This window comes from Staurois parvus, unplaced genomic scaffold (assembly GCF_062004578.1).
Source record: "Staurois parvus isolate SC_StPar_1 unplaced genomic scaffold, SC_StPar_1.0 ptg000698l, whole genome shotgun sequence".
Taxonomy (NCBI): Eukaryota; Metazoa; Chordata; class Amphibia; order Anura; family Ranidae; genus Staurois; species Staurois parvus.
Genome location: NW_028318494.1, coordinates 6,332,223 through 6,620,580, shown reverse-complemented (window position 1 = coordinate 6,620,580; position 288,358 = coordinate 6,332,223).

The window sequence follows — 288,358 nt, the reverse complement described above, 5'->3', positions numbered from 1 at the left end:
TCACCACAGAACACATTTCACATAAAAAAAACTCAGCTTTGCTAGCAAACGCTACACAATTCAATATGGCTGAATTTTCGGCAATGGTTTTTATATTAAACAAAGAAAACTGCGTTAAATACGTGACAAATGTGAATCATAAAACAAAATAAATAAATAAACAAAGAAATTGCTGCTGCCACTTCCAAAAATATTAAATATAAAACACGTAAATGAACAAAGTGATTCAGTAGCGCAAGATCATAAGTGAGTAGTGTGAACATAAAAAGCAACGTAAGTGAAAAATAAAGTCCAAAGAAAGTCCAAAACTAATTCTTATCCACCAGATGATTCTTCAATTTCTTCAAAATAAATCACCACGTGTAAAAAGAAACCAGTGTTCCCCCTTTTGTGTATACACTCACCAAATGGTGTTGCCCCCCACTCTCATGGTTGGCAAAGAACGTTCAATGGATATCTCTTGGTGGGATAAAGAATCAATTAGTATCGATCTGCTTCCTCTTCTCCAATCTCCAAAATCGCCTTTCCCCAAAATAACTGGCAATAATTTCATGTAATGATGGATTCCTAATATGGAGGCACTTAGGGTAGCATAGAGGAATACCTCCTTCTCCTGAATACTCCACACTCAGGTATAGTGATCATTAGAGATGAGCGAATCGAAGTAGGCGAAGTGGAATTCGAGTCGAATATTGGAAAATTTTCGAATCCGAATCCGAAAAATAGCCTACTTCGGACGCGCGAATCGAAATTTTTCCTAAAATGGCGGCGGACATGTGCGGCGACGGAGCGGGGATGTCTGGGAAGGCGCGCAGACAAGGCGCGCTGACCCATAATGCATTCCTTAATCACATGTGATCGCATTAGCCAATCAGCAGCCAGCCAGCCAGCACTGTGTAATGGTCGAGCTATAAATAGCGGCCATTTTAGAATTCTTCATTTGCCTCCAGTCATTCAAGAGAGGCAGACCGCTCTGTATTAGGGACAGAGTTAGGGCCACAGAAACGTTACTTGGGGACAGAGAAACGTTACTTAGGGACAGAGAAGCATTACTCAGGGACACAGAATTGTTAATGAGGGCCACAGAATCGTTACTTAGGGCCAAAGAAACGCTAGTTAGGGCCACTGAATTGTTACTCAGGGACAGACAGAATTGTTACTGAGTGCCAGAGAATTGTTACTTAGGGCCACAGAAACGTTAGTTAGGGCCACAGAATTGTTACTCAGGGACAGACACAGAATTGTTACTGAGGGCCACAGAACTGTTACTTAGGGCCACAGAAACGTTATTAGGGCCACAGAATTGTTACTCAGGGACAGACAGAATTGTTACTGAGTGCCAGAGAATTGTTACTTAGGGCCACAGAAACGTTAGTTAGGGCCACAGAATTGTTACTCAGGGACAGACACAGAATTGTTACTGAGGGCCACAGAACTGTTACTTAGGGCCACAGAAACGTTAGTTAGGGCCACAGAATTGTTACTCAGGGACAGACACAGAATTGTTACTGAGGGCCACAGAACTGTTACTTAGGGCCACAGAAACGTTAGTTAGGGCCACAGAATTGTTACTCAGGGACAGACACAGAATTGTTACTGAGGGCCACAGAACTGTTACTTAGGGCCACAGAAACATTAGTTAGGGCCACAGAATTGTTACTCAGGGACAGACAGAATTGTTACTGAGTGCCAGAGAATTGTTACTTAGGGCCACAGAAACGTTAGTTAGGGCCACAGAATTGTTACTCAGGGACAGACACAGAATTGTTACTGAGGGCCACAGAACTGTTACTTAGGGCTACAGAAACGTTAGTTAGGGCCACAGAATTGTTACTTAGGGCCACAGAAACATTACTTAGGGCCACAGAAACGTTACTCAGGGACACAGAATTGTTACTGAGGGCCACATAACCGTTACTTAGGGCCACATAATTGTTACTCAGGGACAGACACAGAATTGTTACTGAGGGACACAGAATTGTTACTGAGGGCCACAACCGTTACTTAGGGCCACAGAATTGTTACTCAGGGACACAGAATTGTTACTGAGGGCCACAGAACCGTTACTTAGGGCCACAGAATTGTTACTCAGGGACACAGAATTGTTACTGAGGGCCACATAACCGTTACTTAGGGCCACATAATTGTTACTCAGGGACAGACACAGAATTGTTACTGAGGGACACAGAATTGTTACTGAGGGCCACAACCGTTACTTAGGGCCACAGAATTGTTACTCAGGGACACAGAATTGTTACTGAGGGACACAGAATTGTTACTTAGGGCCACATAAAAGTTAATCAGGGACACAGAATTGTTACTGAGGGCCACAGAACCGTTACTTAGCGCCACAGAATTGTTACTCAGGGACAGACACAGAATTGTTTCTTGAGGGACACAGAATTGTTACTGAGGGCCACAACCGTTACTCAGGGCCACAGAATTGTTACTCAGGGACACAGAATTGTTACTGAGGGCCACAGAACTGTTACTTAGGGCCACAGAATTGTTACTCGGACAGACACAGAATTGTTACTCAGGGACACAGAATTGTTACTGAGGGCCACAGAACCGTTATTTATGGCCACAGAAACGTTACTCAGGGACACAGAATTGTTACTGAGGGCCACATAACCGTTACTTAGGGCCACATAATTGTTACTCAGGGACAGACACAGAATTGTTACTGAGGGACACAGAATTGTTACTGAGGGCCACAACCGTTACTTAGGGCCACAGAATTGTTACTCAGGGACACAGAATTGTTACTGAGGGCCACAGAACCGTTACTTAGGGCCACAGAATTGTTACTCAGGGACACAGAATTGTTACTGAGGGCCACAGAACCGTTACTTAGGGCCACAGAATTGTTACTCAGGGACAGACACAGAATTGTTACTGAGGGACACAGAATTGTTACTGAGGGCCACAGAACCGTTACTTAGGGCCACAGAAACGTTAATCAGGGACACAGAATTGTTACTGAGGGCCACAGAACCGTTACTTAGGGCCACATAAAAGTTAATCAGGGACACAGAATTGTTACTGAGGGCCACAGAACCGTTACTTAGGGCCACAGAATTGTTACTCAGGGACAGACACAGAATTGTTTCTTGAGGGACACAGAATTGTTACTGAGGGCCACAGAACCGTTACTTAGGGCCACAGAATTGTTACTCAGGGACACAGAATTGTTACTGAGGGCCACAGAACTATTACTTAGGGCCACAGAATTGTTACTCAGGGACACAGAATTGTTACTGAGGGCCACAGAACTGTTACTTAGGGCCACAGAATTGTTACTCGGACAGACACAGAATTGTTACTCAGGGACACAGAATTGTTACTGAGGGCCACAGAACCGTTACTTAGGGCCACATAAACGTTAATCAGGGCCACAGAATTGTTACTCACGGGCCACAGAACCGTTACTTAGGGCCACAGAATTGTTACTCACGGTCAGACACAGAATTGTTTCTTGAGGGACACAGAATTGTTACTGAGGGACACAGAACCGTTACTTAGGGCCACAGAAACGTTAATCAGGGACACAGAATTGTTACTGAGGGCCACAGAACCGTTACTTAGGGCCACGTAAACGTTAATCAGGGACAGACACAGAATTGTTACTGAGGGACACAGAATTGTTACTGAGGGACACAGAATTGTTACTGAGGGCCACAGAACCGTTACTTAGGGCCACAGAATTGTTACTCAGGGACAGACACAGAATTGTTACTGAGGGACACAGAATTGTTACTGAGGGCCACAGAACCGTTACTTAGGGCCACAGAGTTGTTACTCAGGGACACAGAATTGTTACTGAGGGCCACAGAACTGTTACTGAGGGCCACAGAATTGTTACTCGGACAGACACATAATTGTTACTCAGGGACACAGAATTGTTACTGAGGGCCACAGAACCGTTACTTAGGGCCACAGAATTGTTACTCAGGGACACAGAATTGTTACTGAGGGCCACAGAACTGTTACTTAGGGCCACAGAATTGTTACTCAGGGACACAGAATTGTTACTGAGGGCCACAGAACTGTTACTTTGGGCCACAGAATTGTTACTCGGACAGACACAGAATTGTTACTCAGGGACACAGAATTGTTACTGAGGGCCACAGAACCGTTACTTAGGGCCACATAAACGTTAATCAGGGACACAGAATTGTTACTGAGGGCCACAGAACCGTTACTTAGGGCCACAGAATTGTTACTCAGGGACAGACACAGAATTGTTACTGAGGGACACAGAATTGTTACTGAGGGCCACAGAACCGTTACTTAGGGCCACAGAATTGTTACTCAGGGACAGACACAGAATTGTTACTCAGGGACACAGAATCGTTGAATTAAAGAGTATGTCAGACAACATGCAGAGGAGTGGCAGAGGAGGCAATGTTTTAGGAGCGAGCAGACGTGGCAGCAGAGGAAGGGGTCGAGGCAGCAGTATTCGCAGCCAGAGGCCAGTGCTCCCGGTGTCATCCAGCGGTCGTGTCTCCACCGACAACCCTGCCGTCATCGATTGGTTGGCTCGGTCGTCTTCCTCTTCCCAGGTCACCTCTGACACCTACAGCCAACGGTCGGTGGGTACGTCAGACACAACCGTTAGTTGGCATGGCCCGGGACCAAGCCCACTGAAATCACGTGTCCTCTACCTGCCCCTGTCCTTTGGTGTTCCCTCACCAAGCGAAGTATCGCATGCTGTGGGCTCAGCCCCACTGTACAGTGAGGAAGAGCTAACAGAGGGCGGTCAGGAACGGGGGGAGACATCCGCCTTTTCAGCAGCCAGGCGAAGAAGTAGTGGCGAGGAGAGTGGCTCGGTAGCCGGTCTAGAGACAGGTCTGTCTCCTGACCCAGACGCAGCCGAGGGGGCTAGTAGTGAGGCGGAGACCCTACTTGATGATGAGGAGGTTGATCGCACTTGGCAGCCTCGTCGTCATCAGGCAATTTCTTCCGCATCATCAGGAGAAGAGGGTGGCAGCTTGGCAGCGAGCGAAACAGTCGGTGGGTTGCCCAGGAGACAGCAGGGTCGCAGCAGTGTCAGTGGAGCCAAACGGCCACGGAGTAGAGCACCAGCTCCACTGCAGCCTACCACCACGGCCAGTAGTGGTGCCGGTGTGCTCGGAGGAAGCAGCAGTCAGCCAGTGAGGAGTATCAGGGGCAAAGTTTCCTACTCGGCGGTGTGGCAATTTTTCGTCAAGCCGCCCGAGGAAGTAAACGTAGCCGTATAACGACTATGTGGCCAGAAAGTCAAGCGTGGCCAGGGGGCCCATGTTGGGACTACAGCGTTGCGGCAGCATATGCAGCGTCGCCATTTGGTGGCCTGGGAAAACCGTGATAAAGATACGGCGGTTCTGCCCGCCCCAGCCCCCGCTCCATCACCCGCTCCGTTACTTGCTCCGTCACCCGACGTCAATCGCCCTCCATCAGCCAGTCAAGGCTCCAACACCTCTGCTGAGGGGAGTTGTCGCTCGTTGGCATCTTCCGCTCGTTCAGATGCTCCTTCTCCTGCTACTCCTCTTCACGGATTCCGTCAGCAGTCTTTCTTGGAATCCGTTTCCAAGAGACAACAGTTTGCGAGCACGCACCCGACGGTGCAAAAGCTGAACGTCCTCCTGTCCAAGTTGCTGGTGCTGCAGTCCCTCCCTTTCCAAGTGGTGGACTCAGCACCTTTCCGAGAAATGATGGCTTGTGCCGCGCCGCGGTGGAGAGTGCCAAGCCGTCATTTCTTCGCCAAAAAGGCAGTGCCAGCCCTGCATTCACATGTAGAAGAGATGGTGGGCCAGTCTTTGAGCATGTCGGTCTCTGCCAAAGTGCACGGCAGCGCCGACATGTGGAGCTGTAACTACGGTCAGGGACAGTACATGTCATTTACGGCCCACTGGGTGAACGTGGTGCCGTCACAGCCGCACCAGCAACTTGGACAGGTCACGCCGCTTTTGCCTCCACGTTTGCACGTCCTTGGTCCGGCAAAGATGTCCGCCTCTACCACCTCTTCTTCCGCCGTGTCCTCAGCCGCCACCCCCGTGCCAAGTCCCATTACCCGACCGGCATATCACATGTGCAGGGCGCAACGGTGTCACGCTGTGCTGCACCTGGTATGCCTTGGCGAACGTAGTCACACAGGGGAGGAACTTCTCAGTGTAATGAACAGAGAAATCGACAGATGGCTGTCTCCGCGCAAACTCAAAATTGGAACCATGTTGACCGACAACGGAAAGAACATGGTGTCTGCTCTGCGTCAAGGAAGGTTGTGCCATGCACCATGCATGGCTCACGTGTTCAATCTGGTTGTCAAGCGGTTCCTAAAATCCACCATTCCACTGCAAGACATCCTTAAAATGTCACGTAAACTTTGCATGCATTTCAGCCATTCCTACAGCGCAAAGCACACCCTCCTTGAGCTGCAGCGGCAGAACGGAATTGCACAGCATCGCCTGATCTGCGACGTTGCAACAAGGTGGAATTCAACCCTACACATGTTAGACCGCCTTTACGAACAGCGAAAGGCCATCACCGATTTCCTGATGTTACAAGCGGATAAAGGTACTCCCCTGTGTAACTTTGATGTCAGCCATTGGCAGCTCATGCGTGACACCTGCCGCTTGCTCAGGCCCTTTGAGGAGGCCACGCTATTCGTGAGTCGGCAGGACTATGGGATGAACGACGTCATTCCTCTGTTGCACGTCCTGGAACAAATGCTGTTAACAATGGCTGGTCAGGGTGCAGTAGACGTGGCGCACAGATCTTAACGCCACATGACCCCTGTGGGGGCAGGACAGGAAGAAGAGGAGGAGGTAGAGGAGGACATTTGTGCTCAGGAATTATTGAGTGAAATGGGTGGTTTTTCCACTCAGCGGACAGGAGTGGAGGAGCAGGAGCATCTGGTAGAGGAGGAGGAGGAGGAGACAGAGGACCCAGACGCACCGTGGCAGTATGCTGTGGAGATGGAGGCAGGGAGTCCCTCGCATTCCTTGGCACAAATGGCCCATAGCATGCTCGGTTGCTTGCGTAGCGACAGCCGAATAATAACCATCAGACAGAGGGATGACTTTTGGCTGTCCACCTTGTTGGACCCTCGCTACCGTTCCAAAATGGTGGCCTTTTTCACACCTGCTGAGAGGGAGGCCAAAATAACGTACTATAAAAACCACCTATGTAGTCAGCTGGTCTCTGCCTGTCTGCGCCAACGTCCATCCTCAGACACTGTGGGCCCTGTGCGCTCGCATTCCGCTGCCATGGCAGCAGGGGAGGGGTGGGGTGGTAGGAGCAGTGGCAGCTCCACCAGCAGCGGCTGCCTCAGTCTGCAGTCGATGATGAGTAGCTTTCTTCACCAGCGCAGTGAGGAAACTACTAACCAGCCGCAGCAGCAGCAGCAGCAGCATCAGGTGGACCTGGAGCAGGACCTCAAACAACAGGCTTGGGCCTACTTGGACAGCACCCTGCCAACGGCCCTTGAAAGGCAGTCAAATTTGCCCTTGAAAGGCAGTCATGCCCGGCCAGTAGCCTGGCATCGGGGTGCGTGTTTAGTGCGGCAGGAGGTATTGTAACTCCGCGGAGGACACGACTGTCCACCCAAAGTGTGGAGAGACTCACGTTTGTGAAAATGAATCAGGCGTGGATTAGTCTGGATTTCAAACCACCAGTTCCTGACACAACTGACTAAATCCGCCATGAATCATGCCTCAAACATGTGCCACTTTCAGGTCTCCTCACACACTGCTGGTGTGTTCCATTTTTTGTCATAGGGTGCTGGCAGATTACGGGCCTCCCATAGCTGCTGCCAGGCCCCTAATCTGCCATGGGCCCCTATACCGCCTCCTCATGCTGCTGCCAGGTCCACAGTCTCTTATGCCATGTGCCAGTTTCAGGTCTCCTCACACTGCTGGTGTGTTCAATTTTTTGACATAGGGTGCTGGCAGATTACGGGCCTCCCATAGCTGCTGCCAGGCCCCTAATCTGCCATGGGCCCCTATATACCGCCTCCTCATGCTGCTGCCAGGTCCAGAGTCTCTCATGGGTCCCTGTACGGCCTCCCACTGCTGCTGTCTCCATCGCCACACTCTGCCATGTGCCACTTTCAGGTCTCCTCACACACTGCTGGTGTGTTGAATTTTTTTACATAGGGTGCTGGCAGATTACGGGCCTCCTATAGCTGCTGCCAGGCCCCTAATCTGCCATGGGCCCCTATACCGCCTCCTCATGCTGCTGCCAGGTCCAGAGTCTCTCATGGGTCCCTGTACGGCCTCCCATTGCTGCTGTCTCCATCGCCACACTCTGCCATGTGCCACTTTCAGGTCTCCTCACACACTGCTGGTGTGTTGAATTTTTTGACATAGGGTGCTGGCAGATTACGGGCCTCCTATAGCTGCTGCCAGGCCCCTAATCTGCCATGGGCCCCTATACCGCCTCCTCATGCTGCTGCCAGGTCCAGAGTCTCTCATGGGTCCCTGTACGGCCTCCCATTGCTGCTGTCTCCATCGCCACACTCTGCCATGTGCCACTTTCAGGTCTCCTCACACACTGCTGGTGTGTTGAATTTTTTGACATAGGGTGCTGGCAGATTACGGGCCTCCTATAGCTGCTGCCAGGCCCCTAATCTGCCATAGGCCCCTATATACCGCCTCCTCATGCTGCTGCCAGGTCCAGAGTCTCTCATGGGTCCCTGTACGGCCTCCCATTGCTGCTGTCTCCATCGCCACACTCTGCCATGTGCCACTTTCAGGTCTCCTCACACACTGCTGGTGTGTTGAATTTTTTGACATAGGGTGCTGGCAGATTACGGGCCTCCTATAGCTGCTGCCAGGCCCCTAATCTGCCATAGGCCCCTATATACCGCCTCCTCATGCTGCTGCCAGGTCCAGAGTCTCTCATGGGTCCCTGTACGGCCTCCCATTGCTGCTGTCTCCATCGCCACACTCTGCCATGTGCCACTTTCAGGTCTCCTCACACACTGCTGGTGTGTTGAATTTTTTGACATAGGGTGCTGGCAGATTACGGGCCTCCTATAGCTGCTGCCAGGCCCCTAATCTGCCATAGGCCCCTATATACCGCCTCCTCATGCTGCTGCCAGGTCCAGAGTCTCTCATGGGTCCCTGTACGGCCTCCCATTGCTGCTGTCTCCATCGCCACACTCTGCCATGTGCCACATTCAGGTCTCTTCACCCTGCTGGTGTGTTGAATTTTTTGACATAGGGTGCTGGCAGATTACGGGCCTCCCATAGCTGCTGCCAGGCCCCTAATCTGCCATGGGCCCCTGTACCGCCTCCTCATGCTGCTGCCAGGTCCACAGTGTCTCATGCCATGTGCCACTTTCAGGTCTCCTCACACTGCTGGTGTGTTGAATTTTTTGACATAGGGTGATGGCAGATTACGGGCCTCCTATAGCTGCTGCCAGGCCCCTAATCTGCCATAGGCCCCTATATACCGCCTCCTCATGCTGCTGCCAGGTCCAGAGTCTCTCATGGGTCCCTGTACGGCCTCCCATTGCTGCTGTCTCCATCGCCACACTCTGCCATGTGCCACTTTCAGGTCTCCTCACACACTGCTGGTGTGTTGAATTTTTTGACATAGGGTGCTGGCAGATTACGGCCTCCTATAGCTGCTGCCAGGCCCCTAATCTGCCATAGGCCCCTATATACCGCCTCCTCATGCTGCTGCCAGGTCCAGAGTCTCTCATGGGTCCCTGTACGGCCTCCCATTGCTGCTGTCTCCATCGCCACACTCTGCCATGTGCCACTTTCAGGTCTCCTCACACACTGCTGGTGTGTTGAATTTTTTGACATAGGGTGCTGGCAGATTACGGGCCTCCTATAGCTGCTGCCAGGCCCCTAATCTGCCATGGGCCCCTATACCGCCTCCTCATGCTGCTGCCAGGTCCAGAGTCTCTCATGGGTCCCTGTACGGCCTCCCATTGCTGCTGTCTCCATCGCCACACTCTGCCATGTGCCACTTTCAGGTCTCCTCACACACTGCTGGTGTGTTGAATTTTTTGACATAGGGTGCTGGCAGATTACGGGCCTCCTATAGCTGCTGCCAGGCCCCTAATCTGCCATAGGCCCCTATATACCGCCTCCTCATGCTGCTGCCAGGTCCAGAGTCTCTCATGGGTCCCTGTATGGCCTCCCATTGCTGCTGTCTCCATCGCCACACTCTGCCATGTGCCACTTTCAGGTCTCCTCACACACTGCTGGTGTGTTGAATTTTTTGACATAGGGTGCTGGCAGATTACGGGCCTCCTATAGCTGCTGCCAGGCCCCTAATCTGCCATAGGCCCCTATATACCGCCTCCTCATGCTGCTGCCAGGTCCAGAGTCTCTCATGGGTCCCTGTACGGCCTCCCATTGCTGCTGTCTCCATCGCCACACTCTGCCATGTGCCACTTTCAGGTCTCCTCACACACTGCTGGTGTGTTCAATTTTTTGACATAGGGTGCTGGCAGATTACGGGCCTCCTATAGCTGCTGCCAGGCCCCTAATCTGCCATAGGCCCCTATATACCGCCTCCTCATGCTGCTGCCAGGTCCAGAGTCTCTCATGGGTCCCTGTACGGCCTCCCATTGCTGCTGTCTCCATCGCCACACTCTGCCATGTGCCACTTTCAGGTCTCCTCACACACTGCTGGTGTGTTGAATTTTTTGACATAGGGTGCTGGCAGATTACGGGCCTTTCATTGCTGCTGCCAGGCCCGAAATCTGCCATGGGCCCCCGTACCGACTCCTCATGCTGTGACGTTGCAACAAGGTGGAATTCAACCCTACATATGTTAGACCGCCTTTACGAACAGCAAAAGGCCATCACAGATTTCCTGATGTTAAAAGCGGATAAAGGTACTCCCTGTGTAACTTAGATGTCAGCCATTGGCAGCTCATGCGTGACACCTGCGCTTGCTCAGGCCCTTTGAGGAGGCCACGCTATTCGTGAGTCGGCAGGACTATGGGATGAACGACGTCATTCCTCTGTTGCACGTCCTGGAACAAATGCTGTTAACAATGGCTTGTCAGGGTGCGGTAGACGTGGCGCACAGATCTCAACGCCACATGACCCCTGTGGGGGCAGGACAGGAAGAAGAGGAGGAGGTAGAGGAGGACATTGGTGCTCAGGAATTATTGAGTGAAATGGGTTTTTTTTCCACTCAGCGGACAGGAGTGGAGGAGCAGGAGCATCTGGTAGAGGAGGAGGAAGAGGAGACAGAGGACCCAGACGCACCGTGGCAGTATGCTGTGGAGATGGAGGCAGGGAGTCCCTCGCATTCCTTGGCACAAATGGCCCATAGCATGCTCGCTTGCTTGCGTACCGACAGCCGAATAATAACCATCAGACAGAGGGATGACTTTTGGCTGTCCACCTTGTTGGACCCTCGCTACCGTTCCAAAATGGTGGCCTTTTTCACACCTGCTGAGAGGGAGGCCAAAATAACGTACTATAAAAACCACCTATGTAGTCAGCTGGTCTCTGCCTGTCTGCGCCAACGTCCATCCTCAGACACTGTGGGCCCTGTGCGCTCGCATTCCGCTGCCATGGCAGCAGGGGAGGGGTGGGGTGGTAGGAGCAGTGGCAGCTCCACCAGCAGCGGCTGCCTCAGTCTGCAGTCGATGATGAGTAGCTTTCTTCACCAGCGCAGTGAGGAAACTACTAACCAGCCGCAGCAGCAGCAGCAGCAGCAGCATCAGGTGGACCTGGAGCAGGACCTCAAACAACAGGCTTAGGCCTACTTGGACAGCACCCTGCCAACCGAGGTAGACAATCCCCTTGACTACTGGGCAACGAAACTTGACCTTTGGCCCCAACTAGCTGAATTTGCCCTTGAAAGGCTGTCATGGCCGGCCAGTAGCGTGGCATCGGAGCGCGTGTTTAGTGCGGCAGGAGGTATTGCAACTCCGCGGAGGACACGACTGTCCACCCAAAGTGTGGAGAGACTCACGTTTGTGAAAATGAATCAGGCGTGGATTAGTCTGGATTTCAAACCACCAGTTCCTGACACAACTGACTAAATCCGCCATGAATCATGCCCCAAACATGTGCCACTTTCAGGTCTCCTCACACTGCTGGTGTGTTCAATTTTTTGTCATAGGGTGCTGGCAGATTACGGGCCTCCCATAGCTGCTGCCAGGCCCCTAATCTGCCATGGGCCCCTATACCGCCTCCTCATGCTGCTGCCAAGTCCAGAGTCTGTCATGGGTCCCTGTACGGCCTCCCATTGCTGCTGTCTCCATCGCCACACTCTGCCATGTGCCACTTTCAGGTCTCCTCACACTGCTGGTGTGTTCAATTTTTTGACATAGGGTGCTGGCAGATTACGGGCCTCCCATAGCTGCTGCCAGGCCCCTAATCTGCCATGGGCCCCTATACCGCCTCCTCATGCTGCTGCCAAGTCCAGAGTCTGTCATGGGTCCCTGTACGGCCTCCCATTGCTCCCACTCTGCCATGTGCCACTTTGAGGTCTCCTCACACTCCTGCTGTTTTCCATTTTGTCATAGGTTGCTGGCAGATTACAGGCCTCCCATAGGTGCTGCCAGGCCCCAAATCTGCCATGGGCCCCCGTACCGCCTCGTCACGCTGCTGCTGGGTCCACAGTGTGACATGGGTCCCTGTACCACCTCCCATTGCTCCCACTCTGCCATGTGCCACTTTGAGGTCTCCTCACACTCCTGCTGGTTTCCATTTTGTCATAGGTTGCTGTATGGCCTCCCATTGCTGCTGCCTCCACCGCCACACTGTGGCTCCAAACACTGGTTTTGGCCCCGTGACTGGCCAAATGAGTGAAGTGTGCGGTGATTCTAAGATCGACAGGACTCATCTGCATGTCATACTGACTGACAGTATTATTTCTCTTCCCCAGCAGACTCCAAGGGCATTTAAATTAAAGGTACAGTGTTCTGCACTAATATTAAGTCTCTCTGAAGCCTAGAAACACCCTTTTTTAAGTTAAATTCACAGCGAATATATTCGACTCGAATCGAATATTGTCCACGAATTCGCCGAATCAGTTGAATCGAATTTTTGAATACTTCGCTCATCTCTAGTGATCATGTAAGACAAAGCAAGAAAAACCCCAATGGTGCAGTACAAAAAACAGCTCCTTTATTGCTAAAATAGACAGCCACTTACAGATTAAACATAAGTAAAAAGCCCAAAGATGTACTTAATATGCACACTGATGAGAACCGAGACATTGCTCTGACCATCACTCCTGTATCACTTCTGGTTCTGGTTGCATCACTTCTGGTCGCTGCACAGCCTCGCCCTGACGCGTTTTGTCCTATCCGACTTACTCATAGCACGGTCGTGTGTGAGAGTGTCAGATACAGAATGCAGCTGGAATTTTATCTCAGAGCAAAGAAGAGAACAATGTCAGTAGTATCAGTTTTGCTGGCTTGTACAAAACCAAGAAAGCTTGGCAGTGTCCTAAGTTTGCCAATGCTCCTCCTAAGTTGACCCAAACTGGCAGTGTCAATCGTGAAATAGCCGGCAATGCCTGGTAGTCTGCTTTTGTTTGCAAACTGGTAAGTGACGGGAGAGTCAAAAAGTAAAAATAAAGTCTGTCAAATCCGCAAAAGGCCATGGGACCATTTGGCACTGTGAAAAAAGGCAACAGTTTAAAAACTCTTAGCCTGCACAAGTTGGCAGAATGTCTGGGTACCTGGTAGCATGGTATGGTATGTGGAAGAAAACATGACAGGTCATTTATTGGCACAATAAAGGAAAGCAAATAAACAAATTATACTGATAGAGTGATGATGTCAGAAAAAATGTATTAAAATTATATAAGTGAAGCGCTGTGATATATACATATATACAGTTGCAAGAAAAAGTATGTGAACCCCTTGGGATTACGTGGAGTTTTGCATGAATTGGGCATAAAATGTGCTCTGAACGTCATCTAAGTCACAACAATAGAAGAACACAGTCTGCTGAACATAATACTATACAAACATTAGATGTTGTCATGGTTTAATTGCACATAACATGTAAACATTCACAGTGCAGGGAGGAAAAAGTATGTGAGGACCTAGCTTAATGACTTTTCCCAGAGCTAATTGGAGCCAGGAGTGAGCCAACCTTGACTCCAATCAGTGTGATGATATTGGATGTGTTGCTGACAGCTGTCCTGCCCTTAAAAAACACACACCTGTTTTGGGTTTACTGGTTTCAAGAAGCACTGTCTGATGTGAACCTTGCCTCGCAGAAAAGAGCTCTCAGAAGACCTACGATCAAGAACTGTTGACTTGCATGAAGCTAGAAAGAGTTACAAAAGTATCTCCAAAAGCCTTGATGTTCATGTGTCCACAATAAGACAGACTGTCTACAAATGGAGAAAGTTTAGCACTGTTGCTACTCTCCCTAGGCGTGGTCGTCCTGTAAAAATGACTGCAAGAGCACAGCGCAGAATGCTGCATGAGGTAAAGAAGAATCCCAGAGTGTCAGCTAAAGACCTACAGAAATCTCCGGCACATGCTAACATTTTTGTTGACACATCTACAATAAGGAAAACATTAAACAAGAATGGAGTACATGGGAGGACACCACGGAGGAAGCCATGGCTGTCCAAAAAGAATATTGCAGCACGTTTGAAGTTTGCAAAAGAGCACCTGAATGTTTCACAGCACTACTGGCAAAATATACTGTGGACAGATGAAACCAAGATTGAGTTGTTTGGGAAGAACACACAACACTATGTGTGGAGAAAAAAAGGCACCGCACACCAACATCCAAACCCCATCCCCACTGTGAAACATGGCGGAGGGAGCATCATGGTTTGGGGCTGCTTTGCTGCCTCAGGGCCTGGACGGATTGTTGTCATTGATGGGAAAATGAATTCCAGAGTTTATCAAGACATTTTGCAGGAAAACGTACGACCATCTGTCTGCCAACTGAAGCTCCGCAGAGGACGGGTGATGCAACAGGACAATGACCCAAAAGCATACAAGTAATTCAACAAAACAATGGCTGCAACAGCACAGAATACGCCTTCTGGAGTAGCCCAGTCAGAGTCCTGACCTCAACCCGATTGAAATGCTGTGGCATGACCTTAAGAGAGCGATTCACACCAGACATCCCAAGAATATTGCTACACTGAAACAGTTTTGTGAAGAGGAGTGGTCCAAAATGAACCCAGATCGTTGTGCAGGTCTGATCTGCAACTACAGGAAACGTTTGGTTGAGGTTATTGATGCCAAAGGAGGGTCAACCAGTTATTAAGTCCAAAGGTTCACATACTTTTTCTTGCAACTGTATATGTAGTAATCCATTTATTTCATCAATTACTCAGTGTATCACATATATCCAGATATTGTGTAGGTAAGCGTTAGGTATTATGAAGCATATAATACCATGGTGACACTGTATTGCTAGGGTGACAGTATGTAGAAAAAAAACCCATAAATAATAATAATATAAAAAAATAAAATAAAAATTAAAAAACATTTAAAAATATATATAATTTTTGGTTATAAACTAATTTGGGTTATTTATTTTTTTTACTAAAAAGATAACAATACTTTTTGGCAAGATTTATGATGAAATAATATTTATTTGCAAAATATTATAAGAAAAACACTTTTCTTCAAAATTTTTGGACATTTTCATTTATATAGCAAAAAAAATAAAAATCCCAGTGGTGAATAAATACCACCAAAATAAAGCTTTATCTGTCTCAAAAAATGCTAAAAAATTCATATGGGTACAGTGTTGCATGACCGAGCAATTGTCAATCAAAGTGTGATAGCGCTGAAAGCTGAAAATTGGCCTGGACAGGAAGGGGGTAAAAGTGTCTGGACTTGAAGTGGTTAAGGATTGTAAGTAATGTATTCATTTTTTGTTTTTGGATTTAACACCACGTTAAAACATGCACCCATCTGTATTATTTGCTGACCTTTATCCTAAATCAATGAATCAATGTTCTCTTCAGTTATCCATTTTTCTCTGTTGCCCTTTAACCCATTCACTGTACTGTATGCTGGTTTTGGCCCTTGCAAATTCGAGAGATCACTGACCTTTCATCGTTCTGCCGGTCTAGAACGTTAACTCATTTTAATGGTCAGCATATTGATCTATTGGAGGAGTGACAACAGATATCAATTGATTCATAGGCAGACACTTCTTTACTGTCTCGGCGTAAGAGCCATACTAATGCAAGAATGTGGCAAAATGTTAGAATTGTAAAATGACACTACTGTTACTGCTTTTCATCAGTTTCTACTTATTTTTTCATTATTCCTTATGAGTGTTATGCAAGTCATACATGGGTTGAATCCTGAGCGATTATTTGTCCGAAAATCGAAAACGTTGTTCGCTCGGTAATCGGATGGCTCCATCAATAATTTCGAAAATTGGCCGACCAAGTCATAAAGTTCACCCCATATAACAGGCGAAACTTCTGTTCCTTCCAGGTCATGGCTCATGCGCATATTCTTTTCGGAAAAATGATTGTACGATTTGACCATCATTGAGTCGAAAATCGGTCGTTTTTCATGAATTTTCAAACATGCCCGATCACTGAAAAGGGGAGGAATCACAAAAATCGGCTGATGCCATTGACCCACTAACAGAGTGAAAACCAGCTGATTATTCTTAGGTCCGATTTTCGGACGAAAAATCGGTCGACTTTCGACCCATGTATGGCCGGCATTAGTCCTTGAAGTACCATTTTAGGTTTAGGCCACTTTTAGGGCTCATTCACATCAGCGGTTAACCACTTCAATACCGGGCACTTTTACTCCCTTCCTGCCCAGGACAATTTTCAGCTTTCAGCACTCTCGCACCTTGACAATTGCATGGTCATGCAACTCTATACCCAAACTCAATTTTTATAATTTGTTTTCACACAAATAGAGCTTTCTTTTGGTGGTTTTTAATCACTACCAGGGGCGGACTGACCATTTGGAAACTCGGGCATTGCCCGAGGGCCCGGGGTCAGTAGGGGGCCCCATGAGATGCCCCTGGTACCTTTTTCATAGGCTTTTTTGAGTTTGGGCAAGGACACAGGGGCCCCATGATCTCCTATTGCCCAGGGACCCCATGAGTTGTCAGCCCCTAACCTTAACCCTAGCCCCTAACCCTAGCCCCTAACCTTAACCCTAGCCCCTAACCTTAACCCTAGCCCCTAACCTTAACCCTAGCCCCTAACCCTAGCCCCAAACCTTAACCCTAGCCCCTAAACTTAACCCTAGCCCCTAACACTAGCCCTAGCCCCTAACCTTAACCCTAGCCCCTTACCCTAACCGTAGCCCCTATCCTTAACCCTAGCCCCTTACCCTAACCGTAGCCCCTAACCCTAACCCTAGCCCCTAACCTTAACCCTAGCCCCTTACCATAACCCTAGCCCCTAACCTTAACCCTAGCCCCTACCCCTAGCCCGTACCCCTAGCCCCTAACCTTAACCCTAGCCCCTACCCCTAGCCCCTAACCCTAGCCCCTAAACTTAATCCTAGCCCCTACCCCTAGCCCCTAACCTTAACCCTAGCCCCTAACCTCAGCCCCTAACTCTAGCCCCTAACCCTAGCCCCTAACTCTAGCCCCTAACCCTAGCATGCAACTCTGGTCACATAAAGGTTCCTGCACTACTGTGATGCAACTTTGATCCTTCTTTAATGCTACTTCAGTGCCAGAGAGTGTAAAGTTGCATCAAAGTCGCACTACATGAACAGAACTGTCATACTTTTCTATTAGCAAAAAAAAAACAAAAAAAAGCACAAAAACGTAGCAAAAATGCAACACTGCAAATGCAAAAATGCAAGTCTATTACATGCAAAACGCAATCTGCTGCAGGAAAAAAAGTCTCTGACCCTTTAAAAAAAATGAATCAGGTCAAAATACACAGGTGTGAACAAGATCCATAGGAAAACATGTTATCATTATCATTATAATTATTATTATACAGGATTTATATAGCGCCAACAGTTTGCTCAGCACTTTACAATATAACGGGAGACAGTGCAATTACAATACATTTCAGTACAAAAGGAATAGGAGGGCTCTGCTCATGGAGGGAGGGGTTCACACCTATGCAGGTTGCGTTTGAAGCGTTTCTGCCTTGTGTTTTGCTGCGCTTTGCATTTTTGCACCTGCAACACGGATTATACACCCCCCTTTGCTTTACCCTAGGTTAACACCTATGACAATTGCATTTGAGGCATTTCTGCATTGCGTTTTTGCCTCATTTTTGATGCGTTTTGGGGTTTTTTTACTTTTTCCATTTTTCTTGTTGCTAGACAGATTTTAAATGCAAAAACGCAGCAAATATACACATTAACCAAGTTATAAAGAACATTGCTGAAAATTCATCCATATTGAATTGTGTATCGTTTGTTAGCAAAGCTGAATGTTTTTTATGTGAAATGTGTTTTTTTCATTTTTAAAATTTTTCTTGTTGCTAGGCAGATTTTAAACGCAAAGCGCAGCAAAAACACAATACATGCTTTTCTGCAGCATTCCCATTGAAGTCTATAGAACCAAAAATGCAACGTTTTGCATTAAAAAAAGTAGTTGAGCCCGGGTTCACATATATGCGATGCGGTATATTGCATGTGATTAGCACAGGAACTGCTCCACATTCCTGTGCAAATCACATGCAATTTGTGTGCGGTAGGAGTCATACATTTTGTATGGTTCAAATCGCACCGCACCCGCACTAAAAAGGTGCAGGACCTTTTTTTTTGGGTCCGCACTAGAATCTGATCACATGGGCATTCACACCCAGGGGCGGACTGACCATTTGGAAACTTGGGCACTGCCCGAGGGCCCGGGGTCAGTAGGGGGCCCCATGAGATGCCCCTGGTACCTTTTTCATAGGCTTTTTTGAGTTTGGGCAAGGACACAGGGGCCCCATGATCCCCTATTGCCCGGGGGCCCCATGAGTTGTCAGTCCGCCCCTGTTCACATCTATGCTATCTGATTCTGCACATCGCACCGCGTTTTGCAGACCGATTTTGGGGTGTTGTTAAAATACACACCTGCAGCGGTTTGCATTAACGGGGTGCGATTCTGATGCGGTGTGGAATTCACACAGAAAACGCTGCAAATTCCGCACCGCATCAGTGTGAACTCAGCCTCACCCTTTCCAAAAAATGCAAAGTGTGAACATGTCCCCTAGGAAATCATGTTAAATGGACCATACTGCGTTTCTGCAAAACGCTGCAGAAAACGCTTAGGTGTGAACCTAGGGTGACGGATTAAAGCAGGCCATGACAAGGTTCTAAAATGCCTTCTGCTCTGCTCTGAAGAGCGATCTGAACATGGATTGATCTTTAGAGACCAAAACAAGTGTGAACGATCCCTTATGCTGTCTCTCCGGTGAAGGTCAGCTCAACAAGATGCTACCTAAGGTGAACATACGCTGCAGGACCCAAATGAAATAGGTAGCGTTTGCTATTGTTAGTACATAGTCCTCCTACAAAATGGCAACTAGAACTCTCCATTACAAGACAGAGGACACCAGTCTTTCAAAGATGACCTTGTGCACACATCCTTTTGATTGATTTATTTCATCTCAGTCATTTTTACAGCAGTGCTAGATAATTGTCCTTGTTTTTTAAACTTTCAAAGCATTTAATGTCTGCGTTGCGATCCGTGCATTGGTCCCTTACAGATGTACTTGGAGGTTTGTGTGGCGATCCATGCAGGTCAGTGCAGCCAGCTGCCTGTCATTGATTTGAACAGGCTGATGCATGGAACACCTGAGCCATGGTGCCCTAACCCTAACCTAGGGTTAGGTAAAGGTTTGGGCTAGGGTTAGAGTTAGGATTAAGGGCTAAGGTTTGGGCCAGGGTTAGAGGGCAGGTGAAAACGACCCTTTGCACAGGTGTATGGATCAGGCCACCTGTGTGAATGAGGCCTAAGGAAAATACGCATAAATCCTTTCAATGCATGTAATTTACCTAGATGAGGAGTGGTTTTCTTTAACCACCTGGGGACCACCTACTGCAGATTTACTGTGCACATGTACATGAGCCGGCATTTCCGGGTAGGGAGCTCCCACACATCTGCCGCCCTGGCTGTGCTGTAATTTGTTACACCACAAGCCGGTCAGCGGGTCCCAGCCAATAATTTATGGTATGGACCTTGAGGGCGTGTGTGTGCACGAAACGCATTGGGTGGAGCCTATGTGGTGACGTCACGCCTCTGCATCCGTGACTTGAAGTAGCAGCCATCTTGGTATGTGATACATTGATTGTTCCATGTGAAATGTTTTATATGGGACACTTTAATTAAAACTACTACACTATATATATCCCCTGGGCTCCGTGTGGTGAGCATTTCTCCTTAGGACCTAACCGGACTGGTAAAGTTGCTGGAAAGTGGATGACATAGACCTCATGATATATATGCTGCTGACCAAGTAGCTCTCTGGTGAGTGCATAGTGGTGGAGGACCTTGCACTGGATGCAGAACACTTTGTGGGATTGAACACGACTGGTCATGATTGACATCACAGCTTTATATATTTATATAAACATATTGTAAAGCGCTGAGCAAACTGTTGGTGCTATATAAATCCTGTATAATAATAATAAAAAAAAACATATAGCATTAGTATATATAGCAATATGCAAAAGACAGTGTGGCCATGGCCACTGGCCAAAGAGGATCACAAGGTATGAAGTCACTGTACAGGGCAAAAGCCTCAAAGTCCATGCAATACGTAGTATAAATAACCTCTTATGTGACCAGAGCCAGATGGATGGAGGCAGTAATGAAGGTAAGGCAATGGAAGATATTGCATGCAAAGGCTGTGAGAAAATGGATGACACTAGTGCAGCCTGCTGAAATCAACAGCTTTATACGTCAATGTTAGCATTTTGAATTTTATCTGTTGGGCAATTGGAAGCCAGTGGGGGGGTATGGCAGAGGGGGGTGGCGGATACGGAGCGGTTTGTAAGGTGGATGAGTCTGGCGGCAGCATTCAAGATAGACTGAAGCAGGAATAGCCTGCGGTGAGGTAACCCAATGAGGAGGGAGTTACAGTAGTCAAGGCGTGAAATAATAAGTTAGTGAATGAGTTGCTTAGTGGTTTCTGGGGTTAGGAACGTCCGTATTTTGGCGATGTTGCAGAGGTGAAGTCTACATGAGTTTGTCAGTGATTGGACCTGGGGCTGGAAGGACATATTGGAGTCAAGGATGACACCTAGTACTCTGGCTTGAGGGGTGGGACTGATGGTGGTGTTGTTGGTCTTGATGGAGAAGTCAGGGGGGGGGGGGGGGCGCGGAGTGTAGCCAATTAAATTTACCTACCTGCCTACACTACACTAGGAGGGTGCTACACATGTACTGTAGAGATAACTCCACCTCACAGTAAGTCTTCCTTTCAGTGCCGGGTACTAGAACAGAGAGGGTGTTTCAGTGTCTGGCACCTCTCTGCTGCTCTACTCCTTAACTTATTTCAAATAGCATGTGGGACGCATACGGCCCCGTTTGGGCACCAGGACACTAAAGACTGCAATTTATAAAATTGATGTTTTTGAATGTAGATGTACATTATATATACAGTGTTACTTTCAGGTAGTGCTAAAACCCCTGAGTGATTTTCAGGAATGGACTTGCCAATAGTGGTGGGACTCACTTGCCTTGTGGGCTGCAGTACCAGGGCTGGCCAGCGGGTGCTCTCAACAACCAGAGGTTCACTTCGGCAATTAGCCATCACCTGGGGCTGATTGCAGGTGGTGTATTTAAGGGATGGCCAGACCTGCAGTCTGTGCCTTGGTGTGTGTTTTTCTATGGGCCCCTGAATCTTGTAACCTGCATTCCTGTTCCTGTTCCTGTTTCTGCCTGACTTGTTGCCGACCCTGCCTGATCCTGACCTCTGCTTGATCCCTGGCTTGTGACCCTGACCATTCTCTGCCTGCTCCTCCTGTACCTACCTGCCCGATAGTTATCGACCCGGCCTGCCTGACTACATTGTGCTCTATATGTGTATGTACCTGTGTATCTATATCAGTTTAGGTTTGGGTTTGTTTCACCTTGTTGTATGTATTTATGTTAGCTTGGGGTTTGGTGCACTGCGTTTATGTTTGTATTGTTAGTCTTAATAAATTGTCTTATTTATACCATATCTGAAGCCTGCGTTTCCCTGTGTCAGTCCACACACTTCTGGTCACACCCGCATCCCTGACAGTGATCCTTCAGAATTCCAAGAAGTGCAGATGGCACACACCATGATAGAAGACCTGTCTGCCACATAGAAACACTCGAAATATGAGTAATGGAGAAATGTTACACTCATCTCATGTATAATTCATATATTACTCTGAGAAATCTATTGCAGTATCAGATAGCTATAAAGCAGGAAAAGCTTAGCCATGACTCCAAATATAATTAGCAATCCTAGGAATTAAAATTCTGACACAGTATCTTTGTAAACTACAACGCCAATATCAGCACTTCAACAAATGAAGACACATCGGGCTACAGATGACTCAGGAAAAATCACAGAGACACATATTTTACTCCAAACAAGATGAATGTTTGGTGTTAGCAAGACAAGCCATTACATTCGTCTCCTTGAGACATCCAGCGCCAGGGGAACCGAACACCTGCAGTGGAAATAGGGCCAAGCACAGACAGCACAAACATGGAGATTATGAAGCGTAAATGTTGACTTTCCCAAAAAATGCTTTGATAATTGGATGTCAACTAGATAGCCCTTATTAAATAGAAAGTCTTGAGATACTATCCAAATGACAGTTTCATTTCCTTTTTTTTGCAAAAGATACCTCTGCTGACCTTAGATGAATTATTTATCACTGCAATAAGATATCGCTAATTACAAAACCCAAGACAATATACAGATGACAGGGAGCCGTTATTGATGATACAGATAAATAATGGCAGTATAATAATCTAGAAAGAAACAATAAAAGTAAATATTATATCTTTACTTATCTTAGAGATAAAGCAAGTCCCATAGCTCTCATGGTAATTTCCACACTCCGTATATATGTTAATGTGTAACAATCGCATCAAAACTAAACAGCACAATCCTGGATCCCATCTTTTAAATCCGATTATTTGCGAAAGCAGCTTAACTAATATAGACACAAATATTGGATGTGTCTGCATGGAATTTAAATAATGCTCTAATATAAAGTCGTTTTTCTTTTAGGTTCACTGGTGAAATCGTCAGTAATAGAGATAAGCCAACCAATATAAGAAATGCTGTAAATAAGGGGGATTGGGGAAATGTAATATTTACTAATCATAGTCTGATGATGATTCAACTGGTTATGTAAATTATTACTGTTTCATCGGATTTGTAGAGAATCATGCTGCTTATTCATATTGATTGCTGGAATTTATGAACTGTGTGTTTTACAGAGGATCAGTTGAAATGATGACAGTTGGAAATTGAGGAATATTGGTCAACTGAAATTTTCTTCAATGAGAGCTTGGGCTCTCTCCCTTGAGAGCCGGATCACATATATGCAAATTGGATGCATTTTGAACCGCATCCAGTTTTCATGACATGTGAAATACCATTGCTTTCTTTTGTGCCTATTCACATACAGGGGCGGACTGACAACTCATGGGGCCCCCGGGCAATCGGGGATAATGGGGCCCCTGTGTCCTTGCCCAAACTCAAAAAAGCCTATGAAAAAGGTACCAGGGGCATCTCATGGGGCCCCCTACTGACCCCGGGCCCTCGGGCAGTGCCCGAGTTTCCAAATGGTCAGTCCGCCCCTGTTCACATACAGTCACTGGCCACTTTATTATGTACACCAGTTCAATTGCTTGGTAACACAAATTGCTAATCACCCAATCACATGGCAGCAACTCAATGCATTTAGGCATCTAGACGTGCTGAAGACGAAGTTCAAACCGAGCATCAGAATGGGGAAGAAAGGGGATTTTAGTGACTTTGAACGTGGCATGGTTGTTGGTGCCAGATGGGCTGGTCTGAGTATTTCAAAAACTGCTGATCTACTGGGATTTTCACGCATAACCATCTTTAGGGTTTACAGAGAATGGTCCGAAAAACAGAAAATATCCAGTGAGCGGCAGTTGCGTGGATAAAAATGCCTTGTTGATGTCAGAGATCAGAGGAGAATTGGCAGAATGGTTCAAGATGATAGAAAGCTAAAAGTAACTCATGTCAATATGGAACAACACCTTGTTGAATCTATGCCATGAAGAATTAAGGCAGTTCTGAAGGCAAAAGGGGATCCAACCCGGTACTATCAAGATGTACCTAATAAAGTGGCCGGTGAGTACATATATATATCCAGTGAGCAGTAGCTTTGTGGATGAAAATGCCTTGTTGATGTCAGAGATCAGAGGAGAATGGGTAGACTAGTTTGAGATGATAGAAAGGCAACAGTAACTCAAATAACCACTCGTTACAATCAAGATATGCAGAATATCATCTCTGAATGCACAACACAACGTGCCACTCCTGTCAGCTAAGAACATGAAATGAAGGCTACAATTCAAACAGGCTAACCAAAATTGGACAAAAGAAGATTGGAAAAACATTGCCATGTCTGATGAGTCTCGATTTCTCAATGGTAGGGTCAGAATTGGCATAAACAACATAAAGGCATGGATCTATCCTGCCTTGTATCAACGGTTCAGGATGGTGGTGTAATGGTGTGGGGGATATTTTCTTGGCACACTTTGGGCCCCTTAGTACCAACTGAGCATCTTTTAAATGCCATGGCCTACCTGAGTATAGTTGCTGACCATGTCCATCCTTCTATGACTACACTGTATGCATTGTCTGATGGCTCCTTCCAGCAGGATAATGCACCATGTCACAAAGCTCAAATCATCTCAAACTGGTTTCTTGAACATGGCAATGAGTTCACTGTACTCCAATGGCCTCCACAGTCACCAGATCCAATAGAGCACCTGTAGGATGTGGTGGAACGGGAGTTTCGCATCAAGGATGTGCAGCCAACAACTCTGCAGCAACTGCATGATGCCATCATGTCAATATGGACCAAAATCTCTGAGGAATGTTTAAAACACCTTGTTGAATCTATACCATGAAGTTAGGTTAAAAAGATTGGGCGACCATCGGGTGGCTCATGGTCACACCAGATGGGTATAATAGTGACACGTCCCAATTGAAGGATCAAAGTATATGTAGAGTAATTATGGACTTTTTAGGCACATAAACACAGTACCAAAATATAAAAGCAATTGTTGCTTTTATCACATAACACATCTAAAATAGTGTTTGGTGGTTTAAAATCATAACTTTGCATTGAACATACAATACAGTGTTATCCCCCCACAAAGCATGTAAATACAATTTCCTGATGTGGATATTGAACAATGGTAAACTCAGTCCACTTTCTTCAAAGTAAGAGGGGTTCCACTGTTAAATTGAGCCTGACATGTTTCGCGACTAGGGTTGCTTCCTCAGGGGCTTGCAATGCATCTATAGAGTAAATAGACTTACATGTAATCATCACAATGAATAACAATAGACATCTACACAGTTGGGATGCCACCTCTTGGGCACTTACATGAAAATTTAGATAGTATGTGTGTTAAACTGTGATGGACTTTCAGAACAGCAGATCAAGCATTTCAGGGCTAATCGGCACAGCAATTCCAGGAAGGGCGTGGAGTCGCACAAAACAGACGGCTAGGCGGACAAGGCCAGCGTATGGAAATCACCAATAATATACGGGTACAGTTCAAATATCCCACCATTCCAGGTGGTGCTTAGTGAAGAGTGCAGAGAAACATTATACTTTGCCATCATTATTTCCAAAGCTGTACAAGTACGGTAGTGCAAAACGCAGCGGATCTGGAAGGAACCAAGATATAAGAGATAGTAATTAATGCCTTTAGAGGGCAATGTGTCCCTCTGTGAGGCTGCATGACCCCTGACCCTCTGTCTGGACAGCATTGATTTGCCCTGTACTGATCACATGCACTCTCCCAAGAAAACTCTGTAGCAATACAAAACAAACTAAGCATGTGCAGCTTGCCCCCAAGGCTCTGTTCTATCAGAAGACCTGGAGTTTCAATTGTCCTCCCTAAGCCTGCGTGGGTTTCCTCCGGGTACTCCTGTTTCCTCCCACACTCCAAAGACATGCTGGAAGGGTTAATTGACTCCTGTCTAAAAAATTGGTCCTAGTATGTGTATGTATGAATGTGAGTTAGGGACCTTAGATTGTATGCCCCTTGAGGGTTAGGGACTGATGTACAATATATATGTAAAGCACTGCATAAATTGACGGTGCTATATACAGTAAGTACCTGTAGTACAGTAAATAAATAAAGATGGATTGATGAAGATGGGACAGTAGAAGAAGGGGAGTATCAGAGAAGAGAGGATCTAAGACCCCATGTGCAAAGGACACTTCTGAACGATGGAAACTGACTGCTGGAAAACGTAGGTTAAAAACCGTCTGTTTAGCCGCGTTTGCATACCGCATTTATGTGCGTTTATGTGCATTTGCGTTTAGAAGCATTTTTAAAAATACGCACAGGAGAACTTCCCAAATGCCCAGAATGCACTGAAAAGTGGTAATTTATTAACTATTTCAGACTGTTTCAGAAAAATACAGAGAGTAGAAGCAGAGACAGCAGTATGTGTTGAGATTAGCTTAGGTATGAGTTGCTCATTAACATTTCTTTTGTTTCCAAGGGTGGGAAGGTGTCTGGTGGAGGGAGTCATTAAGGCCACCTGGCAGGGGGTCTTCATGAGGAATTTGAGGTGTGAATGGTCATTAACATAACTTTTGTTTCCAAGGGTGGGAAAGGTGTCTGCTGGAGTGTCAATAAGGTCACCTGGCAGGGGGTCTGCATGAGGAATTTGAGGTGTGAATTGGTCATTACCATGTGTGACAAGCTTGGTAGGAACATTCTGTGTTCAGTGTTTTGTCCATTTGAGTACCTTGAAAATGCTTCGCATGCATTTTACATGATGAAAAAAAGGCTCTGGACAGCATCGGGAACTGGAATAGTTAAAAAAAAAATTGAAATGCTATAAATGTGCGTTTGCGCATTTAGCCTCGTTTACAAGCATTTTGCGTTTGAAACGCTGATAAAATCGAATGCTGAACACAAGTTTTCTGCAAAACTGCAAAAAAACAACTGTAAACTCAAATGCCTGTAAACGACTGTAAACGACGATGTGTACATGGACACATAGGAAAACATTAGGGTGAGTTCAGGGGCTGCTGAAAAAAACGCTGAACAACTCCTAAATGTGACTTTATCAGCTGCAGTGTACATGAGCCCTATACAATTTTACACAATGCAGAGGATTAACCCCTTAGGTTCCACAGTGAGTATAACAAGCATGCTTTACTGCATATACACACTGATTTTACTGTTGTGGGTTTAGTAACACTTTAAAACCCAGGGGTGGACTGACAACTCATGGGGCCCCCGGGCAATAGGGAATCATGGGGCCCCTGTGTCCTTGCCCAAACTCAAAAAAGCCTATGAAATAGGTACCAGGGGCATCTCATGGAGCCCCCAACTGACCCCGGGCCCTCGGGCAGTGCCCGAGTTTCCAAATGGTCAGTCCGCCCCTGTTAAGACCTGTTCTATGTATGGAAACTTGAGATACCTAATCAACATCAGATCAACATATCTCTAATTTAGAGTAAGTATGGCCTTCTGTTAATTTTTTGGTAATACATTTCCCTTGCAGATGACCAGAACAACGGTTGTAATGAAGGTGAGAAGATCGGATATCCTTTATCAAATTCAACAAATGTCCATCCTTTGAACAGCTAGTATTAGGTAGATTGGTAGGCACTACCCAATCTAGGACAAATCATCCAAAAACAGAATATTTTGTGTATAAGCACATAGTCATTACTGTGAATTTACTCCATATGTAGGATTTTGTGGTTACAGCACATCCTAAGCAGCAATAAAATAAAATAGTTCTCACATGGCTCAAAATTACAACCCAACAGAGTACTGCAAATCTTCCCTGTCCTGCCAGGTTGGTCTTTGGCACCGACGATGTTCTGTTGTGTTCTGCTTACTAATAGTTGTGATGTCATGGGATTTCAAGGGTGGGTTATTGTTTTCACTGAAGTTTATATTAAATATACTGTGCAGCAATGGGAGCTGTCATGTTCTCCTGCCAATGAAACAGATCCAGCAGAAGTGAAGAGAATGAATGATTAATCCTAATTCCACTGCTCAACAGCCAAACTAGAGAAGGAGTGTGCTTTATTACATTTCTTGAAATTGCTGTAAGGTGTCAAATGAAGCCATGAAATTCAGTATAAAGTAACAAAGTAACTAAACCAAAAAAGAAAGATGACGACAGATTAAAAACACTGCACCAAATTGCATGTTACTGCTTTACCATGTTATTTGGTGCCAGAAAATGCACTGCGTTTAGGATCTGTGTTTGGGGTGCCATTAACAATACATTGGCATCTGCATGCAGATTGCAAGGGCAGTGCATTTGAATGTGGTGCAGGAAATGCTCACAGAATACATGGAGCACTGGGCTCTTTTTATATGGTTTCCTAGCTAATCTGGCCTGGTAAACATATGGCCTACTTTACTTCTAAATCTGGGGTCTCCAAACTTTTCAGTACAAGGGCCACGTTGTATACAGTATTTTACAATTATTCGAGGACAGCAAAAAGATACATTTTATAAATTAATTATTAAAATTTAAACAAATGAATAGGTTTTATTTGGAGCTTTTTTGGTAATCAGCATGATATGAACCAGAACAACACAGAAAAAACTTCAGTAAAACAAAGCAAAAATATTCCAAATAAAATTGAGTTATTAATAAAGGATGAACAAAAATACATTCAGTCTGCACCTTTTTCATCACAGGCCCCTTTAAATCAAGATCACCGTCAGAGTCTCACTTTACATCAGAGTCCTCCTTATGCATCCTTGAGTCTTTGTCAGTCTCCCACCATACATCAAGGTATCCTACACATTGGGATCCCCATCAGAGGAGAGACTGTGCGTGTAAGCTGTGGGCAGGGGCGGACTGACCATTTGGAAACTCAGGCACTGCCCGAGGGCCTGGGGTCAGTAGTGGGCCCCATGAGATGCCCCTGGTACCTTTTTCATAGGCTTTTTTGAGTTTGAGCAAGGACACAGGGGCCCCATGACCCCCTATTGCCCGGGGGCCCCATGAGTTGTTAGTCCGCCCCTTGCTGTGGGCCAGTTAAAATCTTGTAATAGCCACATGTGGCCCATGGGCTGTAGTTTGGAGATACCTGTTTGTCAGCAGGGTGCAGTGTGGTGTATCAGCGGCAGAGAACAAACAGAGGTGGAGTGTAGGCAACATTATATTGTGAACGTTCCAACAAGTGTTGGAGGACTTTGGGATGTTTTTGTGCTGGACTCTGAAGGAAGATCCTGGAACCGTGAGAAGACTCCATTACCAGAATAAACTAGGTTAAGTAACTTTTAGCATATGCCTATCACATAGATAGTCATCTTGTGCATGTTTTAGGCATATTTTGTTATGATGTGTGTTCTGCAGTTGTATGTGCAGATGTTCGGTCTAGTAAAGTGCATTATTACACCACAGAGTTTTAATTGATTTCTTCACTTTTAAAAATGTTAATAGACGCCAAAGCAAAACAATTGGGGGCTCGTCCGGGATGTGCTCTAAAGCTCAACTGAAGCTGAGCTGTTTTCTGTGGTGTGTTTTGTTGATTTTGATAGGAAAATGCCGTGCACACTGTCACGACCCGCGGTCGCCGCCACCAACAGGCGACAATCGCACAGCCGCGACTAACAGTAATACGTCACGCCCACGGCGTCAGACCCCAGACCTTCTCACCAAACTCGTGACCGAAGGGCCGGCCGATCCAAAACCGCGGTGTGACGCGCGTAACAAGGCCCCATCCAGCTGCACCCTACACAGCGATTGCCCAGCTAATGGACTACAATCGGTGCCTGCAGCCTGGATGCGCTTGTTACTGGGTCAGGTTAGTTACGCAACTAACCCTATACTGCCACCACCACTTTTGTCGGAGACTGGGAAACTCCCGTTACTAAATATACACTATAATGATTGAAATATTGGTCTATATAGCACGGCCCGCGGACCTGCTATACAGAGATATACAAACAGTAGCGTCTCTTCAAAGGCAGGGATTCGTGAATTGCAAGTAAGCGCTTAGAAACAGTTTAACACTTTCAGAAAGAAAGATTTATTACTAAAAGCGTTGGATGCAAAATAAATATGTACAAAGAGATATCACAAAAATATATATATGTATACAAAGACACAGCAAACATAGAATAGCGGGAAAATACAGGATAAGTTACTTGCCTTGCCTGGTTTTAGCAAATTCAAGTTGTGATCAGAAAGCTTCTTTGATCTCCCCTTGTTACGATGTTGCTGGGAGATCCCTGTGTGTGTGTGTCACAAACTCACTTAAAAGTCTTAAAAGCCAAAAGGGGAGGGGGGGCTCTGACTTGGGAGTGGTCATTGGGGAACTCTACACTAAATTACTAGCTTCATATCCCGTGATATGAACCATACAGTTGACCTGAGGACTGGGCACTTATTCTGGTCCGTTTGATAATGAGTGGGCTTACATAGTTTTGGGTGATAAAAATGACACCTCTGCCGACTGGCTGGCTCCACTTCTCATGTCTTCCTGGTTGTTTCACACCATTTGCCAGGAGATAAAGTCTGCCTCACAGGAATGCAGGGGGGATGTGAGGATTCCAGGAAGACCTCAAATACACAGACAGAACACGAAAACGAGGGTTGAGGGGGAACTCCGCTCCAATTCTGATGAGCAAGTTTGCCACACCTCCCCCTTAAGTGGTTGCCAAGGAGTGAGCTACAAGTTCCCTCCTGACGCAACCGACTTCTGCTGGCTCGACCTGCCGTGATAACCCATCCGCGTTGCCATGGGTGCTGCCCTTCTTATGCTGTATGGTGAAATCGTATTGCTGGAGAGTTAGGCTCCACCGGAGTAGTTTGCCATTCTCCCCAGCCACACGATTTAGCCAGCTCAGGGGATTGTGATCAGTGATCACGGTGAAGTGCAGCCCATACAGGTACATTTGTAGTTTCTGGAGAGCCCACACGATCGCCAGGCACTCTTTCTCGATCGTGGCGTTTGCTACCTCCCTCGGGAGCAGCTTCCGGCTCAGGTAGAGGATGGGATGTTCCTCTCCTGAACCATCAACCTGGCTCAGGACGGCACCCAATCCATATGCAGAGGCATCCGTCTGCACTAGGAAACGACGGGTGAAGTCTGGAGCCTGTAGCACAGGGGCGCTGGCCAGCGCCTCCTTCAAGGCCTGGAAGGCCTTCTCACACTCGGGTGTCCACGACACCTCCTTGGGCAGTTTCTTCTTGGTCAGGTCAGTCAAGGGTTTCGCCAGGCTACTATAGTTACCTACAAACTTCCGATAGTAGCCAGCTGTCCCCAGGAATGACATGACCTGCTTCTTGGTTTGTGGGGTAGGCCAGGCCAGGATGGCCTCCACCTTCCCTGTTTCAGGCCTCAGGGTGCCTCCTCCTACCTGGTGTCCCAAATACTGGACATCTGTCATGCCTATCTGACACTTGCTGGGTTTGACTGTCAGATTGGCGGCTGTCAGTCTGTCCAGAACTTGTGACAGATGCCCCAGATGTTCTTCCCAGGTGGGACTGAACACGGCGATGTCGTCCAGGTAGGCTACTGCGCACTGTTCCAGCCCCTCCAATAGGTCGTTCATGACCCTCTGGAAGGTGGCTGGGGCATTCTTCATCCCAAAAGGCATGACCGTGAATTCGAACAAGCCGAATGGGGTGATGAAGGCCGACTTTTCCCGGGCCTCGGGCGCTAGAGGAATTTGCCAGTACCCCCTGCTCAGATCCATGATCGTGAGATAGCGGGCCGCCGCCAGCCTATCCAACAATTCATCGATCCGGGGCATGGGGTAGGCATCTGCAGCGGTGATGGCGTTCAGCTTCCGATAGTCCACACAGAACCTGGTCGTCCGGTCCTTTTTGGGGACCAGGACTACAGGGGACGCCCAGGCGCTGTGAGACTTCTGAATCACCCCCAACTGCAGCATTTCCTCCACCTCCCTCTTAATATCTGCCAGCACCTCTAACGAGACGCGATAGGCGGATTGTCTAATAGGAGGATGGGCCCCTGTGTCTACTTTGTGGGTAGCAAGATGGGTTCTCCCAGGCTTCCCAGTAAACCTACCCCCATGTACTGCCAGCACTCTCTCCAGCCCAGGTACCTGAGTGGGGGTAAGGAGCGGGTTGATCGGGAGGGCTGACTCCCCTTCCCTAGTGTCTGCGAGTAGGTCCAGGAGGGGGTCAGACTCCTCGGTCTCCTGTTGGCTGCAGACTGGCATGACGTAGGCCGTACGTTCGTGGTGAGCCTTGATCATATTAACATGGAAGGCCTTCTGCCGTCTGCTTCCTTCGCCTAACCTAACCAGATAGGTCACATTGTTCAGGCGCTGGGTGATAGGGTACGGGCCTTCCCAGGCAGCCTGCAGTTTGTTCTGCCGCAAGGATAGCAGAACATACACCTGCTGCCCAACGTTGTATGTCCGCTCCCTGGCATTACGGTCATACCAACGTTTCTGCCTGGTCTGGGCCTGGGCCATGTTTTCTCGTACCAACCCCACCAGCATCTCCATTTTATCCCGGAACCTGAGCACGTAATCCACCACGGAGACCTCTGGGTCCGCAATCTTGCCCTCCCAGGTCTCCCGGATTAGGTCCAGAGGCCCTCTCACCCTCCGCCCGTACAGAAGTTCAAAGGGCGAAAACCCGGTGGACTCCTGAGGCACCTCTCTGTAAGCGAATAACAGATGAGGCAAATATCGTTCCCAGTCCTTGCCCTGGGACTCCACAAAGGTGCGCAACATTTGTTTCAATGTGCCATTGAAACGTTCGCACAAGCCATTCGTTTGTGGATGGTAAGGACTGGCCATGATATGCGTCATCTGTATCTTCTGACAGAGAGCTTGCATCAGGTCGGACACAAACTGGGGCCCCTGATCACTAATAAGCTCGGCCGGAAACCCCACTCTGGTGAAGATTCCCAGCAGAGCATCCGCAACCTTGTCCGACCGGAGGGAGGAGAGAGCCACAGCTTCCGGATACCGGGTGGCATAGTCGACCACTGTCAAGATATAACGTTTGCCTGAGCTGCTAGGAATGGCTAGAGGCCCCACGATGTCTACTGCCACCCTCTTAAAAGGTTCGTCAATCACAGGCAAAGGTTGTAATGGGGCCCTGTGCACCTTTCCTGCCTTGCCAACTCGCTGACAGGTACCACAGGACCGACAGTAATCCGCTATGTCCGCGAACATAGTGGGCCAAAAGAATTTATGGATCAATCGGGCTCGCGTCCTCGTGATGCCCAGGTGCCCGGCCAGAGGAATCTCATGAGCCACCTTCAGCAGCTGTCCCCGACAAGGATGAGGCACGACAAGCTGTCGTCTACCAATGTCAGTCCCCCTTCCCTCAGTGGGCAGCCCCTCCCTATATAGTCTGCCTTGCTCCCAGTAGACCTTTTGTTTAGCATTCTCCGCAGGGGGGCCATTAGCCAGATTCCTGAGCTGCTCCAGGGTCTGGTCTGTCAGTAAGGCAGCCTCAAATGTGGAACTACAGGTCCCAGCCAGCGGTCCTGTAGCAAACAATGACAGCTGCTGAGACTCCCTGGAGGCAGAGTCCACTGGGTCAGAACAAGGGGAGGGGTCAGGGACATCCTCCTGCTGTTCTGAGACCAGAGTCTGTGCCTCAGCTACCCGAGCTGCACTGCGGGTGACCACTAAGGTGAGGGATGCCTCATTAGTATCATCAGAACCATCAACATTACTGACCTTATTAATGACATTACTAATGATATTACCGACATTAACATCAACATTACAGGCATTTGCAACATCATTGTCCTCATCATTATCAACAGTTACTTGTCTACTGTCCATGTCACCTGAGTTCGTTACCTTCCCCAACAAGGGGATTTCTTCTCCCTCTCCAGCTAATGGAGAATCTTGCCACCCCGCTCCCTTCCCAGCCCCCTCCCTCTGTCCATCCACAGGCTGCCCAGACATTAGTTCAATATCTGCACACTGTACCTTGGTAGGTCCCGAGAGTTCCAGGGGGGCATCCGGAGAGTCCTTAGCAGGGGCATAATAGGCAATAAGGGTGCCCAGATCGGCCCCCAATAGGACAGCTGTGGGAATATCATCAGAGACTCCTACCTGCCTCATCCCCCTCCCTGCACCCCAGTCGATGAACACATATGCCTGGGGTATGCGGGAACGGGTTGCCCCCACTCAGGTGAGGGTCAGGAACTTCTCGGGGATGATGTCTGTGTCCTCTATCACCTCGGGTCGGACTAAGGTGACTTCAGCTCCAGTGTCACGTAAGCCTGTTACGGTCCGGTTGCCGACGATGACCGGCTGTAGGTTGATGCTGGGTCCCCGAGGTTTTCTACTGACCAGCAGCACGGAGGAAGAGTTGCGGGCTGGCTGGCCCGATGATGTCATCTTCTTCTGCTCAGGACACTGGGTCCTGAGATGTCCGGCTTTCCCACAGGCGAAACATCTGCGGGTGTCAGTCAGGAATGGCTTGGCTCCAAGCGCTGCAGGGTTGGGCGGAGGTGAAGCTTGACTCACCGAAGTGGGAGAGGTTGCTAGGGACGATTTCCCCCCTTTCCAGCTGTTTGGAGGAGCCTTGCGAGGTTCAGGCACTCGCGTGTGGACGAAGGTATCGGCCAGATCTGCTGCAGCTGTAGTAGATGCTGGCCCCCTCTCCAAGACGAACTGTCTGACGTCTGCTGGGCAAATGTGCAGGAGTTGATCTCGGATCATGAGATCCTCCAAAGATTCATAAGAATCAACTTTCAGTCCCTTAGTCCACTGTCGGAATGTGGTGCGTAAGCGACTTGCCACATCCGTGTAAGAGTCCCCAGGTCCTTTCTGCATGGACCTGAACCGCTTGCGGTACACTTCCGGGGTCATCTGGTACTTCCGGATAATGGCATTTTTTAAACGTTCATAGTCATCATCTTGCCCCTCTGGCAATTCAACAAATGCTTCCAGGGCCTTGCCTTGTAGCCCTGGTGTCAGGTACCGAACCCATTGAGCTTGGGGCACATGGTACTGACGGCACGTTTTTTCAAAGGACAGTAAGTACGTGTCAATGTCACTGTCCTTTTCCATTGCGGGAAACTTGGCTGCGCCCACGGAAAGAGTGCCGTCCCTGTGATCTAGGGACCCGAGGTTCTGACCCGGTCGCTGCTGGAGCCTTGCCATCTCCATCTCGTGCCGACGATCAGCTTCCCTCTGCACCGCCTCTCTCTCAGCTTGGCGTTCCGCAGTTTCTCTGTCAGCCCGGCGTTCCGCAGCTTCTCTGTCAGCCGCTGCTTGGCGCTCTGCAGTTTCTCTGTCAGCCGCTGCTTGGCGTTCCATGAACCGCAGGTATGCCTCCAAATCTGTCTCCAGGAGGCGTTTTAGGGCCTCCTGCATCTGAGAAGAGTCTCTGCTGGTTACCGGCACCACGTTGCTAGCGCACTCAGGCGGTGGTGTGACGTTAACCTTTGGTGATCCTCCAGTGTCAGTCTCTGTATGCCCATCCTGTGAGGCTGTCTCTGAACCACTGGCAATGTGGGTAATGGGAACCTCTCCATGTTCAAGTTCCCCCGAGTTCTGATTTGCTCGGATATCATACTCCACTAGATCACTAATCAAATCTTCACGAGTTTTGCGACCGACGTCCAATCCTCGTGAGGCACATTCAACTTTCAAATCAGCTTTGCTCATTTTCTCGTAATCTGCTTCACCAGGCATAATTGCAAGCAAAGATAGAAGAAAAACGTAGGAAAAGAAGGAGCTGTTGCTATGTGTCTCTCTATACACACATATATATATAAAATAAAATATGCACCGCTTGTTTTCTAAGGACTGTTTCCACAAAGGTTACAATCCTTCAGTGCAGAGCCAACTTTTAACACTGCACTGAAGCTCTTACTGCAATTATCCCACGTACGCTGCCAACAATATGTCACGACCCGCGGTCGCCGCCACCAACAGGCGACAATCGCACAGCCGCGACTAACAGTAATACGTCACGCCCACGGCGTCAGACCCCAGACCTTCTCACCAAACTCGTGACCGAAGGGCCGGCCGATCCAAAACCGCGGTGTGACGCGCGTAACAAGGCCCCATCCAGCTGCACCCTACACAGCGATTGCCCAGCTAATGGACTACAATCGGTGCCTGCAGCCTGGATGCGCTTGTTACTGGGTCAGGTTAGTTACGCAACTAACCCTATACTGCCACCACCACTTTTGTCGGAGACTGGGAAACTCCCGTTACTAAATATACACTATAATGATTGAAATATTGGTCTATATAGCACGGCCCGCGGACCTGCTATACAGAGATATACAAACAGTAGCGTCTCTTCAAAGGCAGGGATTCGTGAATTGCAAGTAAGCGCTTAGAAACAGTTTAACACTTTCAGAAAGAAAGATTTATTACTAAAAGCGTTGGATGCAAAATAAATATGTACAAAGAGATATCACAAAAATATATATATGTATACAAAGACACAGCAAACATAGAATAGCGGGAAAATACAGGATAAGTTACTTGCCTTGCCTGGTTTTAGCAAATTCAAGTTGTGATCAGAAAGCTTCTTTGATCTCCCCTTGTTACGATGTTGCTGGGAGATCCCTGTGTGTGTGTGTCACAAACTCACTTAAAAGTCTTAAAAGCCAAAAGGGGAGGGGGGGCTCTGACTTGGGAGTGGTCATTGGGGAACTCTACACTAAATTACTAGCTTCATATCCCGTGATATGAACCATACAGTTGACCTGAGGACTGGGCACTTATTCTGGTCCGTTTGATAATGAGTGGGCTTACATAGTTTTGGGTGATAAAAATGACACCTCTGCCGACTGGCTGGCTCCACTTCTCATGTCTTCCTGGTTGTTTCACACCATTTGCCAGGAGATAAAGTCTGCCTCACAGGAATGCAGGGGGGATGTGAGGATTCCAGGAAGACCTCAAATACACAGACAGAACACGAAAACGAGGGTTGAGGGGGAACTCCGCTCCAATTCTGATAAGCAAGTTTGCCACACACACTGTTTAGGAAGAGTAAGGCTGCAGAAGTTTCTGCTGTCCAAGAGGAAAAGGCATTCACTCTGCCTACCTGGGCCAGAGACAGTCAGTGGACATCTATTCACAGGAGCTTGCTAGCTATACTTCTTCTTTGAACAGAGCTGGGGTTGGTGGAGTCTGATTTTTCCTCAGAATTTAGTCTTATAAGTTTTGGGTTCAGTAAGGGAGAGATGTGGGCAGTAGCTGTGTTTGGTTTGAACTTCCTGCATGCTCTACATATTGAATTTGAAAAGAGGAAAAAGGCAGAGGTAGAAAGAGACTTGTTGAAAGAGCAGCTTGCAGTGGTGACCAAGTGTTTGAAAGACACTGCAAGCCAGGCAAGGGATTTAGAAAGTAGGGAACTCAAAGTTAAACCCATAGTGGCTTCGAAGTGTGTTCAAACCACTGTAGGCAGAGCTAAAAATTTGAATGAGCGGTGTGCAACCCTCATGAACATATCTAATGATGCTCTCACAAAGGACAAAGGCCCTAAACCTGTTCAGCTCAAATAGGATGAACAACATGGATCAGATAAAAGGAAGGCAATGCTTATGATCTCTAGGAGACACATGTGGACTGATTTACTTAAGGTGGCAGTCCCTAAAGGGGAAATAGATGAGATTCCTATGCCAGCTTTGCTTTACAGGTGGAAGCTAGGAACCTTAAATTCAGTCGCATTAGGTGTTTTTGTTGTAGACTGGGACACATTGCTAGAGAGTGCCATGCTGTGAAGATTAGACAACAGCAGGCCATTGTTCTCAGGACAGCATGGAGAGAGATGCAGGTTTATTCTTTCCGCTGGAAATCTGTGCCTTTCCATGAAAGTGTTACAAGGCAACAGTAGTCACCCTATAATAGTTTTGCAGTTTAAAATGGGCTGTTCGAGAAATGTGAGCAGTGAGCTGTTTTTTGGCACAGTTGGAAGGAACATATAATCTGCTTTGTCTCTTACTCTTTCAAGGTTATGAACATCAAAGAGGTGGAGCAGTAGATGACCAGGCCAGATGGGATAAAGCAGACCAGAAGAAGAGATGGGAGCATGAGGAAGATGCAAATGATTTTTCTGATGGTGGCTAAATTGGAGTGGACTTTCATGTGAGCATTTCCTTATGACCAGAAGGACAATGGACTTTCATCATTTCCATCTACGTTATACAGACTGCCAAGGACATTGCTAACCCTGCTCAAAAGAATGTTGCAGTTTTCAAGGGAAAAAAAGTCTGATCACCCAGAACACACAGCGGTTGAAAAGGAATGTTTGTCCTCCCATTTACAATACGGGCGCTTTTTTTCACCCTTTTCACGAGAAAGGTTACAAAGCTGTTGAGAAATGCTGAGTTTAAAATTTTTCACGTATCATGCTATAAAAAAACCAAAAGGTGGAATGTGTTGCTATGGATTAGTTGGTGATTTTTTTAAAGACTTAGATATGTGATTTTTAAGTTGCATGTGTGGTGTTTGAAGCTAGGCTCCCCTTATTGATATGCAAAGGAACCGGTTCCACTGCTTATGAACAGCACAGGAAGCTCCTTACAGGAAGTGAGGAAGTAGGGGGAGGGAAGGACGACTTTGTGAACAAGCCATGTGCTGAGACAGACAGAGTAGCTCTGAAAGACAAAGAATAAACAGCTGTTCTGGAGACTTGGAAGAACTTTCTTCTGAAGGAAGATCCCGGACCATGAGAAGACTCCATTACCAAAAAGAACTAAGTTAAAGCGGAGTTTCAGCTGAAAAAAAGAAAAAAGTCAGCAGCTACAAAAACTGTATCTGCTGACATTTAAAATACAGCCACTCACCTGTACCTCAGTCCAGCGGTGTCCTCACCATGGCTGGTTTCATCAGCCATCTTCTCTCCCTGGCTCCGGCATCTTTAGTGTGGGCACCCAGCTGTGACAGCTTGTGGCTTCACAGCCGGGTGCCCACTGCCCATGCGCGTGAAGCGCTGCACTTTGTGAATGGCCTCTTAGTCTTCTGGGACCTGTCACGTGTCCCAAAAGACTATGGGATGGAAGGGAGGGAGGACAACTTCCGCTTCCGATCGCCTAGACGTACAGGGTACCTGTAAAATTTGGGTACCCGCTCCCCGCCCTGCTCCCCAATCCTTAATGGGGAGTGGGGGACAAACGATTAAAGCGGAACTTTCCCTTTTGGGTGGAACTCCGCTTTAAGTAACTTTTAGTGTATGCCTATTACACAGATATTAAGCTTGTGCAAGTTTTAGGCATATGTTGTTATGACTTGTGTTTTCTGCAGTCATATGTGCAGGTTTCCTGTCTAGTACAGCACATTATTACAATACAGAGTTTTAATTGCTTTTATTGTAAGAACCTTTAATGGACACCAAAGCCAAACAAACGAAAAAGCACTTATGATAGACCCATCAGAACCAATGTTTACTTCTATTGGTCCATCATTATCACACACATCAGACTATAGTTACAGATGGAAACAGAAGATATTTTTCAAAGCCTGTATTGGTAGTGGCGTCCCTAGGGGAGTACGGGGGGTTCGGGCTGCACCGGGTGACACAATCACAAGGGGTGCAGGAGCAGGATGCCAGCAGAGCTTCTGGGCTCTGTGAAGGTCCTGACCAGTTATTGGGGTGATCCCGGATTCCCGGCACAGTGACAGCTGCCCCCAGTGTACTGGCAAAATGAGTATCCCGTGAAGATATGTATCCCCTGAAGCAACTGTGCATGTGCCGGTTTCAGGCTGAAGAAGCCAATCTCCGAATTAGAGCTGCCACAGTTATCCCCTTACAGGCTGCAAACCGCTGAAGCTGATCCTGCGGATCACTATGGGTTGCAAGATCAGTTAACCCCGTATAGGTTCAACCTGATCATGCAACTTATAGTGATCCATGAGATCAGCTTCAGCGGTTTGCAGCCTGTAAGGGGTTAACTGTGGCAGCTCTGTGCTAAAGTCAGAGATCGGCTTCTTCGCCCTGAAACCGACACATGCGCAGTTGCTTCAGGGAATACGTATCTTCATGGGATACTCATTTTACCACTACACCGGCACCGCTCCTTCCTCTCTAGAGGGGTGACACCACGTGTTACCGCAGCGGGTGACACCAACCCTAGGAATGCCTCTGTGTATTGGCACAACAGAAGAAACTAACTATAATTATATGAGAAAATCAAAATGTAACAATTTTCATTAGATGAAAGGCATACAGAGCAAGGCAAGTAATTACTATTATTATCAAAGTTTATAACATTAATAACGATAATAATAATAAAACTAATAATAATAGTTTAGTTCCAGTTCTGCTAATCAGGATCTCCAATTTAGAAGGCTCTAGGGTAGGGTGCTAGATCACAAGATGCCGTTAAAGCTTTAGTATGCATCAAGACCATAGTGTGATGTGTTGATTTTTCCTAAAATAAAATGAAATTATAGATCTCTGTGTGAAATGTTCCACATATCAAACAGGTGTCTATTATATGACTGAATGGCAAATGGAATGGACTGCTGTACAGAAATGAAAATCTTGAAAGAAAAGATCTTGAGAAAATGTTTGAAAGCCGGAAGGCTTGCTGGGGGATTGTGTGATTAAAAGATTTGTATATGAGAGTGCGGATTTTACATCTTAATTAGGAGTCCGCAGGAATCCAAGAAGTGATTTGCATTATGAATAAGTGGTTAAACCAACTTCAGTATAATACAAAAGAAGCCATGGTAAGTGGTGATCATGGTGGTGTGATGGATGAAGTAGAAGGACAACTCACACACTCTCTTTCTCTCTCTCTCTCATAGATATACAGCATATATTTTTTAAACACAAGTACAAGCTGATACTTTGGATATTCTGAAGTTATCTGGAAAACTTTTGCTTTATGGTGCAACAATCTTAAATTCTGCTTTCTTATGGTCATAATCAAATGATGTGCAGGCATATTACATGATGGATTATACAAGATGTGAATCTATTTAGTTCTTGCCTAGGATAGCACTATTTTTACAGTGCCTTGAAAAAGTATTCATACCCCTTCATTCCACATTTTGTCATGTTACAACCAAAAACCCAAATGTATTTTATTGGAATTTTATGTGATAGACCAACATAAAGTGGCACATAATTGTGAAGTGGAAGGAAAATGATAAATGGTTTTCAATATTGTTTACAAATAAATATTTAAAAAGCGTGGTGTGCATTTGTATTCAGCCCCCTTTACTCTGATACCTCTAACTAAAATCTAGTGGAACCAATTGCCTTCAGACATCACCTAATTAGTAAATAGAGTCCACTTGTGTGTAATTTAATCTCAGTATAAATACAGCTGTTCTGTGAAGCCCTCAGAGGGTTTTTTTTAGAGAACATTAGTGAACAAACAGCATCATGAAGGCCAAGGAACACACAAGACAGGTCAGGGATAAAGTTGTGGAGAAGTTTAAAGCAGGGTTAGATTATAAAAAAATATCCCCAAACTTTGAACATCTCATGGAGCACTGTTCAATCCATCATCTGAAAATGGAAAGAGTATGGCACAACTGCAAACCTACCAAGACATGGCCGTCCACCTAAACTGACAGGCTGGGCAAGGAGAGCATTCATCAGAGAAGCAGCCAAGAGGCCCTTGGTAACTCTGGAGGAGCTGTAGAGATCCACAGCTCAGGTGGGAGAATCTGTCCACAGGACAACTATTAGTTGTGCACTCCACAAATCTGGCCTTTATGAGAGAGTGACAAGAAGAAAGACATTGTTGAAAGAAAGCCATAAGAAGTCCAGTTTGCTGTTTACAAAAAGCCATGTGGAGGACACAACAAACATGTGAAATAAGGTGTTCTGGTCAGATGAGACCAAAATTGAACTTTTTGGCCTAAAAGCAAAACGCTATGTGAAAAATATATTTTAGAAAACTAACACTGCACATCACCTTGAACACACCATCCACATTGTGAAACATGGTGATGGCAGCATCATGTTGTGGGGATGCTTTTCTTCAGCAGGGACTGGGAAGCTGGTCAGAGTTGATGGAAAGATGGATGGAGCCAAATACAGGGCAATCTTAGAAGAAAACCTGTTAGAGTCTACAAAAGACTTGAGACTGGGGCAGAGATTCACCTTCCAGCAGGACAACGACCCTAAACATACAGCCAGACCTACAATGGAATGGTTTAGATAGAAGCATATTCATGTGTTACAATGGACCAGTCACAGTCAAGACCTAAATCCAATTGAGAATCTGTGGCAAGACTTGAAAATTGCTGTTTACAGACGCTCTTCATACAATCAGACAGAGCTTGAGCTATTTTGCAAAGAAGAATGGGCAAAAATGTCCCTCTCTAGATGTGCAAAGCTGGTAGAGACATCCCCAAAAAGACTTGCAGCTGGAATTGTAGCAAAAAGTGGTTCTATAAAGTATTGACTCCGGTGGGGCTGAATACAAATGCTGCCACACTTTCAGATATTTATTTGTAAAAAATTTTGAAAACCATTTATCATTTTTCTTCGACTTCACAATTATGTTCCACTTTTGTTGGTCTATCTCATAAAATCCCAATAAAATACATTTACATTTTTGGTTGTAATGTGGAAAATTTCAAGGGGTATGAAGTCTTTTTCAAGGCACTGTAATACTGAAAAAGGTTATTCAAGTGACCTGCAGGACCCCCATTTCTTACCTAGGATAGCAGCATATCTAATGCTAAGGTTCTTAACCACATCCAGGCCGGACACTTTCACCCCCTTCCTGTCCAGGCCAATTTTCAGCTTTCAGCGCTACCACACTTTGAATGACAATTGCGCGGTCATACAACACTGTACCCGTATGAATTTTTAAAATTTTTTTTAGACAGATAAAACTTTATTTTGGTGGTATTTATTTCACCACTCGGATTTCTATTTTTTTTGCTATGTAAATGAAACAGTCCAAAAATGTTGAAAAAAAGTGTTTTTCTTATAAACTTTTGCAAATAAACAATCTTTCTGCATAAATCTTGGCCAAAGTTAATTTAATTATATTTTTAGTGAAAAAAAAAACCCAGTTTGTTGATAACCAAAAATTATAATTTTTCAAAACTTTTTTTTACATTTTTATTTTATTTTTTTATATTATTATTTATATTATTATTTATGGTTTTTGATTTTTTTTTTTTTTTACATACTGTCACCCTAGCAGTACAGTGTCACTGGGGGGTGATGAAGATTTTTTTTTTTTTTTTTTTTTTTTTTTTTACACTGATTGCTTTTACACCCATAAAGGCTGTAAAAGCAATCATTTCTCCTTCTCTCTGGCTGCATTCTTGAAGCCATTGAGAACTACTGTGTGAGCTGTGATTGGTCACAGCTTGTCACATGGTACAAGGCTGTTATGAATAGCCTTATACCATGTGACCTCTGTGATCATTCACAGAATTTACATGTAGTTAGCAATGATGTCAGAATTGACATCTTGCTTACTACTCTGCATGTGATCACTGATTGGCCAATCAGTGATCACATGATCGGGACCTCAGACAGAGGTCCCATACAACGATCAGTGTTCCGCTGTGTCCAGCAGACACAGCAGGCATCGGATTACAGTGCTGCTTGCTCCCAAGGAGCGCAAACAAGCAGGGAGCGGGGAGGACGTTTATAAACGGCCACCCACCCCTGCACTGCTCCCGCCCGGCTATTTATATACATGGGCGGGATGGGAAGTGGTTAACTCCTTGCCGCTGGCCACACACATATGCCTTAACGCCACATATATGCACACCCAAAAACAAACCACAACTGTTCTGAGAGCGCACACTGTGCGCGCTCCCGCCAAAGTTACCAGCGGCTAACGGGAAGCTCCTGATCGCTACTTGTGATCTGGAGCTTTCCAATCATGTGACCGCTGTGAAAGCCAATCAGGGAGGTCACATTATCACAAACCCTGCTCCACTTTCCAGCATGTAAAATCCCTTAAAGGACCGGGAGTCAATGATACAAAGAGGTGAAAGTACCCCTGTCACTATATTAAAAAAAAAAGAAATCCAAAAATTTAAAAAGAAATAAAAAAATTGTCCAGTGGTATGTATGGGTCATTCACATGCGTGATATTTGGCATACAACATACATTGCGGGCATATTTCCTCACCTGGGACACAGTTGCTGCATACAGCCAACTATAGTAAACAGTTACTATATGCGGCTGTAGGCAGGTGCAGTCTGCTTTCTCCACTGTAGATGGCGCTCAGCTGGAGTGGTACCACAGCCTGGAGAGGAAGTCTGGAGAAACCTAGTTTCTCTATGGTTTCCTGGTCCCTTGGGGCAGTGTTTCAATTGGCTACCCTACATTAGGTGACCCTTGGTGGCCATTTTGGGTTTGCAGAGTTTCTATAAGTCCCTGCCCCCGGGCTTTGGGCGCATTTGCAAAGTGGCTAACATAGTGAAAGAGCACCTGTCTGTCAGGGAAAGTAATAGCAGCTGGGCAAGGTTCCAGAAGAGTAGGGACAGGCTGGGGACATTGCAATCCTGCTACGGAAAGCCTCCCCATTGGGACTGGACTGGCCAGGCTGCATTCCGCCCTCTGAAGACAGATGCTGTCGGTGTATCTTACCTGTTGCATCTCTGCATTGAACAGAACTATGAGTGTTACCCGGAGTGGCGCTCTCCCGCTGGAGTTTGTTTGTAGTTGGCATCCTCTGCAATACAAGATCCTCTGCTGTCTTTCCGGAATTCGCGCACGCTCTTTGCAGACAGGAAGTGATGCAATAGTCTGAGTACTGGGCACTAGAGGGTAATTGCCTGGCCAATGATCCTGCTTATCAGTGTCCACCGTCTCCATTATAAGATAGCTAGCACCCGTGGCGTCCCGATGCAGGTGCTGGGGGTGCGGTCCACACCGGGTGACACCGACCGCACAGGGTGACACTGGACACGCTCCACAAAAAGGTAAGTTGTAAAGCAAGTCGATGCGGATCCATCCTGCGGGGATCGTCAGCTTTCTTTACAACTTACCTTTTCTTGGAGCGGGTCCGGTGTCGCCCCGTTTAGGTTGCACCATGGTATTTCATTGAAGCTTCCTGTCACAATATCTGCTTGACCGTACATCCCGTAAGGCAGGAGACTTGCATGGCATCAGCGATCTGCTAATCGCTGGTGCAATGCTTTCTAGGCTCCTTTGGACAAAAATAATAAATGCACATTTTTTTACTTGCACAAAAAATGTGCATTTATTATTTTTGTCCAAAAGGTGAATTTCTCCTTTGAAAAAAAAATTACATTAAAATTATTTAGCACCAAAAAAATTATACTTGATTCTGTATTCTTTATAAGAGGCCTTACTGGGAGGTGGATAGAATCAAGGGACGGTGCTCGGAGGTGGGTAGGGTGTGGAGATAAGGGGTGACTCATAAAGGAAAGTTCCTGCACCTATTCTCTGAGAAAAATAACCCTGCCTAAGTCTAACACCCCAGTCACATTGGGTGCGACTTGGCATGTGATTTGCATGCCATGCAGCTTGCAAATCATATGCCAAGTCGCACCCTATTGTCCGCAATTAGAGTGGTCAAATCGATGCGGTTCAAACTTGCTCATGTACTACTTTTGGTGCTGGAATAGCAACTTTCGAAATACCAGGTAAACCTCTGGACACGAACTTGAGGAAAACAAGCTATTTATTCACCAGCTGGGACTTAGCAAGGACTAGTGTCTGCAATCTAAGTGCCTTGAAAAGCATCTCACAGGGTATACATATCAGCAACCATGTCACAATGCATATATTTCCTCTTTCACTTTCTGTACATTCAAAAGACTTTCTAAACAGTGCAGAATATGACTTTGTGGTTTCACAGATAGATAAGCTCTCTTCAGCTAAAAATAAGGGTACCAGGTGCAGACTGGAACACGTTACACAGGAAATAAGGGAGGGGGGAAGTGAGCTGATAACTTTGCTTTTCAAACAGATACTGTTGGAAATGTTAAAAATTAAGGGGAACTCTACAATATTTGGGTGCTGCCACAGTGCGATTTGCATAGACATCTCTGTCAGCTGTCTTGCAAATTTCACCTGAAATCGGCATCTCACCTGACTTTGAAATCATGCGACTTCACTGGGGGGGGGGGGGAGTGAACACTGGCAATCATTCTACTGTATCATCACTGAACAGGGGTTCATATGTGTGTAGGAAAATATCGCTAATCACTGCCATGTTAGTTATATTTGAAATATCTTCACTTATATTTATAAGCTGTTTAAATACTCACCATTCCAGAACTTAATGGCAGCACGATCATGGTACATGTTACAGTCTTCCACAAGAAAAGGATTGATGGCTGCACATATTTGTTTTATTCCTCTAATGCTATACAGTTCTTGTTCTTGAAGCCTCCAATGTTATGTTAGCACAGGGCAGGGGTTATTCACATCTCGCCGGCCGAGGCCTGATCATTAAAGCGTGTCACATTTCCAGAGCAATGGGGCTTTCAAATATTTTTATTTGCCTTCTGCTCTGTGGGCGAGTCACACCGCAGATTTTTTTTCTTTCTTTCCCCGCCGAAAAAAAAAAAAAAAAACCCTGACATTAATTCGGCTTTTAACTAGTGTACTGACAAGAACCAATTTGGCAGCATTCGCATTCCATTCCAATATTTACTGTAGAGAATTAGCAATAAACTGTGAAAGAACGTGACCCTAATACAGCGGATCTACTGCAGAGAAACGTGCATTTCTAACCTGAATGGACATTATGATAAATGATGCAATTAGAACTATTTTGTAGTGTGCACCTGGGATATTGTGCAGCTGTAGCTGGGATTTTATTCATGGCACTCCAAGCGATGTCTAATTGTGTTCTGAACATGGAAAACCTTTACCCTACCGGAGAGCGTTCTTCTAGATGTCGTGCTGCAGAAAGACTGCCAAGAAGCTGAGCAGAGAAGCCACATTGGCCATGTTTGAAATAGGAAAGAACCGGCTAATACGATCAGGGAGTGTCGGAGCTTCAACAAGTTCGTTGGAAATAAAATCCGGGACTAAGTGATGCACATGTTCCTCTTTATATTTTTTTGTATGATTAAATCAAAATATTATAAATGTATTATTTTCGGGAACACATCTGTCAAATCAAATGTTCACAGCATTATGAAATTTCATTAAAAGATATTACATTTTAACAGATACAGGAGCTCATTGCTAAATATATCTGAAGGAAGAACTTGTGGGTCTCAGCCAATTATTATTATTATTATACAGGATTTATATGGCACCAACAGTTTGCTCAGCGCTTTATAATATAATATCAAACGTTTTTTTCAAAATTTCTGTAGGGCACGTGTCAAACACAAGGTCTGAGGGCCCTCACACCTCTCCTGCAGCTGTGGCACTCTTCTCCATCCCCACCCTTGTCTCTCCTCCCACCTTGTCTCGGCAGTCGGCTGCAGAGAAGAGGACAGAACTCCTCCTACAGATCCTGCACCTCTCTGTGCAGAAAAAATACCCCCTCGTCTCCGCCTCCCCTGGTCTCAGCTGGACAGGTGCAAATGTAATTTTTTTTAGATTGCATTCATTAGGTAGAAATTTCATTTATTCGTATTCATTGTGTCATTTTCAGTTTGTTTTTTGGATTTGTTCATATATTTGTTATACCAGGTGGAATCGAAACGTTTTGATAAGTCTTTATTCTATTTTTGGATGGATCTGAATTAATTGTGAATATTAGCTGATTGGTAAGGAGCGGGCAGCCACCACGTCCTTAACCACTTGCCCTCCTGAGGATTTACCCCCCTTCCTGACCAGGCCATTTGCTGCGTTACTTTAACTGACGATTGCACAGTTATGCAACGCTGCACCCAAATGAAATTTACATCCTTTTTTCCCACGAATTGAGCTTTCTTTCAGTGGTAAAAAAAAAAAGACTGACAATTTTGAGAAAAAACTATATTTTTGATTTTTGCTATTAAACATGTCCAATAAAAAAAATTAAAGAATCAAATTTCATCATACGTTTAGGCCAAAATGTATTCCGCTACATGTCCTTGCTAAAAAAAAAATCCCAATACGTGTAAATTAATTTTTACTAGTAATGGTGGTGATTAGCAAGTTATAGTGGGACTGCGGGACTGCGGCAGACATTATGACACTGAGGGGAACTGACTTGGTGTCACTGACATCCCCAGTGACACCAGTACAGTGATCAGTGCTAAATAAAGCACTGACACAGTACTAATGGCACTGGGCAGGAAGGGTTAACATGTGGGGTGATCAAAAGGTTAACTGTGTGCAGGGAGTGTTTTACTAGGGGGCCGTGTCAGTGTGTTTCATTGTAAGCACACTGCTTTGGATGGCTGTGCTGTGCACAGCCATCCAAAGCAGTGTGCCGGAGTTGACAGGGAGGAGAACTGTTAGTAAACAAAACAGTCCTCCTCCCCGTCGGAGATGCTCGGTTATCACTGGGCGTCGGTAGGTAATCACCGGCCGTTACCTGGTGATTGACAGCGAATGGGCTCACGTGCCCCCTACCCGGTGATGCAAAATCACGTATATACAGTGCATCCAGAAAGTATTCACAGCGCTTAACTTTTGCCACATTTTGTTATGTTACAGCCTTATTCCAAAATGGATTCAATTCCTTTTTTTTCCTCAACATTCTACAAACAATACCCCATAATGACAAAGTGAAATAAGTTTGTTTTGAAATCTTTGCAATTTATTAAAAATAAAAAAATAAAAAAAAACCCCATGTACATAAGTATTCCCAGCCATTGCTCAATACTTTGTTGAAGCCCCTCTAGCACCAATTACAGCCTCAAGTCATTTTGAGTATGATGCTATAAGCGTGGCACACTAATTTTTGGGCAATTTCTCCAATTCTTCTTTGCAGTATCTCTCAAGCTCCATCAGGTTGGATGGGGAGCGTTGGTGCACAGCCATTTTCAGATCTCTCCAGAGATGTTCAATCAGGTTCAAGTCTGGACTCTGGCTGGGCCACTCCAGGGCAATTAAACTCCTGGGATATTGATCTGGTCAGGTAAGTCGCAGAGGGAGTTGTTAACCAGTTTCAGCTGCTTTGGAGTTAATGAAATTAACAACAGGTGCACTAGATGGGCAACAATGAGACGACCTACAAAATAGGAATGGTTTTACAGGTGAAGGCCACTGACATTTTTTCCCTACTCATCTTTTCTGACTGTTTTTCACTAGTTTTGCATATGGCTAGGGTCAGTGTCACTACTGGTAGCAGGTGGCGATACCTGGACCCTACAGAGGTTGCACAGGCAGTCCAACTCCTCCAGGATGGCACATCAATACGTGCCATTGCCAGAAAGTTTGCTGTGACTCCCAGCACAGTCTCAAGAGCATGGAGGAGATTCCAGGAGATTCCAGAGTTACTCTAGGAGAGCTGGACAGGGCTGCAGAAAGATTTTAACCCATCAGGAGGACTGGTATTTGCTCCTTTGCGCAAGGGGGAACAGGATAAGCACTGCCAGAGCCCTACAAAATGACCTCCAGGAGGCCACTGGTGTGAATGTTTCTGACCAAACAATCAGAAACAGACTTCATGAGGGTGGCCTGAGGGCCCAACATCCTCTAGTGGACCCTGTGCTCACTGCCCGGCACCATAGAGCTCGATTGGCATTTGCCATTGAACACCAGAATTGGCAGGTTACTTTGAGCACATGTGACAGACATGACAGAGTCTGGAGAAGCCGTGGAGAACATTATGCTGCCTGTAATATCGTTCAGCATGCCCATTTTAGTGGTGGGTCAGTGATGGTCTGGGGAGGCATATCCACTGAAGGACACACAGTACTCTACAGGCTCGACAATGGCACCCTGACTGCCATTAGGTATGAGGGTAAAATCCTTGAACCCATTATCAGACCCTACGCTGGTGCAGTGGGTTCTGGGTTCCTCCTGGTGCATGACAATGTCCAGCCTCATGTGGCAAGAATATGCAGGCAGTTCCTGAAGGATGAAGGAATTGATACCATTGAATGGTCCATACGCTCGCCTGACCTAAATCCAATAGAACACCTCTGGGGATATCATGTTTTGGTCTATCCAAAGCCTCCCGGTTGCTCCTCAGACTGTCCAGGAGCTCATTGATGCCCTGACCCAGATCTTGGAGGAAATCCCCCAGGACACCATCCGTCGTCTCATTAGGAGCATGCCCGTATGTTGTCAGGCATGCATACAAGCACGTGGGGGCCATACATACTACTGAGTACCATTTTGAGCTGCTGCAATGAAATTTCAGCAAAATGGACTCGCCTGCTGCATCATTTTTTCAATTTGATTTTCAAGCTGTCTTTGAATTCAGTCATCTGTAGGTTGATAATTTTCATTTCCATCAAACGATGGGGCATCCTTACATTCCTAACACATTACCCCGTCCATGTCAGTATAAATAACCAGCATGCGATTTTTCCCCTTTGAGATCTGATGTGTTTTCAAAGTGTTCCGTTAATTTTTTTTGAGCAGTGTACAGTATGTGAAAAATGGCAGCTCTAAACTTTATGAAATATACTCATTGTCAGATAGAGCTGAACTTTCAGAAGGCCTTTGGTTAAAGCTGAAGCCACTTGCCATTCATTCTGTACTGCGCAATATCCCTCTCTTGGAATTCTATTACACATTTATATGTCCTGAAGGTAAGTACATTGGGAATTCTAATCCTAAATGCCCTTGCCTGAGTAATGGAAACCTTTAACAAGCCTGGTAGGTGATGAATCATCACCACAACATTGAATATATCAATTTAAGAAGGAGTACTCTTCATTAGTAATAGCTGGGGTTATTTATATTAATTTCAATACACATGTGATATGTTACCCAAATTCCAGAAAAATCTCTTACATAAAAGTCTTAGGCAAAATGATTCTACATAAAAGGCCCAATATACAATAGACTATTTCTCCTCATAAATATTCCTGCTCAGCTGCAGCATTGTATACAGTACCATCAGCTGCACAGGGAGTAAAGAGCAATTTAATATATGTTGACCGCACAGATAAGAAAACGCAGCGAAATTCACCTGCCTCTATATATTTGCTTGACAGCTGTAAAAGTGACACCGTGATACAGAAAATGTCAGATCTCAGCTTTAGAAGGGTTGTGAAAATCCAAAACCTGGTCCCAGAGCCACAGTTGTGTAAATGACACCAATCAGTCCAGCGGCGGCGGCGGCCTCAGCTGCACGCTCTTTTATTCCACCTGACCCTTTGTCCTTGTGTAGAAGTAACACCGAGAAAGGAAACAGAAGCAGAGAATGAATTTATTCACACTGGAGGATCAACACGCCTTGGGATCCTTTCTTGTGGAAATAAAAACAGCGATGGGTTCTATAAAATATGAATTACTTTCTTGGGATCTCACATGCCACAATATGAATAACACTTTGCAAGACAGCTCTTCTCCAAATTGTAAAATCCTACACACCTGATAAGCAGGGACAAGAGCGTACACACCTACACAATATACACACAGCAATTCGATTACTTATTTATAGTAGACTGAACAGAATACAGAGCCATTGTTAGAGAAATAGTAAAGGGATTCTATGTAAGAGCTGATTTATAATGAATTATAAAAAGCGGAACAAGGAGAAATTGCAGCAAATGTGAAGCTGAGGCTCAGAGCAATCAGACACCTTTCTTTGTTTCATTTGCTACAGGGAACCCTTTACAATTCCAGTCTGTCTGTTTTTAACAAACCAGAACTTACTGCTGTACTAAACTCAAAAATAAAAAATAATATATTGCAACTTATCAGTTTTTAAAGGATACGTTCACCATTTGACAAAATATAATAAATGCATATTTAGTTTGCCGGTAAAAAAAAATATGCGATTTTTATTTTTGGTTGCAGGAGCTTGGAAAGCATTGCAGATCACTGGTGCCATGCAGGTCTCCTGCAGACCTGTCAGTATATCTGCTTGCCTGTACGGGATGTAGCAGGGGCGGACTGACCATCTGAGTTCTCGGGCACTGCCCGAGGGCCCGGAGTTAGTAGGGGGGGCCCATGAGATACCCCTGGTACCTTTCATATGCTTTTTTGGGTATGATTTGAGTGTATCGAGGACACAGGGGCCCCATGATACCCTATTGCCCTGGGGCCCCATGAGTTGTCAGTTCGCCCCTGGGATGTACAGGCAAGCAGATACTGTATACTGGCAGGAAGAATCAATGAACTACCACAGAGCTCCATAGTGCCGTGGTAGGTCATTGAGAACTACAGGCCGACAGCCACAAAGGCTGTCTGGACTTGTAGTTCATTCATTCACAGAACTCTGTGAATATGCATTTATTATTTTTGGTTGCAGGAGCCTGGAAAGCATTGCAGATCACTGGTACCATGCAGGTCTCCTGCAGACCTGTCAGTATATCTGCCAGCCTGTACGGGATGTACCAGGGGCGGACTGACCATTTGAGTTCTCGGACACTGCCCGAGGGCCCGGAGTTAGTAGGGGGGCCCATGAGATACCCCTGGTACCTTTCATATGCTTTTTTGGGTATGATTTGAGTGTATCGAGGACACAGGGGCCCCATGATTCCCTAGTGCCCGGGGGCCCCATGAGTTGTCAGTTCGCCCCTGGGATGTACAGGCAAGCAGATACTGTATACTGGCAGGAAGACTCAATGAACTACCACAGAGCTCCATAGTGCCGTGGTAGGTCATTGAGAACTACAGGCCGACAGCCACAAAGGCTGTCTGGACTTGTAGTTCATTCATTCACAGAACTCTGTGAATATGCATTTATTATTTTTGGTTGCAGGAGCCTGGAAAGCATTGCAGATCACTGGTGCCATGCAGGTCTCCTGCAGACCTGTCAGTATATTTGCTTGCCTGTACGGGATGTACCAGGGGCGGACTGACCATTTGAGTACTCGGACACTGCCCGAGGGCCCAGAGTCAGTAGGGGGGCCCATGAGATGCCCCTGGTACCTTTCATATGCTTTTTTGGGTATGATTTGAGTTTGGGCAAGGACAAAGGGGCCCCATGATTCCCTATTGCCCGGGGGCCCCATGAGTTGTCAGTCTGCCCCTGGGATGTACAGGCAAGCAGATACTGTATACTGGCAGGAAGAATCAATGAACTACCACAGAGCTCCATAGTGCCGTCACTGAGAACTACAGGCCGACAGCCACAAAGGCTGTCTGGACTTGTAGTTCATTCATTCACAGAACTCTGTGAATGAATGACACGGCCATGTTGGCGGAGCTCTGCACGGCTTTGCTGTTTTTAAAAATTGACAGCTTGTACGGGGAACTTCTCCCCATGGTGCTGTCATAGGGAGAAGGGGGATCAGGCTGTGGCTGCAGCACTGGGAATATGTTAGATGTTTCACCCTAAAAACGGCTGGAACATGTAACATGTTCCCAAAGGTGAACTCATCCTTTAATTGTGATGGCTGCATTTGTTTTCATTTTTTCCCTTTACTTTCACCTGATTATTTTGCCAGTAACACATTTCCAGTCTTAGAATGTCTTAACTCTGGATCCAGGAGCAATGGTGACACCTTTTGGACAGCAGCATTGTCAATCTGGGGGGGGGGGGGTGTAGTGTTAGACGTACTAGCAGATAGACAAATAAGGCCCCATTCACATTAGGCAAATTGCCTATTCCAATTTGTGGGTTCCATTGTGTTTACAGTGATTGTAGAGATTCAAATTTTTTTTTTTTTTTTTAATAACAGTCATGTCATACTATACCTGCTCTGTGTAATGGTTTTGCACAGAGCAGCTCCCCTTCTCGGGTCCTCTGCAGGCAATTAAGACCCCTCAACCCCGCTGAGTACCCCCGGAGCAAACTGCTTTCTCTGTGGGACACTCATGGCTGCTAGCTCCTGAGCCGCCCCTTTGAGTCCACCCCCCTGTTCCCTCCTAACTGGCTGTGATTGACAACAGCACGAGCCAATGGCCCCTGCTGCTATGTCTCAGCCAATGAGGAGGCAAGGCTTTTGCTCTCATGCACATCACTGGACAAGGTGTATACGGGGGGAGCTGCACAAAGACGTTTTTTACCTTCATGCATGGAATGCATGAAGGTAAAAAACTTCACCCTTTAGAACCACTTTAGTGGCACCCAAAATGCAGTGCAATTCAACGTTGTTTGTTGCATGACTGAATTGCATGGCAATCGCAGCAAAATGTGCATTTAAAAATCACACTAACCCTCCACATACTGTATATGCACATCTTATTGAGTCTTTTTTGCTATATCTGCAATATGATTGGCAGAACTTTGCAATGTGCCTTTCAGTATATTGTTCTCTCATCCGCACCTGGATTGCACCATGCTGCTCTGGAAGCATTGAGTAACATTTGATTGTAAACTTGTTGGATACAGTAGCATTTTTCTTGTAAAATTTGAAAAATGTAATAAAAATGTACTGAAATTTTTTTTTTCTCTCTCTAAGGCTGCACATTATAAATTCAAGTGCCCCATTTTTTGACTGACCTCGGCCTTCACTTGATTACTTCTATTTTCGTTTATTTATTTCAGGTACTTTTATAGCGCCGTCAATTTACGCAGCGTTTTACATATATATTGTACAGTCACATCAGTCCCTAACCCTCAAGGGGCGTACAATCTAAGGTCCCTAACCCTCAAGGGGCATACAATCTAAGGTCCCTAACCCTCAAGGGGCGTACAATCTAAGGTCCCTAACCCTCAAGGGGCGTACAATCTAAGGTCCCTAACCCTCAAGGGGCGTACAATCTAAGGTCCCTAACCCTCAAGGGGCGTACAATCTAAGGTCCCTAACCCTCAAGGGGCGTACAATCTAAGGTCCCTAACCTACATTCATATACTAGGGCCAATTTAGACAGGAGCCAATTAACCTACCAGCATGTCTTTGGAGTGTTTTTTTTTTACATGTTCTTAATGTTGCCCCTTTTCTCTATTGTATGCCTGCTACTAATTGACTGATACCTCCTGTGTACCAGGATTGCTCCATGTACATGCTATATCAAGTCACTTATTACCATGTTTTAGTCCTCATGCACACTTGACGTTTTTACAGCGGCTGTTTTTGGCTTTTGACGTTTTGTTTCTACAGCTCGTAAACCCCCCAGCATGTTATCCTATGTGTTAATGCACACATAGACTGGAATCAATGTTTTTTGGCTGGAGAAAAAACCCAGGACTAGTGGATTTCTAGAGGGGTTTTTAGCTGTAAAAATGCTCCAATGCTGAAAAATGTGGCAAAATGCGGTAAAATGCCGCAAACCAGCGTTTTTGGATTTTTTTTTGACAAAAAAAAAATGGTTAAAAAAATGTTAAAAACCGCAAAAAAATCCAAATGCGGAAAAAACACCGTAAACCAGCATTTTTGGAAAGTTTTTTGACCCCCCAAATTTCTTTGGGTCAAAAAAATGCTAAAAAGCGCTAAAAAATGCAAACGCTGAAAAACATGTTAAAACGTGGTCAAATGCTGCAAACCGGTGTTTTTGGACTTTTTTTTACCAAAACGTCGGATGCAGTGGTGTAAAGCACGCCGCCGCTGGACTCTAGAGCATTGGAGACATGTTCTTTGGAGTGACGAATCACGCTCTGTCTGGCAATCTGATGGACGTGTCTGGGTTTGGCGGTTGCCAGGAGAACGGTACTTGCCTGACTGCATTGTGCCAAGTGTAAAGTTTGGTGGAGGGGGGATTATGGTGTGGGGTTGTTTTTCAGGGGTTGGGCTTGGACCCCTAGTTCCAGTGAAGAGAACTCTTAAGGCATCAGCATACCAAGACATTTTGGACAATTTCATGCTCCCAACTTTTGGAAAGAGTTTGGGGATGGCCCCTTCCTATTCCAACATGTCTGCACACCAGTGCACAAAGCAAGGTCCATAAAGACATGGATGAGAGAGTTTGGGGTGGAGAAACTTGACTGGCCTGCACAGAGTCCTGACCTCAACCTGACAAAACATCTTTGGAATGAAGTAGACTGCGGGCCTGGCCTCCTCATCCGACATCAGTGCCTGACCTCACAAATGTGCTTCTGGAAGAATGGTCAAACATTCCCATAGACACACTACCTAAACCTTGTGGACAGCCTTCCCAGAAGAGTTGAAGCTGTTATAGCTGCAAAGGGCGGGCCAACCCAATATTGACTGGCCCAGAAGGTGTGTGGAGAAGAGAAATATTTGGGAGAATCTAATCAGAGCTCTATTCACCTGGGGCTTCCCCCTGGGAGGGAGCCTGTGTGTGTGTTCCAGAGAGACAACTGCTACCAGGCCTCAGCAGGTGCCATGTACTAGGGGCCTGAAAGAAACTACCTGTAGGAGCTGGCTGGAGAAAGAAACCTTCACTGATGAGTTTTGCAGGGAAGCTGGACAGGAGCTAACACCTGAACATGGTGAATAGGACCTTTCACCCATGGCCCCAGGTACTGAAGTGTTCTTTGAGGGTGATATGCCAGAAGTTGCTGCTCAAGAACTGTGGTTGCTCCTACAGGATCTTAGATTTACTGTCTGACCGCTCTTTGTCCAGCATTATTTTCGAGGCTGCTACTCTAGTGCCTAATCTGCTGGAGCAAGATTTGTTTTTTTCAGGAAGCTGTTTTCCAGGATTTTTCGGTGTGTGCCAAGAATGTTCTGCACTCTAAACCCTCCTCCCTGCATTTTGTTCAAAACCCGCATTAAATCTTTAAAAAGTTACCTAGACTGGATTCGGAGTTTGTCAGTGTGCTACTGGAACTGGAAATAGGGCAGGCAGTCTATGAATTTAATTGTCCTTAATTTCTTCAAATTAGACTGTGGGCTTCTTCCAGGCTTTGGCTATTATATGTTTAGTAGCCAGGAAGACGTATGTAGCCAATTTCTGCTGGTATAAAAAAAAAGGCTTGGATTTCTATGATGGAGGGCCATCCACGCATCCTTTTGAACTGTTGTATGAAACAGGATTTGAAGGACCAAAACATGGTCACATTCCGGGCAAGACCACCAAATACGTCCCTGTGTTGACCACATCCCCTGAAGCCCCAGTCACTGTATTTCAGCTTTTCGAGCTGGATTCGAAGTTATGTTTTTTTTACTGACTTACAGTTGTGTTCAAAATAATAGCAGTCAGACATTACTAACCTGATCAATCACTGTTTTTGGTAGAAATGATATTTCTACATGGCAAATAATTTACTAGCAGGTGTAGTAGAGTAATAGAAATCCAACAGACCCAACAGTCATGACATGCATGCTGCTGATTCTGTGTCATTGAATCACTCATTGAAAGGGGGATGTTCAAAGTAATAGCACTGTGGAGTTCTATTAGTGAGGTCATTCATTCTTTGAAAAACAGGTGGCAATTATTGCCCTTATTTAAGGAAGGAAGGCAGCAAATGTTGTACATGCTGGTTACAGTGCATTTCTCTCTGAAATCTGAGGAAAATGGGTCGTTCCAGACATTGTTCAGAAGAACAGAGTACCTTGATTAAAAAGTTGATTGGAGAGGGGAAAACATATAAAGAAGTGCAGAAAATGATAGGCTGCTCAGCTAAAATGATCGCAAATGCTTTAAAGTGGCAACCAAAACCTGAAAGACGTGGAAGAAAGCGAAAAACTACCATTCGAATGGATAGAAGAATAGCCAAAATGGCAAGGACTCAGCCAACAATCAGCTCCAGGAAGATGAAAGAAGGTGTAAAGTTCCCTGTGAGGACTGTTACAATTAGAAGACGCCTATGTGAAGCCAAGCTATCTGCAAGAAGCCCCCGCAAAGTCCCACTGTTGGAAAAAAGACGTGCTGAAGAGGTTACAATTTGCCAAAGAGCACATTGACTGGCCTAAAGAGAAATGGCGCAACATTTTGTGGACTGATGAAAGTAAGATTGTTCTTTTTGGGTCTAGTGACCGGAGACAGTTTGTCAGACGACCCCCAAACACTGAATTCAAGCCACAGTACACTGTGAAGACAGTGAAGCATGGTGGTGCAAGCATCATGATATGGGGATATTTCTCATACTATGGTGTTGGGCCTATTTATCGCATACCAGGGATCATGGATCAGTTTGAATACATCAGAATACTTGAAGAGGTCATGCTGCCTTATTCTGAAGATGAAATGCCCTTGAAATGGGTGTTCCAACCAGACAATGACCCCAAACACACCAGTAAACGTGCAACATCTTGGTTCCAGACCAACAAGATTGACGTTATGGAATGGCCAGCCCAATCCCCGGATCTTAATCCAATAGAAAACTTGTGGGGTGACATCAAAAATGCAGTTTCTGAGGCAAAACCAAGAAATAGAGAAGAACTGTGGAATGTCGTCCAATCATCCTGGGCTGGAATACCTGATCACAGGTGCCAGAAGTTGGGTGACTCCATGCAACACAGATGTACAGCAGTTCTCAGAAACAGTGCGACTACAACCAAATATTCATTAAGTGATTCAAAGAAAAGCAAAATCTTCAAACATTTTTCAGTTTATATAGTGAATGTTTGAGTTTGTAAAGAAGAATACAAACACTGCTATTTTTTTGAACAGTCTAATATTCACTTTTCTTCATTTTTTTTTAGAGGAACAACACAAATTTGATCTATTTTTCTTCATGTTTTGATTTGGAATAGAATGTGTCGTGTTCCCAATGCATTTGTGTGTATGGAAATAAAAGCTATTAGAAGGAATTTGAGCTTTATTCCCTTTTTTCAACACACAGCTATTATTTTGAACACAACTGTGTATGCATTATCATATTTTGTAAATTGTTATTTCTCTTTGTATTAAATTAAGGCACTTTTTCACATTCCATTATTCCACCCTAATGTAACACAAGGACCCTTATTTTTATTAATACAAAGAGTGAAACCTGGTAACACCTGATGTACTATTAACTTTGTTCTGACTGCTCTCGAATGATGAAAGGAGATATCTGATTAGTTCCTATGGGATGCTGTGCAGGTTTGCCCGTTCCGTTGCCTTATTGAATACGTTCACAAATATGGGGAGCACATTTGCTTTCCTGCTCAGGCACCTTAAGCAGTGCCACAGCTGCGTCTCCCAGGCATGAAATAGCTGAATGATAGATCCTGGCAAGTGATCATAGATAACGAAGACTGGCGAGAAAACAAACTATTAATCTCAGTTTTCCTGGCTTATTTTACAGCAAGGTTCCCACCACATTCTCGAACATCTCCCAAGATCTCACTGTGCAGCTGTATATATTAAATGTAATTTTAGAATCGTACCCTTTCCTCTAGACTCTGTGGCAAATTCAGGGGGTTTAGTGCAATTTCACAGTGACTTGGTGAAAGAACGGCCTGTTAGGTAATATGGGGAGGGAGTAACATTCGTTCTCAAGCTTTCCTATAACAGATTTGACCGAACTTCTGTTCATTCATCTTCACACTGTCTTAGTTTCATTATACGTTGCAAATAGGCAGTCATTTTTCATTGGTGTGATCTTTAACTAGTCCGAAATGAAACTGGTAGGGGAGGTTCATCTCAGTGCTTTGAACATTCATTACTCTTCCAAGCAGCTCCCGCTCACCGCTGGCCTTGGTTCTATTCGTTTATTAACCCCTGGCTACTGGAAAATATAGCCTGCGTGCCACGCATCAGCTTCACTTTCATCCTCTCAATAGATAAATGAAACCTTAATTTTGTGGCTTCAAAGGGTTGGATAAATAATAACAAAGATGTAGGATTCAAAATGACTTCAAAGGAGGGCTTCAAATGGCTCGGGTTGACCCCTTAGATGCCAAAAGTGCAATAATTCACCAAAAATCCCTTGTGTATTTTATCCCTGTACATTGGGATTATGAATTCGTTTGGAAAAGGCTTTCTTTCAATCATCTACACGGTAGGTGAATGTTACATTGCACAGAGGATCAGATTTTCTTATATGGGTTTAAATGACAGACAAAAATGTACATTATGCATTTCAGGTACATTTTGTTTCCTGGTGAGGTCAGTGTATTGTCAGTTACTGTTTTATGCAGGCCATAGTTTGGGCAAGGACACAGGGACACAGGGGCCCCATGATCCCCTATTGCCTGGGGGCCCCATGAATTGTCAGTCCACCCCTGCCTGTAGGTAAAGGTTTTAAAAAAAAAAGACTTTACTTGCACTTTAATGCAGGCAATAGACGGTTCATTTATCGGCCGATTTTTCGTCCCGGAAGAATCATCGGCCGATTTTCGCACTGTTAGTGGGGCAATGGCATTGGACGATTTTCGCGGTTCCTCCTCATTTCTTTTATTGGTCATGCTTGAAAATTTGTGAAAAATAGCCGATTTTCATAATCATTGGTGGCAACAGAACGACTGATGTTTCGTTTTTTGGACGAAAAATCGGCCAATAAATGAGCCGTCTATTGCCTGCATTAAAGTGCAAGTAAAGTCTTTTTTTTTTAAATCTTTACCTACAGGCAGGGGTGGACTGACAATTCATGGGGTCCCTGGGCAATAGGGGATCATGGGGCCCCTGTGTCCTTGCCCAAACTCAAAAAAGCCTATGAAAAAGGTACCAGGGGCATCTCATGGGGCCCCCTACTGACCCTGGGCCCTCGGGCAGTGCCCAAGTTTCCAAATGGTCAGTCCGCCGCTGCATACAGGTAAGAATATAGTAAGGCTGTAGGTGCAGTGAATATCTCATAAACTTGCACAGTTTAGGAGATATTCGTATGACTTTACCTTCGCATGTGCTTTGAAGGGATGGCATACCTGTGCTGTTCCTTTCATAGCTCTATGCTGAGGCCGAAACTTCCATGCGCCAGTCAGACGGCCGGAGCATGCAAACCCAGGAGGAGGATCAGGTGAAGATGGAAGCCCTGTCAGCGGTGACATCTTGCCTCTGGAGGGCTTCATTCTAAGGTAAGTACCAGGGGCGGACTGACAACTCATGGGGCCCCGGGCAATAGGGGATCATGGGGCCCCTGTGTCCTTGTCCAAACTCAAAAAAGCCTATGAAAAAGGTACCAGGGGCATCTCATGGGGCCCCCTTCTGACCCCGGGCCCACGGGCAGTGCCCGAGTTTCCAAATGGTCAGTTTGCCCCTGGTAAGTACTTCATAATGTGCTAGTATGCAATGCATAGTAGCACATTATGCCATTGTCTTGCAGGTTTTTTGTTTCTTTTGGTTTTTAAAGGTCACATATTACTACCGCTTTAAGTAAGAGTGATAGGTTCCTTAAAGTAAAACTAAAATCTAAAAATAAAAAATGGAAGCAGGCAGCTTTTTCTTGCAGAATAGAAATTCAATGTCTCTTCTGCAATAAAAGAAACCTACCTGCCTGCTCACAGTATTCTATAGAATGTACATTGAACTTTGATAGTTGGTCAAGGAGTGAATCATCATGGCACATAGGCTGTAACTTCCTGCACATGTATGGGAAAGATGCCATCCCACATTGGCCAATCAAGATGGCCAAAGACTGACCTGTCAACAAGATAAGAGACTGTGGTTGTACTGAACTGTGTATGGGTGATGGATTTTTACACTAGTTGGTCACAGATTGGGAAGCAGCAGCAATGCGTCTGAGATTTGTGATTTGCATGTACACAGCTGAAATAATAACAGCTACTGCGGGCAAACCTTCAGCTCCTGAGATGGAAAAGAATTCACTTCTTTCAGGCCTCAGTGTCCAAGCCTGAATCCCATTTCCACCATAAGAAGTTGAGTCCACAGTGTTGTTCCAGTGGCTACAAACTAGAGTCTCTGCCTCCACCCCATATCATGCTGTAAAATTTTTCATTTGACAGCATGAAAAAGCAGGTGGATCTTTATGCGGCTTTCCAGCAGCTCCTCCTGCTCCTGTCCTAATATACTTAGATTTTGCAAGTGTTTGACACAGCTCCCCACACACGGCTATTGTCTACAGGCTTGGGAAAATCAGTTTGTAAATGGATAGAAGGCTGGCTAAAAGACCGTATTCAGAGAGTAATGGGCATCGATTCATACTCGGAATGAGTTGTCAGTGATGTACCCCAAGGTTCGGTTTTGGGACCCTTACTTTTTGTTATATCTATAAATGATATAAGGTCCGGGATTAAAAGTACCATTTCAGTCTTTGCAGATGACAAGCTATGTGTTGGAATGCCATCCTTACAGGATGTCTCCAATTTACAAGCCAACCTCAATGTATTTTTCTACTTACCTGTACAATCTTTTTTTTTAAATAACATGATCATAGATCTCTCCTTTTCCTTATGATTCACTCCTTATTGTTTGCTAGAAAACTAAAGTTTGTTAAGAGTGGGAGAGATTATATTACCACTGTACTTACAACTTTTTTTGCAGGTGTCCATCACCTCAAGGCAGCAGCATAACCCAAGGTCTAAGATTCTGATCTCGTGTACTGTAATGTACTCCTAGAAAAAGATTTTTCAGGTAAGACAAAAATCCCTTTTTACAGAGCTTCGAGACTTCAGCAAGGTCTCACTGAATTCCAGCCAGGAATAAAGAATACATATTGTGAATATTATGAAGCTCAAAGAAAAAGATTTTGAGACTTTTTTTGTGAATTGTGGAAGTGTACAATATGGTTCATTGATGTAGCACCTTCTAGTTTAGGTAGGATTTTTGCTGGAAGCCTGGGTATGAGTCAGTGAGGTCACTTCAGGTTAGGCTGGGAGGCTCAACAGGTCAGGGCTTCTAGAGCCCTCCCACCCTTCTAGAAAGATCTGGCACTTTCTAGAAGGGGGGTAGGAGGAGACAAAGCCTTACATGTTTGAGGGAACCTGTCCAATCCTCAGGCAGGAGGCTTGGCATAGTGGCTAGTACAACCCTTAAATATAAGAGAACCTGATCAGCAGGAGTTGTTAGAGTTGGGTGGAAGGAGGAGTGAAGGAAGGTGCTGTTGGTCTGGAGCCTGAGAGGGGGCCACAGAGGAGGGGGCCCTGCCTACAGGCTGAAGCTGGACAGAAGGATCTCAAATGTGCCACAGTCTACATAGGAAAGACAGCCTTTCAGCAAGGAAGGAGCCAGACCATCAAGAGGCTAGCACAACCCTTAAATATAAGAGAACCTGATGAGCAGGAGTTGTTAGAGTCGGGTGGAAGGAGGAGTGAAAGAAGGTGCTGCTGGTCTGGAGCCTGGGAGGGGGCCACAGAGGAGGGGGGCCTGCCTACAGGCTGAAGCTGGACAGAAGGATCTCAAATGTGCCACAATCAACATAGGAAAGACAGCCTTTCAGCAGGGAAGGAACCAGCCCAGCAAAAGGCCCAAAAGCAGTTGCAACCCATTAAGCTACAGCAGTAGGACAATGTGAGTACTTCTACGTCCCCTGAGCCAAAGAAGGGAGAGCGCGGTTAGGTGCAATATCCAACGTGTTCTCTCTGTGACTACTTAATTTGTACGTCTCAGAATCCCTTGCTCAGGGACACTCTCAAGACAGCCCGGTGGATGAGGAGATTTTCATCTGAGGTCTGAGGAGGTTCACTAAGGGGACCAAGTGCTCCTTGCAAAGACTGTGTGCTTATTTTTGTCCTTTTTGCCAAGAAGTTTGTCCTCCAAAGTTGTACAATTCCATTAGGAATCCCATATACCCCTAGACCATATCCAAGTCAAATCCCCTAAAAAAACAACAAAAACCAAATTCAAGGACTGTTTTACTGACTGTGGATGCAAGTGTGGAAAATGCGTGTTGCCTGGCTGTGCAGAGCTTAGGGGAGACCCATAAAGCTCAGCCCGCGAGGAGATGGCGCTACATTAACTATAAACAGAACAGTATTCAAACTGCTCCTGTAAGAAATGCGGACAATGAAAAAAAAGAAACATTGTTTGTTGAAGATTGTTTGGAAGCCATTACTAAAAGCAACCTTCTGACAGTGTACACTGCAGCCAATATACTTTCAAAAATGTTTTTAATTTTTCAGGGAGGTAAGGATGGAAAAGAAGAATTTGTTTTAAAAATACAGTTTGCATCATGTACTTTTAGTTGTTCTGGAAAAAGACTCCTGGCAATGTACTCTGAGGCCTACAAACTTTGAGAAAAAAGTTCCAGGAGGGGAAGACAATGTTCTGGAAATGTAACTCTTGGCGATGTACACTGTGGTCTGTGGAATATCGATAAAAAGGATACAAATGAGATTAAGCACCTTTTACCGGTTTCTGGTGACAACCCTAATGTGACAGAGTCAGTTCTTCCAACTTATCACCTAAGCATGACACTGCTGCAATAAAATTGCAAGAAACAAATGTATGGCCTTGTTTAAAATGCTTTTAATGATCATAGATCCTGTGTGACTGGCTGTCTGATTTAAATTTTTAAAGAAAAGTTAAAATATGTCTAAAGCCAAAACTTTTTCTTATGTTTTGGACAGAGTGCAGCGGGATTAGATCAACATGGGCAGCACAGTGGATAAATGGTTAGCACTTCCTCCTGGCAGTACTGGGGTCGTTGGTTCAAATCCCAACCACAGCACCACCTGCCTGGAGCTTTCATGTTCTCCCTGTGCCTGCGTGGGTTTTTTCCAGGTACTCCAGTTTCCTCCCACACTCCAAAGACATGCTGGTAGGTTAACCTTGTTAATCTTGTCTAAATTTGTCCCTAGTATAGGTACAAAAAGGTGCAGCGCTACGACAGCTCTAAGACACAAAGTAAATGTATCAAGTGCAACATATAAATATATATAAAACTTGCAAATATATAAAAAACAGGAAAATGAAGTCCGCGAGTAGATATGATACTAAGTGCAAGAAAATTAACCAATAATAATATTCACAATTGCACTTATTTGATATGTGCAATACTGTAATCAAACGTCCATCAAACAACTGCGTTCAGATATTGTCCTTATATTAATAAAGTGCAATATTGCAAAGTGCAGGATGTGAACGTGAGATCAATCACACACGGGAATCCACCACCTCGGACGGATGTACACTCACCAGGTATATGATAACAGGCATAAGGTATATCACATCTGGAGGTGAAGAGGCAGCCAGGGGGTTAATCATACTGCTCCATCAAAGGCATAGGTGGAATGAGGAACCCTTGTCCTAGGGAAGATAGCTCAACCACAAGAGCCAGAAATTTGTATATAGTGTAGTCATCTATTAAGTTCACAAAGCAGAGTATAAAATCCACGTGGAGTGATAAAGGTAAAAGTGACAGGTGCCAAAATGGCTGCCGCTTCGTCCTTCTGCAGTGGCGGCGTGATGTCAGCAATGTGGCTCTTGTGATCTCTCGTTCACATCCTGCACTTTGCAATATTGCACTTTTTTAATATAAGGACAATATCTGAACGCAGTTGTTTGATGGACTTTTGATTACAGTATTACACATATCAAATAAGTGCAACTATGAATATCATTATTGATTAATTTTATTGCACTTTAGTACACTTAGTATCACATCTACTCACGGACTTCATTTTCCTATTGATTTCCTGTTTTTTTTTATATATTTGCAAGTTTTATATATATTTATATGTTGCACTTGATTGTTGCACTTGATACATTTACTTCGTGTCTTTAGCACTGCACCTTTTTATACATATACTTGTGGCGATTGTTACCTATACCTTGCGTGCTAGCTGCTTTATTATTGTCACTAGCGCTCGCCTGTATACTATATGTCCCTAGTACATGTATGTATGAATGTGAGTTAGGGAATTTAGACCATGGGCGGACTGACCATTTGGAAACACGGACACTGCCCGAGGGCCCGGGGTCAGTAGGGGGCCCCATGAGATGCCCCTGGTACCTTTTTCATAGGCTTTTTTGAGTTTGGCCAAGGACACAGGGGCCCCATGATCCCCTATTGCCCGGGTGCCCCATGAGTTGTCAGTCCGCCCCTGCTTTAGACTGTATACTCCTTGAGGGTTAGGGATTGATGTGAATATATATGTAAAGCGCTGTGTAAACTGATGGTGTTATATAAGTACCTGAAATACATAAACTGTCAGGTTTTTATTGCTGTTTTAATGCATGAAGGTAAAAAAATCTTCAGCCTTTACAACCACTTTAATATGCAGGGATTTCCTGTCACTTCCTGTTTTGGTTATGAGACAGGAAGTGAAGGTAAATCTTCCCAATGGGGCACAGATGGCAAAAAAATTAACCAACAGGGGTTAGAACCCTCCCTTACTTTATCCAAAGTGAAAAAAAAATGTTTTGCCAATAGTTCTACTTTAAGCAAAACCACTACCAAATAATTTTATGATAATAGACTACTGTGCGTAAGTGACTGAAGGAGCATTCAATGAAAAAGAACTGATTTTAGTGGAAGATATTTGGAATAAACACACATCTTTTGATTTAAAGCTGAACTGTGAGAGATTTTTAAATGATCCCTTACAGTTGGGCTGTGCTTGCACTGCAAGAGTACCTGCTCATTTGGGCCTGGTTCACACTAGCCCGCATTTTGTGAGTTGTTTGGGGCTGTGGGAATCAATGTGATTCCAGCACCCGCCACCACCCACAGCTGCATTGCACTTCTCTTGCGAGACACAAGGGGGTGCCATTCATTCTGAATGGCACCCCCCGCATTTCATGCGTGATTGTGGTACGATTGCGGTTGCGGGAACCGCACGGAAATCGCATGGTCAAAAAGACCATGTGGTTTCCATGCAGATGTGTTTCAGAATAGGTGCATGCACCCTTTCCTTGTGTGCACTGCGGGCACAGCAGCCCATTCAATGAATAGGCTGCTGTGTCTGCGTAAACCAGGCCTTAGTCTAGAAGAGAGTAAAATCACTTTTCCTTATTTGCTCTTACGCTGGACTGTCCCTCAGTGTCATCATATCCTATGCAAGCAGGTAGAGGTCCCCGTGAGGGTTGCTCCCCCTACTGGAGGAATGTCTTGTGGTTGTCCCAATATAATGTGGATGGAGCTTGGTCTGAGGATCTTGCTTCTCACCAGGAATTAGAGAAAGAAGTCCTGTTCAAGGTTTTATGCTCTCCCCTTCGGGGGAGGGCTGACGTCAGTTCCCCTTCTTCACAAGAGGGAGAATAGATACAAGGACTTAACAAAAGGGTTGGAACAAGGGCCTAGACAGTGAGATTAGACTAATGTGTCCCTTGGTTCTTTCCTCCGAAATAATTGTATGGCCTATGGGAGAAACTACAATCGGGGATGGAGAGGGTAGACACTCAATTTGACCCAAGAGCCATAAACTAACTCATGTTCCTATTCAGGGGCCGACTGACAACTCATGGGGCCCCTGGGCACTAGGGGATCATGGGACCCCTGTGTCCTTGCCCAAACTCAAAAAAGCCTATGAAAAAGGTACTAGGGGCATCTCATGGGGCCCCCTACTGACCCCAGGCCCTCGGGCAGTGCCCGAGTTTCCAAATGGTCAGTCCGCCCCTGTTCCTATTAATTTTTCGCAAGCCAATATTTGGACTGTGCAGCTGAGGAATTATTCAAGCAAAGAAATATGTTTCAGTAAGAAGCCATTGTGTGATAATCTAATGGGAGAAGTGTTCAACACAGCCAACAACTGGGATGATAAGTGAGAGGTGTGCTTACTGGTGCGGATCTGGCTGTCTGGGTTCTGTAAGCTAGCGTGTGGACCCGGTGTGAGTACTCCCAGGGAAGTGGGGGTTAACTATGTTAGGGCCGGGGGATGGAACGTTTAGGCCTCAGGCCACATCTGTGCACAGGACAGTATTGGCTTGGGCTGATACATTTGTAGAGGCTGATTGTGATGTGATGAAACTGTTGACTAACTTAACATCTTATAAGGCGAGCATTCAAATTAATTTAAAGTGTTACTAAACCCTGGACCCTGCATTGACTATATCTGGTCTCCCCGGGCCCAGCATTTACTATATCTAGTCCCTCCGGACCCTGCATTGAATATATCTGGTCTCCCTGGACCCCGCATTCAGTATATCTGGTCTCCCCGGACCCTGCATTCACTATATCTGGTCTCCCAGGACCCTGCATTCACTATATCCGGTCTCCCCGGACCCTGCATTCACTATATCTGGTCTCCCTGGACCCTGCATTCACTATATCTGGTCTCCTAGGACCCTGCATTCACTATATCTGGTCTCCCCAGACCCTGCATTCACTATATCTGGTCTCCCAGGACCCTGCATTCACTATATCTGGTCTCCCAGGACCCTGCATTCACTATATCTGGTCTCCCCGGACCCTGCATTCACTATATCTGGTCTCCCCGAACCCTGCATTCACTATATCCGGTCTCCCAGGACCCTGCATTCACTATATCTGGTCTCCCCGGACCCTGCATTCACTATATCCGGTCTCCCTGGACCCTGCATTCACTATATCTGGTCTCCCCACACCCTGCATTCACTATATCTGGTCTCCCCGGACCCTGCATTCACTATACGTGGTCTCCTCAGATCCTGCATTCACTATACCCAGTCTCCCACAGTACACAGAACATGGAAATGAAATTATTTTAGTAAATATAAACTGCTAAATACCTTTTCTCATCAGCAGTTAGAGCAGTCTTACGACATCTATCAGTGTCCAGCTGAGCACTGGTTAAAGCTTGTAGGAGGAGTTTTCTTTCTGCTCTAGGAGAATGTGAAAGTCCTGACCTCTGTCTGGACAGTGCTGATTACATGCACTCTCCCAAGAAAAAAATAGCCTCTCTAGAAATACACACCAAACTGAGCATGTGCATGTGACCACGGGTTCATTCTGTATCAGGTGGTCAATTCAACAAGAGGAGAGGCAGAGAAGACAGGATCAAACAGCCTTTTTACACAATGCAGAGGATTAACCCCTTTGGTTCCACAGCTAGTATAACAAGCATGCTTTACTGCATGTACAGACTGATTGTACTGTTGTGGGTTTAATAACACTTTAAGTATCAGGGCCAATGAGAAAAAACATGTTTGTTCAATCTCTTACATAAGCCAGAGACTTAAGCTCTGAACATTTGTTGTCTTGAAATCTACATACATTTGTTTTCTTTGACTGTTATTCTTTTGCTATTTTTAAAAGCCCCCGAGTGGAATCCTCCATAAGATTTTTTTTTTTAATATTTGGAGTCGAGAAACATGTAAAATGATACTCATGTGTATTGCTGAAGGGTTTTCCAAAAGGAATGTGTTCAGTATTGTATTATGACCTGTACGTTCTGTGCATCGAAGCACTTTCTCTTTGTCAGTAGGGCCTCTGAGACTAATTTCAATGGCTTAATTTCTGAATATTTATGAAGTTGCAAAACATGAACACATACCACTAGAAGAAGTAATAACATGCACTGCCCTTCTTTTCTGGAAACACACAGTATGAGCTAACAATATGTTACTGTATTTAAATGTTTTTGGATCTTGCCAGCCCAGGTGAAGTTCATTCGTCTATGACATTTACAGATGCTTTTGATGAGTTTTTGGATCAATTCCTACTGAATAATTCCCTTTGATATTTAAGTTTTATGGTGCCAAGCAATGATGTCCCTTATCCTGTGTCCTATTATCAGATTATATGATGAAGGACTGTGTGATATTACTAGATTACATGTGCAGCTAGTTCCGCGCCGAATCGAAATTCAGACGCAAGTTTTGTTATTCAGAGATTCGGATATATCCCAATTTCCGAATTACAAAAGTAACTAATTTAAATGAATCCAAAATGACAAAACAAAATGTCATCTGAAATAACTAATTATCCAAATTCGAAAATAAATCAGAAATGTAAACATATTGCTGTCGATGATTTCCTTCATGTGTATTGGTGTTAGAATATAGCTATCTTCTGAAATTTTGAAAATAATAGAATAGAATGAAATAGAATAGAGTTGAACAGAAAAGAATATAAATTAAAGGAATAAGATAGAAAAGAATAGAAGACAATAGAAGAGAAGAGAACAGATCTCCTAGATTGTAAGCTCCGAGGAGCAGGGTCCTCCTTTCCCTCTTGTATTGAACTGTATTGTTGCTGTATTGTCTCCCGTTATATTGTAAAGCGCTGAGCAAACTGTTGGCGCTATATAAATCCTGTATAATAATAATAATGAAATAATAGAAAAAATAGGATAGAATAAAATATAAATAACATACATCTTCCAAAATTCAAATTTCAAAATCTGAATTTCCAATAGAATAGAATAAAGTAGAAAGAATATCACCATCTTTCAAAATTAAAATTTCGACATTCGAATAGAATAGAATAAAAAAAGAATATAACTGTCTTCCAAAACTTGAGTTTCAAAAAGAATAGAATAGAATAAAACAGGATAGAATAGAAAAGAATACAGTAAAACAGAAAAGAAAAGAATACAAAAGAACAGAAAATATAAAATAAAAGGATAGAAGAAAATGGAAAGGAATTGAATAGAATAGAACAAAGTGAATTGAATAAAAAAGAAAGACTATAGCCATCTTCCAAAATTCGAATTTCAAATAGAATAGAATAAAATAGAAAGAATATAGCCATCTTCCAAAATTCGAATTTCAAATAGAATAGAATAAAATAGAAAGAATATAGCCATCTTCCGAAATTTGAATTCAGACTGATTTAGCATTTCTGATTAAAATTAGATTCAAATACTTTGAATCCATTGGAAAAATTTGAATATGGATGAAAATGAACAAACAACACTAAACAAAACAAATTTTGTTATGAATGCAATAAAATGAAAGTAGTAACTTCACAAATCAATCCAAAACAAAACAATTTTTTACATTTTTCTTTTCACAGAAATACACTCACCGGCCACTTTATTAGGTGCACCTTGCTAGTACCGGGTTGGACCCCCTTTTGCCTTCAGGACTGCCTTATTTCTTCATGGCATAGATTCAACAAGGTGTTCAAAAGATTCCTCAGAGATTTTGGTCCATATTGACATGAATTACTGTTGCCTTTCTATCATCTTGAACCAGTCTGCCCATTCTCCTCTGACCTCTGACATCAACAAGGCACTTTCGTCCACACAACTGCCACTCACTGGATATTTTCTCTTTTTCGGACCATTCTCTGTAAACAATAGAGATGGTTGTGCGTGAAAATCCCAGTAGATCAGGAGTTTTTTAAATACTCAGACCAACCCATCTGGCACCAAAAACCATGCCACATTCAAAGTCAGTTAAATCCCCTTTCTTCCCCATTCTGATACTCGGTTTGAATTCAGCAAGTCGTCTTCACCAGGTCTAGATGCCTAAATGCATTGAATTGCTGCCATGTTATTGGCTAATTAGCAATATGTGTTACCAAGAAATTGAACAGGTGTACCTAATAAAGCAGCCGGTGAGTGTATATTGACTGAGAAGGTTCTATATGGAAAGAACTGAGCCAAAAAATATGGATGAATGAAAGGTATGCCTCTTCCACTCATAGAGTGCTTTTCATTGATGGAGGCTATGACACAGCTTCTATGAATGGAGCAGGGGTTGGAAAAGGGAGGCATGGTCCTTACTCTTGACAAGTTCTTATGATGGGTCCAATGGCAGTATTTAGCCCTGCAGCTGCAGAGGATTGCCATTTTTGGGGTATGGGGGGGGCAGAGTGTGGAAGATTTCAACTAAGACAGCAGTCACTAATGCAACAGACACTTTCAATGAATTTAGGTACTGTCCCTTGTGCTGATTTTTTAAAACTTAGACTTGTGCATGTGCATTGACCCCATGCCTATGATTTTTACGATCACGCTCTGAAGGGTCATTTCGCTACATCGGAAAACCGCATTTTCTTCTTGAGATATAAAGTGTTCTAGCCAAAGTGTTCTGTAAACAGTTGCAGTATACAACTTTTCAATTAATGTGTTATGTCCTTTAGTGAAAGCCGAGTAAACAAGGCCGCAGTGCTCTTTGACTTAGACATCTGTAAGTAATAGCCACTGAAGAACAATACACTGAAGTCTTGCAAAGTGGTTTTAGCTTCCTTCACACGATGTATCATTTTATTCCCAGTGCTGCTACAAAAGCCAATTGCAGTTCACTTCTTCGGAGCAGCTATGATATCCACCAAGAAACATATTACATTATGATAGGAAAAAGCACTTTACAGCAGCCAGAAAAGATCAGGGCTTCAGGAAATGGCTTTTCTTCTTCTCATTATCACGAAAATGTTATGTTATGTAACCGGGGAGAGATAGATAGATAGATAGATAGATAGATAGATAGATAGATAGATATGTAGATAGATAGATAGATAGATAGATAGATAGATAGATAGATAGATAGATAGATACAGAGAGAAAGACTGAGAGATATATAGATAGATAGATAGATAGATAGATAGATAGATAGATAGATAGATAGATACAGAGAGAAAGATTGAGAGATAGATAGATAGATAGATAGATAGATAGATAGATAGATAGATAGATAGATATGTAGATAGATAGATAGATATATAGATAGATAGATAGATAGATAGATAGATAGATAGATAGATAGATAGATAGATAGATACAGAGAGAAAGACTGAGAGATATATAGATAGATAGATGGATAGATAGATAGATAGATAGATAGATAGATAGATAGATAGATAGATAGATAGAGTGATAGATAGATATGTAGGTAGATAGATAGATAGATAGATAGATAGATAGATAGATAGATATGTAGATAGATAGATAGATAGATAGATAGATAGATAGATAGATAGATAGATAGATAGATAGATAGATATGTAGATAGATAGATAGATAGATAGATAGATAGATAGATAGATAGATAGATAGATAGATAGATAGATAGATATGTAGATAGATAGATAGATAGATAGATAGATAGATAGATAGATAGATAGAATTTATATGTTCTAATTTTTCATAAATGTCTTTGAAAATATAACACCATTTTTTCGTCACAATAATTAAAAAAACAAACAATATAAATAATATTCTATTCTTTCTTGGTGTACATTAGCAAGATAATTGATAGAAAACATTTATAACAAGTATATTTTATATCAAATGTGTGCAGCTAACAGGAGGTATTTTAACATTATTATTATTATAAAAAAAAAAAGGTTTCAATAAAGAATAAAGGATACGTTCACCTTTTTACAAAAAATAATAAATGTACATTTTTTTTGCAGGTAAAAAATGTGCATTTATTATTTTTTGTTTCTGGAGCCTCTAAAGCAGGGGTCTCCAAACTTTCTAAACACAGGGCCAGTTTACTGTCCTTCAAACTTTAGAAGGGCAGGACTGTGGCTGCGGGAGTAGAAAATGTCTTGGTGTCAGTGGGAGTAAACAGTGTCCTCTTTTCAGTATTAGGGGAGGAATATTATTATTATTATTATTATAATACAGGATTTATATAGCGCCAACAGTTTGCTCAGCGCTTTACAATATAACGGGAGACAATACAGCAACAATACAGTTCAATACAAGAGGGTTAGGAGGGCCCTGCTCCTTGGAGGAATAATGCTCCATTGTTGGTGTCAGTGAGAGGAATAATGCCCTATTGTTGGTGTCAAGGGCAGGAACTATATTACATTGTTGCTGACAGTGGGGCGAAAAGTGGCCCAAGGGTTGGAAAAAAGCAAGCAAAGGACCGCATCTGGCTCATAGGCCTCAGTTTGGAGACCACTGCTCTAAAGCATTGCACCAACAATCAGCAGATCGCTGGTGCCATGCAGGTCTCCTGCAGACCCTTCAGTATATCTGCTTGCTCATATGGGATGTACGGGCAAGCAGATACACTGACAGGAATAATCAAAGAATTAGCATTGTGCACCACAGCTCTGTGGTAGTCCATTGGGAACTACAAGCCGACAGTAGTTCATTCATTCACAGAACACCATGAATGAATGATTCAGCCAGGTGGGCGGAGCCCCGCAGGCCATTTTTTTTTAAAATTGTGATAGCTAGCGAGGAGAAGAAGAGCCCCCGCTAGCTGTCACAAGCTTCTCATTCCAACCAGCACTGATACACAAAGGGAAGGTCCTCCAAGGACACCTTCTCACTAATTGCTTCACCGCCACCACACAGAGACTCAATTCAGCTTACTGAACCGATATGACTCTAAAGTTATAAAGAGTCATATCTCCCATGTGTTTATTCCTCCTTCCATCCAGAAACCAGATCTTCATAGGATCTATTCATCTACTTCAACAAGAAAGCCACAGTGAACTGCTTTCCAACCAGTATCAACAGGTGAGTACCCAAAAAGAGGAATTACAAGCTCCACATTAGGGAGTCAGTGCCATCGCTAACAAACTCATGCAGACTCCACCTCCGCAACATCTCCAAACTCCGCACGGTCCTAACTCCAGAAACTACTAAGCAGCTCATCCACTCCCTCATCATATCACGACTCGATTACTGCAACTCCCTCCTCACTGGCCTGCCTCGCCACAGGCTATCCCCGCTTCATTCGATCCTGAATACGACGGCCAGACTCATCCACCTTACCAACCGCTCCATTTCCGCCACCCCCTTCTGCCAATCCCTCCACTGGCTTCCGATTGCCCAATGGATCAAATTCAAAATCCTAACGCTGATGTACAAAGCTGTCCACCATACTGCCCCGAACTACATCACTGACCTAATATCCAAGTACCATCCAACACGCACTCTCCGCTCCTCACAAGACCTCCTTCTCTCTAGTTCCCTGGTCTCCTCCTCCCATTCCCGCCTCCAGGACTTCTCCAGGGCTTCCCCCATCCTCTGGAACTCCCTACCCCAATCCATCAGACTATCACCTACCCTACTCTCCTATAGGCGCAACCTGAAAACCCATCTCTTTAGGGAAGCCTACCCCGCCCCCTGCTAATTGTCGATCTCCTCCACTCTTCCTACCACTCCATCCCCCACAGCTTTTCCTCCCGTACCACTATCCACTCCCTCCTAGATTGTAATCTCCAAGGAGCAGGGCCCTCGAACCCCTCGTGTATCGCATTGTATTGTTATTGTACTGTCTCATGTATTGTCTCCATTTGTAATGTACAGCACTGAGCGAACTGTTGGCGCTATATAAATACTGTACAAGAATAATAATAATAATCTATCAGTGCCAGCCAGTGCCGCTTATTAGTGTTTGTCAGTGCCACCTATCAGTGCCCATCAGTGCAGTCTAACGGTTCCAATCAGTGCTGCCTATCAGTGCCAGTCAGTGTCGCCTATCAGTGCCGCCTATCAATGCCCACCAGTGATGCCTGTCAATGCCCATCAGTGCCGCCTATCAATGCCCACCAGTGATGCCTGTCAATGCCCATCAGTGCCTTATTATCAGTGCCGTCTATCAGTGCCCATCAGTGCCACCTATCAGTGCCCATCACTGCAGCCTCATTAGTACACATCACTGAAAGGGAAAAATTACTTATTTACAAAATTTTATAACAGAAACTAAGAAAAAACACTATTTTTTCAACATTTTTAGTCTTTTTTAGTTTGTTTAGCAAAAAATAAAAAACCAGAGGTGATTAAATACCACCAAAAGAAGTCTCTATCTGTCTCAAAAAATTATAAAAATTTTGTTTGGGTACAGTGTTGCATTACCGCGCAGTCGTCATTCAAAGTGCGACAGCGCTGAAAGCTGAAAATTGGCCTGGGCAGGAAGGGGGTAAAGTGCCCGGTAGGAAAGTGGTTAAAGGAATTTTTTTTTTTTACTTTAAGCAATGAAAAATGACTGTCCATTTAAAAATGGTACTTTTTGAAAAGTTCGAGTCCCATAGACTTCGCAGTCAAGTTCGAAGTTCTCAGTCAACCACTCATTAGGTTCAAATATTCAACCGTGAACCGAATGCGGGGGTGTTCAGCCCATCACTATTAAAAAAAGGCTAAAATGCACTCACAAGGAAAATTTTAAAAATCAGCACTGTATAAAACCATCAAACTGCAGAAGGAATCGTGAAATCACCTCACTTCCAGTAAAACGTAATGACCTCACAGGCTCTTCCCTACGCGTTTCATCATAACTGATGTCATCTGGGGCACTTTTTTCATATTTACTTATTCTGCTTGTCATACACTATTCAATAATTTTCTGTCACATACTATATTGGATTGTGGCGTCGAACATTGTCTATTATTTACTTATTGCTGTGAAAAATATCTCATGGCGTGCTCGCAGTTCTTGTAATCAATGCTTATGATTTGTTATTTTTTCCCCACTAGCACGCTGTAGTGGCATGTACATAAAGGGACGGAAAAGGGATACACACAGGGGCGAACTGACCATTTGGAAACTCAGGCACTGCCCCAGGGCCCGGGGTCAGTAGGGGGCCCCATGAGATGCCCAGGTACCGTTTTCATAGGCTTTTTTGAGTTTGGGCAATGACACAGGGGCCCCATGATCCCCTATTGCCCGGGGGACCCATGAGTTGTCAGTCCGCCCCTGGATACACAAGAGAAGATTTTTCAGCGTTCCTTATTCAGCAGCTCAGAAGGGCCACATCTGAGGCCCCAATTACACCTGAGCATAGCATCAACATGCGGAGAAATATGCATTTCTTCATGCGTTTCTGAAAGGCAGTAAAAAAATGCAACAAAATGCATGGCGTACATTTGGATGTCTTCCATTCTTAATTGCACCTCAAATGTTTGGGCATTTTGTCACATCACAAAATGCACAAAAACATGCAAAATGCACCAAAGCCAGCTCCAAAAAAGATACAGGGTTACTTTGGTGTGTCTCTGAGCATGTGGCAGGCCATTCAAGTGAATAGACTGTCCTACACGTCATACCAAAATCATGAAACTACGTGATGCTCCCACATCACTCATGAGTAAATGCAATCTTACAAAGCAGAGGTAGATTTGTGTGTGATCTGAAGCCAGGCTCTATCATCAGAATCGGCATGCGGAGAGCCAAGCAGGAGCCCAGTAGCGCGCAGTTTCTCCAGAAGACCCAACTACTGCAGGGAGCCTCTCCACCAGGGGCGGACTGACCATTTAGGCTCTCGTGCACTGCCTGAGGGCCTGGGGTCAGTATGGGGCCCCATGAGATGTCCCTGGTACCTTTCATAGGCTTTTTTGGGTGTAGTTTGAGTGTGGGCGAGTGAATAGACTGCCCTACACGTCGTACCCAAATCATGAAACTACGTGATGCTCCCACGTCACTCATGAGTAAATGCAATCTTACAAGGCAGAGGTAGAGTTGTGTGTGATCTGCAGCCAGGCTCTACTATCAGAATCGGCATGCGGAGAGCCAGGCAGGAGCCTAGTAGTGCACAGCTTCTCCTGAAGACCCAACTACTGCAGGGAGCCTCTCCACCAGGGCGGACTAACCATTTAGGCTCTTGTGCACTGCCTGAGGGCCTGGGGTCAGTAGGGGGCCCCATGAGATGCCCCAGGTACCTTTCAGGCTTTTTTGGGTGTAGTTTGAGTGTGGGCGAGGACACAGGGGCCCCATGATTTCCTATTGCCCTGGGGTCCCATGAGTTGTCAGTCCGCTCCTGCTCTCCACATTGCTACCAGACTACTCCAGGATACAGGCACAGGGCTATTTCCAGGGTCATGTTGCGTCAAGGAGATGTGGATGGGGAGAGGGATGAAGGTACAGTCAGTGATGTATTTAGGTTTTGTGCTGCCCTAGGCAACACAAAAATCGGCACCCCCCACAGAAAGAGCCTGACATTAACCAACAACACCCCTGTCTCCCACCCGAGAGAGCCTTCCACTACAACTGCCCCCATACTCCAGCCACCATCCCCCATGGCAAGAGAGAGAGACACTCACCTTAACAGCTCAAGACATCCCTGGGATCAATGTCGGGCTGTGCATACACTGTCATGAAACTCGCAGCCTCTCTCAGAACCCACCTGGTCCCCATGCCACGTGTATCCCTTCTTCCGAGGGGCAGTGCTGCCCCCCCCCTGAAAAATGCTGCCCTAGGCAAATGCCTTGTTTGCCTTGTGGTAAATACACCCCTGGATACCGTGAAGGGGATACATTTTGCTGGTGGACATCTGAGAAGCAAATTCCCAGCTCCAGTGTGCTGTTGAGCCATAAACAGGTGCACTGGGACATTAGCAGACACAATGGAAACTGAATTTCTAGTAGACATAAAAATGGTGTGAAAAATGCACTTTTTTTCAGCAATTCCTTGCAAACTCATCTGAATAATTCTGAATTTGCATAAATAATTAAAGATGTGTAGTACTAGTGTTATCTAGTTGAATTTTTATATATTTCTTATGCCGGCCATACATGGGTCAAAATTCAAATGATTTTTAGTCCGAAAATCGGACCAAATAATCGGCCGATTTTTGCTCTGTTAGTGGGTCAATGGCACTGGCCAATTTTCATGGTTCCTCCCCTTTTTGGTGATTGGGCATGGAAAATTTGTGAAAAATGACCGATTTTTGGCTCAATGATGGTCGTTTTTCCAAAAAGAATATGCGCATGAGCCGTGAACTGCTAGGAACAGAAGTTTCGCCTGTTATATGGGGTGAGCTGGTCGGCCAATGTTCATTGATGGCACCGTCGGATTTCGGAATTCAACCTTGTATGGCCTGCATTACTTCCCCACCATCACATTTTCTTTTCTTCATGCCTCTCCCCTTCTGTACCACCACTTTACATTCTATGTCATAATCTTTATACCAAAGAGACAATTCAAAGTAAGGCACACTGAAAGGCAATGCTGGTGTGTTATACCTTAGGCAGAAATTGATCATTATTTATATTACTAAAATCTGAACTGGAACAGCAGTCTTTAAGGTGTTACTAAACCCACAACAGTACAATCAGTCTGTAGATGCAGTAAAGCGTGCTTGTTATACTCACTGTGGAACCTAAGGGGTTAATACTCTGCATTGTGTAAAAAGGCTGTTTGATCCTGTCTTCTCTGATCCTCCCCTTCTTCTACTGTCCCCAATCCATCTGCTGATAGAACACAGTCTTGGGGGCACTCTGCACATGCTCAGTTTGGTGTGTATTGCGAGAGAGTTTTTTTTTTCTTAGAAGAGTGCATGTGATCAGAACAGGGCCAATCAGCACTGTCCAGACAGAGGGTCGGGAGTTATGTAGCCTCAAAGGACAGTCAGAGCAGAATGAAAACTCTTCTTACAAGCTTTTACCAGTGCTCTGCTGGACACTGATATAAATCACAAGATCCCCCTTTTTCCACTGTTCTCAATCCATCTGCTCATAGTACAGAGTTCTAGCAGTCACTCTGCACATGTTCAGTTTGGTGTGTATTGCTAGAGAGGTATTTTTTTTGGGAGAGTGCATGTGATCAGCACAGGGCCAATCAGCACTGTCCAGACAAAGGATCAGGAGTTATGTAGCCTCATAAGACAGTCAGAGCAGAATGAAAACTCTTCTTACAAGCTTTAACAAGTGCTTTGCTGCACACTGATAGAAGTCACAAGACTTCTATATACTGCTGATGAGAAACGGTATTTAGCAGTTTATATTTACTAAAATAATTGCATTTCCATGTTCTGTGTACTGCAGGGGACCAGCTATAGTGAATGCAGGGTCCTGGGAGACCTGATATAGTGAATGCAGGGTCCTGGGAGACCAGATATAGTGAATGCAGGGTCCGGGGAGACCAGATATAGTGAATGCAGGGCCTGGGGAGACCAGATATAGTGAATGCAGGGCCTGGGGAGACCAGATATAGTGAATGCAGGGTCCTGGGAGACCAGATGTAGTGAATGCAGGGTCCGAGGAGACCAGATATAGTGAGTGCAGGGTCCGGGGAGACAGACCAGATATAGTGAATGCATGGCTCGGGGAGACCAGATATAGTGAATGCAGGGTCCGGGGAGACCAGATATAGTGAATGCATGGCTCGGGGAGACCAGATATAGTGAATGCAGGGTCCGGGGAGACCAGATATAGTGAATGCAGGGTCCTGGGAGACCGGATGTAGTGAATGCAGGGTCCTGGGGAGACCAGATATAGTGAATGCAGGGTCCGGGGAGACCAGATATAGTGAATGCAGGGTCCGGGGAGACCAGATAGAGAGAATGCAGAGTCCTGGGTTTAGTATCACTTTAATCCCTTATAAAACATATATGTTTCTTTATTTGAATTACTTGCTATCTTGACTTCAGGATTTTTTGTAAAATGTTATTTAAATTAATATTGAAATACTGTTTTTTTAAAAAAAAACAATAAGATGAGTATGTGAATAGATTATATGTTGTCAACATCTAAAATAGGTGATATAACAAATAGTATATCTCCTCACTTTACTGGTCACTGAAAGGACCAACATTTCTACTGTAGATCTTTTAGTATCCTTATATAAATACCCTATAAACATGGGAAATTACAAAATGGTATGATCCCAGCAAAATTAAATGAAATTAAAAGGAAATTAATTACATAGTAGCTAATTTTCAATACTGGGTTACAAAGATGCTGCTTGCTTTTCCCAAATAAAGGATTCTCTTTTGTGGAGATATATTTTATTTCACTGTAGTATTTAATTCTTTGGGGACTTTGGCAGTGCAAGCATGCTCCTCAGCTCAGGCAAAGCTGCTTTTTGTTTGTGGCTTGTGAATGCACACATTTGTGATAAAGTTGTATTCACCAAAGTACCACATATTTAAAGGATGGTTTAAAAGGTTATTCAACAGTGTATACAGATATACATTTTTTCTCTGCTCTGTTGAATAAAACATAAGCAATTGCATTAATGCAATATTTGTACTTCCTTGAAAAAAAATCACAGACAGCAGCAAATGGAGGGAGGAAATGTTTTAATAGTTAGTTTGAAGCACTCTGAAGTTATAAAGAGTCATATCTCACTTGTGTTAATTACTTCTTCCATCCAGAAACCAGACCTTCATAGTCTGTATGCACTCCAGCAAGAAAGCCACAATGTACATTTGCTTTCCATTCAGAATCAACAGGTGAGCACCCAAAAAGAAGAATTGCAAGCTCCATATAGTGTGAAATTAAATCATTTTAGTAAAGGCTAAAATGTACTCATAAGGAAAATAAAACAATCAGTGCTGTAGGAATCGTGAAGTCACCTCACTTCCTGTAAAATGTAATGACTTCACAAGCTTCTCCCTACGCGTTTCGTCATAACTGACGTCATCTGGGGCACTTTTTTCCATATTGACTTTTTCTGCTTGTCATACACTATTCAATGATTTTCTGTCACATACTATATTGGACTGGATTGAATAAAACATTAACAGGGGCATTAACGCAATTTGTGCACTTCTTTAACAAAAAAAAAACCTAGACAGCAGAAAATGGAGGGTGGGGGGGGGGGGGAATTATATGCCCAGGAGGAAGAGGGAAGGGCAGGTAGCAGCAGCAAAACGTTAAGCATTGAATTCTAAGGATATAGGCTGTTCTCCATTCTCCAAATATCCTTTTTTTGGGTCACACATAACGAAGACCCAATGTGGAGAGGATTTGGGGCAGCTGGGTTTTTTTATACTATCAGTGGTGAATAGTGCAGGAGGTGGTGACGTTTCTCCCTTTAATTCTCCCAAGTGCAGATCAGCCATTTGCATGAAAGTGGTGCTAATATACCACCCTTTACCTTCTCCTCAAGGATGCATATCAGCCATTTTCTTTACGTTTAATGCTTCCTTTTCCTTCCTCTCGTCCTCCTCTAGGCTACATGTCACCTATTTCTATGGTGGTTAATAATCACTTCAAGTCCGGACACTTTCACCCCCTTCCAATTCAGGCCAATTTTCTGCTTTCAGCGCTGTCACGCTTTGAATGACAATTGCGCGGTCATGCAACACCATACCCATATGACATGTTTATCATTTTTTCACACAAACAGAGCTTTCTTTTGGTAGTATTTGATCACCACTGGATTTTTTATTTTTTGCTATATAAATTAAAGGTGATCAGGGCGCTGGTATGGTGTATGGCGGTGATCATGGCGCTGGTATGGTGTATGAAAGTGATCAGGGCGCTGGTATGGCGGTGATCATGGCGCTGGTATGGGGTATGGTGGTGATCGGGACATTGTTATGGTGTATGGCAGTGTTTTTGTGAGCACCGGGATCAGGTGACAGGTGCTGTCTGCATTATTTATTGTGATTACACTGGGGCAGTGATCAGGGACACTGGGGTGCCTGGCACTGCAATCTGTGAGTGTACATGCAGCCTGACAGGCAGTGTACACTCACAGGCTGCATCATTGCTTCTCTCTTCTTCTCTGACCACCCGGACAGAGCGGTAATGTGATCCACTGTGTCCAGGTGACACATGGATCCCCGGGCTCCCAGGTGCTCAGTCTGTGAGCCATGCAGGAGCCTCCAACACAAGCTGATGTACAGGTATGTTAGCCTGCACCGGCGCTGCTTCCTGTCCGCTGTCTTTAGGCTATGGGTGGATGGGAAGCAGTTAATATTCCCAATATTGAACTGAAAAGTTCTTTAAAGGCTTCAACAAAGATGCTTGAGTCTTGCACAAAGCTTCACAAAAACTTTCCAAAACTTGGCTGAAAGTTTGGCAAAACCTTTCTGTATGCACTGCTCTGATACAAATTAAAGCCCATGTGAACAAGACATTTACACGGTTAAATGTTTTAATTGTGATGCATTCTACTGTATATACTGTACACACTGCTGTCTAGTGTTTATTAATAACATTACTTTAAAAATATCCACTTTAAAATTTGCTGAAATTGAATTCAAGGCAGGCCGGTTCTACACGGAAGATATACATGGGCATACATTTGCACTAGTCAGGAGAGATTCTGCGAGTAATATCATGGTAATGTATCAGGATGAGTGCCAGAATCAAACCTAACCTGTAGTATACGGGCCTTTCATTATAGACTAATGTGCATTTATTTATATGAGATGCTATAACTCTTCCTCTGTATCCTCACTCCCTTGCCCATTACTTTTTACATATATGTTTGCTCTATATTACATAATGGTTAATACATGCCTCTCTATCTTCTCCTCTTTGTATACAATGAGAGACTTTTACTGTGTGAATATTGTATTTTCTGTATGTTAGGAAAACTTCAGCAAAAACTTTGTGGGAAAAAAAATAGCAGTTAAAAAACTACAATGCAGTTAATGACTGTTGCATGTCATGCTTCCTGTAGTCTTGCATTCTAAAAGAGAATCACCACCATGATTATTACTATTTGATATTGTGGCTATGAATTGTGACTGTCACCTTTCTCTCTAATAGGGCCAGCAAGAAAGAGAAGACCCAAGACTGTAAGACAAAGGTCACCCTTAGGCAAAAAATGGGTGAATTATAATATATAATAATATTAACCCCTTGGTGCTGCTTTTTTCAGTATCAAGGTAATAGTATAAAGATAGATACAGATATATATCATTATACAAAATATAAAAAAATGCAGCGCTAATTACAAAAACAAAAATTCCAATGAAACATAAAAAGTTCCAATTTCTAAAAGTCCCAAAAATATTCCCACGATCCACCATCACCAGGACACCCGAATGGTTCAGCCTCTTACCAGAAATTCTGACGGAATTACACCGCTCAATATAGGTAACTCCAATGGGAGATGAACATATGAATCATGGAATCAGCAGTCCTCATCCAGGTTGATATCAATCTTCCCCTTTAAGGATCTGAAATTGGTCCTAAAAGAATACTCTCGTCCAATATTTAAGCAAAGGATAAAAGAAAAAAGCCACTCATAGTGTAGTATTTGAGTAATAAATTCACCCTGTCTAATTTCACATTACTCGTACATTGTTATGGATGGTTACCAGCGTTTGTATTAAGTTTCCAACCAAGAAAATGGCCGCTGTCCCTCCAAGAAATGTGATGACGTCACGCGCCGAAGCTTCACCCGGTGCTTTTCATCATCCAATTGATGTCGCCAAGATTGATATCAACCTGGATGAGGACTGCTAATTCCATGATTCATATGTTCATCTCCCATTGAAGTTGCCTATATTGAGTGGTGTAACTCGATCAGAATTTCTGGTAAGAGGCTGAACCGTTCGGGTGTCCTGGTGACAGTGGATCATGGGAATATATCTGGGACTTTTATAAATTGGAACTTTTTATGTTTTATTGGAATTTCTGTTTTTTGTGATTAGCGCTGCAATTTTATATTTTGTATTATGTTTATTGCCTATTGTGCGAGCTGCTTTTCTATGTTATTATTATTATTATATAGTATTTATATAGCGCCAAAGGGTTTGCTCAGTGCTGTACAGTAGCAAGGGGGACAGAATATGAGACAAGACAGAAACAATACAATACACGAAGGGTTCGAGGGCCCTGCTCTTTCGAGCTTACAATCTATTATTTGTTTAGTTTAGTTACCTAAGCGCAGGTTTTTTGTTTTTAGATCTATATCACTATACTATTACTGTGATGCTGTTTCTTTTCAGTTTATTGTAAATGGATCAATCTTTTGTAAATTAAAGTATTTTATGTATGGCCTAGTCCTGAAGAAATAGTGGCACTGTGAAAAGCATTGACAAAGACGGGCATTACTCTACATGAGTAGTCAATGATTGGAATTTATGTACGTTTCTCACAAATAGGGTGCAAAAAATTATGTATATGTTACCTCTGTTGTAAAAGAGATTTTAATGATTTATATATAAAATTAAAATTCAGGATTTTTATGTATTTGGGTAATGTTTATGCTATGGAAATCTCTAAATAGCCTGCTGGAAACCCTATTTTGTTTAAACAGAAACAAAATATAGCAAACAATGATCCTTCCCTTAGTGGTTGGAGTCAGTCCATTCCCCTCACAGAAAGAGATGGTAATGAGACAAATGACCAGCTCAGATGCAGTCTGGGAAGAAGTCGTGATGACGAAACTAGTCAGAAGTGATATCAGACACTGGAAATGATGCAATCGCGTACTCTGGAAGTGCCACGTTGGCTACTTTGGAAGTGATTACATTTTTTACATTTAACCACTTCCTGTCCGGACACTTTCACCCCCTTCCTGTCCAGGGCAATTTTCAGCTTTCAGCGCTATCACACTTTGAATGACAATTGTGCGGTCATGCAATACTGTACCCATATGAATTTTTTACCATTTTTTTGAGACAGATAAAGCTTTATTTTGGTGGTATTTATTCACCGCTGGGATTTTTTTTTTTTTTTTATGTAAATGAAAATGTCCAAAAAGTTTGAAAAAAAGTGTTTTTTTTATAAAATTTTGCAAATATATAATATTTAATCATAACTCTTGGCCAAAATATATTCCGTTATTTTTTTAGTAAAAAAAAAAAATCCAAAGTAGTTTATAACCAAAAATTATAATTTTTAAACATTTTTTTTTTAATTTTTATTTAATTTTTTTATATTATTATTTTTTATTTACTTTTTTTTTTTTTTACATACTGTCACCCTAGCAGTACAGTGTCACCATGGTGACACTGTACTACTTGTGGGGGGTGATGAAGATTTTTTTTTTTCTTTTTTACACTGATTGCTTTTACACCCATATAGGATGTAAAATCAATCATTTCTCTTTCTCTCTGTTTGCATTCTTGCAGTCATTGAGAAGTACTGAGTGAGCTGTGATTGGTCACAGCTTGTCACACGGTACAAGGCTGTTGTAAATAGCCTTGTACCATGTGACCTCTGTGATCATTCACAGATTTCACACATAGTAAGCAATGATGTCAGAAGTGACATCTTGCTTACTACTTTGCATGTGATCACTGATTGGCCAATCAGTGATCACATGATCGTGACCTCGTACAGAGGTCCCGTCCGACGATCGGTGTTTCACTGTGTCTGGAGGATACAGCGGGCACCGGATCGCGGTGCTGCGCGCTCCCAGGGAGCGTGCACAGCTAGAAAAGGCGGGTGTCATTTATGAACGGCAACCCGCCCCTGGACTGCCACCTCCCTGCCGTTTATAAACAGCAGGTGGACGGCAAGTGGTTAATATCTGTAAGTGCATAGCTTTTGATAAATATATGGTTTTATAAGGATGTATAAGTATTTACTGCATTATGGCCTCTGTGTGATATCTCCTGCATGGGAACCCTAGAGAGAAGCTGGAGTTAAGAAAGGGACTGTTGAAAGTGGAGGAGTTTGATGGAGAGTGATTTGAAAGGCACCGATCTGGTAAGGTGCATGGAGTGACACTATTAAAAACATTCATGCTGCGGATCTGGATCATTTAAAGGGATATGCACTATTTTGGTGGTATGGAAATGGGAGTGGTTTAAGTTTAATTCTCAAGTGTTGCTTATAAGCGATATCACATTATATTAGTCTTTATCTTTTGGGGACCATTTACACAAGTCACGCTGGTAAAGAGCAGAAAGGAGGTGGAATGGTTTATTAAAAGAACAGTTTATTGGAAGCTTCCCATATGGAAGAAAAATATATTTGAAATATATTTTTAAAATATTCTTCCCAAATATATTGCCATATATTTGAAATGCTGAAATTTTGGCCATATTCAATATATTAAAAAAATAAACAAATATAGATATATAGATATATATATATATATATATATATATATATATATATACTGCTGTTGAAATGTTGAAATGCGTTTCTATTACAAAATATATGAAAAATATTTTTAAAAATAAATTTCAAATATACTGTATGTCTTTAAAAATACAAATCTACATTTATGGAATGCATTTACAAATATTTGTAAAAATATATGTTAAAATGACTTTTTTATATGTGAAAAAAAATCTGAAGAATATATTCAAATATATATATATTTTTAAAAATATATTTTTTTAAATGTATTCTGATTATTTTTAACATATAAAAAAGTAATTTTAACACATATTTTTACATATATTTGTAAATGCATTCCAAAAATGTAGATTTGTATTTTTAAAGACATACAGGATATTTGAAATGTATTTTTATTTTAATGTAAATTTATTTTTCTCATATACTTTGTAATAGAAACACATTTCAACATGCAGTATATATATATATATATATATATATATATATATATATATATATATATATTGAAATATATTTTGAAATATATTGAATATGGCCAAAATTGTAGCATTTCAAATATATGGCAATATATTTGGGAAGAATATATTTAAAATATAATTCAAATATATTTTTCTTTCATGTGGGTTAGTTAGGAGCATTGGCAAGGTGATACACTAGGTGGATCCTTCTATGGGTATTAATGGGAAATGCCGAGTTATTATATTATAAAGTGAGCGGCTTTTTATGTGACTGATATTTTAGAAATATTTATTGCACTATGTTGGCATTTTGTATTTTGGGTAAAACTGTGTGGATCTTCATGTGAGATGAACATTGAAGTGCCAGACACAAGGAGACACAGAGTTGAATCTGAGAATAATTGATTGAATATACACCAAGTATATGAAGGGTAAGGGTAGATAAAGAAGAACACTGGTGAACAAACACACATATGGTTATTTATGATAAATGTGAGCACATTGGACAGGATTTGAGGCAAGTTGATGGATGTATGATGTCTGATCTTCGGTTATATAGAGACAATATTGAATTTATCATTTTGAGAGTGATGGTCACTTCTATCATTACAATGTTTATGTTAGTCCTTTTGGTTTTTCTTCTAGCACAATGAAAGTCCCACATTGGTATGTAGGTCTTCTTTCTATTTTCTGTATTCTGGGATGGTGATTCCAGGAAAAGACACATATAGGTTTTCACTTTCTATGTGGTATGGATTCCACTCATGGGTGTACTTGCCGCAAGGCAAACAAGGCACTTGCCTAGGGCAGCACTTTTCAGGGGAGTGGCACCGCGCCTCGGAAGAAGGTACATCAGTGATGTCACTACAGTGAGGAGTGGGAGTATCAGGCCTCCCCTGGACACTGCTGTCCTCCGGGATCATCTCTCAGCCCTGGCTCCCCACCACCATCCACTGCAGAGAGCTCCGGCACTCAGAGCAGCCTACAGCCTGGCCGAGCACACTGCATGCTGGGACTTCCCCCGCCTCCAACCTGCTGCCTCCACAGGAGCGAATTACAATCCAGGCAGGCTGCGCGGGGGAAGGACTACAACTCCCAGCATGCAGAGCGCCCAGCCAGGCTGTAGGCTGCTCTGAGGGTTGGAGCTCTCCACAGTGGATGGTGGTGGGGAGCCAGGGCTGAGAGATGATCCCGGAGGATGGCAGAGTCCACTGGAGGCAGGGATCTCTGTCACAGAGGTGGAAGGGAAGTGCAGCTGTGAAGAGGATACATACCGGCAGTACATGGCTCCCGCCCTCTGTCTCCACCGCTCCATCAGGCCTGGTGAGTGATCTCCATCCTACTGCTGTCTATACCGTGTATACTATTGTGAGGGGGTTGGGGGGCGGAGAGCTGACAGAGACTGACCAGAGACTGACAGGTGAATGACTTGTACCACTAACTGACACCTGCATACTGCTCATATGACTAACTGACACCTTCATGCCGCTCATACCACTGACACCTTCACACCACTCATACCACTAACTGACACCTTCTCGCCGCTTATACCACTAACTGACACCTTCTCGCTGCTTATACCACTAACTGACACCTTCTCGCCGCTCATACAACTAACTGACACCTTCACGCCACTCTTACCACTAACAACATCTTATCGCTGCTCATACCACTAACGACACCTTCTAGCCGCTCATACCACTAACTGACAACTTTTTGACGCTCATACCACTAACTGACAACTTTTTGACGCTCATACCACTAACTGACAACTTTTTGACGCTCATACCACTAACTGACAACTTTTTGACGCTCATATCACTGACTGACACCTTCTCGCCACTCATACCACTGACACCTTCACAGAAAGATGTGGCCGACCACCAAGTTCCGCCCAGCAAACGTTGGGGCACTAAGAGACAGTGGGGGTGCACGGGGGGCAGCGATTTTTGTGTTGCCTAGGGAAGTACAAAACATAAATACACCACTGATTCCACTATCATGTGTTCTGTTTGGCAGCATGACATTACATCCCCTCCCACCTTCCCCAGCATCATAACACACTCTATTCAATATAATTTAATACACCTATACTGCAGCATAATATTGCAAGGAGTATATTGTCATAGCAGAGTAACATGCCATCACACCAACAACTGTACGTAATACTTTGCTCTGCTGCTTTGCTTCAATCTCCTGACATACAGAAGAGAGGTTCTGGAGGCACTGAAATAGCAGCCATAGCACCCTCTAAGTGTAGTGCAACCAGTGGGTAAATTTAGTTGGATCCTCTGCAGTTAGAGAAGCAGGGTTGATTATTCAGAACTGCTATGTGTCTCACAGGCTGCTGCTCTGATTGCTCCCCCCCCCACATCCTCTAGAACAATAATGGGAGGGGGAGCAGAGTGGGCGGCCTGGATATTTATGGGACTCCAACCAATCCCTGGAGAGGTGGGCCCAGTAAGTGGTGAGAGAGCTCATAAATAGTCTGATGCCTGGGCAGCAGAGTGCAGACTTTCTGGGTCCAGTCTTGCTGGAGAAGACCCCTTAGCAGTGGGCTCTGCCCCTGGGGCAGTATTATTATTATTATTATTCAGTATTTATATAGCGCTAAAAGGTTTGCTCAGCGCTGTACATTATAGTGGGGGACAGTACATGAGACAATACAGTAACAAAACAGAACACGAGGAATTCAAGGGCCCTGCTCTTTCAGGCTTACAATCTAGGAGGGAGGGGATAGTGGTACAGCAAGAAGTGGCTGTGGGGGATGGAGTGGTGGGAGGAGAGGAGGAGATTGGCTGTTAGGTGAGGGCGGGGTAGGCTTCCCTGAAGAGTTGGGTTTTCAGGGTGTGCCTAAAGGTGAGGAGGGTAGGTGACAGTCTGATGGATTGGGGTAGTGAGTTCCAGAGGATGGGGGAAGTCCTGGAGAAGTCCTGCAGTCAGGCGTGGGAGGTGGAGACCAGGGAGCTAGAAAGTAGGAGGTCTTGTGAGCAGCCAAGATTACGGGTTGGGTGGTATTTGGGTATCAGGTCGGTGAGGTAGTTTGGGGCAACGTTATGAATGGCTTTGTATGTCAGTGTTAATAGTTTGAATTTAATGCTTTGGGCAATCGGGAGCCAGTGGAGGGAATGACAGAGGGGGGTGGCAGAAGCGGAGTGGTTGGTGAGGTGGATGAGTCTGGCCGCTGAGTTCAGGATAGACTGAAGCGGGGATAGTCTGCAATGAGGTAGGCCGGTGGGAAGGGAGTTGCAGTAGTCCAGACATGAGATAATAAGGGAGTGAACGAGTAGTTTAGTAGTGTCTGGGGAGTACACCAGAGGGAGCCATCAGGAAGACACAGAGGGCCCAGGTGGGCTTAGGTGAGAGGCCTGTTAGCAAGAATCCTGGATTCAAGTTGGGTCTGGAGAAGGTCACAGGAGGGAGCCAGGAGGAAGTTGATATGAACCAGTCCAACTGTCCTATGGTCATGTGAGTTCTTATCTTCCTCATTGAGAAGAGCCTGGTGGATATTGGCAGGAGGCAACCGAGGATCCTGTGTCCATATGAGAAAATGACCCCAGTGCTGAAGAGTTATGCAGGCCATAGATAGGTTGAAAACCGGCCATTTAAAAAAAAACAAAAAAAAAAAAATTGGTCGTTCAATAGGCCGTTACCACCAACGGTAAAAAAAATCGGCCGATTTTCGTCCCGTCTACGGCCGGCATTTAATTACTTCTGTCCCTGCAGAGAGCTCCGCTATTATATTTTACATGAAAGTATTGTGGTTGCAACAATGTATCTATTTGTATCCATTTCGGATACAGATGTTTTTATTCGGATACAAATAGATACATTGTTGCAACCGCAATACTTTCATGTAAAATATAATAGCGGACTGGAATTCTTCTTCTTCTCCTCCTCCTATTTTTTTCCAACTTTACCGATTAACCATTTGCCGCCCGGCCAATGGCCGTTTGGCGGTGGCAAAAGTGCTTCTGCATTCCGGGTGCACGCCATTTGGCGTGCTCCCACACATGCTCAGTTCGCGCAACTGCAGAGCGGCGGAGCAGCGCGATCTGTCACCGGCCGTGTACCTCGGACACGGCCGATGACAGATCTGAGTACTGGCTCCCGTTGCTGGTACCATGTGACCTGCTGTGACCAATCACAGCAGGTCACATGACAGTTGTATACAATGGATGGCTTCATTCATGCCATCCATTGTATACTAGTGCCTAGCTGTGAATGGTCACAGCAGGTCACATGCACATGTCATGTGATTAGCTGTGGCCAAATCACAGCTAAGCACAAAAGAAAAAAAAAAAAACAAAAAACAAAAATAAAACTGAATGAATCAATTTCATTCTGGTAAATGCTTGCTTATAGCAAAGTAATTCTTTGCTATAAGCAAATTGTGTAAAAAAAAACAAAATAAAAAAAATACTGATCACTTCCCCAAAGTAGTACAATGTTACTATGGTAACATTGTACTACTTTGGTCATAGTAAAATATGAAAAAAAAAAAATAAAAAAAATGTAATAAAAAATTAAAAATAATAAAAAAAATAAAATAAAAAAAATATATATATATATATTTTTTTCATACTGTCACCAGTCAGTGTCCCTGTTCACCGCCATGCCAGTTATATGATGACGCTGTACTGCACTGGTGACAGTATGTAAAAAAAAAATTATGAAACAATTTTTTTAATTTTCCGAAAAATTATGACAAAAAAAATACAACTTCAAAAAACTCGCCATTCCTCTTATGAAGTACGTCGGACTGTCTACTCTGCAAAAAGGGGTCATTTGGGGATATCTGTACTATTCTGACATTCTTGGACCTCAAGAAATTTGATTGGCTGTCAGTACTTCAGGATTGATCAATATTCAGATCTATACCATAGTTTGTGAACTCTATAACTTTCCTACAAACTAAAAAATACATCCTAATTTGGGTTATTTTCACCAAAGACATGTAGCAGAATACATCTCGGCCTAAATTTATGAAGAACAATTATTTATTTGTAAACTTTTATAACAGAAACAAAGAAAAACATGTTTTTTTTTTTAATTTTTGGTCTTTTTTTGTTAATTTAGCAAAAAATAAAAACCCCAGCGGTGATTAAATACCACCAAAAGAAAGCTCTAGTTGTGTGAAGAAAATGATAAAATTTTAGTTTGGGTACAATGTTGTATGACCGCGCAATTGTCATTTAAAGTGTGAGAGCGCTGATACGTGAAACCTGGCCTGGGCAGGAAGGTGTAAAATTGCACGGTATTGAAATGGTTAAAAAAAGTGCCAAAATCCAGAAAAATGGCCGACCAATTAACCCATTAACGGTGTGAGAATCGGCCGATTTTCAACCCATCTATGGCCTGCATTAGTGACTGTGTGTAGCTTTAACCTCTGGAAGGAGTACAGGCAAGGGTGGACTGACAACTCATGGGGCCCCCGGGCAATAAGGGATCATGGGGCCCCTGTGTCCTTGCCCACACTCAAAGCACACCCAAAAAAGCCTATAAAAGGTACCAGGGGCATTTCCTGGGGCCCCCTAATGACCCCGGGCCCTCGGGCAGTGCCCGAGTGCTCGAATGGTCAGTCCGCCCCTGAGTACAGGTCACCCTCAGCATAGAGATTCTGTGGGACATTCCTCTCTTACAGTGGAGTCAAGTTGTCCAGTTATTCAGTTTTGGGGTATCCTATGCTGTGTGCCTGGCTGTGTGTGCTCTAACTGGGGGAATAGGACCAAGTTCGCCAGTGGCTCCTACAGGGTGCGTTACACAGCAGTGACACCAAATACACACATGTTGTCTGTGGTATAATGCTACATTTTAGAAAATATGTCACTGGAATGATGAGCTAAAGCCTAAAGTGTAGTGGACTGTATAAAGATTTGCACAGGTTTACAGTTCTCAATTGCTGTCTTCAATGAACACACACTGAATGTCACGTAATGTCAGTAGGACATGATTGCCTTCCTTCATTTATGTTCTGTAAGTGTCACTTTAATTAAATGATCCATTAGTGGTAGATGACTCGGTCCTAGACATGAGATGGAAGTCATCTATCTTGTTGTTTTCTGGAAAAGGTGACACATTCAAGGCTAGGAGGACAGAAGACACCCCCATCCAACCAACCTGTTATTGCTGCTGAAAAAATTCTGGAGCTGGACAACCTGAGCATGTACTAAACTCTGCTCACGTACCTCTCTGGGTAGTTATACAATGCCTGAAAGTTCAACCATCATCTTCAGTCTAGGGCTGCCTTTAGTTATAAGATTTATATCTCAAAGAATTCATCCCTTTTTATCTCAAAGTCAAGAGTTTTTATTAACTAACACCCTGTAGAGAAAATGACAAATGCAAATTGCTTTAATCTTTTGTGCATTCATTAGAAATTCTTTTACTATCTAATAAGTGGTGTATAATGTATGAGCGCTACAATTCAGGAATTTCTATTTTTATTTCTATTCTCAAGAGTCTCCATTGCTAAACCACTCAGATGCTCCCCCCCCCCCTAAAAATTGCTAAATGCCATTAGTTTGGGCCCAAACAGACAAGAATACTCATTAAAATAGAAACTTCTTCATCTGACTAATTCTAAGAGGGAATGAAATGTGTATCTTTTACTCCCTAACTATTCCTGCATCTGTGTGCTGTTGAGCTCAATAGGAAAAAGAATCTAGACAGACATCACGTCTCCCGTATACCCCTGCAGAGGTGCAGCTGCAGGTGTAAAGTGCAGAGTGAAAAATAAATAAATTTATATATATATATAATATATATATACTGTATGTACAGGGGTTATACAAAAAATGGAAACACTACATGATTTGCAGGTGTGAAAGTGATTACATGTTTTGCGTTGAAAGCAAAAGTGAGGCTTTTTGACAGATGTATTGTATATAGTATGGGGCTGGCTATCTGCAGTAGTGTCAGTAGTGTCAGAGTCCAGATCTAAACATGTGTGACCCTTTGTGGTGCCTGACTATAGCTCTTTTTGCTGAGCCTCCTGAGATGTTGGATAGTGCCCCGTCTGATCTCTTTTTGACAGTCTTGCCTTGTCTGATGTTTCTGGTGAACCTTGAATTCTTTGCTCCACCCATGAACTTCACAATTTAAGCCATGTCTCTGCACTTCCGATTTGCTAAATGATTGTGCTCTCTCCATACCTGCAGCTGTCCTTATCTTCACTGACACTCATTACTCACCTTTGGCTTGTTCCTCGATTGTGCTTCCGCTTGATCCCAACCTACAACCACTTGTAGCTGACCTTTGGCTTGGTCCTTGACTACGCTTCTGCTTGATTCCTACCTGCAACCACTTGTCACTGACCTTTGGCTTGGTCCTTGACTACGCTTCTGCTTGTTCCCTACCTTCCGCCACTTGTTCCTGACCTTTGGCTTAGTCCTCAACTATTCTTCTGATACCTACCTGCAACCACTTGTCACTGACCTTTGGCTTGGTCCTTGACTACGCTTCTGCTTGTTCCCTACCTGCCACCCCTTGTTCCTGACCTTTGGCTTAGTCCTCAACTATTCTTCTGATTGATACCTACCTGCAACCACTTGTTACTGACCTTTGGCTTGGTCCTTGACTAAGCTTCTGCTTGATCCCTACCTGCCGCCATTTGTTCCTGACCTTTGGCTTATTCCCGAATATGCTTCTGCTTGACACCTACCTGCAACCACTTGTTACTGACCTTTGGATAGGTCCTTGACTACGCTTCTGCTTGATCCCTACCTGCCACCATTTGTTCCTGACCTTTGGCTTATTTCCCGAATATGCTTCTGCTTGACACCTACCTGCAACCACTTGTTACTGACTTTTGGCTTGGTCCTCCACTACACTTCTGCTTGATCCCTACCTGAAACCACTTGTCACCAACCTTTGGCTTGGTCCTCAACTACGCTTCTGCTTGATCCCTATCTGCGTCCACTTGTTACCAACCTTTAACTTGTTTACTGACTATGCTTCTGCTTCATCCCAACCTGCTATATCTGCTACTGACCCCCGACTTGCTCAGCTCCTGATGGGGTGATCCTGAGGACTGTGACCTAGTACTAACATGCAGAAAAATCCATCTCCACCATCAGAAGCTCTGGTGAATACTGATTAGTGCTTAGACCTCGCACCTTGGGGGAGCCCACAACATCCTCCAGGGTGACCTGCTTGTCCTGTCCTTCTGGTACTGACATAGTAACTGGTCTCCGAGCCTGACCACTGACCATGAAAGATAATCTCTCCAAGAAAGGAATTAACATTTGTTTATTAGGATATTTGCATAGTTTAAAAACATAGGAAATATGTCACTTTTTATTATCTCAAAGATCTGTAAGTATAGGTTTTTGTGCATTAAATTAGTTTTATCTCTTAAATGCTTTATATTATTTTTGGGCCTTATGATGATTTTGCAACTACTCCATATTTCATGTGCAGACCCTCAAAGATATGAAATCTTCCAATATGATCCTTTTACAGTCCATGATCAACAATCTGTAGTGTACACCGGCTCTCTTTTCATATTCCAGACACTGTAACTGAGACAGAAACAGGATTTGAGATAATTGCAGACACTTCCAGTAAGTTGTTTACTCCCTAGTGTGAAGTAAAGCGGTCGAATGATTAGAAAGTGGGAAATGTAGGGAAAAAATTACATTTTCTACAACCTGTATTGCGTCGTAAACATATATCTGTACTTGAGTATTACATATGTATTCATTCTGGATGTAGTCTTAACTAATAACCACCTTCACATGACATGACTGCTTTAAAGTAACCTAAATTATTTTAATCCACAGAGGATGGAAGTGTCTTGGGCTTGCAGACATTTGAAGGTCAAGCCAATCCTTAAAAATTGCGCAAGTAATTAAAGTATATGGAAACCCCCACCTTGTAAAACAACCCATTCATTTTATAAATAGAAATGAAAAGTAAAACATTTGTGTATAGATATATAAACATTATAAATATCTTTTTTCCCCTTTTTTAGGCCCCATTTACTCCTAAGCGTGGCAGTTTTGTGCATTTTTTATGAGGTTTGACGTGTACTTGCGTATTTGCAAATGTTTTTGCGTCATTTGTCCAAGCATTTTCTGGCTTTTTGAGTTGTTGTATTAGCTAATAGAGAAACATTTCATCTGTGACATCAATTGTTGCCATGTTTTGCCATGCTAGAAAAAACGCTCCTGGTTGTGCAACAATTCGCGCTAAAGCGCATGAAAATGCGTAATTTCTGCATTTCCATGTATTTCTCTAGGAATGAAAATGCGCCAAAAATGAATCAATCTACCCGAATGGAGCTCCAAAAGTAGCTCCAAAACTCTTTTGGGCTTCAGGCAACTTGGATTGGAGATGTGATCCATCTCCATGGGGTATTACTGATTTTTTTTTTCCTTGAGTGTTTTGGAGCTTCGAGTTTCTCACTACAAATGCTTAGGTGTGAATGGGGCCTTAGTGATCACATTCCCTCTGTTTCAGCTGCATAAGAGCAGAGAGGAGAAACAGCAGCACACTGATCTTCCCAGTGAATGGCTGTGTTGGGGGTTGGGTCAGGACAAGTCTGATCATTGGAGGAGAGCACATGGAGTTTTAGGCACAGTCAAGCAACTGACCATGCTGTGCTCTCATGCCCAATGTGGTCAGTTTTTAACCACTTTACCTCTGCCCTATAGCGATTTTACTGCTACAGGGCAGAATTCCTGTGCAACATCATCTCACAGCACAAATCAATCTACAAGTCCCGGTGAGCCGTTGCTCGCCAGCACCTGCAGATCGTCGGTCAGGGAAGAAAAACATTTACATAGGCACAGCCCTATTGTGAAAGGAGGGAGACATGGATCGTGTGTCTCTGCAGAGCCGAGAACTCGCTCTATCACTTCCCCTAGAAAAAGCACCATTTAGTGTACACTAAGCACATAGCTAGGCACACACTTAACCCTTTGATCACTCTAGATGGTAACCCCTTCCCAACCAGTGTCATTAGGACAGTGATTAGTGTATATTTTTACCACTGATCACTGTATTAGTGTCACTGGTTCCCACAAAGTGTCAGTTAGTGGTAAAATGTCCTCCGCAATATCAAAGCCCTGCTATCAGTCGCTGATCGACACCATTAGGAGCATAAAAAAAATCCTGTATATGTACCATAGTTTGTAGATGCTATAAACTAATCAATATACACTTATTGGGATTTATTTCCAAAAATATGTAGCAGAATATACATTTATGAAGAAGTTCGATTTTTGAAATTTTTTATTGGATACGTTTTATAGCAGAAAATAAAAAATATTGTTTTTTTTCAAAACTGTACATTTTTATGTTTATAGCTTAAAAAGAAAAAAAAAAGGCAGAGGTGATCAAATACCACAAGAAAGCTCTATTTGTGGGGAAAAAAAGACACAAATTTAATCGGGTGCAGCGTTGCATGACCGCGCAATTACCAGTTAAAGTAATGCTGCGTTGTATCGCAAAAAAATGGCCTGGTCAGAAAATCTTCCGGAAGGCAAGTAGCTAACAGGAAAGCAGAGGGAATGGCAGGAACACCAGGGATTTCACACAAAGGAAGCAACACAAAGAGAACTGGATACGTTTTCATACATGGTACAGAAGGCACATATCAGAAACAAAAAATGCTGAGTTTACATATTCTTTAAATTTGAGGACTAAGTACTTCTATCTTCTCATTTCTTCTTATACAGCAAAGATGAATTGTAGGACAGCGCAGTGGCTGAGTGGTTAGCACTTCCATCTGGCAGTACTAGAGTCATTGGTTTGATTCCCAACCACGGCACCACCTCAGGAGTTTGCTTTTTCTCCCTGTGCCTGTGTGGGTTTCCTCCCACACTCCAAAGACATGCTGGTAGGTTAATTGGCTCCTGTCTAAATTGTCCCTAGTATGTGTATGTATGAATGTAAGTTAGGGACCTTAGATTGTACACGCCTTGAGGGTTAGGGACTGATGTGAATGTACAATATATATGTAAAGCGCTGTGTAAATTGATGGCGCTATATAAGTACCGGTAATAAATAAACAGTTTATAAATTATTTTACTTTGACTATGTTTGCTCAGTACCCTTATACACTTGTCTGGTTTTTTTTTCTGCTCCTAGAAGCTAAATAGTGTTCTCCCCTATAATAAAATATATAGTCAGTGAGCGCTTAATGGTTTAGCATCTAACGCACATAAAGGTAACCAAGTAAAAACCTCATAAAACTAATAACTCATAAAAGTGCAGCGCTTAAAAAGTTATTTCAAATGGATAAATTATAGCAATATAAAATTATAAAATAGTGACAGTTCGTGGTAAGGTGCTTGATACAGGAGTTGATGGTAACTGAAGTGGCGTGCCAATAGATAATAGTAAAAATACGCACTCACCAGATACGTATCTTTAACCCCTTCACGCCGGATCATCCCGGCATGAAGAGGAGTCCCTGCGCTGGGAGGTGGGCGGGACGGGGCGTGGCTTAGTGTCATGTGGCCGCCGTGACGTCACGTCACGGCCGGTCACATGATCGGGAAACGTCCCGATCGAAAGAGCGGACTGGGACCTTTCTGTGAGTACCTCTCAGCACACATGTTTTTTGGTACATGAACGCAAATGTGCGGCCGCTCGGCGTCTAGGCCCAGATGCCGGGAGGCCGCACATTTGCGTGCGGCTGGCGTGAAGGGGTTAAATACGCATGTAAATGATATGACCAGAGGTCCCCTTCTCAGGATGGGATGGAGGACTTGTGCCGTTTTAACGGACTCGCCTCCCTCTGGGAGGTATGCAGCTACAGAGACGTCTCCCTTCGTGGGTGCAGATAGAATCCAGCCAGAGGCCTCCTTAACCTCCCTAGCGGTCTGATTATTTCAGATTTTTTGTGCTGAAAGCGGTACCATTATTTTGCATGGAAATATGTAGTTTTTTTTATTGTAGGCTGTAATTTTTAGGAATAACTCACTGAAATCTGTCCGAACAAGAGTCTAGTAAACATCCCGGGTAGGATAAAATTTGAAACACGAAATCATAAATTATAATTTAATAAATAATCATAAAAAATAATAATATATTAATCATACATTTAATTCAATAATATAATCAAACCAAAAACACTGAAATTTGAAATATAGCGCCAAGTTCGTACATCGCTGAGCAAAGTCGCAAAATCGTTTTCAGTGTTTGATGACAAATTTCCCCCACGAATCATTATCACTCAATTCTGCAAGTGGTTCTAATTTACTATCGCTGTTCTCTAGCCGGTCTAAAACCGCTTTTGACCTAAAGGGACACTTTTTGGACGCCATGGACGTTTCTCAGTTTCCAGGCAGAAAGAACAGACAAAATATAGGCAGGGTGCAGGACAAAGCACTCGGGACAATATGTATGTGAAATGGTTTGAAACAGCAATGTTTTGCTATGTAAAATTTGTTTGGCAAAAAATGACATTTTTTTAAATTTTCAAATTTCCCGCCGCCGTCGGCGGCGCCCGCACATCCCGATGTCACAGGGACCGGAACACAGAAGCCGAATGCCGGGATCGGCCGGAGGAGATGGCCGGGGACGCTGCAGGGGACACATCGCGGGAGCGAAGGACAAGGTAAGCTCTGCAGGGACTCCCTATGCAGCGCCGCATGGTAAGCCCGAGTGTAGCTCGGGGTTACCACTTTTGGCACTGACATTTTACCCCGAGCTACACTCGGGAATACCGCTAGGGAGGTTAATGGATGGGTGGATGCGTGTCAGCCAGTGATGGAACAGCTCCCTCCTCTGGAATGGTGCCACATAAGACTCTGCTCCTTTATCATCTGGGGTGAGCTCTGTATAGAAGAGGATGAATTGAGCCCTGCTTCCTTCTAGATGTTCACAGTTGCTTAGAGCGTTCTCCTCTGTGTCCATGCACACTATTTTAGGCTAGTAGTGTTTTTCAGGCTTCAGCATTTAGGAGCAGAAAAAAAATAGTTTTTGTAGAGTTTTTGGGAGTGTTTTACCAGCAGAAAAAATGCTAAATGCCTCTAAACCAGGGGCGGAATGACAACTCATGGGGCCCACGGGCAATAGGGGATCATGGGGTCCCTCTGTCCTTGCCCATGCTCAAAAAAGCCTATGAAAAAAGTACCAGGGGCATCTCATGGGGCCCCCTACTGACCCCAAGCCCTCGGGCAGTGCCGAGTGCTCAAATGGTCAGTCCGCCCCTGCTCTAAACACTACTAAAACGCTCCTAACAGCTTTTCCTAGATTGTTTCCTACATATACTATAAAAACGCTAATAAAACACTAAGGCTCCTAAATGCTTCTAATCGCTACTAAGAAACGCTATTACCGGTGTTCTCTATCCAGCATTTTTTCCAGTGTTTTTTGAGGTTTCAAAAAAAACTCTAGTGTATATGAGCCTAAAATACTCATCTTTCTTTGTTTCACCTCATTTTATATTATTTTAGAATTGTAAATGTACATTGTAATGGTTTCACAGCGCCTTATAAAAATACAGTTTTTGTCCTCCTTCTGCTCACATACACCCCCCCCCCCTTGCTTTCCCTCATAACACCCAGTTTTCTTATCAGTAAATTCGATGATAATATATTCCTATAACACCATTTGGCTCCAACGCCAATCATATTGTACAAAGGACGGGAATGGAAAAGCAATGTAGAAATACATATTCATTAGCCACTCTAGGAGGCAATGCCTGGAATATCAGAGAGATGCTTATCAAGAACATGCTAGATAGGAATGAATTGGCCACTCTTAAATTTTACATTAGAATTTTGTACATTTCCATTGGAGGGGGGAAAGTGGAGATTTTTTAAAAAATATTTTGATCACTGGTGGAGATGAATACACCTGTACACAACTTACGGTGTTTTGCTTCATAGTTTTATACAAACAGTGGGATTTTTAAAGTGTTATTAAACCGAAAAACAAACAATGATTATGTTACAGCTTACCAATTCTTACGTGTAACTAGGTTTCTTTTTTAGGCCTTTTTTTCTTTATTTTCACCTGACGATCTGGTCAGAAAGGGGTCAATTCACTAAAGGTTACAAAATGTTCAATTCACAAAAAAAAAAAAAAAAAAAAAAAAAAAGATTCTGCAGTATTTAATGCAAAATTAACCACTAGCCCTCCTGAGGATTTACCCCCCTTCCTGACCAGACCATTTTTTGCGTTACGGCTCTGCGTTACTTTAACTGGTCATACAATGCTGCACAAAAATGAAATTTACGTCCTTTTTGTCCCACAAATAGAGCTTTCTTTCGGTGATATTTAATTGCCTGTGCATTTTTTAATTTTTGCGCTATAAAAAAAAAAGAACAACAATATTTTTTATTTTTTGCTATTAAACGTGTCCAGTAAAAAAAGTAAAAAAATCAAATTTCATCATAAATTTATGAAAAAATGTATTCTGCTACATAAAAAAACCCAACACGTGTATATTAATTGGTTTACGTGAAAGTTATAGCACTTACAAATGGTGGTATAGATACTGGACTTTTTTTTTTTTTTTTAATTTTTACTAGTAATAGTGGTGATTAGTGACTTATAGTGGGACTGCGGGACTGCAGTAGGCATTCTGGCAGTGGGGGGAACTGACTTGGTGTCACTGACATCCCCAGTGACAACAATACAGTGATCAGTACTAATAAAAAGCACTGACACTGTACTAATGGCACTGGGCAGGAAGGGGTTAACATGTGGGGTGATCAAAGGGTTAACTGTGTGCTGTGTGTGTTTTACTATGTGCTGTGTTTGTGCTTCACTGTAAGCACACTGCTATGCATGGCTCTGCTATGCAAAGCCATGCAAAGCAGTGTGCAGGTGCTAACAGGGGAGAGAACTGTTTTGTTTACAAACAGTTCTCCCCACCGTCGGGCATTCTCAGCAATCACCGGGCGCCGGTGAGTAATCACCGGTCGGGAACCGGTAAATGACAGCCGAGGCACGGGTAGGGAGAGGACACGGCTCGCGAGAGCCCATGACCGGGAAATGCAAAATCATGGGTATATACGTGATTTTGCGCACTTGTGCCACCCTGTAGCAGTACTTCTGCAAGATTGCCATAATCTACCGGCCTCCTGGACCCGTATCCCGCTTCCTTGATGACTTTTCCTCCTGGTTACCCTTCTTTCTCTCCTCCGAGCTACCCACCATCATCCTCGGGGATTTCAACATCTCTGTCAACATTGACAACCCGGCCTCATCCCAACTCCTCCACTTAACCTCCTCCTTTGCACTTGCACAGTGCATACAATCCACCACCCACTCCTACGGAAATATCCTGGACCTTGTCTTCTCCCACTTCTGCGCTCCCCACAACCTCACAAACACCACCTTCCCTCTCTCTGACCACAACCTTATTACCTTCTCTATCTCCTCGTCCTCCAACTCCTACCCCTCCAAATGTCACACTACTACCAGCCGTAACCTCCGCAACCTGAACCCTGCGCCCCTCCACTCTGCAGCTGATCAACTCCATGACAGCATCCTCCCCCTGTCCTGCCCCGACCTGGCTATGACTGCCTATAACAACGCGCTGTCAACAGCCCTTGACTCACTAGCAAACATCAGACCCCGACCGCTCCAGCCCTGGCAGACTGTTCACACCAAAACTCTCAAATGACACGGTCGTGCCCTGGAGCGACTATGGTGCAAAACCAGATCCCAACAAGCCTTCACCCGCTATAAATCTGCCTTCCGCACCTACACCTCTTCCCTCCACGCTGCCAAGCAAGCCTACTTCCAGACCCTCATCAAGACCCTCTCCTCCAATCCTCGCCGACTCTTCTCCACCTTTAACTCTCTACTCTCGTCACCCCCACCTCCACCCAGCACCTCACTCACTGCCCTTGAGATTGCCAATCACTTCAAAAACAAGATTGACACAATTCGCAAGGACATCGCCACAGCTCACACTCCCCCCAAACCCGTCCCCTCTCACACAGCAACCCCCTCATCACCTCTCTCCCTTGATACACTCCGCAGAGACTTCGTCGCTGCTCAAACTCCCTCCAACCCCGTCCCCTCTCACACAGCTACCCCCTCATCACCCCTCTTCCACGGCCCCACCACTGCTCTGACCTCCACCCCACCCAACAATCCTCACACTGAAGCCCCCTCAACACTCCACACCTTTGACCTTACTACCATCGAGGAGGTCTCCAAGGTCTTCTCTGATGCCCGCCTCACCACCTGCTCCCTCAACCCTATCCCCTTACAACTCCTACGATCTCCCTCCCCCTCCATCCTACGCTCCCTCACCCATATCTTTAATCTCTCCCTCTCTTCCTGCGCATTCCCCTCCCCTCTGAAGCATGCACACATCACCTCCATACTTAAAAAGCCCTCCCTGGACCCCAATGACCCGAACAACCTCAGACCCATCTCCCTGCTCTCATTCAGTCTACACTCGCCTAAGCTTTCACCTCAATGACAACAACCTCCTCGATCCCCTAAAGTCCGGCTTCCGTCCCCTACACTCCACCGAAACTGCCTTACTCAAACTCTCCAACGACCTTCTAACCACCAAAGCTAATGGCCACTATTCAGTGCTCCTACTCCTTGACCTCTCCGCGGCCTTCGACACAGTCGACCACCCCCTCCTCCTCAAAAAACTACACTCCCTCGGCCTCAGAGATTCCGCTCTCTCCTGGCTCTCATCCTACCTATCACAACGCTCTTTCAGCGTTACCTATAACGCTACCAACTCCACCTCACTCCCCCTCTCTGTTGGGGTCCCTCAAGGCTCCGTCCTCGGGCCCCTTCTCTTCTCCATCTACACCTCCTCCCTTAGCCAACTCATACACTCTCACGGAGGCCAGAGTACTTGGTGTCATTCTGGACTCCAACCTATCCTTCCAGCCCCAAGTCCAATCACTAACAAACTCATGCAGACTCCACCTCCGAAACATCGCCAAAATACGCATGTTCCTAACCCCAGAAACCACTAAACAGCTCATCAACTCCATCATATCACGACTCGATTACTGCCACTCCCTCCTCACTGGCCTGCCTCGCCACAGGCTATCCCCACTTCACTTGATCCTGAATACGGCAGCCAGACTCATTCACCTTACCAACCACTCCGTTTCCGCCACCCCCCTCTGCCAATCCCTCCACTGGCTTCCGATTGCACAACGGATCAAATTCAAAATCCTAACACTGACATACAAAGCTGTCCACCATACTGCCCCAAATTACATCACCGACCTAATATCCAAGTACCACCCAAAACGCACTCTCTGCTCCTCACAAGACCTCCTTCTCTCTAGTTCCCTGGTCTCCTCCTCCCATGCCCGCCTCCAGGATTTCTCCAGGGTGTCACCCATCCTCTGGAACTCCCTGCCCCAACCCATCAGACTATCACCTACTCTCCTCTCCTTTAGACGCACCCTGAAAACCCACCTCTTCAGGGAAGCCTACCCCACCCCCTGCTAATTTGCCGACCTCCTCCACTCTTCCTACCACTCCATCCCCCACAGCTATCTCCTCCTGTACCACCATCCCCTCCCTCCTAGATTGTAAGCTCAAAAGAGCAGGGCCCTCGAGAACCCCTCGTGTATCGCATTGTATTGTTACTGTACTGTCACATGTTCTGTCCCCCTTTGTAATGTACAGCGCTGAGTGAACTGTTGGCGCTTTATAAATACTGTATAATAATAATAATAGGGCAGATGGGAAGCGGTTAAAAATGTATCAGTAAATTCCGCAAAAAAAATCATGCAGTAAGCTGTTAAGTCCAATACACAAACACAAAAGTAAACAAATATGCAATATATATCACCAGGGTTTTACTGGCGGTATTACATGCAATATTTTTCAAATGCAGAGAGGGCCCCCTCCAACCCCTAGGGGTCTGGTATGGATATTAAGGAGAACCCCCCGCCAAAATGTTTTAAAAAATAGCATGGGGTCCCCCCCACATCCATACCAGACCCAAAATACCTTAAGATTGTGAGGAGACCCGTGCACCATTTTTTTTCTTTTTATTTTGGTGTGGGGTTCCCTCAAAATCCACACCAGACCTAAGGGCCATTTTTTTTTTAATTTTTAAAATCCATACCAGACCCAGAGGGCCTGGTATGTATGGGGGGCACACTGTTTTTTCATCATTTGTAATTGCTGGCATGTTTTGTTTTCATTCACCTGCTGACAGCAGGTCCAAAAATGGATCTGGAATTGAGCTTAACAGCTTTCCCACCGCCCTATAGTAGAACTACTGCTACAGGGCGGCAGGGCTGTGCAAAATTACATGTGTATACATATATATATACATATATATGTACGTGATTTGTATTTCCAGGTGGCGGCTACAGATTCCAATTACTGGGTTCCGACTGGAGATTCCCCTCCGGCACCCAGCAAAAGCTGCATGTTTCCCAAGTAAAACACACACAGCACACAGTTAACCCTTTGATAGCCCCAGATGTTAACCCCTTCCTGCCCAGTGCCATTAGTACAGTGTCAGTGCTTTTTATTAGCACTGATCACTGTATTAGTGTCACTGGAGATGTCATTGGCTATTAGTCAGTTCCCCTCCAGAGTCAGAATGCCCGCCACAGTCCCACTATAAGTCACTGATAGCCTCCATTACTAGTATAAAAATGATAAAAATAAAAATCCCAGTATCTATACTGCCATTTGTAGACGCTATAACTTTCACGTAAACCAATTCATTTACAGGTATTTGGATTTTTTTTCAGCAAAGACGTCGCAGAATGCATTTTGGCCTAAATTTATGCCGAAATTTGATTATTTAAAATTTTTTACTGGATATGTTTTATAGTAAAAAGTAAAAAATATAGTTTTTTTTTCAAATTTGTCGGTCTTTCCTTGCTTATAGCGCAAAAAAATAAAAACGCACAGGTGATCAAATATCACCAAAAGTAAGCTCTACACCGTGTTCCAAATTATTATGCAAATGATATTTTTCTCATTTACCTAAATAATTGATGTAAATAAGAGTACATAATTCTCATGTTATCAACTATTAAGAGTACAATTCAAATTTTATTGAACAAACCTCCTAATGATAACAGGATTCTTGTTAAACATAAAACACTTACAATGACTGTTCCAAATTATTCCGCACAGTAAGTTTCAAAACACTTTATAGGTTGTAAAGAACTGAAAATTGTCATTTGTTGTGTTTGCAGCATATTTACTGCAATCAAAAGTTATTTCAATCAAAGTTTTAACAAAATTTTAACTTTGTAAACATTTTAACAGGTCACGTTACATTGTAACATAGAACCCCTTATTTGATAGCAGCTTCACAAGTTTTGCATCCATTGAACTTGTGAGTTTTTGGACAGTTTCTGATTGAATTTCTTTGCAAGATGTCAGATTAGCCTCCCAGAGCTGCTGTTTGGATTTAAACTGCCTCCCACCCTCATAGATCTTTTGTTTGAGGATGCTCCAAAGGTTCTCAATAGGATTGAGGTCAGGGGAGGATGGAGGCATCACCATGACTTTCTCTCCTTTTTTCCCCATAGCAGCCATTGATGCAGAGGTATTCTTTGCAGCATGAGATGGTACATTGTTATGCATGAAGATGATTTTATTATGGAAAGCATAGTTCTTCCTTCTGTTCCAGGGAAGAAAGTGGTCAGTCATAAACTCCACATACTTTGCAGGAGGTCATCTTTACACCTTCGGGGACTATAAAGTGGCCATATTAACAGCCAATTTGCCTTTAGAAAATCAACCCCAATGACTCACTTAATGTATATGTGAACCCTCACCTTGTAAAGAAAATCATTCATTTTAAAATAAAAGTAAAAAGTAAAACATTTGTGTTTAGATATCAAAAAAAATTATGAATACCTTTTCCATTTTTTTTAAGTTATCACATACCCTCTGTTCTCCGCTGCATAAGGATCTTAGATTGCTGGGGGAAGAGAAGTAGCACACTGATCTTCCCAGTAATTGGGTGTACAGGGAGGGGTGTGGCAGGACAAGTCTGGAGGAGGAGCGAGGTTAGAGAAGTGATCACGCTGTGCTTCATGCCTAGCGTGGTCAGTTTATAATAGCAAGGGGACTGGCAGGAACACCAGGGATTTCACACAAAGGAAGCAATACAAAGAGAACAGGATACTTTTTCATACAAGTACAGGGCACAGCAGGCACATATCAGGGATATGAAATGTTAGGTTTACATATTCTCCTCTGCTTCTCATAATCCAAAGCCTGCTAGTTAGTAAATCAGACCTTAACATGTTGTACAAGATACAGACATGCAACAGTTTAGAATCCTCACCTGCTTCTTCTTATCATCAGAAAAATCACAATCTTTTCTACCTTCTCGCTTTTAAAAAGGATTTAAATGATTAGATGACTTGAAACATAAAATCAGAAGCAGACATGTAAATTTTAGGTCTCAGCTGTCACTCACTGTCAGAAGTCATGATATCTGTATTGCTCGGATTCTCAGAAGACAGAATATTTGCATAAGTATTCATTGGCGAGGGAATTCCAGATGTTGTGTCAGTTTAAACAGAATCCTGAAATGAAACTCTAAAGTCCTTCTATACAAAGTAGGAAAAAAAATCATTGGAAACATATCTATGTTATAAATTCTACAGGTTACGTTTAATTCCATAATGTATGATCTTCAGGCTGATAAAATGTGGTTTTTAATATTATGCATTATAAACATGTAATTCCTTCTACTACAAGCGACTATCTGAGGTCCATTGTAGTATATCTGAGTCCTTTCATTCCCTTTTTGTATATTATCCCATTTGCTAAGCTGCAGGTACAAATATTTAGGGAAAAAATGACCTCATGATGAAGACTCATGAGCCGGCATAAGCGACATTTAGAAACTTTTAACACTAGAACCAGATATAGACGGTTCCGATCTCAGCTGGTTCAGCAGGGACCGTCCAAAATTTGAACCATGTATGGGCAGGCTGAATGTACCTAGGTTGATTGATCAACTTGGGTATAACCAGCCTGTTCGATCTTACATGCGATTAATGCTAGCGGCTATTATAGCCTCCAGCAGTAATCACTGTGTTCTCCTGGTGGGGAAAGCCCCCCCTGCCTTCCCCCCCACCCCTGACGGGAGAACACCATTACTCTGTGGGAGGGATTCCACCATCAACGCTGACTGTGTTGATGGGAGAATTGAGTAATTTTCTCAGTTTCTGGCTCCATCCATGGCTGGCTTAGGTAAGTGGTGAATCTGGGTGGTTTCACTTTGACCAGCTGTGGTTTGGCCACAGAAAGGATGCAGTGCAGTGTACCTGTGGTTTTTTGTGCCAGGTACCTATGGTTTCCCATAGACCTTTATTAGATTTGGTGCATTTTCTAACAGCTCACCAAAAGTTCTGCATAGTGCATGCAAAAAATGAACCAAAAACACGGGATCTAATGGAAGTCTATGGGAAACTGATGTTAACTCATACAAAAACCGTAAATACACTGCGTTGCACCCGTGCTGTCGCCAAACTGCAGGGTACAGTGTGAAAACGCATTGAAATACAGTAATTACATTTTTAAAGTTGCTGCTCGAACTTCTGCTTTCTATTGTCAAAACAAAATCTTAAATTGCAAGTACAACACCTCATAGCAAAAAAATGTGTGCCAAATCAGGGAAAAGAAGGCCATAAAACAATTTCATTCATGCATTTTTATTATTACTTTTATTCAATTTAATTGATAGACTTTTTGCTTTATTGCAGTAATTACATTGATGATTCAGCAAAAAGGCAAAAAGCTGTAATTTTGTTTCGTCTGTCCATAGCACATTCTCCCAAAAGGATTTTGGCTACCTCGGGTAAGTTTTGGCAAACTCTAATCTGTCTTTTTTATGTTTCTGAGTCAGCAGTGGGGTCCTCCTGGGTCTCCTACCATAGCGTCCCTTTTCATTCAGATGGTGACATATAGTGTGAGCTGACACCGCTGTACCCTGTGCCTGAAGGTCAGCTTGAATTTGTCTGGAAGTTGATCGAGGTTCTTTACCCACCATTCAAACAATCCTTCATTGCAATCCTTTTATGTATCATTTATGTTTATGCCCTTTAGACAACTGATGTAAAGCCACCGATTTGGTTCCAGTGTGCTATTTTAGAGTGACTTAAGTGTTATAACTCTGAGGCTGTACAGTAGATATCTTTTAGTAAAATTCCCTCAGTTTTTTTTTTCCTTCACTTTATATAGTTAGTCTGGCTGAAAAAAGGCAAAAGTCCTTCCAGTTCAACCAAAAAAAAAAAAGTTGTAATCCTACACCCACAGTTGATCCAGAGGAAGGCAAAAACCCAGCAAAGCATGATCTAATTTTCTCCTGCAGGGGAAAACATTCCTTCCTGTTCCCCCGAGAGGCAATCGGATATTCCCTGAATAAAGGTTACCTATAAATGTTAGTATCCAGTTATATTCTGTGTATCTACAAAAGAATCCAGGACTTTTACTCTTGAGGGAGTATATTCCACATTTTCACAGCTCTCACTGTGAAGAAACCTTTCCGTGTTTGGAGATTAAATTTCATTTCCTCCAGACGTAAAGAGTGCCCCCTTGTCCTCTGTGATGACCTCAGGGTGAATAACTCTACACCAAATTCACTATATGAACCACTGATGTATTTATACATGTTGGTCATATCCCCCCTTATGTAATATACATGGAGATCATATCCCCCCTTATGTATTATACATGGAGATCATATCCCCCTTATGTAATATACATGGAGATCATATCCCCCTTATGTATTATACATGGAGATCATATCCCCCCTTATGTATTATACATGGAGATCATATCCCCCCTTCTGTATTATACATGGAGATCATATCCCCCCTTATGTATTATACATGGAGATCATATACCCCTTATGTATTATACATGGAGATCATATCCCCCCTTATGTATTATACATGGAGATCATATCCCCCCTTATGTATTATACATGGAGATCATATCCCCCTTATGTATTATACATGGAGATCATATCCCCCCTTATGTATTATACATGGAGATCATATCCCCCCTTATGTATTATACATGGTGATCATATCCCCCCTTATGTATTATACATGGAGATCATATCCCCCCTTATGTATTATACATGGTGATCATATCCCCCCTTATGTATTATACATGGAGATCATATCCCCCCTTATGTATTATACATGGAGATCATATCCCCCCTTATGTATTATACATGGTGATCATATCCCCCCTTATGTATTATACATGGAGATCATATCCCCCCTTATGTATTATACATGGAGATCATATCCCCCCTTATGTATTATACATGGAGATCATATCCCCCCTTATGTATTATACATGGAGATCATATCCCCCCTTATATATTATACATGGAGATCATATCCCCCCTTATGTATTATACATGGAGATCATATCCCCCCTTAATCTCCTCTTCTCAAGAGAGAATAAATTCAGTTCCTCTAATCTTTCCTCATAGCTGATCTCCTCCATGCCTCTTATCAGTTTGTTTGCCCTTCTCTGTACTTTCTCCAGATCCCCAATTTTCTTTTTGTGAATTGGTGCCTAAAACTGAACTGCATATTCCAGATGAGGTCTTACTAATGATTTGTATCGGGGTAATATGATATATCTCTCTCTGGAGTCTATACCTCTTTTAATACAAGAGATTATTTTTCTCACTTTAGAACCCGCAGCTTGGCATTGCATGTCATTATTAAGGTTGTGATCTACCAGAACCCCCAGATTCCACTGCATAGCTTGGTGTCATCTGCAAAGACTGAAACTGTATTTTTAACCCCAGACTCGATATTGTTTATAAATATATTAAAAAGTAAGGGTCCCAACACTGAACCTTGGGGTACACCACTGATGACCCCAGACCATTCAGAGTATGAATCATTAATTACTACTCTCTGAATACAATCTTTTAACCAGTTTTCTGTCCATTTACATACAGATTTTTCCAAGCCCGTAGACTTTACCTTACACATTAGCCGTGTGTGAGAAACTGTGTCAAACGCTTTTGCAAACTCCAGGTGTGCCACCTCCACCTCCACCCCTCTGTCCAAGTATACCACGTCCACCGCCACCCCTCTGTGCAAGATTTTGCTCAACTCCTCATAAAAAGAAATCAGATTTGCTTGACAACTTTTGTCTTTCATGAATCCAAGCTGTCTGCTGTTTAACCCCTTGACGCCGACGTAACACAAATATGCGGCCTCACGGACCTGGGCTTTTTTCCGTGGGGCCGCATATTTGCGTACCTGTCTTTGTGTTGGGAGCGCGCCCCTCGGCGCGCTCCCAGCACCGAGACCGCGGTGTCACTGAGAGCACTGGGTCCCGTTCTAACGATCGGGACCCGGGACTCCCGGTCCCGGGTCACATGATTGCTGTGATAGCCTCTGATTGGCTATCACAGTGATCAGTCACTGTGCAGCCCGGCCCCCTTGTTTTTTTTTTTTCTCTCTCTCTATGAATGGAGAAGAGAGATACATTGTATCTCTCGAACTCCTGTCAGAGAGAAGGAAAAAAAGTTTGTAAAAAAAAAAAAAAAAAAAGATAAATAAATAAATATTAAAAAATAAAATAAAAAATAAAAAAAAATACCTAGATCAAGGTTTGATCTAGTTCAGTGCCAGGGTTAGTGTTTAGGTCAGGGTCAAAGGTCAGGGTAAAAGGTCAGGGTCAAAGGTCAGGATTTTAAAAAAAATTGGTATCAGTGTCAGTTAGTGTTAATGTCAGTGTCAGTTAGTGTCAGTGTGTTTTAGGTAAAAAAAAAAAAAAGACAAAAACAAAATGCGCACTATGGTTTCTGGGCTGTACTACGGGTACAAACAACAAATAACATACACATATATGGTATCGCTGCGATCGTCAAGAGCTGGAGAATTTATTTTGGGTTGCTCTTTGGTGGTAGGTTATAGTCGTAACAAGAAACACATAGCTAAATTAAAAAAAAGGATTTTTTTTACTATTTTTGGCCAGTTTTCCTTTGATAATAAAAAAAAATCAGGAGATATCCATTACCATTTACCACCAAATGAAAACCCAATTTGTCCTGAAAAAATCAAGGTATAATCCACCTGGATGTGCAAAGTAGTTGTGATGATATGTACGGTTTTGCTATCACATGTCAACGGTGCAGAATTGTGCTTAGGCCTTTAGATTTGTTTTACCCTTAGGCGTGAAGGGGTTAAACTATTTTTTTCCAGCAAGAACTCACCTATGTAGTCTTTTATTAAATGCTTCAGTATCTTCCCAATTATAGAAGTTAAACTAACAGATCTATAATTACTTGGTAAAGAGTTTGACCCCTTTTTAAATATTGGCACCACATTGGCCTTACGCCAATCCAGTGGTACTATGCCAGTCATTAAAGAATCCCTAAATATTAGAAACAATGGCTTTGTAATGACAGAGCTCAATTCTTTAAGGACCCGTGGGTGTATGCCATCCTGTCCAGGTGCTTTATCACCTTTATTCTGTCTAAATATTTTTGGATCATATCAATTGTGAGCCAATGTGGATCATCTGGAGCTGAGTCATTACCATGCCCATTATGGATAAGAGCTCCCCCATGCTCCTTTGTATACATAGAGCTGAAGAAGGTATTTAATAAATTTGCCTTCTCTCTGTCCCCAGTCACCCACTCTAGATTATTCTGTAAAGGGCCTACATGCTCGGACTGAACCTTTTTACTATTAATATATTTGAAGAATGTTTTGGGGTTGGTCCTGCTATGTTTTGCCATCTGTCGTTCATTTTCAGTTTTTGTGGCCTTTATTTCCTTTTTGCATATTCTGTTATATTCTTTGTAATGTTTAAATGATGATAGCGTTCCTTCATTTTTATATTTAATAAAACCTCTTTTCTTATTATCTATAGCCTTTTTAACTTTGCCCGTAAGCCACATAGGTTTGATTTTTTTATCCTTTTAAACTTGTTGCCCATGGGAATATATTTTGCAGTGTGTTCTTATACAGTCTTTTTGAAGAACTCCTATTTCTGTGTTGTGTTCATCAATGCCAATATTCCCTCCCAGTCAAAGTCTTGAAGAGCAGCTCTCAGCCTTGGAAAATTAGATCTTTTAAAATTGAGAGGTTTTTTTCCCCGTATGTGCTTGCTGTTTACAGCTAACAATAAATGAAATCATGTTATGGTCACTGCTACCCAGATGTTCTTTTATTGGACATTCGTAATAAGCTCTGCAGGGTTTGAGATTACCAGGTCCAGCAGAGCATCATTCCTAGTTGGGGCCTCTATGGACTGTACCATAAAATTGTCTTGTAGTAGGTTTATACATTTTTGCCCTTTAACTCTTCCTGCAGTGCTATTACTACAGTCATTTTCCGGGTAGTTATAATTCCCCATTATTATCACTTTTATAGATGCTACTTTGGTAATCTAGTTCCTGACTTGGTTCTGGTGTGTTATTTTGGGATGACCCCAGTGTGAGAATTCTGTGGGTCTTTCCTTTTCTCCCCATGATTTACAGATACCTAGCCCATGATGCTCAAAGTGTGGTAGAAACACTACCAAGAGAATTAGTTATAATCTTTGTAAATTGGGCGATTAACCTATTTAAAGAAACTGGATGCTATGCAATACTGATTTATGTCTTTAATTACATTGTTTGAATCATATAAGCATGAAATCTCATTGGTATTTATTGTATTCTATTGAATGATTCCTAGCCATCCCTTTTCTTCAGCTTACCCCTGAGGAAAGACTTAATTCTGAAACCCATTGGGTTTTCCAGCTGAAGATATTTCATCTTTCCCTCCTCTCTTGACCATCTTGAAAAGGGAGTTATATCCTCAAATCTGCATTTTTCTTTGCAACCACCTCCACATGTGGATTACAGTTGGGTTTTTCAGCTGAAGAAAATGTGTCTCTGTCTTTTTTACTATCTTGAAGAGGGAGGCTACTCTCCACAAGTCAGCATGTTTCTGCACAACCCCCAATGTATATTGATTTTAGTTATTTTCTAACATATTGATTCTATAACTGTAATAACATTTGTTTATATAGGTTTGTGTATGTTGCCTAAAAAGTCCCATTACATTCATGGGGAAAACTTTTTGTTAGTTGCAATCCCTGATCAAGTTTTTCTCTTTCATCCTCGTCCAGGGAGATTAGTTACAGTGCCATGGGCTGTAAACCTCTTGCAATGTTGCACACAGTGGACACATGAACATTAAGATCTGTTAATTGTTAGAGGTGAGTTTAATTACAAATTACAGGAGCATCACAAACTTTGAATGCCATTATTTCTTACAATTTTGAGAAGGTGCCAATAATGTTTGTCCAGTCCATTTTTGAGGTTGTGCGTGGAATGTGTCAGATTTGGCTTTTTGTTTCTACACTTATTTTGTCCTACCAATACAAACAAAAGAAATAAACATGAGAATGTCGAAACATTTGTAATTGTAACAATTTTCTGGGTGAAGTGGTGCATTATAGTAATGATAAGAAAAGCGCCAAAATATCGAACTCAGCTACAAACCTTAACCCAAATCAGGTACAAACACTAAATAATTAAAGGAATGCACTAATAATAAATCAAGCATCAGATAGTTTCAAAGAATAAAATGAGTGCAAAAATAATAATGTCCACAATTCTTGTATAAAATCCAACCACCAACCACCAAAAATAATAATGTCCACAATTCTTGTATAAAGTCCAACCACCATCAAGTGACAATTAATAAATAAAATAAATATGCAGCGCTAATGACATTAAAATCACAATAAATCACCCTGAATAAAGTGCTGAATGCTTATGAACTGGAATGCTTCTATGATATGTGCATATAGCCAGAAGGTACGTAATCAAATAGGCTAGTAACTTTAGTGATAGTGAAGATGGGTAGTGAACCCCAATACGATCAAAAAACTATGAACTTTATAAAGTGCTGAGTCTCTGATGAAGTGTATGGACACGATACGCGTCAGGGAAGTGCCCCATACCACTGTACATGTACTACAAGGCCAGGTGTGGACCAGCGGCCTAACTACATTCATGATACTGATGAGCCTGTGTCTTGAAGGTGTTTCGCTGTGGCTTGGAGCTGTGCAAACCCCCCTGGTGGCTACGACTAATATCTGCATATTTATTTTATTTATTTACTTATCCTATTGGTTCTTGAGGTACCTTTCTATGCCAGCAGCTATTATATATTTAGACCTAGCGCTCGATTACTCATTTTTTAACATAAGTGACAATTAATGCTGAAATCTTGGAGAAACAATGAACACCGGGAAGAAAATCCACCACCGAATAAATTAAATAAACTCACCAGAGCTATATGCTGATTAAATTATAAATCAGCATAATCGCTATTAGTGGTGCATTATCTGACAGAAATGCAAGGGTGCCAGTATTTTTGGCCATGACTGTATGTCTAAGAATGGGTCAGAGTCATCTGGTTTAACGAAAATTCATTATTCATTGAACCAGGTGACTCCAAAACATTTTTAGACTTATAACAATGGGCATCTCTGCCATTTGGACCTCCAATGGGTTACCTTTTGCAGACTCAGTTTGTACTTACTGAAAATGTGAAAGATGTCTATAGGCATTCTAAAGTAAGTGCCCAGACGTCCCATGTGCTTTCATAGGATACATTGCAAGCAGAGAAATAACACAATTCTTTCTCATAATGTCACTGGGGGAGGACGCCCACCCCTGCTGTGAAAACTATGTATCCGAGAGGCATCTCACAGAATACACTTGTCCAAAAATAATTGTAAGATGTGAAAAATGTGTTTCTAAATAGTGAAGTTTGTGAAAGTCAAGCCCGTGTTGGAGAATGATGCAGACATGTTTCTGCCTAGGCACATTTGCATTCACCTGCTCTCTTCTGTCAAATTCTAGCAAGCTTGCTGCATTGTGAAAATACTTAGGTAAGCGGGAACATTCCTTATCAAATATAAGCCACCTCTGCCGCCTCAGATATATTACGTTACAAAGAAGGATATGGTGCCCTACACTGTCTGCTATTTAATCTTTGTTTTGTCTCTCGTGGAAATCTCAGTGCTGCAGAAACCTGGCCTCCTGATATCCACTTGTGTCATTTTATTGTGAGTATCTGATACAAATGGACATATAATTTCAGTTTGCACAGCTAACATCCATTATTAAATACCTTGGTGTTAGACAATCGAATGAGTGTTCTTGTTTGAGAAAAAAAAGGAATAAAAGCCACCGCGCCTCTTCAATGGTGGTGAGAATTGTATGTGTATGTTTTCAGGCTCTGCTCTGATCTGCCACAACACCTTAGAGGTTTTAATGCTTAACATATTTACTTATTGAATAAAAATATCAGATAACATTCAGAATATGTTATAGAGTTTTGGTCATTGTAGAAGAACTTGAGATGTTTTAATAGGCAGGCAACTTCATTCATTAACCACTTGCTGCCCATGTAATGCACATGTGCAGCAGCAAAGACGGTGGCACATATGCAACCATGGGCGGCCATGGTTTCTTGTAGTGAGCAAGCTGTCATAGACAACTCTTAGTGATCTTGGGGAGCCGGATCTGTCTTCTGTTTGGGTCTTACGTTTTCACAATGGCAAATTCATGTAGCACCCTCCTTGTTAGTGTAGGTTGCTAGGCAAAATCCTCTCTAGCCAGTTGAGATGGACTGATTGCTTTAGTCTGCTCAGTGTTTCAAAGGCTGCTGTTCTGATTATTTCCTCCCTGCATTCTAGAGGATTTATGGGGACCCAGCCAATCCTGGAGAGGTGTGTCCAGTAGGTGGTTGGAAAGCCCATAAATAGTCTGAAGCCTGTAGCAGTGTGTGTGGGTCCTGGGTCCAGCCCTGCAAGAGGAGCCCCCTGCCTAGTTGCTCTGCCCCTAAAGGCAGTCTTCTGGAAACATTGCCTGAAGGTCTCTGAGGTCCCAGATGTAGCTTAAGCTGGGAGGTATGTTACCTTCTTTCACTTTTATTGTTTTTATTTAAGTTTTTACCAAAGCAAATTGTACACAGTTAATGCAAGAGAGGGGTACTTTGCAGTAAATTAATATACAAAACCTCCACTCCACATAGGAAAACAGGAACATGATGTACAATTACAACACAGCCCGGATGTATCATTATCAACATAGGGCTGCACAGATACTGAGGGATGGTCTCAATCCAAAACAAGTGCAGAACATAATGGCAGAAGAAGAGAAATACAACAACAAAGTAATCAAAGTAGTATTGCATAAAGATCCATGACCAGATGACCAGCACTTGAGCCTTGTGAGACCCAGTGTAGATAGGCCTGGCCAAAGAAAAATAAAGGGGGGGGGGGCAAGAGTGGGTGGGGGATAGGGAATGATGGGATAAGGCCTAGCTAAGAAGGAGGAGAATGCTTGGAGAGAGAAGGATCTGGGAGTGGAAACAGAGGTAGGGAAGGGAGGGTAGGTATAGGGAATACCCCGGGGGCTCTTGTCTGTTCAATAAGATGGATATAGTATCAGTTCCGAAAAGAAGGAGTTTGGGACAAGGAAAAGAGGTCTAGCCAAAGCTGCCAAACCCATAGGAACTTATCATGCGCATCAGTATGAATCGCTGTCAGCTTCTTATTAATGAGCATTCCATGGACCTGGCTCTTAACCTCTTCAAAATTAAGGGTAGGTGTTTTCAATGACCTTGCAATAGTTTGCTTCATCGCCATGAAAATATGAATAAGTAGGGTATATTCCCGACAGGAAGCGTTTGCATTTTGCTTCATGTAAAAGTGCTTCCCAGGGATTCTTATGTAGGTTAACAGGGAGGACAGTATTAACCAGTGTATATACCCATATCCATAGTTTCCTCAGTTTTGGACATGTCCACCATATATGTTTCACATATTTATCCAAGCAGCCCTGACAGCAGTTAGACGGATATGTGGGCAGACATATTGATATCCTAGCTGGCATGAAATACCAACGAAACTTAACTTTGAAGAAGTTTTCAAGTGCAAGCATGTTGTGGGCAGTGGTGGCCTGACAACTCATGGGGCCCCCGGGCAATAGGGGATCATGGGGCCTCTGTGTCCTTGCCCAAACTCAAAAAAGCCTATGAAAAAGGTACCAGGGGCATCTCATGGGGCCCCCTACTGACCCCGGGCCCTCGGACAGTGCCCGAGTTTCCAAATGGTTAGTCCGCCTCTGATTGTGGGATGATATAACTGCTTCGTGCCTAAGGGTAAAACAAGTGTTAATGCCTAAGCAGAATTTTGCAACTTTAGTACAGCCCAGAAATAATAGTGCATATTTTTATTTTTTATCCTATCTAAAACACCCTGACACTAAATGACACTGATACTAATTTAAAAAAAAATTAATAATCCTGTCCAAAAAAATACTGACCCTGACCCCAACCTTTGACCCATACACTAACCCTGGCACTGATCTAGATGAAACCTTGATCTAGTTATTTTTTGTATTTAACAAATTTTTTTTAACTATTATTATAGATATTTTTTACCCACTGTCTTTTTTTTTGCTCTCTGCAAGGAGAGAGAGATACAATGTATCTCTCTCCTCCATTCAGAGAGAGAAAACATGGGGGCGGACTTCACAGTGACTGATCACTGTGAAAGCTATTTACAGGCTATCACAGCGATCATGTGACCGGAATTGGAATTGGGAGTTCCAGGTCCCAATCATTAGTGGGGGATCGAGGGCTCTCAGTGAAACCCCGGTCTCTGTGCTGGGAGTGCGGCCCCATGGAAAAAAGCCCAGTCCAGTGAGGCTGCATATTTGCATATGCTCAGTGCCAAGGGGTTAAATAAAGTCTCCCACATCTTGCGCCAATCCTCAGGGGCAGTACTGTGTCAAGGTCACATTCCCATCTGGAAAAGTATGATGGGATTTGCATCCTTATGTTACTAAAAATAGAGGTGTACAGCACTGAAATGAGACCTCAGGTCGTGGGACACGTGCACCATCTAGTCTCAAAGGCCTTCGATAGCAACTGGTGAACATGGTTTAATAGTCAGAGATTCTAAAAAGTGGTGGAGTTGAAGATAATGGAAGCGCTCTGAACCAAGGATCTCATACAAGTCAAGAAGATGCTGGTATGAGCAGATTCCCTGTGCAGTCAATAAAGAGCTGACCATAGTAAGGCCCTTCAGAATCCACCAATCAGGGGGTTCTCTATCCCATGGGAAAATAGAGGGCAGCTAAAGGGGCCTATTTCCAAGAAGTCTGGTCTGGGAATGTTATGGTCTAGAGAACTCACTGAAGAGTACCAGTTAGAAGAATGTCCAGCTGTCCTGTGGTCATCTTGAGTCTGTATCTCAGTCACTTTCCTGGAGGATATTGGGGCCTGGTGTCCTATTGACTGTGTGCAATTCTCAGTTCTTCAAAAGGAGGTCCTAAGATTTTTTTCAGCCAGTGGAGAATTCTGTGTGAACTTTCTGTCAGATCAGTGGGAAGAGACGTGTCCTCAAATGAGTTAGTTCAGCATTTTTGGGGTTTCCTATGCTCTCTTCACCCCACCCAGGTTTAATCTGCTATAAAGCTTAAGAAGACTCCCCTAGACTATTTTTTCCAGCCATTGGGGGAGGAATCTATTTGCTATAGAGGCTCTTTCAGAGGTGTGCTACATTCATAAATTCTGTATCCATCCACCTTATTGTTGGTCATTCTCTTATTATTTTCCTTTCAGCTTTTTCAAGCATAACTTTTTGTTCCATTAAGTTTGTTCTTTTCATATTTTGAAAACAAATAATAACAGCAGTGCTAATAAATATAAAAATAAACAAACCAACACCTTAATATTAATACATGCTCTCATAAATGTCCACAAAGTACCTGTGCAAAAATATTATTCACAACCCAAAGTGCTAATCTGCAATGCTTGAATTATTTTTGACACTGGGCAGGGGTTAACATTTGGGGCAATCAAAGTGTTACCTGTTTGCCTAACTATAGGTGATGTGTGTACTGTTTGAATAGGGAATGTGACAGTTTTTGTCTCCCTGCTTTACCAACACAGATCTCTCTCCTGTCACTAGCTCCAATGATCGGCGGGTCCCAGCTGCGAATCATTGGCCATGACCATAGGTATGTCAAGGAGCCAATGACAGCACAGATAGGTGGGCAAGCGTACATGCACCTCCTACCCGGAAAAGTAAAATTTTATATATATATATATATATATATATATGTGATTTTGTGCAGCTGGTCTGCGCTGTAGCAGTAAAACTACAGTGAGCAGTCGGCAAGTGGTTAACCTCCTTAGCGGTATTCCTGAGTGTAGCTCGGGGTAAAATTTCTATACGAAGAGCGGTAACCCCGAGCTACACTCGGGCTTACCATGCGGCGTTCTCTGGGGGGTCCCTGCAGAGCTTACCTTGTCCTTCGCTCCCACGATGTGTCCCCTCCAGCGTCCCCAGCCATCTCCTCCGGCCGATGCCGGCATCCGGCTTCTGTGTTCCGGTCCCTGTGACGTCGGGGCGTACGGGCGCCGGAACCGGCGGGAAATTTTAATTTTTTAAAAAATGTCATTTTTGCTGTCATTGCTATTTCAATGCATTTCACATACATTTTGTCCAGAGTGCTTTGTCCTGCGCCCTGTCTGCATTTTGAATGTTCTTTCTGCCTGGAAACTGAGAAAAGTCCATGGCGTCCAAAAAGCGTCCCTTTACATCAAAAGCGGTTTTAGAACAGCGATAGTACCACTTGCAGAATTGAGTGATAATGATTCGTGGGGGAAATTCGTAATCAGACACTAAAAACAATTTTGCGACTTTGCTCAGCGATGTGCGAATTTTCCTCTGTATTTCAAATTTCAGTGTTTTTGGTTTGATTATATTATTGAATTAAATTTATTATTATTATATTATTATTTTTTATGATTATTTATTAAATTATAATTTATGATTTCGTGTTTCAAATTTTATCATATCCGGAATGTTTAATAGACTCTTGTTCTGACAGATTTCAGTGAGTTATTCCTAAAAATTACAGCCTACAATAAAAAACTACATATTTCCATGCAAAAAAATGGTACCTCTTTCAGCACAAAAAATCGGAAAGAATCATACCGCCAGGGAGGTTAAACCACAAATAACAAAATTATTATGTACTTGTTTTTGCTGTGCCTCTTATGGCTCTACAGAAAAAATGCCACGTGGTTTCTCCTTGGATACGATATCTCAATCCTCTAACTTCCACTTTTGCTGGACAGCTTGAGCTGTTAAAATAAAGTTGAAAAATAACAGACTTACTGGCCGGATCACCAGGTGAAAATAAAGAGGCAGAAGCCTAAAAAGCCTAACGTAACCAAAATTATTGCACAATTTACTTAGAAAATATGATTAAAAAGTTATTTCCATGTACCAAAAATGATACGTTTGGAGCAATCATATAAGTGAAAAAATATCCCTAAAAATATTTAGTTTTCAAAATGGCATAAAAATGGCATGTCAAGGCTATTCATTAGCTTTCGTATTATATTTGGGGAAAAAAATGCCCATGAGAAAAGACAATATTGAATTCTTCCATGTTTGTGATGATCTCACATGTCCTGACCCTCCTCACAGCTGTAGGTCACATTGTATGTAACCTAGAAACCATGCAAACAAGCTATAGCCTGGCGAGGTGTAACAGCTGTGAAATACTTGAATTTATAAGAAACAAAAATCTGTACTTGCATTTTTATTCTTTTCAAAACTACCTCCCTGAACCGAGATTTCTCTCTTCATTAAGAACGATGAATTTAAAACACTCTTTTCCATTACTGGTAGAAAAATATTCATTTTCTTGTTCAATAAAACAATTACATGACTGGCTAGGCCAATGTTTTCCGTCAATAATGCTGTTTACTAAACTGGTATTGACCTGTATCTTAGGACACATGAAGCTTTGTGAAATTAATATCCCTGTCTGCGTTGTGCAATATTTTTCCAAGAATGATGAGTTCAGTCCATCCCTATTCTCAAATCAATATTGCTGTAATAATGCTAACAATACACTTGCCGTATCAGGAGCAAAATATGTCTTTAAAAGAGATGCATTCACACTGACTATGTAAAGCAATAAAAACAAAGCAATACAAAAGGAGTAGAGCATGTTGACTTTGCAAAATACATTTTTGCACTTATCTTACTTAAAGTGTTACTAAACCCCGGACCCTGCATTCACTATATCTGGTCTCTCAGGACCCTGCATTCACTATATCTGGTCTCTCAGGACCCTGCATTCACTATATCTGGTCTCTCAGGACCCTGCATTCACTATATCTGGTCTCCCCAGACCCTGCATTCACTATATCTGGTCTCCCCGGGCCCTGCATTCACTATATCTGGTCTCCCCGGACCCTGCATTCACTATATCTAGTCTCCCCGGACCCCACATTCACTGTATCTGGTCTCCCCGGACCCTGCATTCACTATATCCGGTCTCTCAGGACCCTGCATTCACTATATCTGGTCTCTCAGGACCCTGCATTCACTATATCTGGTCTCTCAGGACCCTGCATTCACTATATCTGGTCTCCCCAGACCCTGCATTCACTATATCTGGTCTCCCCGGGCCCTGCATTCACTATATCTGGTCTCCCCGGACCCTGCATTCACTATATCTAGTCTCCCCGGACCCCACATTCACTGTATCTGGTCTCCCCGGACCCTGCATTCACTATATCCGGTCTCTCAGGACCCTGCATTCACTATATCTGGTCTCTCAGGACCCTGCATTCACTATATCTGGTCTCCCCAGACCCTGCATTCACTATATCTGGTCTCCCTGGGCCCTGCATTCACTATATCTGGTCTCCCCGGACCCTGCATTCACTATATCTAGTCTCCCCGGACCCCGCATTCACTGTATCTGGTCTCCCCGGACCCTGCATTCACTATATCCAGTCTCCCCGGACCCGCATTCACTATATCTGGTCTCCCCGGACCCTGCATTCACTATATCCGGTCTCCCTGGATCATGCATTCACTATATCTGGTCTCCCCGGACCCTGCATTCACTATATCTGGTCTCTCAGGACCCTGCATTCACTATATCTGGTCTCCCCGGACCCTGCATTCACTATATCTGGTCTCCCCGGACCCTGCATTCACTGTATCTGGTCTCCCCGGACCCGTCATTCACTATATCTGGTCTCCCCGGACCCTGCATTCACTATATCTGGTCTCCCCGGACCCTGTACTCACTATATCTGGTCTCCCTGGACCCTGCATTCACTATATGTGGTCTCCCCGGACCCTGCATTCACTGTATCTGGTCTCTCCGGACCCTGCATTCACTATATCTGGACTCATTGACACAGCAGCAGGAGTCATTGGCTCCTGTTGCTGTCAATCACAGCCAGTGAGAAGTGGGGGTGGAGCTGAGCTGTGCTCTGTGTGTCCGTTTTGGGAGCAAGCACACACACGTGGCCACATAGCAAGCAGCGTGCTAGGGGGGGAAGGGCCCAGAGCGGAGGCAGGGGACATGAAAAGAGGAAAACCATTGCACAGAACAAGGGAGTATAACGTTTGTTATTTCTTTAAAAGATTACCTTTAACTACTTGCCAACCGCAGATAGCCGAATGACGGCTACACTGCGGCCGGCTAGTTCTGGGAGGGCGTCATATGACGTCCTCCCAGAACGCGCTCTCCTGCGCACCCCCGGGGGCGCACACCCGGCGATCTCCATGATCGCTGTGTCCTACAGACACAGCTGATCACGTGATGTGGTAAAAGGCCAATCACAGCAGCCTTTTACCACGTGATCAGCCGCGTCCAATGACACGCTGATCACCGGGAAATGCAATTGCCGGTTCTCGGCTGCACTTTCCTCACGCTGTCAGAGTGTGAGGAAAGTACTGCCAAGAACCGACAGTTGTCAGAGCAGGGATCGGCACTGATCATCAGGGCACTGATGATCAGTGCCCTGATGATCGGTGCCCAGCAGTGCCACCCACCAGTTCCACCCACCAGTGCCCAGCAGTGCCACCCAGCTGTGCCCACCAGTGCCATCCACCTGTGCCCACCAGTGCCATCCACCAGTGCCCATCAATGCAGTGCTGCCAGTCTGTGCCACCAGTCAGTGCCCATCAGTTGCGCCAGTCAATGCCTAGAAGTGCCGCCAGTCAGTGCCCAGCAGTGATGCCAGTCAGTGCCACCTATCAGTGCTGTCTATCAGTACCCATCATCAGTGCCGCCTATCAGTGCCACCTATCAGTGCCGCCTAGAAGTGCCGCCTATCCGTGACACCTCATTAGTGCTGCCTATTAGTGCCGCCTATCCGTGCCACCTCATTAGTGTTGCCTATCAGTACCGCCTATCAGTGCCCTTCAGTGCTGCCTATCAGTGCCGCCTATCAGTGCCCATCAGTGCTGCCTCATCAACGCACATCAGTGAAGGAGACAAATTACCTGTTTGAAAAATTTTATTATAGAAACAAAGAAAAATTTTTTTTTTTTCAAATTTTTTGCACTTTTTTGTTTATGGCACAAAAAGTAAAGTGCCCAGCAGCGATTAAATACCACCAAAAGAAAGCTCTATTTGTGAGAAAAAAATGATAAAAATTTCATATGGGTATAATCTTGCATGACCGCGCAATTGTCAATCAAAGTGCAACAGTGCTGAAAGCTGAAAATTGGCCTCGTAAAGAAGGGGGTATAAGTGCCCGGTAGGCAATTGGTTAAATAAGGATCTTGACTGACTACGTTCTCAGACTAAAACAATTAATTACTTTTTTTAATTTTTTAGACAGTGTGTATAAAATATTTCACATGATTTTTTCATATTAACTGTATATATATATTATAGTTTCAAAATTAGTATTAACTTTCATAAGAGTGTAAACTCACTTCAGGCTTCAAACTCAGTGCAGAAGCGCTGATCAATTCAAATACTCATATAATTATTTAAAATTAAAATAATAGATATTTTTGAATTTAAATTATTTAAATTATTAAAGAAAAACTATTATTTTTTGTCAGTTTTATTTTTTAATACATTTTTAAAATAACATTTTATATTGGTTTGTAAAATATTTATGTAAATTTTTTTTACAAAAATTTCATGCAGGGTGCATGCTTGACACTGGTGATACATCAGTATGTATTTTGTAAAAAGAGATCACATTAATATTATTATTATTATACAGGATTTATATAGCGCCAACAGTTTGCTCAGCACTTTACAATATAACTGGAGACAATACAGCAACAATACAGTTCAATACAAGAAGGAAAGGAGGGCCCTGATCCTTGGAGCTTACAATCTAAGATCAGAATCTGTCTGCCTTCAGATGTTTGCACTATGAATAGGTCATGGGGTATGAGTTTTATAAATTATTTTGTACAGTATGGTTTGTTACCTGCCTGGGAGAAGGGTGTGCGTGGCCTAAACATTTGAAAAGATTTCTGTCCTCTTTACAGGGGGTCTTCCTGTGGGATGTAAATGACTGGAAGGGGCAATGCAGAGGGATGAGGTGACACATAAAGAGACATGCTATGTGTAGACTTTTTTTTTTGATCCTGGGGACTACACATCTTTACAATACAATAGAAAAGAATAGAAAATAAGAGAATAGAATATAAAAGAATAGACTAGAATAGAAAAAACAATAAAATAGAATATTCTTCTTCTTATTATTATACAGGATTTATATCGTGGCAACAGTTTGCGCAGAGCTTTACAAAATGAAGGCAGACATTATAGTTACAATACAATTAGGTACAAGAGGAAACAGAGGGCCCGGCTCCTTAGAGCTTACAATCTACACTAAGCAACTTATTCACTCCCTGGTTATCTCTCGCCTTGACTATTGTAACTCCCTCCTCATTGGCCTACCTCATCGCAGGCTATCCCCTCTTCAGTCTATCATGAATGCTGCTGCCAGACTCATCCACCTTACTAACCATTCTGTATCCGCCACCCCTCTCTGCCAATCCATCCACTGGCTTCCCATTGCCCAACAAATAAAATTCAAAACACTAACAATAACGTATAAAGCCATTTATAACTCTGCCCCAAATTATATCACCGATCTTGTCTCTAAATATCACCCAAACCGTACTCTCCGATCCTTGCAAAACCTCCTACTCTCTAGCTCCCTTGTCTCCTCCTCCCATGGTCGTCTCCAGGACTTCTCCAGAGCTTCCCCCATCCTCTGGAACTCTCTACCCCAATTTATCAGACTATCACCTACTCTGCTCACATCTCTGAAAACCTATCTCTTCAGGGAAGCCTATCCTGCCCTCAGCTAATACTGGAATCTTCTACTCTTCCAACCAGTCCATCTCCCACAGTTACTACCTTTTCTACCACTAGCCCCTCCCTCCTAGATTGTAAGCTCCTAGGAGAAGGGCCCCCCTAACCCTCTTGTATTGAACTGTATTGTTGCTGTATTGTCTCCCGTTATATTGTAAAGCACTGAGAAAACTGTTGGTGCTATATAAATCCTGTATAATAATAATAATAATCTAAGAGATAAAATAAAGTAGACTATAACCATCTTCCAAATTCAAATTTTAAATAGAATAAAGTAGAATTTGAATGCCAAACAGAATTAAACTGAATTCATAAACAAAACAAATTCTGAAAATGAATTAAACAAATTTAACTAAACTAAATTATTTAAATAACGAATCTAAATGAAACAAGACAAAACAAAGTCTTTAGTTCTGCAGGATCTAATCAGGAATCCCCCAATCGCTATAAGGACTTTAAAATTATAATATAAAGGTCAACATACAATCCATCCACCCTCCCTGAATACTTAACAAAACAAGAGCCACCCATTATGTCATTATTTTGTAATAATTAGGATGTTATATTTTTATATAAGTATCTCTTTTTCCTTTCTTTAATGGTGCCTTAAAAATCCCATCAGGTATTTTATTCACTTCTTATTGTATATATATGGTTGCATCAGATTGGGCGGGTGAATCAGGCAACAGAATCTGTAGATTCTTGGAAAGTTAAAAATATACAAATTTCGACTAATTCGGATCAGATGCTTTATGTTTCTTACCTTAATGCTACATTGTATGTTAAATTAGCATAAACTTTGCATAAGGCAGATCACACCTTTGAAACACGGCCTGGATGCGTTTCTGCATATGCATTTTTGGCACATTTTTGATTCTTTCTAGTGCGTTTTTGATGCATTCTAATGCATTTTCACCTTTTTTTTCTCCTTAATAAAGACTTGTGTGTTCCAGTGCATTTTTGATGCATTCTGGTGCATTTTTTATGCATTCTAGTGCATTTTCACCTCTTTTTTTCCTTCACTTTAATAAGGACATGTGTGTTCCAGTGCGTTTTTGATGTTTTTTACTGCATTCCAGTACAGCTCAGTGCAGAAAAAATGCAGCATTTTCTACTTATTTTTCTAGAAATGGAATGCACTGGTGTGAACTATGCCATTGGAAACATTTTAACCCTTTGGCGATGGCACCTCCCGGCCCTTTAAGGGTTTCAGAAGCTGGGAAGCGGGGCAGGGTTTTAGGGTCATTTTTCGCTGTCACGGTGGTCACATAATCGGGAAAGGTCCCAATCGAAAGAGGAGATCGGGACCTTTCCGTGAGTACCGTGAGGGCGCATGCTCTCAGCACATATGTTTTTCTTAATTGCGCGCAAATGTGCGGCCGCTCGGCGTCAAGGCCCAGATGCCGGGAAGATGCACATTTGCGTGCGGCCTGCGCGAAGAGGTTAACCTACATGATCGGGAAAGGTCCCGATCGAAAGAGGAGATCGGGACCTTTCCGTGAGTACCGTGAGGGCGCACGTTCTCAGCCCATATGTTTTTCTTAATTGCGCGCAAATGTGCGGCCGCTCGGCGTCAAGGCCCAGACGCCGGGAAGATGCACATTTGCGTGCGGCCGCCACGAAGAGGTTAACCTACTATCCATGTTTTTTTGGTGCAGAAGTAAAAGCACTGGACTGCATGTGATGTGAACTGGCCCTTGGAGCGTAAACTAATTTCAGGCTTCAAACTCAACACAAAATCATTGATCAATTCCGATAGCCACATAATTGCTTTACATTGAAATAATTAAAGGGAAATTATACTAATTAAATGAGTTTTGTTACACACATTTAAAGATGAATACAAGGACCTGGAATGGTGGAGTGTGGCCGGGGGAACTTAAGGAGGAGAATAGAAATTGATTCTGGGATAAAGAGGCTGCCATGGAACCACTGATCGAATGATTTTCAAATGATTTTCTCTTTGTTGATGAGCAGGATGTTTTAACTGATAACGTTATTGTGAACTAAAAAATCCGATTGAACAACAGTGAAAAAGTTTGTCGTTTCGCATGCGAACGACCGATTTTCTATGCGGTGGTATGACAGGAGTATCAAAAAAAATCTATCAAGCGCTATCACGCATGAGCGGAAACAGAAGATGACCCGGATGTTTATGTCCAAGGAATCTTCGTAAACATGAATGAAAAATCCAAATGTTAAAAGTAGATTGGCCTAATGAGATGATGAAACCAGAATTCTGCAGATTATATTTTATGTATCACTACTTATGTATATAGATCATGTGATAAACTATATTATACTCATTGCTGGTCATTGTTGTGTATATCAATCGTTCTGGCCGGAAGGGCGTGGCTACAAGGTTACACGCACATTGCATCACTTCCACTTGTATGTAAGATGTCAACACTACGTATTGCCCGACGAACGATTTTTTTAGATTGGTTAATGTGGGCCACGATTTCGACCATAGAACGAATGCCTCTCAGTCATCGGATGATCGATCGGTCGATTTTCTAATCATGTATTCCCACCTTTAGAGGAGATAGAGAAAGAATAATTTGTTAGAGTGTGATATTTTTGACGTATAGGGGGTTTTTAAAAAATCCAATATGGCGTATTTTGATTTGTTCGTGCAAAAGTTACAGCGTCTACAAACTACGGTACAGTATATATACTGGAATTTTTTTTTCTTTTTAATACTAGTAATGGTGGCGATCAGCGACTCATAGTGGGACTACGATATTTCAGTGGACAATAGGACACTAACCGTATCTATGACACTGGCTAGGAGGGGAAGGGGTTACATCTGATCAAAGGGTTAACTGTGTGCCTAGCTAGTGTTTGATTGTACACTGCTTGGTGCTTTTACTTAGGGAAGTGATGGATCGTATTCCCCAATCAGTATCTTTTTGCTTTGTTTAATGCCTTAAAGTGTAACTAAAGGCAAAACTTTTTGTTAGTTTAGGATAGAGTGGAGAGGGATTAGAACACGTCAGTTTTTATTCCTGTCTGTGATTATCGTCAGCCTTCTGTTCTTCTGTTGCTGTGCAAGTTACCCTGCTTGATTACCCGTTACCAACCCGACTTGACTCTGACCTACTCTTGCTTCTCTCCTGGCTCTGACTTTGGTTTGCTTTACGGATCTGTCTATTCCTGAATGATGTCCTGTGTCTGACCCTGGCTTGCTCCTGACTATGCTTCTGCCTCTGTTCCTGATTGATATCTTGTGTTTGACCCCCTGCCCTGGCTTCTGACTATGCTTCCTGCTCTGCCCATCTGTGAAGATCCACCAGTTTTCCAGTCATCTGCTGTCTCCTCTCTGCCCTCAGGTGTCTTCTCATCTGAAACCACCAGACAACTGCACCACTAGCAACCAATGCTTCTTTGGTCACTGCACCTTCTGTCACCACCTTCAGGGGTGCTTTGCACTTAGCCGTAAGGGGAGCTCTCTCTCGTCACCTCAGCCTCCAGCTAGGTATGTGACACACAAACTACAGACAATTTTAGAAAAACACATGACATACAGAGTATTACACATGTACAAGCTATTCTTTCTAGCAAATAGGCATGGATAATGTATGTGATGGGCATACAGTTACTTAACGTGGTTCTTCCTGGTGATGGAGTCTTCTTCCTCCTTAGTGATGGATCTCTCCAGACTGCTTCTTGCTTCTTGGAGTCCTGCAAAACCACTAGAGCTTGCGTTGCTCAGCACTTGGCTGTGTTTAAGCCTTTTTTCCCTCCCCCTACTTTCTGCCAAACATCTCTTCCTGTCCTGAGCTCAAGAACCGGTCCAATGAGTTCATTAGCATATGAATAGGTGAGGCCTAGCTTCTACATATATTTTGCTATAAAAATCACTAAAATACCAAGAGCAGCACACCTTGGACTAGACTGCTGTTGCAAGTCTTTATGACAGGCACTTGTATTTCTATGTCAGGAAATTAGTGCAGCTAATGCTAATTCTTCTGCAGTTAATGCTAATTCTTCTGCAGCTCATGCTGATTTTTCTGCAACTCATGTGAATTCTTCTTCAATTAATGCTAAGTCCCGTGCAACTAATGCTAATTCCTGTGCAGCTAATGCTCGTCCACATGTACAAGCACACAGACGAGCCCAGGCTAATATCCAGCATGTACTGACACGTACTCGCATTTCGGTGTGCGTGTCTTCCCGCATTATCGCCAAACTGCCTATTTTAAGGAGACTCTGCTGTGTCCTAATCACTGGATGTTCTTCAGCTTCCTGTGACCCGTGTTCCTGTTTGTACTGACTGATCTTCCATTGCTGACCCAGCTTGCTCCTGACCTTGCTCTGTGGATTCCCGGATTCTGACCTCGGCTTGCCTTAGACTACTCTTTGTCTGATCTTCTGGTGCTGACTTCAGCTTACCTCTGACTATTCCCTGCTTGATCTCCTGTTGCTGACTTTGGCTTACCTCTGACTATTCCCTGCTGGATCTCCTGGTGCTGACCTCAGCTTGCTACTGGACCTCGCTCTGCTTGCTAACCTGGTACTGACTCCAGCCTGCCTCCTGACCACACTGCTGTCTCACTGTGTATGATCCTGGCTCACCTTGACTACATCCCTGACCGTGGCACTCACCTGCTACCAAGCTATCGGCACCCGTGCTTCATTGAGCCTTGTACCTCTTTCACTGCATTCAGGGGTGCTCAGAACACAGCCACAAGGGAATCCCTCTTGTCAACTTGGCCTCCAACCAAGGTACGTGACATTCCACTACATATTGGTTACCAATTGTCTTTTTCAGTAATAAATATCAGTTTTTGCTACACTTAGATTGTGCCTTCTGGTGTTCTTTTTTTCATGTTTAATAAGGTTGGACTGTGGCAATCACCTGCTACCAAGCTATCGGCACCCGTGCTTCATTGAGCCTTGTACCTCTTTCACCACATTCAGGGGTGCTCAGAACACAGCCACAAGGGAATCCCTCTTGTCAACTTGGCCTCCAACCAAGGTACGTGACATTCCACTACATATTGGTTACCAATTGTCTTTTTCAGTAATAAATATCAGTTTTTGCTACACTTAGATTGTGCCTTCTGGTGTTCTTTTTTTCATGTTTAATAAGGTTGGACTGTGGCAATCACCTGCTACCAAGCTATCGGCACCCGTGCTTCATTGAGCCTTGTACCTCTTTCACCACATTCAGGGGTGCTCGGACCAGAGCCACAAGGGAATCCCTCTTGTCAACTCGGCCTCCAACCAAGGTATGTGACATTCCACTACATATGGGTTACCAATTGTCTTTTTCACTAATAAATATCAGTTTTTGCTACACTTAGATTGTGCCTTCTGGTGTTCTTTTTTTCATGTTTAATAAGGTTGGATTGTGGCAATCACCTACTACCAAGCTATCAGCACCCGTGCTTCATTGAGCCTTGTACCTCTTTCACCACATTCAGGGGTACTCGGACTAGAGCCACAAGGGAAGCCCTCTCGTCAACTCGGCCTCCAACCAAGGTACATGACATTCCACTACATATGAGTTACCAGTTGTCTTTTACACTAATAAATTTCAGTTTTTCCTACACTTAGATTGTGCCTTCTGGTGTTCGTTTTTTCATGTTTAATAAGGCTGGAGTAAAGCTCAAGCTACCTAAATCAATCCAAAGCTATTCTCTATTATAAACATACTCTTGTCAATCTGTGTAGATTTCAAGCTAACTTTATCCCCTTATTCAGTTATTCATAAGGTGGTAATGGAACAGCTTTCGTTGGCTTGATTGTTGGTGAGTTTCACTGAAATGCTTTATTAAAGAAAACACGAGCAAGGTTACATTTTGCAGTTTCCACCTCTCATTCATCTCTCTTCACCATTATTTCTCAAGCACAGTCAAGATGAAATAAACAGGATTAATAATGTATGTGTCCTTTTAAATGTGCAAGTTTTCAAATGATCCACCTAGTCTTTCTGGTCATTGGCTCGGTGCTGCTTTCATTTTCTGTCTACTTCAATTTCACCCTGTGGGTGAGCGCTTTAAAATATACATTTCACACCTCTTTATATGACGGAAAAGGGGAGCAGAACATTTCAGCTCTGCCCTTCTGTTTGCAGAGGATAGTTTTCGCTCAAACACTTGGCCTGATGTGGACTGAACATTACTTATGTCACACTTATTCCATCCTAAGTCTTTAATTAATATTCATACCGTGTAACTTACATGTTCTATTAATACACTGGCAAGTAACAGGGAAGCCTTTCATGAGAATGTTTTCATATAATCATGGCGTGGAAGGAAATCTTTTGCTGAATAACACATGTAAAGCAAGAGTTATAAAAATCCGCAGTCCTGGTTTATTTCAATTTAAAAAAACACGTTCGGCAATAACGGACCCAGAGCCATCTCTACACATCCTATGAGTTAAATAGTTTACTAAATTATATGGTTTTATTCTGTTTCTAAATAAATACAGTTCTATAAACCTTGTATTTTCTTCTTTATTGATCTCTCTTCTCTCTGTACATGGTATGCAATACGCAGTGAGTGGATCAGTCACTGTGGTGTTGGGAGGAATCACTTCTTCTAAAAAAATAAACGTTGGGTAATTTTGTTTTTAACCACTTGCCCTCCTGAGGATTTACCCCTCCCAATATGTGTAAATTATTATTTTTTTAAGTCCGCGGAGGTGTGAAAAAACGAAAAACCCGTAAGTGAACAAAAAAACGTGGACTTTTTGTTATTAAACATGTCCAGTAAAAAAGTTTAAAGAATCAAATTTCATCATAAATTTAAGCCAAAATGTATTCTGCTCCATGTCTTTGCTAAAAAAAATCCCAATACGTGTAAATTAATTGGTTTACATGAAAGTTATAGTATTTACAAATGGCAGTATAGATACTGGGATTTTTTTTGTACTAGTAATGGCGGTGATCAGTGACCTATAGTGGGACTGCGGCGGACATTCTGACACTTGGGGGGAACTAACTTGGTGTCACTGACATCCCCAGTGACACTAAAACAGTGATCAGTGCTAAAAATAAGCTCTGGCACTGTACTAATGACACTGGGCAGGAAGGGGTTAACATGAGAGGTAATCAAAGGGTTAACTATATGTAGGGAGTGTTTTACTTCACGGGGGGGGGTGTGTGCTTCACTGTAAGCACACTGATCCGGATGGCTGTGCTGTGCACAGCCATCCCAAGCAGTGTGCCTAAGGTGACGGGGAGGAAGACTGTAAACAAAACAATCTTCTTCCCCTTCGGAGATGCTCGGTAATCACCAGGTGCCGGCGGGTAATTACCGGCTGTGACCCGGTGATTGACAGCCTCAGCCGCAAATGGTGGCGCAAGCTCCCACTACCTTGAAATGCAAAATCATGTATATATACATGCTTTTGCGGACCAGTGCAGCCCTGTAGCAATAGTAGTATTTCTGCTATAGGGTGGCCGGGAAGCGGTTAATGACTCATGCTGACTATTTATTACCAGGATAGATTCATCTTTTCTGTAATCACTTAAGCTGCATTGCAGACATGTGCGGTTCATTTCATTCCAAATCACAATTCAGACAAAATTTTTGTTATTCTGAGACTCGGATGTGTCTGAATTTCCAAATTGAAATAGTAATGAATTTAAATGAATCCAAAATAATGAAATTAAATTGGAATCAAATCGAATTGCTGATTTACTGAAAAAGACTATGTGTAATAATGTTAGAATATAGCTGTCTTCTGAAATTTGAATTTTGAAAAGAATAGAATAGAATAAAACAGAATAGAATAGAAAAAATGGAATTGATTTGAATAGAATATAATAGAGTAAACCAGAATAGAAGTGAATAAATTAGAAGAGAAAATAAAGGAATAGAACAGAACAGAATAGAAAAAAAATAGAATAGATTTAAATAGAATAGAGTAAACCAGAATAAAATATAAAATAAAAGAACAGAAAAAGTAGAATAAAAAATAAAGGAATATAATAGAAAATAGAATAGAATAGAAAATAAAATAGAATACTGTAGATTAAAACAGAATAGAATATAACTGTCTTCCGAAATTCGAATTTTGAATAGAATAGAATCAGCTATTCTTCACAATGAATTCAGATCGATTCGATATTTTCATCATATTGGTCTGGCCAATGAAAGCAGAAGCTGGCCGCTAGATGATGCCAGCAGCCAGCAAGGAGGTCCAAGACATCCCCCAGGGACATGAAGAAGCTAAAGTTCCACTTTAAACTGCATTGAATTTCCTTGACCAGATGCAAATTATTGCACCTAAAAGCAGGGGCGGACTGACAACTCATGGGGCTCTACGTACTGATTGGAATCAGCGTCTTGGCTGTACTCTACTCATATGGACTGTAATATAAAAAAGAAACCACAAAGGAAGAAATATGGACTACTTTCTGACTATGATGAAAACATGGAGATGGGATCCATGGGTAGTGATGAAGAGAAAATCTTTGAATCCCAAAATATAAGAAGGTGATTAGTGACAGCTTTGTGCCTCATAGTCTACTTACGATTCTAAAGCCCAGCCTTCTGTCCTTGTGATGGCACAGGCTGATTTGTGCAAGGTCTGTGCTTTGAGGGGACATGAGCAGGGGCAACTCATGGGGCCCCCAGGCAATAGGGGATCATGGGGCCCCTGTGTCCTTGCCCAAACTCAAAAAAGCCTATGAAAAAGGTACCAGGGGCATCTCAAGGGGCCCCCTACTGACCCCGGGCCCTCGGGCAGTGCCAGAGTTTCCAAATGGTCAGTCCGTCCCTGCCTAGAAGAGACTATGGGGAGATTTAATAAAACTGGAGAGTGCAAAACCTGGTGCAACTTTGCATAGAAACCAACCAGCTTCAATGAAGAAGCTGAAGTTAGAAGCTGATTGGCTCTCCCGATTAGTTATACAAGTAAAAATGTTGAAGTAATTATAGCTGAAATAAAACATGGCTTGCTTAAAAGAATGATTCATTATTAGTGTTGAATAGTTCCTATAGGTCTAAATTATTTCTGGAGCGTTACATGATCCCTTTAGTAATTTCTGTAACCATAATGAGGAGTGCACAAAAGCATCCAGGGATATGCATTTCAAGGATAGAACGCAAATTGTTATAATGTGTTTTGATTAATACATTAACTCTTGGCTGTATTCAATTTCCATATATCCTCCTGCTGAAAGAGTTCTGCTTTGCTTTCTGATGCTTTTCTAAGTGTCTAACTGTTCTATGAGACATCAGTGAAAATTGTAGGTTTTAAAAGCATATAAAAGCTTTTGTGGATGTTCAATGAATATAAAGGCCTTGTAGAAGTGCTGTAAAAGTTTCTTATTTTAGGTAAATTTATTTATTTCAGATAATTATATAACACCATCAATTTATGCAGCACTTTACATATATATTGTACAATCACATCAGTCCCTAACCCTCAAGGGGCGTACAATCTAAGGTCCCTAACTTACATTCATACATATTAGGGCCAATTTAGACAGGAGACAATTAACCTAGATTGTAAGCTCGAAAGAGTAGGGCCCTCTTACCCTGTTTGTTATTGTTGTACTGTGCCATGTATTGTCCCCCCCCCTATTGTACAGCGCTGAGCAAACCCTTTGGCGCTATATAAACTCGATGTAATAATAATAACCTACCAGCATATTTTTGGAGTGTAGGAGGAAACCGGAGTACTCAGAGAAAACCCACACAGGCACAGTGAGAACATGCAAACTCCAGGCAGGTGTTGCTGTGGTTGGGATTTGAACCAATGACCCTAGTGCTACCAGGTGGAAGTGCTAATCATTTAGCCACTGTGCTGTATACATAAAGTAGCTTGCATTCTTTGTCTTTTATATTGTTTTACTCTTCTAACCTAGCTGTTCTTTACCTTTTGAACATTTATTTTTCTGAATGCAATATACACATGTGAAAAAACCAATAAGCCTAAAATGTATAGAGGCGTATGAAAGGGAACTATTACTAGCACTGATATATCCCAAAAAAAAAGTTTGTGCGTGTCTGAAATGTTGTTACATAAAGTTATCTTATAGTCAAATGTTAGCATTAAGCTTTATTATTTATTGTTTTGTGCATGTTTCTTAAGCTTTTATGTTCAGAACAATTTTTTTTTCCCATAAAATATAAAATAATGCACATAGATATTTCAGTTCCAGCCAGCAGGTGGAGTCCTACACTTATTTTCACATGTTTACTTGGCTAGCCTTAGCTGCTCTGTTAAAAAAATAGTGTTCACAGAACTACTCGGATACAGCTACCATGATGTTGTACAGAAGTGTAGTGCTGTGAAATACAATGCAAGTGATTAATGCAGATTGTGAACACATATGTTGTAATTAAAATGACCATTCAATAAAATAAATAAGTGTGGATGTAAAAAAACAAAACAAAACACACATACTGTATATATATATTTGAACACAGGCACAATTTTTTCCCATTTTTTTAATCAGCTCTGGACCTTTTACCTGCTTAATTGATGAAGAAATAACAAAGGAGTAGCCCACACCTGGCCATGAAACAGCTTTTACTGTTACTTTTGGTCCCTTGAAAAAGGGGGGATGGCTACTATTATTATTATACAGGATTTATATAGCGCCAACGGTTTGCTCAGCTCCTTGGAGCTTACAATCTAAGAGCTGTAATTCCTAAACCCTTCCTCCAAGTTGGATGTACATACCCTGAAATTAAACCTGAGAGTGTGCACTTTCAGCCCATATCCATTAAATAACTATAGCTTGAACAGGGGCGGACTGACAACTCATGGGGCCCCCGGGCAATAAGGGATCATGGGGCCTCTGTGTCCTTGCCCAAACTCAAAAAAGCCTATGAAAAAGGTACCAGGGGCATCTCATGGAGCCCCCTATTGACCCCGGGCCCTCGGGCAGTGCCCGAGTTTCCAAATGGTCAGTCCGCCCCTGAGCTTGAATATGTTTTGGTCAATACCTGAAAAAACTAAAATTATGTCTGTGTCCAAATATATATTGTTTCAATGAAGAGTCAGGAGAAGAAAGGAACCAAAATTTTACTGAGTGCAGCAGAGGAGGACATCGGTCAGTCCCAAAAGCCTTTACCCTTCTATGCAAATGAACTGCACACCACCTCGGTGTTCCCAATGCATTTGTGTGTATGGAAATAAAAGCTATTAGAAGGATTTTGAGCTTTATTCACTTTTTTCAACACACTGCTATTATTTTGAACACAACTGTATATAGTACAGTCACATCAGTCCCTAACCCTCAAGGGGGCGTACAATCTAAGGTCCCTAACTCACATTCAGACATACACACAGGTATAGGGAGAATCCCAAAAGGAAAACAATTGTTTGCTGTAACTACTTATAAAGCGTGAGCTAGAGTTCAGCTTCAATTTGTTAGTGTATCTAGATCTGCTAGTACATCGAACACTCCCCTCTCCCCAGACTGACAATGCTGCTGTTCAATGGTGCCCCCTGTGCTCCTTCATCTAGAGTGGAGGTACTCTGATACAGGAGGTGTGTTACTGGCTAGATCACCATGTCAAAACACAGGGAAAAAGCCTAAAAAAGAAAACTGATGCAGACATGACATCTATTGATTGGTAAGCTGCAATATAATACATTCCTGGTTTGGGGTTTAATACCGCCTTAAGGCTTGATAAGTTGCAATATATATAATTTTTGTTTTGCGGTTTAATATGACTTTAAAAGAAATCCGTAACAATGAAAAGCTAGAAAATATCATTTGAAATAGCATTAACCTGTTTAAGCTTGTATGAGTTTTTAGTGATTGTATTTAGATCTATTAAGACAGATATATATATAAAATCACAGTATATACAGCTAGGACCATATATATTTGGACACAGGCACAATGTTAGATTTTTTCAGGTTATTACCAAAACATATTCAAGCTAAAGTTATATAATGGATATGGGCTGAAAGTGCACACTCTCAGGTTTAATTTGAGGGTATGTACATCCACATTTGAGGAAGGGTTTAGGAATTACAGCTCTTGAGAGTAGCCATCCCCCATTTTTCAAGGGACCAAAACTAATTGGACAAATGAATATACCGTATATACTCGAGTATAAGCCGACCCGAATATAAGCCGAGGTACCTAATTTTACCACCAAAAACTGGGAAAAACTATTGACTCGAGTATAAGCCGGTGGTGTCAGTGGGGGCAGGAATAGTGCCCCATCGTTGGTGTCAGTGGAGGGAGGAATAGTGCCCCATCGTTGGTGTCAGTGGGGGGAGGAATAGTGCCTAATCGTTGGTGTCAGTGGGGGGAGGAATAGTGCTCCATTGTTGGTGTCAGCGGGGGGAGGAATAGTGCCCCATCGTTGGTGTCAGTGGGGGGAGGAATAGTGCCCCATCATTGGTATTAGTGACACCAATGATTGGGCACTATTCCTCCCACTGACACCAATGATACTTACCTTGCTGACCCCTGCTCCAGCCTGGGCTCGCTCGCTCCCTCCCTCTCCCATGGTACACACTTACCGGTCAGATGTCTTCCTTCTCCGGCCGCTCTCCTCCTCTTCGCTCGCTCGATCTTCGCGGTGCCGCTCGGCTCCTCCTCTCCAAGCTCCACCTCCTCGCCGGTGATTGGGCGCCTGTGTGCCTCTCCTGAGCTACAGTTCCGGCGGCCAATCACCGGCGAGGATTGATCCCGGGGGTGTGTCCAGATGACAGGGACGGCATGTCATCCCACCCACACCTGGAGACGGATAGAGGAGCGGTGTCTCGGTTCCTAAGGCAATCGGAAATATGTGTTTTCCGATGGTCTTAGGCGACCCCTGTGAAAGTGTCATTCGACCCCCAAAGGGGTCGCGACCCACAGGTTGAGAACCGCTGCTTTAGAAGCAGCGCCCCCGGCTAGACATCTGCAGACGTTGACTCGAGTATAAGCCGAGGGGGCCGTTTTTCCAGCACAAAAAATGTGCTGAAAAACTCAGCTTATACTCGAGTATATACGGTAATCAAAAATAAAATGTTAATTTTTAATATTTTGTTAAGAATCCTTTACTGGCAATGACTGCCTGAAGTCTGGAACCCATGGACATGACCAAAGACTGGGTTTCCTCTTTTCTGATGCTTTGCCAGGCTCTAACTGCAGCTCTCTTCAGTTGTTCTTTGTTGGTGGGTCTTTCTGCCTTTAGTTTTGCCTTCAGCAAGTGAAATGCATGCTTAATTGGGTTGAGATCAGGTGACTCGGCCATTGCAGAATATTCCATTTTTCCTTCAAAAGCTCCTGGGTTGCTGTTGCAGTGTATTTTGGATCATTGTCCATCTGTACTGTGAAGCGCCATCCAATCAACTTTGCTGCATTTGGTTGAATCTGGGCTGATAGTATATCGCTAAACACTGCAGAATTCATCCGGCTGCTTCTGTCTTCTGTCACATCATCCATAAACACCAATGACCCAGTGCCACTGGAAGCCATGCATGCCCATGCCATTACACTGCCTCCACCATGTTTTACAGATGACGTTGTGTGCTTTGGATAATGAGCTGTTCCAAGCCTTCTCCACACTTTTATCTTCCCGCCATTCTGGTACAGATTAATGTTAGTTTCATCCGTCCAAAGAATGCTATTCCAGAACTGGTCTGGCTTTTTAGATGTTTTTTGGCAAAATCTAATCCGGCATTTCTATTCTTCAGGCTCATGAATGGTTTGCACCTTGTGGTGAACCCTCTGTATTTGCTCTCGTGAAGTCTTCTCTTGATTGTAGACTTTGACAATGATACGCCCACCTCCTGGAGAATGTCCTTCACTTGCCCGGATGTTGTGAATGGGTTTTTCTTTACCATAGAGAGGATCCTGCAATCATCCACCACTGTTGTCTTTCGTGGACGTCCATGCCTTTTTATGTTTCTGAGCTCACCAGTGCATTCTTCTTTCCTCAGAATGTACCAAACTGTTGATTTGGCCACTCCTAATGTTGCCGCTATCTCTCTGATGGATTTGTTTCATTTTTGAAGCTTTACAATGGCCTGTTTCACTTGCATGGACAGCCCCTTCGAACACATGATGTAGGTTGTAAGCTCAAAAGAGCAGGGCCCTCGAACCCCTCATGTACTGTTTTGTTACTGTATTGTCTTATGTTCTGTCCCCCACTACAATGTACAGCGCTGAGCAGACCTTTTGGCGCTATATAAATACTGTATAATAATAATAATAATTCCAAATGCAAATACCACACTTAGAGTCAACTCCAGACCTTTTACCTGCATAACTGATGAAGAAACAACGAAGGAGTAGCCCACACCTGGCTATGAAACAGCTTGAAAAAGGGGGGATGGCTACTCTAAAGAGCTGTAATTCCTAAACCCTTCCTCCAATTTGGATGTACATACCCTCAAATTAAACCTGAGACTGTGCACTCTCAGCCCATATTCATTATATAATCATAGCTTGAATATGTTTTGATAAATACATGAAAAAATCTAAAATTGTGCCTGTGTCCAAATATATATGGACCTAACGGTGTGTGTGTGTATATATATATATATATATATATATATATATATATATACACATTGCGGTTTTGAAGAGGTATTTTTTTTGTTCAATAGCCATTTCCCTTTCACATAAAAGCGATCTGAGTGGCTGATCAGCTGCTGGATTGCTTTTAGAAGCAGCGGGAGGGAACAACCCCCCCTCTCAACGCTCAACAATGTTTTCTGGGCTTATCATACTCACCCTCAACCGATCCAGCAGTGGTGATGGCTGGACACAGGTGAGGAAAGATGATCCTGTTTGATCTAGAAGGACCAGAGCAACGTTGTGACGTCACTTCCGATCTAAGCATAAAATAAGATCAAACATAAGATTTTTTCTTTAATCTTATGCTTTTAAAGGTAGAGGCGACATTTGGGGTCATATAGACCCCAGACCTCTCCATAAAGAGGACCTGTCAGCCCTTATTCCTATTATAAGGGATGTTTACATTCCTTGTGATATGAAAAAAAAGTAATAATAATAAAAAAATAAAATAAAGCGCCCTCATCCCTCCATGCTCGCACATGTGAGGTATTGCCGCGAATGTTATAGCAAGAGAAATAATTTCAGTGCTAGACCTCATCTGTAACTCTAAACTGGTAACATGTAAAAATGTTTAAAGTGTCGCCTATGGAGATTTTTAAGTACTGCAGTTTGTGACCATTCCACAGAAGTGCGCAATTTTAAAACATGACATGTTAGGTATCTATTTACTTAGTTAGGTATCTATTTACTTGGCATAATATTTTTACAAAAAATTGATTATATATTGTGTGTTTTTTTTTTACTTCATTAACCTCCTCGGCGGTATGATTCTTTCCGATTTTTTGTGCTGAAAGCGGTACCATTTTTTGCATGGAAATATGTAGTTTTTTATTGTAGGCTGTAATTTTTAGGAATAACTCACTGAAATCTGTCCGAACAAGAGTCTATTAAACATTCCGGATATGATAAAACTTGAAACACGAAATCATAAATTATAATTTAATAAATAATCATAAAAAATAATAATATAATAATAATACATTTAATTCAATAATATAATCAAACCAAAAACACTGAAATTTGAAATACAGAGGCAAATTCGCACATCGCTGAGCAAAGTCGCAAAATCGTTTTCAGTGTCTGATGACGAATTTCCCCCACAAATCATTATCACTCAATTCTGCAAGTGGTTCTGATTTACTATCTCTGTTCTAAAACTGCTTTTGACGTAAAGGGACGCTTTTTGGACGCTATGGACTTTTCTAAGTTTCCAGGCAGAAAGAACAGTCAAAATGCAGGCAGGGGACAGGACAAAGCACTCGGGACAAAATGTATGTGAAATGCATTGAAACAGCAATGACAGCAAAAATGACATTTTTAAAAAATTTCAAATTTCCCGCTGTTCCGGCGCCCGTACGTCCCAACGTCACAGGGACCGGAACACAGGAGCCAGATGCCGGCATCGGCCGGAGGAGATGGCCGGGGACGCTGCAGGGGACACATCGCGGGAGCGAAGGACAAGGTAAGTGCTGCAGGGACTCCCTGAGCAACACTGCATGGTAAGCCCGAGTGTAGCTTGGGGTTACCGCTCTTGGTACTCAAATTTTATCCCGAGCTACACTCGGGAATACCGCTAGGGAGGTTAAAGTGTATTTTTTCCCAAAAAAACTGCGTTTGAAAAATACTTGCACAAATACTGTGTGATATAAAAAATTGCAATGATCACCATTTTATTCTCTAGGAGCTCTGCTAAAAAAATATATATATATAATGTTTTGGGGTTTTAAGTGATTTTCTAGCAACAAAATACTGATTTTTAAATGTAAACAAGTGTCAGAAAAGGCTTGGTCTTCAAGTGGTTAAGAAAAAAACTCAACGAGACATGTTTGTTTCACCCGGTTAGACCCTTTATTTAATTTTGTGATGTTGGGTTCATTGTCTAGCTGTTATTGATTGATCACTATGAACAGAAAGGACATTTTCTCCTCTAATAATATACATGGGACCTAATAGGCATCCCCGTATTCTAGCTACTTCAGACAGAGAACAACTTTGTTACACTGACAAAAAAATAATTCTATCGTCCAAGATTTATTGCAACCAGATAATCAAAAATATAGCAGAAGAACGACATAGAAAAAATATTTCCATCTCAATAAATGCTATTGTAGAAAGATTTGCACACAATACAAAACAAGCAAAATAAATGTATAAGCTTGCTTTATTAAAAAAAAAAAACGAAAATGATAAAACCCACAGAAGCATTTTCAATTTCTCCAGAAAAACAAGCAATGAATTATTAATTCATAGTTATATGTTGGCAAATGCATTCCGTTCATTTCATGTTTCTGCATTTACATAGTGATAAATGACTCTTGGGCTCTTTTATGGGCTGAGCAAATATGTTGATTTATTTAATCATGTCATCTGCAGTATGGTGCCGGCCAAAAAACAAGAAGATGGCGGTGCGCTTGTTACTCAGACGGGACATAAGGGAAACGTAAATTAAAGGAGATAGCCCTGTGCTATCAGTAAGCGTGATTTTAATCTCCGTCCAGCTAGATTCCACGGGGCACGTACAAATGAATTAGTAAGAAATAAATGTTGCCAGTAATAAGTGCAATGAAATGCTGAAGAGCATACAGCCCGTGTGCAATAAAGAGTCCCAGACACCCATTTTCCGCAAAAAGTCCTATTACAATAAATGGACTATTCCCAGCTATCACTCTGTATTATGTGAGCTTAGAAAATACTTATTTTTGCAATACTGATGTCTCATTATCATTTCTTTCTACTGCAGAGTGTATAGCTGAAAGTGATTGTAAAGGCTCAAGGTTCATTCTATGCATGAAGGTAAAAAAGCCTTCTGTGTGCAGCATCCTCCCCAGCCCCCACTAATGCTCACCTAAGCCCCCTCTCAATCCAGCGATGTGCACTGGAGTCTCGGCTATCCAGGCACTCCCTCTCCTCATTGGCTGAGAAAGCCAGTGGCTCCCACTGCTGTCAATCACAGCCAGTGAGACAATGAGAACAGAGAGGGGGCGGGACCAAACCATGGCTCTGTGAATGAATGGACACACGGAGCAGCGGCTGGGGAGTGCGCTTGCTTGAGTGACCCCATAGCAAGCTGCTTGCTGTGGGGCACCCGACAGGAGGGAGGGGCCTGGAGCAGCAGCCGGGGACCCGAGAAGAGAAGGATCCGGGCTGCACTGTGCAAAACCACTACCCAGATCAGGTAAGTATAGACATGTTTCTTAGATTGTGAGCTCCTAGGAGCAGGGCCCTCCTAACCAGGGGCGGACTGACCATTTGGAAACTCGGGCAATGCCCGAGGGCCCGCGGTCAGTAGTGGGCCCCATGAGATGCCCCTGGTACCTTTTTCATATGCTTTTTTGAGTTTGGACAAGGTCACAGGGGCCCCATGATCCCCTATTGCCCGGAGGCCCCATGAGCTGTCAGTCCGCCCCTGCTCCTAACCCTCTTGTATTGAACTGTATTGTTGCTGTATTGTCTCCCGTTATATTGTAAAGCGCTGAGCAAACTGTTGGTGCTATATAAATCCTGTATAATAATAATAATGTTTGTTATTTAAAAAAAAATAATAAAAGCCTTTAGAATCACTTGAAAGTCAATGAAGTCAAAATTTGCAGTGGCACTGTATACCTGTGTGCTGCTGGTCACAAATTTTGGCGTACATGATACCGCTAATACCCTCTTGCCGATCATACACTGTAACTTGTGGGCCAGCTACAAAAATCACACGATTACGCTTTTACGGGAAAGGTGGCACACAGGCACCCTCCTAGCCGTGCTGTCATTGGCTCCCTGACATGCCGATCAATGGGTCCCGGCCAATGATTCACGGATGGAACCTGCCGATTGTAGGAGTTAGTGACAGCAAGGATTTGCTGGTTTTTGGCTCAAAAAGCAAAGCAGGGTGGCAAACACTGTCACATCTCCTAGTAAAACAGTACAGAGTACACACATCACATATAGTTATTGCCCCAAACGTTAACCCCTTCCTGCCCAGTGTCATTAGTACAGTGACAGTGCATTTTATTAGCACTGATCACTGTATTAGTGTCACTAGTCATGTTAGTGTCAGAATGTCTGCCGTATCACAGTTCCGCTGATCGCAGCCATTGCTAGTAATAACGAAAAAAAAAATACCAGGATATACTGTATATTATTATTATACAGTATTTATAAAGCGCCAATAGTTCGCTCAGCGCTGTACATTACAAAGGGGGACAGAACATGTGACAGAACAATACCAATACAATGCAAAACATGAGGGGATCGAGGGCCCTGCTCCTTGGAGCTTACAATCTAGGATAATACGGCTGATACCCGTTTGCCAATCATGCACTACCCCAAATGCACATAAATCAATAGTAAACCAGAATAAAAATACTAATTTTATGAATTAATAGCCTGGAAACCTGTAAAATCCCAATCCACGTATATTTTGTCTTTATACAATGATCTCTGTACTGGTTGTTTAGTTACCATATTGGTTCTGTTGCACCCATGGCCATTAATTAAAGGCACATCCCAACTAGATGGTTCGAATACCCCCCTGTTCAGTTTGCAGTCGGAACATCCGAACCTACAGAATGTGCGACCGAAAACTTGGAACACGAACAATATACTGAGAGGCATCTTACTGTATCTGAATATGTGGTAAGATACCGCTCAGATACTAAAATACGGCATGAGTTATATTATTAAGTCATGCATTATTTTATTAGTGAAACATTCATTCATGTTTCTGCTGTCAGTGGGGTTCCCTGCTGAATGTAAAAAATTGTCGGCATTGCCTGACAATTACATTTTTTTTAAAAAAATGGCATGGACCATACCAGGCCACATGCCCTCAACATGGGGGGGTGCTTTGGGGCAGGGGGCTCCCCCCCAAAGCACCTTGTCCCATGTTGATGGGAACAAGGGCCTCTTCCCCACAACCGTGGCTGGTGATTGTGGGGTCTGCGAGTGGGGGGCTTATCGGAATCTGGAAGCCCCTTTTAACAAGGGGGTCCCCAGATCCCACCCCCTCATGTGAATGAGTATGTGGTACCCATTCACAAAAAAAAGTGTAGTGTAAAAAAAAACAGGAGACATTCTTCGACAAGTCCTTTATCAAAAATAAAAATTACAAAAATATCCCCTGAAGTAGTTCCAACATCAGTCACAATGCCCGCTACCGCCACTATCTGACATTAAAAGCAAAACCGCTCCACTCGCTCCTGGCCATCTGACAGCTGTGCCCCGATGACAGTTCTTAAATACTGTCATGATGTCAAAAGGAGGCCGGGTGCACCCTGCCCCCTTGTGACATCATCCTATTATGGGATTGGCCAAAGCATTGCACCTGACCTGTGGTCAGGTGCATTGCTTTGACCAATCAGAATGCATTGTCAAAACACAGTGCATTGTGGGGGGCAGCAGGCGAACAGCCCGCAGAACACACAAACTGCCCATGTTCGAGTCGAACTTAGGTTCAACTTGAACATGTAGTCCATCACTAATTCCACCTGAAACCATTGAATTTTTCTGAAAGGGCCCCTGTAAAGGAAGAGTGTGAAAACTGTCCTCTCCAATGGGTTCCAACTTAGATGTTTCCTTTGATGAGGATCTATGCCCCCCAAAATTCTTCAACACAAAAGATACACTATATTGCCAAACGTATTGGGCCAACCCTCCAAATCATTGGATTCAGGTGTTCCAATCCCCTCCATGGACACAGGTGTATAAAATCAAGCACCTAGGCATGCAGACTGCTTCTACAAACATTTGTGAAAGAATGGGTCGCTCTCAGGAGCTCAGTGAATTCAAGTGTGGTCCCGTGATAGGTGGCCACCTGTGAAATAAGTCCATCCATGACATTTCCTGGCTACTAAATATTCCACAGTCATCTGTCAGTGGGATTATAACAAAGTTAAAGCAACTGGGAACAACAGCAACTCAGCCACCAAGTGGTAGGTCACGTAAAATGACAGAGCGGGGTCAGCGCATGCTGAAGCACACAGTGCGCAGAAGTCACCAACTATCTGCAGAGTCAATATCTAGAGACCTCCAAACTTCATGTGGCCTTCAGATTAGCACAACAACAGTGCGTAGAGAGCTTCATGGAATGGGTTTCCATGGCCGAGCAGCTGCATCCAATGGAAATATAGTGTACTTTCAGATGCTTTAGATTCCTGCACCCCAGCCCACAGGATCCCCCACCCGCTGTCGTCTGTCATGAGGGGCAGACCTAGAGCTTGTTACACCCTAAATATGGGTGTAATAACTAAAATGCTCCAAAAGGTGAACATATCCTTTAACCACCTCCCGCCAGCCATATGGTAATATGACGGACGCAAGGTGGTTCTCTCGTTCTGGGAGGACATCATATGACGTCCTCCCATTCTCACCGCGGATGCGCGGCTCAGGGAGAGCGCAGCGCGGCCATCGGCGGTGCGCTGTGTCTCTCGGACACAGCGGATTGCTGATCATGGAAAGAGCCGAAGATGTCGGCTCAGTCATGTGATCAGCTGTGTCCAATCACAGCTGATCACATGTAAACAGGGAAATGCCAGTTATCGTCATTTCTCTCCTCTCGAGCTGTCACGCTGACAGCTCGAGAGGAGAGGACAGCCGGTAATCGGCTTTCCGCGGAGGGGACATGTACACTGATCATCAGGGCACTGATGATCAGTGTGCCCTGATGATCAGTGTAGCCCCAGCAGCGCCACCTGTCAGTGTCCATCAGTGCCTCGTGCCAGTGCCCATCAGTGCCACATCAATGCCACATATCAGTGCCTACCAGTGCACATCAATGCCACATATCAGTGCCCATCTGAGCTGCCTTTCAGTGTCACCCATCAGTGCCAGTCAGTGCCACCTATCAATGCCAATCAGTGCCACCTATCAGTGCTGCCAATCAGTGCCAGCCAGTGCCGCCTATCAGTGCCAGTCAGTGCCGCCTATCAGTGTGCATCAGTGCCGCCTATCAGTGCCTGTCAGTGGCACCTAACAGTGCCAGTCAGTGCCACCTAACAGTGCCAGTCAGTGACACCTATCAGTGCTGCCTATCAGTGCCATATATCAGTGCCATGTATCTTTGCTGCCTTTCAGTGCCCATCAATCATGCCTGTCAATGCCCATCAGTGCCACCTACCAGTGCCTCCTCATCAGTGCCCATCAGTGCCACCTATCAGTGTCCATCAGTGCAGCCTATCAGTGCCCATCACTGCAGCCTCATTAGCGCATATCAGTGAAGGAGAAAAATCACTTATTTACAAAATTTTATAAAAAGAAACTAAGAAAAAACGTTTTTTTTCAAAATTTTCAGTGGTTTTTGGTTTGTTTAAGAAAAAATAAAAAACCCAGAGGTGATTAAATACCAACAAAATAAAGCTCTATCTGTCACAAAAAAATGATAAAAATTTCATATGAGTACAATGATGCATGACCGCGCAATTGTCATGCAAAGTGTGACAGCACTGAAAGCTGGAAATTGGCCTGGGCAGGAAGGGGGTATAGGTGCCCTGTAGGATAGTGGTTCAAGTGTATATCTAACCAAAATGTTTGTTTTGGAGAGAATTGGATTTGGGGCCCAATTTTCCCATTGGGGAGATTTCCTTTGATTTCTTATCCTGCAGACACATTTTGACACATATATGATTTAATAAGGGCAAATAGACTGTTCATTTTGCAAGGGAATTATCCCCAGAGCTTAATGAATGTGGTGATATTCCACTTTACAAAGAAGACCAAATTGGATGCAAGGAAAATAAAGAACAGCAATTTTGCTTGTACATGATTGGATGATGGAAGTCAGCCGAGCTTCGCCTCATTCACAAGGCTCTGGGGAAAATTCCCTTGCATATAGGATCATCCCTTGAAAAGTAAACAATCTATTTGCCTATAATGAATCAATCCCAATACGTCTGTAGTGAGAGGAAGTTATTACTAAAACGTTGTCACTGTAACAGGTATTTCCAGTGGAAAATTTCCCCTCACCTTCTGATTAGAAATTCGCATGATGAAAAAAATTTGTCTTGTTTAGAATTAATTTGTTAAGTTAATCATTTCCTTTTGTCATATTCATTATGTTATAATAATTTATTTTTAGATTTGTTTTGTATATTTGTTATTGTCAAATTGATTTGAAATTCAAATTCGAAATTCAAAATTTAAATTTTGGAAGTCGACTATATTTGTTCTATTCTGTTCTTTTCTGTTATTTGTTTTTCTATTCTTTTCGTTTCTACTCTATTCTATTCTGTTCTGTTTTATTATCTAATTTTTATTTTCTATTCTATTCTGTTTGATTCTATTCTTTTATTTGCTATTTTATTTTGTTCTATTCTATTCTTTTATTTTCTATTTTTTTCGATTTTGTTTAATTCTATTCCTTTATTTTCCATTCTAGTTTATTTTATTCTATTCTATTCTTTTATTCTCTATTATATTCTTTTTTATTCTGTTCTTTTATTTTCTATTCTGTTCAATTTTGTTTAATTCTATTCCTTTATTTTCTATTCTAGTTAGTTTTTTTCTATTCTATTCTTTTATTCTCTGTTCTATTCTTATTATTCTAATCTTATTCTATTCTATTCTTATTCTAGTCTTTTATTTTCTATTCTAATCTGTTTTATTCCATTCCTTTTTATTCTTTTCTATTCTTTTTTATTATATCCTGTTCTAATATTTTCTATTCTATTCTATTCTAGCCTATAAAGCAAGTAGGAACCATCATCTTATTTCACTTTATTGCCTTAATGCATTTATTACAATATGTTCCTATTTCAAATTCAGTCTTGAATTCGGATAATGCGCTTTGTTTTAACTTATTTCTGATTAGTTGAAATTCATTACTGTTGCGATTCAGAAATTCAGATACATCTGTAAAATGTGATGAGACAAACTGCACATGTCTACTTCTAAAAACAACATTTTGGATTGTCAGTAGTGGTGATAGTGTTGATAGTGGTCACCAGGGCAAGCAGAAAGGCTAACTCCTGGGCAGGGGCGTCACTAGGGTTGGTGTCACCCGGTGTGGAAACACGTGGTGTCACCCCGGTCCCGGGCTCTGTGTTGGGAGACACGGAAGGATGTCCTGTGCAGGGACCGGCCAGTGATGTGTGATACAGAGGGGTAAGCTCTGAGTCATTACCATTCATGGACTGACATGTAGAGTAGGAGCCATCCAATCAGAGGGTGGGGGCGGGCTCTGCTCCAGTGCACGGGGGACAGGCTGGGTGTGAATTTGCCTGCAGCAGTCGCTGTGATGCCGGGGATCAGACACTCCCCCCCCCTTGCCGGGACCCGACATCTCACCCCCCGCATGGCATGACTGTTCCTGGGGCTGCAGGAGGGATGAGGAGCCCCGGTACCTGGGGAGCGGACGGGGGACACTCCGCTCGGATGGATGACAGACACTGACAGCTCTTCTTTTCATTTTGGTGTCACGCCCTGTGATGGTGTCACACTGTGCGGCCTGCACCCCCCTAGCGACACCACTGCTCCTGGGTGCCAAGCGTACGCAAATATGTGGCCACTCAATGGCTGGGCCTTTTGCGCAGAGGGGCCGCATATTTGCGTACCTAATGTAAACCAAACATGCTGAGAGTGAGTGCCCTGAGTGCTCCCGGCACATTTACCAGCACCTCCCGAAAAGATCCCGATCGTGACTTGTGGTCTGGAGCATTCTGACCATGTGTCCACCAATGCAGCCACTCACAGCGGTCACATGACCCTAAACCCTGTCCCCGCCTCCTGGCGTCACAAACCCCTTAAAGGGCCGGGAGGCGCTGGCGCCAAGGGGTTAATCAAGCAAGAACACAGACAGCAATAAAAATGTGACGGAAGTTGTTATTTTTTCTTCTTTTATATAAATTTTTAAAAAAAGCTTTAGCTTTGGACAGGAATTCGGACATGCTGGCACTTGATAAAATAACTGAACACACTCTGTACAATGCTATAGAAAAAGCAGGCCTGGTTTATATATATGGCTGTGTGCAATGTTCTTAATTATTCCTGAAAAAAAGAATTTTCTTGGATGCATTTTATGTGTTTTTTTTTTCTTCTACAACAAAGGAAAGATACGCTAGATTAGTAATTCTAATTTGTTCAGGAAACATAAAGTAGAACGTGGGCAAAACAAGCTGTTTCCATCCAGTTTCAAAGGGATTTCAAATGGCTGCTAAAATAAACAGACATAATTACCCAAACAAATAATAAACTCGTGTTTGTTGAAAGAACTAAACACACTTCAGGACACATACTTCCCAAATTATATTTGCAATTACATGTAAACACATCAAGTGCCAGAATCTTTCCATCGGAAAAAAAAAATCCTAATAATATGTTCATGATTGCGGGTTTTAACTACATTTACTAAATCTGTATAACAGAACAAACTATAAATTGTGTTTTCATATTTCCTGAAACACCTTAAGGTGCCCATACTCTTCCAATAATTCAGTATATTTCTTTTTTTTATTATTATAATTTTAATTAATCAATTAATTAATTAATTACATTTTACAAAATGCCAACAGATCCCTAACACCAATTCTCTAAAACTAATTTACATATTCCATTTTCCCCTCCCCTCCCCACCCTGTCCCACCTCTCCAACTCTCCTTCTCCTTTTCCTACTCTTCTACGATTTGTCTCACTATACATTTATTATACATCCTTTCTCCCTATTCCTCTCCTTACTCTTTCATTCTCCTATTTGCTCCATCAGAGCAACATATTTCTGTGTAGTCCTATATTCACACCAGCTCTCCCATGTTTTTAGAAATGTTTCCATTTTATCCCTTGGTGTATTTAGGTTTTGTGCTGCCCTAGGCAACACAAAAATCAGGTGCCCCCCCTGCCATGGAGAGAGCTTGACATTGACCAACAACACCCCTGCCCATCCCCACCTGAGAGAGCCTTCCACTAAGCAAGAGAAAGAAAGACACTCACTTTCACAGCTCCAAAGTTGGGCTCTCCATACACCATCAAGCATCCCACAACCTCTCGCAGATCCCATCTGGTCCCCATGCCACATGTGTCCCTTCTTCCGGGGGGCGGTGCCCCCCCCCCAAAAAAAAATGCCACCCTAGGCAAATGCCTTGTGGTAAATACGTAAATAATATTTGGGTATCAACCCTTTCGCTGCATTAATTAAATGAAATATGCTCGTATTCTTATATTGTTTTACTGTAAGACCAGTATTATGAAATAAACACACCGATGGATCCATTGTTAAACTTTCTCCTTCAATTCCTTTTATTTGTTGTACTATCGTCTGCCAGTATTCCTGTATCTTGGGATATTCCCACCATACAGTATATGTGCCATTGTACCCTCTCTCCCACATCCCCTCTAGCAGAGAATTCTCTGGGTGATACTTTTGCACTCTACTCGGTGTATCATACCATCTTATACTTGTAAGCATAGATTAGGACCAAAAATAACAAACCGAAACTCAAATATATCAAGACAAATATAATGTGATAAACATCCGTGATATGAAAGAAATTTAAATAATGTCCATCCACCACCATAAAGTGCTCTTGCTTGCAGCAAAACAATTCAAGATTGCTGTCATCGTCTCCCAGTGAATTGAAGACTCACCAGAAATGATAACTGCTACTACAACAGCATAAACGCCCATGTGTTTCAACAAAGATTGCAAAGGCACATGTGGATGTCACTCTGTCTAGCTGAGCTGTAGTGAAATACAGCTCACCAAGAGCAAATAGATTTGCAATAGTGTAGTATTTATTAGAATCCAATAAAGTAAATAACAAATGAAACAAAGAGATGTTAGCTTACATAAACAGCCGCTGCCAACCCAGAATCGTGCACTGTAAACTCCTCCCTGACATGTTTCGTCCAAAGGGACATTATCAAGGTGTTTTGCGCTACACTTTATGTTTTATTTATATGCATTTAGGTTTGTATACTACCTATTGGTGTTAGCTGCCTTACACTTTTAGTCAGCGTGGATATTGTTTATTTTATTTGAACAAACCAAAACTAAGTGTCAATAATACAAAAGAATAAAAGTGACTGTATCCCAATAGCAGCTGCACTCACATTATTTTACATATAAATATAAATAGCAAATCATCAAAAAATGTGTTGCGCTACTCACAAATATAAAACTGCATATGCAGAAAATGTAAATAACTCAAATAAACATAAAAGCTCATATATGTGCTCATAAAGTGCTAAGTTCATAATCTGTAACTAAACAAAAAATTCAGTGCAAATAAAGCAGCTCAAAAGATCCCACTGATAGGCCTCCTTCACACTGACAGTCCAATCAGAACCTCCTGTCAGTTTTTCAGGCGGACCCGATCGGACCATCCATAGCTCTCTATGGAGTGGCGGGTGGTAGCGGACATGCGTCCAATAACACCTGCAGGCATCTGATCTAATCCTGTACGCTAAAAACAGACGGATGGGGATCTGTTCCCCATCTGTCCGGCGAATCAGATTGGATGACAGTCAGGTGGAAACGGACAGGTGGTCCTTTTCCATCAGACAATCCCATAGAAAACAGCGGGCCGTGTCGGTGTCCACTCTGCAGCAGTGGAGCAGACACCAACCTATCATTTGCCTGCTCAGTGGGGATCAGCGAAGAGATCACTCACTGAGTACGTGGATCTGCTGATGGGTCTGCCCCATCTGAGAGGGATCATGAACAGATTCTTCACCACTTGTGTGCACTGGCAAACACAAACTGCTTACCAAATCCTCAGACCTCAAAGAGATGGATGGATGAATAGCTGGGAACCTCGTGGTACTGTATCAAGCAAAACTTCTCAAGCTGACACCAACAATCCAGCAAGATAAACCAACTCAGGGTTGTATTAGTAGCAAGCAAGAGGAAGAAGGTCTCTTATGGTATAGTATTTAAAATCACAGTTTTATTAAGATAAGAAATGCTACTCACAAATGTGAAAAGTAAACCGGCATTACAATTTCATTTTGGCTCGATCAACACCACGAGGGGAGTGGTGATGCCACTGTTGTTGCTCTGCCCAATGCATTTCATCCAATAGGACATCATTACTGGGGCTACGGAGTATCTATTATAGACCATGAGAGACCTTCTCCCTCTTGCTTGTTAATAATACAACCCTGAGTCGGTTTATCTCCCTGGAGTGCTTGAGAAGTTTCACTTGATATACCATGAAGTTCTCATCTATCCATTTGGGTTCCCTCAATGTATAGCCAGACCTCCTTCTCTTTGAAGTCTGAGGATCTGGTAAGCAGTTTGTGATTGTCGGTGCCCACAAGTGGTGAAGAATTTGTTTATCAGTGGGATCTTTTGGGCTGCTTTTATCTGCACTGGATTTTTCATTTGGTTACCAATTGTGCATGTAGTACTTTATGAGCACATATATGAACTTTTATGTTTATTTTGGTTATTTATATTTTTGCATATGCACTTTTATATTTGTGAGCAGCGCAAAACACATTTAATGATGATAGATTAGGACCTTTTCAGATCTTCGCATTGTGGTAATGTGTGGTAAAATGCATGTTCTACTGCCTTTTATGGCAGCATGCAGTAATATGTACATCTCAGTCTATTACAGTAGCACGCTAATTAAAGCAACGATTCTTGATTCACAAAAGAGATTTGCGTTAACTGACATGTATTAACATAATGCATAAGGTAAAGGGAAGGAGCTATTTTTTTTTTATTTTTAGCCAGCTGAAAATGTTGATCCAATTATGTAACCAGATCATCACAGGGTAAAAATATAACATTTGCATAATAATGCATTTGCTAATGTGCTTGTTATGAGTTACATATAGTTACATAGTCTGAAAAAAGATAAAAGTCCATCCAGTTCAACCATTAAAAAAAAACAAAAGTTATATTTCTACACCCACAGTTAATCCAGAGGAAGGCAAAAAAACGAATTAAAGCATGATCCAATTTGCTCCTGCAGGGGAAAAAATTCCTTCCTGATCCCCCGAGAGGCAATCGGATATTCCCTGGATCAACTTTACCTATAAATATTAGTATCCAGTTATATTCTGTGTATCTAAGAAACAATACAGACCTTTTTTAAAGCAATCCACAGAGCTGGCCAGAACCAACTCTTGAGGGAGTCTATTCCACATTTTCACAGCTCTTACTGTGAAGAAACCTTTCCGTGTTTGGAGATTAAATTTCTTTTCCTCCAGATGTAAAGAGTGCCCCCTTGTCCTCTGTGATGACCTCAGGGTGAATAACTACATCGAGGTCACTATATGAACCACTGATGTATTTATACATGGAGATCATATCGCCCCCTATGTATTATTCATGGAGATCATATCCCCCCCTATGTATTATACATGGAGATCATATCCCCCCTTACGTATTATACATGGAGAGCATATCCCCCTTATGTATTATACATGGAGATCATATCCCCCCTTATGTATTATACATGGAGATCATATTCCCCCTTATGCATTATACATGGAGAGCATATCCCCCTTATGTATTATACATGGAGATCATATCCCCCCTTACGTATTATACATGGAGAGCATATCCCCCTTATGTATTATACATGGAGATCATATCCCCCCCTTATGTATTATACATGGAGATCATATCCCCCCCTTATGTATTATACATGGTGATCATATCCCCCCCTTATGTATTATACATGGTGATCATATCCCCCCTTATGTATTATACATGGTGATCATATCCCCCTTATGTATTATACATGGAGATCATATCCCCCCTTATATATTATACATGGAGATCATATCCCCCCTTATGTATTATACATGGAGATCATATCCCCCTTATGTATTATACATGGAGATCATATCCCCCCTTATGTATTATACATGGAGATCATATCCCCCCTTATGTATTATACATGGTGATCATATCCCCCCCTTATGTATTATACATGGTGATCATATCCCCCCTTATGTATTATACATGGAGATCATATCCCCCTTATGTATTATACATGGAGAGCATATCCCCCTTATGTATTATACATGGAGATCATATCCCCCCTTATGTATTATACATGGAGATCATATCCCCCCTTATGCATTATACATGGAGATCATATCCCCCTTATGTATTATACATGGAGATCATATCCCCCTTATGTATTATACATGGAGATCATATCCCCCTTATGTATTATATATGGTGATCATATCCCCCCTTATGTATTATACATGGTGATCATATCCCCCTTATGTATTATACATGGAGATCATACCCCCCCTTATGTATTATACATGGAGATCATATCCCCCTTATGTATTATACATGGAGATCATATCCCCCCTTATGTATTATACATGGAGATCATATCCCCCCTTATGTATTATACATGGTGATCATATCCCCCTTATGTATTATACATGGAGATCATATCCCCCCTTATGTATTATACATGGAGATCATATCCCCCCTTATGCATTATACATGGAGATCATACCCCCCTTATGTATTATACATGGAGATCATATCCCCCTTATGTATTATACATGGAGATCATATCCCCCTTATGTATTATATATGGTGACCATATCCCCCCTTATGTATTATACATGGTGATCATATCCCCCTTATGTATTATACATGGAGATCATATCCCCCCTTATGTATTATACATGGAGATCATATCCCCCCTTATGCATTATACATGGAGATCATATCCCCCTTATGTATTATACATGGAGATCATATCCCCCCTTATGTATTATACATGGAGATCATATCCCCCTTATGTATTATATATGGTGATCATATCCCCCCTTATGTATTATACATGGTGATCATATCCCCCTTATGTATTATACATGGAGATCATATCCCCCCTTATGTATTATACATGGAGATCATATCCCCCTTATGTATTATACATGGAGATCATATCCCCCCTTATGTATTATACATGGAGATCATATCCCCCCTTATGTATTATACATGGTGATCATATCCCCCTTATGTATTATACATGGAGATCATATCCCCCCTTATGTATTATACATGGAGATCATATCCCCCCTTATGCATTATACATGGAGATCATACCCCCCTTATGTATTATACATGGAGATCATATCCCCCTTATGTATTATACATGGAGATCATATCCCCCTTATGTATTATATATGGTGACCATATCCCCCCTTATGTATTATACATGGTGATCATATCCCCCTTATGTATTATACATGGAGATCATACCCCCCTTGTGTATTATACATGGAGATCATATCCCCCCTTATGTATTATACATGAAGATCATATCGCCCTTATGTATTATACATGGAGATCATATCCCCCCTTATGTATTATACATGGAGATCATATCCCCCCTTATGTATTATACATGGTGATCATATCCCCCTTATGTATTATACATGGAGATCATATTCCTCCCTTATGTATTATACATGGAGATCATATCCCCCCTTAATCTCCTCTTCTCAAGAGAGAATAAATTCAGTTCCTCTAATCTTTCCTCATTTCTGATCTCCTCCATGCCTCTTATCAGTTTGGTTGCCCTTCTCTGTACTTTCTCCGGTTTCTCAATGTTCTTTTTGTGAATTGGTGCCCAAAACTGAACTGCATATTCCAGAGCTGTCAAATAATTTAAAGGGAGTCAAATATCTGTTAACAAATCTGAAGATTCCTCTAGAAGGCATAAAGCCCACCTGGTTTAGATTGATGAGGCTTTGTAGGTGAGGAGAGGACTATTGATCTATAACTTGAGCAGTGAAGAAGGTCCTTGCCCTCCATAGGTAGGACTGATATATGCACTGCAAGGGCATCAGAGTGTGGATGAGGATTGAGACAAAGGAAGCTGAAGATAAGAATGATTTATACTCACCAGATACACCTTGCTAGTCGAACTCTTCCTGTGTGACGTCACTTCCGCCCAGCTTGCTGGTTACAGGCACTTCCGGTTCTGGTTGGACTACGGTGCCTGGGACTCCTGACCATCCACAGCAGCTTGGGATCCCCTCCACCATCTACAGCGGTTAGCACCCCACTGGACAGATTCCTGCAGGACTAGGATCACGGCTACACTGATGGGCTATTTTATCACTTCCACATTGTGAGTTTTACCATTTGTGGCTTATAAAATATCTTTTTACACTGCACTTAGAAGTCGCCTCTCTCTCTTTCTTTAGTTGCCAAAATTACCAGCTTCTGTCATCACTGCTGGCCTGCTATCATTGTCAGCTCCCTTTGCCTCTCCTGGACTTCCACTGCTACTATTACCAGCTCCTGCCACCTCTGCTAGAATGCCACCATTACCAACTCCTGCCACTTCTGCTGCCACCATTTACAGCTTCCGCAACCTCTGTTGGCCTGCCACCATTACCAACTCCTGCCACTTCTGCTGCTACCATTTACAGCTTCCGCAACCTGTGTTGGCCTGCCACCATTACCAGCTCCTGCCAACTCTCCTGACCTGCTCATTACCAACGTCAACATTACCAGCTCTTGCCACCTTTATCAGGCTCCTGTTACCTCTTCTAGCCTGTCAACATTAACAACTCCTGGGGCTGCTCCTGCTACTAAATCTATTTTCTGCCACGTGTGCTAGACTTTCATTGTTACTATCTCCTGCCACCATTACCAGCTCCTGCCCCCTCTGCTGGCCTGCCAACATTTTGTACCCGCTCTCCTGGCCTGCAGATGCCACTGTTACCAGCTCCTGCCACCTGTGCTGGCCTGCCACCCTTACCAGCTCCTGCCACCATTCCTGGTCTGCTGCTTCCACCATTATTAACTTCTAATACCTCGGCTATGCTGTCCCATTACCAGTTCTGGCCACATCTGCTGGCATGTTACCATTACCAGCACCTGCCACCTCTCCTGGCCTACCACTGTTAACAGCTTCTGCAGCCTCTGCCGGACTGCTACGATTATTAGCTTCTGCTACCATTACCAGCTCTTGCAGCTTATGCTGGTCAGCCATCATTACTAACTCCTGCAACTTCTACTGGCCTACCAACATTACTAGCTCCTGTGGCCTCTCTTGATCTGTTCTAGTGTTTCCACAGCTGGACATCAGTGGCAAATTTTTAAATGTTTGCTGCTGTGTTATTAATTCACTGCGCTTCCTTGTTTGCACCCTATTCCAGTACTAAAACATATTTGTTGCTATTGTCTCTCAGAAATAATATAATAGTCATTTTAAAATAAAGACTGCCTTGTGTCTCCCTTTTACATTCTAGTGTAATCTAGCTGCTTACATATTCTCCAGAAAACATACAAAATGTGTTGGTATTTTCTATGAAATAATGCACTCCAATTTTAATATCTAGATAAATCTGCCTCATCTCTCCCTCTGAAATTGTGGTCTGCTTTAACTGAGTACATACAGTGTATCAACTGTACAATATTTCTAGGTATGGTTTGTAAAATAATACATGCTGTTTTTTTTCTTAACAAAACTGGCCTCTTCTCTCCCTTTCAAATTGTGACCTGCTAAGGCTGATTACATGTAATGCATTGACTGTACAGCCCTAAATTGTTGGCTATTGTTTGTGAAATAATAGACTGTCATTTTTATTTTGTGATATTCCTCTCTGAAATTGTGATCTACTAAAGCTGATTGCATACAATACATCAACTATACAATATTTTTGGCTATTGTTTGAGAAATAATAGACACGGCTTACATACAGTGCATTAAATGTACAATATTTCTGGCTATACTTTATAAAATATACACCAATTTTTATTTCTTGATGTAAAGATGTAAAGAGTGCCCCCTTGTCCTCTGTGATGACCTCAGTGTGAATAACTCTACACTGAGTTCACTATATGAACCACTGATGTATTTATACATGTTGATCATACCCCCCCTTAACCTCCTCTTCTCAAGAATAAATTCAGTTCCTCTAATCTTTCCTCATAGCTGAGCTCCTCCATGCCTCTTATCAGTTTGTTTGCCCTTCTCTGTACTTTCTCCAGTTCCCCAATGTTTTTTTTGTGAATTTAATTGAGCTTCTGAAGAGGAACTGACATCAGGGGATATGAAGATTGGTGCTACACTTGATCTTACCTGGAGAGGAGCCATTAGTGGAGTGCTGACCCATTGAGGGATTTGGGTGCGACAAGGAGCGACCATTTGGAGGGTTAGCAGGCTTGGAGGATCCGTGAGAAGGATCCAGTAAAGCGCTTTGACCTGCAAGGGTCGAAGCTATAAGGTGAGAGGCTTATCCAGACGGTGGTCGGATTGTCTTATCCACTTGCACACAAATATCAGCACGAGTGTGTCATCTAAGTGTTACCATCGGCATATATTGGACTTTAAGAGCACTGATTTTGTTGTTTTTGTATTGTGGTTTCACTATAGTATGTTCACTATATGCATGCGTGATTTTATATATTATTTACACTGAATAGATTTGTATAAAGAGATATATATGTTTTCCATATGATTTAGGTCATTATAATTATTTTTGAAGATTGTATTTAATCAGTATCAATTGTTTTCAATTATCACCATCACATTTTGTGTTCACATATAATTATTTGGATTTTTGCATGAAATCACTTGGTCAATAGTTGATTTTGCATTTTTCACTAATTGATACACTTGATACATATATTTATATGCACTTGTTTATTATGTGAGTAGAGCTACATTATAATTTGTTATTTCTATTTCTTTTTGTGAATTGGTGCCCAAATCTGAACTGCATATTCCAGATGAGGTGTTACTAATGATTTGTACCGGGGGAAATGATATCTCTCTCTCTCTGGAGGCTATACCTCTTTTAATACAAGAGAGGATTTTGCTCTCTTTAGAAAACACAGCTTGGCATTGCATGTCATTATTAAGCTTGTGATCTACCAGAATCCCCAGATCCTTCTCCACCATTGACCCCCCAAGTTGTACCCCCCCTAGTATGTATGATGCATGCATATTCTTAGCCCCCAAGTGCAGAACCTTACATTTATCAACATTAAACCTCATTTGCCACATAGTTGCCCAATTACACAGAGCATTGAGGTCGGCTTGTAAATTGGAGACATCCTGTAAGGACGTTATTACACTGCACAGCTTGGTGTCACCTGCAAAGACTAAAATGGGATTTATAATCCCAGACCCTATATTGTTTATAAATATATTTAAAAGTAAGGGTCCCAACACTAAACCTTGGGGTACACCACTGACAACCCCAGACCATTCAGAGTATGAATCATTAACCACTACTATTTGAATACCATCTTTTAGCCAGTTTTCTATCCATTTACATACAGATTTTTCCAAGCCCGTAGACTTTACCTTAAACATTAGCCGTGTGTGGGGAACTATGTCAAATGCTTTTGCAAAATCCAAGTATGCCACATCCACCGCCACCCCTCTGTCCAAGTATACCACGTCCACAGCCACCCCTCTGTCCAAGTATACCACGTCCACCGCCACCCCTCTGTCCAAGTATACCACGCCCACCACCACCCCTCTGTCCAAGTACACCATGTCCACCACCACCCCTCTGTCCAAGTATACCACGTCCACCACCACTCCTCTGTCCAAGTATACCACGTCCACCACCACCCCTCTGTTCAAGTATACCACGTCCACCACCACCCCTCTGTCCAAGGTTTTGTTCACCTCCTCATAAAAAGAATTAACTACTTAAACTAATTCAAGCCTGTTACCGCAAGAAAAAAAAATCAGGTGTTGCACCCATAACTACTAAAAAAACCCTTTTTAAAGCAGTAATGAATCAGATGGGGATACTACTATATTTAAGCCACATTATAATAAAATTAAAGAAATGAAATAAAAAGTAAACTATGTGGTTCCAGGATATGGTGTTTTGATGCTGTCTGTGAAAATCATACTCTTCTGTAACACCACATACAGTTTAAAGGCATTTCTAAAGTATGTAATTGCAAAAAAAAGGGATTGGCAATTTTCCAATTAACCTCTATTCTCTGAATATGATCTTTTAGCCAGTTTTCTATCCATTTACATATGGATTTTTCCAAGCCTGTAGACTTTACCTTACACATTAGCCATGTGTGTGGAGCTGTGTCAAATGCTTTTGCAGAATCCAAGTACACCACATCCACTGCAACCCCTCTGTCCCAGTATACCATGTCTACTGCCACCCCTCTGTCCAAGTATACCACGTCCACTACCACCCCTCTGTCCAAGTATACCACGTCCACTGCCACCCCTCTGTCCAAGTATACCACGTCCACTGCCACCCCTCTGTCCAAGTATACCACATCCACTGCCACCCCTCTGTCCAAGTATACCACGTCCACTGCCACCCCTCTGTCCAAGTATACCACATCCACTGCCACCCCTCTGTCCAAGTATACCACGTCCACTGCCACCCCTCTGTCCAAGTATACCACATCCACTGCCACCCCTCTGTCCAAGTATACCACGTCCACTGCCACCCCTCTGTCCAAGTATACCATGTCCACAGCCACCCCTCAAAGATGCATAAAAAGGAGAATCCTCTCCCCACTGAAGAGGGGGATGTTTACATTGGCACATGTCCCCCATGACAATACCCATCTGCCCATGCCTTTTGCTTGACAATCTCTTGACTAGCAGCCTTTAAAATGGCCAGAAATGATATTCAGCATTTACCCTGCGAATGAAACCCACACATTTACTCATCCCTTGCCATCATAATGCTATCATTCTTTGTTAGTTTGGTACATGCATTGGTTTAAGACACATTGACAGTAATTAGTAGTATAACTCTATTAAAGCTCAGGTTTAGTATAACTTTTTTTGGAAGCAACACCATGCACATTAGTTATGTGTAATTGTGTACTGTATTTGCCGGCGTATAAGACGACTTTTTGACCCTTGAAAATCTTCTCAAAAGTCGGGGGTCGTCTTATACGCCGGTACACATGTTAGGGGGGCTGCGGCATTAAGTACAGGGGTTTGTAGGGGCTGATGTCTCTTACCTGGATCCAGTCCCACGACGATCCGGTCCAGGAAGCGCGGCGTCTCCTTCAGTTCGGCCACTGGATGTTCGTGCGGCTGCTCGGCTCCGCCTCCTCACCGGTGATTGGCCGCCAGAACTGTAGCTCAGGAAAGGCTCACAGGCGGCCAATCACCGGCGAGGGGGCGGAGCCGAGCGGCCCCGCGAAAATTGAGTGCCGGAGCAGCAGGTAAGTGTTCTGTGTAGAGGTGCTGCTGCAACCACATATGCTGGCTGCAGCAGCACCATACGAGAACAGGGTCAGCAAGTCTCAGTGGGAGGAATAGTGCCCCATCATTGGTGTCACTGATACCAATGATGGGGCACTATTCCTCCCACTGATACCAACGATGGGGCACTATTCCTCCCACTGACACCAACGATGGGGCACTATTCCTCCCCCCACTGACACCAACGATGGGGCACTATTCCACCCCCCACTGACACCAATGATGGGGCCCTATTCCACCCCTCACTGACACCAATGATGGGACACCATTCCTCCCACTGACATCAATGATGGGGCACTATTCCTCCCACTGACACCAATGATGGGACACCATTCCTCCCACTGACATCAATGATGGGGCACTATTCCTCCCACTGACACCAATGATGGGGCACTATTCCCCCCACTGATACCAATGATGGGACACTATTCCTCCCACTGATACCAATGATGGGGCACTACTCCTCCCACTGACACCAATGATGGGGCACTATTCCTCCCACTGACATCAATGATGGGGCACTATTCCTCCCACTGGTGTGCATTGGAAGAGGGGTAGTCTTATACGGCGAGTATAGCCCAAACACTACATTTTAGCAGGAAAAGTAGGGGGGTCGTCTTATACGCCCAGTCGTCTTATACGCCGGCAAATACGGTATATCGTATTACATGCAGGCGTCTGCTTCTGCTACACATCTTCCTCTTTGTGCCTCCTCATAGCCACCGGATACCATTCTCAGCGGCTGTCTAGCGGCACTGTAAAAGTTAACTTCAGCCTCGGCTACACAGAAAAATTGTGCCACCTGCTGGCAAGTAGCTACAAAGGGTAATATATCTGCCTGTGTAAGCATTTGCTTCCCCTGCTGTGCTTATTCCCTTCTATTAGCTGAGCCAGCCAAGTGTTAAATGTTTGTATGCTTTCCTGTATTCTCAGATTGATCCAAGAGCTAAGGGTAACTAGACTGTGAGGGTTAATGCTTTTCCCACCATTTTCACCTGGGGTTGCCGCCCCTACAGGTCAACCAACATAAAAATGCCCTTGGGGCTCTTCTGGGGGAAGTACTGCCAAATGTATCTGGAAAGGTCAATCTCTTTAGGGTGAGGGTGATAGGAACCCATTTAGAGTTTCTGGAGGGGGTCTCATGCCGGGGGGACCCAATGGAGTTGTAGCTGCTAATCATAGACTTACTACCTTTATAGATTACTGCTAATCATGGACTCTATGGGACTTACATTACCTCTTATGGATTTATTGTCTTAATAGGCTTCTGCCTTTAAAGGGATTGCTTTATGGACTTGCTTCCTGCATAAGGTATGCACATTTTGTGGGATGTTAGAAGAGCTCTGTACAGAAATTGTGTTGAAACTGCTTTGTGAGAAATGCACTGCTATCAGTAATCACCTCAGTGAAAAATTTTGTTTGTTTAATTGCTTTGTCTGAAGTCTCTTAACCACTTGCCCTCCTGAGGATTTACTCTCCTTCCTGACCAGCTGCGTTAGTTTAATTGACAATTGCGCAGTCATGCAACGCTGCACCCAAATTAAATTTACAACCTTTTTTTCCCACAAATAGAGCTTTCTTTCGGTTGTATTTGATTGCCTGTGCGTTTTTTATTGTGCGCACTATAAACAAAAAAAAAGGACAATTTTGAGAAAAAAACAATATTTTTTGCTGTTAATCATATCCAGTAAAAAAATTTAAAAAATCTAATTTCATCATAAATTTAGGCCAAAATGTATTCTGCCATGTGTCTTTGCTAACAAAAATACCAATACGTGTAAATTAATTAGTTTATGTGAAAGTTATAGCGTTTACAAATGGCGGTATATACAGGTGAAACTCAAAAAATTAGAATATCATGCAAAAGTTCATTTATTTCAGTAATGCAATTTAAAAGGTGAAACTAATATATGAGATAGACTCATTACATGCAAAGCAAGATAGTTCAAGCCGTGATTTGTCATAATTGTGATGATTATGGCTTACAGCTCATGAAAACCCCAAATCAGTAGGGGGCCCCATGAGATGCCCTTGGTACCTTTCATAGGCTTTTTTGGGTGTGGTTTAAGTGTGGGTGAGGGCACAGGGGCCCCATGATTCCCTATTGCCCGGGGGCCCCATGAGTTGTCAGTCCGCCCCTGGGTATACACATCATTACACATAGCTAATGTGTGACTCCAAATATAAAAGTATACTTAACCCCTTAGCGCCAAGCATATGCAAATATGCGGCTCTACTGGGCTGGGCTTTTTTTCCATGGGGCCGCATATTTGTCTTTGTGATGGGAACACACTGCACGGTGCATTCCCAACATTGAAACTGAGACTGGGGTCTCACTGAGAGCCATGGGCCCCCTACTAACGATCGGGAACTAGAACTCCCAATTCCAGGTCAACTGATCGCTGTGATTGGCTATCACAGTAATCAGTCTCTGTGAAGACCACCCTGTGTTTCCTCTCTCTGAATGCAGGAGATAGATACATTGTATCTCTCTCTCTTCTTTCAAAGAGAAAAAAAAGACAACAGTGTGTAAAAAAACAATAATAATAGTAAAAAAATAAAATAAAAAAAATACCCAGATCAAAGTTTGATCTAGGTCAGTGCAAGGGTTAGTGTTTGGGTCAAAAGATCAAAGTGTCAGTATTTTTTTCAGCAGGATCAATTTTTTTTAAATTAGTGTCAGTTAGTGTCAGTGTGTTTTAGGTAGGATAAAAAATAAAAATGTGCACTATTGTTTCTGGGCTGTGCTACAGGTATAAATAACAACTAACATACACATATATGGTATCTTAAATAAAGGAATGCGCTAAAAACCACAAACTATTCCTAATTTAGTGTAGAAACATTAGTGCAAAAGATATATATATCTATTCTCAATTAATATCAAAAAATATCAAAATGATGTGCAAAACTATTTTTAGTGCATAAGTAATCTAAATAATTACATTTGTGAATATAAAAATTGTCCAATTTTGAATTTCTTCAAATGTCCAAACAAATCCTTTTCAAATTCAAGTGCTCTCAAAGAAATTGTGCCAAAATCCACCACCAAAGTAAAGTTGGGTAACTTTAGAGCTCAATCTCTAGATCAGCAAAAAACGCTTTTTGCTCTGGGAGCAGATGCAATAAATCAACTTCTCAGGTGTGATGATCAATAGCTACACAATCATCCATAAGGTAGGTATCCACCACTCAATATAACGGTTCCAGGAGCATTATATCACTCTCTCTTTTTATATCTCTCCACCGAGGTCATGTTTGGGAATGAAAGAAAAAATCATGGTGCAGCCAGTTTTTTTTATAAAAGTATCCAACAATTTAATAAAGATTTACACTCACAAAAAGGGTGTCTTCACCGACACCAATATAACAGCATAAAACAGCAAATGGTATAACAGTCTCCTGTTCCCCGCACACTCACTACAGCGCTCGTGACTCAATCCTCTCCACAGACGTCAGCATCAAGCAAGCCAAGCCCTACTAGTTTCGTAGTGAATTACGTCTTCAAGGGGCGGTCAAGACGTCATTCACGACGAAGTTAAGTTATAGCACTAAGAAATTTATTTGGTTTCTTTGAGGTGGAATTGCTGCTTTAAAGTATTAAGGGTGTGACACTTTTATTACACTTGTGACATATCTGGTATCGCTGGAATCGCCAGGAGCAGGATCATTTTTTGGGGGTTGTTCTTGGGGTAGGGTATGGTAGTAACAAGAAATATACAGCTAAATTTAAAAAAAATGTTTACTATTTGTGGTCAGTTTTCCTTTGATAATTAAAAAGGAAAAAAGGAAACATCCATTAATATTTTCCACCAAATGAATGCCCAATTTGTCCTGAAAAAAAACAAAGTATAATCCACCTGGATGCACAAAGTAGCTGTGATGATATGTTCGATTTTACTAACACATGTTAGAGTTGCAAAATTGTGCTTAGGCATTAACATTTGTTTTATCCTTAGGAGCGAAGGGGTTAACTTCAGGTTTACCATTTGTTGAGAAAGATGCATGTGTCTGAAAAGGAAAGAAGAGGGTACATACAGAAGAATTATAGATGGTTTACTAAGTACTGCCCTATATTAGCATTCTGCATTTTATATTTGGCAAATGTTTATTTTAAAGAAGGCAATGACAATTATTGCACTAAATCCATCCATTAAATATAATTATACAGTAATATATGAAGTGTAAAATATTAGCAGTGTAGTTAACTCTCCCAAAGGCACATTATATTCATCACGTTGTATACAAGACATCTAAGCCCCCTAATTATATGTATTATTGTATGCTCTAGTCTAGTCAACAGGGAATCACATAAACACATATAGCAATCTATTTTTTGGAGTGAAATCTGATACACAGCCATTAATTGTTCAGTAATTCCATCTTCCTTTCCCTGTTTACATGTAAAAAATGTGCACTGAGGGGTATTCTAAGGATAATGTCCACCGACAATTTTAAACATGTTTCCGTCTACATATTACCGTTTATGGCAGGGGTAGGCAACTGTGGCCCTCCAGCTGTTGGTGAACTACAAGTCCCATCATGCCTTTGTCTTTGGGAGTCATGCTTATAACTGTCAGTTTTTCAATGCCTCATGGGACCTTGTAGTTCTACAACAGCTGGAGGGCCACAGTTGCCCACCCCTGGTTTATGGCATTGAAAGTATTCTACCCAAAACTAGGTTTTTGATTTGGGTTAAACAGACTTGCTGATTGTTTTTAATTTGTATATCAGTACAATGAACCTTACCCTCCCTGGCGGTATGATTATGTCAATATTTTTGAATATGAAAGCTGTACATTGTTTTGCATGGAAATTTGTTGTTTTTTATTGTAGGCCTGTAATTCTTAGGAATAACTCACTTAAATCTGTCCAAACAAGAGTCTAGTAAACATCCCGGGTAGGATAAAGTTTGAAACACCAAATCATAAATTATAATATAATAAATAATTATAGAAAATAATAATTTAATAATATTAACTGCTTGCTGTCCAGCCACAGTGTTTTTACTGAGGCAGAGCGGCACCGCTGCGCAGAACGCCATTTTTAAACGTCATTCTGCAAAACAGGTAGGGGGCGTGCGCTAAGCGCACGACCGCCCTATCTGCACCGTCAATCGCGGCCGCTGGTGTCAATCACCGGGGCCCGGCCAGTCACTACCCGCTGGGTCCCGGCGATTACCGGCAATCACTGACAGGGAGCACGGCTGCAGTGTTTACACTGCAGCTCTGCTCTCTGTCAGTTCCGAGCACGCTGATCCTGAGAGAAGAGTTTATCTCTGGGGATCAGTGTGTTCCCGTGAAGCACACACCCCCGCCCCCTAGTAAAACACTCCCCTCACACAGTTAACCCTTTCATTACCTAAAAAATTTTAACCCCTTCCTCCCCAGTGCCATTAGTACAGTGTCAGTGGGTTTTTTTTTTGCACTGATCACTGTATTGGTGTCACTGGGGATGTCAGTGAGCCCAAGTCAGTTTTCCCCCCCAGTGTCAGAATGTCCGCCGCAGTGCCGCATAAGTCGCTGATCGCTGCCATTATTAAAAAAAATAAATAAAAATCCAGTATCTATACCGCCATTTGTAAACGCTATAACTTTCACGTAAACCAATTAATTTACACGTATTGGGATTTTGTTTAGCAAAGACATGTTGCAGAATACATGTTGGCTGAAATTTATGATGAAATTTGATTTTTACATTTTTTACTGGACATGTATTATAGCAAAAAGTCCAAAATATTGTTTTTTTCTCAAAATTGTCAGCCTTTTTTTTTTGTATAGCGCAAAAAATAAAAAACACACATGCGATCAAATACCACTGAAAGAAAGTTCAATTTGTGGGAAAAAAAGGACGTACAATTAATTTGGGTGTAGTGTTGCATGACCGCGCAATTGTCAGTTAAAATAACACAGCTACGTAACACAAACCGCTTCTGTAACCGCTTCCTGACCACCCTATAGCAGAAATACTGCTACAGGGTGGCATAGGTGCACAAAATCACATATATATATACATGATTCGCGCTCCCGCGGTGTTCACACCCCTCCCAGATAGAGTCAGATTGCCCTTCTGTACACCAGTCATCACATTTAACGCCTTGATTGCCAGGAACACTCTGATGCACAATAAACCTCCATTGCTAGTATAGTGTCTGAACGGATCAATATCTTTGATCAGATCAGCACTATACCAACGTTCACATTAGTATAGTGTCCCCAAATATGCAGCATTAGCGGGATCAGCCCAGACACCTGCAAGCACCTGCGTTTAGTCCCTACGCTTACCCCCCCCCCTTCTCCCCCAGCAAGTGCAGTGTCAGTAGGACACTGTCACTTGATATATTACACACAAAACCGCAGTGTTCGCAGAATCAGGACTGATCTCTGTTAGCACTTGTCAGTAAATCTTGATGACTCTCATATGCAGCAGAGTGCCAGTACTAGTGCCACGCTACCTTTTGGTGAACTGGCAAGTACTAGTGGCGTAGTACATCCCAGTCTTTCACATATCTCTTAGATTGTAAGCTCCCAGGATCAGGCCCTCCTAACCCTCTTGTATTGAACTGTATTGTTCTGTATTGTCTTCTGTTATATTGTAAAGCGCTAAGCAAACTGTTGGCGCCATAAATCCTGTATACTAATAATAATACCAGCACTGCAGTATGACTTGGTGACGTAGCCAGTCCCATAAGTGCAGTACAAGCTGGTGCGGTGTCGAGCACAAGTATTGCCCCGCAGCCACCAAGAATTCGCACACAGGCCCATAGAGCTCTTAGTATCCTTCCGGATGTACTTTCAAATCCCGATTGACAGCCCACAAATTCTGCATCACCCGTACTTCCCCAATTCACTGCCCAACCCAGAATTCAGGTGGAAATAGCAAATTTAACTACTCCCCTTGATTTTTGGAGCTGTTTTTCACAGAATATCTGTATGCGTTGATTGTGGATCAAAGCAATTTATATGCACAACAATTTATCGCCGCCAACCCAAATTCAAACCTTGCCAGACCGGTCGCATGGGAACTCATTACGGTTTTCGAATTTACATTTTTTTGGGCCTAACCCTCAACATGGGCATTACTAAAAGAAATGTATTGCAGTTGTGTTGGTCCGCAGACCCGATTCATCATATGCCCATGTTCTGCCATGGCCAGGCATAGATATGAGAGTATAATGTGTTTTATGCATTTCAACGACAATACACTCTGTCATCTTCAGGGTAACCCTGAATTTGACCGGCTCCACAAAATTCAGCCCCTCGCAAATCACCTTAACCATACTCCCCAGCAAAACATCTGCGTTGAGGAGTCCCTCATTCATTTTTCTTGCCGCCTTGCATTCAAACAATTTCTCCCCTGCAAGCGTGCCAGATATGGGGTCAAGATGTAGAAGACCTGTGAGAGGACAACAGGCTATACTTATAAGTTTCGGATTTACGAGGGAAAAGATAGTCACGAGGAGCCCCCCCCGGATGCCCAGACTACATGGGGAGCAGTGGCAAGATAGTTTGGGACTTGGTGGCATCCGTTTTCCATATGGGGTACCACTTATACGTGGACATTTTTTATTCAAGCGTGCCACTATTTAGACATTTGTTCAATCTTGGAACTGGCACTTGTGGCAAAGTGTGACCTAATGTGTGCCCACCATTAGAAGTGGGTGGATGCAGGGCGGTATATTCTAATGGTGGGCATAACACACACTTTTTCTTCTCAGAGATTTCTTCTCTTTTTTTCATTCATTCCTCAGGCTGCATACAAAAAAAAAGAACATAGCATATATAACCAACAAGGACCAGTGACGTACTGGTACATCACTGGACTTTGAATGGGTATACCAGGATGATGCCTAGAGCTGCAGGCATCATCCTGGTATCATTTTTTTCAGTCGGTGATTGGCTTTCATGTAAAAGCAATCCTAGTGGCTAATTAGCTGCAGGATTGCTTTTACAAGCAGCGGGAGATGATGCCCCCTCCCCCGTTGCCTTCCACGGTCTTCTCGTGCAGTCCCACGCCATCGGGGGAACCTGAGAATGCAGCTGGTGTTTCTGCCAGCTGACCATAGAGCTGATTGCAGACCAGAGTGGTGCCAATCATCTCTATAGTCTAAGAATTTGGAAGCTACAAGCATTTCATCACTTCAGTTTCGCAGGATATAAACAGCGCCATTTGTAAATTGAGAAAGCATCTGATCACACCGATTTTGGTTTGATTAGATAATGTAAGGGCAGAGGAGATATCTAGAGCCTGATAGACCCCAGATTTCTCAAAAAAGAATATAGGACAATGCCCATTGAAGTTATAGGGGATATTTGCATTCCCTGTGATAGCATTAAAAGTGATTAAAAAAAAGGTAAAAAATGAAAGGTACAATGTAAAAATAATAAAAAAATCAAAGTAACTAAAAAAAAAAAAATCACCGATCCCATGCGCGCACACCTGTGTGCACAAGCCTTGACCCTGTGCCGTTATGTAAACAGCGGTTGAACCATGCTTGTGAGGTATTGCCGTGAATGTCAGATCAAGGACAGTAATTCTAACACTAGACCTCCTCTGTAAATCTAAAATGGTAGCTTTTAAAGGCTTTTAAAGCGTTGCCTATGGATATAAAAAATGTATGCAGTTTGTCGCCATTGCACGGGGCATGCGCAGTTTTAAAGCATGTCATGTTTGGTATCTATTTACTCGGCATACCATTATCTTTTATATTTTACCAAATAACTGGCCAATATATTGTGTTTTTGTGCATTAAAAGTAAAAAAAAGTGTATTTTTTTAAACTAGGGTGTCTGCTTTAAAAACATATATAATGTTTGGGGGTTTAAATTAATTTCCTAGCAAAAAATACAGATTTTTTTCATGTGAACAAAAAGTGTCAGAAAACGCTTCATCTTCAGGTGGTTAGAAGAATGAATGATGTGTGGCATAAACTTCTAATGCTGGGCATAGAATGCCCCCACCCCCCAAAATGACCCCTTTTTGGAAAGTAGACACCCTAAACTATTTGCTGAGAGGCATGTTGAATCAGTAGAAGAATTTATTTTTTTACCACAAGTTTTTGGAAAATGACAAAAAATTTTTTTTGTTTTTTACACAAAATTGTCACTTAAATGATTTACTGCTCACACAAGCCATGGGTATATGTGGAATTACTCCCCAAAATACATTCTGCTACTTCTCGCGAGTATGGGGGTGCCACATGTGAGAGAAGTTTTGGCAGTCTAGCCAAGTACAGGACCCCAAAATCCAACAAGCACCTTCAGGCTTTAAAAGGGCTTTATTTCCTCATTACACTTCCAGACTACCTATCACAGTTTCGGAGGCCCTGAAATGCCAGGATAGCTCCTAACCCCCTCAAATGACCCCTTTTTGGAAAGTAGACACCCCAAGGAATTTGATAAGAAGCATGGTAAGTATTTTGCAGATCTCATTTGTTGCCACAAGTTTTTGGAAAATGAAGAAAAAAAACAAAAACATACTTTTAAGCTTTACAATACTTTAAAGTGATTCCTTTACATACCCTTTGGATCTTAGACCCTGGATGTGCAACACAAGTCAAGATGTAGCCCTGTCAACTTCTGGCATTAATCCCTGCCCTCATTAGCTTGCCCAATACTAGTATTTTAGTGGACAATAGATACATTTCCAAGTTGCATATTAATTATACATACATAAAAAGCAAAGATCAGCCAATACTTTGTTGGCTATCAAGCAAAGCATGATGTAAAAAGGGACACCTGTGTTGGAAGAAGCATGGATGAAATGGGTTTTCTTTTCTTACTTCTTGTTGCTCTTTTTAGTACAGAGAAGCGCAGCTTCAAGTAACAACTATGCTTGCTACATCAGATGTACACCCACTGGCCACTTTATTGGATACACCTGCTCAATTGCTTGGTAACACAAATTGCTAATCAATCACAAGGCACCAACTCAATGCATTAAGGCATCTAGACGTGTTGAAGATGACTTGCTAAAGTTCAAACTGAGCATCAGAATGGGAAAGAAAGGGGATTTAAGTGACTTTGAGCGTGGCATGGTTGTTGGTGCCAGACGGGCTGCTCTGAGCGTTTCAAAAACTGCTAATTTACTGGGATTTTCAAGCACAACCATCCCTAGGGTTTACAGAGAACGTTCCAAAAAAGAGAAAATATCCAGTGAGCAGCAGTTGCGTGGATGAAAATGCCTTGTTGATGTCAGAGGAGAATGGGCAGACTGGTTCGAGATGATAGAAAGGCAAGAGTAACTCATGTCAATGTGGACCAAAATTTGAATGAAGGCAGTTCTGAAGGCAACAGGGGCTCCAACCTGATACTAGCAAGATGTACCTAACAAAGTGGCCGGTGAGCGTAAGCTGCCCATTTTGAGTACATCTTAAACTTACTCTGTCAAAATGAGACCATAATTAGGCTACTAAGATTGGTCAAAAGCAACTGAATTCTAAAGAGGCATAATATACAGTGAAGGAAATAAGTGTTTGACTCCCTGCTGATTTTGAATGTTTGCCCACTCACAAAGAAATGATCAGTCTAAAAATTGAATGGTAGGTGTATTGTAACACTGAGAGACAGAATAGCAACAAAAATTTCTAAAGAAATGCATGTCTAACAAATTATGCACTGATTTGCATGTTCTTGAGAGAAATAAGTATTTGAGCCGACAAGGATTGAAATCCTGCAGTGCCTGCAAGGTCCCTCTGCTCAAGAAAGCACATGTCCAGGCCCATCTGAAGTTTGCCACTGAACATCTGAATGATGCAAAGGAGGACTGGTTGAAAGTGTTGTGGTCAGATGAGACCAAAATCCAGCTCTTTGGCATCCACTTAACTAGCAGTGTTTGGAGGAGGAATGCTGCCTATGACCCCCATCCCAACTGTCAGACATCGTGGTGGAAATATTCTGCTTTGGGGGTGTTTTTCTGCTAAGGGGACATGACAACTGCACCGCATCAAAGGTACGACGAACGGAGCAATGTACCTTCAAATCTTGGGTGAGAACCTTCTTCCCTCCACCATGTCATTGAAAATAGGTCGTGGATGGGTGTTCCAGCATGATAATGACACAAAACATACGGCCAAGGCAACAAAGGAGTGGCTCAAGAAGAAGCACATTAAGGTCCTGGAGTGGCCTAGCCAGTCTCCAGACCTTAATCCGATTGAAAATCTGTGGAGGGAGCTGAAAGTTCGAGTTGCCAAACGTCAGCCACCAAACCTTAATGATTTCGAGAGGATATGCCAAGAGGAGTGGGGCAAAATCCCTCCTGAGATGTGTGCAAACCTGGTGGCCAGCTACAGGAAACGTCTGGCCTCTGTGATTGCCAACAAGGGATTTGCCACCAAGTACTAAGTCATGTTTTGTGAAGGGGATTAAATACTTATTTCCCTCATGAACATACAAATCAGTGCACAATTTGTTAGACATGCATTTCTTTTGAATTTTTTGTTGCTATTCTGTCTCTCAGTGTTACAATACACCTACCATTCGATTTTTAGACTGATCATTTCTTTGTGAGTGTCCAAACATTCAAAATCAGCAGGGGATCAAATACTTATTTTCTTCACTGTAATATCTAGTTGCATAATCACATTTCTTTTTATGTGCAGGTATCCTAAAACTACCTCAATTTCCCTCATATAATCTTGACATTGTTCAGACATCAACATAGCCATATTACAGAAGATCAAACCATGAACCTAAACTGGAGTTTCCAACTGTCCTTTACTGGCACCCACTATGTAACATATTATTGGACCCATCAAAACCCAACCGCATCATATTTTAAACTATGAATATTTTCTACCTTATTCCAAATCTAGGTTACAATCTTGGAGGTCTGATTACTAATTATATGTTTAGCCCTAGGGTTCTTTGTTCTGCTGAATCAGACACACAAATGCATTATACATTAATAGTACCTTAGAAGTGAAAAGGATAACAGTAAATATTGTATTAAGATGGGAAGCAATTCCAATTAGGAAGCCAGTATGGACCATCTTTTCCTAGCTGGACATGCTGAAAGAAAGTATAAGCATGGTAATAACTGACACTGCTAAAAACAAATGTTCTCATTATGGGAAATGAAATTCTAATGTTGGCTCTAGTTGGTTTTCAGTGGCTAAATTCCAAAACCCATTTTACGCTCAACATTATTATTTTCATCTGAAACTCAATTTCCCATTTAAAACGTTGAACCTAGAGAATGCAAATATTATCTAAGTGAATAGATGTAATTTACTTTGCAGATATGGAAGTTGTTGAGATGTACTTGTTAATTAAAGTCAATAGATAGTGCCCATTGCTGAAATGCAGGAAATGTTAATGTGCCTGATATTCAAATAGAAATAGCTTATTATGGATTCATGTCTCTACTATTTCATGGATGCTACTGAAAGTTTGTTCATTTAAATGTCATTGTAAACATTATAAGAAAAAATCTAAATGGTGATTGTAGTTTAATACTGATATAGCAAAGGAGTTGTTTAAAATAAATGTAAGTAATCTTTTATATTTTATTGATGTGAAACTTGTTTATCTATTTGGCAAGTACATGCAAGATATGTTGGCATGCGTCAGTTTTATATATTTTATGCTCATTTTTTCAGAAGCCACCCTAACCTATATATATATATATGGAAATTAAAAGAATACCAGAAGCCTATTTCTGTCATAAAGCAAAACTAGGGTAAACCAGATGTTGCCCAACAATCACGAACAGTAACCTTTATACCTATTGTTCCCTCTCTTAACTTATACACAGCCCAACATCAAATTGGGGTGAAAATTGGCTGTTACAGCCATTTATTAATAAGCAGCCAATTACCCAGTTAATTTAGACCGCCTTCAAAGATTCCAACAGCCTAGCCAACTGACATCCGAACAACACTTATCCAACAAGCAAGGTGGGTGGGAGGGAAGCTTCTTCTTCTCCTGACTTCCAATTGAGTGACCAACTCTCCAGCTCATCAAACCACCTTTGAAGCCCCTCATAAAATTCCAGGCCCACCAATTACAGTGAGTAGCATCCTATAACCATCCTCCCGCTCTCTCCCCTTAACCCCTTGTGTTCTGCCAAACTGGAACAGTAGAAGCTTCCCAGCATGCTCCAAAACCATTGAGTACTCTTAATAGTCAACTGCAATTCGACATAGAGATGCCTTAGTGCCATTGACAGTGGTTATACAAAAAAGAATGGAAACATTACATGATTTGTAGGTGTGAAAGTGATGAAATGTGTAGTGTTGAACCTGGAAGTGATGCAACATTCTTCTGCTTCCGCTCAGTCTTCACGGGCAGGGGCGGACTGACAACTCATGGGGTCCCCGGGCAATAGGGGATTATGGGGCCCCTGTGTCCTTGCCCAAACTCAAAACCTAGGAAAAAGGTACCAGGGGCATCTCATGGGGCCCCCTACTGACCCCTGGCCCTCGGGCAGTGCCCAAGTTTCCAAATGGTCAATCCGCCCCTGTTCACGAGACTGAGATTGAGCTCTGCAGTCACTTTTTCAGCACTTGTTTTCTTATTCCGGGTCACAATTCTGAGAAATGTCCATTTGTCTCTTTCAGTCAGTTGACCATATCGACTGCACTTATGCTCATCAGTGGATATTTTCCTGGAAACTGTATATGCCGTCATAACCTCTGACACTATACCTCGTGACATGGCAAATAAATTGCCAACTTCAGTCACAGAGGCACCAGCTAAGCAGCACCAACAATTTGCCCTCTTTGAAGCTCAGCAAGCTCTGACATGACTTCGTATTACTAGCAGCACAAGCAGCAAATGTTTAAAGTAAGGCTTCCCACCTGTTAGCTAGGTGTCTTATCACACAGCGAAAGGAAAACAATGTTACATCACGAAACATGTTGTCACTGTCAAATTATGTAGTGTTTCCATTTTTTGTCTAACCCCTGTATATTTTATATATTAAAGCTGAATCATCACTTTCTTACTGGTAGACTTTGCCTTCAGTTTGGAACTTAGCTGAACAAAGTGTGGTCTACAAGTGAGATCCAACGTTAAGAACACACATTGGTCTTTCCTTTTTTCGTGACCCTAGCACACACATTTTATATTATCCATACCAGCAGTGAAATGACTCCTTTAGTACACATATAAGAAGAACTTTGTGGTTAGCTGAATTTCTGAGGCCAAACCCTCCACTATCTTGTGCCTCACTTCTTGCCAGAGACCTCCACACGACATTCCCAGGCATTGACTTTTACACTCCCAAAGGAAGGAGTGTCCACACATAAAAGTAGTTTCACTTGACTTTACTGGTGGAATTCAGGAAATGGCATAACGTCACATCACAGGACATACATTCTGGAGTCACTTGACATTACACAGCCAGTCACATTTAGTGGATGGTCCACAGTAGTCACAAGTGAAAGTATGTGCAGAACCTCAGCAGCCATCTCCCTTACAGTCTGACCTCTGCCTGATGTCATTAGTACTCATAGGACTGAGTTATCTGTAGTCACCTCCTTGCTAGAAATATCTCTCCCAGGGACCCTCCAGGGAAGCAGCCTCATGCAGGGATCTCCAACCTGGCCAAAAGGCCTTTTTGAAATCCCCCCTACCCCCCACCTCCATTCCCCAAGTGTGTATGTGCTCCTCCTTGTCTGGCTTACATGTGGATGCTGACTCACTTCTGACATCACTGCAGGAGGACTCTTCCTAAAAGGAGCCTAGCACCTGATGACACTGTCTGCTGTAAACCGACACTATTCGGATACAGAGCCACCTAGTGGCAAAGTCGCTAGCCACACCTGCATACACAGAGACACATAGGGGGAAATTTACTAAAACTGGTGCACTCAGAATCTGGTGCAGCTGTGCATGGTAGCCAATCAGCTTCTAATTTTTACTTGTTTAGTTAAGCTTTGACAAAAATACCTGGAAGCTGATTGGTTTCTATGCAGAGCTGCACCAGATTTTGCACTCTCCAGTTTTAGTAAATCACCCCAGAGTTTGCTGGCCACTTATCACACCACCATTGCATTTGTACCTTTGTGTGATTAGCATAAAACATATAAGCATTAAACCTTTCAGTGATCATTCTCTGCATTTTAACCCTCAGTGACCAGTCTTCCGTGTAATAGCAATAACCCTGTAGTGATCACCTATTATAATATGAGCATTCATTTTCCAGGATAAATTACAAGGTGGTATCAAAATGTTTCATGACTAGTTTTGTAACACGCCAACAGATGGCAGCACAAGGCTGCACGCAGTGTGCCAAATGACATCGTCCTGTGTACGTCGGGAGCTGTGCAACTGGTGCTATTCTGTCTACTTGCATTACCTTGTCTGCTATTTCATCATGGACAGCAAGTTAGAACAAATAGCAAATGTGAACTTCTGTATGAAACTGGGAAAATCTGCCACAGAGACGTTTGACAGGAATTGGCAAATTTATGGAGATTGCTGCAATTAGTTGTTTGAGGTGTTTTGAGTGGAACACACACTTCAAGAGAGGAAGAACATCACTGGAAGACAACGAGAGATCAGGAAGGCCTTCAACGAGCTCAACCCCCGAAAATATTGAAACCATTCAGAATTTGTGCATGTCAAGGATCATTACCAGTAATGAAAATTGGGTGTACGGGTTTCACACAGAAATTCACGTATGCTCTTTGTATCTCTCGTTGTCTTCCAGTGATGTTCTTCCTCTCTTGAAGAGTGTGTTCCACTCAAAACACCTCAAACAACTAATTGCAGGAATCTGGAATGAGATCTGCAGATTGGGGAGCATAATGGATTGGACTCCGATCCATTATGCTCAATCCGCAGATCCATCCATCCTGCGGGGATCGTCGGCATGCAACCTATACAGGGTGACACTGGACCCGCTCCACGAAAAGGTAAGTTGTAAAGAAACCAAACGATCCCCGCAGGATGGATTGGATCTGCCCACTCACCGCCCACGAGATTGCCAATCACTTTCAAAACAAGATCAACGCAATCCGTAAGGACATCACCAATGCTCAACCTACCTCCCCACCTAGCCTCCCTCCCACTATAACCCAATCAACTCTACCCTCCTCTGACCTTGCAACCGCCCTACCCCACACCACACCTAACATCCCCACACTATAACCTCCCCAACACTCCACTCCTTCAACCTTGCTACCACTAAGGAGGTCACTAAGGTCTTCTCAGAAGCCCGTCTCACCACTTGCCCCCTTGACCCTGTCCCCACACAACTCCTCCAGTCACCCTCCTCCTCCATCATACGCTCCCTCACCCACATCTTCAATCTCTCCCTCTCTACTGGCGCATTCCCCTCTCCCCTAAAGCACGCACACATCACCCCCATACTCAAAAAACCCTCCCTGGACCCCACCGACCTGAACAACCTTAGACCCATTGCCCTGCAGCCATTTACTTCCAAGCTCCTTGAGCGCTTAGTCTACAATCGCCTCAGCGCCCACCTCACTGACAACAACCTCCTCGATCCACTACATTCTGGATTCTGTCCCCTACACTCCATCGAAACCGCCCTACTCAAAATCACTAATGACCTGCTAACCGCCAAAGCTAATGGCCACTACTTAGTCCTCTTACTCCTCGACCTTTCCGCGGCCTTCAACACAGTTGACCACCCCCTCCTCCTTAATAAACTACACTCCCTCGGTATCAGAGACTCTGCTCTCTCCTGGCTCTCTCCTTCTATCTATCCCAACGCTCCTTCAGCGTTACTTATAACGCTGCCACCTCCCCCTCTCTAGCCCTCTCTGTTGGGGTCCCCCAAGGCTCTGTCCTCGGGCCCCTTCTCTTCTCCATCTACACCTCCTCCCTTGGCAAACTGATACACTCCCACAGCTTCAACTATCACCTCTACGCCGATGACACGCAAATTTACCTCTCCACCCCTCGCCTCACCCCTTCAGTCTCCTCCTGTATCACCCACCTACTGAACGACATATCAGACTGGATGTCGCTCCATTTCCTCAAATTGAACCTTTCCAAAACCGAGCTCCTGATTTTCCCCCCAGCCCGCGCCCCCCCCCAACCCTCTCCATCACGACCAACAGCGCCACCATCAGTCCCACCCCGCAAGCCAAAGTCCTAGGTGTCACTCTAGACTCAAACCTGTCCTTCCAACCCCATGTCCAATCGTTGGCAAATGCATGCAGGCTCCACCTCCGCAACATCTCCAAAATACGTCCGTTCCTAACCCCAAACACTACTAAACAACTCATTCACTCCCTTATTATCTCACGTCTGGACTACTGCAACTCCCTCCTCAACGGCCTACCCCATCGCAGACTATCCCCGCTTCAGTCTATCCTGAACTCAGTGGTCAGACTCATCCACCTTACCAACCGCTCCTCTTCTGCCACCCCCCTCTGTACTCCCTCCACTGGCTCCCGATTGCCCAACGCATTAAATTCAAACTATTAACACTGACATACAAAGCCATTCATAACGCCGCCCCAAACTACCTCATCGACCTGATACCCAAATACCACCCAACCCGTAATCTTCACTCCTCACAAGACCTCCTACTTTCTAGCTCCCTGGTCTCCACCTCCCACGCCCAACTGCAGGACTTCTCCAGGGCTTCCCCCATCCTCTGGAACTCACTACCCCAATCCATCAGACTGTCACCTTCCCTCCTCACCTTTAGGCGCACCCTGAAAACCCATCTCTTCAGGGAAGCCTACCCCGCCCTCACCTAACAGCCGATCTCCTCCACTTCTCCAACCACTCCATCCCCCACAGCCACTTCCTCCTGTACCAATATCCCCTCCCTCCTAGATTGTAAGCTTGAAAGAGCAGGGCCCTTGACCCCCTCGTGTTTTGTTTTGTTACTGTATTGTCTCCTGTTCTGTCCCCCACTATAATGTACAGCGCTGAGCAAACCTTTTAGCGCTATATAAATACTGTATAATAATAATAAAAATCTGTGAATTGGGGAGCATAATGGATCGAAGTCCGATCCATTATACTCAATCTGCAGATCCGATCCATTCTGTGGGGATTGTCGGAGGGGGTGTCACCAAATGTTATCACACCGGGTGACACCAACCCTAGGGAAGTCCCTGACTCTAACATAAATTAAATTTACGTAAGGGTTTACTTACTGTACCAAAAACAACATTTCTACTACTTGCTCCTTTTTGATTTTGTTAAATATGCCATTAAAAGCATTTTGCTATATCTGTTCAATAGGTGCAAAATTGTTGATCCTGCCAAAACTCTGAACAGCTTTTACCTCCCTGTGCTCCCTGACTTTATTATGGACAACAGAAAGCCTCCACCTATGTTACGGAGAAGAGGAGAGGGGGAGGTAAGCTATAGTTGTGTCTGCAGTTGTGTCTTCCATAGATACAGTGCAGTAGGTGAGTATACTCACCCTAATGAAACTGGCATGATCACAGGTGAAAACAGATGAAAAAGAGCCTACAAAAAAACTAATGCAGCCATCACATCCAAGGCCTGGTAAGCTGTGAGTAGGAGGTGATGGGGTGATCTCATGACAAAAGACAATAGGTCACGTATTTCACATCTCATGTAATTTACAGTACACCCTCCTATTGATTTTGTCTAAGAGTCAGACTGCAATGATCCAAGTAGATGCGATTTCACATACCCAGCAAAACAAACAGCTTCATCTTCATCACTGTTCATATATCTAATGATTAGAATTTCATTCCCCTTAATGAGAGCATTTGTCTCTGAAGTGCCAAATATTAACCATGCTTAAAAATTCTCCCTGCATGCTTTGTAAGAAAATGTCTAACCAATCTAACAGTGTTTGTTTTTAACTATTTACTTTCAAGAATTCTTATACCTAAAGGAAATTAAAAAAAACATTGGATAGACTAAAAAAGATTAGAATTACTGTCAGGTTTTTTATTGCTGTCTGCATCCTCAATGGGGAGAATCACCCACTATTTGTTTTAGTGACTGTTATCACTGAGAGTTAAAGTTTTACTAAACATACAATTTCATTTACATTATCCTTTATCTTTCTGTGTATGGATGATGGCACTGTAATTATTTAAAAAAAAAAATCTAAGTACCTTTTTCCTAATCAACATATGACCCAACTCTTTCCCAGCCTGTCTGCAGGGAAACGGTGGCTGGAGGAGCTTCTAGTCCAGTGATGGCAAACCTTTTAGAGACCCCAAACTGCAACCCAGAACCACTTCTTTATGGCAAAGTGCCAACACTGCAATTAAACCGGAATACTGAGGTTTTAGTTTAGAAAAAACAACCCATACATTAACATCTGTTGTCTTAAAAGAAAAACACAATAACAGAGCATCCACTGACCATAGGCACAAGGGGGCAAAGTTCTACTGACCACCAGCACAAGGGGGTAAAGTTCCACTGACCACCAGCACAAGGGGGCAAAGTTCCACTGACCACCAGCACCAGGGCAAAAAGTTCCACTGACCTCCAGCACAAGGGTGCAAAGTTCCAAAGACCACCAGCACAAGGGGGCAAAGTTCCACTGACCACCAGCATAAGGGGGCAAAGTTCCACTGACCACCAGCACAAGGGGGCAAAGTTCCACTGACCACCAGCACAAGGGGGCAAAGTTCCACTGACCACCAGCACAAGGGGGCAAAGTTCCACTGACCACCAGCACAAGGGGGCAAAGTTCCACTGACCACCAGCACAAGGGGGCAAAGTTCCACTGACCACCAGCACAAGGGGGCAAAGTTCCACTGACCACCAGCACAAGGGGGCAAAGTTCCACTGACCACCAACACAGGTGAGCAAAGTTCCACTGACCACCAGCACAAGGGGACAAATTTTCACTGACCACCAGCACAAGGAGGCAAAGTTCCATTGACCACCAGCACAAGGGGACAAAGTTCCACTGACCATGAGCACAAGGGAGCAAAGTTCCACTGACCACCAGCACAAGGGGGCAAAGTTCCACTGACCACCAGCACAAGTTAAAATCTTATGTTAATAAAAATGAATGTATTAAAACTCACATCCAGTCCATTATATATTTCCTTGGCAGTGCACTGGCTGACTATGCAAATGCTCAGACAAGTCGCGGCTAATGAGTCGCGGCTCGTGAGATCATCGCCTGCCGCTACTACTCCTTTCTGGGCATGCGTATGGCCCCTATATGCACTGTTATCCAATGCTCGGCTGCTGGGGCGATGCTGGGGCGTCTTGCCTAGTGTACCGACAGAGAGGGCTCTGCATGTCCGGAGCGGCACACGTACCATAGGTTCACCACCATTGTTCTAGACCTTTGCTACTGGTCACATGTACAAAACAGCCTTTGGGATACAGAGTAAAAATTAATAATTCATATCAATAAACTGTTTAAAATCAGCGCACAAATATATGTTTGACATCAAATCTTTTTTTTTTATTTTAACACGGTGTGGGCAGATTTCTACTACTCACAGTCTATGTCATGCCCCTTCAGTCTGTGACTTAGAATAACAGGGAAGTAAAGCCTCCATCAATCAAGATGTAAGATCCCTAACCCCATTGTGTTTAGCTGGTTAGTGGGCATGGAGGAGGCATGGAGTGGGCTATTATTTACCACTGTGTATACACCCACATGCATTGCTCTATAGTCTCATGGGCTGCTCAGATGGGATAGAGAGGAAATGCTCAGCATAGAAATTCACTGAAAACTAAGCACGTGCAGAGCTGCCAGCACTGCTCTGCAAATTCCCAAGCTGCACTGGGGACATGGACAGAAGGGGCAAACTGAGAACAGCAGGATCAAGCAGTTTTTTTGCAGAATATGGGAAACAAATCCCATAGTGACTGAGCGAGTACGAACAGCATGTAATACAGCAACTATTAATAGTTTTTTATGATGTGGGTTTAGTGACACTTTAAAATGGAAGAAAATTCCAAATAAATAAACGGGAAATCATCTCATGAGGACATTAGTTCTGGTGACAACTAGGGGTTTCCCTCACATTGAAGGGATTTCCTCTCACTTCCTGTTGTGACTATGGGACAGGAAGGGAAAAGAAATCTCAATGGAACACAGATGGCAGACAAATATGATGGTTCTTATACCCTGTTTTATTCTATTTAAAATGTAAGAAAAGTTTTACCTTTAGTTCTACTGTAAGATTATTATGCCAGATTTCCTACTTTAAAAACAAATTAGCAAAGTTCACTTGAGCAACTTGAAATATATGAATGAAGGCTTAACCTCCCTGGTGGTCTTATTAATCAATATTTTTGAATGTCAAAGCGATACATTGTTTTGCATGGAAATGTGTTGCTTTATATTGTAGGCCTGTAATTCTTAGGAATAACTCACTGAAATCTGTCCGAACAAGAGTCTAGTAAACATCCCGGGTATGATAAAGTTTAAAACACCTAATCATAAATTATAATATAATAAATAATTATAAAAAATAATAATATAATAATAAATGGAATAAAATAATGTAATCAAACCAAAAACACTGAAAATTGAAATATAGCGCCAAGTTCGCACATCGCTGAGCTCAGTCGCAGAATATTTCAGGGTCTGATGACGAATTTCCCCACGAATCACTATCACTCAATTCTGCAAGTGATTCTAATTTACTATCGCTGTTCTCTAGCTGGTCTAAAACCGCTTTTGACCTAAAGGGACGCTTTTTGGATGCCATGGACATTTCTCAAGTTTCCAGGCAGAAAAAAACGGTAAAAGTGCAGGCAGGGCACAGGACAAAGCACTCGGGACAAAATTGAGGTGAAATAGTTTGATACAGTAATGGAATCCTAACAGATTACAATGTATTGTGTGGATGTTATATTTTAACTTTATTTGAATCTCCCACCGGTTCCGCCCCCCCCGTGTCCCGATGCTCGCAGGGAAGGGAACCCGGAAGACAGATGCTGGCATCAGCCGGAGGACACAGCAGGAAGACATCGGGGGATTGCAGGACAAGGTAAGGATCGGGGGATCGCAGGACAAGGTATGTATCGGGGGATCGTAGGACAAGGTAAGAATCGGGGGATCGCACGACAAGGTGAGGATCGGGGGATCGCAGGAAAAGGTAAGGATCGGGGGATCGCAGGACAAGGTAAGGATCGGGGATTGCAGGGCAAGGTAAGGATCGGGGATTGCAGGGCAAGGTAAGGATCGGGGGATCGCAGGACAAGGTATGTATCGGGGGATCGTAGGACAAGGTAAGAATCGGGGGATCGCACGACAAGGTGAGGATCGGGGGATCGCAGGACAAGGTAAGGATCGGGGGATCGCAGGACAAGGTGAGGATCGGGGGATCGCAGGACAAGGTAAGGATCGGGGATTGCAGGGCAAGGTAAGGATCGGGGATTGCAGGGCAAGGTAAGGATCGGGGGATCGCAGGACAAGGTGAAGATCGGGGGATTGCAGGACAAGGTGAAGATCGGGGGATTGCAGGACAAGGTAAGGATTGGGGGATCGCAGGACAAGACAAGGAAGAATAAATATATTCTTCAGATTTTTTTAACATATAAAAAAGTAATTTTAACATATATTTTTACGTATATTTGTAAATTTATTCTGCAAATTTAGATCTGTATTTTTAAAGAAATACAGTATATTTGAAATGTATTTTTTTAAATATTTTTCATATATTTTGTAATAAAAATGCATTTCAACGTGCAGTATATGTATATATATTTATTGAAATATATTTTGAAATATATTGAATATGGCCAAAATTGTAGCATTTCAAATATATGTCAATATATTTGGGAATAAAATTTTTAAAATATATTTCATATATATTTTTCTTCTATATGGGTTGGGAGCTTGAAATAAACAAATGGAGGATTACTTCTATAGTTATTAATTTTACAAGATTTAGAAATACTAGTTTGTGGTGGCTGTTGATAATTAGTGTAAAAACACAGGAAATATATGAGGTTTCAAGCCATGCGATTGTTTTACTAAAGGCAAATAGACTGTGCACTTTGTAAGTGCATTTGATTTAGAACTTAGTAAATGAGGTGAACCTGCACTTTGCAAAAAATTCCCAATCACATGCAAGGAAAATTAAAAAACAGCATTTTGCTTGCACATGATTGGATAATGGAAGTAAGCAGAGCTGCCTCTTACAAAGCTCTGGAGTAAGTGCCCTTGTGGAGTGCCCAGTCTATTTGCCTTTAGTAAATCAAACCCAATATAAAGGGTAGCTACAAAAATATTGGCACCCCTGCATTTCTCTCAGATAATGCACCACCTTCACTCAGAAAATTGTTGCAATTACAAATGTTTAGTTTTTCTCATGTTTATTTCTTTTGTTTGTATTGGTATGACACAAAAAAAGTGGAGAAATAAAAAGCCAAAGCTGACACATTCCACGCAAAGCCCCGAAAATGGACTGGACAAAATTATTGGCACCCTCAATTTAATATTTGGTAGCACACCCTATGGAAAAAATAACTGGAATTAATAATTTCCTGTAACCATCAATGAGTTTCTTCCACCTCTCTACTGGAATTTTGGAGCGCTCTTCTTTTGCCAACTGCTCCAGGTCTCTCAGATTGGAAGGGTTTCCTTTCCCAACTGCTGTTTTGAGATCTCTCCACAGGAGGTCTATGGGATTGAGATCTGGACTCATTGCTGGCCAGTTCAGTACTCCCCAGCGCTTTGTCTGAAACCATTTCTGGGGGCTTTTTGACATGTGCTTTGGGTCTTTGTCCTGCTGTAAGACCCATGACCTCTAATGAAAACCCAATTTTCTTACACTGGGTCCCACATTGCACCCAGGAATTCTTTGCTAGCCTTCAGATTTCATGTCATGCACACGGTCAAGACATCCAGTGCCTAAAGCAGGAAAGCAACCCAAAAATATCAGTGAACCTTCACCATGTTTGACTGTAGGGATTGTATTCTTTTCTTTAGAGGCCTCATTGCTTTTTTGAAAACAGTAGAATGATGGGCTTAACCAAAATGCTGTAATGTTGTTTAATTTGTCCACAGAACATTCTCCCAAAAAGATTTTGGCTTCTTCGGGTAAGTTTTGGCAAACTCCAATCTGGCTTTTTTGTTTCTGTGTCAGCAGTGGGGCCCTCCTGGGTTTCCTACCATAGCATCCCTTTTCATTCAGATGGTGACATATAGGGGTTTATTTACTAAACCTGGTTGACTCAGAATCTTGTCCACTTCTGCATAAAAACCAATCAGCTTCCAGGTTTTATTGCTGAAGCTTAACTGAACATGCTAAGGTTAGAAGCTGATTGGCTACCATGCACAGGTGCCCAAGATTCTGAGTCAACCAGTTTTAGTAAATCTCCTATATAGTGTGAGCTGACACCGTTGTACCCTGTGCCTGAAGGTCAGCTTGAATTTGTCTGGAAGTTGTTCGAGGTTCTTTATCTACCATTCAAACAATCCTTTGTTGCAATCTTTGATCAAGTTTTTCTCTTTCGTCCATGTCCAAGTAGATTAGCTACAGTGCCATGGGCTGAAAACAGACACAAGAACATTAAGATCTGTTAATTGATACAGGCGAGTTTAATTTGCAAATTACAGGAGCATTGCAAACTTGAAATGCAATTATTTTTTACAATTATGAGAAGGTGCCAATAATTTTGCCCAGTCCATTTTTGAAGGTTTGCGTGGAATGTTTAGATTTGACTTTTTGTTTCTCCACTTTTTTTGTGTCCTACCAATACAAACAAAAGAAATAAATGAGAATGACTAAACATTTGTAATTAAAACAATTTTCTGGGTGAAGTGGTGAATTATCTGACAGAAATGCAGGGGTGCCAATATTTCTGGCCATGTCTGTACGGCTTGTATTAGCTCACACAGAATAGCTAATTTATGTTCATAGAATGTAGGCAGGACAGCCGCAAGTTCCACATTCCAATCCAAATGCCTGCTCCATTGTTTAGTGTGTTCTATTGATTCTGGGCACAGTTACAGTGAGGGATTGAAAGCTTGCACTTTTAGCATGTCAGACGGATTCACTCAGATTTGTCTGTGCTAAAAATAAAGGACCCCTGTCCAGATTAATTACAGGCCATAGAACTGCACAGGGCAGGGATTCAGAAATGTTAAAGCGGAGTTCCACTCACGCTGTCAAAAAATACAAAAACTGTATCTGCTGACTTTTAAAAAACAGCTGGAGAAACAGAAAAAGGGCGCACCGACCTAGTGCATTATCGTTTAAAATAATTTATTAAAGAAACAAAAATAGGTATTTTCTATTTTGATGCTAACGGGTCATGTGATGTCAGGCTCTGCCTTTGGGTGGTTCTGATACAGCCCTTTTGTTACCATTTAGTAACTTATATAAAGAGAAGTGCAGACTCCTGTAGTGTTGGCTCTGAGGAAGAGGTTATGTCCTCGAAACGCGTTAACCAGTTGGTCATCCAGGGTTCCATCGTATGGACTCAGATGTTGTTTGGATCATACGTCTTGTTCAGTTTGACATGCCTGTATTATTATGTCCATTGTGAGTATGATACCTATTTTTGTTTCTTTAATAAATTATTTTAAACGATAATGCACTAGGTCGGTGCGCCCTTTTTCTGTTTCTCCATTTGTATCCAGTGTATTCGGACCACCCCGGTCTGTTGAGGGCAGCAAGCAGTGCATATTCCAGAAAATTCCAGAGCATGCCAATTGGGTCTACTGAGTCCTTTCCTAGCGCAGCAGTAAAGTGTTTGTTGTGTTGGATTTTTTAAAAAACAGCCACTTACCTGTCCCTCGGTCCCGCGGTGTGTCCCCCGTAGCCTGTTTCAACTGGTCGTCCTGTATTCCAGGAGGCCGGCATCTTCAGTGTGGACATCCGACTGTGCTAGCTTGCGGTTTCACTGCCGGGTACCCACTGCACATGCGCGAGTAGCACTGCGCTTCGTGAATGGTCCTGTAGTCTTCTGAGACCTGTCACGTGCCTAGGCGATTGAGCGGAAGTGGGAGCGGGTACCTGTCAAATGCCCCCCCTGCCCCCCAAAAGTGCCAATCCTTAATGGGGAGCGGGGGAGTAGTCCTTAAAGCAGAACTTACCCTTTTGGGTAGAGCTCCTCTTTAATAATAGCAGGATGCATTCAGGGCGGCAGAGTTAGTAGCTTATGCATCCTGAGTTATGAAATGCACTTAGGCTAGGATCACACATTATTATTATTATACAGGATTTATATAGTGCCAACAGTTTGCTCAGCGCTTTACAATATAACAGGAGACAATACAGCAACAATACAGTTCAATACAAGAGGGATAGGAGGGCCTGATCCTTGGAGCTTACAATCTAAGAGGGAGGGGCTAGTGGTACAAAAGGTAGTAACTGTGGGGGATGGACTGGTTGGAAGAGTAGAAGATTCCATTATTATCTGAGGGCAGGATAGGCTTCCCTGAAGAGGTTTTCAGCGATCACCTAAAAGTGAGCAGAGTAGGTGATAGTCTGATAAATTAGGGTAGAGAGTTCCAGAGGATGGGGGAAGCTCTGGAGAGGTCCTGGAGACTAGCATGGGAGGAGGAGACAAGGGAGTAGGAGATCTTGCGAGGAGCAGAGAGTACAGTTTGGGTGAGATTTGGAGACAAGTTTGGTGATGTAATTTAGGGCAGAGTTATAAATGGCTTTATACATTATTGTTAATGCTTTGAATTTTATCCGTTGGGCAATGGGAAGCCAGTGGAGGGATTGGCAGAGAGGGGTGGCAGATATGGAACGGTTAGTAAGGTGGATGAGTCTGGCAGCAGCATACATGATAGACTGAAGAGGGGATAGCCTGCGATGAGGTGGGCCAATGAGGAGGGAGTTACAATAGTCAAGGCGAGATATAACCAGGGAGTGAATAAGTTGCTTAGTGGTTTCCGAGGTTAGGAACGGGCATATCTTGGAGATGTTGTGGAGGTGAAGTCTACACGATTTGGACAGTGATTGGATTTGGGGGTGAAAGGACAGATGGGAGTCTAGGATTACACCTAGTATCCTGACATAAGGGGAGGGACTGATGGTTGTGATATTGATCTTCATGGAGAAGTCAGGGGAGGGGGCACGGGATGGGGGGAATACTAAGAGCTCAGTTTTGGAAAGATTGAGTTTGAGGAAGTGGAGTGACATCCAGGCCGATATGTTGCTTAGTAGGTTAGTAATGCGAGAGGAGACTGAAGGGGTGAGGTGAGGGGTAGAAAGATAGAATCTGCATTATTGTAGATGTTCGGTGCATTGAAGTCGTTGTAAACTCTGTTTTTTAATTTTGCCTACAGGAAAGATTATAATAAAGCTTACCTGTAGGTAAAATGAATATCTCCTAAACGTGCCCTGATTAGGATATATTCCCTCTTCATTTAATCGAGCGCATGCGCTCTGAAGGAATGGCATACCCGGGCATGTGCCGTGGCCTGGGCAGGGCCGTGGATAAGGGGGTACCACCAGTCCTCCTGTATGGGGCCAGGCCAGCAGGGGGGCCCAGGCAGCTGGGTGAATTGGATGTAAGCAGGGAGATTGGGCAACACAGTGTGGGGGGCAATTACTGGAACCGATCCCCTGTATGGCTCCCTCTGCAGCAGCTGAAAGCCAGCTTCTTCTCTCCATACAGGGGATCGGTTCCAGTAATTGCCCCCCACTGCACCCATGTCCTTCCCTGTACACCATACGTTTTCTCCTGCTGCCAAGGCCCCCCTGTGTGCCCCCCACCCTGCAGTGTTGCCGGCTTCCCTCCACTGCTTCCCATCGGCAGCTACAAGCACACATTAACTTCCCTAGCGATCTGATTATGTCCATATTTCTGTTCTCAAAGTGGTACATTTTTTTGCATGGAAATATGTATTTTTTTTATTGTAGGCCTGTAATTTTTAGGAATAACTCACTGAAATCTGTCCGAACAAGAGTCTAGTAAACATCCCAGTTATGTTAAAATTTGAAACACGAAATCATAAATTATAATTTAATAAATAATCATAAAAATAATAATATAATAACAATACATTTAATTCAATATTATAATCAAACCGAAAACACTGAAATTTGAAATATAGCGCCAAGTTCGCACATCACTGAGCAAAGTCGCAAAATCGTTTTCAGTGTCTGATGATGAATTTCCCCCACAAATCATTATCACTCAATTCTGCAAGTGGTTCTGATTTACTATCGCTGTTTTCTAGCCGGTCTAAAACCGCTTTTGACCTAAAGGGACACTTTTTGGACGCCATGGACGTTTCTCAGTTTCCAGGCAGAAAGAACAGTAAAAATGCAGGCAGGGCACCGGACAAAGCACTCGGGACAAAATGTATGTGAAATGGTTTGATACAGTAATGTTATACTATGTGATTTTAGTGAATTTAGTGAATGTCACTTTTTGTCATTTTCAAATTTCCCGCCGTTCCGTCCCCCGTACGTCGCAGGGAACGGAACCCAGATGACAGACGCCGGCATCCACAGGGGGACATTACAGGGGACACTGCAGGAGGGACATCGCAGGAGCGCAGGACAAGGTAAGAGAAGAACAGATCCCGGAGCAACGCTGCAGGGTATTCCTGAGTGTAGCTCGGGGTTACCGCTTGTGGTACTGAATCTTTACCCCGAGCTACACTCGGGAATACAGCCAGGGAGGCTACTATCCTTCAGGATGGAAGTGGGGGAAGGGTCCAGTAAAAATGTCACATTCACCAGCCCCTATCTTTCCTGAATAAACACAAGCAGGACCAAACACTCGCTGTGCTCATTCATAACTGAATTATAGTAAACTGTTTTTTTTTTGGGGGGGGCCCTGTCAGGTTGGTTGTATGGGGCCCCATGGTTACTAACAGCAGCCCTGGGCCCGGGACTCCTGTGCGAGAGAGTGATGTCATCACGGCCTGGCCTGTCAGAAGGCCGGAGCTTGCCAACCCAGAAAGAAGACAGGTGAAGATGGAAGCCTCTATAGCAGTGACAGCACCACTGGAGGGCTACTTTTTAAGGTAAGGTTTACACAATGTGCTAGTATGCGATGCATATTATGACATCATTACCTTGCAGGGGATTTTTTTTTTGTCTGTGGTTTACTACCGCTTTAAAAACTCACACTTTTGTACATCAACACAAGCTGTGTCAGGCAGCATATTCAAAATGAATAGGCTGACATGCATCTCAGCGGTCCAGAAATTGGACCAGCACCTTTCTTTGACACTGCAATACACATGGTGCATTGCCTTGCAGTGCATTGCGGTGTAGCACTCCTGCATCAGTAGGTTACTTTGGGGTGCCATTCAGAATGACAAATGACACCTCACTATCACAAGTAGTGTGCAGTGCCAACCATTGTGGTAACTAGTGATGAGCCAAACTGCTCTGGGATCAAACTGGTTGGCTGGTGTTTACTGAACTTCAAATTAGTTTGGATGCCAAATTCCTTTGAAGTCAATAAAAGCTAAATCTGAAATATTAAAAATGCCCATTTTCTGGGCTAATAGGCAAAATTAAAAATAGCATGTGGGGGTGGGTGCTATCCTAGGGAACATGTACCAATGCAAAAAATAATTTTAACAGTTCCATTTGGCTAGGTGAAGTGATTTTTTGAGAACAGAATGTTTTAGTCACATATTATATAAAAAGGCTGCACTGAAAAAAAAAAAAGTTTGTTACAAAATATCCTGCACAGGCTACATTAAATGCATTAAAATGCATTTTAATAGCTTCTTGCAGGACTCCTCGGCAAAATGGTGCAAGATCAAGTTAAAAAGAAATCAGCAAGAGTCCATGTTGTGTAAATGGAATTTGTTTTGTGCAATGTCAGAGAACCATAAGCACCCTTTATGTATATTTTTTTTAACCAATTCAATACCGGGCAATTTTACCCCTTCCTGCCCAGGCCTGTCCTAAACCTAGGTTCACATCTGTGTGTAATTTAGTGTGTTTGCAAACTTGCAGAAACATTCTGCAATCCATCTAACATTTTTTCACTATGAGACACCTTCACATCTATGCAGTTTCCTGCAGTGCGTTTTTGAAAAAAATTTTGTGGTGTGCTTTGGACTCCATAGACTTCAATAGTACTGACTCAAATACTCATACGTGTATATTTGGTAGGGTGTTTTGTTTAACCAATTCAATACCGGGCAATTTTACACCTTCCTGCCCAGGCCAGTTTTCAGGTTTCAGCGCTCTCACACTTTGAATGACAATTGCGCGGTCATACAACATTGTACCCAAACTAAAATTTTATCATTTTCTTCACACATCTAGAGCTTTCTTTTGGTGGTATTTAATCACCGCTGGGTTTTTTATTTTTTGCTAAATTAACAAAAAAAAGACCAAAAATTAAAAAAAAAAAAAAACATGTTTTCTTTGTTTCTGTTATAAAAGTTTACAAATAAATAATTGTTCTTAATAAATTTAGGCCGAGATGTATTCTGCTACATGTCTTTGGTGAAAATGACCCAAATTAGGATGTATTATTTAGTCTGTAGGAAAGTTATAGAGTTCACAAACTCTAGATCTGAATATTGATCAATCCTGAAGTACTGACAGCCAATCTAATTTCTTGAGGTCCAAGAATGTCAGAATAGTACAGATATCCCCCAAATGACCCCTTTTCGCAGAATAGACAGTCCGACATACTTCATAAGAGGAATGGCGAGTTTTTTGAAGTTGTATTTTTTTTGTCATAATTTTTCAGAAAATGGAAAAATTAAAAAAATTATTTTCACTATTTTTTTTTTACATACTGTCACCAGTGCAGTACAGCGTCATCATATAACTGGCATGGCGGTGAACAGGGACACTGACTGGTGACAGTATGAAAAAAAAATATATATATATATATTTTTAAATTTTTTTATTATTTTTAATTTTTTATTACATTTTTTTTATTTTTTTAAGATTTTTTTTCATATTTTACTATGACCAAAGTAGTACAATGTTACCATAGTAACATTGTACTACTTTGGGGAAGTGATCAGTATTTTTTTTTTTACTCAATTTGCTTATAGCAAAGAATTACTTTGCTATAAGCAAGCATTTACCTGAATGACATCGATTCATTCAGGTTTTTTTTTTTTTTTTTGTGCTTAGCTGTGATTTGGCCACAGCTATTCACATGACATGTGCATGTGATTAGCTGTGACCATTCACAGCTAGACACTAGTATACAATGGATGGCATGAATGAAGCCATCCATTGTATACAACTGTCATGTGACCTGCTGTGATTGGTCACAGCAGGTCACATGGTACCGGCAACGGGGGCTGGTACTCAGATCTGTCATCGGCCGTGTCCGAGGCTTTTTTCCTCCCAAGAGGTGGCACTCTTAAAATTAGTACAATGCAGGTCACAAATACTCATGTCCACGGGCGGACTGACCATTTGGAAGCTCGGGCACTGCCCAAGGGCCTGGGGTCAGTAGGGGGCCCCATGAGATGCCCCTGGTACCTTTTTCATAGGCTTTTTTGAGTTTGGGCAAGGACACAGGGGCCCCATGATCCCCTATTGCCCGGGGGCCCCATGAGTTGTCAGTCCGCCCCTGCTCATGTCCCCTCAAAACACAGACCTTGCACAAATCAGCCTGTGCCATCACAAGGAAAGAAGGCTGGGCTTTAGAATCGTAAGTAGACTATGAGGCACAAAGCTGTCACTAATCACCTTCTTATATTTCGGGATTCAAAGATTTTATCTTCATAACTATCCATGGATCCCATCTCCATGTTTTCATCATAGTCAGAAAGTAGTCCATATTTCTTCCTTTGTGGTTTCTTTTTTATACTACAGTCCATATGAGTAGAGTACAGCCAAGACGCTGATTCCAATCAGTACATAGAGTGCTCTCTGTAACATTTTATAATTGTTCAAAAATGAAAGCTGTACATGGGTTGTATTAGAAGAGTTGGTAGTGAGAGGTCTTCCTTTTGTGACTGTAACATGTGTAGCATTTACCTCTTGAACACTCCCATGGTCGGCCATCTCTGGAGCAATCACATGGTCGTCCACGAGCTAATTACATAAACATATATGTCATACTCAATCCCATAAATTGTGACCAAAAAACAATATATACCATAAAATCACTCTGTGAAATTGTAAAATAATCCCAAAGCACATATGCGCATATTAACCCAACTGATATGACAATAAATCTTAATATTTGGACATTCACTTACAGTATATATATTAACAAAACAGTGAATCTCCAAACATTAACAAACACAGCAGCCTTCCAGGATGAGACTTCAACCTGATATTTCACCTCTGTGTTGCGCATACAGCATTTATTACAGTGCACAACAACCACCAGGTAAACTCTCACCTTAGTGGTATGACCTCCCACTGAGAGTTCGGTCTATCTCTTAGATTGTAAGCTCCCAGGATCAGGCCCTCCTATCCCTCTTGTATTGAACTGTATTGTTGCTGTATTGTCTCCCGTTATATTGTAAAGTGCTGAGCAAACTGTTGGCGCTATATAAATCCTGTATAATAAGAATAATAATCAACACTTTTTGTCCTTACAATGGGACCGTATCCTCCTCTCCATCCAGGGCTTCAGCTTCAACAACGAATCCCCTCTTATAGAGTTTTTTAAAGGTAATCTCGGCCTCTGTGCTGGAATAAAAATGTTTGTCTTCTCGTGTCTGTTCTCAAACTGATTGGGAATGGGAAGGCTTACAGGCTCCACAAACAAAAAATATTAAAAAAAATGCAAATTTTTTTTTTATCTGCAAAAAAATGTGCATTTATTATTTTTTGTTAAAAGGTGAGCTTATTCTTGAAGTTATATTGTGCTAGTATGCACCATACTGTATACTAGCACATTATGACAAGAAAAAGTAAGAAAAAATGATGATCAGCGCAAACACTAACTCCAAGTACCAAAAAAGTCCATAAAGTCTGATAAATTATAATGTATTAAAAGTGGATTAAAAAAAGAAGGTCCGTAGGGCACTTTGGGCAGGCTTCATATAGTGCTGAAGCAGGACTCTGTGTAATAAAAGGAAAAAAGAAGAAGTGCCTCTAAGTGCAGCAGAACCACTTTAATAATTCACAAATGTAGGAACACTCACATATTGAAGAAGTAAAACAGGCATGTATGCAATAGGTATCCAGTAAGGAACGGCTGTGTGCAGGAGTCTGACATCCGCATCTGCCCATTATGACAGACTTTCATTAAAACAAAGCCATCCAGTGCAGCACTGTCACCACTGTTGGTGCTTCCATATTCACCCGGTCTTCCTTCTAGTTTCACGGCTCCGGCCATTTGAATGGCCAGGCAGTGATGACATAACAGTCACGGCACAGTGCTCTCAATGGATGGCATACTTCAGTAAGCGCTGTGTAAATTGACCACGCTATATAAGTACCAGAAATAATTAATTAATTAATAAGCTGGTGATCAGAGAGAGGAAAAGGACTGTTGGAAAGGTTGTACGGAGTAGAAGCATGTACCCATTTATTCAGTTAAATGAGGAGTTAGACTAAGAAGTTTAGAAGTAGCAGGAGTGTTAGTATTAACCGGGATGTTGAAGTCACTGAGAATGATTGTGAGAATTTCAGAAGAGAGAAAGTAGGGTAGCCAGGCAGAGAAATCATCAAGGAAAGTTGATATCAGATCAGAGGGGCCGGTAGACCACAGCAATTCTTAAAGAAATCCGATCCATGCAAAATAAAACAAAAACATACCATAGTGCAACACCATTTTATAAAGTCAGCATGGTGGAGTTATGCATATATGTTCACCATAATTTGGAGTCACATATCATTTGTTTAATGTGAGTGGATACTGTAACACATTTAATTTTTGGTTATATAAAACGGTGTTGCACTATGGTATGTTTTTGTTTTATTTTGCATGGATCTGGAGTTTACCATTTGCCGCCTGCCCTATGGCCAAACGGCGGGCGGCAAATGTCATCAGCATTTCGGGTGGACGCCATATGGTGTCCTCTCACACATGCGCAGATTGCGCTCCTGCAGAGCCGTGCTGCGGTGCGATCTGTCACCGGCCGTGTACCTCAGACACGGCCGATGACAGATCTGAGTATCGGCCCCGTTGCCGGTACCACGTGACCTGCTGTGACCAATCACAGCAGGTCACATGACAGTTGTATACAATGGATTTCAAAATTTTTGGCCTTTTTTTGTTAATTTAGCAAAAAATAAAAAACCCCCAAAAAAATACCACCAAAAGAAAGCTCTAGTTGTGTGAAGAAAATGATAAAATGTTAGTTTGGGTACAATGTTGTATGCAATTGTCATTCAAAGTGTGAGAGCGCTGAAACGTGAAAACTGGCCTGGGCAGGAAGGTGTCAAATTGCCTGGTAATGAATTGGTTAAAGAAGCATAATACGTGGAAGGAACACGTCACGGATCAGAAATACGGACACACATTTTCCTTATAAAGCATGTTTTTGGCCTATAATAATCTATAGGCCAATGGTCAACGTGAGCAGGGAGTGGGGCCACAAGTCAAGCAGGGTGTTGATTATTGCTGGATGATAACACAACATATACTGGATTGGATGTTTATTATCTGAAAAAAAAATGTTTTTTGGAATGTTTCTTGTATCTTTCTAAAGCTTATGGTTCTATTTATGATGAGATAGAGCACCACATTTTTTTCATTTATTTAATTTTGAGTGTGAGTACACCAGAGTAGTGAGTGCAGCAATCTTCTTCCCTGATGTTATTACTATAGTTGGAACATAGCAGCGCATAGGTCTTTACCATTTGTATATACCTATACTGTGCCCACCAAACCCCATACTCAATCTTGGTTGTGTCTCTGTTGGACCATTTCGTGCAGTAAGCTGCCAATGACTTCTTCCAGGTTTCCGCCTTTGCATACACAAGTTAATGGCATATTGCAGGTGCTTGGCTGAAGCATTAAGCCGCGTGATTGCATGCCTTTTCGGCTACCTGTCACCTCTGCTTCTTTAATTCACATTATTTATTCCAGCTTTCTACGTCCCGCCTGGTTCCTGCTTTTCAAAGGTCACCATTTATTTCACATTATTATTTGAACATATCCGACCCAAAGCAAAGACAGAGATATTAACAGCTTGTAAATGAAACACAGCCTAGTTCTTGGAAATGTTGTGGTGTAATGCTTAACTTCATCTAAAAAGTGACATGAAAATCTGTAATGAAAAAACAACCGCATGCCAAAAAGTGTCCCATGACCTAACATCTGTTTGGCTAACACAATGGAATATAGCACCTGCAAACATGGAGAGTGTTTATTTTGTAACTATTTTTCTCATATCCACATGAAAATATGTCTTTAAGCTGTAACAGCCTATTTCCTGCCAGGTTAGGTCTGTTGTGATATGCTTTTCTGTTTGTGTTGGAATATTCCCATACATGCCGGCCAGGCGCACGGCTTCTACAAACGGAATGTTCAAATTCACTTTTAAATGAAAAAACTTTAAATCATACATGTGATAGTCTAATGCCCTACACTACAGCCGTCACCTCCGGTATATATTTATAGAGGCTTGTAAAAAAATTCACGTAATAATGGCCTTTTTTAGCAGAGTGTCTGAAATTTAAGCAGACTTTCACTCTTTCACTTTTACAACTTTTAAGCACTTTACTCCCCCTACCTTTTTTTTTTGCAAATTGTGGGGAGTACTTAAAAATTTTCACTGACTTGGCTAGGGAAGAATGGTGTTCCTGCCTAAAGCCTCCTGAGATACCTATGTAGAGCTCACCCCAGGGGCGGACTGACCATTTGGAAACTGGGACACTGCCTGAGGGCCCGGAATAAGTAGGGGGGGGCCCTCAGGCAGTGCCCCAGTTTCCAAATGGTCAGTCCGCCCCTGGGGTGAGCTCTACATAGGTATCTCAGGAGGCATTAGGCAGGAACACCATTCTTCCAGCTTCCAAATGAGATGCCCCTGGTACCTTTTTCATAGGCTTTTTTGAGTTTGGGCAAGGACACAGGGGCCCCATGATCCCTATTGCCTGGGGGCCCCATGAGTTGTCAGACCGCCCCTGGTGGAAAAAGGTACCAGGGGCATCTCATGGGGCCCCCTACTTATTCCAGGCCCTCAGGCAGTGCCCCCCATGAGATGCCCCTGGTACCTTTTTCATAGGCTTTTTTGAGTTTGGGCAAGGACACAGGGGCCCCATAATCCCTATTGCCCGGGGGCCCCATGAGTTGTCAGACCGCCCCGGCTCACCCCTTAAAGGGTCGGCTGTTTAGGTCCTGAAGTTTATTCCCAGTAGATGCACCAGCAATCAGAAACACAGTCACAATCAGTCTTTTGGCTCAATGAGCAGTCGAGGGGTATGCGTTTTAAAGTTTTATTGCAGAACTTGAACTTAGATGAGTGCAGGGTGACTGTGTGATAGTCCAGCAACTTTAAGAAGTAACTTGAGGACATTAATCTGAGCACAGCCTTTGCAGCAATAATGAGCTCAGCTGAGCTACACCGGGGCACCACAAACAATGTCCCCTTTAACCATTTGCCTACTGGGCACTTTCATCCCCTTCCTGTTCAAGCCAATTTTCAGCTTTCAGTGCTGTTGCACTTTTTGCTAAACAAACAAAAAAAAGACCAAAAATTCTGAACAAAAAAAACATTTTTCTTAATTCCTGTTAGCAAATTTTGCAAATAAGTAATTTTTCTTCTTCACTGTTGGGCACTGATAGGCTGCACTTATGGAAACTGATGAGGTGGAACTGATAAGGAGGCAATGATGAGGCTGCACTGATAGGCGGCACTGATGGGTGGCTCTGATGAAGAGGCACTAATGGGCGCCAGTGATAGACAGCACTGATGGGCACTGGTAAGCGGCACTGATCTGCACTGATGGACTGCACTGATATGCACTAATGGGGCTGCACCGATTATCATGATAAATGTGCATGTGAGAATTGCCAGTTACCGGCTCTCCTTTCCTCACACTATCACAGCATGTGAGGAAAAGACTGCTGATAACCAGCAAGTATGTTTGCACTGTGGTCAACTGTGATTGGACATAGCTGATCACATGGTAAAGGCTCTCTGTGATTGGCTCTTTACTTTATTCAGTAATCAGCTGTGTCTGAAGAACACAGCAATTTTAGAGCATGCACAATGTGTGCCCCGGGGGCGCAGGTAGGGCATGGTTCTGGGAGGACATCAATAGACACCCTGCCAGAACTAGCAGACCACACTGTAGCCTTCATTCGGTTACTGGGATCTCTCACAACTCACTAATGTCCTTGTATAATTGGATGCCTCCTTCCAATGCCAGAAGTCTGCCAAGCAAAATAGGTGAGTTGGAAGCTTGGGTGCATGTAGGGAACTATGATTTATATGGTATTGCTGACTCTTGGCTTCATTCTTCACATGACTGGGCCATTAATATTCCTGGCTATGTTCTCTTTCAGAGAGACAGTAAGAGAGGGTAAACAGGAAAGGTGGTGGTGTCTGTCTCTATGTGAAAAGTGATCTCAGAGTGAGTGTGAAAGAGGACCTAGTTGATAGAGAGTGTGATGAGGCTGAAGCATTATGGGTGGAACTGCACATGGGGTTGCGTACTGCAAAGGTAATCATTGGAGTTTTTTATAGGCCTCCCAGTGTTAATGAGGAGGTGGAGGCTCAGCTCCTTGCACAGATCGGAAGGGCTGCAAGGGCTGGGACAGTGATAATAATGGGGGATTTTAACTACCTGGAAATTGACTGGAGTAATGGTACTGCAGGAACAGTTAAAGGGCAAACATTTTTAAACCTACTACAGGACAATTTTATGGTACAGTTCATAGAGGCCCCTACTAGGAATGATGCTCTGCTGGACCTGGTAATTTCCAACCATGAGGAGCTTATTACAAATGTCCATATAAAAGAACATCTGGGTAGCAGTGACCATAACATGATTTAATTTATTGTTAGATGTAAAGAACAAGCACATATGGGAAAAATAAAAACGCTCAATTTTAAGAGAGCTAATTTCCCAAGGCTGAGAGCTGCTCTCCAAGACTTAGACTGGGAATGAATATTGGCATTGATGAACAGAACACAGAAATGGGAGTTCTTCAAAAAGACTGTATGTAAACACACTTCAAAATATATGCCCATGGGCAACAAGTTTAAAAGGCTAAAAATCCAACTTATGTGGTTTACGGCAAAAGTTAAAAAACTATAGATAATAAGAAAAGAGCTTTTATTAAATATAAAAACGAAGGAATGCTATCATTGTTTAAACATTACAAAGAATATAACTTAATATGCAAAAAGGAAATAAAGGCTGCAAAAATTGAAAAAGAACTACAGATTGCAAAAGATAGCAGAACAAACCCCCAAAAATTCTTCAAATATATTAATAGTAAAAAGGTTCGGTCCAAGCATGTAGGCCCTTTACAGAATAATCTAGAGTGGGTGACTGGGGACAAAGAGAAGGCAAATTTACTAAATACCTTCTTCAGCTCTGTGTATACAAAGGTGCATGGGGGAGCTCTTGTCCATAATGGGCATGGTAATGACAGCTCCAGATGATCCACATTGGCTCACAACTGATATGATCCAAAAATATTTAGACAGTATAAAGGTGATAAAGCACCTGGACTGGATGGCATACACCCACGGGTCCTTGAAGAATTAAGCTCTGTCATTTCAAAGCCATTGGATTGGCGTAAGGCCAATGTGGTGCCAATATTTAAAAAAGGGGTCAAAATCTTTACCAAGTAATTACAGACCTCTTAGTTTAACTTCTATAGTTGGGAAGATACTGGAGAGTTTAATAAAAGCTCACATAGATGAGTTCTTGCTGGAAATAAATATTTTAAGCAACAGACAGCATGGATTCATGAAAGACAGAAGTTGTCAAACAAATCTGATTTCTTTTTATGAGAAGGTGAGCAAAACCTTAGACAGAGGGGTGGTGGTGGACGTGGTGTACTTGGACAGAGGGGTGGCAGTGGACGGACATGGTATACTTGGACAGAGGGGTGGCTGTGGACGTAGTCTACTTGTACAGAGGGGTGGCGGGGGACGTGGTATACTTGGATTTTGCAAAAGCGTTTGACACAGTTCCCCACACATAGCTAATGTGTAAAGTAAAGTCTATGGGCTTGTAAAAATCCGTATGTAAACGGATAGAAAACTGTCTAAAAGATAGTATTCAGAGAGTAGTGGTTAATGATTCATACTCTGAATGGTCTAGGGGTGTCAGTGGTGTACCCCAAGGTTCAGTATTGGGACCCTTACTTTTTAATATATTTATAAACAATATAGGGTCTGTGATTATAAATCCCATTTCAGTCTTTGCAGATGACACCAAGCTGTGCAGTGTAATAACGTCCTTACAGGATGTCTCCAACTTACAAGCCGACCTCAATGCTCTGTGTAATTGGGCAACTATGTGGCAAATGAAGTTTAATGTTGATAAATGTAAGGTTCTGCACTATTTTATTCAAATAAATGTATTTAAAAGAGGATAAGGCACTATATTTTTTATTACATTTCATGGCCAATACATCTATGGAGAAGAATCCCTAAGGAAGCAAGGAGACCCCCTAGTGGGAAGAGGGATATTCCCGTCTATAAATTTGGCTCTAGTGAACTTGGTGTAGAGTTACTCACCCTGAGGTCATCACAGAGGACAAGGGGGCGCTCTTTACATCTGGAGAAAAAGAAATGTAATCTCCAAACACAGAAAGGTTTCTTCACAGTAAGAGCTGTAAAAGTGTGGAATAGACTCCCTCAAGAGTTGGTTCTGGCCAGCTCAGTGGATTGCTTTAAAAAAGTCCTGGATTCTTTCCTAGATATACAGAATATAACTGAATATAACATCTATAGGTAAAGTTGATCCAGGGAATATCCAATTGCCTCTTGGGGGATCAGGAAGGTTTTTTTCACCTGCAGGAGCCAACTGGATCATGCTTTGCTGGGGTTTCTGCCTTCCTCTGGATCAACTGTGGGTGGGTGTAGGATTATAACTTTTTTTTATGGTTGAACTGGATGGACATTAGTCTTTTTTCAACCAAACTCTGTAACTATGTAATTTGCATCTAATGAATGTGAATGTCAGTATCTTAACGTGCGATTTGCTGCAGCTCAATTTCTAAAGTAGTTCTTGCATTACTTTTTCTGCAGTTTTGTGGCGATTTCACATACACAGAATATAATAGAAATCACACTGAAAATTGCAAGATATTATTGAAAATCTTCACAAATAGCAATAAAGTCTTCAGAAATCGCACTGAAATTGTGCACAAATCACAGCGGTGTGACCATTGATTTTTGTTTTTTATTTTGAGTCTTCAAGGTAACAGTGAAGGATGTTTCCAACTGTAAGTGTACATAACATGCTCACAGCCACCAGTAGAGATTTGTGCTGTCAATTGAACAAGGTTTGCAGGTGTTCCATCTAGAGGAAGTACGCCTGACCTTTGCCATGTTACAGGCAGGTGGGTGAAATGAACCAGTGTATATCTGCTACTTGATTTTCAGCTTAAAAGCATTTCACACTTCTAAATATGTTTGTTATTTTAACTAGGTATAAGTGTAGTTATATTCCCCGTGTTGCTTGTTTGCCTTACCTAGTAATGATGGTGTAGGAAAACCTCAGTACATGTTGGAAAGAGAAAGCTGGCACATACTCATACTTATGTACGCTCATAATTCTGAGCAAAAGCTCAATACAAAACAGGCATTGTCACACTCACACAAATGTATTAGTATGTGCAAAAACAAATGCGGTCACACACACACACGTATGAGCACTGGTGCCAAATGGCCTATGTAACCCCCCTGGCGGTATTCCCGAGTGTAGCTCGGGGTAAAGTTTCAGTGCCAAAAGCGGTAACCCCGAGCCACACTCGGGCTTACCATGCGGCGTTGCTCTGGGATCTGTTCTTCTCTTACCTTGTCCTACGCTCCCGCGATGTCCCTCCTGCAGTGTCCCCTGTAATGTCCTCCGGCCGATGCCAGCATGTGTCTTCTGGGTTCCGTCTCCTGCAACGTCAGAATGTACGGGGGACAGAACTGGCAGGAAATTTGAAAATGACAAAAAGTGACATTCACTAAAATCACATAATAAAACTTAACTGTATCAAACCATTTCACATACATTTTGTCCCGAGTGCTTTGTCCTGTGCCCTGCCTGCATTTTTACCGCTCTGTCTGCCTGGAAACTGAGAGACGTCCATGGCGTCCAAAAAGCGTCCATATAGGTCAAAAGCGGTTTTAGACCAGCTACACAACAATTCCCGCATGCTCAGAGGTCACGGCCTCCGGAGAGCTATAGCCTGGAAGCCGCCCCTGGAGTTTTGCGCCACGTTGGGAGCACCCTGAGGGACCCTCCGGGCCCTCCAGCAGGGTGCTCTCCTGGGAGGAATCCCCGGCAATGGCGGAGCTTGGTGGGCTGGGGACCTCATGGGGTCAGCCCCTCCCCCCCCCGCTCGCTTGTCGGACAGCTCAGCAGGGTTGCCATGGAAATGGCTGGGTGCTCTGCACGTCACAAGGCCAGGACTTCGGGGGCGGGTCTGGTGCCGGGAGGCGTGTGTGGCACAGACCAAAGACATTCCGGAGCTCCTGGGTCTGGGAGGTCTCCTGTGTGGCGCAGGACGGATGATCGATCCGTGGATGAGCTGGCGGGATCGGAGGCGGGTGCGGCAATCGGTCACGCTGTGGCGGTGGATGCTGGATCGGCGGCTGATGGGACCTCTGCTGGGCAGCCTGGTGAGTTGACTGTTCCATTTTCTTAGATTCCTGTGTCTTCCGTTTTGTGGGATTTGTTAGGGGGTGGGGCCTTCCCTCTAGTGGTATCCGCAACACCCGTTTTGGCGGAGGATGTGGCCTCTGCCCGCGGACGTTGCTGCTGCCGCACTGGGAACAGATCCCAGCTTATGGGTACTGCTCTCGGGCTTGCGTGACTTGCTACAGCGGTTTGAGCAGGTGGGGGGGGGACAGTTCTAGTCCAGTCTCTGCGTGGGTCCCTACGGGAGGCGGGGACGTGGTTGGGGGGAGAGGGCATGGCCTCTCTATGCCTTGGGAGTTTTCTTCCCAGCATGCTAGATCAGGTGGGGTGTCTGCCCCTGCTGAGAACGGTGCGGTTGGGCCGGCGGTGGGTTGCCAGTCCGCAGCGTTGGGGATTGGAGCTTGTCCTTCGGAGTCGGTCCACTTGGCGGACTCAGCTAGGTGCGAGGTCTATGTTTGTTTTGAAGGCCGCACTTGTGGCCGGATGTCTGGGAGAAGATTTGGAGAGGTGAGTATTTGTAGATCTTCTTGCTCCTTCCCCTGGAGAGATTTCGATCTGACGGGTTCAGGTCTGATGACAGGGGCAAGGAGGATGCGGAAAAACGGTGTTTTCATTTCATCCCGCGTATGTTTGCCAATTGATTGCAGGCGTTTGCCATTGTGGCTAGCGTTATTGGTGAGAAGACTCCTGAACATTGTTCAGGGCTCTTCTGTTACCTCGACACTATTAGTGAGGCACATAGGGTTTATGGGGGTACAGCGTGGCTTCGTTACGACGAACAGTTTCGGCAGCGCAGGGCCGTCCCTCCATCCCTAAGATGGGACCACAAAGACATTGGCCACTGGATGTGGCTTATGATCCCGGCGCGGATCCCTAGTCCATTTTTTCAAGGGGGGGCCGGTAGGGGGTTTTGTTGGCAGTTCAACAAGGGCTCCTGTAAATTTGGTGGGGCCTGCCGGTTTAAACATGAATGTTCAGGTTGCAGCGGCTCTCATTCCTTGTCAAGTTTTTTTAAACACGGTAAGGGCCGTGCCGGAGAACTTGCAGGTAAGAGGGACTATGCCGGTTAAGGTGGAAAGGATGCGGCCGTTCCTAAATAGATATCCCGATTGGGAGGCGGCGGCGTTGCTGGAGGTTGGTTTTTCCATTCCACTGTTGGCGCGGAATTTGCGATCAACTTTGCAGCATCCTGGGGTAGTTTCCGATAAGCTGAACAAGGATGTGGCGTTGGGTCGCATAGGTGGTCAGTTTCCAACTGCGCCTCTGCCGGGGTTGGTTGTTTTTCCCCTGGGGGTGGTGCCCAAAAAGGAGTCCTATGCTTTTCGCCTAATTCATCATCTTTCTTTCCCAAAAGGGGGGTCAGTTAATGATGCCATTGCTCATGAGGCTTGATCGGTGTCGTATGCTTCCTTCAATGCCGCAGTTTTCTTGGTGCAGGGCTCTTATGGCAAAATCGGATATTGAATCGGCTTTCCAGTTGTTGCCAGTTCATCCTGATGGTTTTCGCTTATTGGGTTGCCATTATTTTCTGTTTGGGGCTGCCCGATTCCAATATTTGTGCCGTTCTTTTGGCCACCCTGGAGGGTTTGGGTTTCCACTGGCTATGGAGAAGGCTGAGGGTCCGGCCTCGGTGATCACCTTTCTAGGCATCGTGTTGGACTCTGGCGCGATGGAGTGTCGTCTACCAGAAGACAAACTGGCTGAGCTCCAAATTGAAATTTGCAGTATCGTGGGTAAGATCCAGCTTAGGGCCTTACAGTCTTTGTTGGGTAAGCTGAATTTTGCCTGTCACATTATTCAGATGGGTTGGGTTTTTTGCCGCCTTTTGTCTGCTGCGTTGTCAGGGGTCACCTCGCCTTCCTATTTAATTTGCCTGACTCGGGAACACAGAGCGGACTTGCGCGTTTGGCACAGTTTTTTATACTCCTTCAATGGCCGGCCCTTGTGGATGGGCAGCCCGGTGAGCAATTTTCATTTGGAGTTGTTTACGGATGCAGCTGGGTCCACCGGCTATGGGGCCTTCTTCAGGGGTCGTTGGAATGCGGCACCGTAGCCGTTTTCTTGGCGGTCGGCGGGTTTTCTCAAAAATCTGGTTTTGCTGGAGCTCTTTCCGGTCGTGTTGGCGGTGGAGATTTGGGGGGAGGCTTTTCGGAATTTGAGGGTGCGTTTTAACTGCGATAATCTGGGGGTGGTTCAAGTCATTAACCGGGTCTCGGCTTCTTCACAGCCGGTAATTTCCTTACTTCGCCACTTGGTGCTGCGTTACCTCCAATTGAACGCTTTTCTTTATGCTGTGCTTCTCCCAGGGGTTGACAATACGATCGCTGATGCTTTGTCTCATTTTCAGTGGGACAGATTTCGCGAGTTGGCGCCGGCTGCGGAGCAACACGGGGTGCCTTGTCCGGACTGGCTGTGGGAGATTGCTTCAGGGTAGTCGCGGGATGGATCCAACGTTCAGTGAGTGAGGCTACGTGTGGCTGGAGTGGCATGAATTGTTACAACAGGCCAGCCTGGATCCTTGGGGGCTGGAAGATCGGGTTGCGGTTGTGTATTTGGTAGCCCGGTATTTTGAGCAGGGCGTGTCCGCATCTGCTCTGGATCGCCGTTTGGCTGGCTTGGCATTTTTATTTAAACTTCAGGGCTGTCTAGACTTCACCAAAGATTTTTGGGTTCGACAGGCCCATAAGGGTTATCACAGGGCTAATCGACGTAAGGATGCGTGCCGTCCAGTCTCCTTTAAGTTCTTGTGTGATTTGTTTGAGCATTTGGGGGCTTGTGTTCCTCAGTTTATGAGGTTGGCTTGTTTCAAGCGGCCTTCGCAGTTACCTTTTTTGGGGCTTTGCGGGTTGGGGAGCTGGTTAGTCCTTCTAAACTGGTTATGGGAGGGTTGTTATTGTGGGATGTTTCCTGCTCGGCTGAGTGGGTTGAGGTGTACGTCAGCCGGTCAAAAACGGACCAGTTGGGTCGTGGCGCGGGTGCGCTTCTTTGCCATTCCAGGTTCTCCGGGATGTCCGGTTCGTGCAGTCCGGGATTATATCTCCAGCCATCCAACAGTGTCTGGCTTCTTTTTTGTGCATGGTAATGGGTCTTCTCTGTTCCGGTTTCAATTTGTGGCATTTTTTTCGTAAATGTCTGTCGACTGTGGGCTTGGAGGCGTCTCTTTATGCCTCACATTCTTTTCGCATCGGGGCGGCCACTGAGGCTGCTTGGTGGGGTTTGGACGAGGGAGTGGTGAGGCGCATTGGGCGATGGGAGTCACATAGATTTCGCCTTTACGCTCGTCCTCACTTGTTGATGGAGTACTGGGGCCTTGTGTTCTGTTGTTTGGTGTTTGCGTTTTTTTGTGTGTGGTGCGTTTTTCTGGTTGTATTTGTGTCATTTTGTTTTTCAGGTGGTGCAGTGTGCCTGGTGTGGATTGTAGGTCACTCCTAAATTTTTTGGGGGGCCAGGCGGGCGGACATGCTGCTTAATGGCAGGCAGCTAGGCTTTTCTCGGGAGGCTCCATGTATCCGCTATATTGGGGTGCCGAGTATGTTGTGGGGCCATGTGCTTCCTGAGGTGCACCGCTTTGCAGCATTGGATAGGCCGCCAGATGTGCTGATGTTCCATGTTGGGGGCAATGATTTGGGGGTTAGGTCTATGCAGGAGCTGGTTTGGGATGTTAAAATATATTTTCTGCAGTTGCACAGAGAACTCCCGGACACGGTAATAGTGTGGCCCGATATGGTCGCATGGGCTTCGTGGCAACTGGCAAGATTGGTGGCGAGAGTTAACAAGGCCCGTGTTAAGGTGAACAAGGAGGTGGGGAGGTTTGTCATCTGTAATGGGGGGCTGGTGGTTCGCCATTTAGAGTTGGAAGTGGAAATGTGGCACTACCTTCGTGGCGATGGTGTGCACCTTAACGCGGTGGGGATGGATATGTGGTCCTTGGGTTTGCAGGATGGCATACAGCGAGCAGTTAGTTTGTGGCATGGCACGCATGGGTAAGGGCTTCCCCAGCATTCTGTGGCAGTTGTTGGTCTTGGAAGGTGGCAAATTGTTTTGAAGGAAAAATGTATGGTTGGGACCCATCTGTGGTATGGTGTGCCCGAGTGAATTCCAATTAACTGAGGTTTAACTGGAAGGTGGAGGTCTACCTGCGGAAGGTGTGTCCTTGTCTCCGAGTCGGTGCGTTGCAACTGGAGGCCTAGGAGGAACATTAAGGTTAAGGTTCCGCAGGGGGAGATCAATATTGTTTTGGGTGCCTGCGTAGACCAACTCATTTTGTAGGTTTATGGATGTTTCTGTTTTAAGGAATGTTTGCTATGTATTTAAGTTGAATTGATAATAAAAGGCTGTGAAGGCCATTTTACTCCAACAATGTGTGGTCTCCTTTATTGGTGGAGGGAGTGTTGGGAAAAATGGGGGGGGGTTTGGAAGTTTGGGGTGTTAGCATTTGCCAACACATCTCTTCTACACTAGTCATGCACTCTGTCCCTCTCTGCTGTTGATTGCTGCAATAAATTGGCAAAACGACATCCCCTAGATCAGTCTTTCTCAATTCTTTAATCACAGAGGAATCCTTGAAAAAATGTTCCGGTCACGGGTAACCCCTGCTCAAAATGACTATTTCTACAACTCACAATACAATAGTGTAATGATCAGTGAGAAGAATGCTCCTTACACTTGTGGTCATTGGGAAAAATTACCCTCTTACAGATAACTAAGAAGATTAATGATGCTAGTGGTAACTTATTAGAGACACAGATATTGCTCATTGCTCAAGGAACCCCTAGCAAAATCTGGAGGAACCCTAGGGTTCCACTAAACCCTGGTTGAGAAACCCTGCTCTAGACTGAGCCTGTGTTGTTGATGTATGGATCTGGCACCACTGAACTAATAAGGGAGACCTGGATCAAATTCAGGAGCCCCTCTGGGGGTAAGCTCTACACACATCTAATTACTATGCAGTTTTCACCTGGAGAACAATAGACTGAGATACTCAGGGATTGTGGAATATGTTGTTTCTTCACAGGAAGTGTCAGTTCTTAGACTACAGACAGAGGTCATGCATTGACCTTGCAGTGCCATCTGGCATGTCTTATGTTTGAACACAAATACCACAAACCCAGGGTCCTGGGTATAGTAACACTTTAAAGAATTCTATTAAAATGAATCAGAATTTAAGCTGGAGCACTATTCAAAAAAGCCTATCTACAGCTGAAGCTGTTGGTCAAGCTGTGAGGAACAATTGACCATATACTAAATCTCTAACAATCTCTTTTTCAGCTTACTTCATACTATCTATGTTGGTTTAGAATTTTTATTTGTTCTCTCTCGAGATAATTCTCATAAAGTTATTTGTAAGAAGCTGAAAGTTGGACAGAATATATAGAAAAATAAAAAAAACAATATTTCATCATGTTCATCATTTAGAAATAGTTTCAAATGAGCCCCACAAAAGTTATCTGAGAGCTATTTCATATATATATATATATATATATATATATATATATATATATATATATATATATACACACAGTATTTTTATATAACTCTTAAGGCATCAGCATATCAAGACATTTTGGACAATTTCCTGCTCCCAACTTTGTGGGAAGAATTTGGGGGTGGCCCCTTCCTGTTCCAACATGACCGGCAAGGTCCATAAAGACATGGATGAGCGAGGAGAGGCCCGCTCTCCACTGCCTTGGGGGATCACTGTAGAGAAACCACTGCACTGCCCTCACACAGAGCTCAGTGGCCTTAGTATACTGCAGTATACCTCTGAGCATAGGGCTACAAAATAAACTGTAATACACTTGTTATTTACTGTTCCAAAACACATTGATTTTCTTTGTATAATTTTCTGCTAAAATACGACTGGACTTTAATAAATGAATAATAAAAATATAAAAGTATTATACAAAAATCAGTTTAAGGAAAAACTGCAATAATAACTGAAAATATGTGCTCACTAACAAATATCATACCGTCATATTAAAAAGTCTCTTTTTAAAGATGCAGGAGATAAACAAAAAAAATACAAAATGTTCACTACTGTAAGGAAATTCCCGTGAGACGGCTGGTGAATAGACGTGCGCATGTGCAAATCACGCACACACACGTGCATACGCACTGTGAAGATTGGCGCCAGACGGACTATTTAAGAAGTGCCTCTGCATGTGCTGAGTGCTGACTGGTCTTCAGCTCCCCCGTGTCCTGCTTGTTCCTGTGTGATTCCTTTGTTGCTGACCCGGCTTGTTCCTCACCTGACTCGATTGCTCTCCTGATTGATAATGGTTCCTGACTTCGGCTCTGCTCCTGACCTTGGCTTTCCTTCTGATTCTGTATCGTGCTGCCTGACTGGTGATGACCCTGGCTATTCCTATGACACTGCTCCTGTCTCTTACCCTCACTACTTGCCTTGCTCTGGTGCATGCCTGGCAATCTACAAAACCTGCTCTGCTTATTACTACTGTGCCTGGATCAGAAGATCATCGGTCTTCCAAGGTCATCATCTGCAAGAGCTGCAAACAACAACTACTGGCGCTCTTGTTCCCCTGGGTCCTAGACTCCCTCTGTTCCAACTCCAGTGGGGGTCAGGGCTAGTGACACAAGTGAGACCGACCTCGTCATTTTAGTCTTCCATCAAGTACGTGACAACTACAGGTTTAAAGCTGTAAAACGTGATATTTTGATTGCACCCTATTGCTATTAAGCTATTGCTGTTATGTTTAAATGGACATAATAAAGCTATTTTATAATTGCAGTTTTTTATATTTTGGACTCTTTATTCTAAAGAAAAATGTAATTTCATAAGCTTTAAGGGGGTGTGGTTGGGGGCAGGGCTGGGGCGGGGTTGGGGGGGTGGGCCAGGGGTGGGGTTGGAGGCGGACCTGGGCAAGGTTGGGTGGGGCAACTGGTGGAGAGTAAGGTTTGTGCCTGGCTAGTAGGTCTAGACTTGAAATGTTAAGCCCAGAGTATAGTATACACTAAATACTTGGTCGGGGCTCCTTTTTCATGAATTACTGTATCAATGCAACATGGCATGGAGGCGATCAGTCTGTGGCACTGCTGAGGTTTTATGGAAGCCCAGGTTGCATAGCAGCCTTCAACTTGTCTGCATTGTTGAGTCTGGTGTCTCTCATCTTCCTCTTGGCAATACCCCAGAGATTCTCTATGGGGTTTAGGTCAGGTGAGTTTGCTGGCCAATCAAGCACAGTGATACCATGATCATTAATCACTTCAAGTCCGGACATTTTTACCCCCTTCCTGTCCAGGCCAATTTTCAGCTTTCAGCGCTATCACACTTTGAATGACAATTGCGCAGTCATGCAACACGGTACCCATATGAATTTTTTAGCATTTTTTTGAGACAGATGAAACTTTATTTTGGTGGTATTTATTTACCACTGGGATTTTTATTTTTGTTTTGCTATATAAATGAAAAAGTCCAAACATTTTGAAAAAAAGTGTTTTTCTTATAAAATTTAGCACATAAATAATCTTTCTTCATAAATCTTGGCCAAAATTTATTCAGTTACATTTTTAGCAAAAAAAAAAAACCCAAATTACTTTATAACCAAAAATTATAATTTTTCAAAATTTGTTTTTACTTTTTTTTTATATATTATTATTTATGGTTTTTTTTTTTTTTTTTTTTTACATACTGTCACCCTAGCAGTACAGTGTCCCCACTTTGGAAGAAGAATTGTCTTGGGCCACACATAAAATACACTAACAATAAGGATAGCTGATGGGCAGAAAGAGTTGGGCAGATTACAAGTTAACGATCATTGATATAGATAATATATCCATCCATAAACTTCATTTTTTTGTAATATTTTTTATTAGAAAAGCAGAGGAGGACAACATAAAACGAATGCGATATTTGACACTGTTTTTGAAACTAACGCATCAGTATCTAGTTCAATGGATGTAGTAGCAATTTGCAAGGTGCTAATCAGATATTTTGGTTCTAATTTTACCCTTTGTGTGGTTCGTCCTTGAAAATAGTTGCTCACAAATATAGGTGTTGCTGAAAACTGATGACATGAATAAGGCGTGATTGTGAAGACTGGGAAGATAAATCTTACAGAAGTCCAGTAAGTAAGACACAGCAGAACACCGATTGTTGTACAGGACCTCTGTGTGAGGTCCCGATCATGTGATCACTGATTGGCCAATCAGTGATCACATGAATAGTAGTAAGCAAGATGTCACTTCTGACATCATTGCTTACTAAGTGTGAAATCTGTGAATGATCACAGAGATCACATGGTACAAGGCTATTCACAACAGCCTTGTACCATGTGACAATCTGTGACCAATCACAGCTCACACAGTATTTCTCAATGGCTGCAAGAATTCAGCCAGAGAAAAGGAGAAATGATTGCTTTTACAGCCTTTATGGGTGTAAAAGCAATCTGTAAAAAAAAAAAAGTCTTCATCACCCCCCACAAGTAGTACAGTGTCACTACGGTGACACTGTATTGCTAGGTTGACAGTATGTTAAAAAAAAAACAAATAATAATATAAAAAAATAAATAAAAATGTAAAAAAAGTTTGAAAAATTATAATTTTTGGTTATAAACTAATTTGGGTAATTTTTTTTTACTAAAAAGATAAATGAATACATTTTGGCCAAGATTTATGAAGAAAAATTATTTATTTGCAAACTTTTATAAGAAAACACTTTTTTTTCTAAATTTTTTTACTTTTTCATTTATATAGCAAAAAATATAAAAATCCAGTGGTGAATAAATACCACCAAAATAAAGTTTTATCTGTCTCAAAAAAATGCTAAAATATTAATATAGGTACAGTGTTGCATGACCACGCAATTGTCATTCAAAGTGTGATAGCACTGAAAGCTTTGTAAAATTGGCCTGGACTCGAAGGGGGTAAAAGTGTCCAGATTTGAAGTGGTTAAGTAAGTTTACGATTTTGCGTTGGATCGCATTCATAGTCATGTTGGGCCATATGTGCCCTGTGGGCTGCTGGTTTAGCACCCTTGATTTAAACATTTTAGTTTCAGAAAAATGATTAAATTAGCAGCTCATAAGGGAGAGAGCTACATTTTGATTAAAAGAAAAAAAAAAGCTTTACAATCATTTTAAAGGTGCTCTGAGTAAAAATGGAGAAGGAGTCAATAAGTCAATGTACTGTAGACCCAGCAGCCTGTCTGGCACAGCAACATCATAATAAAAACATGGCCTAGCTACAGCTAAAATAAAGCTGATGGCCGGGGCAGTATGTTGGGTGATAGCCAAAGTGCTTTATAGTGCTGCAATTATTCCACACTATACCCAACAAAGCAGGTTTATGAAGAATGTAAATAGAGAACATATTGTGTGAGCAGGTTGTACATATGCAAAGAAGCTCTAATAGATTCACAAATGCTTCATAATTACATTCATTTAGTTTTTAATTTTGTGGGATTTTCTTTAGAGTTTAGATCTGCATTGTTGTAAGCTTCCATTTATCAGTTCGGTCAATCCCATTTGCATAGTTCATAGGACAAGAAAGGGGGAAAGAAGGCATGCACATGTTCTGCTGTATTCTGAACACAGGAGGTCAGCCGCTCAGCATTGGCACCATTCCGAGAAAGCTTTCAGTTTTCTGAATGAATGCAAAGTGTTCTTTGATTGAACGAGGTGGAGAGGCAAAGCGGTGATGGCGGGCTCTCCACCCTGTCCAGTCAGAGAATGATGTGCACTTAGTGACCAGCCTCCTGAGTGCTGAATGCAGCAGGGAAGCAGCTCAGCATGGGAAGCTAGTGGAGATCACTGGAGTAGTGGTGTCTACTGCTTCAGTGATTTCCAGCTTTTCCAGCCGTCGGCCAGGTATGGTATATGCATGGTTACACTAATACCTTGACACCTCTGTAACAGACACCTATCAAATAATGATGATATAAAGTGATACAAAATATTCAAATAGCAATAAAAAATAGTAAATAATTAATAGAAAGTACAAAAAAAAGAGCAGCCGTCAGCCAGACTTATGAGGCCCAAATATATAAATCAAGTATCCACTAAGGGATATGTGACCGCTCTCCTTTAACCTTTAAACAGTGTCCATTAAAGTGCAATCAAATCCATGTATAACATAAACTGCATAATACTGTAAATAGCCCATCCATGTGATCTTGAAGAGTGACAAAAAAGATGGTAAGTAATCCTCCTCCACATCCACAGTGCACTCACCAGAACTTGTTGACCTCTTTGTTACAAGAAATCAAAAAGCGCTTAACGCAATGGGTGTTCCTTGTAGATGTCAGATATAAATGACGAAACGCGTAGTATGAGGCTTCCGGTAGATGTAGTGTGGGGCTTCCAGTAGACATTTCTTCCACTTGGTGGAGCGCATATCTGCATTCTTCTTCCTGCTTTATATATTCTATGTACATGTAAGTGTATTTTAAATATAAATACAATAAAATTCAAAATACTAACAACTTACAAAGCCATCCACAACTCTGCCCCCCATTTACATCACCAACCTGGTCTCAAAATATCAACCAAACTGCTCCCTTCGATCCTCCCAAGACCTTCTGCTCTCTAGTTCCTGTGTCATCTCCTCCCATGCTCACCTCCAGGACTTCTCCCGAGCTTCTCCCATCCTATGGAATTCTCTACCCCAATCTGTCCGGCTGTCTCCTAATCTATCCACCGATCCCTGAAAACCTTTCTCTTTAAAGAAGTCTATCTTGCTTCTACCTAGTAAACAGCCATTTATTTCCTCCATCAGCTCATCCCCCCACAGCTATTACCTTTTGTATCACTCAACCCTTCCTCCTAGATTGTAAGCTCTAATGAGCCGTGCCCTCTGTTTCCTCTTGTACCAAAGTGTATTGTAAATGTAATGTCTACCTTCATTTTGTAAAGTGCTGCGCAAACTGTTGGCTCTATATAAATCTTGTATAATAATAATAATAATAATAATAAAATAAATAATATTACACAATGAGGGATTCCACGATCTCCTTATTCACATGCTATTGGAGTACCATCAAGGTTCTTAAAGGCACAGAGACACTTTAAAGGTATAGAGGCACTATCTATGCAAGGACCCAGGAGAACACTTGGAAAGGGCTTGATGACCATATTCCATCCAAGGAGGAGAGGTTACCCATTGTGTAAAGCACTTTTTGACTTCTTACAACAAAGAGGTAAAAAACTAATGGTGAGTGCGGTGTGTGCACTGTGGGTGCAGAGGAGGATCACTTACCATCTTTGTTGTCACTTCACAAGATCACATAATTGGATTACTTACAGTACTATGCACTTTATGTTACATGTGGATTTGATAGCATTTTAATGGTCACTGTTTAAAGGTTAAAACAGAGTGTTCACATATCCCTTAGGGGATTTTTGGTTTATATATGCATGGTTACATTGGTCCAAGTTGGATCAATGTAACTATGTGATGTAACCCCCTCTTGTGTACATAGTTTGTGAGTGTAGTTAGAGGCTTGCTAGAAGCGTGGGTATGAAGTCATGTTGGGGGGCTCTACAGGTCAGGCCTCTAGTACCTCACCCTGGTTCAAGAAGCTTGGAGAAGTTTCTAGAAGTTAGTGGGTGGAGGCCAGAAGGTGCTGAGCTGCATATTTATGGGAATCAGTCCAATCCCAAGCAGAAGGGCCTGGCAGTGTGGCAGACAGGCCCATAAATATGAGAGAGCCTGGCCAACAATGGAGTCGGGTGGAAGTTTGAGTTCTGCTGTGTGCTACTGCGTAGCCTGGGAGGGGACCCCAGATACATGGGGGGGGGGTTCTGCCCCCAGGATGGAGGTCAGAAGGATGGGAGAAGTAAGTTGACAAAGGGAGCTCCACTGCTCTACAGTCCACTGAGAAAGGACAGCCTGCAAGCTTGGAAAGAAACTAGCCTAGCAAAAATCCTGAAAGCAGTTTATCTAAAGCTACAGGACACAAGGACAGCGTGAGTACCTCTACACCCCCGGGGCCTACAAGAGAGAAGGCTGCTAGGTGCTATACCCAACCAGTTATCCCTGGGATGGGGCTTCAAGTCTGTTCTAGAATCTCTAGACAGTTAGGTGGATGGGTATTTTCTACCTGGGGTCTGAGGAGGTTCACTTAGAGAGGACCAAGTGTTCCTCACTGGTCTGTCAAGAGACTGATGCCACTCCAGAGGGAGTAAAAAGTCCAGGATGCTACATTTTGTGCACAGAATTCAGGAAGTTTGCCCTCAGAGTAATGGTTTTAAGTCAAGTTGGGAATTCCATATACCCCTAGACCCTACCCAAGTTGTTTACCCCTAAATAAAACAACAAAAACAAGCCCATGGGCTGGTTACTTACTCTGAATGAAAGCTGTAAAATGCGTGTTGCCTGGCTGTTCAGGAAAACATGGTGGCGCAAAACCAGTGGCTCTCAAGGAGATAGTGCTACAGTATAAAATATCCATACCTGGAATTCTTCTTTAATTCTACCCTAACTTGTCCATAGGTAGGGTCACATATGGCTATGCATTGGGCATTGATAGTTAACCATCTGCACCATAGGAGGAGAAATGCAGAAATTCTCCACTGAACCCATCTGAACAATCTTTATTACGTGTCATTCAGACACTTGTTTACATGCTTATTATTTTGATGCTGTTTTCTTTGCTTTTACAATTTTGAAACAGAAAGAAAGCTATTACCTTATCATTTATTGTCATGTAGGACTTTGTTTGTGGCAAGCATCAGAAAATCACAGGTTTTCTGTATAACATGAGCACTTAATGGATTTCAGCAACACTGACTGCAGAGCTGCTGTGTGTGCACGTCTGGATCGATGGAATCCTCCAGTGAATTTACTCCTCATTATAGAGGCAGCAGGTGAAACGTTTCTGCCTGATATCAAGCCAACACTTAGCCCTTCACCCTCCCAACCTCAGCTTACGGTTCTAAGGCTTGGTAGTGATCATTACAGCAAATGAGATAAAAACAAATGCATGATTGGAAATAAAATAAACAAATCCATACAAGGCTCAGCTATTTCGAGACATTTCTTTATTGTTGCAATAGTTTCATAATTGCTTTCACCTGGCTGATTTTCCAAGTAACGTAAACTACATCGGAGGAAACATGATTGCAGTTGACACCTTTTCTGAGCATGCTGCCTACAAGTCTATTATTATAAGCCTGCTTCCTAAATATGTGAGAAAGGAAAATGGATAGGAAGACTACGAAACCTGAAATCAATAGTATTTGATAACAACTATGTCAGTACTAAAGGTGGTCAAACATATAGTCACATAGTTGGTAAGATTGAATAAAGACACCAGTCCATCCAGTTCAACCTGAGTGTAGGTGTCTACCATTTTCCAAATCCATGTACATTTTGTACACTAAGAAACATCGCCAATCCCTCCACTGGCTTCCGATTGCGCAACGGATCAAATTCAAAATCCTAACACTGACGTACAAAGCTGTCCATCATACTGCCCCAAATTACATCACCGACCTAATATTCAAGTACCACCCAACACGCACACTCCGCTCCTCACAAGACCTCCTTCTCTCTAGTTCCCTGGTCTCCTCCTCCCATGCCCGCCTCCAGGATTTCTCCAGGGTGTCACCCATCCTCTGGAACTCCCTGCCCCAACCCATCAGACTATCACCTACTCTCCTCTCCTTTAGGCGTACCCTGAAAATCCACCTCTTCACCTACCCCACCCCCTGCTAATTTGCCGACCTCCTCCACTCTTCCTACCACTCCATCCCCCACAGCTATCTCCTCCTGTGCCACCATCCCCTCCCTCCTAGATTGTAAGCTCGAAAGAGCAGGGCCCTCGATCCCCTTGTGTATCGCATTGTATTGTTATTGTACTGTCGCATGTTCTGTCCCCCTTTGTAATGTACAGCTCTGAGTGAAATGTTGGCGCTTTATAAATACTGTATAATAATAATAATAATAACATCACAAACAAAGGATTTCCCAGCAGCACTTACCAGCCAACCTGCAAAACAACCAATTTGGCCTTATCTAACAGTTTGCGGTAAACACAGAAGGTTTTGTTTGCACACATTTGCAAATACATGCGTAAGCCACAGTCCTTCGTCAAGGGTCCTCTGTATATTATGGACTTAACTCTAAAATTTCCAGAGCCTCCATAGTAGGAGCACATGTATAAATGGATAGGTTAAGGCACAGGTGTCAAACTGGCGGCCCATCAGCTGTTGCCAAACTACAAGTCCCATGAGGCATTGCAAGATTGACAGTTACAAGCATGACTCACAAAGGTAGAGGCATGATGGGACTTGACACCACTGGGTTAAGGGCAGGTGTGCCTGTAGGAGCCCATCCCTCCTTAAAGGTACAGGGACACACGTGATGCCCAGATATACTAAAATGACAGCAAAGGCATCCAGTGCGTCCCTGCATCCAAATTAGCCAACTACACAAAAAATGGCAACCGTCACAACCTATGATGCGGGACTGTGGGTTACGTATGTATTTGCAAATGTGTGTAAACCATACCTTTTGTTTTTAACGCAAACTATTAGACAGGGCAAATTGGTTGTTTTGCAGGCTGGCTGGTAAGTGTTACTGGGAAAGCCTTTGTTTGTGATGTGCATTGCCCCTCCATGTACACCTTACTGCTAAGGTTGGTTATAGGTTGGGACGTTTGACATTTTGTTTAAATTTATCTATACTCCCTGCAGAGACCACCACAAACTGTGGAAGGGAGTTCCACATCCCTACTACAATAACAGGAAAGAACACCAGTTTAAGATTGCATAGCTTCTCGTCCAACCTCATTGTGTGGCTGCGTGTCTTTTTTAAAGACCTTAAAGAAGAACTTCAGTCTTTTCGATACACCCCCCCCCCCCCTTACCTTTTACTGTTCTGCAGAGTTAGGCCTCATGTACACTACAGCTGCTAAACTGACCTGTAGAAGCAGTTTGGTGTTTTTTTCTGAAGCCCCTGAACAGTCCCCTATGTTATCCTATGTGCCCATGTACACATCATCGTTTAGAGGCATTTACAGGCAGCTGAGTTTACTGGCATATCTCTGAAAGCAAAAAAAAGTGCATTCAGGACAAAAGTTTACCGACATTTAAACTGCCAAACGCACATACACACATCTAATCGCGCCTAAAAGCACCTAAACGCTAGGCACGCTTAGCATCTACTCATTGTAATGCCCAGATTAAATTAAAAGTATGGCCAATTAAATAAATATTCTTCCAAACACCAAATGCTGCTAAGCTCTGCTAAACTCATCTAAACAGGTTTTAAAAAATACAGCTTAGGTGAGTTTTTAAAGCAGTCCTGTCAGGAGAAACAGTATTTACAATAAACTAGTGTGCTGGAAGCCTTAGAATACTCACCTAGACAGCAAATCCAGTGTTGACCTGCTGAGATCCTCCTCTCTGAGAACTGACCACCCTGTGCTCTGTTGCCCAGTGTGGTCAGTTTTTAATAGGAAAACAGAGGGACTGGCAGGAACACCAGAGATTTCACACAAAGAAAGCAATACAAAGAGAACAGGATACTTTTTCATACATGTACATGGTACAGCAGGCACATATCAGAAATATCAAATGTTAGATTTACATATTCTTTAACAATGTATCAGCAGCCGCAGCAGATAGCAAAGGGAGTGTATTTTGAAAGTGGTGTTGGAAACGGACATGGAACGTGCTTTTCCCACACCGTGTTCTGATGCAAACCACCCCTAAGACTTGTTTTTTTGTATCTTGCACTACGCAAACCAAATTCTCATAGCTCTTATTAGCACCTGTGCTTATTATCAGTAAGGGCTCATTCACACTTGGCTGTTTTGCCAACGCTTGCCAAACGCCCCTATAGCGTTTGGCAAGCGTTGGTCTGGCGTTTGCAAAGCGTTTTTTAATGCTCCGCAAACGCTGCATGTGCGGTTTAGCGGCGGTTGCTAGGCATTTGCCGAGCGTTAAAAACGCCCCACAAACGCCTATAATGCAGTTTGAATGGTGTTACCGCTCCGCAAACGCCCCGCAACCGCGTCTCAACCGCACTGCAAACGCCGGCGTCCACAGACTAGAATAGGAGGCTTCAACGCCTCCTGACTCAACCAGAGGCATCCGTTTTGCCATGACTCAACGCGACGCGACGCAAACGCTCCCGTTAGAACAGCACCATGTGCTGTAATGTGCAAAATTGGCAGAGGCGTTTGGGAAGCGGTAAAAACGCTTCCCAAATGCCTCTCTGCTGCCTGCACACAACGCTAGTGTGAACGTAACCTAATGGCTGCAAGTCAGATTCATAAAGCTGTTCAGACACTTTCCTTATTACCTGCATAGCAGAGCAATACAAAGCAATGTGCTGACACAGTACAACACACACATACACAATAGTAAATCACACACAGCACACAGTAAAACAGCATGCAGTTAACCCTTTGATCGGCCCACATGTTAACCCCTTCCTGCCCAGTGACATTAGTAGAGTGTCAGTGCTTTTTATTAGCGTTGATCACTGTATTAGTGTCACTGGGGATGTCAGTGACAGTTAGTCAGTCTCCCCCCCGCCACAGCATCAGAATGCCCACCGCAGTCCTGCTATAAGTCACTCATCGCAGCCATTACTAGTATAAAAAAAAAATGCAATATATATATTACCATTTGTAGACGCTATAAGTTTCACATAAACCAATTAATTTACACGCATTAGGATTGTTTAGCAAAGACAGGTAGCAGAATACATTTTGATCTAAATTTATGATGAAATTTGATTTTTTTAAAAAAAATTTTACTGGATATGTTTAATAGAAAAAAGTCAAAAATATTGTTTTTGTTCTCAAAATTGTGGGTCTTTTTTTGTTTATAGCACAAAAAATAAAAACTGCAGAGGCGATCAAATACCACCAAAAGAAAGCTCTATTTCTGGAAAAAAAGGCCATAAAGTTAATTTGGGTGCGGTGTTGCATGACCGTGCAATTGACAGCTGTATCGCAAAAAATGGCCTGGTCAGGAAGGGGGTAAATCCTCTGGAGGGCAAATGGTTAAGAAATTTGAGTCTGAAAAGACCAATACAGAGCTGGTGTTATAACACTGCTACATTTACTGGCTTAATATAGTAATAACAAAGTGAATAGAGAACATTTTAAAGGTAAATATCTACAGGTTGACTTTTAATAATGCTTCATTTTTATATTATATTCATTTGTTTCTAACACATATTATGAAAGCAAGTTCATTGCTTTTGGCAATTTATCAAATAATTTTTATTATTAGAATGAATTTGTTCTGACAATAGAAATAATATATCAATTAAGCAGCCCCCTCTGCACTGCTAAATCATTTCTTGCAGTCTCTGCTGCCCAATGCGCCAGCAATCTAAGGTCATTTCATGCCATGAAGACCAAATTAAATTGATGTCCTTTTTTCCCCACAAATAGAGCTTTCTTTCTGTGGTATTTGATCACCTCTGTGGTTTTTACTTTTTGTGCTATAAACAAAAAAAGACCAACAATTTTGAAAAAACATATATATTTTTAATTTTCTGCTATAAAACATATTCAATAAAAAAGATAAAAAATCAAATTTCTTCACAAATTTAGACCAAAATGTATTCTGCTACATATTTTTGGTAAAAATCCCAATAATTGTATATTGATTAGTTTGCGCAAAAGTTATAGCATAAAATAAATATGAAAAAGGAAAATGGTGCCGCGCCCTTATATTAGAACCGTGAATAAATAAATAAAATCAATTTTTAACAAATAATAATTCTATAATTTATAAATAATTACCCTTGATTACTCCAAGTATAAAAATATATAAAATGTGCAACTCATTAATATACATCAATAAAAAAAGAAAAAAAAACAAAAACAAATTAAATAAATAATTTAAAAAATATTTATTATTAATTGATAAAAATAAATAAATTTAAAATGAGTAATTCATAAATGTCCAATAGAGTTGAAAATCCCATCACATATTAAATCCCATCTAAGTGGGACTATATACTGCAAATGGACTGTTCACATGATTTCCAAAATAAAACTTCTCAGAATGAGATGAGTTACTTGGTGTGTTCTTCTACTAGTAGAAGACTGAATGATTCTCCTCTTTGCTCCTACTGTTCTGCTGTGAATGGATCCTGGATAAGGTCTTCCCTCCAAGGGTTGTTGTATATTTTCTCCCTATTGCTCAGAGTATTGCCAGAGGAAAAAGAGAAAGGAATAGTGCCTTATCCTTGGTGAGCATAAAGATTTATTGGTGCCAATTTTGCACTTACAGGTTAAAAAACATCAAAGCGCTTTCTGTATAAAATGTGTGCAGCCTGAGCGGCGTGTGGACTCACACTGCCTGTACTCGCCGTGCATCGGAGTCCGAGTACGTGGTGACGTCGATGCCCCTCCCCAACGCGTTGCGCCACAGGGTCACGTGGCTTCGTCCGGGGGATATGAATCATATCCATTCACAGCAGAACAGTAGGAGCAAAGAGGAGAATCATTCAGTCTTCTACTAGTAGAAGAACACACCAAGTAACTCATCTCATTCTGAGAAGTTTTATTTTGGAAATCATGTGAACAGTCCATTTGCAGTATATAGTCCCACTTAGATGAGATTTAATATGTGATGGGATTTTCAACTCTATTGGACATTTATGAATTACTCATTTTAAATTTATTTATTTTTATCAATTAATAATAATTATTTTTTAGATTATTTATTTATTTAATTTGTTTTTTTTTCTTTTTTTATTGATGTATATTAATGAGTTGCACATTTTATATATTTTTATACTTGGAGTAATCAAGGGTAATTATTTATACATTATAGAATTATTATTTGTTAAAAATTGATTTTATTTATTTATTCACGGTTCTAATATAAGGGCGCGGCACCATTTTCCTTTTTAATTTGTCACTTTTTGTATATTCAATGAGAATATAGCTAGAATCTCACGAACTTATCTTAGAACATAGATTTATAGTGGCTCATAGGATATTTTCATTTTATAAAATAAATATTCTATCAGAGGAATATGATGATGGATATTGCTGATTTTTTTTATCTATGAAAATTCAATGATATCAGTGATCCTGTGCTGATGTTTCCTCAAAAAAAGAAAAAAAAAAGAAGCTGATTGGCTACCATGCACAGTTGCACCAGATTCTGAGCACTGCAGTTTTAATAAAGTTCCCCTTTAGTACTCTGGATTGAGATAGTTGAAGTATACACTATAGAGGGATGTGCTTTGTCCATATTTCATGTCTGAGGTTTACAACAACTTTAAAGGTGGACTTAGCCTTTAAGCATGTGTGTTGTTTATTGAAGAGAAATTCTGGAAAACCACTGTAAGGAAAACCCTTTGTGTTTGTGATTTTTCTTTTAATATAAGTAGGCAAAGAAAACCCTTAAAAGAAAGAATTGGCGCGTGGCTGAATGCTTGGAAGCACTACCTTGAGCTAATCTTCCCACAATAGATATTCAGTAATTAGGCAAACTCTTTTCTTTACCCATGGGTCATCCACTGACAGCTAACCATCTCTTCTACAGCTACAGGGGTTTAAATGTCATGGCTTATTGATCTGTCAAAATGAGATAGACCAGACATTAACCCTTCAATGCTGGGCAGATCACTCGAGGTTTACATTTCAGTACCCTGGCAGAGCTGACAGATAGGACATAGTTAAACACACTCCAGCATATTCTATTATACTCTCAAATAAATGCTGTCTTACGTGTAAGTCAAGGCATCTGCCAAAGGTTGCAACTGCAATCAGAATGTGGGAAGAACGAGCTTTAGTTAACATAGGACATCATTATGCCACTCCTTCCCACTTGACATTTACAGTAAGTTCAGAAGACGGATGAAATCTACCATCAGCCAGTGTTGGGTTTCACATCCATCCCACAGAGACATCATGCTGACTGCAGTGACATCAATTAAAAAAGGTCACAGTTATAAATAAGGGGGTCAGGGCAGAATCTCCAAAAGCATTTGCGAAAAGAAGGAATATCGCTACTAAACATAGGTCATGGAATACTTCTCAAAGTATGGAAAATGCAATAAATTCAGTTCTATAATCTCCTCTATATGGGCTGGACTTCATGGCAGATTTCAAACCGCTGTAATTCCATAAATCAATTGCATGCCCTCCTGGCTGTACAGGATTGACAGGTGTAGTGAGATTATTCTGGAGGAGGATGGAAGAAAATTTCTCAATCTTAAAAATACAGGAGTTAATAGAAGAGACTGAATTACTATACTGCAAAGATGAATGAGCAAGAATGGGAATGAAGGAAAGGTCTGAGGAAACAAGATTTTTTTTTTATGGAGGAAGCCAGGGTACCTCTTGCTTTATCATTTTTCTCATTTCATTCTTCTGTATGTCTGCAGGTAGAAAGATATACAAATACAGACAACTATAAAGCTTTTAGGTATCCTTTCCATGTTTGGAGGTGTTTACACCAATTCATGGTGTATTGCTTTTCAGAGGCATTTGACAGGTGACTGTGGGAATGTGTTGACACCTCAATGCCTGTGTTGACCATTAAAAACCCACCACACTGCAACTGTCACAGTCAGGGGTCAGGCTTGGAGACAAGTAGCTATAGCAATAGAGAAGCTCCTGCCGACCAGCTGGATAGTCCAGAAGCAGGTCACCCTGTTGGATGATATGAGCTCACCCAAGACCAGGAGTCTAAGCACTAACTGGTGTTTGCCTAGAGCTCCCCATGGTGGAGATGGGTTTTTCTGCATGTTAGTAACAGGTCGCAGTCTTCAAAATTGCCCCGCCAGGAGGTGAGCAAATGTAGGTTCAGTAGCAAATACAGCAGGTAGGGATCAAGAGGAAGCGTAATCAGTAACAAGTCAAAGGTCATTAACAAGTGGTTGCAGGTTGTGATCATGAGGAAATGTAGTCAAGGAACAAGCCAAAGGTCGGTAACGAGTGGTTGCAGGTGTGGATCAAGCAGAAGCGTAGTCAGCAATCAAGCCTAAGGCTGATAACATGGTAGTGAAGATACGAAGAGACAAGATATTGGCTGCAGAGAGCACAATAATCTGACAAACAGGAAGTGAAAGGCATGGCTAAAATAGGATGTTCATGGGAAGAGCAAAGAGTTCAAGAGAAACAAGGTTTAAGACAAGATTGTTCAAGAACCTATCCAGGCTGCTGTCCAGCATCCCAGGTAGTTCATCAAGAAGAGACACCACCAGACACTGCAGAGTTTGTAGGTTCAGACCCAGGTCCTGACAACAACTTTGTGCATTACACATGGTTATAGGACAGTTGTTGCACAGCCTCATTGACTTGAATAACTCACGTTTGGTGGCAGTAACACCTGCTGAATGTGACCTTTTATAATATTTGCGACATCATGCCACAGCATGACTGCATCATTGTTTACTAACATGGCCACTGGCCTTGCTAACTTACAGCTTGGTGGTGGGGGGCTTAAATGAGGCCTTAAGGTGTCAAACTATGTTAAAGAATGTGTAATTATAGAGGGCATGATTAAAGTGAACATATTATAAGAGAAATGTCTAGGCTCATTTTCTAACTTGCATCTGAAAATTCTAGCTGTCTGGTTGTCAAGCTTATCCAGTTTATTTTAAGAACAACAATCACTAAAAAAAAGAGACAAGTGAAATAGAGGGACAGGAGGCAGACCAGCCCACTTCCTCTTCATTCCTCTTGACGTGCACTTATGTGCACTTATCTTTCTTGCCTCCAACCTAATGTAACCCATTCTCCTCCATCCCTAATATATACTTGCCTGTATCTCACAGCTGTGGCTTTCCTCATTTCTCATATTTTCAGCTAAACTCCTTTTTTTTTTTGTTTCTTGTATCTGCTCAGTTAATTTCCAATACCATAAACTTCTATGAGGCTGTTTCTCAAGCTAGGCCTTATGGAGACAAGACTTTTGTTGTAGAAATTTGCATTTCTCTAAATGTATATATTGAATATGTCCACAAATACAGGCCCTTGCATGTTGGATACATACCAGTTAAAGATGAAGTTTTGAGATTGTTGCTATTATAGGTTCACAACAAATCTCTGGAGTTCACAAATCACACACTTTTGGCCGAATACTTTACAGTTCCGCCACAAGAAATAAGGAACAACCCATTATGGCCTTTTTCCCTAATCAAAAGAGCCAATAATCTAAAAAAAGGGTAACCCATTCCCCTACTATAAATTGGTGGGCTCACACCAGCTATATTATCAGTGTGTGACAATAGCAGACAATAGTTTGGTTATTAGCCTTACAAATGGCGAGATTTAAAAAAGAAAATGTTCTCTCATATACATTAATGAGCTGGGCCACAGAATTCCCACATGTCTCAGCTCAAACAATACTCGTAAAATTGTTTGTGAACTGAAAATTTGCTCATTTCTAACAGCAATCAAGCAAGCAGTCTTTTTTAATGACTGTGTTGGTGTTCATGATTTTTTAATATTTCTGTTGTTTCCAATGCCTTGTTGGTATCTTTAATCATTTTAAGACAGGTAGCAATAATCAAAGCACAGTTATGCTCATCAAAAATAATCAGAAACTTTAACATACAATAAAGTGAACCTGCCACCGTTAAATATAATACAAACAACAACAAACACTGAAATTGAGCTCTTGATTCTAGCCTCCTGGGGAACACCACTCCCAACTTTAGACCATTGAGAAAATGAGTCATTTATCACTCACTGGACCCATTCATGTAACCAGTTTCCTATCCATGTACATACAATTTTTTCAACTCCAACGGACTTTATTTTATAGATTACAAGTTTATGAGGTACAGTATCCAATGCCTTAGAAAAATCCAGATAAACTACATGCACTGGACTTCCACCATCCAATTTCTCACTTCCTCATAAAACGATAACAGGTTGGTCTGACAAGAACAGAAGTTGCTTGAGGGCTTTCTTTTATCTTCCTTCCAGCATTAAATCTGCAGTCCTTTATATAAAGCAACTTCGGCAAATGGACTTACTTGAAGGTTTGAGAAGGAAAGGAATTACTGCAAGGCTTGACAAAATCTGGAGTGATGGAACTGGTTTATTTGTTAGTGGCCTGCTGTGTAAGATTACAAAAGGAGTTGGGATTTGTTTGGTTGCTGCCTATTCTAAAATCATAGAATAATTATTTCCTGGTAATAACATTGGCAAGAAATCTTCTTTTTCTGATCAGGTTGAACGCTAGTTGTTTGCATAAACTTCAGTTTAGAGGAACGTTGATACAGTATTTGTATAATTCATGTGCCATGGGCTGACAAGAGTCTTAAAATGCTCAGAAGACCATTTTGAAAAGGCAGTAACTTATGGTCTTGTAGAAAGATGTCAGAGCTTCAAGCCTGCATTAAAGTCCCTCACCTCTGGAACTGGTACCATCCAAAAAGAGTCCAACCATGCTCTATGAACTCAACAGGAAAGCAGAAAGGCACACATTGATGATGTCAAATCACATCCAACCTTATTAAACTAAGACATAGCACACTGCAGCACCATCTAGGTCAACCCTTCTGTAATTCTCCACCCAATACGGGCCTGATCATAGAAATGCCATCAAGCCCTTATTGGGGAAGCATTAGACAGGTGGATGTGGAAGTGATCTGAAATCATCAGTATGCAACTTCCTGCTTTCCAATTCAGTGGTTTGTGGTGGTACTAACATGGAGGGGTCCATGTTAGTACCGCCATATAATTTTACAGATATATTTAAGGGTTTCTTAGCACAGTGGCTGGTTTATTGTTTCACTATCCTATAAGAGATAATTGTTCACAGTATTTACTCTTAGGATTTGTATTGGGTTTTTTTTTAACCATAGCACTGAAGGGGTAAAAATATTATGAAGAAGCTCTTATTGGGTGAAACATTAGAGAGTTGGATGAGGTGTGCAGTATCCTGTTTTAATAATCAGTGGAAGATGGTGCTTTTTATACCAAATTGTAGCTTATATACAGTAAACAAGTGACAGTTCCCCTTAAACTAGCTCAGAAAAGGAATTTAAAAAAGCAGTGATCTGTGGTGCTTTTATTTACCAAATTGTAGTTCATATATACTAGTGACAGGCCATCTTTAAGATGCCATGACGTTGATCCTTATGTAAAAAACACATTATTACTTTCTCCATTTTGTTAATAAAAATGACCAATAATGAAAGCTTATTTTGTTTTTAAATGACCCATCATTCAAAACATTTCTTTAAAATACATTTTGACATTTTCTCCCAGTCATTTAATGTCTGAAGAATTCAATAAAGAGTGTGAAATACAAATAAGGAAATGTCATCTTGAATCTGTCAAGGGCAAGGGTAAGGCCTCTTAGTGTTAACGAGGGGAAGATTCACAGCTGTGCCTCCCTTTTATGTGTGCTCTATATTTAAAGAATCGAGCCTGAAAAAAAACAAGCCTAGCCTATTACCAGTCTAACCAACGGCCCACCAAAATCAACAAATCCACCAGGATATTCCCCATGGATGAAGAAGCTTATCAATAATTCACTTTATTTTTTCATGCAAGACTCTTACTCCCATGCAAAATTAACGATTTGTCACTTGAATGCTAGAAAAACACCACCCATGCTGAAAAACATAGATCTAAGAAAGAAGGGAAATATTTTTAGTTAAAGAATATTTGCACCATTGGTCATCAGCTAACCCTTTAAATCCATTGAAAGATGTGTCAGATTTATTCTGAAGATGTCCTGCATGGTGACAATTACTTGTTAAGCCTATCACACCAGAATACATCTTGGATAATTCTTTTTTTCTTTTCTTTTTTTTTTTTATAAGAAAATAGCAATAATAGAAGTCAGCTAAATTGTGTAAAGGTTCAGTGTCATCTTAAGAGATAGAAGAGAAGTGAAAGCCTAACTCCATGAGAATAAAAAAATCCACCCTTGCAGAGGGTTCCATTACTCATATCTAGGGGCAGAAAATGATTCCTCGCATCAGCAGGGTCCCTCCAGAACTGCAACCAGTTCCCAACAGCTCCTCTGTAAGCTGCAACTTGCTCCAGTCACTCTCCAGCTTCCAAAATGTACCATACATGGTTACTGTCCAGGTTCCACCAACAGTCCACAGCTTCCAGTTTCAGTTCCAGTTGTCCAGTTCTCTTATGCTGAACTACAGAACACTGCCCCAGTAGGCTGTAGAGATGAGAAGAGAGGGGTTCCCTTTAGTTCAGCAGAAAAGAACTGGAAAGGGCTGTCAACACTGTTTGCGATTTCAGTGCAGCAGGGTATGGTAAATCATGTGACCTCCTCCCAGGATTCATTATTGGGGCTGAGCAGCCAATTATCAGGTCCTAACATTGTTTTGAGAGGGAAGGGAGGACGTCAACAAACTTGTGCACTTTATTCCCGGCTCAGATGGAGGAATGAAGCAGTAAATGTGAATCTAATTGGATGGTGGGGGTGGGGCTGAATATGTTAGGAAACCCTATAATTTTCCAGTAAGGACTACGTTTCATCCAACATGGACAAATGTAGGTATGCCAATTCAATAACTGACTGATCCCTGTGGAAGGTGAGAATCACTGTAGTTGTCACCATATGATGTCACTCTAGTGTAATCATATTAGGCCATGTTAGGTCAATGATGTCAGAACCATCCCTGCACAATTGTAAACTCATAGCTGTGGGGTGGGGAATGCCCTGGCTGATTGGGCAGCAGTGGACGAGAGTAGCACCTTCTTTCTAGGTTCGGGTTGATCTCAAGTTCAGACCAATCCCATGCTCATCCCTAGTTTTGAAACATGTTTTCTCCTCCAAAAGCCTAGTACAGCAAAACTAGTGTGCAACTGCGTGCTATGTAACAACCTCTTGACTTGGTAGTATAGTCAGAAGATTTGCCCAGTCCATTTTTTCTACAATCCTTTTAACCTGTATGTCCCACAAATGTCTTGAGTTTAATTTTCATAAAATAGCAGCCTTAGTAACAGTTGACTATACATTCAATTGTAAGCTTGGACATGTGCATAAAACCTTAGTTTTACCATAGGGCTGGTGACCTTTTTGCTAGATGCATTGATACCCAAAGTCTAATGGCAGCACCAGCTGTGGGGATTTTGGAACCTATAAAATGTACTTTCCACATTTCAGAAACAGTAGCTGCTTTGAATCATGTGCCATCATTTGAGTACACATCAATTTAATCACTTGTTGAATAATGTATGTATAAAAATGTTCTGTCAGCAAGCGGCTATTGCAAAATCATGCCTGCCACTACAGCCATGATCTTGGTACCATTTTCTTTCAGCTGGCGATTGGCTGTTTTGCAAAATGATCTTTGCAGATTTACAATGGCTTGACCACTTTTATAGCACTGTGAAGCGCCGCCCCCCTCCTGCCAACTCCTGGTTCCCGGGCTCTCTTATTCCTCTGGGAGACTCGGGACCATGGTAATCTGGCAAGACAGCTTCACATAGAGGAGATGGAGGAACATGTGTTTCCCCATCTCTTCTGTGACAAATTAAAAAAAGTTTAAAGATAAATTTAAATAAATAAAAATAATTTTTAGAAAATTTAAAGCACCCCCATTCCCCCACGCTTACACGCAAACACAAGTGTAGGCCCGGCTCACAACAGTGTTTGCACCACATGTGAGGTATTGCTGTGAATGCCAGAGTGAGAGCAATAATTCTTGGGCCATCATTCATGATTGACTTTAGATTGATAACCTGTAAAACTTTTAAAGCTATGGACAATTTTAAGTATCACCACAAACAAATTTCTATATACCTTGCGAGCCAAAATTATTTCTAACAAATAACCACCTTAAAGCACAAATCTTAGCCAAATATTCCTTACTTCTAATGGATCGCAAACATCAAACACATAACTACCACTGTGCATACATATTATTTCACCAAAGTATGTTGCGCTCCTTGTTAATTCTTAATATCCCTTAAATTAATACTAATATCCCCCTGTTTATACCCTTAAAACTAATAATCACATATATATTATGTATATTAGTATTAATTATGGATATTAGTACTAAGTTAAGGGATATTAAGAATTAACAAGGAGCACAACATATTTTGGTGAGACAATTTTAAGTACCATAGTTTGTCGCCATTTCACAGCCAAGCACAAATTTAAAGTGATTCTAAAGGCTCAAGGTTTTTTACCTTCATGCATTTTATGCATGAAGGTAAAAAACCTTCCGTGTGCAGCGCCCACTTAGTCCCCCCCCCAATCCTTACCTGTGACCCCTCCAATCCAGCAATGATTTCAACAGCCTCTGCTGTCTGGGGACATTGGCTCCCACTGCTGTCAATCAGAGCCAGTGGGCCAATGAAGAGAAAGCGAGGGGCAGGGCCAAGCCACGGCTCTGAGGGGTTTCTTTACTAAAGCAGGAGAGTTCAAAACCAGGCTCACTTCTGCATAGAAACCAATCAGCGTCAAGCTTCAGCCTGTTCAATTAAGCTTTGGCAATGAAACCTGGAAGCAGGGGCGGACTGACAACTCATGGAGCCCCCGGGCAATAGGGGATCATGGGGCCCCTGTGTCCTTGCCCAAACTCAAAAAAGCCTATGAAAAAGGTACCAGGAGCATCTCATGGGGCCCCCTAATGACCCCGGGCCCTCGGGCAGTGCCCGAATTTCCAAATGGTCAGTCCGCCCCTGCCTGGTAGCTGGTTGGTTTCCATGCAGAAGTGAGCCTGATTTTGCACTCTCCAGCTTTAGTAAATAAACCCCTATGTGTCTTATGGATGCATAGAGCAGTGGCTCGGAGTCGAGCCTGTACCGGTGCCCCCAGGGCGAGCGGCTTTCTCTGCAGGCACTGCTTGAGGGGCAGGAACCGGGAACACCGGCAGGGACCTGAAAATAAGAGGATCAGGGCAAAATTGCTGCAGGCAAGTTTCGGCATGTTTGTTATTTTATTTTTTTTAAATGATGCTTTAGTGTTACTTTAACTCTTTACATGTTTGGTATCTGTTTACTTGACACAGCATCATATTTTTATATTTTACAAAAAATTGGGTATTATTTTGTGTTTGTGTGCGCTAAAATGCATTTTAGTATATTGTGTCATGAAAATTTGAATTGGGTAAACTGCTGTGCAAATGTCATATTACATAAAAAAATTGCAATAGCCACCTTTTTTCTCTTCAGGGCCTCTGCTTTCAGAAAATATAATTTTTGGGGATTCTAGCAAAAAAAGCTGATTTTAATGTGCATGTGAAAATAAAAAAATTGCCCCAGATAGCAAGTGGTTATAGTAAACCTGTTATGATAGCAATAAAGAGGCTGCCATTGCTGACCATTCCTGAGCATGCAAGTTGCCTAGCTTGTGTGCTAACAAGAGATCGTTGTTACTTATTCAGGCTCTGACCCAAAACAAGTATACAGATCAGGAAAGAGAGAGAGAAATCTGTATATGTATACTTTTCAAAACATGTTATGTCTCCCTTTAAATGGAAATCCCGGAGGAAACCTCTGCAGACTGCTAATTACCCTTTCCAGCAAACGCTGCAATAAAAAAATAGGGATGTTTAGGTCACACATATTGAAATATATGTTTAAGTTGTCCAACTGCGTCATCCGAGGGTATCAGTGGGAGGAATAGTGCCCCATCATTGGTGTCAGTGGGAGGAATAGTGCCCCATCATTGGTATCACTGGGAGGAATAGTGCCCCATCGTTGGTGTCAGTGGGAGGAATAGTGCCCCATCATTGGTGTCAGTGGGAGGAATAGTGCTCCATGATTGGTATCAGTGGGAGGAATAGTGCCCCATCGTTGGTGTCAGTGGGAGGAATAATGCCCCATCATTAGTATCAGTGGGAGGAATAATGCCCCATCATTAGTATCAGTAACACCAATGATGCGGCACTATTCCTCCCACTGACACCAATGACACTTGCTGACCCCTGTTGCAGTATGGTGCTGCTGCAGCCAGCATATGTGGTTGCAGCAGCACCTCTGCACTGCACACTTACCGGCTTTTCCCTCACTCGATTTTCGTGGGTCCGCTCGGCTCCGCCTCCTTGCCCGTGATTGGCCGCCTGTGTACCTTTCCTGAGCTACAGTTCTGGCGGCCAATCACCGGTGAGGAGGCGGAGCCGAGCGGCAGGAGTGAGGGAGTGGCCGGAGTGACGGAAGGAGCAGCGCTTCCTGGATGGATCATTGTGGGAGCCAGGTAAGAGATAGCAGCCCTCTGCCCACCCCTGTACGCACCCCCCTTGACGGAGCCTCGATGTTGATTCGAGTATAAGCCGAGGGGGCCGTTTTTCAGCACAAAAAATGTGCTGAAAAACTCGGCTTATACTCGAGTATATACGGTAAATAGCAGTGTGCAGAGGGTTCCTCCAGGATTTCTAGTGTTAATATGTAGTTACACCCCTTTAGCACCTGATACATAAATGCATGTACAAGCTATTGGGATTTGAGCACAGGTATATCTTGTTTTGCAAGAGAAAATGGTGAAGCGCTATGCAAATACAACAAATCAGTGTATATACACACAAATATAGGTGAATAAATATACATTAATAAGCAATAATTAAAATGTGAGACTCCAATCTTTTAAATAATATAGAGTGACATGTGCTTAAAACAGCAACACACTGTGCAAAAACAAGTGCTTGGTCTGCCAATAAAAATATAAACACACCAGGTTAAATGAAATATATACCCAAAATAGATATATATATATCAATAATATTAATGTGAGACTCCAATCCTTGAAATAATACAAAGTGACCCGTGCTTAAAAACAGCAACACACTGTGTAAAAAATGCATAAAAAATGTATAAACACCAGGTAGAGTGAAATATATACCAAAAATTAGATATCCATTATTAATATATGGTGCTAGGTGATAGGTGCAACAACACAAATAGAAAAAAATAAAAAATAAAAATAAACGACAATTGAATAAAATCATTCAGTGTAAACATCGATAGTGACCATTCCAACAAAAAGTGCTTCAATCTTCAGTGCACACTATAAGTGATCTCAGTGACACTCTTTGTGACTTATCCCACAGTGGCTAAAGTGCCTCCTCACCGCCTAACATCGACCCTTAAAGGCCACAACACCTTGGGTAATCCTCAAACCAGACGGCTTCCCACACTATGGCTCCACCGACTCCACTGACTCTAATTGGGCTCCGATTATAACTCAGCGCATCAAATATCCCTTTCACACAATAGGCTCAGGCATGCATGACAGGGGTAAAGAGAAAGACCATAGTGTAATACCGTTTTATTAATGAAAAAACGCCAAATAAATGGACACTCACATTAAAATCCTATTAGTACAGCGGTTTCCCATGTGCTATGGGTGTACTAGGGGACTCGGGTGTACCAAGATGGCGTCAAAACCGGAAGTGCATCACCGCTGAAACCGGAAGTGTGTCACCGCACATGCTCTCTACGCATTACACCACGATAGGACGCGTGGCTTCCTCAGGATCATTGATTGGAGTCTCACGGTAATATTATTTATGTATATATATCTATTTTGGGTATATATTTCATTTAACCTGGTGTGCTTATATTTTTTTTGGCAGACCAGGCACTTGTTTTTGCAGTGTGTTGCTGTTTTAAGCACGTCACTCTATATTATTTAAAAGATTGGAGTCTCACGTTTTAATTATTGCTTATTAATGTATATTTATTCACCTATATTTGTGTGTATATACACTGATTTGTTGCATTTGCATAGCGCTTCACCATTTTTTGTTATAATTTACAAATCCTGAGGTATAGGGAATAGGTGATAGCAGCTGGCTATTTATTAGGTAATTTCATAGTTGAGCGCAGGAGGATATTTCATCTTTAAATATCTTGTTTTGCTCCCTTTAAATGGAGGAGCATATTTGCACCTTAATACTGTGAATCCTATATTATCAGCATATAAATCCACCAGTGTTGTTCATTATGGGGTTAATGTACTAAACGAATACAAACAGATTTGTAAGAAAAAAAAAAGGAATACCATACAGGCCAGTTTTACTCGTTGACATCTGGAGACATTGGAACACCATCACTCGAGTCAGCTTATGGCAAGGTGACACCCTGAAAAGCTGGCCCAAAATGTTATTTTCATTGCCGCGTCCTTCTCCCTGCTGTGGGACTTCAATGAGTAATTTTCTCAAGGTGCTGATCCCTCATCTAAAATGCAGCGATACTATGTCTGGCTTCCCAGCATCTTAATATCATTTTTTATGGTACCAGAGAATGATAATCCTTAATTGATAGCTTTTCCAACTGTTGTCAGATGATTTATCCGGAATATATTTGCCACTGAAATATAATTGCATTAGCACGGCAGCTGATTTATCGCTTTTTTTCCACAGTTACTAGGCATTTAGGACTAATTATTTCTTAGATCCAGTTTGGCTTTGGACACATGGTGAATCATCTCTGTATCATATGACTAATATTAATGAAACTCCTTTATTCCTAATTAAACAGCATGGGGCAAAAAGATTATTTTTTCCCTAACGAGAAATTAAGAAATGGAGGAGAATCATAAACAGCACATGTAACAACAGAGAACACAGCAGCAAACTATAAACATAAAATGAAAGACTTGTTTGAACTTTGGCAATTCTTTGCCAATTAGCTTTAAAAATAGGTACATTCCATTGATTTTAGTGGGGTTTGGATTCACCCTCTGAACTTCGATAAAGCTTGCCAACCGTACCTCGAACCAAACCCAAGTATGCTCGGCTTACCTCTACTTCACGCATATCCCTGCTCTATTTTTTTATCTATTTTTATTTCCTGTCCATGCATAATTAGCTTGTTTGGAATATTAAAACATTATAAGGGCAATTTAATAAATTCGGATAAGCCCCCATCTGCAGACCTCCACAACCACTGGAACTGGGTTGTGGGAAAGAGATCCTTGTCTTTCTTGACATGGTGACAAGATGCTCTACTAGGGGGGGGGGCTCACCCTAGCAAGGTGTCCTCCTCAGGTTGAGGGCATGTGGCCTGGCATGATATGCTTGCCTTTCCGTTTCCTCAGATAAGGGTCTGGTAAGGATTTGGGATGGGGGGGAGGACATTTTTCTTTTTGTTTTGTTGTGGGATTTGGGATTTACCATAGAAACATAGAATAGTGATGGCAGAAAAATGAGAAAGTGGTCCATCGAGTTTGCCCCATTTATTTTATTCATATGCTGTATGTTCTTTTTTAACTTTGATCTACATTTTCCCCAAGCATGTTTGAATCCATTTACTGTTGACAGACCTCCACTTGAAGTCTATTCCAAGCATCAATATCTCATTTGGTAAAATACTTTCTAAGGTTAGTTTTGAACTTTGCTCCTGCTAGTTTGAGGTCATGTTCTTGTATTCTTGATCTTAGCTTCATATTCAACCTTATTCACCACCTTGGTGTATTTAAAATATTCATTCCTGTCTGCCCCTTTCCCTTTATTTCATTAGACTGTACATATTAGTTTCCTAAAGTCTATTCCAATAGGTTTTATCCCTCAGGCTTTTCTCCATTTTTGTTACCAGTCTCTGGACTCGTTCTGTCTTATCAATATATTTTTATAAGTGAGGTCTCCAGAACTGGACACAATATTCTAAATGAGGTCCAACTAAATATCTGTATAGGTGAATCAGGACCTCTTCTTTATGCTGGCTGCCCCTCTAGTGTTGCATCCTAGAAGGGTCCTGGTATGGAATTTGAGGTTCTCCGCATGCTTTTTTTTTGTATTTCCTTTGCAAGGGGTCCCCCTTAAAATCCATACCAGACCTGAAGGGTCTGGCATGAATTTTGGCAAGGATCCAATGCCACTTGTTTGTTAATATACTGTGTATATGCTACTGTGCAAACATTTTAGGCAGCTGTTAATTAAGAATGCTCTCAGAAATAGAAGTGTTAATAATTTGTTGTTATCAATTAACAAAATGGAAAGTAAATGTAAAGAATGGAAATCCCTAAAAAATCAATATTTGTGACCACTGTTTGACTTCAAAACAACATCAATTCTTCTAAGTACACCTGCACACAGTTTTGTAAGGAACTCGGCAGGTAGTTTGTTCCAAACATCTTGGAGAACAAACCATAGATCATCTGCTGATGGAGACTGCCCCAAATCCTTTTGTCTCGTCATGTAATCCCAGACAGACTCCATGATTATTATTATTATTATTACTACGAGTTTATATAGCGCCAAAGGGTTTGCTCAGCGCTGTACAATAGGGGGGACAATACATGGCACAGTACAACAACAACAAACAACGTACGAGGGGTAAGAGGGCCCTACTCTTACGAGCTTACAATCTAGGAGGGAGGGGGTAAAGGTACAGTAGGAAGTGGCTGAGGGGGATGAAGTGGTGGGAGGAATGAGGGAATGATATTGAGATCAGAGCTCTATGGGGGCCATACTATCACTTCCAGGACTCCTTGTACTTTTTTATGCTGAAGATAGTTCTTAACAGCCAAATATTTCAAATTTTGACTCATCGGTCCAGAACACCTAATGCCATTTTTCTGCACCCCAGTTCCTATAAAGATGATATTAGAGCAAAGGAAAAAGTCAATGCAGTCTCAACAGCTGGAAAACCAACCCTCTTTCTTTCAGAAAAACACTGGCCCTGTTTTATATATTTTCATCACCCAAGTTCCTATGTTTTTGTGTATAGCTGAGTTGCTTAGCCTTCCGCATCAGAGGTATGGCTTTTTGGGTGCAATTCTTCCATGAAGACCACTTCTGGCCAGACTTCTCCAGACAGTAGATGGGTGTACCTGGGTCCCACTGGTTTCCACCAGTTCTGTGCTAATAGCATTGCTGGACATCTTCTGATGTCAAAGAGAAGTAAGCATAATGTGTCTCTCATCTGCTGTATTAAGTTAGGTTGGCTGACCACTGTGTCTACAGTCCTCATCGTTTCTTTGAGCTTCTTTAAAAAAGCTTGAACAGCACATCTTGAAACTTCAGCCTGCTTTTAAATCTTTGCCTGGGAGAGACCTTACTGATGCAGTATAAGGTATTGTGTCTTGCTGCTGTGTTCAGTCTTTCCATAGTGTATGGCCTAAGACATGAACCTGTCTTCCACAACCTCATCTTCTTAGCAGAATTTGGCTGTTCCTCACCCTGTTTTAAGCCTTCTACACAGTTGTTTTTGTTTCAGATAATGACTGCGTTTCAACCTTCATATCAAATTAATGATGGTTAGCACCTGATTGGTATAATTGGTTAATCATACACTGGACTCTAATCCTAAAAAAAATCACTGACTTTGTGCAAGTGTACAAAGTGTGCAAGTGTAAGAATTGATGCTGGTTTGAAGCCAAAGAGTAGTCACACCATATATTGATTTGATTTTTCCTGTTTGCTCTCTTTGCATTTTGTACATTGATAAAAATAAGAAATAAATATATATATATATATATATTTGAAAGCATTTCTCCACACCTGCCTAAAACATTTGCACAGGACTGTATATATTGTATATAAAATATACAAAATTGAAAAATGTTTGAGAGAGAGAGGGGTTCTGAACACTTTAGGAATGCATTATATACACAGCTCAAAAAAATTAAAAGAACACTTTGAAAACACATCATATCTCAATGGGGAAAAATATCATGCTGGATATCTATACTGATATGGATTGGGTAATGTGTTAGGAACATAAGGATGTCCCATTGTTTGATGGAAATTAAAATTATCAACCTACAGAGGACTGAACTCAAAGACACCCTGAAAATCAAAGTGAAAAAATGATGCAGCAGGCTAGTCCATTTTGCTGAAATTTCATTGCAGCAACTCAGAATGGTACTCAGTAGTTTATATGGTCCCTATGTTCTTGTATGCATGCCTGACGATGTCGGGGGGAGGCTTCTAATGAGACGACGGATGGTGTCCTGGGGTATTTCCTCCTAGATCTGGACCAGGAGATCACTAAACTCCTGGACAGTCTGAGGTGCAACCTGGAGGCAGCGGATGGACCGAAACATAATATTCCAGAGGCATGGGGGCCATTCAACGGTACCAATTCCTTCATCCTCCAGGAACTGCCTGCATACTCTCACCACATGAGGCTGGGCATTGTTGTGCACCAGGAGGAACCCAGGACCCACTGCACCAGTGTAGGGTCTGACAATGGGTCCAAGGATTTCATCCCGAAGCCTAATGGCAGTCAGGGTGGCATTGTCTAGCCTGTAGAGGTCTGTGTTTCCCTCCATGGATATGCCTCCCCAGATCATCACTGACCCACCACCAAACGGTCATGCTGAATGATTTTACAGGCAGCATAATGTTCTCCACGGTTTCTCCAGACCCTTTCACGTCTGTCACATGTGCTCAAGGTGAACCTGCTCTCATCTGTGAAAAGCACAGGGTGCCAATGGCAGACATGCCAATTCAGATAGTCAATGGCAAACACCAATCGAGCTCTATGGTGCTGGGCAGTGAGCACATGGCCTACTAAAGGACATTGGGCCCTCATAAAGTCTGGTAACAAAAAAAATAAATAAAAAGGCATAGTATATAAGGGTGTATAACCCCCTTAGGGGAGATCTCAACCTACGGTTACTGGTTATAGGTCACCGACTCACCATGTGTTTAACAGTGGGGTACTCCAAAGCAATAGGCATATATAGAAGAAAAAGCAAATGGGGGGCCAAAGAGGCCACCCTTACAGAGGCTTTAAAGGAGGACCAACCACTGTGTAACCAAACCATACAGCTTTATTGAGATCAAAGTTTCATAAAATTGGTCAAATGACCAGCAATGCTCCAAACACCATTAAATAAGGCAGATAACATTACCACCTTAAAAAACAAGCCCTGGCTCCGCACACCCACTCACATACACTGCCATACATATGCTGGATTTGAGAGTATATGTAGCCTAACAGGCCATCAGTCTAAGGAACGGGCAGTCAAAGTAGACAGTTAATCACGTAGCTGACAGATCAAGTCGACCTGTCTGCTACCACTCAGTGAATGATAGACCTAGCCCCCTTCAGAGCATGATGGCCAGACCTCAATGGGTTGCAAGTATACCATGTTATAAGTACACCAAGATCCCTTTATGGGTATATATACTGAAAATCTCAGCTGTCATGTACAATATGAGTTGCATTTGGCAAATCCGTAATTGCTGTGGGGCATTGTATAGGAGTAGATACTCCAACCTGTATGGAATAAGGTTAGTCCACAGTGAAGAGCTAGATGGACCGAGCAGGCTGAGCAAACATGTAGTATGACCCAGTAGTCAAGAGGCCAACCAACAGGTGGAACTATTACTTAGTTCAGTCCATTTACAGCCTTATATAACATATCAGGATGAATTTCATGTAGTGGAGGGCCCCAATTGCTCATGTGGGAAGCAAATTATAAGTAAAGCATGCCGATGGCACAGTGGTGAAGCTACAAACAATGTGTCCCGTCATTAGATTAAGAGAGTGTCATATGTATCGATAAATAGTCACATATAATATGCCCAAGGGCTCTCACCACTCCCGTGTGTAGATCAATGCTAATGCCAGGCTAGGCTCACTGCTGTCCAGTCCTCCATATAATATGGTGTAACTTCGTGAAGGCAGGCTGTAGATGCTCTTACTGGGCTATGCCCACTGATATCCAGTGCTCCGGGTGTACTTTGACTATTGGTAACAGGCTTTGCATGTGGCATTCTACGTCAGGATATGCAGGTCATTTGGGCAAGTTGGAAGTCCGCCATTAAGTGTTTGGGCAGCGGGTGGCTGGTAACTGTGCCGCCAGTGGGGGCCGGCTCATTGGCGCTGTCTACGTCAACGAATTTCACCCACATGACCGTGAGCTTCGTCAGGACATACACACTGCTGGCCTCTTAAAGGGGCAATTATCCCTTTCAGCCAATGATGATGGCCGGGGGAGGTAAGGGACGGTAATCATTTAAAAGATACAGATAATATTGTTAAATATAAAGGGAAGGGTATAGGAGATATTATTCTTTGTTATATATGAATAACATTACATACATAGTAATATTGTAACTGGGTTAACCTAAGCTCATTGTCCAGATACCATCACAATTTAGTTCACAGCTGGACTAGGAAATAACCAGATTCTATACACATCCAGTGAGGGTCCACAGATAAAGAGGCATATCTGCAACCACCCCATTAGGGGAAAGAGGGGGGATAAAAACTCAATTTATTAACTAATGGGAGGCAGCTATGAGCATCCACATATATTTAGGGTTCAAGGAACACTTTAAGACTCAGTTCATTTTCCAGTCCTTGAGGTGTCATGGTTCCTAACTTAAAAATCCATCTTTTCTCTTTTCTCAATAGCACCGTGTTGAAGTCACCTCTTCTGTGTGATAGCTTAAGGGCATACAAGCCTTTAACTTTCAATCTGGTTGTTTGACCACCATGGAATTCGGTGAAATGTTTGGCTATCGGTTTATCCTCATTCAGCCTAATACTTTTAAGGTATTCACCCACCCTGATACGAAGTTGACGTGTAGTTTTGCCCACGTAATATTATTTACATGGACATTCTATAATATAGAGTACTCTTGTTGCAGCACAGTTGATGAATTGTCTAATTTGATAACTTTTCTTCCCTTCAGAGTCAGTGCACACCTTCGTCCTTTCCATAAATTTACATATATTACAATGCCCACAGGAGAACATTCCTTTCATCTCTGGAAGGTCTGTCAACCCATTTTTTCCTGTTGTTTTAATGAACTCAGACTGTACAAGCATGTCATTTAAGTTTTTCACTCTCTTGGCAACCATAAAAGGTCTTGGGCCTACAATTGCTTCTAGTTCATGTGAACGTGTCAAGATGTGCCAACGTCGTTTGAAAATCTTACACACATCATTCTTCTGGGCCTCAAATTGGGTAATAATTCTCACTGGGCCATCATTAAATATATCTTTCTCTTTCACCACCTCCCTAGGTCTAGTAAGGTCCTGTCGCTATTTACTGGCTGCTCTTTTCTTGGCCTCTGTAAGCGTGTGATGTGAATATCCCCTCTCTTTAAGTCTACTATAAAGATCACCCAATTCCCTCTTGCAGTCATCGTCCTCAGGACAATTTCTTTGGATTCTGATTAACTGTCCAACAGGTATACCTCTAACAAGGGAACTAGGGTGGTGGCTAGTAGCATGGAGGAGTGTGTTCATTGCAGTCTGTTTCCTAAAGGTTTTTCTCTTGAGTTTATCATTTTGGATCCTAATGGAGAGATCTAGAAATTATATCTCCCTTTGCGTCTACTGTAAAAGTTAGTTTTATATTCCCGAGTTTCTCCATAAACCTCTCTGACTGACCGGTAGATAGAGACGTTTCACAGCATCAAGACATCATCAATGTACCTCAGCCACAGCCATACATAGCCGAGGTACATTGGCAAGGTGTATACTTCATCCTCTTGCCACCATCCCAGGTGGAGGCAGGCATAAGCTGGGGCCCAAGGGGCCCCCATTGATGTGCCTCTAATCTGCTGGTAGCTCATGCTCACAGAATTGAAAGAAATTATTCTGCAGTGCCAGCTCCAGTAGCTTGATTATAAATTCATTTTGGGCCCCCATACCTGGAAAGTTTGCATCTAGATAGTGGGACACCACCACCAACCCCCCATTCATGGGGTATAGACATATATAGGGTCTCCACGTCAACTCCCACAATTAGTGAACCCTTCTGTCTGTTTCTGATTGTTTGGTCAGAGACATTCACACCAGTGGCCTGCTGGATGTCATTTTGTAGGGCTTTGGCAGTGCTCATCCTGTTCCTCCTTGCACAAAGGAGCAGATGCAGGTCCTGCTGATGGTTTAAGGACCTTCTACAGCCCTGCCCAGCTCTCCTAGAGTAACTGCCTGTCTCCTGGTATCTCCTCCATGCTCTTGAGACTCGGCTGGGAGGCACAGCAAACCTTCTGGCAATGGCACATATTGATGTGCCATCCTGGAGGAGTTGGACTGCCTGTGCAACTGCTGTTGGGTCCAAGTATCGCCTCATGCTACTAGTAGTGACTCTGACCCTAGCCAAATGCAAAACTAGTGAAAAACAGTCAGAAAATATGAGTAGGGAAAAAATGTCAGTGGCCTCCACCTGTAAAACCATTCCTTTTTTGGGGATTGTCTCATTGTTGCCCATCTAGTGCACCTGTTGTTAATTTCATTAACACCAAAGCAGCTGAAACTGATTAACAACCCCCTCTGCTACTTAACTGACCAGATCAATATCCCAGGAGTTTAGTTGACTTGATGCTATACCCTGATTAAAAAGTGTTTCTTTAGTCTTTTTGAGCACTATATATATAGGGGTTAGACAAAAAAATGGAAAAACTACATGATTTGCAGATGTGAAAGTGACGACATGTTTTGGTTTGAAAGTGGAAGTGATGTAACATTCTTTTGCTTCCGCTGTGTGATGAGACACCTAGCTAACAGACGGAAAGCCTCACTGTCCTCATTCACTGTGTACGCTGCTAATAATATGGAGTCATGCCAAAGCTTACTGAGTTTCAAAGAGGGCAAATTGTTGGTAAACTCTGACATGACTCCGTATTACTAGCAGCGCACGCATTGAATAACGAAAGCGAAGCTCCCCACCTGTTAGCTAGGTGTCTCATCACACAGCAGAAGAAAAAGAATGTTATATCACTTTCGCTTTCAATAAAAAACAAGTCATCACTTTCACACCTGCAAATCACGTAGTATTTCTATCTTTTTGTCTAACCCCTGTATATATATATATATATATATATATATATATATATCTATGTATATATACAATATTGCCAAAAGTATTGGGCCAGCCCTCCAAATCATTGGATTCAGGTGTTCCAATCACCGTCATGGCCACAGGTGTATAAAATCAAGCACCTAGGCAAACAGACTGCTTCTACAAACATTTGTGAAAGAGTCGGTCCCTCTCTCTCTCTCTCTCTCTCTCTCTCTCTCTCTCTCTCTCTCTCTCTCTCTATATATATATATATATATATATATATATACACACACAGGTGAAACTCCAAAAATTTGAATATCGTGCAAAAGTTCACTTATTTCAGTAATGCAACTTAAAAGGTGAAACTAAAATATGAGATAGACTCATTACATGCAAAGCAAGATAGTTCAAGCCGTGATTTGTCATAATTGTGATGATTATGGCTTACAGCTCATGAAAACCCCAAATCCACAATCTCAAATAATTAGAATATTGTGAAAAGGTGCAATATTCTCGGCTCAAAGTATCCCACTCTAATCAGCTAATTAAGCCATAACACCTGCAAAGGGTTCCTGAGCCTTTAAATGGTCTCTCAGTCTGGTTCAGTAGGAATCACTATCATGAAAAAGACTGCTGACCTGACAGTTGTGCAGAAAACCATCACTGACACCTTCCATAAGGAGGGAAAGCCTCAAAAGGTAATTGCAAAAGAAGTTGGATGTTCCCAAAGTGCTGTATCAAAGCACATTATTACAAAGTTATGTGGAAGGGAAAAGTGTGGAAGAAAAAGGTGCACAAGCAGCAGGAATGACCGCAGCCTGGAGAGGATTGTCAGGAAAAGGCCATTCAAAAGTGTTGAGGACTTTCACAAGGAGTGGACTGAGGTTGGAGTCAGTGCATCAAGAGCCACCACACACAGACGGATCCTGGACATGGGCTTCAAATGTCGTATTCCTCTTGTCAGGCTGCTCCTGAACAACAAGCAACATCAGAAGCATCTTACCGGGGGTAAAGAAAAACAGAGCTGGCAGGGGCGGACTGACAACTCATAGGGCCCCCGGGCAATAGGGAATCATGGGGCCCCTGTGTCCTTGCCCACATTCAAAAAAGCCTATGAAAAAGGTACCAGGGGCATTTCATGGGGCCCCCTACTGACCCCGGGCCCTCGGGCAATGCCCGAGTTTCCAAATGGTCAGTCCGCCCCTGAGAGCTGGTCTTTTGCTCAGTGTTCCAAAGTCCACTTTTGTATCTCATTTGGAAACCAAGGACCCAGTGTATGGAGGAAGAATGCAGAGGCACACACTGCAAGATGCTTCAAGTCCAGTGTGAAGTTTCCACAACCTGTGTTGATTTGGGGAGCCATGTCATCTGCTGGTGTTGGTCCACTGTGCTTCAAGTCCAGGGTCAATGCAGCCGTCTAGCAGGAGATTTTGGAGCACTTCATGCTTCCTTCCGCAGACGAGCTTTATGGGGATGCTGACTTAATTTTCCAGCAGGACTTGGCACCTGCCCACACTGCCAAAAGCACCAAAACCTGGTCCAATGACCGTGGGATTACTGTGCTTGATTGGCCAGCAAACTCGCCTGACCTGAACCCCATAGAGAATCTATGGGGCATTGCCAAGAGAAAGATGAGAGACATGAGACCGAACAATGCAGAAGAGCTGAAGGCCGTTATTGAAGCATCCTGGTCTTCCATAACACCTCAGCAGTGCCACAGGCTGATAGCTTCCATGCCACGCCGCACTGAGGCAGTAATTGCTGCAAAAGGAGCCTAAACCAAGTACTGAGTACATATGCATGCTTATACTTTTCAGAGGTCCCATATTGTTCTATGTACAATCCTTGTTTTATTGATTGCATGCAATATTCTAATTTTCTGAGATTGTGGATTTGGGGTTTTCATGAGCTGTAAGCCATAATCATCACAATTATGACAAATCACGGCTTGAACTATCTTGCTTTGCATCTAATGAGTCTATCTCATATATTAGTTTCACCTTTTAAGTTGCATTACTGAAATAAATGAACTTTTGCACGATATTCTAATTTTTCGAGCTTCACCTGTATATATCTATGTGTGTGTGTGTGTGTTTGTATATATATATTTGTGATTAAAAGAGGTTGAAGCTGATTGAAATTGAAATAGTCTGTGTATGGCTAAAAACAGGTAAGATACCCCAATAAAAAGGACATAGAGAGAGAAGGTACTAAGCAGTGGTAAGACAGTGTAAAATATGAGATGACTACGCACTTCCAGGATTACATAAATCCCATTTGTCACCCTTATTTTGGGCAGTTCACAAACACACACAGCAAATCTGTAATTTTCAAACCATGCAGGCAAACCGTAAACTGCAAGGAGGTATGCAGTTGTTAACATACATTTTTCCTTTCTTCTCTGCAACTTTCTTTGTGTCTATTTTTCACTGATAAAAATGCGCCTTTAGCTTGTTCTATACATTTGTTGTGATTTAAATTAAAGCTTTGAACCAAAAGAATGATTATCCTCAGACTGCTATTATGTCTGATTTTAGGCTATTTTATGCACTGATATGTCTTGTGTGTCTCTTTGAAAGATGAACCAGTAGTTGTCCTTGACATGCATTTACATGGGGTCACGCTGGTAGCCCAGCTACTTATCGCCTGTGGTTACCTCAGTTTGTGCATTTTAACAATATCTTTTTCATTCCAGCTCTCCTGCATAATCTTTACAGTTCCAAAAAATCATCAAAGCCAAAGGCAACTGAAGCATCAGTCTCACAAAATAGGCTATTTTCTAAATGATCTTACTCTTTTCATCTTACATATCGAGCATACATGATTGCTTAGTCTTGAAAAACATTATGCAAGTTAATGAAGCTTCATTGTCTTGATGCTCAGCATGCGATTTCAGTTGTTAACAGTGGCACTAAACAAATGACCAATTAAAGGCAAGTTTAAAAAGGTTGTATTTTCTCAATCACTGGAAGAATATTTTGACATTTTTGTTTGTCTTAAAATTTACCTTTTTTAGCCATACACAGACTATTACAATCAGCTTTAACATCTTTTAATTACAATTTAATTTGCTATCTTCTTATAGCCTTCTCCAGCTTTGTGAGCGTCAACTATTTTCAGTTTTAGTTTTCTAGACAACTGCTTAGAAGAACCCATGGTGCTGATTGTTGGGGCAAGGTCAGATGAGTCTGGGCATTTAAAACCTTTGAGATTGACATCACCTGGTCTTCCCAGACGATGATTGAGAACAATCCATGACATTGGCAGGTCTCAGCTTGGCAAAGGGGGCAGTGCATGCTATAAATTCTGCAGGGTGCCCAAACTTTTGCAGATGCCATGTTTTCTGTTATTTTGAAAGTATAAATGATGGAAATAAAATCTAACTTTTGTTGACATATTATAAGAATGTCTAATCTGTAATTTGATGCCTTTGGGAGAATTTTCCATCTTTCCTTGGCTTCTTTATGCACATTAATACAAATTTTTAGCTGGGGTGCCCAAACTTTTGATCCCCACTGTATATATATATATACACAAACATATATATATATTCTCATGATGAAAAAAGCTAAAACTATAACAAGTGTTTGCATAAAAAGTTTTGGCTTAAAGAGTAAAGACCCAGATAGTGTTTTTGATGTTTCTGTTTTGCATATAAAAAATATTTAATCATCAAACTACTGCCCACTGAAAATATTTTCTGATCCTTTAATGTAAAAGGGGACTCTAACGGGGACTCTTAAACGAGGGGTCTTAAAAACATTTCCGCACTTTTCTACATATATATATAATTATTCTATTAATATTATTATACAGGATTTATACAGCGCCAACAGTTTGCTCAGCGCTTTACAACATAACGGGAGACAATACAGCATCAATACAGTTCAATACAAGAGGATTAGGAGGGCCCTGCTCCTTGGAACTTACAATCTAAGAGGGAGGGGCTAGTGGTACAAAAGGTAATTGTGGGGGATGGACTGGTAGGAGGAGTAGAAGATTCCATTATTATTAGCTGAGGGCAGGATAGGCTTTCCTGAAGAGATAGGTTTTCAGGGATTGCCTAAAAGTGAGCAGAGTAGGCGATAGTCTGATAAATTGGGGTAGAGACTTCCAAAGGATGGGGGAGGCTCTGGAGAAGTCCTGGAGATGGGAGGAGGAGACAAGGGATCTAGAGAGCAGGAGGTCGTGTGAGGAGCGGAGAGGACGGTTTGGGTGATATTTGGAGACAAGATTGGTGATGTAATTTGGGGCGGAGTTATCAATGGCTTTATATGTTATTGTTAATGTTTTGAATTTTATCCATTGGGCAATGGGAAGCCAGTGGAGGGATTGGCAGAGAGGGGTGGCAGATATGGAACGGTCGGTAAGGTGGATGAGTCTGGCAGCAGCATTCATGGTATATATATATATTTATTTAAAATGTGCGGAAACTTTTTGAAGAACCCTCATATAAGGGCGACTCTCATATAAGGGGGAGTTTGATGAGGACTCTAATATGAAAGGGGATTTTTATGGGGACCCTGATGTGAAGAGGGAACTCTGATGGGGACTTTCATGTAAGGGGACCAGAAACAAGCATGCACACATAGACAGAGTGCCAGACTTGATTGCTCATGCAGATACTGCTGGTCAGCAATGAGCTTCCCTGCACAGATTCTCACAGGAAAGCCTTTTTTTTACTCCATTCAAGGTTCTCATTTTTAACTGACGCCCTGATGAAGAAGGAGTTCCTTTTACCCCCTAAACACTTTGGCTGTCTGATAGCACAATACCAATAAATTAATTTGGACTCTTTTATCTTTTGGTCTGACACTCAAAAACATGGGTTGTATGGGAGGTGACATACTCTTAAGGAAAAGGGCCATGTTGCTTGTCCCTGATGGTGGTGGTGTTTGAACATCTTCCTGATATCCCAAGGGTTTTACAGTCTGTTTTGTCCTGGAATGAATGTTGAAGCTTGGAGAGGTGATGGCCCAGTCTGTCCTAGTATGCTCCAGTGGTATCACTTTGAAGGATGTTCTGGGGGTGTCTTGAGCTGGTGGTTTTGCCTGAATAACCATATGCATCTTGTATTGAAATGTAGATTCTGATATGTACTTCTGATGAAGAGGCTTGGACTGCGAAATGCATAGAGCTTATTGGTGACCCTCTTCTCATCCCTCTTTGCATAGAATTAATTTGTTTATAGCACATTGATTGCAAAGTATTTTTCCTAACAAATTCATTCAAGACCATGTTGCAAAAATAAATACACCCCAATGGAAGTCTTAGGAGCAAAGCTAAATTTTAGACAACAAAGTCTTAATTAACAAGAACTCAACTACATTTGAGTCTATTCATTAAACAGGTGTCCAGCAGACAGTTGATTATAAAAGGGTGTTACTTAACAAAGAAAACCCCTTCCCATTTCATGTTGTCAGCAATGGCACCACATGGAAGAGAAATGTCACAAGGCCTGAGAAAGAATCTTATTTCTTTACACAAGAAAGTTGAAGATACAAGAAGATCAGCAAAGCTTTACTTTTCAGTCAGAATACTGCAGCAAAAGTGTTACATAAATTTAACAAAGATGGAACTTCAACCATCTCACAGAGACTTCCAGGCCATCCATGAAAGTTAACACCTCAACAGGAGCATCTTCTGATGAGAAGGGTTGAAGAAATTCACCATGCAAGTTCACTGCAGTTAGCTAAAGAAGTAAAAAGCCAAACTGGGGTGATTGTTTCCTGTGACACAATACGGCGTATACTGCAGAGGAATGGCATGCATGGATGTCATCCACGAAGAAAGTCTCTCCTAAAGCCCATGCACAAAAAAGCCTGCCTAGAATTTGTTAGTGCCCATGCTGAAAATGAAGAAGACTACTGGTGTAGCAATCGTGCACACAGATATGGACGCGGACAACCATGCTGCTAAAGATCCTCCATCTTGTGTCATTCTCACTCTAAATCAGTCCCCCCTCCCTTTTTGTTGTATGGCATCTGGTTTGTGTGTGTGCTGAGTTCAGGAGTGCATTGGGCACAGCTGGATACACTTCATGGTTGTAAACCCAATTAGCTGGTGCAATATTCCGGAATAGCAGTAAAATGTACATCCCATTTGAAACCACTTTTTCATACAATTTCATAACTTTCACCAGGAAATACGTACAATGAAACAAAACATATATTCCGATACGTCAGTTTAATGCGAGTCACCTGATACCTTACACCCCCTAGATTACGTCAACCCGAGAGCAGAAAGCGATATCTCCTTAACCGTCCCAAGCAGATATGTCATATCTGGTGTCTGGACATTCAGAATATCATTCTGCATATTATCCTACCAGTGGATAGGATGCTACATGTACCTATGGAAGGTTATTGACCATGGTATAATTTGCAAGGGATTTTGGTCCTAGCCTGGGTCTCCGCCTAAACCCCCCTCCCCAAATGAGGTGATTGGCCCTTGGCTTCAGTAGACACCCCCTGCTGGAGGACTAGGAAATAGGCTGTCAGGCCTGGAGAAGTAAGATGAAGAGATTCTCCCTTGTAATATCAGGAACCAAAGTTGGGAGAAAAGGGACCCTTTTGTTCGGACACTTGAACGCTGCTTAAACCAGGACTTCTGCAAGTATTCTACCTTCTTAAACTTCTTCCTTTATCTCTCTGTTATTGCTCTCTGTATCTATATATATATATTGGCTACATCTTTTTCTGCAAATATTTTTATTGCACCATTTTGACCTTTTTAGTAATAAATCCTATTTTCTGAAAAGTGTTGAACTGTTTCTAAAGCTCTTTAATGCAAACTAAGAATCCCTGTCTCTGAAGAGCGCTACTGTGTGTTTTAAACTTCTGCATACAACTGTCTATGGTGCCAGTGTATATACAGATGCTTATTCAAACATCATAGTGTTACTGCTAAGATTGGTGAGTTTCCTCCTTCTCTGAACAAAAAGGTGGTGGTGGCAGTGTGAAGGGTTAATTGCGTAATTAACCTGACAAAGTAACAATCGCTCTCAGGCTGTGGCACATAGATTGTGGTCCAGTGAGCTGGAAAATCTTTGTGCAGGGTGCAGCTGAGCGTGGTATTGTTACGCACGTGACAGTGCGGTTTTAGATTGGCTAGTCCTTCGGTCACAAGTTGGTGAAAAGGGCTGGGGCTCTGTACTCCGGAGTGATTAGACCAAGATAAATGTTTTTGGAACTGATGGCTTCAAAACTGTATGACATCGCAAAAGTGAGGAGTACAAAGAAAATTGCATGGTGCCTACAGTGAAACATGGTGGTGGCAGTGTCCTTCTGGAAGGCTGCATGAGTGCTGCTGATGTCAGGGAGCTGCATTTCATTGACCTTATCATGAATTCACAGTTGTACTGCTCTATATTGAAAGGGAAGTTGCTACCATCATTTCGTGCCCTTGGCCGTCATGCACTTTTCCAACATGACAATGATCCAAAACACACATCTAAGGCCACTGTTGCATTTCTGAAGAAGAACAGGGTGAAAGTGATTCAGTGGACAAGTACGTCTCATGATGTGAACCCAATCGAACACCTATGGGGAATTCTGAAGAGACAAGTTGAGCATCACCCTCCTACCAGCATCCATACTCTAAAAGAGTTCTTTCTTACGAATCATGGAGGTCATACAAAATACTAGATGTAGTCGTTTTTGCTGTGGAGTGTATTACTTTGTGCATCAACTAATTTGAATAAAACTGTAGATTTTGTAATCTAAGCTATATTATTAACCTTACTTCCATGTAATGAGCTAAACATATGTTCTATGAAACTTAGTTTTGTAAAAATTTTGGAAATTGCTCTTGTGTTCATTGAGATATTGATTAAAAGGGGTGTACTTATTTATGCTGAGAGCACTATATATATTGACCAGGCCACATTTTTTGCGTTACGGTACTGTGTTACTTTAACTGACAATTGCACAGTCATGCAACACTGCACCCAAATAAAATGTCCATCCTTTTTTTCCCCACGAATTGAGCTTTCTTTTGGTGGTATTTGGCTACGTTCACACTAGCATTGTGTGCAGGCGGCAGAGAGGCATTTGGGAAGTGTTTTTACCGCTTCCCAAATGCCTCTGCCAATTCTGCACATTACAGCACATGGTGCTGTTCTAACGGGGGCTTTTGCATCGCGTTGCGTTGTGTCGCGGCAAAATGGACACCTCTGGTTGAGTCAGGAGGCGTTGAAGCCTCCTATTCTCGTCTATAGTGCCGCTCCGCAAACGCCTGGCCGGCGTTTGCGGTGCGGTTGCGACGCGGTTGCGGGGCGTTTGCGGAGCGGTAACACCACTCAAACTGCATTATAGGCATTTGTGGTGCATTATTAACGCTCGGCAAACACCTAGCAACCGCCGCTAAACCGCACATGCGGCATTTGCCGAGCATTAAAAAACGCTCCGCAAACGCCGGACCAACGCTTGCCAAACGCTATAGGGGCGTTTGGCAAGCGTTGGTAAAACAGCCAAGTGTGAACGAGCCCTTTGATTGCCTGTGTGTTTTTTATTTTTTTTTTAGTTCTATAAAAAAAAAGACCTACAATTTTGAAAAAAAATTTAGGTCAAAACATATTCTGCTATGTGTTTGCTAAAAAAAAATCCCAATACGTGTTTTTTGTTAATTGGTTTACGTGAAAGTCATGGCATTTACAAATGGCGGTATATATACTGGAATGTTTATTTTTATTTTTACTAGTAATGGCAACGATCAGCGACTTATAACGGGACTGTGGTGGGTATTACGACACTGGGGGGGGGGGGGAACTAACTTTGGGCATTCTGACACTGGGGGAAACTGGATCATGCTTTGCTGGGGGGTTTTTTTGCCTTCCTCTGGATCATCTTTGGGTGTAGGATTATAACTTTTTTTTTTTTAATGGTTGAACTGGATGGACTTTTGTCTTTTTTCAGCTAGACTAACTATGTAACTATGACTTGGTGTCACTGACATCCCCAGTGACACTAATACACTGATCAGTGCTAAAAAAAAAGCATAGACACTGTACTAATGACACTGGGCAGAAAGGGGCTAACATGAGGGGTGATCAAAGGGCTAACTGTGCGCTGTGTGCTGTTTTACTTTGGGCTCTTTGCTTGTGCTTCACTGTAAGCACACTGCTTTGCATGGCTGTGCTGTGCACAGCCATGCAAAGCAATGTGTATTAAACACACACCTCCCTATACAAAGAGCCCCTTTGACTGTCTATTATATCCTTCCACCCTGGAAGTTAGCAATAACATATACAGTATCCGGTCACCCTACATATAACAGCATCAGTCCCCGTGAATATAAATCAATGTACAATATCAATGTACAATAACAATGTATCAATATCAATAAACAATATTTTGGTTATTAATGTAGGTCCATGCGCCTGATTTAGATCTTCATATAGTCCCCAGTACTTGGTGCTCCTTCAAAACTTTGTGTACAGCAAACCAATTCGTCCTCTTCTATTCACAATACCACGAAACAAATAAACTAAACATAGCGCATTATCCTTTAAATGCAAGTATAATAGGGGCGGGGACTGACACTGTTATAGGTAGGGTGACCAGATACTGTATATATTAATGCAAATCAGTGTGCACGAGCTGACAGGGAGGAGAACTGTTTTGTTTATAAACAGTTCTCCTGCCCATCAGAGATCCTCGGCAATCACCGGACGCCGGTGAGTAACAAACGGGCGGACTGACCATTTGGAAACGCGGGCACTGCCCGAGGGCCCGGGGTCAGTAGGGGGCCCCATGAGATGCCCCTGGTACCTTTTTCATAGGCTTTTTTGAGTTTGGGCAAGGACACAGGGGCCCCATGATCCCCTATTGTCCGGGGGCCCCATGAGTTGTCAGTCCGCCCCTGGTAATAAGTGACTGACAGCCGCAAATGGCGGCAAGGGTAGGGCGCACACGCGCCTCGCGCACCGCCCCCTACCCGGTAATGCAAAATCACGTGTATATACATGATTTTGCACACCCGTGCCGCCCTGTAGCATTAGAAAGCATTAGATAGGATAATAAAGAAAGCAAAGAATTAGATAGCATAAGATAGAATATAAAAGGATAGGATAGTGTGGGATAAGAAATATAGGAATAGGAAAATGGTTTAGGATTGGAAGGAAGGAAAAGGGTAAATCGTCTCCATATGTCTTCTATCTATCTATCTGTTTCAGTTGTATCTGACCCTTGGCGATTGCATGGATTGTCACTCGTAAGTGACTTTTTACATGAATTCTCTTAGCAATTATTTTACAGGGTAGGTTGCCAGGTCTTTCCCCAACCCCTACCATGCAGGAGATCCCACATGGCCAGGGATAAAACTAGGACAATTTAGACAGGAGCCAATTAACCTACCAGCATGTCTTTGGAGTGTTGGAGGAAACCAGAGTACCCAGAGGAAACCCACGCAAGCACAGGGAGAACATGCAAACAAGCAGTAGGCACCATGGTTGGGAATTGAACCCATGACCAGGGGCGGACTGACCATTTGGAAACTCGGGCACTGCCCGAGGGCACGGGGTCAGTAGGGGGCCCCATGAGATGCCCCTGGTACCTTTTTCATAGGCTTTTTTGAGTTTGGGCAAGGACACAGGGGCCCCATGATCCCCCATTGCCCAGAGGCCCCATGAGTTGTCAGTCCGCCCCTGCCCATGACCCATTTACTGCATGGCAGACATGCTAACCATTAAGCCACTGTGCCACCCCCATATATCTTGGCATGTACTATATTTATTATGTATGTCCGGTAACCTGTTTTTTCTGAACATTCATATAGGCAACAGAATGTGTACCTGTGCAGTCATTATTCCTACTCATCCGCCATGTGTTTCCCTAATGCTACTAGGATAAATCAAACAAGCAACATGCTTTTGCTTTTCCATGCACAGAATGACCCCACTAATACAAGGCCCTGTAGAGGATTCAAGCAGCAGCACAAGCGGTGTATGTAAGTGTTTTGTGCCGTCTGCTTCGCCATTGTAATTCATCGAGGGTGACTGCCATTCTCAGCATTTTCAGCGGCTTCACTTTTCACGTCTTGTCAATATACTTTGCTACAAAGTGTTCATTCATTCCAAATTAACTCTTGTTAATCACAGTTTAATGAAACGGAAAACTAGGACTGAATGTGATTATCTCAAACGCTGAGAATGCAGGAAGGTGAAGAAATCTATGGATGGATTCATCTTGTCCATACAGAATTTTCAGAACCATTTTTTTTTTTTAGGTAAACTCAGCAAACACACCCAAAAAAATAAATATAATAAAGCAAAGAAGAAAAAGAACTTGTGGTATATAAACGGTAATTTAGTTATTATTTTTTATAAGCAGTGAGTAACTACTGATTTATATTTTAATGACCTTCACTATGGATTTATTTATTTCAGGTAATTATATAGCACCATCAATTTACACAGCACTTTACATATATATTGTACATTCACATCAGTCCCTAACCCTCAAGGGGTGTACAATTTAAGGTCCCTAAATCACATTCATACATACACATACTAGGGCCAATTTGGATAGGATCCAATTAACCTACCAGCATGTCTTTGGAATGTAGGAGGAAACTGGAGTGCCTGGAGGAAACCCATGCAGGCAGAACATGCAAACTCCAGGCAGTTGGAGCTGTGGCTGGGATTCAAACCAACGACCCTAGTACTGCCAGGTGGAAGTGCTAACCATTTAGCCACTGTGCTGCCCTATAGATGAAGGGTATTAAACGTTTCTATCATAGGGTTCCCCTTGCAGTATGGTACCATGTGAGCTCAGGATTTCTTAATTCTTGGGAGAATCCTTTTTCTTGTATTAGCTGATCATCAGATCTTGATGTGAGCTATAGGGGTGGATTTACTAAAATTGGAGCATTCAGAATCTGGTGCAGCTGTGCATAGTAACCAATCAGCTTCTAACTCCTGCTTGTTCAAGTAAGCTTTGGCAATAAAACCTGGAAGCCGAATGGTTTCTATGCAGAGTTGCACCAGATTTTTCAGCATGCAGTTTTAGTAAAAAAAACCCCTATAGTTTCTTTAGAACAGCCATAGCTATTTAGAAGCAAGGAAACAGACAAACCTCTTGACATCTGAGTCTGGGTACAGGTGATTGTCACCTGTGGTGAAGTAGTAGTGTACTGCCGAATTCCTCAAAGCTGTGTTCCAGACCTATGTAGCACCATCCTAGTTAGCTAGGGGGAGCTCTAGCTCTAATTCTTAGAGAGGAGGGCTGACTAGTAGCCTGGGTGTGATAGTCAGTTGAAATTTTGGTCAGAGCTGAGGGGCTCTGCAGACTATCTCTCTGTAACTTCCCCCTGCTCTAGGACTTTGGAGAAAGATCTACAAGCAGTGGGCGGAGGTGAGGAGTGGCTGGTCTGTACTCTTGGAGGATTCTGTCCAATCCCCAACAGGAGGCTTGGCAAGGGATCAGGACAGCCTTTAAGAGTAAATGAGCCTGCTCAACTGGGAGAAAGTTGCAGGAAAGTTCAGGTGGAAGACGAGGAAGTGAAGCTGGAGAGCAGGAGTCTGAGAGGTGGCCCAGATGGGAGAGGGGCTCACCTCCAGGCAGGAGGACCTTGGAAGGAGGAAAGCTTGGGACTTCACCAGCCCCCTAAAAGAGAACCACCTGTGTGGCAGGGAAGGAGCGGCCCTTCTAGAATGCTTGGTAGCAGCCACCGACCCACCAGCAACACAGGAGAAGGAGTAAGTGAGTAAACCTGCACCCCCTGAGCTAGATAGGGGAAGGAGCAATTTGTCAGGAAATTAAATTAGTGACCACCCGGGACTGTCTTACTTTAAAGTGACAGGCACTGGATCCCCTGCTCAGGGATTTCCCCCAGAACAGCTGAATTAGGAGAATCTGGGGTCTGTGGTGGTACAACCGGAGACACTGGCTAGCTCTCCAAGATGATTTTTGCTGTAAAAAAACTTATATATAGTTTCAGGAAGTTGCCCTCAGTTTTGAAGTTCCTTTGGGCATCTCATATACCCCTAACCCTATCCCAGTTCAAACCCTCTAATAAAACTTCAAAACAAAGCTCAAGGACTGGTTACTGTGTCCTGGATGCAAGTATGTATGGAAAATGCATGTTGCCTGGCTGTGCAGGACTATAGGGGGACCCAAACGTCAGCAGCTCCTAAGGGGGTAGTGCTACATCTAAATCTACCCCAATAGAGCAAAAAAAAAAAAAAGACTATCATACATCAAGCATACAGTGGATTTAAAAAAGAGGGTGTGCACACTTATGCAACTATAATATTTTAGTTTTTTATTTTTATTTCCTTCCATCTAAAAGATTTCAGTTTGTTGTTCAACTGAGTTGTACAGTTTATAGGTCACATTAATGGTGGAAGAAGTTCTGAAATGATTTATCTTTGTCTCCTTGTTTTACATCACAGAAACCTGACATTTTAACAGGGATATGTACACTTTTTATATCCACTGTACCTTTGCTGAGCTGTATATTGGGATATCTTTAAAGTACAACTATAGGCAAAACTTTTTTTTTCTTTTGGAATAGGAATAAGAGAGAGTTATAACCCCTGTCAGGTTTTTTTTTTCACCATCTGTGTCCCATTGCAGAGATTTGCCTTCACTTCCTGTCCTGTAGCCAAACAGGAAGCGGGAGAAAATCCCTGAAAATTGTGTGAATTCCTTGGGAACCCCCAGGTTACCAGAACTAGTGTCCCCATTGGAAGATTTCCCCTCTATTACCTTTCTGAGGACAACACAAAATTTGGCATTTTCTTTTACTTTCACTTTCAGTGATAATGGTAAACAGGACAAATAGAGAGGGTGAAACTCCTTAATGAGAGCAAAGACAGTGATAAAGCCTGACAGGTGTTCTAATCCATCTCCACTCTATCCAAAACTGAAGGAAAAAGTTTTGCCTTTAGTTATACTTTAACTGGTAATGTACTTGTAAGGAAGGGCCATACTTCTTTCCACATGGCCATCACACGCAGCTGGCCCCCCTACATACAGGGTCTCCAGGGCTTCTGATTGTATTCTCCACCAAACCCACATGCTGGTCCTAGACCTTCTCATCACAGCCCCCTAGTCACAGCACACTTTAACCCCCTAATGCTCAAAGTACTCAAACATAGGCTTATGTTTTCCATGGTTGAGATGGAAGCTCCAGACGTCTAAGACATGGTGGCATGAGCCACCTGGCAAATGATATATGAGGGGTTTTTTTTTCTCAACATCAGACGGGGACTTCTTTTCCTCCATTACCACCCATGGTGAACCTGGGACCCAGAAGCAAGTAGAGATCACTGGAATAGCGGTGTCTACTTCAGTGATATTTAGCTTCCAATGGCATCGGCCAAGCATGGTATATACATAGTTAAGTCCAAGGTGGACCAGTGTAACTATGTAAAAATACAACATGCCTGGAAATGTTCTTTAATGATTCCCCACTCTATCCAAAAATAAAACAAAAACAGTTTTGGCCATGCATACATTTTATTCATGAAAGGAATTATTATTATTATTATACAGTATTTATATAGCGCCAAAGGGTTTGCTCAGCGCTGTACAATAGCAAGGGGGACAGAACATGAGACAAGACAGTAACAATACAATACACGAGGGGTTCGAGGGCCCTGCTCTTTCGAGCTTACAATCTAGGAGGGAGGGGAAAGTGGTTCAGGAGGAAATGGCTGTGGGGGATGGAGTGGTGGGAGGAGTGGAGGAGGTCAGTTGTTAGGTGAGGGTGGGGTAGGCTTCCCTGAAGAGGTGGGTTTTCAGGGTGCACCTAAAGGTGAGGAGGGTAGGTGACAGTCAGATGGATTGGGGTAGGGAGTTCCAGAGGATGGGGGAAGTCCTTGAGAAATCCTGCAATCGGGCGTGGGAGGAGGAGAGTAAGAGGTCCTGCGAGGAGTGAAGGGCACGAGTACGGTAGTATTTGGGTATCAGGTCGGTTAGGTAGTTTGGGGCGGCATTGTGAATGGCTTTGTAGGTGAGAGTTAGCAGTTTGAATTTGATGCGCTGGGCAATCGGGAGCCAGTGGAGGGATTGGCAGAGGGGGGTGGCAGATGTGGAGCGGTTGGTGAGGTGGATGAGTCTAGCCGCTGAGTTCAGGATAGACTGGAGTGGGGATAGCGTTTGTTTGGGTAGGCCGGTGAGAAGGGAGTTGCAGTAGTCCAGGCGTGAGATGATGAGGGAGGGTACGAGTTGTTTGGTGGTGTCTGGGGTGAGGAATGTACGTATCTTGGAGATGTTGCGGAGGTGGAGCCTGCATGATCTGGATAGTAATTGGACGTGAGGTAGGAAGGAAAGGTTTGAGTCCAGGGTGACACCCAGGACTTTGGGGTGTGGGGTGGGAGTGATGGTGGCGTTGTTAGCAGTGATGGAGAGGATGGGGGGGGCACGGGGGGGGAAGACCAGGAGCTTGGTTTTGGAAAGGTTTGACTTGAGGAAATGGAGCGACATCCAGTCTGATATGTCGTTTAGGAGGTGGGCGATGCGGGCGGAGACTGAGGGGGTGAGGTGGGGGGTGGAGAGGTAAATTTGTGTGTCGTCATCATAGAGGTGGCAATTGAAGCCGTGGGAGTGTATCAGTTTGCCAGGAATAATCACTTTTGGGTTTAGATGACCTTTAGTTGAGCTTTTATTTTCTGCAAACAAAGATTTTAATAATACCGCTACCTGTAAAAGTGATGCATTGTCTCTCATGCTTAAATTTCTTGCAATATGCCCTTTTATCTGCAAAGGTTTGTTTACTATGAAATACATAAAAAAAATCGTTACCCATCGGACTGCGTGGATTATTGGTAAACCCTCCATGATTGTAATTCTGTACAGAGCACTTCAGGGAGGGACAAGTGGACTGTAATTATGACATATCTATACAGGGTAACAAGAGACAATAAACTGACAGTGCACGGCAAATTGAGTTTTGCTTCATGTTTCTCTGCAAAGGAACTCGCTTTCCTAGTTATGGAAAATCGATCTGTCCTATACCAATCACGGGGACAAATCGTTGCAATTGTTCTGCTCCATTCTAAAGTCAGTGAGAATCCTGGTCATTCTTACCTACCTTTTTTTTATTTGTTATCTTTAATTTAAATTTGGATTATCATAGCCAGAGTGTTAATCCAAGAAATATAAAATGTCATTCTACCTAATAATTCCATTTCACTCATAGTCATGAAATCCTGTAGGCTAAACTGCTTTTAACTTCTTATATCTCTTGGTGACATTCTCTGCCATAGTTCCTGGCTCTGTTCCTTCCTACCTTGTAGTTTTAGATTTTCCTTTTCAATTTCTGGTGTCCCCAATAATTTTTTTCATTGTAAATAAAGCAAAAATGCATCGATTATCCAACAGGGAGACGTTGACCTCATTGTATTTGCATGCCCAGTGCGCAGAACGAAGAACTGAAATGAACTTGCATACCTAAGACATAATCACACTCTAATGCCCCGTACACACGATGAGAATATCGGACGAATGATCAGCCGTTTTTTTTTCGTCTGCTAGTCTCACATCGAAAGTGAAGAGGTTACTAAAGATACGAAAATTCTCCTATGAAAGAAAAGAATTTTGAAAGTGATGTCATGTATTGCGTTGTATTTGTATTGTATTTTCAGACGACTACTGTACTGATTAAACGAAAATCGTATGATCTGGTATTGTACGAGAAAAATTTTTGCGCTTGTCCCTTCGGATTTTGTCGTACGAATTGTCGTGATCGGCTCTCAAAAGCTGTGTACTAACGATCCGATTATCGGACGATCGGTCTTTTCGTACGATTTTCTTATAGCGTGTACGAGGTATTACAGTGTGTGCAAAAAAGTCTAGGTGGTTAGAACTTCTGTTTGGAAGCACTAGGGTCGTCAGTTTGAATTCCCTACCACAGCACTACCTGCATGGAGTTTGCATGTTTTCCCTGTGCCTGTGTGGGTTTCCTCCGGGTACTCCGGTTTCCTCCCGCACATCTCTACTCCAAGCTTCAAACAGATATTGGATTCAACATAGCTGAACAGGAGCAAAGAGTTGGTCAATGATGAAGAATTTACAACTAATATCTCCAAAGACATCCTGGTAGGTTAACTGGCTCCTGTCTAAATTGGCCCTAGTAGGTGTATGTATGAATGTAAATTAGGGACCTTAGATTGTAAACTCCTTGAGGATTAGGGACTGATGTGAATGTACAATATATATGTAAAGCGCTGCATAAATTGACGGCGCTATATAAGTACCTGTAATAAATAAAATAAATACATTCTCATGTGTTTATCTTATATGGTCATCCAGTACTACTGCCAGAAGATGTCTTCAGTCTTCCAGGGTGAATGACGAGTAGCATCACTTAACCAGGAAGACCAGGGGCAATTCTGTAAATGCAGAGCATCTTGAGACTGACAACACAATATATTGATGCAGAGAATGGCACTGACATAATGACATCAGTGCTTCTCTCTGTGTCAGAGGATCAACTGCAAAAGAAAGGGCACATCTGCCAATCCTCAGCATGCCCAAGCTAAATTGCGCAGAAATGCACGTACGCACGCAGCTTGGCAGGTAGATGCACCATAGCACATGCAAAGTGTGACCGTTTCTGGCAGCTGGTGGCCTATTTAAAGTCAGCACTCTGGTGTACAAGTTGCTGGATGGTTGTCAGCCCCCTGCTCCCTAGTGCTCTGTGACCGCTTTACTTCTGGATTCCTGTTGCTGATTCCGCTTGCCCCTGGGCTTGGCTCTTCTCCTGGCTCTGACCCCAGCTTGTTGTACAGACTCTGCTACTGCCTGCCTCTTTGCTTGACCCCGGCCTGTTATACAGACTTCGCTTACTGCCTTACTCCTGTGCATGACCCCAGCTAGATCTGCAACCCCACTTGCTTCTTCTCCTGGCTGATCTTCTGTGCATGACTCTTGGCTCTGGTTCCTGGCTGTTCCCTTGTCATGATCTGCCTAGGCATCTGGAGTTCCACCTGTCCTGCTGGTACCCCTGCACAAGCAAGACTGCACCTGCCTATCTGGAGTGTCTTCTGCCCTCCTGACATCGTTGCAAGGTCAAGTCCATTCCAAGAGCCTCCTGCACTCTGCTCATCAGGCTATTCCATAACAGGCAACCCGTGCTTCTTTGGGCGCAGCACTCCTTCCCGCTCTCAGGGGTGCTCTGCACTCAGCCGCAAGGGGAACCCTCTAGTCACTTTGGCCTCTGACCAGGTACGTGATACTCTGCCTCCGGAAGACCATCCACCAAAGGGAAAAAATTGAAGAGGAAGAGGACCCAACCCATCATACGCCAAGCCTGAAGACTTCAGTAAAAGGTAAGCATATTTTTTAAAAAATGGCAAAACATGCAATAAGTGGGATCCAGGGAGGCTGGAGCTAATTGTCTGATGGGAAAAATATCAGGTTTTGGTGTATGTCTTTATTCTTTTTTTTTTTTTTTTTAATTCTTTATTTAAGAAGTTCACCAAAACATGCAGGTAGTATAGTTGTACTAAACTGCCAAAACTGAGGTAGATAACATTGGTAATGTACATAATACGTGCATATTTGAAAACATTACAAATGAAGTTGCATTACATGTTATCCAGTATCTGAAAAAACACAAAAAGCTGATGGGGCTTTACTGGTACAAAAAAACAGACAACCTCATGTAACTGTATAAAACATGTTTATTGAAACACATCTTCAAAACATTTTCTATAAATTCAGTATTTGGCTAGTCAGCCCAATAAATCACAGCATTGTGTATTAGGACATCTATGTTCTCCAGAGGTCAATGTGTTTTGCCTATTAGCTTCCTCAGGACCCCAAAAGATTGGAGGCAAAGAAGTCCGATGCCATAACTGGAAGATACATATATACATAGATAACATTAGTCATACAATTATAATTTTACAAAAACCTTACAAAAAGAAACCCTCTCCATAGACTCACATGTCAACATGAGCGATGATATAGGGCACATATGGTTCCTGTAATCACATAATATGTAGCCATACTCAGTAACATCCCCATCTGAAACTCCATACATCCGACCAGCTCAAAATAACGTTTGTCATACCTATAGTACCCCGTATCACGTGAGTGACCTTCTGCGCGTGTCTTTCCCCGCTGGCACCAAAAATGTCAACTACCAGGGCTTTTAAATGATGTCATCAATCAAGGCCAACAGAACCGCCCAAGTTATCCATCCAGTGGGACTGAACTGACCATCCCGCGGTAAGTGTGCATCACACATGTGCGTCTACGTCACTTCCGCCCTTACAAGCCACTGGGCAGAAGTACATCATCCATGACACTTGCACGCTCTCCTCAGTAGACCCCACAGCCTCAACTATATGCTCTTATAGAGCAGCCCTAAGCACAACAAAATAGCGACACACAATGACCAGACAAATCCAACACTTGGCTGCCACCAACTCAACTCCAACACCTTGGTCGACCCTGGGCCAATTACAGTCCAGTCTCCCAGATGGTATCCATAGCTGAAGGCCTGCAATTCATCCATTACTCACCAATATCAGAGACAAAATTAAATACAAATTAAGTACCAATTAACTGTGTTTGTTATCTTCCCCGAAATATGTAAGATCCCTAATGGGGATAATAGAGGGTCCAAGGGCACATATATCTACTCAAGCCAGACCACCAATAGATGCCGCAATCCCCCCAAAAACCACCCTCACATGACACGTGTTACATCAATGTGAAGAATCATTATTTGTGAAACAAAAAAGATTATATAAACGTAGCTCCACATCAAAATTTTCACAAATTGGACATATGGTAACAGCAAGAACTTTATAACTGTAAAGACAACATCACATGATCATATCTGGAGAACACCATATATATCCTGAGAAAACACATTGAACATACACTCTAATAGCTCTAATATACCCCATCTTATAAAAAGAGTGCATAGCTTAATGCCTCATTAAGGGAAGAAATTGTATTTAAAGTATATATCCATCTAGCCTCTTTTTGCAATACCTTTTGATCACAATTTCCACCTTGTAGATCCTACAAAACCCTTTCCAGGGCTGCAAATCATATCTGTATTATGACCATGTTTCAGAGCCACATGTCTTTCAATGGGTGTGTAGAGCAAATTTGTGTTTTTTCATATGATGTATTAGGGTTGAGGTATGTTTGAAGTATCCTCTGAGCCCTGCCACCCATGTGGGGAATATCATCCTGTGTGTTCACATTTGTTCATTCAAAATAAAGGAAACCCCAAACACAGGAAAGGGTAAAAGTAAGGGTCTATTCAGGAAGCAAACAAGGAAATAAAAGACATGGATAAGGAATTCAAGAATGAAATTAAAAATCCTGGATTTGATTACTAGACCCCTACCAAATATTTTGAAATCATATTATTATGTGACACACCTAGGCATAATAAAATATAATAAAAGTAATATGCATTGCTTGATAACCTAAGAGAAACTACAAACGATTAAAATCTTGACCAAGAGTACATGGATAAGGTACTTGCAAATGTTAATTGTAGGTACACAAGAAATGAGGGTGGAAGAGAGACCCAACAGGAGAGGAAACCAGATAAGAGAAAGAGAAGGCATAGGGCAGAAAAGAAAAATTAAAAAAAAGGAAATGGGGAAAAGGGGTTATTTGAAGACGAGGAACCAAGGGAGGAGAGTATGACCTCAACAAACCTCGGATGCAAAAAATTTTCTCAGCTGTATTACAGATACTTAGTGAAGTATGAAAATTGTTCTCAGTAGAACCATCTGGCTGTGTGTTCTCCCAACTTATTCCCAAAGGCAGAGGTGAGGTTTTCAATAATCTGTATATCATTCAACCTGGCAAAATATTGGTTCAGCATTGATGGGCTTGTTTGTTTTGAGTTGATGGGGTTACATGCCGGGATAGATATTCACATTGAGCACTTTGGTCCTTTTAAACTTTACCTTCTAGAATGTTTGTCACAAATAAGCTGTAATTTCCTGCAATATTTAACACCCCCTAAAATACATTTAAACCAAACAAGATATGTGGTTTTGCTATGCTAAATGTTTTGCTAGAGGTGTTTCTTCCACAGACATCATGTCATTCCTTACAAGAAATTCTTGCACCAATTGACTGCACTCTTTTCTTACATTCTTGGGAAACTCCAATTTTTTTAGTGATATCATCAACCTGAACAATGCCAACAATAACAAATTGTGTAGCGGCTGGGGCACAAGCGATAACAATATTGTAGATGCAAAAAAAATTGCATATTCAGTCAAAATAACTTTATATTTTAGAGATGAAAGAAAAAAGCCAGGAAACAAATATTTGTCAGCATGTTTCACTGTTTGCAAACAATAACAATGACATTTGGATCTGGATTTTTCCTTGAAATGTATAAAGGATCTGTACATGCATGGCCTTTTTTTTTCTCCCAATATTCCTTTATGACTTCATTTGACTATAACAATGCGTGTGTTGATTTTGTTTCCAAAGTTCCCCCAGTTGAAAATTTTGCAGCTGCAGCTGAAGACTTCTAATCTCTGGGTTTCCTTCAATGCTGACTGATAGTATTGCTGTACTTATGACAAGGCAGTGTACATGTGAGACCTCTGTAAAGAGACCACTGCTCACACAAAAAGCTTCAGTCTTCAGACAGACATTGCATTTTTCCTGTTGGGGCAGGGGAAACTTTGGAAACAAAACCAATAGCAAAGTATTTAACAATTCTGTGTAGCACTACCCTCTCGAGAGCCGCTTAGTTTGTTTTGGGTCCCCCTAAGCTTTGCACAGCCAGGCAACATGCATTTTCCACACTTGCGCATTCATAGTCAGTAAACAGTCCTTGAGCTAATTATTAGTTGTTTTTTATTAAGGGGTTAACAACTTGGATGGGGTCTAGGGGTATATGGGATGCCCAAGGAACTGTAAACTTGAGGACAAACTTCTTAGCAACCTATACTCTGTACAAAAAGATGTTGATCCAGAAAAGTAAAGCACTGTCTCTTTACAGAGCTCTATACACCCTTGGTGTACCTTCTCAGACCCCAGATGAATCCTTTCTCTTCACTCAGCTGCACTGAGGGTATCCCTGGGGAAGAGATTCCAAGATCTGCCAGTTAAGTAGTCCCAGATGAGAACTAGTTGGGTCTTGCACTTGACCATCCTCTCTCTTTATCTGGTCCAGTAGGTGTAGTAGTACTCATACTGCCCAGTCCTGTCAAGATGGTGTGTTAGTAACTGCTTTCAGGCCTTTTGGTGGGCTGGCTCCTTCCCTGCTGCTCTGGATGTCCTTCCAAACAGACAATGGTACAGTGGATATCCTCCTGTCCAGCAACCAGCCTCTAGGTAGGCTCCCCTTCCTGGGGCCTCCTCTCAGGCTCCACACTCCAGCCTTCCTCGCAGTCCATCCTCCTCCCAACTCCCCTGCCGCTCAGGCTCTGCCACATTTAAGGGTTGTCCTTAATCACCATGCCAAGTTCACTTAAACATGCAAATCTGGGCCTCTGCCCCTCTTCCAAAAAGTTTATGGAAGGGTGGGAGGACTCCAGAAGCCCTGACCTGTAGAGCTTCCCAGCCTGTCCTGAGGTGAACTCACTACCTCACTCCCAGACTGACTCATCCTGGGCTGCTACCCAGCTTCTGTCTAACAAAAATCCTATTAGCTAATCTAGAGGGCGTTACATCAGTATTTATGCAACCTTCTTTCATTGTCAAAATTTTACATTCTTTTTTCTCTCTGTCACTATATATGAGGGCTATACTAAATGAACTATGTACTAATGAAAAGTGGGCATAACTTTTTATTACCTTAGCTAGGTTCTTCAAATTTCACTGTTGACGAAGGAAGGGTGCAAACTGTCCAACACTGATGGTCCCCCACTGTGTAGTTCGTCTTCAATTCTGCTTTCCCCTTCCTTAAACTTTTTCATCCATCTGTGCACATTGCTCTTGTCAATGGTGTCATCTCTGCAAGCATTCTGTAGCCTTCTGGAGATATTGGGCAGTCTGCACCCTTCCTTCCTCAAGGACCCAATGATAGAACATTGTTTCTGCTTGGAATCCATTATTTACCTGCGATAAAAAAGAAGAGTTACTATAGACGAAGAGTTACTCTGTCAACATGTGAAATTTGAATGACCTATGTAATGTATTAAAAAAGTTATGCCCACTTTTGCATTACTTTCAATACAGCCTATGTACAGTATGTATGTATGCATTTATAAGGATAGATAGATAGATAGAGAGATAGATAGATAGATAGATAGATAGATAGATAGATAGATAGACAAACTGATCAGCCAAATTATTATGACCACCAACAGGTAAATGTAATGCTGGACGGTGTAGTATCTCCATGCTTGATATGAACTATCTTAAATGGGACTTTGAGGGTTGTTGTTCGTTGTAATATTTACAAGTATTCAGCTGGATTTCTGTCATCTGTAACAAATATCTTTATCCGAATAAATGCATCTCTCTGGAAAAGAATAGTTGGACTAGTTGCTGTGGGAAAGTACATTTACAAATATACTCTGGCCATACATCCTTCAATATTAATATATGACAACATATTAATCTGTCATCTCCTCCAAATCTCTTTATCTGATCTAAATCCATCCCTGGCAAAAGAAATGCTGTACTCATAAATTGATAAGACAACATTGGTGCCGTGACTCGGATGGGACTTATCCTGTACCATCTGTATACATGTAATTCCTGAGATGCTACAAAATGGCTTTGCATAACTTATTGGGTGTCTGAGTATTTGCACACTTATGCTCAGACTGGACAGAATAAATTGAGAATATATTACTTTGGGAGGCTTTCTTTAAAATTATAGGAGGGATGAGTGAAAGTTATCACTCCAGTCAGAATTTAAATTTTATTGAATAACGGGGATATTTTAGAGGCTGGTGAAGAGAGATGTAACCAGTTTCAATTTGATATTATATATGAGCCATTATGAAGCATTCAATACCTCAAATCACAATGCAGCCCTTCTATTTGATAATATATGTTCACTATTCATGAATCGGTTTTGAGTAAAACAGATTAGAGTGGGGGAATATGTAGGGATATTGTAAATATATTTATCTATATATATATCTATATATATATATATATAGATATATATTTATTTATTTATTTCAGGTACTTACTTAGCGCTGTCAATTTACGCAGCACTTTACATATATATTGTACATTCACATCAGTCCCTAACCCTCAAGGGGCGTACAATCTAAGATCCCTAGCTCACATTCATACACAGACTAGGGCCAATTTAGACAGGATCCAATTAACCTACCAGCATGTCTTTGGAGTGTGGGAGGAAATCAGAGTAACCGGAGGAAACCCACACAGTCACAGGGAGAACATGCAAACTCCAGGCAGGTGGTGCCGTGGTTGGGATTCAAACCAGCGACCCTAGTACTGCCAGGCGGAAGTGCTAACCATTTAGCCACTGTGCTGCCCATATATATATATATATATATATATATATTTTTTTTTTTTTTTTTATGTGGTGTATTCTCACGTTATTGACCAAGCCAGAATATGACTGAGCTAGATGTATTTTACACAACAAAAGTAGCCAAGGACTCTTTGCTATGGTACTTTTTTGCAAGATAACCTGGGCACTCAGGGGCCGACTTGTTACTTTCAAAGAAGGTAATCTGCAAACTTGCAAGGGTGATAAAATGCAGATAGCTCAGTCAGACTTGAAAGGAGTTGGTCAACATCTGCCAAGAGAGGTATTAAGTATGGTAAACAGCATTCTTCAAAGGGTAGCTTGTTTATCTAATTAATAGTAAAAGAATGCAGTTTAGGAAATATCTAGACTTCATCTGTCCAAGCCCAAAAGGCATTACCTGTCACCCAGAAGATCAAAGGGGCTACTAAAAGTGGCCAATCAGAGTGCTTGCCATTGTACTGAATGGGAAAAATGTGTGTATTAAGGAAGCTTCTTTTTGGTTAAATGTGACAGGAGAAAGGGGTCCTCTGAAGGTTTCTAATGATTGCATGAATATTCTAAATATCCTGTCATCTGCCTTGTCTGTACCTCCGCTTTATGAGAAGCTTTTTCCTGTCAATAATATGGGAGCACAGGTATAGATCATAGCTCACATTATTGCATGCGTGGAAGCTACCTAGGTGCATATTACAGATTTGGCATATGTTGGAAGGTATCTCCATGCTTGATATAAAGTATCTTAAATGGGACTTTGAGGGTTGTTGTTCGTTGTAATATTTACAAGTATTCATCTGTAACAAATATCTTTATCCGAATAAATGCATCTCTCTGGAAAATAATTGTTGGACTAGTTGCTGCGGGAAAGTACATTTATAAATATACACTGGCCATACATCCTTCAATATTAATATATGGAAACATATTAATCTGTCATCTCCTCCAAATCTCTTTATCTGATCTAAATCCATCTCTGGAAAAAGAGCTGCTGTACTCATAAACTAATAAGACAACAGTAAAGTGAATAACATTGATAAACCCATTACAGTAGGGCCTAAAATTGGGTGGGACATATTTGGCAGCTATTGAAAATATTGTCCCTTAAATAGATGTGTTGAAAGCAGAAAAAATGGTCAAGCCTAAGAATTTAAATTACTTTGACAAAGGCTAAATTGTAATGGCTAGACGACTGGGTCAGGGCAACTCCAAAACTGCAGCTCTTGAGGGATGTTTCTAGTCTGTAGTGGACAGGACCAAACAAAAGTGGTCCAAGGAAGGAACCGGCAACAGGGTCATGGGCAGCCCAGGCCTATATGATGGACGTGGGGGGAAAACGCTGGCTAATATAGTCCAATCCAATAGAAGAGCTACTGTAGTACATGTACGTGATCCAGCCTGCTCCAGTTTAGGAGTGCGCTGTGTGCCTGCTGTGACTACTGTGTCCACCGGACACGGGTGACACTGAGATACTCTGATTATAGGAAAAAAATTATAATAAAAAAACTTAAAGAAAAAATAATTATTTTTTTCTCCTTATTGTCACCAGTTAGTTTCCTTGACCACCACCACACCAGTCCTATAATGATGCTGTACTGCATTAGTGACAGTATGAAAAAAAAAAGAAGAAAAAAAAACTTTTCTAACTTCTTCATTTTCCAAAAATTGTGACAACAAATTACATCTATAACAAATTACAAAAAACTCATTATGCCTCTTACTAAATACCTCAGACTGTCTACTAAAAATAGGTAATTTGGGGGTATTTCCTTAAAATGTAATTTCCTTAACATGTCCTGGCATTTTATGGAAATTAGATAGGCCGTCAGTACATCAGGATTGATCAGTTTGTTTTCATACAAACCAGTTAGTATACAATTAGTATACACTTTTTTTTACCAAAAACATGGAGCAGAATACATTTTGATCTACGTTTATAAAGAAATTTGATGTTTTTTTCATTGAATATGTTTTATAACAGCAAGTAGAAAATATTGTTTTTTTTTCAAAAGTTTTGGTCTTTTGTTGTGTATATATAATAAAAAATAAAAAACCCAGTGATGATCAAATACCAAAGAAAGTTCTATTTATGTGAAAAAAATTATATATAAATTTAATTTAATTAATAAAAAAATGCCCTGGTCATGAAGGGGGTAAAGCCTTCTGGAGGTCAGTGGTTAACAAGGTTCTTCAGATCCTTCAAGGTGGCCCTGGAGGACCACATGTAGTCTCTGTGCCAGAGTTGGGCTTAGTTACAGCACAATAATTCATCCAGTAGTCATTTAGAAATCCTTGGTGGTGGATTTTCAGAGGATTATTTTTATACAACTTTTGCCTTTTGTTATGCTTGCATACGTAGGCGTGGTGGTTAGTAAGTCATTTTTATGTTGCACTAAATTGTTGGTATTTAAGCAAATAGTGATTGAACAGCAGAACTGTCTGTCTCAGTACAACATTTCTTCATTAAACCTTACTGCATTAAATCATTTTTCGCATGACACAAATAGACATTCTAGAATCAGTTTCTACCATAAATAAACATTTAAATAGCACAGGACAGATGGACATTTCAGTTAATACAAGAATAAATGTGCTCATTGCAGGTGAGCTGAAACATGGAAAGTATGACCCAAGAAACTTGCCCCTCAAATCATTTATTTTCAAGGATTATATAAATTCCTTCTACGAGTCAAATATTACAGGGACCTTCCATCACTAAAATTTATGTCTTAAATCCCCCATAAAATATGGTATCTAAAACAGCCTTCTTTACATAGAATTTATGCCTTGCACTTACATAGCAATGGAATCAGAATAAATCATGGAAATATGTTACATTTATAATAGCATAAAGAAAAGTCTACTTTTACGTTTATAAGTCTGATTTTCAAAAAAACCACAGATAGGCTCATTGATCAAAGAGGCAGAATGAAGTTGTCTAACCTTTTCACCTACAGAAGGAGAGATAGCATCTTAGAAAGGATATTTATTGGTATCATCTTACATCTCATTGAAGTCTTTGCGTTGTTTTCTGAAATGCTGTAATGTATGGAAAAGACATCAAGTGCAATCTTGCAATCCGTTTACTGCATTATTTCAGTAATCCACAACTGCACCCTAGGTGCCCAGCTGTGATCTAAAAGATAACTGTACTCCATGAGTCCAAACAACAACACATGAGCAGCAGATGGGCAATTATGACAATATGTAGACAACAAAAGGCAATCAACTATTTCTTGAATTTCTTTGCAGATGTTGTCTTGATTCTTTTATTCTTCCCATTGTCTCCAGGTTCAGGTCACGTCATGCTTGTTCTGTCGCTCCACACATGTCATTTTTTCAAGGTTTTCCACATTTGTGTCGCTAGGCCTCTTTGTGATGCTGTATGCTGTTCTGTCATCTCCTAAGCCCCACGTTGGTCTCATCTAGCGCTCACTCTTGCAGGAGCTTTCAGTTTGGGGTCCCTAGGGTCTTTTCCCGTAGTTGCACCTGCAACTAGGCACACAGTCACAGTCACTCCTTTGGCTCAATGAACAGTCCAGTGGTTTGTTTTTCTGATGCTTTATTGCAGACCTTGAACTTGGATAGGTTTAAGGTAGCTGTGAGATACTCCAATAACTTGAGGATTCCAATCTCCCTCCTAAGAATCTGAGCACAGTCCTCTGCAGCAGCAAATATTAGGGCTGACTCTAGCAAAAGTGGGATGGCAGCAGAACACAGTCTTTAGGATCTCTCAAACCAGCCTGTACTCAATTATGTCCTTAAATAATTGGATGCCACCTTCTAATATCTTCCAGACACCTCTCCAGTGACACCAGATCAGATCCCCAGACAAAAGTCGCTCAATCATCTCCAGCAACTTTTATCAGAATAGGCACCCCAGCTAGCCCAGCTGGAACCTCGATGAACAGCAGACACATGGCAGCAGACACCCAGAAGGGCAGCAGCCCAGCTGGAACCTCGATGAACAGCAGACACATGGCAACAGACACCCGGAAGGGCAGCTAGCCCAACTGGAACCTCGATGAACAGCAGACACATGGCAACAGACACCCGGAAGGGCTGTGATCTCCTCCTACTAGGACAAGGCACTTCTGTTCCAAGCCCAGAATATTTATACTCCCTCCCAGCCACCATCTGGGCACCTTTCTCCAAGGATGGGCCAGGGCTGCATAAATATTCAGCTGTTGATTTTACTCTCCCAGCCCACTCTCTTCCAGAGTCATTCAGACAGGCAGGGGAAAGTATCCAACCCTGCAGCCAATGAAACACAGAACAACTGATTACAGTGAGCCAGTAAATAAATGTACCTAACCTAGCACCTATCTAGGTGAGTGCTATATAATATTCTCCCTATTTATTTCTCCAGGTTTTTTTCCCTATCTAGTAGTATTTGCAGTTCTGCTTAAACGTTTGCATACCCTGGCAGAAGTCGTGAAATTCTGGCACTGATATTGAAAATATGACTGATCATGCCAAAAAACTGTCTTTTATTTAAAGGCAGTGATCATATGATGCATTTATTATCACATAGTTGTTTGGCCCCTTTTTAAATCATATTAATAACAGAAATCCCCCAAATGGCCCTGATTAAAAGTTTCCAACCCCTAGAATGTTTGGCCTGCAGACACACAAGGTGACACACACGGGTTAAAATGGCAATTAAAGGCTAAGTTCCCACTTCTGTGGCTTTTTGAATTGCAATTAGTCAAAATCCCTGTGTAACAAGATAATGAAACTTTATAAAGATGGAAAAGAATATACAAAGATATCCAAAGCCTTGAATATGCCAGTCAGAACTCTTCAACCACTTTTAAAGAAGTAGAAAATTTGGGGATCTCTTTATACCAAACCAAGGTCAGGTAAACCAAAAAAGATTGCAGTCACAACAGCCTGAAGAATTGTTTGGGAAACAAAGAAAAACCCACTGATGACCTCGGGAGAAATACAGGCTGCTCTGGAAAAAAGATGGTGTAGTTGTCTCAAGGTGCACAATTTGACAATACTTGACAAAAATTAGCTGCATGGTCAAGTTGCCAGAAAGAAGCTGTTACTGTGCCACTGCCAGAAAAAAGCCTGGTTACAATATGCCCAACGACATCTTGACATGTCTCACAGCTTCTGGCACACTGTAGTCTGGAGTGACCAGACCAAAATAGAGCTTTATGATCACAACCAAGCTATGTTTGGAGAGGGGTCAACAAAGCCTAAAGCGACAAGAATAACATCCCTACTGTGAAGCATGGTGGTGGCTCGCTGATGTTTTGGGGCTGTGTGAGCTCTAAAGGCACAGGGAATGTTGTGAGAAGTGATGGCGAGATGAATGCAGCTGGGAGACAATTTGCTTTCTTCTGCACATGCACAAGCTGTGCATGGGATGCTCTTGGACTTTCCAGCATGACAATGACCCTAAGCACAGGGCCAAGTTGATCCTCCTGTGTTTAAAGCAGAAAAAGGTGAAGGTTCTGGAGTGACCATAACAGTTTTCCTACCTTAATATTATCAAGCCTCTATGGGGAGATTTTAAACATTCGGTTCATGCAAGACAACCAAAGACTTTGCATGACCTAGAGGAATATTGCCAAGACACACGGGCAGCTATACCACCTACAAGAATTTGGGGCTTCGTAGACAACTATTACAAAAGACTGCACGCTGTCATTGATGCTAAAGGGGGCAATACACAGTATTAAGAACTAAGGGAATGCAGACTTATGAACCGGGGACTTCATTAGTATACTTGTTGCCATGTTTTGTTTTATGATTGTGCCATTCTATTATGACCTACAGCTGAATATGAATAGGAAATAAAGGAAATGTGTTTTGCCCGCTCCCTCATATTTTCTTTAAAAATGGTACACACTGTATATCGCCAATTCTCCAAGGAGAGGCAAACTTTTGAGCACAACTGTATGTCCAGTTTTTATTTCCCTAAGTGTTCTGTTAGCCTCAGTTGTCTTACTTTGCTTTCATTGTCAGTCCCCATGCTCACTGTTTTTGTCCATTTACAATCCTGATGTAGGCATCATCTGGCATCCCATCAGCCACACATATCAACATGCAAATCCTCTCTGGTCCCACCATTCCACCTGCTTTATTCACAACTTCTTCCCTCTTCTGGTCCACCTGAGGATTACTCCCTGCTAATTTTTACTCAGCTCCCACTGTGGCTTCTGAGTGACAGGAGTAGTGACAAATATGTCAATACTCCTGTCAACCAATCTGCAGTTGAGCCAGAGGGAACTCTCTGTGGCCTGGAGACCTGGTAACCAAATTTATAAGCCACAGCCTGGAGAGTTCCTATCAATAACAATAACCTATAGCAAACAATCAAAATGTATCTCTTGATTGATGGCTATAAGCAGTAGGGTGTTGTATGGTATTAGCCATAGGTATTAGTAGCAAAGTAAAAATGAGGGTGATTTTATTTATGTCGCTGATTGAATATATTTTAAGGTGCAAGCTTTCAAAACAACTTTGTTTCCTTCTTCATGCATAGTTTCATAAAATAACTGAAAAATCATACCTATTTATACAAGTACAGTGAGCATCAAAAAATACCGATTGATGAACCGCAACAAACAAGGAAATTTAGATGCAGACATAGGTCAGGTCAAGGATATAACAAAGGTATTACAAATTGGTCCAGCAATAGAACAGAGATGTGAACTAAACACATTGGGTCACAGAATTTAGTCCTTTTACTGTTGTCTCCCTAGGGGCTGATATGTGAGCTTTATGAAGATAAACATTTTTGTCATTATTAAGCCACTGTAGAATGTGTTGATAATGTGTTGATTTTTTATATTCCCATTCTTTCTTCATCTCTGCATCTTGAAGTTCCCCATCAGGACAGTGATCTTTAATATTTTGGTCAAGTCTATCATCGTAAAACTCAGGCAAATTAACTTTTCATGCCAAGGTCTGTACAAAGGAAAAGGAGACATCAGTCATGCATGGAAGAGAGATGATCGTTCCATAAATTCAAGAAGGGGTTCTTTAACTGTGAAATTTTTCACTGCATAAGGTAGAAATTGCAAAAACAATAACATAGTTTAAAAAGGACTAGGTTATTTTCTGACAACTAATAGTATCCAAAATTATAATTTCTAAAGGCTAAAAAAGTTATCTTTTAAAATATCTAGGAAATAAATCAGACTGTATGAGGAAGGAATTTTATTTTTGCTCCTGTGTAGCAAAATTGGCAATGGTTGCACAAAGGTGGTTTCTTTTGTCTTCTTGGACCTGGATCAAAACTAATGGAGCTATAAAAAGGTTGAATTGATGGACATTAATCTTTTTTCAGCCTTATTAAATATGTAACTATGTATAATCTTCTAGGTCAACCTTTTTTAGTCTTTTTAATATGAAGGAACCCTTGAAATGACTTTTCAGTCTCAGGGAACTCCTGGTAATACCGTAATTACTATATCTACAGCTAGTGTGATGATCAGTGGAAAGAATGCTCCTTACATTGGTGGTCTGTGGCAAGAATTCCCCCTTACAGGTAGCTAAAAAGAATATTAGTGTCAGTGGCTGCTTATCTGAATTTAGGAAAATGCTCCTTGCTCAAGGAACCCTTTGCAACCTCTAAAGGAATCCTGGGGTTCCATGGAACCCTGGTAGAGAGAGGATAATCTAGATGAGTATGTCTATCCATGTTATTCTTTCTCAAGTTGTTGATAACAATATCAGTATCAAACGTATAGTGAAGGACGTCTTTCCAGTGGTCTTTAAGTATTGAGTTAAGCTGTAAGCCTGGGAGACAATATGATGCAGTGAAGTTGAGAGGAGCCTAGTTCCTCTATGTTTTCCTATATTTTTTACCCCTGCCTATGAACGGAAGGACCCCCTATGAATATATGACTTGCTAGCCTGTACCAGTCCACCTCTCTAGATCTTCAACGTGGTTGCAACGTCACGTCAAATACTAAAGTCATATTCTGATACTTAGTGCATAGTTGTATGCACAAACTTGGTAACATGTTAACTACCTCCCACTCATTTGTCTGCTGTCTCAGTCTACATTTTGTGCCAAAAAGAACTTGTGTGTAGATGAGTTATGGCACTCTGAGATTTATAGGAATCCATATTAAAGCTGTTTTTGGGTTACAGTCAATTTTACCATGGCACAGGAATTAAAGACAGTGAATAAACTGGTAAAATAAGCAACACAACTTTATTTTCTTGTTTGAGCAACATAGAGCTCAAGTTGTAAATGTAAACTGGCATAATCAAGTTACAATTGGGGTCAGGCAGGCCATCTCTTGATGCACACGATTCAAGCTTTTAAAAGTAGAAAAAAAAGTAACAAGACTGCAAAAAATAACTCAGCCTTATGTTCTTCTTTTTTCTACAGCATGGTTTATCTTCACTTGTACCTTCCAAAAAAGGTACAATAAAATATAATAATACAATTATACCTTCTTTTAGAAAATCATAAGTTCTTGAGGTTCCAGTTTCAAGATATTTCAAGTCTACAACTAACTTTTGGCAAAAATTAAAATAGTAAAGCTTTATATTTATATGTACAGTATGTGCCCTATTTTTCTGGCACTTTAATTGAAAAGTTTTGTAGTCTAAAACTAGTGTTTATCACATAGATGATAATCCCAAACTCTGAAAAGTTCACTTAGTACCTACTTTATATTTGTACCATGTTCTCATTACCATAGCAAAACTTGAAAAAAAAAAAATTGTTGGTTACCTTTTAAAGTACTTTTACTTGCCTAAAAATCATTACATGCTACAGAGCCACTAAGTACACTAGGCTGTGGCAACCCTGGGTGACCCATTTTCTACCCCTACATTTTGATGACTTTCTGCTGCTGTTCTAAATAACTGTGCCCATGATTCAATTGGATACCTCTTAATCTGAGTTATGTTTCAGCTAGACCCCTGGGAAACCCCCTACTCTAAATCCCCTCCCCCCTCTCCCCACACACACACACGCACTTTTATTTGCTGCTTGGATCCCACAATACTTCACGCCTGAACAGCCATTGCTCTCTCTACAAATGTGCGTTAAATGTATTGATCACCCTGTACCTTACTGTTGTTTACCCCAAAACTATTTTGCTTGTACATTTTCTCCAGGCCTCAATGGTTCCCCCAGCAGACCCCACACTTGATTGCTTATTACCATTAATGCTGCTGTCCTGATTTGTGACTTCGCTGTTTGGGTTACATTATTTTACTACTGCTCTTTATTGCTCAAGTGATGCATGTAGGCAGGTGCAGTTTATTTTCTCTGCTGCAAATGGCGCTCATCCTCAGCAGCAACGCAGTGAAGTTGAGAGGAGCCTAGTTCCTCTATGTTTTTCTCAGTAATAGGGAGGCAGCTATCTTATTGGATGCAGGCACCCCATGTGACTTTGGCAGCCATCTTGGTTCAGGCAGAGTCCATTTAAGATGCTTGCTTCTGGGTTTGGCATGCATTTCGATAGTGGCTAGAGTAGGGACAGGACTTTGGCAGCCATCTTGGTTCAGGCAGAGTCCATTTAAGATGCTTGCTTCTGGGTTTGGCATGCATTTTTCGATAGTGACTAGAGTAGGGACAGGTCACCCATTTGTCAGGGACAGTGCTTAGCATAAGATTAAGGTTTTTGAGGAGTAGGGAAAGTGCAGGGACACACCTTTCTTCTTGGAAGCTTTCCCGTTTGAATGCAGACCAGCCAGGCCACATTCCGCTCCTTGAGACAGACATTGTTGGCAACTCTGGTCCACCACTCTACTACCGCTTTGCTGTTACAACCTGTTAGTGCTCCCAGTCAGGTTTCCTTCTCACCAGGCCTTTTTGTATTGCTAGAATTTTGTTATAATATATTCCTGTTACTGCACCTGGACTGTGTGTTTTCTGACGCCGCATCATGCTGCACCTTCCCACATATACCTTGTCAAACCCAATAAAAATATTGAATAAGAAAAACCTTTACATGCTCTCCCTGCTTTGTAATGTTGAGGAGCAGGGCTGATGAGTAATGTTTAATTTAATTAATCCTGTTTGTACTGTGTTCACAGTTCTTTATTATCAGCTGTAAACTAGATTTGAACACTGTCCTAATACAGGGTTAAAAATTTAGAAACCACCATCCTGTATTGTATGTTAATAAGGATTAGCTCAGTCCTCTGTGGGGACAAAGACATTGTAAAGACTGGTACACATGGGCCGAATGTCGGCCAGTATCAGCCAATTCAACAGAAACATGCCATCATTCAGCCAGTGTGTACAGCAGCCTGTCCAACAGAAGCCGGCCTAACATTCAGCTTCTATTGAACATGCATCCAATTAGTGCCCGCAGCCAATGGAGCGCAAGTGCTGACAGGTGTATTCTGGCAGGGAGGGGGAGGGGGGGTCAGAACACAATGGCTTAGTGGAGAGATCTCTGTACTAACATCACATAGTACAGCAAAATCCTCCATTTTTTTAAATCAGCCCGCTGGGTTGAACAAAACAAACTACCTTTGTATACCAGGTTTTAGAGTGTCCAGAATTTCTTAGAATCAGTATGACACCTTCTTCTTAGAAACATATAAAATTTAAGATTACCCAACAAAATGCACATTTCCACCTCACTGGTAGAGCTGTGAAATAACCTCCACATATCATAATTTTACATAAATTGCAAACAAAATACTTTTCTTATAATGTGCAAACAAAAATGTGCAAAAAACATAGTGTAACAAAAGTGAATTAGTGTCCATACAAAAAATGATGAATAGGTCACACCCTCAGAGGAAGTCGTAATGACGAAACGCGTCAGTGCATGCCCGTACGTGATGTCAGCATGTTCACCGGATGTGGATGTGACGTTGCCTCTCCTCCCCTGTAGTGGACACAGAAGTGTGATGAGACGCTAGCGGTTCATTTCATGTGGTGCTCATTGCTCCACTACATTTGATGCACATTGTATGTATCTATATGTGAGTGTTATTTTATGAGGGTTATTGGCAATAAAATCTTTAAACTGAATTATGCTATATGGTGTGTTTGTGATTTATATGTATGCACTGGACCTATTGGATCTGTCTGAGCGGAGGTGATTGCAGGTCCAAGAGGAGGATATTTTGTTGTGCCTATTTTACACCAAGCTTTGGTGAGTATTTAATCTGATGGGGTGATTGTCACTTAAAGAACACAGTGGTGCTGGAGTGCATCTTTGAATTACAAAGACTTTCTCTATAAAGAGATCTATATGGTGGACTTGACTCTTTTATTTCACTCTTCTACACCTTGGTGGAAGATTTTTTCATTTAACATTAAATTTTTATTTTATATTATTCTTTATGCTTGTTTTTATGGAGTGAAGCACTGTTTTTATGAGGTTTGTTTTTTTGCTCATAGTTTTATTTCCTTTATGAATAGGTGCTGTTTTCCTTCCTATGCCAATGGCTCCTGCTGCAGCCAATCAGGAGTAAGTGTCCCTGAGAACCAAGGCTACCATGGACCGTGGATCATGATGCAGCTCAGGTAAGTGTTAGGGGGCCCTGTAGGGGTTGCTACACACAGAAGGTTTTTTACTTTCATGTATAGAATGCACGAAGGTAAACATCCTTGAGCCTTTACAACCACTTTAATTCTAAACCTGTCTGGTTTCTCCTTACTAAATTATGGCCTTCTAAAAGTGCATACCTACTTTGAAGTGAGTCTACACAATATTTCCCGCTGATGAAATAATCAACTGTAACTTATATTTACAATCTGTAATTGTATTGTAGCTATATAATTCTTTGAAATCTCTCCCCCCAAAAAATGAAAAACTCACAGCAACTAAAAAATGAGCACCCTCATTCAAGCTATTAAAATGTAGCGTCTCAGTCAAAAAATTACCCCATTGTTTTGAAGGCCTTCTCTGACATGACACATACAGAAGGACAGGCTAATACCTAAAGCACATGCAGGGACACCTGCACTTAGTGGTCTAGCCTGAACATCCAAAAGTTAAAGTATGTGATCAGCAAAATTGTGTAGACCCAAACATTGAACACCTCACCCTAGAATATTAAATGCAGCTTCTTAGTCACAAATTCATCCTGCTACATTGAAGACCCTCTCTGATATGACACATGCAGCAGAGCAGGCAAGTACCTAAAGTACATTTTCGGCCACCTACGGACAGTTGCCAAACCTGAACATCCAATAGTTTATGTATGTGATTGCATTTTATTTGCAGCCTTCCCGCCCCTGCCTGCTGTCTTTGCTGGGCCAATGCACGGACATGCTTACAATAGAAAAATAGCACAAAAAAAAAAATCACAATAACATTTTTTGAATGATAAACAAATGATAACATTGAAATATCATTCCAAATGAATAAAATTGCATAAAAAGATATCATTGGCAGGAAAAATGGGTGGGTCGACCGCTGTTTGGCTCTCGGCACTATTAAAGGTCATGTTTCTACCGATGAAACATATGTTGAGGCGGGGTTACAGGAAGGGTTACTGAAATTGTCTATTGGAGACACCCGACTGCGGTGAGAGATCCGAGTAATCGGAGGCACTAACAGGGCTTGCGTTTGTTATTGTGAAGTCAGTGTTGTATGATAAAAATGCTTAATAACCTGGGTGCAGGGTGGAATACACAGTCAAATGTGAGCATGATAGCTTATGGGTTTTAAGTTGTATATATCAGTTGCCTAATTAAAAAACTTTTTTTTTATACTATTGAAGCCCTTCATCTCCTCTGTTTTGTTAAATCCCTGATCGTGGTGATAGGAAGAAGTGGTAGTACCTTGGATGATTAACCCCTTGGGGGAAAGTGCTGATTGACCTACTCTATCAAGGGGTCAATTCTGTCTGGTGAGTTTTTGCATGTGGTGGTGGTTCACCGCTGAACACGAGAGCACTTTTTGAAGGACATTTTATGATTAACAGCATTTGGTTTGCATACATACAAAGCAGTGTGCAAGAGCTGACAGTGGAGAGAACTGTATTGTTTACATACAGTTCTCTCCCTCTGTCAGTAACAGGGGCGGACTGACAACTCATGGGGCCCCGGGCAATAGGGGATCATGGGGCCCCTGTGTCCTTGCCCAAACTCAAAAAAGCCTATGAAAAAGGTACCAGGGGCATCTCATGGGGCCCCCTACTGACCCCGGGCCCTCGGGCAGTGCCCAAGTTTCCAAATGGTCAGTCCGCCCCTGGTCAGTAATACACTGATCACTGGGTGCCGGCGAGTAATCCCCAGCCCGGTGATTGATAGCCTAGGTCGAGGAGTGCGTGCCCCCTACCCAGAAGTGCAAAATGAGGTATATATACATGATTTTGTGCACCCTTGCCGCCCTGTAGCAGTTTTTCTGCTATAGGCTGGCGGGAAAGTGGCTAATAATTTTCAAATGAATATTTATAAAACATTGTCACCTGTGCATATTCTTCCACATGACCGATACATTCGCAATACATTATAAAACATGTTATACTTGAAACATATGAGTATCTTCAGGGAACATAGCAATCATTTTGTTATTAATGGAGTTAGAATTCTAGTAACCCTCACTTTAGAATACTGTATATGTTTGCATAGAAACATAGATATACAGTATATGTATATTTATATACAGTATGCTTTGTATACTGTATATGTTTAAGCCATTTGTTTCTCAAATGAGGTTCTCTGCAAGAATGGTATATTTTGCCATCACAGCACTCATGGAGACAGCCAAAGTCTGTTCTTTGTTGGGATTTTGAAGCACATCTACCTAGAAACATTAGATAATGCTCATATATGCAGATGTTACTTGACTGTTGATAGTTCTTTCCAAGGAAAGTTTTGACCTGCCAAATGTGCATGTTCAAGCTTATGGAATTGGAAAGGGAGAGTACTCCCAGACATCCCTGGCCCAGGCATCTCATAAGAAAACAATAGTGACTGACTAGGAAAATCCAACCCAACTAAATTAAAATTTCCTTAATAAGGGTCAGCTAAAGGATGATTGGAACAGTCAGAGATTGTTTGCAGACAAATAATTATTGAGCTGTAACAGAATGCTTAACTGGCCAAATGATCAGACAGAGGGTAGCTTTCACTTAAACTTGGCTAAACAGATGCAGATTAGGATTAACAATGAAAACAGGGTCAAAATGACAAAGGTTTACACAGTACAGTACAGAACATTGTTAAACAGATTATGAAGCTGTACAAATAGTAGCTCATAAGAGTCTCTGGGACTGAAGGAGGACACTTATTATAACTGGCAGCAGATTCTGTAAAGCTGACCATTCACTATACAAACTGGATAATACAATCTTCTTGTAGTGCCCCAATAGTTATCCAGGGGGAGCTAGCTAGGTCTTTTTTTAGAGGCTGAATAGCAGCCTGGGATGAGTCAAACTGGGTATGAGTCATCCAGGTTATGTTTAGGTCAGGGCTGAGGGCTCTGCAAATCACTTCCCTGATACCTCCCCCTGCTATAGAAACTTGAAGGCAGTTTCTAGAAGGTAGTGGGTGGGGGTAAGGAGGGTCTGATCTGCATACATAAGGGATTTTGTCCAATCCCCAAGCACGTGACTTGGCATGGGGCCAGGAAAGTCCTTAAATATGAGATCAGCAGGGGGAGTAGTGTTGGATGGAAGATGGAGTGAAGGCTGGAGTGTGGAACCTGGGTGGGAGCCCAGGAGAGGGGCCTACATGTAGGCAGGAAGGGAGGATCTCTCAGCTTGACCCATCCCCTGTGAAAGGACAGCCTGGGAAGCAGGGAGGCAGCCAGCCCAGTGTAAGGCATGAAGGCAGCCACCAACCCGACAAGCTTTCATGAGAGGACTGAGTGAGCAATCCCACACAACCTGGGCCAGATAAGGGGAAATGGTAGTCAAGTGGCCAGCCCAACTAGCTTTTCATCTGGAGCTGCTCAGCTAAAGTGTCAGTTTCTGTGTCCTCTTACTCAGTGTCCTCTTACTAACAATAGTTGCGACAATGAATGCTCTCCAGCTTCTTAAAAAGTTAATCATCAAACCCTCACTGTTTCAAATTTTCTCAATGCCAACTGAATCTCTGGAACACTATATACTCCGGTTATACCTGCACTCCTGGACAAAACAAGGAATTAAAGTAACATTAAAGCTTAAGCTTCTGTTTTTGTTTTGTTTTTTTTTTAAATTAAAATAATAAACATGTTATACTTACCTGCTCTGTGCAATGGTTCTTCTGGGGTCTCCTGACGGCACTCCTGGCTCCTCCTCATCGGCGAGTGACCCCATAAAAAGCCATTTTCTATGGGGGCACTAATGTGGGCCTTGCCGCTACTCCCTTATCAGAGCATTTGATTGACAGCAGTAGAATGGCTCCATCTGTTATCAATCTGCACAGTGAGGAGGGAGAGAGCAGTGAGAGCCTCTAGTCTTGTGCAAAATGCTGGATCAGGTAAGTGTAAGAGGAACAAGGAGCAGATCCATCAGCACAAAATGTTTTTTAACCTAATGCACAGAATGCATTAAGATAAAAAATCTTAAGGCTTTAGAACCACTTTAACCTCTTGGCGCCAAGTGCACGCAAATATGCGGCCTCTTGGCAGCTAGGATGCATATTTGCGTTCTTAATGTAAACAAAGGATGTGCCAAGACCGTGCCCTGCGCTCTCCTAGCACATTCACCAGCGCCTCACCAAAAGATCCTGACCTCTACTTGCAGTCAGGTGTTTTCCGATCATGTGACCACCCTGACAGCCAATCATGGCGGTCACATGACCCTAAACCCTGCCCCGCCATCACAAATCCCTTAAAAGGCCAAGAGGCGCCAGTTTCAAGGGGTTAATGCAATAAAAGACCTGACTTCCAACTACAAACCCAAATCATTCATTATTGTAATGGAAAAATACATCTTCTGACAGGATTATTACACACATTTATAAATAATGCACTTCTTTCAATCTCGTCATATACCCCAATTGTATCAAATCGATGCAGATATCTTTAAATTCCCCTCACACCTAGATCCAAAGGTATATCCCTCTTCTACAACAAAATTGGCAGCAAAACACATTTCTTTAATCTAAAACCAAACATGCAAAGCACTATCCTCAGTGTTCACAGACATAGGTAATGTCCCTTTAATATGAGAAATAGAGAAAAAAAGCGCCACAAACTAAATAGAACAAAAGCTGCACTCCTACCCAAAAAAAGTAAAAATGTGAATAAATCAAAGAGTGCACTAAATATAAGTAAATACAAAAATTATTAGTTTAAAATAATGATGTCCGTGATAGAAAAAATTTTATATAAAAGTCCATCTACCATAACAAAGTAATTAAACAGTTCTGCAAAAAAAATCCACCACCGAATGAAATGGGTACACTCACCAGAGCTCCATGCTGACCAGATTATAAATCAGCCCCGTGAGGACGTCGGATGACGAAACTAGTAGGGTGGGGCTTCTTTTGGATGTGACGTCTGGACGCTCCTCGTAGACTGTCCAAACTGGGAGCAATATACTGCAAGCAGCCAGTCAGCACAATATGGAATAGCCTTACCAGCAGGTAGTCATCACGTCTCCATACCATAGATCATGTTCGGGGAATCAAAAAAGGAAATCATGGTGCAGTACGTTTAAAACCAAAATGTTTTATTAAAACGTCAGAAATGCACTCACAAACAGAGTGTGTAGCCAACACCAGCAATGACAGCCTCAAGAAAACAGGGACGAGCCTCGCTCACCGCGATATCACAGCCGACAGTCTACAAGGAGCGTCCAGACGTCACATCCAAAAGAAGCCTCGCCCTACTAGTTTCATCATCCGACGTCCTCACGGGGCTATCTTTGCTGATTTATAATCTGGTCAGCATGGAGCTCTGGTGAGTGTACCTATTTTATTCAGTGGGGGATTTTTTTTGCACGGTGTTTGATTTATACAAGATTTCAGAACTGTTTAATTACTTTGTTATGGTGGATGGACTTTTATATAAAATTTTTTCTATCACGGACATCATTATTTTAAACTAATAATGTCTCTTTAAATCTACAACACACCATGTGCAATTTATGTTTGAAATAAAGTCTCAAATAAAGTGCTTCCATTTCCCCTGAAGACATTATTTGGGCCGGCGGGCGTTGCTCAGTGTCTTACGTTACTATGCTTTCGCATTGTGCGCTGGTTACTGATGCTGACAGCACCATTTTGTTTATAGCGAGTAATATTTAATGTTCGCTGATTTTGCACACGAACCTTTTTTTTTTTAAAGCATATACATGAATGTTTTTTTTTAAAGCGTATATATATATGCAGCGTGCTTCCTTTTTAATTATAAGGTCCATGCAGGAAGAGGTGTAGGTGCCTGAGTGGCTGAATACCTGCGGCCCCATGGTCCTGTGGTGTCAGATATATGCCCTGGAAACCATCCAAGTGGGTCCTGTGAGTTATCCATGGGATCTTGGGAAAGCCATCTGAGTTCCAATAGGGGTGTGGTACCTGTAAAACCTTCACACAAGGACAGGTGAGACCTAGTATCTCTCCAGCTCCCATCAATCTCCAATCTAAGTGGGTCTGGAACAAGAGAGAGCATGGAATGGTGGTATAACAACAAGCGCTTTTTGACCTCATTGTCATATAGTGGTCATATTACAGGGGAAGGAGTTTGACTATCTCTTCTGGGGATGGTGGCTAGATTGGTTTTCTTGCATCCTGGCATAAGAAAATATTTTTCTCTTTCTTTCACAAGCACTTTTGTGGACTTTTTGTCACTTTATTATTTTGTATATGAAAAGGACTTTTTGGGGGACTTTATTTCAAACACAAATTGTATGTAATGTATTGTAGACTTAAAGGGCATTACTTATGTTTGATGATTGTGAATAATGATGGTCTGTTCGGTTTGCGGTAGAATATTTAAACCTAAAGAAAGTTCTACCGTGAACATCGAACATAATGCAAGTCTATGGGACTCGAACTTGTAAATTCAAAAGTGCGCTTTTTGAAGGCTTATATGCAAGTTATTGGCCATAAAAGGGGTATGGAGACCCTGAGGGACATGAATCAGTACAAAAAAAAGGGGCAGTTCTTTTTCATTGCTTTAAGTAAGGAAAAAAAGAAAAATTCCTTTAAATATTATGCCTGGGGGGTCCCCTTAAACTATACACATTTGCACAATGTATAGAACCTGATGTAGCAGGACTGACATTTAAAAAAAAACCCACAAAACAGCGTGGGGCTCCCCCCCTTATCTATACCAAACCCATTAGGTCTGGTAGGAAGGTTAGGAGAGATCCCACAGTAAATTTTTTTAGGCCTGGTAAGACTTTTAAGGGGAACCTCACCCCCCAAAAAATGGGGGGGGGGGGAAGCATGGGGTCCCTCCTAAATGCCTACCAGATCCTTGATCGGCGTACAGGCCTGGCAGGTCAGGAAAGGAGGGGGGGATGAACGAGCTCCCCCCCTCCCTGAACCTTACCAGGCCATGTGCTATGGGCATTGGGGCGGTGTCCCCATGCCAATGAGGACAAGTTCCTCTTCCTCACAACCCTGGCTGGTGGTTGTCTAGGTCTTTGGGTGGGGGGGGGCTTATCGAAATCTGGAAGCCCCCTTTAACAAGGGGGCCCCCATATCCCAGTTGCCCCTCCATGTGAATGAGTATGGGGTACATGGTACACTAAGTGTAGTGTAAAAAATGACAGTAGACAGTCTCTGACAAGTCCTTTATTAAAAATAATAATTAAAAAAATGTCACCTGAAGTAGATCCAACATCAATCACGATGCCCGCCACCACCGTCCACCCAAAAAAAGAAAGAGGAAAAAAAACCCGCTCCGCCCTTGACGCTGGCTCCTGCTGTCTGACAGCTGCATCGGGATGACAGGTCTTAAATAGGGTGATGATGTCACCCCCGCCCCTTGTGACATCATCATGTCCTGTGATTGGCCAAAGCAAAGCAGGTGCTATGCTTTGGCCAATCATAATGCACTGTCAGGGCGCAGTGCATTGTGGGGCACGGTGTGCAAACAAATGCCCGTGCCGTTCATGTGTTCAAAAAATACAGGAACGGCCCATATTCCAGTCTAACTTACATTCGACTCAAACATGTAGGCCATCACTATTTGTGAAAACTGTGGAGAAAACTTTGGATTTAGATTATTATTAATATCTGTATGTGATATTTATGCTGGTAGAGTTCCATTTACATTTAATTTGGTGCTGAATTATGATTTAAAACACATTTTCACACACCATATGTAGGTTTTTGTGTTTATTAGTGCAGAGTTTTTGTTTTGTAGAACTTCTTTAATACCTCCACAGTAATAAAATGGAAAAATTAAATTGGAAAAGGATTTCCAGACCAAAAATAGAATATTTACATTAACATGGATGACAGCCCCATTGGAACCAGAGCAGTAATCAGAGGCGGACTGACCATTTGGAAACTCGGGCACTGCCCGAGGGCCCAGGTTCAGTTGGGGGCCCCATGAGATGCCCCTGGTACCTTTTTCATAGGCTTTTTTGTTTGGGCAAGGACACAGGGGCCCCATGATCCCCTATTGCCTGGGGGCCCCATGAGTTGTCAGTCCGCCCCTGGCAGTAATCCTACATATTTTTCTTGCAGCCAAATCTAACATATCACAACTAGATTTCTACTACCCCACCAGGGCTAGAAGAAGTCATTAAAGATGTTAATGTGCTTTGCAATGAAAAATAATTATTGCCCAAAATTTCAACAGCAATGGCTTACACACTCTCTCTGCAATATATAGAAATCCAAATCTGCAGATTACTCATACACTTGAGTAATAAATGCTCACCAACTAATTCTTACCCACTTCTCATTCTGGCTAAAATCACCTATACACTTATGTTATGCTCTTATGCATTCTAAAAATATTGTAGTGCATTGCAAATTATAACCTTGTTGTGCCATCTATCACTTAACTGCTTATACCGTCTTTGCATTGATTATTTGTAATCCAAGGTTTAGTTGACTCCATGACTATGTACCAATGCACGATTAAACCTTTTAAAGAACTAATGGAAAATAAGTATCTTTGTGGCTGCAAAAACATCAGCTTTACACCTCCATAAGAGTGAATTTACTATTATTTTGATAATGTTTTTTCCCTAAATACCTGAAATGGCCATAGGTAAAAAAAAATGACCAGTGTTGGCAGCACTAAATCGCCATTTGTTATACTAAAACTATTTTTTATACTAAAACTAAAAATATTTATAAAACTAAATACTCAGCTCAAGATAATATACTGTAGGCCTTTTAATATATAATCAGTCTACAAATCCAGAAATAGATATATTTAATTTTACTTTCAATTACCTTGTGTAATACCTCCGGTATTTTCCCTGCTTTAGATTTTCATGTCATACACTTAAAATATTTCACATTTGCTTTTTTAAAATCTACTGGAAGCAATGTTAACCTGTCATATGAATGTTTGCTGGGCACAAAATATATGAACAATACTGTCATAATAACTTAATGGAAAATTTCTTTGGTCATAGACAATCCAAAGTCTCTAGTTCTTGTCAAACCATCACAGTTTCTGAGAGATTCTAATTACATG